This window comes from Mobula birostris, chromosome 7, assembly GCF_030028105.1.
Source record: "Mobula birostris isolate sMobBir1 chromosome 7, sMobBir1.hap1, whole genome shotgun sequence".
In the NCBI taxonomy this organism is placed as follows: domain Eukaryota; kingdom Metazoa; phylum Chordata; class Chondrichthyes; order Myliobatiformes; family Myliobatidae; genus Mobula; species Mobula birostris.
The window spans coordinates 177,240,695-177,529,052 of record NC_092376.1 but is presented as its reverse complement, the minus strand read 5'-3'; the positions used below and the strand labels follow the sequence as shown (position 1 = coordinate 177,529,052).

At 44.2% G+C, this 288,358-nt stretch overlaps 4 protein-coding genes across 11 annotated transcripts; 1 reads left to right on the top strand and 3 right to left on the bottom strand.

The window, feature by feature from the left end:
- Nucleotides 1–8,356: 8,356 nt before the first annotated feature.
- Nucleotides 8,357–95,948, bottom strand: LOC140200610 (UDP-glucose 6-dehydrogenase-like). 5 transcript variants are annotated; one of them, XM_072264160.1, is made up of 13 exons: nt 95,810–95,948; nt 78,565–78,664; nt 72,700–72,895; nt 50,534–50,635; nt 36,986–37,186; nt 36,179–36,376; nt 32,125–32,272; nt 28,088–28,182; nt 20,586–20,716; nt 18,753–18,892; nt 14,588–14,679; nt 13,686–13,796; nt 8,361–9,797 (listed from the first exon to the last, which is right to left on the bottom strand). In XM_072264160.1, the coding sequence occupies exons 3-13, from the start codon at nt 72,859–72,861 to the stop codon at nt 9,690–9,692; spliced, it is 1,488 nt and encodes a 495-aa protein (XP_072120261.1). In that variant the 5' UTR covers nt 72,862–72,895; nt 78,565–78,664; nt 95,810–95,948; the 3' UTR covers nt 8,361–9,689. The 5 variants fall into 5 exon arrangements, with proteins under 5 accessions (XP_072120264.1, XP_072120261.1, XP_072120262.1 ...); XM_072264161.1 differs by having other exon boundaries at nt 72,700–72,870; XM_072264159.1 differs by having other exon boundaries at nt 8,363–9,797; nt 72,700–72,881.
- A 32,629-nt stretch (nt 95,949–128,577) lies between these two features.
- On the bottom strand, nt 128,578–189,932 carry ik (IK cytokine). Its single transcript, XM_072264158.1, has 20 exons — nt 189,794–189,932; nt 188,443–188,509; nt 183,017–183,109; nt 180,935–180,994; nt 179,735–179,902; nt 177,803–177,917; nt 172,997–173,067; nt 161,930–161,976; nt 158,961–159,124; nt 157,482–157,590; nt 155,530–155,575; nt 153,118–153,334; nt 152,039–152,057; nt 148,919–148,997; nt 145,647–145,727; nt 143,506–143,563; nt 137,591–137,679; nt 134,246–134,354; nt 131,168–131,202; nt 128,578–128,982 (listed from the first exon to the last, which is right to left on the bottom strand). Exons 1-20 carry the CDS (start codon nt 189,807–189,809, stop codon nt 128,955–128,957), a joined length of 1,671 nt encoding a protein of 556 aa, XP_072120259.1. The 5' UTR covers nt 189,810–189,932; the 3' UTR covers nt 128,578–128,954.
- Nucleotides 189,933–190,216: 284 nt separating this feature from the next.
- Nucleotides 190,217–213,281, top strand: ndufa2 (NADH:ubiquinone oxidoreductase subunit A2). Its single transcript, XM_072264157.1, has 3 exons — nt 190,217–190,375; nt 209,820–209,926; nt 213,071–213,281. Exons 1-3 carry the CDS (start codon nt 190,257–190,259, stop codon nt 213,157–213,159), a joined length of 315 nt encoding a protein of 104 aa, XP_072120258.1. The 5' UTR covers nt 190,217–190,256; the 3' UTR covers nt 213,160–213,281.
- Nucleotides 204,310–280,587, bottom strand: tmco6 (transmembrane and coiled-coil domains 6). Of its 4 annotated transcripts, XR_011886676.1 has the most exons (14): nt 280,472–280,587; nt 278,016–278,128; nt 274,500–274,609; nt 270,385–270,568; nt 263,822–263,926; nt 260,952–261,037; nt 256,440–256,556; nt 253,571–253,685; nt 248,509–248,689; nt 247,752–247,846; nt 240,254–240,424; nt 237,315–237,434; nt 229,746–230,125; nt 204,310–204,991 (listed from the first exon to the last, which is right to left on the bottom strand). XR_011886676.1 is itself a non-coding variant. In XM_072264153.1 (13 exons), the coding sequence occupies exons 1-13, from the start codon at nt 280,536–280,538 to the stop codon at nt 230,117–230,119; spliced, it is 1,473 nt and encodes a 490-aa protein (XP_072120254.1). In that variant the 5' UTR covers nt 280,539–280,587; the 3' UTR covers nt 225,894–230,116. The 4 variants fall into 4 exon arrangements, 3 of the variants coding, with proteins under 3 accessions (XP_072120254.1, XP_072120255.1, XP_072120257.1); XM_072264153.1 differs by lacking the exon at nt 204,310–204,991 and having other exon boundaries at nt 225,894–230,125; XM_072264154.1 differs by lacking the exons at nt 204,310–204,991; nt 237,315–237,434 and having other exon boundaries at nt 225,894–230,125.
- Nucleotides 280,588–288,358: the final 7,771 nt, after the last annotated feature.

Sequence of the window (288,358 nt, the reverse complement as noted above, 5' to 3'; positions counted from 1 at the left end):
TAATCTGGCATCTGTAGAGTCATGATTAGTGACGTTCATTTACTTTGGCCTGTACTATAGCACAGTAAAGGCCCTTTGGCCAACATTTTATCCTTCTCCAAGATCAATCTAGTCATTCCCTCCTACATGACCTTCCGTTTTTCTCTCATCCATGTGTCAATCTGAGAGTTTCTTAAATATCCCCAATGTATCTGCCCCTACCACAACCCCTGGCAGAGCGTTCCACACACCCACCACTCTGTTTAAAAAAACTACCTCTAACAGCCCCCTATACTGTACTTTCCTCCAATCACTTTAAAATGGTGCCCCCAGGTATTAGCAATTTCTACCCTGGGGAAGCATCTCTGGTTGTCCACTCTATTTACCATCTTCTATACCTCTAACAAGTCATCTTTGCCAAAGCCCTAACCCACTCAACCTAATCAAATCCAGGCAGCACCCCATAAAACATAGAAAAATTAAAGTCTTACTTTAAGAATGTATTTACTTAACCAGATTTAAATGGGATTTGACTGTAACCCTTTGAATTATAATCTCAGAAATAGACACTGTCGCAGGAAAGCAGCCTCCATCATCAGAGATCTCCACCACCCAGGACAAGCTCACTTCTCTCTGCTGCCATCGGGCAGAAGGTAGAGGAGCCTCAGGACTCACCCACCAGGTTCGAGAACAATTATTACCCCACAACCATCAGGCTCTTGAATAAAAGGGGGAGAGCTACACTCACTTGCCCCATGATTGAAATCTTCCCACAACCAATGATCTCACTTTAAGGACTCTTTATCTCATTATGTCATGTTCTCGTTATTTATTGCTATTTGTTTATATTTGCATTTGCACAGTTTGTTCTCTTCTGCACTCTGGTTGATCTTTCACTGATCCTGTTATAGTTACTATCCTATCGACTTGCTGAGTATGCCCACAGGAAAATGAATCTCAGGGTTGTATATGGTTACAAATATGTACTTCGATACTGAAATTTACATTGAACTTTGATTGTAGTCATAGAGTCATTCAGCATGGAGACAGGCCCTTCTGCCCCTCTTGTCCATACTGACTGCATTGTCAAGCAAGTCCCATCTGCCTTCGCTCAGCCCATCACTCTCTAAACTCCTCCAATCCATCTACTTATCTCGGTGGCTTTTAAATGCTCCTAATATACCTCCCTCAACAACTACCTCTGGCAGCTCATTCCAAATACACATCAGCCTTTGTGTGGTGAAGCCGTTCCTGGTGCTTTAAATCTCTCGCCTCTTCATTGATTCTTAATTGATTCTAAGAAAGAGGATGGTGCTGGAGCTTTTGGAAAGCATCAAGTTGGATAAGTTGCTGGGACCAGATGAGATGTACCCCAGGCTACTGTGGGAGGTGAGGGAGGAGATTGCTGAGCCTCTGGCGATGATCTTTGCATCATCAATGATATTTCCAGAGGTTCCAGAGGATTGGAGGGTTGCGGATGTTGCTCCTTTATTCAAGAAAGGGAGTAGAGATAGCTCAGGAAATTATATGCCAGTGAGTCTCACTTCAGTGGTTGGTAAGTTGATAGAGAAGATCCTGAGAGGCAGGATTTGGAGAGGCATAGTATGATTAGAAGTAGCCAACATGACTTTGTCAAAGGCAGGTCATGCCTTACGAGCCTGATTGAATTTTTTGAGGATGTGACTAGACACATTGATGATGGTAGAGCAGTAGATGTAGTGTATATGGATTTCAGCAAGGCATTTGATAAAGTACCCCATGCAAGGCTTATTGAGAAAGTAAGGAGGCATGGGATCCAAGGGGACTTTGCTTTGTGGATCCAGAACTGGCTTGCCCACAGAAGGCAAAGAGTGGTTGTAGACGGGTTATATTCTTCATGGAGGTCGGTCACCAGTGGCGTGACTCAGGGATCTGTTCTGGGACCCCTTCTCTTTGTGAATTTTATAAATGACCTGGATAAGGAAGTGGAGGGAGGGGTTAGTAAATTTGCTGATGACACAGAGGTTGGGGGTGTTGTGGATAGTATGGAGGGCTGTCAGAGGTTACAGCGGGACATTGATAGGATACAAAATTGGGCTGAGAAGTGGCAGATGGAGTCCAACCCACATAAGTGTGAGGTGGTTCATTTTGGTAGGTCAAATATGATGGCAGAATGTAGTATTAATGGTAAGACTCTTGGCAGTGTGGAAGATCAGAGGGATCTTGGGGTCTGAGTCCACAGGACACTCAAAGCTGCTGTGCAGGTTGACTCTGTGGTTAAGAAGGCATACAGTGCATTGGCCTTCATCAACCGTGGATTGAGTTTAACAGCCGAGAGGTAATGTTGCAGCTACATAGGACCCTGGTCAGACCCCACTTGGAGTACTGTGCTCAGTTCTAGTCACCTCACTGCAGGAAGGATGTGGAAACTATAGAAAGGGTGCAGAGGAGATTTACAAGGATGTTCCCTGGATCGGGGAGCATGCCTTATGAGAATAAGCTGAGTGAACTCGGCCTTTTCTCCTTGGAGCGAAGAGGATGAGAGGTGACCTGATAGAGGTGTATAAGATGATGAGAGGCATTGATCATGTGGATAGTCAGAGGCTTTTTCCCGGGGCTGAAATGGCTGCCACAGTTTTAAGGTGCTTGGAAGTAGGTACAGAGGAGCTGTCAGGGGTAAGTTTTTTTATGCAGGGAGTAGTGAGTGCGTGGAATGCGCTGCCGCCAAAGGTAGTGCAGGCAGATACGATAGGGTCTTTTAAGAGACTCTTGAATAGGTACATGGAGCTGATAAAAATAGAGGGAAATGGGTAACCCTAGGTAATTTCTAAGTAAGTACATGTTCAGCACAGCATTGTGGGCTGAAGGGCCTGTACCGTGCTGTAGGTTTTCTATATTTCTATGTCGTATTCTCCTGTGAATGCCTGCAAGAAATTGAATCTCAGAGTGGTATAAGATGGTATATCCTAGAGCACAGAAGATTGAGGGAGACTTGAAAGAGGTATCCAAAATTGTGATGGATATAGATAGGATAAATGCAAACAGGTTTTCTCCATTAATTTTGGGTGAGACAACAACTAGAGGCAACACACACAAAATCCTGGAGGAACTCAGCAGGCCAGCAGCATCTATGGAAACAAATAAACAGTCGACAGTTCAGACCAAGACCCTTTTTCAGGACTGGGAAAAAAAAGAGGAGAAGTTTGAACAAGAAGGTGGGGGGAAGGGAGGAAGAAGTACAAGGTGGTAGGTGACAGGTGAAAGCGGGAGAGGGGTGGGGTGAAGTAAAGAGCTGGGAAGCTGGTAAGTGAAAGAGACAAAGGGCTGGAGATGGGGGGATCCGATAGGTGAGGGTAGAAGACATGGAAGAAAGGGAAGGGGGAGGTGATGGGCAGGTAAGGAGATGAGGTAGGAGAGGGAAACAGGAATGGGATTGGTGAAACGGGGGGCAATTACCCAAAGTTTGAGAAATTGATGTTTGTGCCATCAGGTTGGATGCTACTCAGACAGAATATAATAATATCTCCCGGTGGCCACCCATTCCCATTCTGACATATCTGTCCACGGCCCTATCTACTGCCATGATGAGGCCACAGTCATGTTGGAGGAGCAACATCTTATATTCCATCAGGGTAGCCTCCAACCTGTTGGCATGAACATCGTTTTCTCAAACTTCTGGTGTGTGTTGCTTGGATTTCCAGCATCTGCAGATTTTCTCATCTTTGTGCAACAACTAGAGATCCTGAGCAAGGGTGTCAGGTGAAATAGTTAGGTGGAAGATGAGAGGAAACTTTTTCACTCAGAGGGTGGTGAGAGGGTGGAAAGAGCTGCCAATGGAAGTGGGTGGTTGCAGGATTGATTCCAACATTTAAGAGAAATTTGGATAAGTACATGGATGGGAGGGGTATCAAGGGCTATGGTCCTGGTGCAGGTCAATGCAACTAGGCAGGTTAATGGTTCAGCATGGACTAGATGGGCCAAAGGGCCTGTTTCTGTGCTGTAGTGGTCTGATGATATGACTCTATATGGTGACATATGGTGCTTTGAATAAACTTACTTAGAATCTTGAACTGTGCCCTCTTGATTTTAGCATGCCCTCCCTGAGAAAAAAAGACTACCTATTTTTATCCTGTCTTTGCCCCTGGTGATCTATAACCTCTATCACATCACCGTTCAACCTCAATCTCAGTCCTCACTGAGGGATCTGCAGCAGAAAGGGTGTGAGAGGTTTCAAATTTCTGGGTGGCAGTGTTCTTGAAGTTCTATCCTGGGCACAGCATATCGATACAACACCAAAAGGACATGCCCCTCTCAAATTTGTGAATGGACTGTGAACCCAAGAACCTCCTCACTTTTTCTTTATTTTTGCACTAATTTGTATTTTTATACATACACTCGGTGGCCACTTTTCTTGGCACCTCCTTTACATAATGAAGTAGCCACTGAGTGTATGTCCATGGTCTTGTGCTGCTGTAGCCCATCCGCTTGAAATTTCTCTCTCTCTCTCTCTCTCAGCAAGTTATTAGTTTATGTCTTCCCACTCGCTGTGAAAGGGTGACACCTCTCTAGTTAGTTAGTTAGAGAGAGAGACAGACAGACAGAGAGGGAGACAGACAGACAGGGAGGGAGAGAGGGAGAAGAGGGGGTAAGAGAGAGAGAGAGCACCTGAGGTATGCCAAATTGTCGAGTGAACGATTAGTTTTTTGTTGTACTGCAGATCATGTTCTTTCCCGGGGACTTTGCTGTTGCTTGCTTGGTGGGGGGCAAGTAGGGGGTCTTTTGGGGTCTAACATTTTTACTCTCTCTCATTCTTTGAGCCACTCCTTTGATTTCATGAATGTCTGTAAAGAACAAGAATTTCATGTTGTTTATTGTATACATTCTCTGATACTAAATGAAACTTATGAAACTATTGACCACATTTATTCCCTATTCTTTTGTTTGGTCTGCACAATAACTGAACCTCTTGACCATGTCTGAATGCTCTTCTGCATTGGGTTTCTGCCACATGATTGGCTGATTAGATATTTACATTATTAGGTATACCTGTACACTTAATCATTAAAGTGGCCACCAATGTTTCTTTAGCAATCAGAATCAATATCATTGGCATGTGTCGTGAAATTTGTTAACTTTGTGGCACCAGTACAATGCAATATATGATAAGAAAGAAAAACTGAATTACAGTAAATACATACGTAACACGTTGTAAGGTTTCACTGTTAGTGCTAATGTAATGGCTTCTATGTAATAATGTTCCACTGCTAAGGAAATGGTTTCTTTGTGTCACTCTGCCCCCACCCCCAGCTGCCTACCACCTCCCTCTTGGTTCTGCCTCCTTCTACTACCCATTGTGTTTTCCCCTATTCTTTCTTCACCTTTCCTGCCCATCACCTCCCTGCTTCCCCTCCCCCACCCCTTTATCTTTCCCCTTACTGGTTTTTCACCTGGAACCTACCAGCCTTCTCCTTCCCACCCTCCCCCCCACCTTCTTTATAGGGCCTCTGCCCCTTCCCTCTACAGTCCTGACGAAGGGTTCCGGCCCGAAACGTCGACTGATCTTTTCCACGGATGCTGCCTGACCTGCTGAGTTCCTCCAGCGTGTTGTAGGTGTGACTACCTCCCTGTAGCTTCTATCTATCACTTTCTTCGTCTCCCGTGTGAGCTGCAGCTCCAGTTCCTTGACATACTATCAGAGGATCAGCAGCTTTGTGCACCTGGGCCAGCTGTGGTTATCCGGGAGGCTGCAGGTCTCCCTGAATTCTCACATCTTACACAAAGAACGTAATCTCTGGAGTATTCTCACTGCTCTAACTATGCCTTAACAGATGAGGAATAAAGCCTGGCCTTACATAAGCCTGATGAGCCAAATCCAAAACCTCCCAACTCTACCACTGGCCCACTCCAACAATGGCCACTTCACTTGCCCCTGCCTTATTTTTATTCACCCTTGCTAATGCATCCTGTTCACCGATTGGCCGTTGTTCAAACTCCAAAAACTGCTGCTTTTTTAAAAATCATCAACCGCGGACCTGTGTGAAGTCACCTCTTCTCCTCACCCTCCCGTTCACTGATTGGTCACTGTTCAAATTCCCTTCCTAATGAAGGGCTTTGGCCTGAACTATTAACTCTTTATTCATTTCCATAGACACTCCCAGCATTGAGCTCTTTACTATTTACCTGTGCTGGGCACCACATGCCTTCTGAATTTTAGGTGTTGTGTGTGATACACCTTTCGTGGGTACACCATGGTCCGATGGAAGGTAGCTTCATTTGGTTGTATAGATGTACAGTCAGATGATGATAAACTTGAATTTGAATTTAATCTCTTCAAGGGTTTTTAAAAGCCATTTTACAGATCTATCACATAGGTTAGATACTTGCTAACTCAGTTCTCTATCTTCAGTGTAAAGTTGTGGAGGCCAATCTCAAACACAAGCGATTCTGCAGATGCTAAAGGAACAATAGGCAGCATCAATGGAAATGAATAAAGTCGATGCTTCAAGTTGAGCCTTTTCATCAGGACTGGACGGGAAGGGGGAAGAAGCCAGAGAAATTCGGGGGACGGGAGAAGTATAAACTGGCAGGTGATAGGTGAGGGGAGAAGGTAGGTGGGTGGGGAGGGAGGGTGAAGTAGAAAGCTGAGACGGGATAAGTGGAAGAGGTAAAGGGCTGAAGAAAGAATCTGATAGGAGAGGACAGTGGACCAAGGGAGACAAGGAAGGAAGGTGACAAGTTGTAGCAGAAAATATTTAAAAATACTTAAAACAAAACATAAAGTATAGATAGGTTACTTCTTATGAGAACACAACTCAGTTGGTCCAAAATATCAGATCTGTAAATGCTGACCTACCTTATCATAGGAAGGATGTGAAAGCGTTAGAGAGAGTGCAGAAGAGATTTACCAGGATGCTGCCAGGATTAGAGAGCGTGTCTTACAAGGATAGGTTGAGTGAGCTGGGGCTTTTCTATTTGGAGTGAAGGAGGATGAGAGGTAACTTGACAGAGGTGCACAAGATCATAAAAGGCATAGATTGAGTGGACAGTCAGACTCTTTGCCAGGATGGAAATGACCAATACAAGGGGCATAATTTTAAGGTGATTGGAAGAAAGTATGGGGGGGGCGTGGGGGAATGGTGGTGGAGGCTGAGCATTTAAGAGACTCTTAGATAGGCACGAGTGAAGGTGAGGCTGACTCAAGGGTCGAGGCGTGGGGGTGTGATGCAAAGTCGGAGCAAGGTCGAGTGGAGGTGTTGGAGCGAGGTTGAGACATGTTTGAGAAGGAGTTGGAGCAGGCGGAGCACAGTTCTGGAGCTCGAGAATGAGGGTGGATCGATCCGAGCACCAGGCCAATTTAGGGAGGACCGGTACAGGCTGGAATGTGGCGGCTGGGTCCTCAGCATATTGATGCGGTGGGGCCCAGGTCCTAGTGCGGGAAACGAAGCAGTGTTTGGACAATGTAAACTCTGGGCCAAATGGACTGAAAAGACAGAGCAAGGGGGACCGGAGGCGAAGGCCGAGTTGGCTATGCTTGCTACTCCACGACATTTACTCCGCTCTCCCGTGCTGAGGCCGAAGCCGCGGGCCTACTCCGGCAGCTCCGGGCTTCGTGTCTGTGAGCTCTGCGATGATGTGCCCCGCTGTGTGATGAGCTGAGGCCGAGGCCGCGGCCGCGGGCCTACTCCGGCAGCTCCGGGCTTCGTGTCTGTGAGCTCTGCGACGATGTGCCCCGCTGTGTGATGAGCTGAGGCCGAGGCCGCGGCCGCGGGCCTACTCCGGCAGCTCCGGGCTTCGTGTCTGTGAGCTCTGCGACGATGTGCCCCGCTGTGTGATGAGCTGAGGCCGAGGCCGCGGCCGCGGGCCTACTCCGGCAGCTCCGGGCTTCGTGTCTGTGAGCTCTGCGATGATGTGCCCCGCTGTGTGATGAGCCGAGGCCGAGGCCAAGGCCGCGGGCCTACTCCGGCAGCTCCGGGCTTTGGGGCAATAATCTCAATTTCATTCTGAAAGCTGTTACTTGCTTTTATTATTTGCCTGATTTTTTTTTTCTTTTTCCTCCTCCTCTCTCTTTCCCCTGTCTATAAGCAGATGAATTTCAAGATTGTATAATTTATACACACTTTGATAATAAATGTACTTTAAATAATAGAAAATTGGAGTGCTATGTGTGAGGGAAGGGTTAGATTGATCTTCGAGAAGGTAGAATGTTGGCTCAACATTGTGGGCCGAAGGGCCTGTACTGTGCTGTAACTCTCCATGTTCTATGTTCGGTCCAGGAACATACCAACAAACCCGGGATAGAAATCGTAGGCAAATTAAAAAAAAGTATTGCTATTTATTAAAAATAAACTTAAATTAAACCACTTGGTCTTAGGAAGACAAAGTGCCATCAAACCAGCCACTTTTATTTGACATTCAACTAGTCTCGGTTGGAACTGTGGAGACATGGCAGTGACCAATCGTAGGAGTTAGGGGGTGGGACAAAGAGGTGATTGGATGAGAGAGGCTATGTGATCACAATTCCACAATCAGAGCTCAGCATAGTTGTTTGACGAAAGAGACAGACCGTAAGGCACAAGCCATTGTGTCTGCTCTGCCATTCCACCATTGTCCCTCTCAAACCATTCTCCTTCCTTCTCCCCGTAACCTTTGACACTCTGACTAATCAAGAACCTATCAAACATTCACTTTAAATATACCCAGTGACCTGGCCTCCACAGTCGCCTGAGGCAAACAATTCCACAGACTCACCACCCTCTGGCTAGAGAAATTCCTCCTCATCTCTGTTCTAAATGATGTCCCTCTATTGAGGCTGTGCCTTCTGGCCCTAGATTCCCTGCTATAGGAAACATCCTCTCCACATCCACTCTATCCAAGCCTCTTAGTTGCATTAAGATCTCCCCTCTTCTAAACTCCAATGAGTACAGGCCCAGAGCCATCAGATGCTCTTCATGCATTAACCCTTTTACTCGTGAACCTCCTCTGGACCCTCTCCAATGCCAGCACACAGCCGGCTAACAGACAGCTGGTAAGACATGTCAAAAGAGGCACAAAAGCCTGCAGATGCTGGAATCTGGAGCTAAAACGAAGCCGCTGGAGGAACTGGGGTCGGGCAGCGTCAGTGGTTGGAAAGGGACAATGTGACCGTTCAGGTTAGACCATGCACAAGGAGTTACTCTCTATACATTCTTTATTTAAATATCTATCTACTTAGAGATACAACATGGAACTCACCCTTCTGGCCCACCCAGCAACCCATCCTTTTAAACCCTAGCCGAATCACAGAACAATTTGCAATGGTGAATTAACCTGCTAACCCATACATCTTTGGACCGTGGGAGGAAATGGCAACACCGGAGGAAACACACGCGTTATTGGGGAGGAACGTACACCTCCTTAGAGGTGAGGAACCCTCTCTTGTTCGTTGTGTTCTGATTAAAGATTCAGAACAGCTTCTGTAGTGATGGTAATGGTCTCACGGTTTAGACCGGGTTTATTTAACCAGTACATATTCTAAACTTTCAGATACCTTGAGAATAAATAAGCCCTTTCTGAATGAAGCAGGGAGTAATTTCAATTGGCAAAATCTTTAATGAATTCTTTAAAAAGAGCTATCTAGAAACTGCACTGAATTTTGTTACATGTAGTGTTTTGAGTACAATAGATATAGATTTAAAATATATAAAAAAGGACATATTCAGCATATAAAATGCTCGTGAATGTCACAGGGTACATTAAATCTTTAGCTTCTTAGCAGCAGGAGCCTGCAAATCAATCCTCGAGATGTCTTTGTTTGCAGTGAAGGGTATCCTCTCGGTCACCTTCTTTCCGATGGTTTCAACCTGTCAACAGAAATCCAGTTCAAAGTTCAACATAAATCTATTATCAAAGAATCAGAATCCAGTTTTATCACTGGCATATGTTGTGAAATGTGTTTTGCAGTAGTAGTACAGTGTAATACGTAATAATTAAAAAAATACTATTAATTACAATGAGGCGCTCTGTTGGTCAGGATCAACCATGGATGTTGCATCCCAGCTGTCTAAGTGGTAGACAAGCCAGGGCAGTTCGATACGGAGAGCGAGCCATTGCCCAGGCAGCAGACTCCCCCTCTCCACACAGCTGATGAATCGAAAGGGACAGCAGAGACCTGCAGCATTGCAGGAGTTGCCAGCCAGCATTGAACTCAACACAGGACTGCCTTCGGACTCCAGCTCTGGATTTTTCCCTCGGGGTTTACTCCCGAAGCCTTCCCCATGACTGGGTATGGCCACAAAGCAGTGGAGGTTTGAGATCAGAGCTTTCCTGCTTCCTAGACTAGCTGCCAGCCATGACTGACCAGCCCATTCTGCCGGAAGCCACTTGTTTTAAGGCACCAAGAACCTGCCTTTGCCCTTTCTCCTCTCAGTAGAAACCATTCTGCCAGGTTTAGTATAGACATACATACAGTGCCTATAAAAAGTATTCAACCCCCTTGCAAGTTTCCATGATTCTTTGAATCACAGTGGATTTAATTTGGCTTTTTTTTTTAAAAACTCTGATCGACAGAAAAAGACTCTTTTGTGTCAAAGTGAAAACAGATCTCTACTAAGTAATCTAACTTAATTACAAATATAAAACACTTAACAATTAATGGGATAAATATTCATCCTCTTCAATATGACACACCATGTCATCACTGGAGCAGCCAATTGGTTTTAGAAGTCACACGATTAGTTAAATGGAGATCACCGTGTGCAGTCAAGGTGTTTCAGTTGATTGTAGTAAAAATACACCTGTATCTGGAAGGTCCAACTGCTGGTGAGTCAGTATCCTGGTAAAAACTACACCATGAAGACAAAAGAACACTCCAAGCAGCTCTGCAAAAAGGTTATTGAGAAGCACAAGCCAGGAGATGGATACAAAAAAATTCCCAAGTCACTGACTATCTCTTGGAGCACAGTTATTTCAACCATCAAGAAATAGAATGAATATAGTATAGCTGTAAATCTGCCTAAAGCAGGCCATCCTCAAAAACTGAGGCTACGTCCACACTAGACAGGATAATTTTGAAAATGCCGGCTTCAATTAAAAACGACAGGTGGCCACACTAGGCGTTTTTCAAACTACTTCTGTCCACACCAAAATGGATATTTGGGTGAATCTCCTCCTACTGGGCATGCGCAGACACATCTACAGAAAACAAGTGAAGAGGAAACAGTATGCTATTTCCATTTCCGCAGCGGCATTGTGCTATTTCCATTGGTCAAAAACTAGAGTACCTACAACAACAGCGAAAGAAAGTTTCCAAAAATGTCTTCGAGGAACACAAAGAAAACCTCCGCTGGAAAAATCAGACCGGACTTCTTCATTTGGACAGACAATGAAGTTGAGCTGTTTCTGCGAGTTACAAACGACTACAAAGTCAGCAAAGCAGTGGAGAACGTGGAGATGTTTAACTCCAAACAAGCTATTAACGTAGACAATAAAGTAAACAACACGCGCATGAAGCCGTCCTCTACCCAAGGTCAACAAGAGAGCGGAATCTTCTGCCGCCAGACCTGCGCAGTATTTCTGACATTAATATTTTTAAAGATAGACTCAATCAAATCAATTTAGGGGATCTAGTCAAAAAAGCTCACTTTACAATTTAACTCTCACGCTGTTCACACCGACTGCGCGTTATAACAGCCGTCCGGCAGTGCTTGCGCAGTACCAAGCAGAAGCAGAAAAAGCATTGTTGTGGTGGTGTTGTCATGACAACGTTTTTAAATCTCTCTGTTTACCCCATCCACACTACAACGCGAAACAATCGTTTTCATATTTACACACTCTGGAGAGTGTTTTAGAAAAGCTCTGTTTTTGGGGGATGAAAATGCCGTTTCAGTGTGGACAAAGGGTCAAAACGAAGAGAAAAAGCTTTGTTTTCAAAATTATCCGGCGTAGTGTGGACGTAACGTGAGTGACAGTGCAAGGGAACTATTGAGGGAGGCCACCAAGAAATGTGTGACAACTCTGGAGAAGTTACAAGCTTCAGTGGCTGAGATGGGAGAGACTGTGATACAACAACTGTTGCCTGGGTGCTTCACCAGTCGCAGCTTTATGGGAGAGTGGCAAAGAGAAAACCACTGTTGAAAAAAAACTCACATGAAATCTTGGCTAGAGTTTGCCAGAAGGCATGTGGGAGGCTCTGAAGTCAGCTGGAAGAAGGTTCTATGGTCTGATGAAACCAAAATTGAGTTTTTTGGCCACACATCATTGTAAACACACCATCCCTACCGTGAAGCATGGTGGTGGCTGCATCATGCTGTGGGGATGCTTCACTGCAGCAGGCCCTGGAAGGCTTGTGAGGGTAGAGGGTAAAATGAATGCAGCAAAATACAGGGAAATCCCAGAGGAAAACCTGATGCAGTCTGTAAGAAAACTGCGACTTGGGAGAAGATTTGTTTTCCAGCAAGACAACAACTCCAAGAAATAAAGCCAAAGCTAAACAGGAATGGCTTAAAAACAACAAAGTTAATGTCGTGGAGTGGCCAAGTCAGAGTCCAGACCTCAATCCAATTGAGAATTTGTGGCTGGACTTAAAGAGCTGTTCACTCACGATCCCCATGCAATCTGACAGAACTTGAGCAGTTTTGTATAGGAGAATGGGGAAAAATTGCAGTGTCCAGATGTGCAAAGCTGATGGAGACCTATCTACACAGACAAAGGTGCATCCACTAAATACTGACTTGAAGGGGGTGAATAATTATGTAATCAATCTTTGTGTTTTATATATTTGTAATTAATTTAGATCACTTTGTAGAGATCTGTTTTAGCTTCAATGCGAAAGAGTCTTTTTCTGATCGGCGTCAAAAAAGCCAAATTAAATCCATTATGATTCAATGTTGTAAAACAATAAAACATGAAAACTTCTGGGGGGGGGGGGAGAATACCTTTTATACACACTGTGTGTATGTGTATGTATGTATATATACATACATACATATATATACACACACACACAATACAGAGAAAAAGGGGGAAAAAAACAAGCAAAATAATAAGTATACAATAAACTTCGAGAAAATGAGGTAAAGAGTCTTTGAAAGTGGGTCCGTAGGCTGTGGGGATAGTTCACTGTTGGGACAAGTGAAGTTAGCCCCCCTAGTGCAAGAGCCTGATGGTTGAGAGGTAATAACTGTTCCTGAACCTGGTGGTGTGGGTCCTGAGGTTCCTGTACCACCTTCCTGATGGCAGCAGCGAGAAGAGAGCGTGGCCACAATGGTGGGGGTCTCTGATGATGGATGTTGCTTTCCTGTGTCAGTGCTCCGCGGTGGGGAGGGCTTTACCTGCGATGGACTGGCCTGAGTTTGTGGGAAAGATCCCACCACCTGATGGTGCATTTGTGGGATATGGCTGTTCCTGGCAAATCCAGCATATGCATGCTATCAACTGCGCTTGGAACCTTTGATTAGTTAAATATATTTCACCTCAAAGTACTACAGCACAGAAAGATGCCCTTCCACAAGGCCAGAATACTCAGGAGCAGAATGAGACCATTCAGCCCATCGAATCTGCTCTGCCATTCCATCATAAAGGTTCAATATTAAACCTGATTCAGATTCAGATTCACTGGGAACCACTACTGCTTCCCTGTCCACTGCCTCCATCCGTCTCTCTCCCCCATCCCCTCCCGTCCCCCACATTGGAGGTGAAACTGAAGCCACTGATCCCTGTGTTGAGACCCACTGCCCCGCCGTTTCCCTTACCTGGAAACCAATATGCTGGAGCTTCTCGTGAAGACTGTCCAATATACGCCTACCGTCAAAGATAAACGCTGGCTTAAGCATTGCTTTGTAGATCCTCTCATAGTCCAGCTCCTGAAAAGACATCAAACCCAGTTTGAAATGGCACACTCTTCACAAGCACCACAAATTGTTCCCTTCTGGAAAGTTCTATAGGGTATTAAAACAAAAAACATCACACCATCTTAAATCGCACACACAAAGCCCTGGGAGGAATGCAGCAGCTCAGGCAGCACCTATGGAGAGGAATAAACAGTCGATATTTTGGGCTAAAACCCTTATCAGTCTGGAATTGCTGGGTTCCTCCAGCATTTTCATGTGGGAGACTTTGGATTTCCAGCATCCGCAGAATCTCTTGTGGATACACCACCTTAAAAGCTTCTTCCCCCAGTCAGTTATTCTGATCAACCATTCGAGATAGCCACCCCTCCCATCCCCTCACTACACTGTAAACACTTTAAACCACTGTTTACAATGTACTGGAAATTGTGTATTTATGAACATTTCATTCCATATCCATCCTTTAACCTCCAACTTTATTAGGTTTTTAAAAATTATACTGTATATAATTATTTATAATTAATTGGTCACTTAAAATTGTCCTGTGGTCAGGCTGGGGTCAAATCGGGGTTGCTGGGCAGCACGGCTCAAAAGGCCAGAAGGGCCTGTTCCACGCTGTATCTAAATATAAATAAATAAAATTAACCTATTAACTAGTATGTCTTTGGACCGGTGTTGAGTTCAACACCGCAAGCTGCAACAGTGTCGCGCTAACTGCTATGCTGCCCTGGCACCCAAGGTACAGTAGGTCTCAGATCAATAACTTCTCATCCGAGTGCTACCTGGAGTGATCAATATTTCAATACCTTGAACATGTCCCATTCTGTACAGATGACAATCGCGTGGGCATTCTTACACGCCTCATACGGATCCAACGAGACAGTGACCAACCGAGACACTACGAGAGAAAAGAGCTTGCACTCACAATGATCATTCTGTGCTATCAGGGCATTACATTTCAGCACGAGTGTTGTCAACGTTAATGTGGCATAACAGCCATAAAAAGCATAGAAGCAGCTGCAGGATAAAAGGCTGGCAGAAATATCAGCCGGAATATTGGACAAAGACCTAAGTGCTGTAAGACTACAAGATCATAACACACAGAAGCAGAATTAGGCCATTCAGCTATAAATATACCCAATGATTTTGTCCTCCACAGTCATCTCTGGTAATGAATTCCACAGATTTACCATCAGGCTGAAGAAATTCCTCCTCATCTCTACTCTAAAGGGACGTCCGTCCATTCTGAGGCTGTGCCCTCTGGTCCTAGCAACACTCACAACACGCTGGAGGAACTCAGCAGGTCAGACAGCATCCGTGGAAACAATCTGGTCCTCTGGTACTAGACTCAGTCACTATAGGAACCATTCCCTCCACAATCCCCAACTCGCTGAACCTATCAGTGGCCCTGGTATGGCATCCTCTATATCGGTGGGATCCCATGTAGATAGAGGGACAACTTCGTCAAGCACCTTCGCTCTGTCTGCCACAAAAGACGAGATTTCTCGATGACCACCTGTTTCAATTCTACTTCACGGTCCCTCAAAAGTTCAGCAGTAATGTTGGATTAGACTGCTTAATCATTATTTTTGTTGCAGCTTAATGATTAATTATCTGCTAGTGTTTTATACAACTACTTCTAAACATGTGACTGTTTAGCATGCTTCCTAGTGGCCTCAGTATGTATATGTAGATGTCCCTTGGTGGCTACATTTGTATTATTCTGGAAATCTCTGGAAGCTTCTCAGGTTTCACATTTTCTACGCCGTCTCCCTGTTCTTTTTGTCATGCTTGTGTTACAGAAACTGTTAGAGCCTGTGACGTAGTTTGAATTTCGATCGAAGGACCCAGTGCTGAGCTGCCTTGTGTAGATTAGAGACGGTGGGGGAGGGGGTGGGTGGGAGGGATGCTGAAAAGGTCCGAGAACACAAGGTGACTCATGGAAAAGACCAAGGATGAGGCACGGGGTCATGAGCGACTCCATCTTGAAGCGGCAAGGAAGATTAAAGCATAGTCATAGTTTATTGATCCCAGGGGAAATTGGTTTTCGTTACAGTTGCACCATAAATAATTAAATAGTAATATGTAAATTATGCCAGTAAATTATGAAATATGTCCAGGACCAGCCTATTGGCTCAGGATGTCTGACCCTCCAAGGGAGGAGTTGTAAAGTTTGATGGCCACAGGCAGGAATGACTTCCTATAACGCTCTGTGTTGCATCTCGGTGGAATGAGTCTCTGGCTGAATGTACTCCTGTGCCCAACCAGTACATTACGTCGTGGATGGGAGACATTGTCCAAGATGGCATGCAACTTGGATAGCATCCTGTTTTCAGACACCACTGTCAGAGAGTCCAGTTCCATCCCCACAACATCACTGGCCTTACGAATGAGTTTGCTGTTTCTGTTGGTGTCTGCTACCCTCAGCCTGCTGCCCCAGCACACAATAGCAAACATGCTCGCACTGGCCACCACAGACTTGTAGAACATCCTCAGCATCGTCCGGCAGATATTAAAGGACCCCAGTCTCCTCAGGAAATAGAGATGGCTCTGACCCTTCTTGTAGACAGCCTCAGTGTTCTTTGACCAGTCCAGTTTATTGTCAATTCGTATCCCCAGGTATTTGTAATCCTACACCATGTCCACACTGACCCCCTGGATGGAAACAGGGGTCACCGGTACCTTAGCTCTCCTCAGGTCTACCACCAGCTCCTTAGTCTTTTTCACATTAAGCTGCAGATAATTCTGCTCACATCATGTGACAAAGTTTCCTACAGTAGCCCTGTACTCAGCCTCATCTCCCTTGCTGATGCATCCAACTATGGCAGAGTCATCCGAAAACTTCTGAAGATGACAAGACTCTGTGCAGTAGTTGAAGTCTGAGGTGTAAATGGTGAAGAGAAAGGGAGACAAGACAGTTCCCTGTGGAGCCCCTGTGCTGCTGATCACTCTGTCGGACACACAGTGTTGCAAGCACACGTACTGTGGTCTGCCAGTCAGGTAATCAAGAATCCATCAAGGTGAACGCGGAGGAGGTCAGTGATGGCTCAGTGCGAAACGGTCGGAAGCCGGGCATTTGGCCCTGGGTGAGCAGCATTCAGCACTGGGTCAACAGTCGCTCTTCACAGGACTCAGTTCGCACAGCTTCTCTCCTCGTATGCAGCGAAAAGACACTTCCCATATTCTGAGATTTATGTGATTATTGCACTGCACTTTATATTGGTTTCCTTCAGTTTTTTGGTGTTTTCTTTCTTGTGGTCGATTGGCAGGTGGGTGACCTATTAATTTTGGCGTCTTTTCTTTCATCAACACCCATTGTCTTTCTGTATTTAATGGCTATCTGGAGTATATATCAGAGTTCTATTATATATGCATACTTTGACAATAAAATTAACCTTTGACCCTTTGTGGAGTGTTATTTAAATACAGACCATCTGATTGGTTTGCTCTTATCTGCAAATTTGAACGGAACTTTTCTTGTCTATGGAGTATAGACAGAGCTGACCACACAGTGGCACTATCTTTCTCTTTGCATGTCTTTCCCTTCCCGTACTAGACCTCTATTATTGTCCGTTTTTCAATTTTTTTGATCAATTAACACTAAATAAAACAATTGTGAAGGAACAAGGCTTGTCTCTTTCCTGACTTCTGAAAGAACCTAGGATTGAACACATCAGAATTCAGCAATGAGAAGATTAATTTAACCAAAAATCACAGGCTTTTATACACTATTAATCCTTGATAACCAGCTACTTTGGCCAATAACCCCTGTTCCTGAACAAAAGAACACCATGGACTACCTCTTGCACGGCCTCTGTGGTTTAACTTTTGCACTAATATCAATCATTCCTTCTCTCTTTGTTGACTTCTTTACTTACGCTCCGCGGCCACTTTATTACGTACACCTGCTCACTAATGCAGATGCCTAATCAGCCGATCATGTGGCAGCAACACAACGCATGAAAGCATTCAGACATGGTCAGAGGGTTCAGCTGTTGTTCAGACCAAACACCAGAATGGGGAAGAAACGCGATCTAAGTGACTTTGACTGTGGAATGATTGCTGATGCCAGATGGGGTGGTTTGAGTATCTCAGAAGCTGCTGACCTGGCATTTCCACACACAACAGTCTCTGGAGTTTGCAGAGAATGGTGCGAGAAACAAAAAACATCCAGTGAGTGTCAGTCCTGTGGGTGAAAACACCTTGTTAACGAGAGGGGTCAGAGGAGAATGGCCAGATTGGTTCAAGTCATCAGGAAGGTGACAGTAACTCAAATAAGAGTGTTGCAACTGTGGTGTGCAGAAGCAGCTATGGAAGTAGAAAAAGCTAAAGTTATAAACTTAGCCAGCTCAGTCATGAGTACTGGCCTCCCCAGCATCGAGGACATCTCTAAAAGGCGAAGCCTCAGAAAGGCAGCATCAATTATTAAGAACCCTCATCACCCATGACATGTCCCCTTCTCATCACAGAGGTGGTACAGGAGCTGAAGACACACACTCAATATTATTAGGAACAGCTTCCCCTCTGCCATCAGACTTCTGAATGGACAGTGAACCCATCAACACTGCCTCAGTAGTTTTTTTTGCTTCTTTTTAGATTATGAGGACACACAGTCCTCTTTTATTGTCATTTAGTAATGCAAAAAATATATATTTCTCATTGTAATTGATAGTTTTATGTATTGCTTTGTACTGCTGCCACAAAACGAATATTTCACGGCATATGCCAGTGATATTGAAGCTGATTCTGAGCATCTCTGAATGCACAACACATCGAACCTTGAAGTGGATGGGCTACAGCAGCAGAACTTCACACTGCTGTACCTGAGACAATGGCCACTGAGTGTCAACCCGTGTGTTGACTGTACCCATGTGCCAGTGACGCTGCTGTATGTTTTTCCCTGTACCTGTACCTCTCTGTACACGTGTACTTTACAACAAACTCCACTTCCCTGTTGCCAGGACTACATACCCCTGTCAGGATCATCGTCGCAAACACTGGGGTGACTCAGGTCTTGAACAATTTGTTCCTTCTTCACCTTCGGATCAAAGATGTGTAGCCTGGCTCCTTCATCCAGGAGGTACTTGGATATGTAGATGCTAGAAGATTCCCTGAAGGACGCAAAGCAAACAGGAGGTTAGATGGTTTAGAACTGTGGAACTGTGGAAACACAAGAGCCTGTAGTGGTAGCTTTTAAAACCTGCAGAAAGTTGTAAACTCAACCAGCTCCATAATGGGTACTAGCCTCACCAGCATCCAGGACACCTACTAAAGGCAATATCTTAAAAAGCAGGCATCATCACTCAGGACGCCCTCTTCTCATTGCTACCATCAAGGAGGTGGTACAGGAGTCTGAAGACACACACTTCAGGAACAGCTTCTTCCCCTCTGCCATCAGATTTCTGAATGGACAATGAACCCATGAACACTACCTTGCTCCAACTTTTGCACGACTCATTTAATTTTTTAAAAAATATATACTCTTGTTGTTTTTTGGAGGAACTCTACAGGTCGGGCAGCATTTATGGGAAAAAGTGCAGTCAACGTTTTAGGGCAAGACCCTTCGTCAAGTCTGGCCCAAAACATCAACTGTACTTTTTTTCCCCCCATAGATACTGCCCGACCTGCTGAGTTCCTCCAGCATCTGAAGATTTTCTCGTTTTTTCTTGATGTAATTTTGTTTTAAATTTTTTATGTATTGCAACATACTGCTGTCACATAACAACCAATTTCACGACATATTCCAGTGATATTAAACCAGATTCTGATTCCTTAATCTGCATTGACCCTTGCTCTCCCTCAGTGCTCTGTGTAATGATCTGATCTGTGTGAACAGTACGGAAGACAACCTTCTCACTGTATCTTGGTCATGTCACCATAATAAACCAATTCCAATAACAACTTTGTTTTGATTTCCATCCATACCAGTGATCTCATCACAACAGTGCATTGAGGTAGTCGAAGAGAAAACAATAACAGAATGCACAATAAAGTGTTACGGTTTCAGAGAGGGTGCAGCGCAATAACAAACACAAGACGTTCTGCAGATGCTGGATATCCAAAGCATCGCACACAAAATGCTGGAGGAACTCAGCAGGTCAGGCAACATCTATGGAAATAAGTAGACAGTTGACATTTTGGGCCAAGACCCTTCTTCAGGACCAAGGAGAGGGAAGACATCAGATGAAGAGGTGGGGGAAAGGGAAGGAGACTATCTGGAAGGTGATAGGTGAGGCCAGGGGGTGGGAAAAGTCAAGGGAGGGATCTGATGGGAGAGGAGAGTGGAGGATAGGAGAAAGGGGAGGAGGAGGGGACCCAGGGTAAAGGTCAGAGTGGTAAATAGAGGAAGGGTGGCGGGGGTTACATTAATATTCATCATTGGGTTGGGGGCTACCCAGACGGAAGACAAGCTGTTGCTCCTCCACCCTGAAGGTCACCTCATCGTGGCGCAGGTCGCAACGGGAATGGGAATGGGAATGAGATTTAAAATGGTTAGCCATCGGGACGGAGCGGAGATGCTCGACAAAGCGCTTCCCCCAATTTACGACAGGTCTCACCATCATAGAAGAGACCACATCGGAAACAAAGGCCACAACAGACAACCACAGCAGATACATATATGTCTTAAGACTTTGCTGCAGTGCTACAAGTTACAATAAAAATAAGTAAAAGATATACACAAAGAGAGAGCACAAAGTGAGGGAGTGTTCATGGTCCATTCAGAAATCTGACGGCAGAGGGGAAGAAGCTGTTCCTGACACACTCAGTGAGCTAGGAGCACTGCAGCGTATGACGAAGCCCTACCTTGTGTCTCCGGTGTCTTTCTTGAAGGCAAATCCCAACAACGCAATCTTCTTGTCGGTAACCGTGTTAAAGAGGCAGCCAATTACCCGGGCGGCAAACCTCCTCCGCTGATAGTCATTTATCTCGATTACCTGGGAGCAGAAACAGCACAAAATCAAACCGATGCCAAGGGTTTATAAGGCAGTGGTGAGACTGCAAATGGACTATTGTGAGCAGTTTTGGGCCCCTTACTCAAGGGAGAACGTGCTGGCAATTGAGAGGGTTCAAAGGAGGTTCACAAGAATAAACCAGGGAATGAAAGGGTTAACGTATGGGGAGAGTTTGATGGCTCTGGGCCTGTACTCAATTGGGGTTGGGTGGGGGTGGGGGTTGGGGGGGAATCTCATTGAAACGCATCGAATATCAAAAGGCCTCCATGGAGTGGATGTGGAGAGGATGTTTCCTATAGCAGGCAAGTCCAGGACCAGAGGGCACACACTCAGAATAGAGAGATGTCCATTTAGAACAGAGATGAAGAGAAATTTCTTTATCAGAGGGTGGTGAGTCTGTGGAATTCATTGCCACAGACAGCCGCGGAGGCCAACTCACTGGGTAATCTCAAAGTGGAGGTTGGAAGGTTCTTGAATAGTCAGGGTATCAGAGGTTACTGGAGAAGGTGGGTGAGAGGGATAATAATTCAGCCATGATGGAATAGCTGAGAAGACTCAAAGGGCTGAATGACTCATAGGTGCTCCTATGGCCTACGATCCTACGGCAAGACCAGAGTACTCATCCTGCCTGACTGTCCACCCTGGTCTCCTTCCAGATCTACTCTCAAAGTCAAAAGTCAAAGTAAATCTATTATCAAAGTACAAACAGTCGGCCCTACGTATCTGCGGATTCAACCAACTGTGGATTGAAAATATTCGGGAAAAAAATTCCAGAAAGTTCCAAAAAGCAAAACTTGAATTTGCCGCGCGCCGAGCACTACGCTGAATCCGCGCGAATGATGTGTAGATACCCTGCTGTAATCTCCCGCCATTTCACAGGTCCTCAGTCTCTCTCCAGCACTCGTTGTTTGAGCACTGTTCACCTCACGTCTCATTCGTTTGCTACCCGTGTTGTGAGTGAGAGGAAGGAGTTTAAGGCTGGTAAGGGATGGCTGGCTGTCTATGTAAAACGCTACAGCCTCAAGACCTTAAAGATCGCGGGAGAATCGGCATCGGCTGATGCCAAGACAGCATCAGCGTTCCCAGAAGAGCTACGATGGTTGCGTCTGTACTGAGCATGTACAGACTTTTTTTTCCTTGTCATTATTCCCTGAACAATACAGTATAACACTATTTACATTGTATTAGGTATTACAAGTAATCTAGAGATGATTTAAAGTATATGGGAGGATGTGCGTAGGTTATATGCAAATACTACACCATTTTGTATAAGGGACTTGAGCATCCACGGATTTTGGTATCCGCGGGGGGTCCTGGAGCCAACCCCCCGCGAATACCGAGGGACAACTGTATATGTTACCATATATAATACACAAATTAATGTTCTTGCAGGCGTTCACAGTAAAAGAAATATGATAGAATTTATCAAAAACTTTACATAAACTAACACTGACAACCATGATGCAAGAGAGCAAAATTTCTTTTACCAAAATAAACTTTATTCATTATAAAAAACAAAATGTTTAAAGTATAAACCTTGCATTGTGCCTTTTCATTCTTTACATTCATTACCAATGTGTTCAGTACTGGTTTATCGCATTAATAGACACCAATACCACAACTGCTACCCATGTGGTCCCCCTGGGCTGGTATATCATCATCATCAAATGGCTGTTGCGTTTAGGGCAGCAATGAAGTTCCTCTAACTTTGTCTGTCCTTGGCCATCTCTCTATTGTGCCCCAGGTGTGGTTCAGGGGCCTCATTTCTGCCTCTGTGGTACAGTTGCAAATTGTCTTTGGTCTCCCACGTTTCCTCCACCCTTCAGGGGTACAATGAAGCGCTGTCTTGACGACAGAGTTGGCCTCTCTTCTCATCACGTGCTCAATCCATCTCCAACATTTCATGTACACCACAGTAATTGAGGGCCTTCGCCCCCCCCAACCCGAACCCTCCCTCTCTGGTAGAAGGAGAGCCCAACACCGTGGTCCTTTCCCACCAAGCTTCAGGGCACCCCTCAGCACGTACTCTTGCAGCCTGGCAGCATTCCTCTCAAGACAGCTCAATGCGCTGGTAGACTGGCAGACCGAAGGGCATCTTTTACTGAGTTAATGATCGCCAACATCACAAACTGGGCAAATAAAAATAAATAATACTGAGAATCTGATTTGTAGAGTCTTTCAAAACGAGTCCATAGGTTGTGGAAAAAGTCCAGAGTTGAGGTGAGTGATTATCCACGCTGGTTTAGGAGCCTAATGGGAGAAAATCTGCACATGCTGGAAGTCCAAGCCACACACACAAAATACTGGAGGAACTCAGCAGGCCAAGCAGCATCCATGGAAAAAGAGTACAGTCAACGTTTCGGGCCGAGACCCTTCAGCAGAACTGGAGAAAAAACCGATGAGGAACAGATTTGAAAGGTGGGGGAGGGGAAAGAGAAACACAAGGTGATAGTTAAAAATGGGAGGGGGAGGGATAAAGTAAAGCGCTGGGAAGTTGATTGGCGTAAGAAATACAGGGACAGAGAAGGGGGAATCTGACAGAGAAGACAGAAGGCCACGGCCTCCGCCACTGCTGCGAAGAGGCCACACTCAGGTTGGAGGAACTACGCCTTGTATTCCGTCTGTGAAGCCTCCAACCTGTTGGCATGAACATTGACTTCTCAAACTTCTGGTACTGGCACCCCACACCCCCGCTTCACCATTCTCCATCCCCTTTTTTCTCTCTCACTTTATCTCCTTGCCTGCCCATCGCGTCTCTCTGGTGCTCCTCCCCCCTTTTCTTTCTTCCGTGGCCTTCTGTCCCCTCCCATTAGATTCCCCCTTCTCCAGCCCTGTAGCTACTTCACCAGTTAACTTCCCAGCTCTTTACTTCATCCCTCCCCACTCCCAGTTTCACCTATCACCTTGTACTTCTCTCTTCCCCTCTCCCCCACCTTTTAAATCTACTCATCCTTTTTTGTCTCCAGTCCTGCTGAAGGGTTTCGGCCCAAAACGTCGACTGTACTTTTTTTCCACAGAAGCTGCCCGGCCTGCTGCGTTCCGTCAGCATTTTGTGTGCGTTGCTTGGTTCAGGAGCCTGATAGTTGAGGGGTAATAGCTGTTCCCGAACCTGATCCTCTGGGACGCAACGGTCCTGTACCTTCTTCCCAATGGTAGTGGTGAGAAGAAAGTCACAAAGAAGAATAGCACTAAAACAGGCCCTTCGATTTATCACATCAATACTGACCTTTTTGCCCCATTAGAGTTGTATCCTATTCTTGTCTAAACGCCTGTTTAACATGGTAATTATAATCAGTAGATAAAAGAAACACAATAGAATCAAAGAAAATCTACACCCAAAGACGGACATTTGACAAAAAAAATGTACAAAAGAGGACAAACTGTATAATAATAAATCAAAAATAAACAAAATTGAGAAAATGGGATGGAGGGTCCTTGGAAGTGAGTCCATTGGTTGTGGGAACATTTCAGCGATGGGGTGACTGAAGTTATCCCCTCTGGTTCAAGAGCCTGATTGCTGAGGCGTAATAACTGCTTCTCAACCTGGCGGTGTGGGATCGAAGGTGTCTACCTGATGGTACTAGCAATCTGCCTGGATGGAACCCAGATTTCACTTGTCCTATCATTGGAATGTGCCCACAACCAATGGACTCACTTTCAAGAACTCATCATCTCGTGTTCTTGATATTGTTTGGTTATCTATTATTATTATTTTTCTACCTGCACTGTTGCCTTTTATACACTGTTGAAGGCCCAAGTTGGTGCAACCTTTCACTGATTCTGTTATGATTATTATCCTATGGATTTATTCAGTATGCCCACAAGAAAATTAATCTCAGGGTTGTATATGGAGGCGTTCCGTTTATGTACTTTGATAATAAATTCACTTTGAACTTTGAACAAAAGCTTTTCGCTGACAATAAACCGGACTGGGAGAGGGAACCCGAGTGATTTGTGAGCGGACGGAACCAGGAGGTGGGGTGGGGGGATGAACTTGGGTGTTATGCAGCTGGAGGTTGGGACAGCTGAAGTGTTACATACCTCAAGGAGATCTGTGATTTTTTTTTGGTGAGAATGACGTAATGGTCTTTTGGAGGTCACCTGATGTAATTTTCCCGCCGACGTGAGGTCACGTGATGACCTGTGCACCACGGGTATATAACGGAAGACCCCAGATGACGCAGTTAGTTTTTAGTTTTTAGATTTCCAGCTAGAACGTACCGTGTCTCCATTTCTGTTGTGTATTTGTTTTTATGACAGTTTCATTTTTAAAATGGTTGTTACGTTCTGTTGCAAGGTACAATAGTGCTGGATTGGCAATTTTTGCTAGATGTGTTGATGTGCCTTATTCCAGCAGTAGTACGGGAGAGTGAAGACTTTATCGAAGTACAGGACCCGAAGGATTGCGAGGAGTCGGTTTTGTTCGGCAGTTAGACAAAGGATCGACCTTATTGAGTCTTCGTTGAAGGAGTAGTGACCTGCATCAAAGACAACTCTTGCCAAAAGAGAAAAGAGTTCATGCAAAGGTTTTCTCTCTCTAAAAGAAATTAAGGTCAGTTGTTTTAAACTGTTTATTTCCTGCATCGTGAATCCTTTGGACAGAACCAGCAGGAAAGTCGCGTCTATGAAGAAATCCTTTTCCAGAGAAGTCTCTCCCAATTGAATGTATAAATCTGTCGGACTTTTGAATTTACCATTTTAAGAACTGTATCTGACTTTACCACTTTAAGAACTGGTTCCGCAGTTAACACTTTAAGAACCAGTGCCGAGTGACAATTTGTCGAATGGCTGCATAGCAGTTAACTTCCAGTTAAGGTTTTCGTTTGCTTTTTTTATCGTTTATTCGTGTTTAATAAATGTTTGGTTGTTCTTATATAACCTGTCTCGATTGATATTCATTGTTGGCGGTTATGTAACAGCAGGCAAGTGACAAAAACGGGAGGACCGGAGGAGCACTGGTGGCTGTAGGGGAGGTGAGACAACCCATTGAAGGGGAGGGTTACTGAAAAAAAAAAAGGGCTTGTGCTCATGAAAAAGCTAGCCCAATCTACTACCTTCGGCAGCCTCATTCTATCCTGTGCATCGCAGCCTCTGTACAAGGCTGTGACGCAACCAGTCACGGCTCCACTGTACGAACTAGCTAGAGTATTTGGTGATATACCAAATCTCCTAAAACTCCAAATGAACTGCACCTGCTGTCGTGCCTTCTTTGTAATTGCATTAATATGTTGGACCCAGGATAGCTCTTCCAGATGTTGACATCCACAAACCTAAAGAAGCCCAACCTTTCTGCTGCTGGTCCCTTGGAGAGGACTGGAGTGCTTCCACAGTCAGTTCCCTGAGCTTGCTGACACTGAGCGCGAGGTCGTTGCTGTTTTTATTTTTTTAATTTTGTATTTAGAGAAACTGTTCAGAGTTGGCCCTGCTGACCCAAACCGGCCGCCCAACAACCCACCAATTTAACCCTAGCCTGACCATGGGACAATTTACACCTTTGGACTCTGGCAGGAGATGGGAGCAACCTCAGGAAACACACGGTGTCATGGGGAGAATGTTCAAACTCATGACAAATGACGCCGGAAATGAACCCCAAACTCCAATGCCTCGAGCTATAATAGTGTTGCACTAACTTCTATGCTACTGTGGCTCCCAGTCAAACTGCTATCACTTTCCCTGGGCAGGGTTCCCATCCCCTGCACAGGCAACCCAAAACCTGCCCATCACCCTACAGCCTTCTGCAGTGTACCAGTCACCTTGGGCTCTTGTCTCACCACCCCTTCTCTGTTTGGGCCATAGAACATAGAACAGTACAGCACACTGCGGGCCCTCTAGCCCACAATATTGTGCCGATCATTTAACTTACTCTAAGATCGCTCTAACCTTTTCCTCCTACATATTTATGGTGCAACTGTAACAAAAACCAATTTCCCCTGGGATCAATAAAGTATGACTATGACTATAACCCTCCATTTTTCTATCATTCATGTGCCTCTGAGTGAAGAACTTTCCCCTCATGTTCCCCTTAAACATTTTACCTTTCACCCTTAAACCATGACCTCTAGTTGTAACCCCACCCACAGTGGAAGAAGCCTGCTTGCATTTACCCTCTCTATACATTTCCTAATTTTGTATATCAAATCTCCCCTCAGTGCTCTATGTTCTAGAGAATACAGTCCTCACCAATTCAACCATTCCCAAAACGCAGGTCCTCAAGTCCCAGCAACATCATTGTAAAATTTTCTCTGCACTCTTTCAATCTCACTTACATCTTTTCTGTAGGTAGGTGATCAAAATTACACACAATATTCCAAATTAGGCCTCAACATCTTATACAATTTCAACATAACATCCCAATCCTGAGCTCAGTACCTTGATTTATGAAGGTCAAAGTGCCAAAAGCTTTCTTTATAACCCTATCGACCTGTGATGTCACTTTCAAGAATTATGTATCGGTATTCCCAGATCCTTCTGTTCACCAGCACTCCGCAATGCCTTTCCATTCAATGTGTAAGACCTACCCCAGTTGGCCCTACAGAAGTGCAACACCTCACACTTCTTTGCATTAAGTTCCACCTGCCATTTTTTCAGCTGGTCTAGATCCCACTGTAAGCTTTGATAGTTTTCCTCTCAGTCCACTATACCCCCGATCTTGGTGTCATCCCCTTTTCCCCACCTGATGATCACCCAGTTACTCGTGTCCTGTACCTTGGGTGCAACTACCTCCCTGTTTGTCCTGTCCATCAAACCCTCAGCCTCCTGAATGATCCAGCAATCATCCAGTTCCAGCTTCAACTCCTTGACACAATCTGCTAGAAACTGCAGATGGATGCATTTCTTTCAGGTATAGTCCTCAGAGATACTGGAGGCCTCCCTGCCTTCCCACATTCCATTATCCTGCCTGGCATTCCCACTGCTCTAAATGTACAATAAGTAAGAAAGAAAGAAAGAATAAATTTAACAAAATAATCTACCCATGGCCTTTGCCTCACCTTGGCAAACCCTTGATGAGACAAAGCACAACTCTCCACTCTAACACTGGCCCACCCTGACAATGGCCACTCCATGTAAACCCAACTTCTTGTTGTTGCTCTATGCCAAGTTTCTAATATGCTCAATTAAATGTTTCCTCAGGAACTGAGGTGCACAAAACATTCCAATGGCCCTCTCTCATTTATTTTAAACTCTCTCTCCCTCTACGCAATCCAATATCTCCTAGGGACTGTGGCACAAAAGACGGCAAAATGTTCTTATGGCTTTTCATTGATATTTAATATATCTGCTCTACTATAAATGCTTAGAAGAAAATTAATCTCTGCCTATGATATGTACTTTGAACTTTGAGTATGCGCTCACCTGTTGCCAGTATCTGCCCACTTCTGGCAGATTGAGCGCCTCACAGAGGTAAACCAGGTTCAAGACATCTTTCTGAAAGCAACTGCCCCCAAAGCCTGCAAGCAAGAGACACAAGCGTGAGACAAGAGTGACAAAGCTCCACAAAGTACTCATGAGAGTTCACATCTCGCACGATCTCTCCTGTATTCCCAGACACATCCTACACAAGCAGGAAAGTCCACCAATGCCTCTACTTTCTGAGGAGGCTGAAGAGAGATGGACTTTACTCAAGTCATTCTACAGTGTAGAGAGCATCCTAAAAAGTTGCATCACTGCATGGAACAGAAACTGCACTGCAGCGGACAGGAAGGCTCGACAACGGGTAGTCAAAATTGTCCAACGCATCACCAGCACCCGCCTACCCACCAAGGACACGTACACAGAAAGGTGCCAGAAAAGAGTCGGTAACATCATGAAGGACCTCCACACCCCCTAATCACCACTACTTTATCATTTCTTGTCAGTCACCTTACGTACACCTGTACCTAGCGTCACTTTATGGACGTACGATCAACGTATATGAGCTATCTGATGTAGAGTGGTGCTAGAAAGTTTGTGAATCCTATAGAAGTTTCTCTATTTCTGCATAAATGACCTAAAATATGATCACATCTTCATGCAAGTCCTAAAACTAGATAAAGAGAACCCAATTAAATAAATAACACAAAAAACGTTATTGAGAAAAATGATCCAATATTTAATGCATTTGTTGGAAAAAGCATGTGAATCTCTGGGCTAATGCCTTCTACAAAAGCTATTTGGAGTCAGGTGTTCCAGTCAATGAGATGAGATTGGAGGTGTGGGTTGTATAGGTGCCCTGCCCTGTAAAAAGACACAGAAAACAGGGTTACTGACAGAGCCTGCTCGTCTCAAGAAAGATCTGTTTATGTGTACCATGCCTCGATCAAAACAACTTTTAGACGACTTGTAGAGAATTGTAGAAGAATTGTAGGAATGCATGAAACTGGAAAAGGTTGCGAAAGCATCTCTAGGGACCTGAGTGTTCAGTCCACATTAGGAGAAATTGTCAACAGATGGAGGAAACTTAGTACTGTTTTTTAGATTTTTAAATTTTTTTTTTAGATACTCTCCCTCGGCATCCTGCAAAGATCACACCAAGAGCACAACTTGCAATGCTGAAGGAGGTGAAAAATAACCCAAGCGTAACAGCAAAAGACCTGCGAAATCTCTAGAACTTGCTGAAGTCTCTGCTCATGTGTCCACTATAAGAAAAACACTGAACACGAATGGTGTCCATGAAAGGACACCACAGAGGAAACCACTGCTCTCCAAAAAATAAAAACGTTGCTTCATGTCCCAAGTTTTCAAAAATAAACACCTGGATGTTCTACAACACTTCCGGGACAATGTTCTGTGGACAGATGAGACAGAAGTTGAACTTTTTGGCAGAAATGCACATTGCTATATTTGGAGGAAAAAGTGCTCTGCAATCAACACTAAAACCTCATCCCAGCTGTGAAGCACGGTGGTTTGGGGCTGTTTTGCTGCCTCAGGGCCTGGACAGCTTGCAGTCATCGAGGGAAAAATGAATTCAAAATTGTGTCAAAACATTTTAGAGGAGAATGTTAGGGTAGCAGTCCATCAACTGAAGCTTAATAGAAGTTGGATGATGCAACAACAATGATACAAAAGACAAAAGTAAGTCAACAACAGAATGGATTAAACAGAAGAAAATTTGTGTTTTGGAATGGCCAAGTCAAAGCCCTCACCTCAATCCTATAGAAATGTTGTGAAAGGACCTGAAGCAACCAGTTCATGCAAGGAAGCCCACCAAGACCTCAGAGTTGAAGCAGTTTTGTAAGGAGGAATGGCTCAAAATTCCTCCAAGCTGATATGCAGGACTGATTTACAGTTACTAGAAATGTTTGGTTGAAGTTATTGCTGTACAAGGGGGTCACAACAGTTACTGAAAGTAAAAGTTCACATACCTTTTCCAACAGATAAATGTGATATTGGAACATTTTTCTCAAAAAAGAAATGAACAAGCATAATGTTTTTGTGTTATTTATTTAATTCTGTTGTCTTTATCTAGTTTTAGGACTTGTGTGAAGATCTGATCACATTTTAGGTCATATTTATGCAGAAATAGGGAAAACGTACAGGTTCACAAACTTTCTAGCATCGCTGCATTTACAGTATATTTGTGTCTTCATCTTATTGAATTTTTTTTGTGCTGCATCAGAACTGAAGTAACAATTATTTCATTCTCCTTTACACTTGCATACTGGAGATTACATTTAACAATCTTGAATCTTGAACCTAAATAAACAGAATTTTATAAAATGTTATTCAATGAGCTGCATCTCCAAAACAAGTAACAAAATGGGAACGTTTCACGGAGCAAGGCTTCTCCGGCTGGGATGTTGGGCAACATCCCCTCTCATTTTTATTACAGCTACGTGGACCAACCATTGCTCTGAGAAGGAAATTTATTAAGTAATTTATTTATTTTTACATGGCCTGAAAACTGCCCAGCACTTCAAATGTTTTTTTGGTAATACAAATATTAAGAATGAAAATTTAAAAATCACGTACTTTTGATTTTATTTATTAATTGGAAAGTATAATGAAATACAGTACAAAGAGTTTTGTAAACTCTCAGGAACGGGCAGTAGAACTTTAGTGGCACAGTAGCATAGTGGTTAGTGCAATCACTTTACAGTGACTGTGATCACTGACTGGGGTTTGATTCCTGCCACGATCTGCAAGGAGTTTGTACATTCTCCCTGTTAACCACGTGGGTTTCCTCTGTGTGCTCTGGTTTCCTCCTAATTCCAAAGACATACATACCGATTATGGTTAGTAAGTTGCAGGCATACTATCTTGGCACCACAAGCTTGGCAGGTTCCTCCCAGCATATCAGACTGAGTGATCATTGATGCAAACAATGCACTTCAGTGCAAGTTTCAATGTACACGTGAAAAGTAAAGCTAATCTTCAATAGTTAATCTTTAGACTACGGGGATCAGAGAAGATAGCATTAAGACATGTACAACGCAGAATAAAATAATTGTTACTCCGGATCTGATGCAGCACAAAAAACCCACTATAAAATAAAAAATGTAATAATAATCATCATAACAAAGACACAAATATAAATACACAAGATAGCTCATATACTGTACATGGACTGGCTGTATGTCCATAACACGATGCTAGGCACAGGTGTACAGAGAGGAATTAGACCATAAGATATAGGAGCAGAATTAGGCCATTTGGCCCATCGAGCCTGCTCTGCCATTTCATCATGGCTGATCCAATTTTCCTCTCAGCCCCAGTCTCCCGCCTTCTCCCTGTATCACTTCATGTCCTGACCAATCAAGAATCTAAATAAGTGCAGGAACAGTCTTGACCTAAAACGTCGATCGTTTGTTTCCCTCTATAGATGCTGCCTGACCTGCTGAGTTCCTCCAGCTTTTTGCATATGTTGCTCTGGGTTTCCGGCATCTGCAGAATCTCTTCTGTACAAGATACAGAAGCCCGAAAGCAAGTGCCACCAGGCTCAAGGACTGCGTCCACACCATTGTTATAAAACTAGTAAATGGTTCCCTAGTACAAAAAGATGGACTCTTGTTCTCACAAGCTACCTTGTTATAAATTTGCTCATTATTATTTAACTGCACTGCACTTTCTCTGTCGCTGTTACACTTTATTCTGCAGTGGTATTTTGTGACCTTGTTCTACCTCAGTGCACTGTGTAATGATCTGATCGGTATGAACAGTATGCAAGACAAGCTTTTCACTGTATCTCGGTACGTGTAACAATAATAAACCAATTCCAAATTAAAATTAACATTAGGCATCAAAGTGCAAGATAGTTCCAGTGATACTAAACCAGATTCTGATTTCCAGCATTTGCAGAACCTCTTATGTTTACACCAAGTTGAACTAAACCAAAAAGGAAAATTGAAATCTTCAGGATATATAGCAGAGTAGACAGGTTGGCCAATAACTCAGCCACGATATCAGATTCTTACCTACGCTGGCTTTTAAGAACTTGCTTCCAATCCTTTGGTCTGTGCCAATGGCATGAGCTACTTCTTCCACATCAGCCCCCGTCGCCTCACACAAGGCACTGATGGAGTTAATACTGCTGATTCGCTGGGCGAGGAAGGCATTGGCAGCCTAGGTGGGAACAGGACACAGGAGAGGGAAAGAGACACACACACACACACACACACACACACACACACACACACGCACGAGTTAGATATTTTACATAGCAAGTGCGTCTCACCGAATACACCCAGAATCTAGTTAGTGGATGGTGCAGGCACCAAAATAAGGATAAGGATTAGCTTTATTTGTCACGTATACATTCAAAGCATCAGATTTCTAAGCACTAACACTACTTTCAGAATCAAATTTAATATCACTGGCATAAGTTGTGAAATTTGTTAATTTGCTGCAGCAGTACATTGGCAATATATAATAATGAAATATACAAGTTACAATAATAAATATATATCTATAAATTAAATTCAATAAATAGTGCAAAAAGAGAGCAAAAAAAAGGGGGGGAAAACGTTTGAAGTAGTGTACGTTGTCCATTCAGTAATCTGATGGCAGAGGGGAAGGAGCTGTTCCTGAATCATTGAGTGTGTGTCTTCAGGCTCCTGTATCTCCTCCCTGATGGTAGCAATGGGAAGAGGGCATGCCCTGGGTGATGGGGTCTGTAACAATGAACACCACCTTTTTGAGGCACCGCCTTTAGAAGATGTCCTTTATGCTGGGAAGGCTAGTGCCCGAGATGGAGCTGGCTGAGTTTACAACTTCCTGTAGTTTCTTTCGCACTGTGTATTTTTTGTAACCTGACTGCACTGCTACCAGAAAACAAATTTCATGACACCCATCAGTGATCATAAACCAGATCGTGATTCTCAGGACGCGGCCTGTGGCCTTCTGTTCCAGAGGAACTGAAATCCTGTCAGGAACTCTGAGAAAAGCCCCCTTCAGACATCCCCCCCACCCAAAATAACTCATCCCCAAGCCTAAATCTGTTTCCTCTATGTTATTCACTTCTGACGACAGGAGAATGTTTCCTGCAGTTTATCCCCCATCTATACCCCTGCATCATTTTCTTTTCTTCAATTATGTCCCTTGCTCCAGGGAAAACATACATCATCTCTCCAGTCTCTTCTCGCAACTGAAAGGCTCTATCCTGTAGTCATAGAGTATGACGGCACAGAATCAGGCCCTTCGGCCCACCTGGTCTATGCCAACCTAGTTCCATCTACTTGCACCCAGGCCAGAGGTTCCCAACTTCCGAAGGGTTCATGGACCGCAAGCTGGGAATGCCTGACACGGACAACAACCTTCCATACCTCTCTCGTCCATGCACCTATCAAACCTCTCAAACATTACAGTTGAATGCACGTCACAGGAACAAGCCTCCCCACCGAGGACATCCTCAAATAGCGGTGCTCAAGATGGCAGCATCCATCATGAAGGACCCTCATCACCCAGGACGTGCCCTCTCCTCTTTCCTACAATCAGGAGGGAGGTACAGGAGATTGAAGACAGACATCCAATGTTTTAGGAACAGCTTCTTCCCCTCTGGTAATGAATTCATGAATACTACCTCACTATTCCTCTTTTGCATAATTTTTTCTTATTTATAACATTGGGTGGTGGGGTGGAGATTTGTCTCTCCCAAAGCAGGTGTAAGGCGCTCCTTGTCTCCGCTAGCCTGTAGGTCATCCTTGGCCAAGGTGTAGCACCTGCTTAGCCCCCTGGATCAGGGTCACGTGAAGCCATAGGAGCAGGTGGTGGATGGTCGTATGAGCAGCTGGTGCATCCCAAGTCCTGGTTATGCGACCACTGACGCAGGCAGACAATCTCTGAAGAGTGTTGATAATGGCTGGGGTCACCCATCTTGTAAAAACACTGTCCAGAAGGCAATGGAGAACTACTTCCATAGAAAAACTTGCCAAAAACAATTTTGGTCATTGGCAAGAACACTGTCATCTACATCATATAATAATTGTAACTGATGATAATCTTGTGTCTTGCACTGTACTGCTGCTGCAAAATTACAAATGTCAATACACGTCAGTGACGATCAACCTGATGGTGATTCAGACTATCGACAATTTACGCACTCTCACCACAGAGTGAAGATCCCCCTCGGATACTGCAGCTTTCACCCTACATCTGTGATCTGTTGACCCAGTCTCACCCAACCTCAGTGGGAAAAGTTTGCATACTCGATACAATTGAAAATTTCGTATTCCACTTTTGTATGGCACACCACTGATCACAGGCCTCCAGTCAGAGAGGCAACCATCTATTACCACCCTCTGGCTTCTCCTGCGAGGCCAAAGAGAAATCCAAGTGACTACTTCAAACTGAGCACCAAGTGGACAGCCTCGCATGTGGGACTTTGTCAAAGATCCTACTAAAGTCTATGTAGATAGCGTCCACTACCTCCCTCTGGTTCTGTTATGGGTTGACAGTAATCACTCTGGACCCAAGTCTAAAATCCTGGGGTTAAAATTCACCTTTTATATATAGAAAATGATAAACCTGATTCTGATATGGGTCTCTATTGTGGACTGAGAGTGGGAAGGGTGGGGGGGGGTGCAGTTAAGGACATGGGAATCTTGGTTTGGAAAAGGGGAAGGGAGAGAGGAAGGAGTGGGAAGCAGAGAGACATTCTGTAATGATCAGTAAACTAATTGTCTGCAATGAAATGACCTTGTCTGGTGACTCAGGGCTGGCTGTGTCAGCACCCCACCCCACCCCACCATCCCTGGCACTCTACCACCAGTCCCACACCCCTCCTGCAGAGCTCCAACATACTTTACTGCTGTCAGACTTGCAAACTCGCTCTCCATTCCACATTAACAAATACAGTACTGTGCAAACGTCTTAGGCACCATAGCTACAGCATATGTGCCTAAAACTTTTGCACAGTGCTGTATGTACCGTGGATTCCAGTTAATTGGGCCTTCAGTTAATCGGGGCAGCCACTTATTTGGGACAACTGTTAAAGAACAAAAACTAACTGAGAAACTATTTGGGATTCCCTTTGTCTACTTAGGAACTATGTCCCTTAACTGGGGCAGGAGACCGATGTCAAACAATTTCTAACTAGCGTCAGTCATGTGCACTTGTGTGGACATTAGATACTACATTAAGCTTACAGCAAACAGTTTTTAATAGAGTCAGTTGTGTGTGTTTCTGTTCGAAACGCAGTGATTTTTGTCACAAATAGTTGGTGAGAAATAAACAGCAAGGTAAGTCAGAACCGTTTTGTTCACTGTGGTTTTAAGCATTCAAGCTTGGAGATGTGAGAAACAGCCAGGAGTGAAAATGAAACGATTTCACTACTACAACAAGTTAGAAACTACAAAGAGTTTGAAGGTATTTACAATCATCTTGAATAGTACAATGAAAATGAAGATTTGGAGGATGCATTGTATGAAGGGTGTCAACAAACTTTACAACTCCTCCCTTGGAGGGTCAGACACCCTGAGCCAATAGGCTGGTCCTGGACTTATTTCCTGGCATAATTTACATATTTACATATTACTATTTAACTATTTATGGTTTTATTACTATTTAATTATTTATGGTGCAACTGTAACCAAAAACTAATTTCCCCCGGGATCAATAAAGTATGACTATGACTATTAACTGCATTAGGTATCTGCACCGATTTTGTTCATTTACAATCAAAAGTACATGGAGCATACATTGTATGAATTCCTCTGTAGATAACTATTAGGAACCAACATGCAGTTTATAGTACTGTAGTAGTATTGGTATTGTTCTCATTTGATATGTATTTCTGTATTTAAATATACAATTTGTTACTCAGTTAAACAGTAGTTTTTCTTTTATACCTTTTTAATTTTTCCATGAAACCAGCTAATTGGGGCAGCTGCAAAATTGGGCCAGAATGTACTGGCCCCGATTTGTCCCAATTTACCAAAATCCACTGTCTTTATTGAAACGACTCTGGAATGGAGCACAAACTCCACGGATTTTTTACAACCAATCCCATCATGCTTTAGTCAAAGACTGTACCAGTTTTGAGAGTTCCGACGACCAGGTGTTGGTTGTGATAATCTTGTTCTCCGGCACCCAGTGCTCGTAGATGCTCTTGAGGGCCAGAATGGCCTTTTGACCTTCTGGTGTCTCGTCTCCGCCAATGAGAACTCTGTCAGGATTCTTGAGGTCAGTGATTGCTGTGCCTTCAGCCAGAAATTCGGGGTTGGACAGCACCTAGAGGATGAAGTGTTCACTCATCAATAATGTTTAACACACTCCTACAAATTTGGCTAGCTGTCTAAGCAGACCACAAGCCAAAGGCAATCTTGAATGCAGCAGGATACAAGCTATGTTACAAGTCCCTGGTAAGAGCACACTTTGATTGCATATTGAGCAGGTATTAGACCATAGATGATAAAATACAAGAGCAGAATTAGGCCATTTGGCCCATTGAGTCTGCTCCACTATTCCATCATGGCTGATTTATTATCTCTCTCAACTCCATTCTCCTGCCTTCTCCCTGTAACCTTTGACCCCCTTACTAACCAAGAACCTATCAACCTCTTCTTTAAATATACCTCCACAGCCGTCTGTGGCAATGAATTCCACAGATTCACCTCCCTCTGGTTAAAGCAATTTCTCCTCATCTCTGTAGTAAAGGGATGTCCTTGTATTCTGAGGATGTGCCCTCTGGGCCTAGACTCCTCCACAATAGGATACATCTTCTGCATGTCCACTCTATCTGGACTTTCAATATTCAATTCTTCTGAACTCCAGCAAGTACTGGCTGAGACCTCATTATACGTTAACCCTTTCATTCCCAGGATCATTCTTGTCACTTACTTGGAGGTTTAAGCTGGACTTGGTGTTGGCGTTGAATATCCTGCGAATGCTCTCAGCGGCCCTCACTGGCACCGTGCTCTTCTCCACCACGATCTTGCTGCCATTGCCCACTTCTGCTATCCTCCGGGCGCAGGCCTCGATGTACTTCAGGTCCGCGGCCCGGCCCTTCCCAATCCCAAAGGTCTTTGTTGGGGTGTTTACCTGTTGGACGAGGAGAAGGGGTGAGGTGATCAGATAAGGGACAGGCCCCAGCAGACCCGATTAAGACAAGTTTACTTCACGATTGGACAGACCAGTTGTTTTTGCCAGCTGGGTATGGCAACTGCTCTACCCTCAACCATAGGGAACTGCAGAGTTGTGGACACAGCTCAGCACATCGCAGAGTGAGCAGCCTCCCCTCCACGGACTCTGCCTGCACTACTTGGTGCCTCAGTAAAGCAGCCAACATCAAAGACAGCTCCACCATGGATGACCCCAGGCCCAGCTGCAATAGGAGGAGGGTTCGACATGGGGCTAGCAACCCCGTCCCGTTAAAACCCAGTGCTATAGAAACACCAACAAAAGCTCCAGAGACCTCATCCCTGGAAAAGGAAGGATCTTCGAAGATAGACTACAACTGGGGACAAGTTGACAGACTGGCCCAGGGGACAAGACTCTGGTGAGCTGCTGTCCTGTAGGAGTGATGGGCTTGAGAAGATGATCGAAGACCCAACCCACTCCTTGCTGATTTGATTTGATACCAACAACACATTTTCACTGTACGTTTCAAAGTAGATGTGACAAATAAAGCTAATCTTTTTAATTTCACACACCCGTCACTGAACAGATCCCATGACTTACGGCCTCAATTTCAAGGACCCTTCATCTCATGTGCTCGATATTTATTACAGGTTTCCCCCGCCATCCGAAGGTAGAGTGTTCCTATGAAACGGTTCGTAAGCCGGAATGTTGTAAAGTGAATAAGCAATTACCATTTATTAATATGGGAAAAATTTTTGAGCGTTCCCAGATCCCAAAAATAACCTATAAAATCATGCCAAATAACACACAAAACCTAAAATAACAGTAACATTTAGTAAAAGCAGGAATGATATGATAAATACACAGCCTATATAAAGTAGAAATACTTTTCTGCAGCACTGTCTAGCGCAGCGAAAATCTCGCGGAAGCGCTCTCGGCAAAAACACGGCGCAAGCACTCTCGGCAGAAACACTCTCTCCAGTAACCTTTAAGCAATGAAGCTGCCAAATCATACCAAATAACACATAAAAATACACAGTCTATATAAAATAGAAATAATGTATGTACAGTGTAGTTTCACTTACCGGAATCAGGAAGACTCCAATAAATTGCAGTTTCATCACAGTTAAACACTTGCTTATACGAACAACCACCTGACACAATCGGCAATCGCCTCTGATCTGGGTCGACATTACGTGCCGGGCGGCACCTAATTAATTAGCTTGTTTATTTCGGCTTTTTTCTTAAAGATGTGCTGGGTGCGTCCCGACTACTGCTGCACCCCTGCATTCTTCGCGGCCTGGAGATTGGGGACCACTGCTTAAACTATGAAGCTGCCCTCGCCTCAGAAACCAATCAAACCACCCATGACTAACTTTAAATTCCACTTTCACAACACTTTCATCACCATCGCCCAGTGCTTTCTGTTTCAGCTTATTAAAAAGACTGACCAATTCCTCCTTTTAAGTATAAGAAAACTTAACGGAACACCACGCTTTGTACACCCATCAATCCACTCAAGCAATAGACTTTCCATTTTATCTATTATTGGATGCCGACTAAGAGAGACCACTTTGCTACGAGCAGAACCAACAGTAACATCGGCAGCTTTCTCTCTGCGTATAAATAGTGCGAATGCTGGACGCGGGCAAGTTCGATATGTGGACAATGTCCTCACTTCGTTCACCACGATTGAAGCACCTAATTATGTCTACTTTTACGCTAAGTATAACGCCCTTACGAGCTCTTTTAGGCTTTTCCGATACCTTGGAACTCATCTTGCTAATGGATGCACAAAATAAATCGAGATAAAGCACGTGTTTAAGCAATGGTGGCTAGAATGCAGTTCCGGGGGAGGAGATTGGCTGTTCAGGCGCATGCTGCCTTTTTTCGTAACAGAGAAAACACCTTCTGTTAGCGAAAACAGGTAACTAATGTAGGTCTTCCGTAACAGCGAGGTATCATAAAGTGAACACTTGGAAAACGGGGGCCACCTGTATTTATTTATTATTATTTCTTTTTTCCCTTTTCTTTTTGTTTTTGCACATAGGTTGTTTGACACTCCAGCAGGGCTCAGCTTTTCAGTGACTCTACTGTGTGTCTTTGTACTTAGTGTGTATGTGGTAATCGGGGAGGAGGTCACGTAGCATCCACACCAGGATCACCAGGCTCAAAAACAGTTTCTTTCTCTAAGCAGTAATGCTGATCAGCACCTCCACCCACTAACCCACCCTCCACACCCCCAACCACTACTTTATCATATCCTGTCAGTTTATGTAGAGACACTCCTGTGCCTAGCCACTTTATGGACGTACAAACAATCTATGTATACAAGTTATCTCATGTACCACGGTATATACTGCATATCGTGGGTTTCTTTTATTATTCTGCACTTTACCTTATTATGTTTTTTTTGTGCTGCATCGGAACTGGAGAAACAATTACAGACTGTTACACTGTGTACTGGAAATGATATTACATGATCTTGAATCTTTTTTTCACTGTACTGCTGCTGCAAAACAACAAATTTCATGAAGTATGATAATAAAGCTGATTCTGACTCTGTGTCTCAGTAAAGCAGCCAGCGTAATCAAAGACCCCACCCACCCAGACATTCTCTCTTCTCCCCTCTCCCATCGGGCAGAAGATACAAAAGCCTGAAAGCTCGTCCCACCAGGCTTAAGGACAGCTTTCACTCTGATGTTATAAGAATATTTTATGTTTCCCAAGGACATAACCGTACCATGTAAAAACAGGGGACAAGTGCTCCTCTATAATCACTCTGAGCACCGGTGCCCCACAAGGCTGTGTACTCAGCCCCCTGCTGTACTCACTGTACACCCATGATTGTGTAGCCAAGTTTCCATCAAACTCAATATATGTTTGCTGATGACACAACAATTGTAGGCCGTATCTCGGGTAATGATGAGTTTGAGTACAGGGGGGAAATTAAGAACCTGGTGGCATGGTGCGAAGACAATAACCTATCCCTCAACGTCAGCAAGATGAAGGAATTGGTTGTTTTAACTTCAGAAGGAGTAGCGGACTGCACCACTCAATTTACATTGGTAGTGCACAAGTGGAACAGGTCAGAAGCTTCAAGTTCCTCGGGGTCAATATCACAAATGACTTGACTTGGTCCAACCAAGCAGAGCCCACTGCCAAGAAGGCCCACCAGCGCCTTTACTTCCCAAGAAAACTAGAGAAATTTGGCTCGTCCCCTAAAACCCTCACTAATTTTTATAGATGCACCGTAGAAAGCATTCTTCTAGGGTGCATCACAACCTGGTATGGAAGTTGTCCTGTCCAAGACCGAAAGAAGCTGCAGAAGATCGTGAACATGGTGCAGCACATCACACAAACCAATCTTCCGTCCTTGGACTCACTTTACACCGCACGCTGTCGGACCAGTGCTGCCAGGATAATCAAGGACACGACCCACCCAGCCAACACACTTTTCATCCCTCTTCCTTCCGGGAGAAGGCTCAGGAGCTTGAAGACTCATATGGTCAGATTTGGGAACAGCTTCTTTCCAACTGTGATAAGACTGCTGAATGCATCCTGACCCGGATCTGGGCCGTACCCTCCAAATATCCGGACCTGCCTCTCGGTTTTTTTTGCACTACCTTACTTCCCATTTTTCTATTTATGATTTATAATTTAAATTTTTAATATTTACTAATTTTAACTATTTTAATATCTTTAATATTTAATATTTGTAATCCAGGGAGTGTGAAGCGCAGAATCAAATATCGCTGTGATGATTGTACATTCTAGTACCAATTGTTTGGCGACAATAAGGTATAAAGTATGAGCAATCACCAAAAAGATCGGCGCAAAAAGCTTGTCATGACGGCGCCCCGTCAACTCCACCGGGAGTTAAGGGCACACATGCGCGCACACACACACACACACACACACACGATTGACTCTTGACCTCACGAACTACCTCCTTACGACCTTGCACCTTATTGTTTGCCTTGTCTGCCTGCACTGCACTCTCTCTGTAACTGTAACACTTCATTCTTCATTCTGTGTTGTTTTACCTTGTTCTACCTCGATGCATCCTCAATCCCATTCTCCTGCCTTCTCCCTGTAACCTTTAACACTGATTAATCAAGAACCTATCACCTTCCACCCTGCATATAGTCACATGCATCTCGGTACATGTGACAATAATAAACCAATTCCAATTCCACTGTGGCCAAATCCTGTTAGAGCGCTGTCTCCCACAAGAAATAAAGGAATACCATAAATTCCGGTGTATAAGCCGAGAATTTGGCCCTAAATTTTGGTCCTAAAATTAGGGGGTCGGCTTATACACAGGGTGCTAACTTTGGAAGAACGAATACATGGAAGACAGGTCATATTTATTGGCTGTTTTTGAGTCAAATACAAAAGAAAATACAAACACTTATGAAAGCTACACAAAAGATCTACAAAACACATTCTGTTTCTCAATTTACTTGTACACACTGTTGTCGTCAAACATTCGGAGCTTGAAACTCTCACACTCATCATTATCTGACTCTCCCAAAATCGCATTCCATTCTTTGGCAGTCACCATACCATGACCGCAATGTCTGTATTTTCAGCTTTCAATGCTGCTTTTGTCTCACCTGACAAGTGCGCTTTGAACGTGTCCCAGATAAGTAGCAACTTTTCCTTCCTGAAATCTTCGGGACGTCAATGCCACACCTCTTTAACCCACTTCAAGCAACCTGCTTGATCCATCCAGCCATGTTCTTGAATGCAAACAACACCTAGCGGGAATTTTTCTTTCTTTGGGAATGTTTTCCTCTTAAAAATCACCATTGGTGGTAGTTTGGTCCCATCAGCCATACACGGTAACACGACAGTAAAATGTTGCTTCTCTTGTCCAGTTGTTTTGACAAGGACTGTTTTCTCCCCTTTCTGATTGACAGTGCGGTTGCCAGCAAAATCAAAGAACATTGGTGTCTCGTCCGTGTTACCAATCAGTGAGAGCGGGTAAGAATGTGCCTTTCGATGCTTGATGACAAACGATTGGAAGGCTGTAATCTTATTCTCAAGATCGCTCGGCAACTTCTGAGCAATCTTTGTTTTTTTGTCTCAACACAAGATCAAGTCTATTCGTAAGTAGGGTACACCAACTTCGCGCAGCTTTGACATTTTCGCTGACCTCATGGTGTTTTTCAGCCCATTTCAACACCTGAACTCAAATCACTTCTCTGGTAACAACGTGTCCAGACGATCCCTGGTGATTCACCCACTCTAAAACCTTTTCTTGCAGTTCTGGCCACTGGCATGTTTTCCTGCAGTTTGCACATTTTGTCTTTGGCATTTCCCTCAGCATGTCCTCTGCCTTTCTCCACTCTCTCACTTGCTTCCCGTTTACACTAAACTTCTTAGCAACTGCAGAATTATTCGTTCCTTTAGCAAAATCAACAACCTTCAGCTTGAAGCCAGCATCATACCGCATTCATTTTAATCTTTTGTACATGGTGGTCGCAAACTCAATACTGAGTACACGTACTGATCCCGCCACCCCATGTTATGTTTTAAACGAGATTACGATGGGCGCTAAATGGTTTCATGGGGGTTACATTTCAGAGGATTCTTTACCATTGGGAACCTAATCCAAAACTTCCCTCCCTGATCTATTTATTAAGAAATCGCTTATAACACTCTATAATGTGTAGGCCTATTTTCTTAGCGGGTACTGGTTCACAAAATTTCCAGGTTCCGGATCCGGCAAAGCTAAGTACCGGCATGTGAGATCTTGTGATCTTTTCTGGTTAAATCAAAAACCTCTACAAAAGGGGTCGGCTTATACAAAGGTAAGGTGAAAAAGTCACTTTTTCAACATTGAAGATGGGGGGGTCGGCTTATACACCAGAATTTACGGTAACGTCAGACAAGCTGTTGTCAGTCCTCACTGTCACTGTGCAGAAGGCCACACACCAACAGGCCCAAGTAAGGGCAGATTAAATTGTCTGGAGGCCCTGGAGACAGCGGCCACTGGAATCTGGGGCAACACACAAACTGCCGGAGGAGGTCAGCAGGTCGGGCAAGGGGCTGTGCTGAACACTGCACTGTCCAGTCTTTTCATTGAGCGGCAGCTTCGGAGGTTTCCTGCTCTCTCCAGCGGGAGTTCCGCCAGACCCTCTCTCACTGCTTCCCCTCCATCGTTTCTGTTCAACCCACTGACTGATGGCTGCTTCCATTACGGGTACCGTGAAGGCTCGGCTCTCCCACGAACTGAATGCAGGTGCTCAATCTGTATTTGGTTTTTCCAGTGTAGAGGAGAGCGTGGCACGCAGTGAGGTAGATTGGGGGGAAAGTGCGGGTAAATCACAGCTTCACCCGGAAGGACCCGGGTGGTGGGATGGGAAGAGGTGAGAGAACATTTAGGGGGTGGTGCTGTAAGAATGCGGGTGCTGGGTGGGAGTGGACCACGGAGTCACAAAGTGAACAGTTCCTGCAAAACCTCGCCATGGCGTAACGCAGGAACGAGGGCAGAGTTTTCCAAGAATGCTGCTGCGATTCGAGGGACTGAGTTATGGAGGGAGGTTGAGCAGGCTGGGTCTTTCTTTCGTGGAGTGTAGGGGAAGATGGGGTGATCTTGTACAGGTGTATAACACATCGGTATGTTGGTTTATTACTGTCACATGCAGTGAGCTACCGTGAAAATCTCGTCTTGCACACTCCACCCACCTTCTTACTCCGACTTCTCCTCTTTCTTTCCAGTCCTGACGAAGGCTCTCGGCCTGAAACACCAACCGTTTACTCTTTTCCATAGATGCTGCCTGGCCTGCTGAGTTCCTCCAGCATTTTGTGTGCGTTGCTTTGTCTTGCATGCTGCTCATGCAGATCCAACTGCAAGACAAGCTTTTTAATCAGAGTCCTGCTCCTCCCTTTTCTTACCTATGACGTTGGTACCAAAATGTGCCACAACTTCTGTCTGTTCACCCTCCCCATTTAGAATATCCTGGACCCGATGCAAAACATCCCCAACCCTGGCACATGAGAGAACAGGCTTGGGCAAGTACAGGCAGAAGCTCTAAGTAAGCAAGTTTCCTTTCCCTGTTAGTACATAGCTGGTGTGTGGAGAATGGGTCCAGGTTTTGCCATTGCTCCATGTGTGAGATTTGGGAATTTTGGGAGAGCTCCATTCTCCCCGATAACTACATCTGCATGAAGTGCACTGAGCCGCAGCTGCTTCGAGACCGTATTAAGGAACTGGAGCAACAGCTCGATGAACTTCGGCTCACACGGGAAACTAAAGAGATGATGGATAGGAGCTGCAGGAGGCAGGTACCTGGGTGACTGTCAGGAGAGAGGAATGGAATAGGTACCCCTGCAGCCATTCACATTTGGATGCTGTTGCAGGGATGGTTTTCCAGGGAAAAGCTGCAGCGACCAGGTCTCCAGCACCAAGTCCGGCTCCCTGGCTCAGAAGGGAAGAGTGCAGTGGTGAAGAGGGGACTCTGTAATTAGAGGAGCAGACAGCAGACTCTGTGAAGGAGATACCTGGATGGTATATTGCAACCCAGGCGCCCAGGGTCAAGGACGTCTCAGATTGGGTCCACAGCATTCTAAAGGGGGAAGGTGAGCAGCCAGAAGTCATGGTACGTATCGGTACCAACGACATAGGTAGGAAAAGAGATGAGGTCCTAATGAGAGAACATAAGGAACCAAGCTCCTTGGGGTGCAGATCTCGGACAATCTCACCTGGTCCAGGAACACCACTGGGATTGTGAAACGGGCCCAGCAGAGATTGCACTTTCTGAGGAAGCTTAAACAAGCATCACTCCCCACTGACATCTTAACTCCATTCTACAGAGGCGTGGTTGAGAGTGTGCTGACCTTTTGCATCACAACCTGGTACTCCAGCTGCAGTGCTGTCAACAAAAAAGCCTTGCAGAGGGTGGTTAGGGGAGCAGAGAAGGTTATTGGGGTCTCCCTGCCTTCTGTCCAAGACCCCTTTCAGAGTCGATGCTTCCAGAAGACACGGTACATCATTAAAGACCCCTCACACCCTCTCCATGAACTGTTTGTTCTTCTGCCATCAGGCAAACGTTACAGGAGCATCAAAACTAAAACCACAAGGCTACTAAACAGCTTCCTCCCACAGGCAGTCAGACTGCTAAATAGCTGCTCCACCTGACTCTGCTTTGGACACTTTTAACTTGCACTGGACACTTATAACTGATTTTAACTGACATGTGGCTGTTGTGTTTTACTATTTATTGTTATGTTTATTATTTAGTGTTGCGTTTGTTATGTTATGATTGCACTGCTCCTGAGAAATGCTGTCTCATTCTGCCCTGCAGAGCTGATGTACAGTTAGAATGACAATAAAGATTTTTGAATCTTTTGAATCTTGAATCTTGAAGTAGAAAGCTGAAAAGCTTTATTCATGGCTGTATTCATGGTTGAATGATAATGAAACTTCAACTTTAACTTAAAAGCGTCCTATCTGAATACATCACAGCTTGGTATGGCAACTGTTCTACATCAGACCCCAAGGCACTACTATGATAACGGCCCAGTCCTTCATGCAAACCAGCCTCCCTTTCACCGTCCCACCAGCCTCCCTTTCATTGTCCCTCTCTACATTTCTCAAAGAAAGCAGCCAACTTCACCGAGGGCCCCTCCCAGCACAATCATTCTCTCTTCTCCCCTCTCCCATCCGGCAGAAGTTTATAAAAGTTTAAGATGACATCTCACCAGACTCAAGGATTGCTTCTAATTCACTGTTATCAGACCTCCCAAAGGCTAAAAGATGAAATTTTTATTGGCTAATTATTATTTCATTGTGATAGTACTTAGCTCCATTCATTCTGTTGTAGTACTCGTCAAGACTTGGGTTCAGCAATGCTTTGCTGCCTGCCTGCATTCCGCCTTGCCTGAGAAATTCAACTGTCAAGTCAACTGACTCTGAAGACTAGTGGTATTCATTTTATTCTTAGTTGTTCTTTTCAGCCGCAGTGTAGGCTTCGTTTTCCATTTGAGAGTTTTAGTTAATGGCCCTGTTCGGCCTAGTGTTTATTGTTTTCTTTTCCCTTTAATACTGTTCGCATTAAAATCTGTGAAATGTCGACCCGCTTCAGTGTCTCTCACTCCTCACTTGGGCCATATACGAACCTGGTGACAGCAAGTCTCGACCACGCAAAGGTGAACCCAGCGGAGAGAGAGTAGCTGACCTTGGCCATCAGATTCATTGGTCAGAGTGATTCGTCGAGGCAACAATGTTCCGTTCGAATTCCTCTGTATGAACTCCTGTTTCTGTCTCCAGCGTGACAGAAGGATCTTGCCAATAATGGACCCAGCAAAGTTTGGACAGTGACATTTTGACATTGGTGGCTTGAGAAGAGGGTGTCTTCTACTCTCAGTGCATGTCCTGACTCTACATTCCGGGGGTCCCGAGTCTATATACCGAGCTTCTCTAGTCTACATAGAGTTTCTCCAGTATCCATTCCAAGCTTTTTAAGTCAAAAGTACCCAGCTTCCCAGCTTTGTGGTCCTGCAACTTAGGTCTGCATAACAAATGAGTGTTTTAAGCAAGCTTATCAATTGATTCAACAAATCATCATTTAAGTCAATAGTGTAAATTCCGGAAGACCCCTACTCCAAAAGCTGATCCCTGGCTGGAGTGTGCAAATACACAAGTGAAGTAACCCTATCCCTTACTCACTCTTCCTTCAGTTAGTCCTGACGAAGGGTCTCGGCCTGAAACGTCGACTGCACCTCTTCCTACAGATGCTGCCTGGCCTGCTGTGTTCACCAGCGACTTCTATGTGTGTTGCTTAACCCTATTAAGAGTATTTTTAACCCCTTGATGAAAGTTATGGTACAGACTGGGAAAATTGAACTTTCATGTAGCAAATTAAACAGACCTACAGAGATCCAGCTAGCTTAGCAATGAAAGAAACCTGTCTATGCTGCCTTGATCTGTAAAATTGAAAGCACATCCTAATTGCCTCTGGAAAAATCGTGAAAGATAAAACACAGTGAGCAAGATTTGAAAAGGTTCCTGCTCTAGCTTTCAAGTTTCATGTTTTCAAGGTTTCCCAAGGACTTTTCTCTGTTCCCAAGGTTTTTACTTTTCTGAACGTTTCCAAGGTTTATTTAATGTGTTTACAGATTTTCAATATCCTCCCCATCTCGAGGACTCCCAAACTGCCCTCTCGGCCCCGGCTGAGGCTTGTTGATCTCAGTCTGGGGTTCCCAGGTCTCTCAGATTCCCCGATCTCTCAGTCTGTTGGGGTTCCCAGACCTCAAAGAATCTCCGGATCCTCGAGTCTCCCTGCCTTTCGAGCCAGGGCTTTACTCTTTGGAGAGAAGGAGGATGAGAGGAGACATGATAGAGGTGTACAAGATAATAAGAGGAATAAATAGAGTGGATAGCCAGCACCTCTTCCCCAGGGCACCACTGCTCAATACAAAAGGACAGAGAGTGGTTGGTGCGTGGAATGCACTGCCTGAGTCAGTGGTGGAGGCAGATACACTAGTGAAATTTAAGAGACTACTAGACAGGTATATGGAGGAATTTAAGGGTGGGGGGTTATATGGGAGGCAGGGTTTGAGGGTCGGCACAACATTGTGGGCCGAAGGGCCTGTACTGTGCTGTACTATTCTATGTTCCCCATGCCTCCCTCTTGAGTGCCCCAGGCCTCTCGAGTCATCCCTGGATCTTGAGACTTCAGGTCTTCCTGGCCATCAGGTGCCAGCTATAGGGAGGTGGGTCCAGCAGTGATTTCTTCAGGCCTGGGCAGGGCATCAGAGAGCATTGGGCTCTGAGGTTTTTAGAGAGCTGCTGAATTGGTTAATTGTTGATTAACAACAGTTATTAATGGTTTAAGAGTTGCTTGTGTTTTTCTCCAGCAACTTGCTCTTTGTAATGCAGTTTCCTGGTGTTTTCTGTTTAAGATTGTTAAATTTATTTTCAGGGATTCAGATTAGCTCCAATTGGAGGGTCCTCATTTAGAGAATGATCTGTCTCATGGTGTCACTTGGTCGAGCTACCTCTAAGCTCTTGTTTCTGTCTCTACATGGAAGTCTCTGGCTCCAATACTGGCAGTGCACAGCATGGCACTTACCTACCAGCATCACTGAAGGACATCTTGGACAAGTCCCTCACCCTGGACTTCCAGCAGACTCAGGTCTGTGGCGCCTCAGGGGCTGCGCCTAGAGAGGGGGCCCTGTCACAACCACGGATTTGGCAGCACAGCAGATTCTGCAATTGTGCACGGGAATATGCACGCATCAGCTAATTATTATTTCATTGTGATAGTATTTAACTCCATTCATTCCTTTGCAGTATTTGAAAAGACTTAGACACAGCAACGTTTTGCTGCCTGTTTTGCATTCTGCCTTGCCTGAGAAATTGGACTGTTGAGTCAACTGACTCTGAAGACTAATGGTTTTCGTTTTATTCTTAGTTGTTCCTTTCAGCCACAGTGTAGGCTTCGTTTTCCATTTGAGAGTTTTAGTCAACGGCCCTGTTTGGCCTAGCATTTGTTTTCTTTTCTCTTTAACACTGTTCGCATTAAAGTCTGTGAGCTATCGACCTGCTTCAGTGTCTCTCACTCCTCACTTGGGCCATGTCCACACCAGGGGACAACGGGACACAGGAGCAGAATTTAGCCTGTAGGGTAATGGGACACAATTCACACGCACCAACATTGAGCTAGGGTTCACTTTAACAGACTGGTGTGGCGTGATGACATAGTTACGTGAAATTCTTTTACCGTGCTTTTTGGTACTCAGTGTTCAGAGTACAATCAATTAATTGTTCTTGTTAAATATAAAATGCCTCATGTCATTTTATTGGCGAAAACCCACAGACCATTCAGCCCATCAAGTCTACTCCGTCATTCTATCATGGCTGATTTATCACCTCTCTCAACCCCATTCTCCTACAAGACCACAAGACAAAGGAGCAGGATGAGGCCATTTGGTCCATTGAATGCATCTTCTCTGCAACTCGTTTTCTTTTTACTGCCTCAAATGTGTGGAATGATTTGTCTGGATGGCAAACGAAAGCTTTTTATTACATCTCAGTAAACATGACAAGGACAAACCAACACGAACATGAAGGTTCATCCCGTCACCAAAAGGGCAATTACTTTACCTATAGTTATGTTAAAATTAGTAGAGTGATACATTAATAATTATGTACAACAGAATTATTTACAGGAAGGCATCCCTACTTGCTTTGAAGAGCCAGAAAGCTTTAGGTTCTTTGTCAGTGGTCGCTGCAGTGCATTTTGGACGCTTGCCTTCCAGGATTTAAAACACAATGAGGCGCGTTAAAAGAAAGCCACAATGTCCGGAGGATCCGTCTTGGACACTGCTCCCTTCCTCGGTTGATGAGAAAGCTTGATTACTGATTGCAGAGGGTATGGATGAGGGAGCTAACTGTAAACAGTCTCCTGCGTAAGTAGGTAGCTACACTTTGATACGTGTTCTTGGCTCACCAGGGAGCAGTGGCAGAAACGTCGTCACCCTCTGCAGCTGAGCGGAACGCTAGATCTACGTGAAACCAGTGCTCCTCCGTGACTGGCTCTGGATCTCCATTAGGTTATGCAGCACTCAACAGAACTGCCTGTAACTTGGGCAATGGTGGGCTGCCAGCCTTGTTGACACCCAAGTTCAGTGCCAGCAACCAGACGTTACTCTCCACCTGGCTGCCAGGGAGCTCCATCTTCCCAACTCTGAGCACCACACTGCTGGAGACCACAGCCTCCGCCTGAACCTCGTGCTGGGCCAGACTTTCATGCACGTCACCCTGAGGAGATCTGGGCTTTACTGGGTTGTAATCTGCCAGTTTAGATGGAATGTTATACAATGCTCGAATAAATTTCTCACGCTGCAGTAAACATACAAGTGACACATATACATTCGTCTCGACAACGGAAGGGCAAGGGGACAGATTGAGGGCTAAGCAAAATGCTCACACTGGCTGGCCTCCCAATAGAGACTAACGGGGGCAACAGGGAAGAGAATGTGTCTGGTAGATCAGGTGACCATGGAGATACTATATACAAAGTGGCAAGAATCGATACCTTGACCACACCAAATAATGTCACAATGGCTTCATAACTGACGTAGGCCCTTATCAACACCTAAAGGGGAGTGAGTGGGAGTGGGGCAGAGAGGGATAATAAATCAGACATGATGGAATAGTAGAGCAGACGCAATGGACCGAATGGCCTAATTCGGCTCCTATGTCTTATGGTCTTATATGGCAGTGATTTTAAACCTGATTCTGATGTCTCACTGTATCTGTGATAAATAAATCTGAATCGGTCTTTCACTCACCGAAATAAAGATGAGGTCAGCTTCTTTAATTGCACTGTCAATGTCAGTAGAGAAGAAGAGATTTTGCCCTCGACAGCTCTCCACCACTTCCTGGAGGCCCGGCTGTGGACAACAATGAAAAGTGCACACATTCATTCAAGGAGTAATAACTCTTGCATTTTCCTATCAGTAAAGCCTCAGAATCAAGAGCTAAAAAACAATTCCATACAAGGTTGGAGCTGACATCGGATGCACTTCGACTCTGGCAGGGTTTGTAAGACATTACTTCCTACAAAGCGAAACCCAATAGCATGAATAGCAGCGATGCTTCATGACCAGATGAGCTCAACGCCTTTTATGCCCGCTTTGAAAGGGAGATCAAAACTATAGCTTTGAAGATCCACTCTGCACCCGTGACCCTGTGATCTCTGTCTTGGAGGCCAATGTCAGGCTGTTTTTCGAGAGGGTGAACCCTTGCAAAGTGGCAGGCCCAGACGGAGTACACGGTAAGGCTCTGAAAACTGGTGCCAACCAACTGGTGGGTGTATTCAAGGACATTTCGGACCATAACAGTGAAAGGTTGAAAATTCCCACCTGCGTCAAAACAGCAGCAATGGTGACCAAGCAGAGTAGTGTGAGCTGCCTTTAATGACTATTGTACAGTAGCACTCACATCTACAGTGATGAAATGATTTGAGAGGTTGGTCGTGGCCAAAATCAACTCCTGCTTCAGCAAAAACTTGTACGCACAACAATTTGCTTATTGCCACAATAAATCTACAGCAGATGCAATTTCAATGGCTCTTCACATAGTCTTAGATCAGCTGAACAATACAAATGTCTATCCCAGGATGCTGTTTGTTGACCATAGCTCGGTGTTGAACACCATCATTCCTACAGTCCTGATCAATTGCAGATACGATAGGGGCTTGTAAGAGACTTTTGGATAGGTACATGGAGCTTAGAAAAATAGAGGGCTATAGGTAAGCCTAGTAATTTCTAAGCTAGGGACATGTTCGGCACAACTTTGTGGGTCGAAGGGACTGTATTGTGCCGTAGGTTTTCTATGTTTCTATAAGCTACAAAACCCGCGTCTCTGAACCTCCCTCTGCAATTGGATCCTCAATTTCCTAACCGGAAGAGCAATCTGCGCAGATTGGTATTAGATAACTCCTCCTCACTGGCTCTACTCTATATTCATAACTGTGTGGCTAGGCACATTTCAAATGCTATCAACAAACGTACTGATGATCTAACCACTGTATATCACAGTATGCTGTATATCAATGATTTAGATTATGGAATAGATGGCTTTGTTGCCAAGTTTGCAGATTGGTGAAGGGACAGAAAGTGTTGAGGAAACGGGTAGAGTGCAGAAGGACTTAGACAGATTAGGAGAATGGTCAGGAAAGTAGCAAATGAAATACAATATTGGAAAATGCACGGTCATGCACCTTGGTAGTAGAAATAAATATGCAGACTATTTTCTAAATGGAGGGAAAATCCGAAAATCTGAAGTGCAAAGGGACTTGGGAGTCCTTGTGCAGAACACTCTAAAAGTTAACTTGGAGGTGAGCCAGTGGTGAGGAAGGCAAATGCAATGTTAGCATTCATTTCCAGAGCAGGGATGAGATGCTGAAGCTTTATAAGGCACTGGTGAGGCCTCTCCTTGAGTATTGTGAACAGTTTTGAGCTCCTCATCTAAGAAAAGATGTGTTGGCGTTGGAGAGAGTCCAGGAGGTTCTCAAGGATAATTCTGGGAATGAGAAGTTTATCATACGAGGAACGTTTGATGGATCTCGTTCTGTACTCGTTCAATTTAGGGGTGACCTCACTGAAACCTTTCAAATACTGAAAGACCTGCACAGAGTAGATGTGCAAAGTATGTTTCCCATGCTGGGGGAGTCTAGGGCAAGAGGGCACGGCCTCAAGATAGAAGAAGAAAACCCTTAATTCCGAGTGGAGTCATCAGGACGCCATCACGACGGCGTTTTTTTAAAGCAGGCTTTCTTATTTTTACGAGGCCGAGTTGCTAGCTCGATGCTTAACCCAGCACGGATGGAAAGTGTGCTAGGGAGAGGGCTGGATTCGAACTCGGGAGCCTTCACTCCGAAGTCCGGCGCTGAGGCCACTACTCCACCAGCTGGCTAATCTCAGGATAGAGGAACGTCCATTTAAAACAGATACAGAGAAGTTTCTTTAGCCAGAGGGAGGTGATTTTGTGGAATTTGTTACCACAGGCAGGTGTGGAGGCCTGATCATTGGGTGTATTTAAGGCAGAGATTGACAAGTTCTTGATTGAACATTGCATCAAAGGTTACAGGGAGAAGGGGGAAGGATCAGCCATGATTGAATGGCGGAGCAGACTCAATGGGCCAAATGGCCTAATTCTGCTCCTATATCTTATGGTCATTGTTGGCAGAATCTCAGGTGTAATGAGAAGGTGTACAGGGGCAAGATATACCAGCTAGTGAAATGGTGTCGCAACAACAACCTTGTACTCAATGTCAGTAAGACCAAAGGGCTGACTGTGGGCTTCAGAACAGGTAAGATGAGGGAGCACACATCAGTCCTCAGAGGGATCAGAAATGGAGAGATCGAGTAATTTCAAGTCCCTGGGTGTCAAGATCTCTGAGGATCTAATTTGGTCCCAACATATTGATGTAGCTATCAAGAAGGCAAGGCAGCGGCTATATTTCATTAAGAGTTTGAGGAGATTTAGTCTGTCAGCCAAGACACTGAAAAACTTCTACAGATGTACTGTGGAGAGCCCTAACAGGCTGCATCACTGTCAGGTAGTGGGCAGGGTGAGGGTTGGGGGGGGGGGGTGCTACTGCACAGGATCAAAAGAAGCTACAAAAAGTTGTAAAATTATTTAGCCCCATCTTGGGAACTAGCCTCCATAGTATCCAAGATAGCTTCAAAGAGCAGTGTCTCAGAAAGGCAGCGTCCATCATTAACGACCCCACCACCCAGGGCATGCCCTCTTGTCATTGTTACCATCAGGAAGGAGGAACATATTCCAACGATTCAGCAACAGTTCTTCCCCTCCGTCAACAGATTCCTAAATGGACATTGAAACTATGAACACTACCTCACTTTCATTATTTCTGTTTTTGCACCATTTTTAATTTAAAGTCATAAGACAGGAGCAGAATTAGGTCATTAAGAACCCATCAATCTCTGCCTTAAATACACCCAACGAATGTATCCTGAGGCTGTGCCCTTTTCTTCTAGACTCCCCCATCATGGGAAACATCCTACTCTGTCTCGACCTTTCAACATAATAATATTCTAATGAGATCCCCCTCATCCTTCTAAATTCCAGCGAGTACAGACACAGAGCTATCAAATGTTCCGCGCATAATAACCCTTTCATTCCCGGAATCATCCTTGTGAAGTTCCTCTGAATGGTGTCCAAGAAGGCATAGTATATGTTGGTCTTCATTAGTCAGGGGATTGAGTTCAGGAGCTGGTAGGTGACATTACGGCTCTATAACAGCCTAGTTAGACAGCACTTGGAGTATTGTGTTCAGTTCTGGTCACCTCTTTATCGGATGGATGGGGAAGCTTTAGAGAGGGTGCAGAGATTTACCAGCATTAGAGAGTAAGTCTTATGAGGATAGGTTGAGTGAGCTACAGCTTTTTTCTCTGGAGTAAAGGAGGATGAAAGGTCACTTGATACAGGTGTACTAGAAGGTCAAATGCATAGACTGAGTGGACAGCCAGATTTTATCCCCAGGGCAGAAATGGCCAATATGTGGGGGAATTATTTTAAGACGATTAGAGTAAAATATGGGATGAGGGGAGAATGTCAGAGGTGCTTTTTTTTAAAAACAGAGTGATATGTGCTTGGAATGTGCTGTCAGGGGTGGTGATAGCAGATATATTAGGGACATTTAAAAGAAGCGTAGTTAGGCACATGGATGATAGAAAAATGGAAGGCTATGTAGGAGGGAAGGGATAGATTGGTCATAGAGTAGGTTCAAAGGTTGCAACAAGATTGTGGGCCAAGGTTCTGTAGAGTGCCATATTCCACGTTCCGACCAATCCCACAAAGAAACCAGAGCAACAGAATCCCTGGACAGAAGATCAAACACACGGACTCCGGTCTTCCATTGTGTGTCTGAAGTATGTCGGAGCTCGGAGTTCAACTCTGGTGTCCTGTGTGAGAAAGTCTGTACCCTCTTCCTGTAGGTGTGGGTGTGAGTGGGTTTCCTCCAGATACTCCAGTTTCCTCCCACAGTCCAAAGATGTACCAGTTGGTAGGTTAATTGGTCATTGTAAATTGTCCTGTGGTTAGGCCAGGATTGAATCAGGGAAATTGCTGGACAGCATGGCTCCAAGGGCTATTCCACACTGTACTTCAATAAATAAATAAACTAGGTCAGGCAGCGTCTACGGAGAGGAGTAAACAGTCAATGTCTTGGGCTGAGACCTGACCAAAGGACCACAACCTCTGGCAGCTTGTTCAGCATAAAACCACTTTCTGTGAGAACTTGGCCCTCAAGCCCCCTTTAAATCTTATCCTCTCAAATTAAATCTTAATCCTATAGTTTTGCATTCCCCACCCAGGAGAAAATACTGTGACCATCCACCCTTCATGATTTTATATACCTCTATAAACGGGACCTTTTCAGAATGGCAGGCGGTGACTAGTGGGGTACTGCAAGGCTCAGTGCTGGGACCCCAGTTGTTTACAATATATATTAATGACTTGGATGAGGGAATTAAATGCAGCATCTCCAAGTTTGCGGATGACATGAAGCTGGGTGGCAGTGTTAGCTATGAGGAGGATGCTAAGAGGATGCAGAGTGACTTGGATAGGTTGGGTGAGTGGGCAAATTCATGGCAGATTCAATTTAATGTGGATAAATGTGAAGTTATCCACTTTGGTGGCAAAAATAGGAAAACAGATTATTATCTGAATGGTGGCCAATTAGGAAAAGGGGAGGTGCAACGAGACCTGGGTGTCATTATACACCAGTCATTGAAAGTGGGCATGCAGGTACAGCAGGCGGTGAAAAAGGCGAATGGTATGCTGGCATTTATAGTGAGAGGATTCGAGTACAGGAGCAGGGAGGTACTACTGCAGTTGTACAAGGCCTTGGTGAGACCACACCTGGAGTATTGTGTGCAGTTTTGGTCCCCTAATCTGAGGAAAGACATCCTTGCCATAGAGGGAGTACAAAGAAGGTTCACCAGATTGATTCCTGGGATGGCAGGACTTTCATATGAAGAAAGACTGGATGAACTGGGCTTGTACTCGTTGGAATTTAGAAGATTGAGGGGGGATCTGATTGAAACGTATAAAATCCTAAAGGGATTGGACAGGCTAGATGCAGGAAGATTGTTCCCGATGTTGGGGAAGTCCAGAACAAGGGGTCACAGTTTGAGGATAAAGGGGAAGCCTTTTAGGACCGAGATTAGGAAAAACTTCTTCACACAGAGAGTGGTGAATCTGTGGAATTCTCTGCCACAGGAAACAGTTAAGGCCAGTTCATTGGCTATATTTAAGAGGGAGTTAGATATGGCCCTTGTGGCTACGGGGATCAGAGGGTATGGAGGGAAGGCTGGGGCGGGGTTCTGAGTTGGATGATCAGCCATGATCATAATAAATGGCGGTGCAGGCTCGAAGGGCCGAATGGCCTACTCCTGCACCTATTTTCTATGTTTCTATAAAAAGGATTTCCAACCTGGGGTCCATGGCATTAAAAGACTGGGAACCACTGCTCTATAAGGTCACCCCCCCACCCCCCAGCCTCCTATTCTCCAGGGAAAACTGTGCTAAAACATCCAGACCCAAGACCTCAAGTCCTGATTGCATGATCACAAATCTTACCTGCATCTTTTTTCAGCGTAATGACATCCTTCCCATAGCTGACTGACTAGAACCAATTCAAATCAGAATGTGTTTTACACTGTCACACGTAGCATCCATCATTAAGGACCCCCATCACCCAGGACATACCCTCTTCATTGCTACCATCAGGGAGGAGGTACACACTCAATGTTCCAGGAACAGCTTCTTCCTCTCCACCATCTGATTTCTGAACGGACATGGAACTCATGAACACTACCTCACTACTTAATTTTTTTTATATATTCATTGCTAATTGTAATTCATATTTTTATGTCTTGCTCTGTACTGTTGCTGCAGAGCAACAAATTTCATCACATACGTCAGTGAGACTTTCTACAACTCTCCACAGGAGCACATCGTGTCCATCTGACTGCATGATCGTGTGGTACAGAACCTGCAAGGCACCGGACCACAAGACCCTACAGAGCATAGCAAAAACTAGCGAAAGGATTACCAGTGAGTCCCTTCCCCCATTTGTGACATTTACTGAGAATGTTGCAGGCAAAGGGCCTGAAGTGTTGCTGAGGGTCCCACAATCTCTCTGACCCCCTACCAACAGGAGCATCAGGACTAGGACTGTCGGACCAGGCAACAGCTTCTTCCCTCAGGCTGTGAGGCTGACGAATACCCTGCCATCACTGAGGTCTCATCACTAGGACAGTGAGTGATCCTGCAGGGAGCGCTCATGGAGTGAGGTCGTCTCTGGCTTCGCTCCATTCCTGTTATTTAACCTATGATCTCCTTGATCTAATTAATTTTATCCACACCAGAAGATTTATTCTATCTTACTGATTCATTGATTTTACTGAATTCTTCGTAAATTGCAACTCTGGAGTTTAAAGAAATGAGTACGAGATCCAAAGCCAAAGATGGGAAAGACTCCGACCGGAACGGAGGGAAAAAGAAAGGTGATTCCAAACAAACTGAATCAACTTACGAGGTTATAATGAAGTGTCTGGAGGAAAAGCTCGAGGAACATCGGCAAAAATTATCCGAAAGTTTATCTGCTCAACTTGAACAACATCCCCAAAGCCTTAATGAAGACTTAAAATCAATCATAGAATCTTTGAAATCTCTGGATTGCGAAGTTCAAAAACATGGAGGTAAAATTTCTGAACTGGATACTAAGTCTCAGAAGACGGATTCAAAAGTTGAGAAAGAATTTAGCTTCGACTACTAAGCAACTGCAACACCTTAAATCCAAAGTTATCGATCTTGAAAATCGATCGAGAACACAAAACTTTCGTCTAATTGGCTTACCCAAGGATGTTGAGGTTGGAGACCCTGCAATATTCTTTGCTCAACTTTTAAAGGATACGTTCAGTTCAGTTTTTCCCAACGACCCTCCATTACTTGATCGTGTCCATCGTATACCGTGGATAAAGTCAGCATCGGCTGTATCCAAACCCAGACCAGTTATTCTTCGTTTCCATTATGTTAACGTTAAAGAACAGCTTCTCCAGGCTGCTCGTCGACAAGGGATGATCAAGTATCGCCAGCATTCCTTCAGGATAGTTCAAGACTACAGTCCCGAAGTGATGAAGGAACGACTGACTTTTAAACCTCTAATGTCGGAATGTTATCAAAAAAATCTTAAACCAGCACTTTTGTCCCCTGCACGTCTCAGAATCTCTCTTCCTGATGGATCTCGTCGTGTCTTCCATTCCATAACCGACGCTCGAAGCTTTTTGGATGATAACTACCCATCTGACACAGACACCCTTTTTTAATTAATGCTCAGTGCCTTCTGCACCAGCTTCTTTCTCTGGAGTTTTCCTTAAAAACAAACCTTCTACCACCGTACGATGAAGGTTTTTTTATAAGCTCAAGATTTGTGTTTTGTGCTTACTAATATAGTTATTATTCTATAACCTATATAGAATACTTCTTTCTTGTGAATAACATCATTTTCCTTAAGTTAATTTTTTCTTTAACTTTTTGTTTTTCATTATTATTACTAATGATTTGATCTGACGATCATTTTTAGTTATATGTTTTTTATTTTTGGTTTCCGTATAATTAAAATGGCAATTTGTCTTTCATTTTGCATAATCTCCTTTGTTCTTTGTCCATGTTCCTATGTTTCTTCTCCCCATAATCCCTTTTCTTTTCTGGAAGCGATACTTTACTTACTTATTTATATTTAACTAATCATACGTATTGATACTAACTTTTTTTTATTTATATATTTTAGTAATTATACTATGTAGATTATTTTACTATAGAGTTTATTTTTTATATATATATTAGTTTCCAGGGGATCACCTATATAACATACATCTTTGGAGTTGCCTCCGGCAGAAATGGGGTCAGAGTTAGTATTAGTTAGTGCTTTCTTCAGCCTTCTCTGGCTTAGTTTGGGGTTCTTGGGATTGGTGGGTGGGTAGTCTCTTTCTTTTTTAATTTTTTCTATTGGGCTGATTTAGAACTACAAAGATGTCCGCAGTGTCGAGATTTCCGGTTCCTCTCTGATCATGTATTCCTCTTCCGATTTCATGAGTTTACATTATGGTTAACCCTTTACTTACCAAAGGGTTAATCTCAAATTATGGTTCACATTATTAATTTTGTAATACAAAAACTCTTGGAATACAAATAGTTTAAACCATCCAGTTAAATGGAAAAAGATTTTCAAAGTATTCCAAAGACTGAATGCTCATATTATCTTTGCACAAGAAACTCATGTAAGGAAAGAGGATAATCAATGCTTCTTTAAGTTTTGGAAAGATCAACAATACCATTCAAACGCTCAAGCCACAATTAAAGGCGTTTCAATTTTTATAGATCCCTCGATTACATTTATTCATCAAGACATTATCTCAGCTCCTAATGGCAGATTTTCACTAATCACTGGGGTACTTTTTAATAAAAAGGTTGCTATGGTTAATGTTTACGCTCCGAATGTGGATTATCCTGAATTTTTTAAACACCTATTCACTTCCTTTCCTAACTTAAACGAGTATATGTTGATAATGGGCGGTGATTTTAACTTATGTTCGTGGAAAAAAAAGAGAATTCTTTGTCGTTAGGATGTAGAAATCTCCAAATTTCTGAAATCCCAGAATCAAACATAAAAGATGTTCATCGTTCTTATTCCCGAATTGACTATTTTTTTTATTGACTTTCGATTAATCCCATGTCTAGTTGATTGTAATTACGACATCATCTCCATTTCAGATCATGCTTCAATGGAACTATCAAGTTAATGGATACTTCTTCTACTAATAGACAATGGCGATTTAACCCTATTTTACTTCAAGACTTGGACTTTGTCAAGTTTATAAAGGATCAGATTGATTTCTTCTTTTCAACTAATACTACGGAAGAAGTTTCCAATGGAACTGTTTGGGACACTTTTAAAGCTTATATCCGTGGTCAGATTATTTCCTATTCGGCTGGCTTGAAAAGATGTGTTAAGAATGAAATACTTTTGTTGGTTGATAAAATTAAAGAAATCGATAAAAAATATTCTATTTCTCCCAATAAGGAGCTATACAAGCACAGAGTTGAACTTCAATTGGAACATAGCTTATTATTAACGTCCTCGATTGAAAATCAATTAATGAGAACTAGAAGTGATTTTTATATTCATAGTGATAAATCCGGTAAATTATTGGCTAATCAATTGAAATTTGATTCGGTTAAACGTCAAATTACTAAGATTCGTAAACACGATGATACTTTCACAGTTGATCATGTCGGGATAAACAAAACCTTTCAAGAATTTTATACCTCTCTATATCACTCGGATTTTCCTCATGATTCCAATTTCATGCATGATTTTCTAGGTAAGTTGAATTTCCCCAAATTATCACCCGAAGATTGTTTATCATTAGAAACTCCCATTACAGAGGAAGAAATAATAACTGCAATCTCATCATTGAATTCTGGTAAAGCACCCGGTCTGGACGGGTTTACAGTGGAATTTAAAAAATTTTTTTCCTCCATTCTCTCTCCAAGGTTGTCTAGAATATTCAAAGAAGCAATCAGTTTAGGTAAATTACCACAATCGTTTTATGAAGCCTCTATTTCCTTAATCCTTAAAAAGAATAAAGATCCTACTGATTGTGCATCATACAGACCGATATCTCTTTTGAATGTAGATTCAAAAATTTTTTCAAAAATTCTAGCAACTAGGTTAGAGAAGGTATTACCTCAAATTATATCTATGGATCAAACCGGATTTATTAAAAATGGTTATTCATCCTTTAATATTAGGAGGTTAATGAATATTGTTTATACTCCTTCACTTACTACCCCGGAATGTATTATCTCATTAGATGCTGAGAAAGCCTTTGACAGAGTCAAATGGCCTTATTTATTCAATGTTCTTGAGAAATTTAATTTTAGTCTGACATTTATATCTCGGATTAAATTGTTACATTACTCCCCAGTAGCCTCGGTTTGTACACCATAGATCTCCTTTTTTTCGTCTTTTTCGTGGTACTAGGCAAGGATGCCCTCTTAGTTCTTTACTTTTCAATATCGCCCTTGAACCTTTAGCAATTGCTATCCGTGACTCGACTAATATTTTCAGTATTACCCGTGGAAACGAAACACATAAATTATCACTATATGCAGATGATTTGTTGTTATACATCTCTAATCCGGAGAAGTCAATTCCTGCTACTCTAGGTTTGTTGGCTCAATTTAGTAATTTTTCTGGTTACAAATTGAATCTTAATCAGAGTGAATTATTCCCCCTAAATAAGCAGGTACCTATTTATGGATGTTTACCATGTAAATTAGTTACTGATTCATTTATATATTTAGGGATAACAATTACGAAAAAGTATAAAGATTTATTTAAAGCTAATTTTTTACCTTTAATTGATCAGATTAAACTTTTGTTTACCAAATGGTCACCAATCTCTTTGTCTTTGATTGGTCGGATTAATGCTATTAAGATGATCATTTTGCCCAAATTTTTATATGTATTTCAATCGGTTCCAATTTTTATCCCAAAATCTTTTTTCGATAACGTAGACTCAAAAATTTCCTCATATATATGGCAGAACAAAAATCCTAGGTTAGGTAAAAGGTATTTACAGAAACCTAAAAAGGAGGGGGGGCTTGCCCTCCTGAATTTCAGATTTTATTATTGGGCAATTAATATTCCATATTTAAAATTCTGGTTACGAGATTTGGATGCATCTTTAAATCCACATTGGATAAATCTCGAATGTAATTCATTACAAGGATTTTCCTTGGGTTCGGTTTTAGGAACTTTGCTTCCTTTTACTTCTTCCAAATTGTATAAACAAATGAATAGTCCAATAGTTAAGCATACTTTACATATATGGTTTCAATTTCGAAGATTTTTTGGGTTCAATCAATTTATTTTAGCAAGTCCTATTATATCTAATTTCCTTTTTCAACCTTCCACTATGGATCAAGCTTACTTTGATTGGAAAACCAAAGGTATAATATGTTTTCGTGATTTATTTCTGGATAATTGTTTCATGTCTTTTGATCAACTTTCTAATAAATATAACTTACCCAGATCTCACTTTTTTAGATATCTACAGATTAGAAACTTTTTAATTACTGTTTCTCCTAATTTTCCACACCCATATCCAATGGACACTTTGGAAAAATTTTAGATTTAAATCTCTCTCAGAAAAGTGTTGTAGCAATTATATATAGTTATGAATTTATGTCCTGATGTTTCCAATAAAATGAAAGCTGACTGGGAAAGTGAACTTAACATTACCGATTGAAAAATGGGAAAAAATTCTTCAGTTGATTATTATCCTCTGTATGTGCTAAACATGTGTTGATACAGTTTAAAGTAGTGCACAGGGGTCATATGTCCAAAGATAAACTATCATGTTATTATTCTTATATTAATCCAATATGTGATAGGTGTCATTCCGAGATAGCTTCTTTAACTCACATGTTTTGGTCATGTCCTTTGTTGGAAAAATATTGGAAAGACATTTTTGACATTATTTCAACGGTTTTGAATATAGACTTACAACCTCATCCAATTACTGCTATCTTTGGATTACCAATGATAGATTCAAATTATCTAACCTCTTCAGCATGTAGGATGATTGCATTTCTTACTCTAATGGCTAGAAGATCCATTTTGCTGAATTGGAAAGAGATTAACCCTCCTACTGTATTCCATTGGTTTTCACAAACTATGGTATGTTTGAATTTGGAAAAAATTAGAAGTGCGGTTTATGACCCTTCCATTAAATTTGAAAAACTTGAGGCCATTCATTCAGCATTTTCATTTGATGTAAGTTGACCATTTCCAAACCTGTTTTCTTTCTCTCTACTGTTGGTTGAGAGGAATGGAGTCGTCGACACTAAGGTTTTCTTCTTTCCCATTTTCAAGTTGTTAGTATTGCCCAAGTCTTTTAGTTTAGTTGACTAATTCTGTTTAGTTTTTTTTGGGATGGGGTTTGTTTGTTTTTTTTTCTTTTTCATGATTTTTCTTCAGTTTTTTTTGCTTTGTATTATTCATTATTATTCTACACGATTGGGAGCTTTGTCAATTTTTACTATTTGGTTTTACAATTACTTATTTTAAATGTAACAATGTATCTCCTACTACTTGTATTTTTGTTTTGTTATTTTTTCATTCTATGAAATTAATAAAAAGATTGAAAAAGAAAGAAAGAAAGAAAGACAGTGAGCTATTTACTGTTTATTATTTACAGACATCTCACCTCTCCTGGAAGTTCCAGGAGTCTCCCGCATATGAATAGTGGCTCCCTGATGCCCGCAAATTATATACAATATCACGGAAATCAATTTTTTGAGAGCGAACGAGTGAAAGAAAGCAAGAGAGAGTGTGCAAGTGACCACGAGAGAGAGAGAGAGAGAGAGAGAGAGAGAGAGCGAGAGCGAGAGAGCGTCATGGCAGAGTGTTCCAAAAAAAAAAAATAAATAAAACGTATGTCACCCCAGACTACACTGAGGTGTACCCCTGCCTAATAGGGGTCAAAAATAATGACAGTGTTGCTCGCTGCACTGTTTGCAACAGTGACTTTTCTATTGCCCATGGTGGGTTAAGACTGTAAAAGACATGTTGAGGTGAGTTTAACAGGTGTCATTCGTTCATTAGCATAGCTAACGTTATTTAAACTAGCTGGCTAGCTGCTCAGGAGCTACTCTATTGCAGACATCCCACCTCTCCCGGAAGTCTCCCGCAAATTGATGGTGCTACCTCCCTGAAATGAGTTTTTGCAGGGTGGGAAGTTTGTATTTACCAGTGCTGTGTACTGCAAGCACTCCAGATTTTATTTTATTAAGTTATTTGTGATATGTTGCTTTATGTACTTTGTGTGATAGATATCGTGTGAGTGCACTATGGTCCAGAGGAGCACTTGTTTCATTTGGTTGTATTTATGTACAGTCAGATGATAACAAACTTCAACCTGAACTTGATATTAAACCTGATTCTGATGTATGGAGGAACGGTGAAATGCTCGTCTTACACTGTTTATACACAGTACATTGAGGTAGTACAGGGAACATAAAAACGGGTAACTTGGAACAGAGAATGTTCCAATGTTCCAGGAATTGAGTGGATTTCCTCTGGGTGCTCCAGTTTCCTCCCACACTCCAAAGATGTAAATTAATACCAAAATGCAAAATGAAGTGCAACAGCTCCAGAGGGTGCAAGATCATAACCAGATAAATTATGAGGTCAGGAGTCCATCTTATCGTACAAGGGGAACCATTCAACAGTCCATTAACAACAGGGAAGAAGCTATCCTTGAGCCTGGGAATATAAGAGATGTAAAGCTGATCGACACAAGAGGTTCTACAGATGCTGGAAGGGTTGAGTGGATATGGAGAGGATGTTTTCTGCAGTGGGGAGTCCCGGACCAGAGGGGACAACCTCAGAATAGAGGGATGTCCATTTAGAACAGAGATGAGGGGGAATTTCTTCAGCCAGAGGGCAGTGGATCTGTGAAATTTGTTACTACAGGGGCCATCATTGGGTATATTTAAGGCAGAGGTTAATAGGTTCTTGATTAGCAAGGGAGTCAAAGGATACGGAGAGAAGGCAGGAGAATGAGGTTAAGGGGGAAAATAAATCAGCCACGATAGAATGACAGAGCAGACTTGACTAATTCTGCTCCTATGGTCTTGACTGGCCGAAAGCTTTGTACAGTATGTATAGAAATCTTCCTTTAGCAGTTGTGTCTGGGATAGGTGCCCACCATCCACCAGTGGGAAGTTCCTTGCTCTAATGCAGAGTTCTCACAAACCAGTCACTGTGACACGGTACATCCAGATTTCCTGCATTTCCTGAGCCATCAACAATGAAGCCTTTCATAAACTTTTCAGTCGGCCTTGCAATTTACACGGTACCTGGCTGAAGTAAGTAGATTGAATGACCAGTTTCATTTCAACAAAACAAGGTCGCTTTTGTCTGAAGATTCCTTGAAAATGTACTGGTGAAAGTACCCTGATTGATTACATCGTGGCCTGGTATGGGATTTCAAATCTGCAGGAAGGCAGGAAACTTCACCCGGACCATACCCTTCCACACCTCTCATCAATGCAAGAAGCTGCAGAGGGTAGGTCTGAGGAAAGGTCGAGTGAGGTAGGACTTTCCTCTTTGGAGAGGAGGATAAGAAGTGACTAGATGGAGGTGTAGCAGTAGTAATGTTATCACTTGAGTTGAGTACGATGTTCTCCTTAGGGATTGTGTGTGAACGACTGTGTGTGACTTTGTACAACGTAGAGAGGCTGATGCACCACATGCTCCTTGACTGATCATGTCAGGGTCCGGTGGTATGGAATGCAAGATCACTGGGGACCCTTCACTGCCATTGTGATGCGTCACCTCTACTTCTAGTTCATCCAACCTCAAAAGCCTGTTTGCATTGACCCTGTCTATACTGCTCAATCTTGTATACCTCTGTCAAATCTCCTCTCAATCTTCTGCATTCTGCAGAATAAATTCCTCACGCATTCAACCCTTCCCCAGAACTGAGGTCCTCAAGTCCTGGCGACATACTTGTAAGCTTTCCCTGAACTCTCTCAATCTTATTTACATCTTTCCTGTAGGTAGGGGACCAAAACGGCACACAATACTCCAAATTAAGCCTCACCAATGATGTTTTGTACAATTTCACCATAACATCCCCACTCCCATACTCAATACTTTGATTTATGTTCCAAAAGCTCTCTTTGTGACCCTATCCACCTGAGACACAACCTTCAAGCAATTGTGGATCGATATTCCAGATGCTTTGGTTCCGCCACACTCCTCAGTGCCCTACCACTCGCTGTGCAAGTTCTAACCTGGTTTGTCCTCCCAGAGTGCAACACCTCACACTTGTCTCCACAGATGTGCTGGATACGGAGGCTGTAGCCACATGTTTCCAGGCTCTCCTCATATCACAGTCAGTCTGGCACTCAGCAGTGGAGACGTAATTATGAAAACATCTCAGTGACACAGTACATTACTTTCATATCCTCTGGTCGTTGTTTGTAAGTAACTCCACGTAATCATTTATCATTGGAAATATTTGGTAACTCAATCTTTAACGTTGTATCTTATTGCGTCTGGAAGGCCTAACGATTGATCTGCGAAGCCACTGTACAGAAACAGCCATCGATTCTGCTTCTCCGAAGGCACCTCCAACAGATTCCGCATTCCCACCTGCCGACCACCTCTCTAGTTCCCCTCCTCCTTCCCTTTCTCCTCTGATTGGCAGCAAAGGTCAGTGATTCTAAATACCTTGGCGTTAATCATTTCAATGGATCTGCCCCAAGCCCAGTACGCAAGTGCCATTACAGGGACAGCAAGACGGAGCCTCTACCTTGAGAAGTTTGCGCAGGTTTAGCATGACATCTAAAACTTTGAGAAACTTCTATAGATGTGTGGTGAAGAGTGTACTGACTGGTTGCATCACAGCCTGGCATGCAAACAACAATGCCCTTGAATGGAAAAGTCTACACAAAGCAGTGGATCCAGCCCAATCCATCAGGGGTAAAGCCCACCCCATTATTGAACACATCAACATAGAGCATTGACATAGGAAAGCAGCATCCATCATCAGGGTCCCCCATCATCCAGACTATGGTCTGTTCCTGCTGCTGTCAGCAGGAAGGAGATACAGGAGCAAATGAATCTCAGGGTAGTATACGGTAACATACTTTGATAGTCCAGTGTCCTCCCTCATCAGATTCCTTCTTCAGCTCTCTTTTCTCTCTTCCTCCTATCCCCTCCTAGATCCTTCCTTCATTCCCCCACCTTCACCAGCTCACCTATCACCTTCTAGCTTGTCCTTCCCTTTACCCACCTGATTCTGGTTGCTGCCCCCTTCCTTTCCAATCCTGATGAAGGGTCTCGGCCCAAAACGTCGACTGTTTATTCATTTCCACAGATGCTGCCCAATCTGCTGAGCTCCTCCAGTATTTTGCGTGTGATGCTCCAAATTCTCATTGCTCCCTAGATTAAAAAAAAAGGGCTTCTCAAATCCCTCACTGGATCTAGATCAGGGGTTCCCAACCTTTTTTAAGCCATTAAGCAAGGGGCCCATTGAGCCCAGGTTGGAGACCTGCCCTAGACACTCTCTGAGAACACTATTCTCAGATCATCTAGGTCAACAAGTAGTTGTTGAACACTACAGCACGGTACAGGCCCTTCAGCATACGATTTTGTGCCAAACTTTTAATCTGCATCAGTCATAAGAAATACAAGAAACACAAGACCAGAAGCAGGAGTTGGCCATTCAGCCCATCGAACCTGCTCCACCATTCAATAAGAACATACGGACTAGGAGCAGGAGTCAGCCATTCGGCCCGTCGAGTCTACTCTGCCATTCAATAAGATGATGGCTAATCTGGCCAAGGACTTGGCTCCACCTACCTGACTTTTCCTCATAATCCTTAATTCCCCTGCTCTGCACAAAGCTGTTTTAAATATATTTAATGAGGTAGCCTCTACAGCCTCCTTGGGCAGAGAATTCCGCAGATTAATTCCCCTCTGGGGAAAAGTAACTTCTGCTCATCTCTGTCTTAAATCTACTCCCCTGAATCTTGAGGCCACGTCTCCTAGTTCTAGTCTCACGTAGCAGTGAAAACATCTTTCCTGCCAACACAGTAGTGCAATTACAAAGAAGGCATGACAGCAGCTGTATTTCATTCAGAGGCTGAGGACACTTGGCGTGTCACCGAAGATGGTCTCAAATTTCTACAGAGGTACCACGGACAGCACCTCAACAGGCTGCATCACATACCAGCACAGAGGGGCAACTGCACAGGATCAGAAAAAGCCACGGAAAGCTGTAAACTCAGCCAGCTCCATCATGGACCTCCACAGCATCAAGGACACCTTCAAAAGGCGATGCCTCAAAAAGTGGGTATTCATCATCAAGGTCTGTCATCACCAAGGACATCCCCTTCCCATTGCTGCAATCAGGAGGGACGTGCAGGAGCCTCAGGACTGACAACACCCTGTCCAGGAATAGTTATCACCACTCAACCATCAGGCTCTTGAACCAAAGGGAATAAAGCATCTGGAGCATCGCATGAAGTTCTGGTCTCCTTATTTGAGCAAGGACATACTGGCTTTGGAGGCGGTGCAGAGGAGGTTCACCAGGTTGATTCCAGAGATGAGGGGGTTAGACTAAGAGGAGAGATTGAGTCATCTGGGACTGTATTCGCTGGAATTCAGAAGGATGAGAGGAGAAGGGACAGATAAGATAGAGGCAGGAAAATTGTTTCCACTGGTAGGTGAGACCAGAACTAGGGGACATAGCCTCAAGATTTGGGGGGAATAGATTGAAGAGGAACTGCTTTTCCCAGAGAGTGGTGAATTCTCTGCCCAATGAAGCAGTGGAGGCTACCTCAGTAAATAGATTTTTGCATAGTAGGGGAATTATGGGTTATGGGGTAAAGGCAGGCAGGTGGAATGAGTCCATGGTCATATTAACCATCATCTTATTGAATGGCAAAGCAGGCTCAATGGGCCAGATGGTCTACTCCTGGTCCTGTTTCCTATGTTCTTATAACTACACTCAACTTCACTTGCCCCATCATCGAAATGGTCCCACAGCCTACGGGCTTACTTTTAAGAACTCTTCATCTCTGGTTCTCAACATATATTGCCTTATTTATTTATTATTTCTTTCTTTTTGTATTTGCAGTTTGTTGTCTTTTGAACACTGGTTGAATGCCCAAGCTGGTGCAGTCTTTCATTGATTCTGTTACGGTTATTTTTCCGTTAAAGGTTTATTTTCTATTATGCCCACGAGAGAATGAATCTCAGGGTTGTATATGGTGACATACGTGTACTTTATATTGAATTTACTTTAAACTTTGTGTAAGATGTTGGCGAGGCCTAATTTGGAGTATTGTATGCAGTTCTAGTCATCTACCTACAGAAAGGTAATCATAAGCAACACACAAAATGCCGGAGGAACTCAGCAGGTCAGGCAGCATCCATGGTAATGAATAGACAGTTGGCGTCTCGGGCTGAGACCCTTCTTCAGGGTTGAAAGAGTGCAGAGAAAACTTACAAGTTTGTTGCCAAGATCAGAGGACCCCAACTGCAGGGGAAGGTTGAATAGATCAGGACTTTATTCACAGTAGTGTAGGAGAATGAGGGGAGATTTGATAGAGCTATATAAAATTATGAGGGGCATAGACAGGGTAATGCAAGCAGGTTGAGTGGATCTACAACTAGAAGTTATGGGTTAAGGGTGAAAGGTGAAATGTTTAAGGCATGGGTTCTCAACCTGGCAGTTCACGCACCCCTCCATAAGACATAAGAGCAGAATTTGGCTATTCAGCCTATCAAATCTGCTCTGCCATTCCATTATGGCTGATCCCAGATCCCACTCAACACCATACACCTGCCTTCATGTCATATTCTTTAATGTCCTGACCGATCAGGAAATGATCAAATTCCACCTTAAATATACCCATGGACTTGGCTTCCACCGCAGTCTGTGGCAGAGCATTCCACAGATTTATGACTCAGTCTAAAAAAATTCCTCTTTACCTCTGTTCTGAAAGGTCACCTCTCAATTTTGAGGCTGTGCCCTCTAGTTCTGGATAGCCTCATGATTCAGGACATTTACAAGGACAGGTGTGTAAAAAGGGCCTGTAGGATCACTGGGGACCCAAGCCATCCCAACCACAATCTATTCCAGCTGCTACCATCTGGGAAGCGGTACCGCAGCATAAAAGCCAGGACCGACAGGCTCCGGGACAGCTTCTTCCCCCAGGCCATAGATTGATGAACTCATGCTGACTTGAGTGTACTCTATATTACACTGACTGTTCCATTCATAATAAATTACAATGATTGCACATTTAGATGGAGACATAACGTAAAGATTTTTTCTCCTCATGTATGTGAAGGATGTAAGAAATAAAATCAATTCACAGGAAACATCCTCTACACATCCACCCTATCTGGTCCTTTCAGCTTTCAGTAGGTTTCCACGAGATTCCCCCCTCCGCATTTTTCTAAATTCCAGTGAGTACAGGTCCAAAGCTGCCAAACACTCCTCATATGTTAACCCTTTTATTCCCGGAATCATCCTCGTGAACCTCCTCTGGACTCGCTCCAACAACAACACATCCTTTCTGAGATATGAGGCCCAAAACTGTTGACAATACTCCTGACTAATGTCTTATAAAGCCTCAGCAATATCTCTTTGCTTTTGTATTCTATTCCCCTTGAAATGAATGGCAACATTGCATTTGCCTTCTTTAGCACAGACCCAACCTGGAAATTAACCTTCTGGTAGTCTTGCACAAGGGCTCCCAGGTCCCTCTGCACCTCTGATGTTTGAACCTTCTCCCCATTTAAATAATAGTTCGCACTATTGTTCCTTTTACCAAAATACTTTATCATACATTTCCCAACACTGTATTCCATCTGCCACTTTTTTTGCCCATTCTTCCTATTTGTCTAAGTTCTGCTACAATCATATTGCTTCCTCAGCACTACCTACCCCTCCACCTACCTTTGTATCATCTGCAGACATTGCTACAAAGCCACCAATTCCATTATCCAAATCACTGACAAACAATGTGAAAAGTAGCAGTCCCAATACTGACCCCTGAGGAGCAGCGCTAGTCACCGGCAGCCAACCAGAAAAGGCCCAATGGTAGAGCATAAAAAAAGCTTGGGAACCTCAGGTTTAAGGGGCAACTTCTCCACTCAGAGGGTGGTGAGAGTCTAGAACGAGATGCTAGCTGGATGTGGGTTCAATTGTAACACTTGAGAGAAATTTGGATGGGTACACGGATGAGAGAGGTATAGAGAGGACTATGGTCGAGGTGTGAATAAATGGGACTAGCCTGAGAAACAGGCTGGTGTGGACAAGATGGGATGGGCCATGAGGGTGATGAGTACGTGGAATGAGCTGCCAAAGGAAGTGGTTGAGGTGCTTAAAGGTCATTTGCATAGGTAAATGGATAGAGAAGGTTTAGAGCAGGGGTCCCCAACCTGGGGTTCATGGACCCCTTGGTTAATGGGTCGGATGGTGGCATAAGAGTGCTGGGAACCCCAGGTTTAGAGGAACATGGGCCCAAAGCAGTGAAATGGCACTCCCACAGTTAGACAACTTGGTCAGTATAGTACAGTTGGGCCGAAGGGCCTGTTTCTGTACTCTACGACTCCCTGATCTCTGCTTCTCCAACGAAAATACACTATAGTCAGTATTCCATCTGGATGCATCATGGCTTAGTACAGAAACTGCTCTACCCATGACTGCAAGGATTTGTGGACACATGACAGAAACCAGACACTGTATGCAGTTCTCACTGCCTCAGTAAAGCAGGCAGCATAATCACCCCAGACATTCTCTCTTCTCCCCCGTCACCCATCAGGCAGAAGATACCAAAGTCTGGAAGCCAGTACCACCAGGATCAAGGACAGATTCTATCCAGCACTTTCAAGAGTCTTGAACAGACCTCTTGTTCAGCAAGATGGACAATTGACCTCACAATCTACTTCGTTATGACCTTGCACCTTATTGTCTGCCTGCACTGCACTTTCTCTGTAACTGTGACACTTTATTCTGCATCCTGTTATTGTTTTACCTTGTTCTACCTCAATGCACTGTAATGATCTGATCTGTATGAACAGTGTGTAAGACAAGCTATTCAGTGTATCTCAGTACAGGTGACAATCATAAACCAATTCCAAATGGACTACAAAGTTTACTTCAGAGTCAGAAAAAAAATGGTAACAGGTCTTTCTGGCCCAACACACCCATGCCACCTAATTATACCCATGTGACCAATTAACTACTAAACCCTATGTCCTTGGGAAGAAACCAACGGGGTTGCGGGGAGAACGTACAAGCTCCTTGCAGACAGTGGTGGGAATTAAAGCCAGGTACTGGTACCATAACAGCATTATGCTGACCACTATGCTACCACGCTGCTGCAAAAGTACTTTTCCATAGTTTTGCTCAGCTGATATATCTTCTCTGTGACAGCCTCAGGGCATGGAAGTATTGAATTTGATTCCAAAGTTCCCATCAGATCCACCAGGGTTGTGGCTCAGGAGAATGTGTGGAATTCATTGCCACACACAGCTCTGGAGTCCAAGTGGGTGGAATTGGGCGTAGTTGGCATGTTGGGCCTGCTGTATATCCAAATAGACAAACATACTGTCTGTCCTGATCTGAAAGCTGTCTTAAGCACAATTAGAAAACAACAGCTTGACTTGGAGAACAAGTTTAAGACATTTTCCTAAAGAAATTCCTCCTTGCCTCTCACAATAGAGTTGCTTTGGTGATTAATCCAATGCTTTTTAATGAGGGATATGAGGGAAAGGTTTGAAGATTTGCAGCAATTGTTTTTATTAATTTTTGTGACACCGATGTAATCTTTGAGGCCCATCAGGTCTCCAGCTGGAACTCGGGGTATTGGAATTGGCTTATTGTTACGTGTACCAAGAGACAGCTAAATACTGGTCTTGTGTACTGTTCATACAGATCACGTCATTACACGATGCATCATGGTAGAACAAAGGAAAACATGAACAGAATGCAGAATAAAATAATAAATTGGATATATTTAAAAGTGGAGGTTACAGAACAGGCCCTTCAGCCCACAATGTTGTGCCGAACTTGAGAGGTTCTTGTCTAGTCAGGGTGTCAAAGTAGTTAGTGAGGAGAGAAGGCAGGACAATGGGTTAAAAGGGATGATCCATCAGCCATGATGGAATTGTTAGCAGATCCAATGGACTGAATGGCCTGATTATGCTCCAATGTCTTATGGTCTTATCACCAGGTGTGTCAGTGGAAAGTTAACCTTTCCTACATCCAAAGGGTAGTTTCAAGCATTTGTTCGGCTAATGGAACATAGTCAAGAGACTGACCTCAAAGATGGGGAGGTGGTTGGAATTCCAGGCCTTAATCCGCTCGGCGTTGATGTCCACTACGGTGACGGTGATGTCCTTACACATCTGTGCAATGACGCTGCACGTTGGGCCCCCAACATATCCAGCCCCAATACAGCAGATCTTGTTGACCACAACCATCTTCTCCACCTATACGGGGGCTGGGGGAGAGATGCTGTTAATTATCAGAGAACAAGGGTTGGCTTTACTCCACCCAAAGTGCTGGGGGTACCTCCTCCAATCTCCCTCATTAGGTCAATTACCTCCAGATTAGCTTTAATTGTCACATGTACATCAAAACAGGGAGGTGGAGTGGAGATACGTCTCTAACAAAGGAGGTGTAAGACTCTCCTCCTCTCCACAGGTCGCCCTTGGGCAAGGTGCAGCACCTGCTTTGCCCCCTGATCAGGGTCACGTGAAGCCATGGGAGCAGGTGGTGGACAGTCGTATGAGCAGCTGATGCAGATCACAAATTCTGGTTATGCGACCACTGACACCAGGCAGGCAGTCTCTGAAGAGTATTGATAATGGCTGGGATCACCGGCCTTGTAAAGACAACATCCAGAAGACAATGGCAAATCACCTCTGTAGAAAAATTTACCAAGAACAATCATGATCATGGAAAGATCACGATGGCCCAGGTCATACAACACGGCACATAATGCTGATGAGTCATCTAGGATGTCACACCTAGGCTGCCGGACGCAGGTCGTTGGGTGCCAGTCAGAGGGGGAAAGCGAAAGTGAGCAGACAGGTAGTGCAGAGCACCCCTGTAGCCATTTCCCTGAATAATAAATTTACCGTCCTGGATACTGTTGGCGGGGACGGCCGACCAGGTGTGAGCCACGGTGGCAGGGCCTCCGGCACTGAGTCTGACCTGAGGTGCAGAAGGGTGGGACGGAGAAGAGGAGAACTGTCGTCATTGGAGACTCTATAGTCAGGGGAGCAGACAGGAGATTTTGTGGACGTGAGAAGGACACTCGCATGGTTTGTTGCCTCCCGGGTGCCAGGGTCCAGGATGTCTCTGACCGGGTGCACGACATCCTGGTACGAGAGGGAAAGCAACCAGAAGTCGTGATACATGTTGATACCAACGACATAGGCAGGAAGAGGGAAGGGGCCTGAAGTGTGAGTTTCAGGAATTAGGCAGAAGGCTGAAGAACAGGACCTCAAGGGTGGCGTTCTCAGAGTTGCTGCCAGTGCTACATGACAGTGATGGTAAGAATTGGAGGAGATGGCAGTTGAATGCGTGGCTGAGGAGCTGGTGCAGGGAGCAGGGGTTTAGATTTTTAGATCATTGGGATCTCTTCTGGGGAAGGTGGGCCCTGTATAGATTGGATGGGTTGCACCTGAGCCCGAGGGGGAGCAATATGCTTGCAGGTAGGTTTGCTAGCGTGGTTCGGGAGGGTTTAAGCTAATTTGCGAGGGGGATGGGACCCAGAGCCATAGAGCAGTGAAAGAAGGGCATGGAGTAAAGCCAGATCTGACATATAGAGAGGCTTTGAGGAAAGAGAAGCAGAATAAACGGTGTAAAGACAGTAAGGTAGAAGGGCTGAAATGTGTGTACCTCAATATAAGAAGCATCAGGAACAAAGGTGATGAACTGAGAGCTTGGATACATACATGGAATTATGATGTAGTGGCCATTACAGAGACCTGGCTGGCACCAGGGCAGGAATGGATTCTCAATATTCCTGGATTTCAGTGCTTTAAGAGGGATGGGGGGGGGGGGGGGGGGAGGGGAGGAGGGGTGGCATTACTGGTCAGGGATACTATTACAGCTACAGAAAGGGTGGGTAATGTAGCAGGATCCTCTTTTGAGTCAATATGGGTGGAAGTCAGGAACAGGAAGGGAGCAGTTACTCTATTGGGGGTATTCTATAGGCCTCCTGGTAGCAGCAGAGATACAGAGGAGCAGATTGGGAGGCAGATTTCGGAAAGGTGCAAAAATAACAGGGTTGTTATCATGGGTGACTTTAACTTCCCTAATATTGATTGGCACCTGATTAGTTCCAAGGGTCTAGATGCGGCAAAGTTTGTTAAGTGTGTCTAGGACGGATTCCTGTCACAGTATGTTGACAGGCCGTCTAGGGGGAATGCCATACTAGATCTAGTACTAAGTAATGAACCGGGTCAGGTCACAGATCTCTCAGTGGGTGAGCATCTGGGGCACAGTGACCACCACTCCCTGGCCTTCAGCATTATCATGGAAAAGGAAAATCAGAGAGGACAGGAAAACTTTTAATTGGGGAAGGGCAAATTATGAGGCTATAAGGCTAGAACTTGCAGGTGTGAATTGGGATGATGTTTTTGCAGGGAAATGTACTATGGATATGTGATCGATGTTTAGGGATCTCTTGCAGGATGTTAGGGATAAATTTGTCCTGGTGAGGAACATAAAGAATGGTAGGGTGAAAGAACCATGGGTGACAAGTGAGGTGGAAAATCTAGTCAGGTGGAAGAAGGCAGCGTACATGAGGTTTAGGAAGCAAGGATCAGATGGGTCTATTGAGGAATATAGGGAAGCAAGAAAGCAGCTTAAGAAAGGGCTGAGAAGAGCAAGAAGGGGGCATGAGAAGGCCTTGGCGTGTAGGGTAAAGGAAAACCTCAAGGCATTCTTCAATTATGTGAAGAAAAAAAGGATGACAGGAGTGAAGGTAGGACCAATTAGAGATAAAGGTGGGAAGATGTGCCTGGAGGCTGTGGAAGTGAGTGAGGTCCTCAATGAATACTTCTCTTCGGTATTCACCAATGAGAGGGAACTTGAAGACTGTGAGGACAATATGAGTGAGGTTGATATTCTGGAGCATGTTGATATTAAGGCAGAGGAGGTATTGGAGTTGTTAAAATACATTAGGACTGATAAGTCCCTGGGGCCTGACGGAATATTCCCCAGGCTGCTCCACGAGGTGAGGGAAGAAATTGCTGAGCCTCTGACTAGGAAATTCATGTCCTCGTTGTCCACGGGGATGGTACCGGAGGATTGGAGGGAGGCGAATATTGTCCCCTTGTTCAAAAAAGGTAGTAGGGATAGTCCAGGTAATTATAGACCAGTGAGCCTTACGTCTGTGGTGGGAAAGCTGTTGGAAAAGATTCTTAGAGATAGGATCTCTGGGCATTTAGAAAATCATGGTCTGATCAGGGACAGTCAGCATGGCTTTGTGAAGGGCAGATCGTGTCTAACAAGCCTGAAAAGAGTTCTTTGAGGAGGTGACCAGGCATATAGATGAGGGTAGTGCAGTGGATGTGATCTATATGGATTTTAGTAAGGCATTTGAGAAGGTTCCACACGGTAGGCTTATTCAGAAAGTCAGAAGGCATGGGATCCAGGGAAGTTTGGCCAGGTGGATTCAGAATTGGCTTGCTTGCAGAAGGCAGAGGGTCGTGGTTGAGGGAGTACATTCAGATTGGAGGATTGTGACTAGTGGTGTCCCACAAGGATCTGTTCTGGGACCTCTACTTTTCGTGATTTTTATTAACAATCTGGATGTGGAGGTAGAAGGGTGGGTTGGCAGGTTTGCAGACGACACAAAGGTTGGTGGTGTTGTAGATAGTGTAGAGGATTGTCAAAGATTGCAGAGAGACATTGATAGGATGCAGAAGTGGGCTGAGAAGTGGCAGATGGAGTTCAACCTGGAGAAGTGTGAGGTGGTACACTTTGGAAGGACAAACTCCAAGGCAGAGTACAAAGTAAATGGCAGGATACTTGGTAGAGTGGAGGAGCAGAGGGATCTTGGGGTACATGTCCACAGATCCCTGAAAGTTGCCTCAAAGGTGGATAGAGTAGTTAAGAAATCTTATGGGGTGTTAGCTTTCATAAGTCGAGGGATAGAGTTTAAGAGTCACCAGGTAATGATGCAGCTCTATAAAATTGGTCAGGCCATACTTGGAGTACTGTGTCCAGTTCTGGTCGCATCACTATAGGAAGGATGTGGAAGCACTGGAAAGGGTACAGAGGAGATTTACCAGGATGCTGCCTGGTTCAGAGAGTATGCATTATGATCAGAGATTAAGGGAGCTAGGGCTTTACTCCTTGGAGAGAAGGAGGATGAGAGGAGACATTATCTTGTACACCTCTATCATAAGAGGAATAGATAGAGTGGATAGCCAGTGCCTCTTCCCCAGGGCACCACTGCTCAATACAAGAGGACATGGCTTTAAGGTAAGGGGTGGGAAGTTCAAGGGGGATATTAGAGGAAGATTTTTTACTCAGAGAGTGGTTGGTGCGTGAAATGCACTGCCTGAGTCAGTGGTGGAGGCAGATACACTAGTGAAGTTTAAGAGACTACTAGACAGGTATATGGAGGAATTAAAATGGGGGGTTATATGGGAGGCAGGGTTTGAGGGTTGGCATAACATTGTGGGCCAAAGGGCCTGTACTGTTCTATGTTCTATGATGACATTAAACACACAAATGCTCTGGTTTCTCCCAAATTGCAAAGAGATACAGATTACGGTGAGTAAATTGCGGGCATACCATGTTGGTGCTGGAAGCATGGTGACACTTGCGGGCTGCCCCCAGCACATCCTCGGACTGCGCTGGTTGTTAACACAAACAACACATTTTACTGTATGTTTTGATGTACATATGACAAAGCCCATCTTTATCTTTACTCTGAGCTTGACTTCCTTTTGTACTACCCTAGTGTAATTATGAATGGAATGTTCTATATGGATGACACAAGCAAATCACTTCACCGTAATAATAAAAAAAATTTCAAAACAGAATTGCAACGATGAAGCCAGAAACGAGAGGTGATTAACAAAATGGGAGTAAGGAAGGCAAATGGAATGCTAGCATTCATTTCAAGAGGACCAGAACATAAAAGCAAGGATGCATGACCACAAGACTATAAGACATAGCAGGCCAGTAGGTCCATCGAGTCTGCTCCATCATTTCATCATGGCTGACTTATTATCCCTCTCAACCCCATTCTCCCCATAGCCTTCGACTCCCTGACTAATCATTGAAGGAAGTCCATTAGAACAGAGGTGAGGAGGAATTTCTTTAGCCAGAGCGTGGTGAATCTGTGGAATTCATTTCCACAGATGGCTGTGGAGTCCAAGCTAATGGGTATAGTTAAAGCGGAGGTTGATCGATTCTTGATTAGTCAGGGTATCAAAAGTTATGGGGAGAAGGCAGGAAAATGGGGTTGAGAGGGATAATAAATTAGCCACAATGGAATGACAGAGTAGACTCAATGGGCTAAAAGGCTCCTCATAAGTCAACACTTATTCCTAAGATCGTTTGTGTGAATCTCCTCTGGACCCTTTCCAATGCCAGCACATCCTTTCTTAGATATGGGGCCCAAAACTGCTCACAATATTCCAAGTGCGCTCTGACCAATGCCTTATAAAGCTTCAACTTTACATCCTTGCTTTTACGTTCTGGTCCTCCTGAAATGAATGCTAACGTTGCATTTGTCTTCCTCACCAGCTTTTGAGCCTGCAAGTTAACCTTTAGGGAATCTTGTACAGGGACTCCCAAATCCTTTGCACCTCAAATTTCTGAATCTTCGCCATTCAGAAAATAGTTTACTCCTTTATTCCTTCAAGCAAGGCGTACAATCGTACACTTTCCCACACTATATTCCATCTTCTGCTTCTTCACCTATTCTCCCGATCTGTCGAAGTCCTTCTGCAGCCTCCCTGTTTCCCGAACACACCAACACCAATATCCTGGGAGTGGTGGGGACACGGAAATAATTCCCACAAGGAAATAGACAAGGGAAACACAACCTCACAGAAAAAATGAGCAACACACAGGCAAAAGAAGAGCTGCTGTTAGAAAGAAATCAAATGAGGAAGTAGACGATTGACAGGAACAAAAGCTCCAACACAGACCTGCTCAGACAAGTGGCTTCCTGTCCGTATGTAACCCAATACAACTGGCTCAGATGTGCTCGGGAGGTAAAAATCGGACACTCAGCAACTTTGGCAACACCTGTAGAGTGAGAAACAGATATTACATTTCCAAAAGCATTCCTTGTGTCTCCCATTCCCTCAATGCTGACTGACCTTTCGAGTGTTTCCAGCATCTCCTGCTTTTATTTTGGATTTCAAGCATCTGCAGTCTTTGACTTCTATTGGTGAGTGTACAGTGCATCGGTTCCAGAAGGTTGTTATAGCCGGGGGGTGGTAGTGGGGATAAGTTTCCACCTATTAAATACTAATGGCGTGCGTCTCAAATAGCCCCTGACAACCAAATCCACTCCTGGCCTTCATGTCGGGCTCAGCTACTGAGCCTGGCAGGACCACTTCAACTGACAGGAGAAGGGGCAAAGGTGGGTTACTGGGGCCTTAAAAACAGTCACTTTGGGCAGGTGGGGCTCGTCGGCCGTGGTTGGCAGCTCATCTCAGAGAAGGAAAACTCTGATCTCAAACCTCCGCTGCCTTGTGGCTATACCCACTCATGGGAAAGTTTGAGAGTAAACCCTGAGGAAAAATCCGGAACTGGAGTCTCTACGGCAGTCCTACGTTGAGTTCAATGCTGACTGGCAACTCCTGTCATGATGCTGATACAAAACTGCATTAGTCTCCGCCATTTCTTTGCATTCTTCTTCTTCTATTTCCGGCTGTTTAGACGCATCTCGGCGTATTACAGCCCTCCACAGGATGTATAATTAGTTATAGAACTTCAAGGAACTCAAATTCTCGAATATAACCTAATCTCATGTATAAACTGAATAATACTCTTCAATCAGTTGTTGATTCTCTTGATGGCCAAACAAAGATTTAATAGAAAACCAAAATAAATTTAAGCCAGACAGCCTCTTGCACAACATGCTGCTTTCAATTTTGTATCGATTACAGCTCAGCAAAACATGCTGGACTGTCTCTGGACTACCACAGTCACATAATCCAGTAGGATGTTTTCCTATTATCTTTAAGTAATAGTTTAGCCCACAATGCCCCAACCTAAGTCTTGTAAATTTCACCATATCTCTACGACTTAAAAGGTAACAGTCTGAGACCTTTTTAACTAGTGGTTGACTAGAAAAATAATGCCTGCCCCTTAGTTCATTTTTCCAATCTTCCTGCCACTTCTTCTCTATACCATTTTTAATCCTACTTCTCAATTCTGCTCTGCCTAGGGGAACTCTAATTTCTACTTGCCTGCTCTGTAAGGAAGACTTTGCAATGCCATCCACAATTTCATTTCCCTCCACCCCAGCATGCCCAGGTATCCATGAAAATCTAACTGCACAACCCATCTTCCCTACTGTAAACAACACTAAGAGAATCTCAATAACTGTGTCAGAACGAGCTTTTGATTTACTCCCTTTTGTAGATTCTAAGGCAGCAGCAGAATCCGAACAGATGATAACCCTACGTGGTCGAGAGTCTTCTGTCCACCATAAGGCCCAGAGGATTGCTAATAATTCTGTTGCAAAGACAGAAACACCATCTGAAACCCGGTGACCAATCTTAACTCCAAGTTGAGACACATACATCCCAAATCCTGCCCTACTGCTCTCTGGGTCCACTGAGCCATCAATAAAAATCTTCAGATAAGATCCCCATTTATTATTTAAATATTCATTTGTGATCGACACTGTTGAAATTGCTCTGCTTCCTTGAAGCTGAAAAAGGAAGAATTTCCAACTTTCCTTTAACATAATTTCCTTTCTCAAATCACCTAACTTTCCAGAACCGTGTAACGCTTGGAACACCTCTACAAACATATCAACCTTTTCCTTATTGGTTACAGCTTCAATATCTCCTTCCAGCAAAGCTGGGATAGATGGTTTCCTATATATCCCAGACATTCTGTGAATGATCGTCCATAGCTGCTTTATAGGTGTCTCAGGGCTCAAGGTTCCACAAAATCTTCTCCAATTTTTAATTACTCACCTTGCTACTGCTCTTTCCTTTTTATACTCCATAACATTATCTAACACTGGGTACTTTCTTAATTTCCTGTAAGCTCTATTTCTGTTTCTTACTGCTATATCACAATTTTTATTCCACCACAGAACTAGTGCTCGAGCCTTAGGAACATTCCATAGCGGAATAGTCAACTGAGCAACTTTATGAATTATAGAACAGAGGGATTCATTCCAATCGTCAATGAAGCCCTCGCTATTAATCTCTTCTATTATATCCACAGCTTTCTCCTGGTACTCATCCCAATGGGCCAAAGAAAAATTATACCTAGCAGACCTCTCCTCAACTTCTACTATCAAATTTCTACCAAATCTACATAATATAGGATAGTGATTTCTTCCTAGTGTGCATCTTTACACCGCACGCTGTCGGAGCAGTGCTGCCAGGATAATCAAGGACACGACCCACCCAGCCAACACACTTTTCATCCCTCTTCCCTCCGGGAGAAGGCTCAGGAGCTTGAAGACTTGTACGGCCAGATCTGCGAACAGCTTCTTTCCAACTGTGATAAGACTGCTGAATGGATCCTGACCCAGATCTGGGCCGTACCCTCCAAATATCCGGACCTGCCTCTCAGTTTTTTTGCACTACCTTACTCCCCATTTTTCTATTTATGATTTATAATTTAAATTTTTAATATTTACTAATTTTTACTATTTTTAATATTTGTAATCCAGGGAGTGGGAAGCGCAGAATCAACTATCGCTGTGATAATTGTACGTTCTAGTACCAATTGTTTGGCGACAATAAAGTATCTGTCCATAACATCCCATTCCCCAACCCTAGCTAAGTTTGAGGGAGTGATAGATAAGTCTAAGTGACTACAAGTATTCTTTACAATATTAAATCTTGTAGGCCTTCCATCATTTAGCAGTACCATGTTGTATTTATCTAGAAACTCCTCTACTACCGCTCCATTACTATCTTTACTTTCACTACCCCATATAGAATTATGGGCATTGAAATCTCCAACCCAGATTAATGGGAATCTTACCTTATTCATAATCTCATCCAAATTTGATAACATATTACCTGGATTATAAAAGTTAATCAAAGTTATTTGACCATGAGAGCTCCAAACCTCCACAGCCACAATTTCAAGGTTAGATTTAAAATCAAGTCTTCTAAACTGGAGTCCTGTTTTTATGAAAGTTGCACACCCTCCACCAGATTTACCCATTCTGTCAGCTCTCAAACTATCATATCCAGGGATCACAAAATCTAAATGAGGCTTTAACCATGTCTCCTGTATACAGATCAAATCAGGCTTGTCTTTAAAATCTTTTTAATTCTTGACCATTTGCAGATAAACTTCTTGCATTCCATTGTAATATTAAAAACATCCAAATACTAATTATTGGCCTCTTCATCCACATAAAGCTCCTCCGTACTCTCTGATCCCGACAACTGGGAAGTATTCAATGATTGTCTGTCATATACTCATGTAATTTTTCCGGCGAAATCTGTTTTATATCAAGGAATCTCTCTGCAGCTCCAACAACTACTTTGATCATATCCGACCTCTTGGCTGTAGTTTTAGCCCCAACCAGTACAACAACAACAAATGCCAAAAAACTCTTTCGTCATCAACAACATGCCTAAAGGAACCATAGTTGGAGAACTCGGAATGAACTGACTCCCCATCATTCCAATCTTTTCTTTACTTATCCTTTGCTCTCTATCAACTTTCTTTACTGCTTCAGCATATGATATTTTTTGTTAGATACTAACATCATGAATCTGCTTTGCCTTACTAAAATACTCACATCCTCTGAACGCCGCTATATGGTCCCCTCCACAGTTACTGCATTTAGGCACCGCTGCCTTACATGCTTTAATATCATGATCCTCTCCACATTTCATACATCTTCTTTTACCTCGACATGAACCAGCAATGTCTCCAAATCTCTGGCAATTATAACAGCGTAAGGGAGGCCTAATGTATTCTCTAACCTGATAAGACATGCACCCAAGGTAGACTCTAGTTGGAAGAACATCACCAGCAAAAACCAGAAGAACAGGGGAATCCTAATTACCACCTTCTCTCGATTTTAATTGTTTGGCTTCAATCACTCAACCACCTTTAATATTGTCCAAAATTTCCTTTTCAGTCATGCCAGACCAAATACCATACACTACCTCCCTAACTCCCTTCCTTTCTTTTGGAGTAATACACTCCACTTTCACAACCAATTTTCCCACCATTTTAGCACTGTTATATTGGTCAATGTCTTTGCAACAAATTTTTGGCAATCCATTAGACAAAATCTTGGCCTGCAATCCTTTACCTATTTGGTTCTCTAATGCTGCTGCCACTTTCAAAGGATTAAGGGCTCTAAATCCTCCTCCTCCTTCCTTCTGACCTTTATTTCTATACAGTACTATAAATTCTTCCAATTCAACCATTTTCCTCAATTTGTTGTCTCCCCATTACTTCAGGTCTTTCACCTGATGCACCCTTGTTTTGGCTACCCTTACTTCTGGAGTATTCCACAGTCTCCTGCCCTCTCCCTTCAATCTCAACCCCTCCTCTCCCTTTTGAAGCCATAGGCTACAAACTAACCCTTTCCAAACTACTAGGCTCCTCCACACCAAAGTCCCCACCCACTCAATCAATCAATCAACAGCCCCAAATGCCAGTCTGCTTCCCGCCCAGCCAGCAGCTGAGCAGCAGCCCAGGACGAGGTCAGGAAACTGAAAAGAAGTTAAACTACTATTTAACAGGAAGGTACTGTCTTCTCACCCCTTTACTTTGGATTCATCAACTAGATAGACAACAGCTTGCTCTCCATATTGTACTGCCCTGGCTTGCAAATCATGTAGACAGCTGGGACAGAACTTCTATGGTTGACCCTGACTAATGAAGGGCCTCGCTGTACAGGAATATCAAATATTGAGTCTGCTCTGCCATTCCATCATGGCTGATTTATTGTCCCTCTCAACTCCATTCTCCCCATAACCTTTGACCTTGCTAATGAAGTAGTGAGATCAATCTACCCTCCCTCCTATATAATGCTCCATTTTTCTTTCATCCATGTGAAGATCTAAGAGTCACTTGATACTGAGACACATCCCAGGATGCACCGGGCCACATCATCAGTGATGTAACCATGGGTCATCGGTGATTCGGGTCTTTCAAAATCAGACACCTTCGCCCAGGTGACCCAGCCGGGGCTGATCAGGCCCCGGTTTCTGTTCCATCAGCATGGGTCTACGGGTCACTACTCTTCATCCACAGCCACCTGGGGGCTCATGCTGCAGCCTCTGTGACGGTCCTGATGGATCTTTTCTTTGCAGCCCCCGTAATGCCAAGGAGAGAGTATAAATGATCCTAATGAATCTGCCTCTACAAACACCCTGGCAATGCATTCCACACCCACCACACTCTGCAAGAAACTTACCTCTGACATCACCCCCCCCCCCCATAATTTCCTCCAATCATCTTAAAAATGATGCCCCCTCATATTATCCACTTCACCCCTGGGGAAAATTCTTTGGCTCTTATTATCTTGTACACCGCTATGAAGCCACTTCTCATTCTCCTTATTAATTAACAACACAAAGAAAAAAATGACATATGCTGGAATAAGGAGCAACACACAAAATGCTGGAAGAACTTGGCGATTCAGGCAGCATCTATGGAAAAGAGTACAGTTGACCTTTCGGGTCACGACCCTTCACCTGGACTGGAAAGGAGGAGGAAAGAAGGCCCAAAATGTCAACTGTCCAATTCCCTCCATAGATGCCACCTGATCTCAGACAGTTACTTGTGTAATGGGTTTTACAGATTTAGTTCCGACTCCTCAACCATCAGGATCGCAAACCAAAGGGGATAACTTCACTTGCCCCATCATTGAAATGTAACCACAACTTATGGACTTACTTTGAAAGAACTCTTCATCTCATGTTCTCTACACAAAATTGCTTATTTATTTATTAATTCATTTTTTAGTATTTGCACTGTTTGTGTCTTGTGCACACGGACTGGTAGAATGCCCAGGTTGGGGTAGTCCTTCGTTGATTGTATTATGGTCATTATTCTATTACAGATTTATTGAGTGTGCTCACAAGACAATGAATCTCAGGTTGTCTATTTTGAATCTTAATTTTATCTTTATTGTGTCTTTTTATTATATTCTTTCTACTTATTGTGGTTTTTATGCTGCATTAGATCCGGAGCAACAATCATTTTGTTCTCCTTTACACTGGTGTACTGAAGAATGCCTTAGCCAATCTGGAATCTCGACCAGCTGAGCTCCTCCAGCAGTTTGTACGTTAAGTAACACTTTGATGGCAGGTCTGTCACCCGCAACGTTATGTTCCACAATGATCAATCTGCTGAATTTTAACTCCAGGGTCCAGGGTGGCCAGATTTGAATGAAAAAGGTTGCAATTATACATATATATGTGTATATACACACACACATTTTTATATATATACACACACACTTGCAGAACCTGTGGCATAACCCAGTGTACTGAACAAAACTCCAAACCACAATCTGAGAAGCCAACAGCTAACAAACGTTCTGCAATCTCCTGTAGTAAATGAGGTGTTAATAATCAGATAATCCTTTATGAGGAAAAGCCAACCAAAATGTTAAACATCAGACTCTTAAACCGGTGTGGATAATTTCACTCTACCCGACACTCAACTGATTCCACAACCTATGCAGTTACTTTCAAGGACTTGACAACAAATGTTCTCGATATTTATTACTTTAATTATTATTTTGTTTCTTTTTTGTATTTGCACAGTTTGCCATCTTTTGCACGTTGGCTGTTCGTCTGCCTTTGTTGTGTGCGGTTTTTCATTGATTCTGTTGTGTTTACTGTGAGTGCCTGCAAGAAAATGAAGCCCAGGGTCGTGTAGGGTGACATTTACATACTTTAATAAATTGATCTTAATCTTTAAATAGAAAAGTTTACTGTTTGCACCACAGTGGTGCAGCAGTTAGCCCAACTCTATTGCAGCTCAGGGAGTCAATCTCAGCGTCCTGTGTAAGCAATCCCTGTGGAAGGTGTGGATTTTCTCCGGGTGCTCCAGTTTCTTCCCGGTCAGGAGGTGTACAGGGTTGGTTAATTGCTCATTGTAAATTGTCCCCTGATTAGGTTAGGATTAAATCACTGTTGTCAGGCAGCTCCGAAGGGCCTATTCTACGCTGTATATCTAAATGAATGAATGAATTAATAAATAAATTCCCTAGAAGTGATCCCAGTGGGTCAGGAATTGGACATTTACACAGCCACCCTGCGGCACACAGCCATGGTATAACCACTCACGCCAACTACCGAAGGGATTTTCTACTGAAAATCTCGTGGAAAGAAACCGTGAACCCACACACAGACGGGATCAGTATGAGTCAAGGATCAACCAGTCAGAAAAATAAACACGAGAGATTCTGCAGATACTGGAACTCAGAGCAAACTGATGAATTTCTTTAGGCAGAGGGTGGTAAATCTGCGGAATTCATTGCAACAGGCAACAGCAGAGGCCAAGTCAAGGGGTACATTTGAAGTGGAGGTTGATAGGCTCTTGATTAGTCAAAGGTTACGGAAAGAAGGCAGGGGAATGGGGTCGAGAGGGATAAATCAGCCATGGTGAGCAGACTCGATGTGCTGAATTGCTTGTTTCTGCTCCTATGTCTTATAGTCCATGGGAATAAACTGTCAACATTTTGGGCTGAGACGCTTCATCAGGATGAAGGAAGAAGCCAGAATAAGGTGGTGGGGGAAGGAGTGCAAGCTGGCAAGTAATGGGTGAGACGAGGTGAGGGGGGGAACGAAGTCGGAAGCCAGGAGGTGAAAGGTGAAACCAGGTGAGCGGACAGGTGGGTGGGTGGGGAGGGGGATGAAGGGAGAATCTGGGAGATGAGAGGTGAGACCGGGTAAGGGGGCAGGTGGATGGGTGGGAAGGGGGATGAAGGGAGAAGCTGGGCTGTGATCTGTGATAGAAGTAAAGGCTGGAGAAGGAATCTGATAGGAGAGGAGAGTGAAGAAAGGGATGCCCAGATGGAACGTGAGGTTGGGGTAGCTCCCAATTGAGTTCACTAACTTATGGTAATTACCCTTCAAACCCTCATCTCCTTTCCCATTCAGATTACCCTCTCACTCCTCTTCTCCTCACCTGCCATCTATTTCCTCCCCCTTCTCCCATGGACCACTCTCCTTTCCTATCAGAATTCTTCTCCAGCCCTTCACCTCTTCTACCCATCACCTCCCAGCTGCTCACTTCATCCCACCTCTCCCCCACCCCCACTTTCTTATTCTGGCTTCTTCCCTCTTCCTTTCCTGTCTTGTTGAAGGGTCTCAGCCTGAAATATCGACTGTTTATTAGATGCTGCCTGACCAGCTGAGTTCTCTAGAATTTTGTGTGTTGCTGCATCTATTGCTTTATCCCTTTTCTGCACTCCCTCTCTCTCTCTCTCTATCATTCACCTGCCTGTCTTCCAACTGCATCCTCACTCACCTCCCCGACCTAAACCATCTGCGTGTCATCTCACACTGTTCCCCAGTCCACCAATCACCTCAGGATCCTTTCTCACCATTTCCCCTTCTTTTCTCTAAACCTGCCACCTCCGCGCTCCACTCTCAGTCCCGATGCAAGGCTTTGACCCGAAGGGGCGACAAATCCTCACCTCCCCCCCCCCGACAGATGCTGCTGAGCTCCTCTGTCAGATCGTCTGTCAATGCAGATTCCAACATCCGCAGCTGCTCACATCGCCACGCAAGAACAGTTGTATATTTTGGAGATGTAGCACAGTAACAGGCCCCTCTGGCCCACAAACCCGTGCTGTGAAATTACACCCATGTGACCAATTAACTCTTACGTCCGTAATGTGGGAGGAAACCAGAGCACCCTGAGAAAACCATGTGGTCACAGGGAGAATGTACAATCAGTGGTGGAAATTAAACCCGGGTTGTGAAGAAGGCAATTGCAATGTTGGCATTCATTTCTAGAGGTATAGAATATAAGAGCAGAGATGTGATGTTGAGGCACTCGTGAGACCACCTGGAGTTTGTAAATCAAGTTCAAAGTAAATTTATTATCGAAGTACATATATATCACATATCCAACCCTGAGATTCATTTTCTTTCGGGCATTCACAGTAAATAGAAACAATGAAAGACTGCACCCAATGGGACAGACAAACAACCAATGTGCAAAAGACAATGAACTGTGCAAATACAGAAAGATAAATGAAATTATAATATTAAATAAATTAGCAATAAGTATCGAGAACATGAGCTGTAGAGCGCTTGAAAGTGTCTGTAGTTTGTGGAGTCCGTTCAGTGCTGGGGTGAGTGACATTTTCCTCTCTGGTTCCGGAGCCCCGTGGTTGTGGGGTAATCACTGTTCCTGAATAGCATTACACTAACTACCACCTACTGTGCTGCCCAACTGCAGACTTGAGTCGCCAGACAACTACACCAAGTGATCAGGAATGCAAATAGCACGTTGGCTCCCTCGTATTTTAAGAGGAATTGAAAACCGGAGTCATCTCCATTTAAACAAACAAATGAGAGTCCTTACAGAATCGCAGCATGGCACCGAAGTGGTTAGCAGGACACGATCACAGCTCATGGCTTCAGAGTTCAGAGTCCAATTTTCATGTCGCCTGGAAAGAGCCTATACATTCTCCCGGTGAACTGCGTGGGTTTTCTCCGGGTGCTCTGGTTTCCTCCCACAGTCCAAAGACGTATCAGTAATCGGTTGAATGTCCATTGTAAATTGTCCGGTGATTAAGCTTGGGTTAGATCAGGGGTTGTTGGCCAGCATGGCTCAAAGGGCCAATTCAGCACTGTTTCTGAAACATCATCATTCTGTGCCGTGTTGTATGACATCATCATTATGTGCCATGTTGTATGACGTGGGCGATCATGGTCTTCCCATGACCATGATTGTTCTTGGAAAATTTTTCTATGGAAGTGGTTTGTCATTGCCTTCTCCTGGGCAGCGTCTTTACAAGACAGGTGACCCCAGCCATTATCAATACACTTCAGAGGTGGTCTGCCTGGCTTCAGCGGTCGCATAACCAGGACTTGTGATATACACCAGCTGCTCACACGACCATCCACCACCTGCTCCCTTGACTTCACCTGACCCTGATCGGGGAGCTAAGTGGGTGCTACACCTTGCCCAAGGGCGCCCTGCAGGCTAGCGAAGGGAAGGAGCGCCTTATACCTCCTTTTGGCAGAGATGCATCTCCACCCAGCCACCCATATTTTGATAAATACACTACCATGCTGCCCATCTGCATCCTCGAGTCTCCAGGCAAGTACAGCAATCAATTAGGAATATAAATAGCACAGGATGGGGCCAGTATTAAAAGAGGTAACAAATGCTAAAGTTATCTCCATTTACAAAGGATCATGGTGAGAATGTCTGGAATATGTCTGGTCTATCTCACTCGGAACAGGGTCACTAGATTACAGACGATGATTGAGAGAGTGCAGTAAATGTTCACCAGATTGCTGGGATGGAGATTGTCATGGGGCAGGCAGGCTCTGTACTTCAGAGAGTAGAAGAATGAGGTGAGATCGATCCAGATGTATAACATTCCTACAGACAGGACAGACCCGTGTGGAGATCACAGAGTAATGCAGCTCTGAATCAGGAACTTTGGCCCAAATTACTGAAATGCAAGTTTACATAGTCAAGCGGGATATGCTTATTTTTCAGTGGCCAATATCAGAGGGTGTATATTTAAGGTGACAGTGTGCAAGATCTCACAGAGGTCACCCACTTCATTTCGAGCTCCCTTTCCCAATCCAACATAGCCCATGGCCTCTTCTACTACCCTGATGAGGCCACACACAACTGGAATACCTCATATTCCACCCTGGTAATCTGACGGCATGAATATCAATTAACTGGCTTCCGGTAATTTCTTACCTCTCACCCTTCTCTCTTTTTCCATTCCCAAATCCAGTTCCCCTCTCATCCCTTCTCATTTGCCACTTGCCAATCACCTCCCTCTGGTGCCCCTCCTCCTTCCATTTCTCCCATAGTGCACTGTCCACTCTAATTAGATTCTTTTGTCAGTCATTTATCTCTTCCACCTATCTCCTCCCAGTGTCTCACTTCATCCCCTCCCCACCCACCCACCTTCCCCCTCACCTGGTCTCACCTCCCAGTGTCTCACTTCATCCCTCCTCCAACACCCACCCACCTTCCCCCTCACCTGGTCTCACCTATCACCTTCCAATGTCTCACTTCATCCCACTCCCCCACCCACCCACCTTCCCCCTCACCAGGTCTCACCTATCTCCTCCCAGTGTCTCACTTCATCCCCCTCCCCCACCCACCTTCTCCCTCACCTGGTCTCACCTATCACCTCCCAGTGTCCCACTTCATCCCCCCTCCCCACCCACCCACCTTCCCCCTCACCTGGTCTCACCTATCACCTCCCAGTGTCTCACTTCATCCCCCTCTCCCACCCACCCACCTTCCCCCTCACCTGGTCTCACCTATCACCTGCCAGTGTCTCACTTCATCCCCCTCCCCACCCACCCATCTTCCCCCTCACCTGGTCTCACCTATCACCTCCCAGTGTCTCACTTTATCCCCCTCCCCACCCACCCTCCCCCTCACCTGGTCTCACCTATCACCTGCCAGTGTCTCACTTCATCCCCCTCCCCACCCACCCATCTTCCCCCTCACCTGGTCTCACCTATCACCTCCCAGTGTCTCACTTTATCCCCCTCCCCACCCACCCACCTTCCCCCTCACCTGGTCTCACCTATCACCTGCCAGTGTCTCACTTCATCCCCCTCCCCACCCACCCTCCCCCTCACCTGGTCTCACCTATCACCTGCCAGTGTCTCACTTCATCCCCCTCCCCACCCACCCATCTTCCCCCTCACCTGGTCTCACCTATCACCTCCCAGTGTCTCACTTTATCCCCCTCCCCACCCACCCTCCCCCTCACCTGGTCTCACCTATCACCTGCCAGTGTCTCACTTCATCCCCCTCCCCACCCACCCATCTTCCCCCTCACCTGGTCTCACCTATCACCTCCCAGTGTCTCACTTTATCCCCCTCCCCACCCACCCACCTTCCCCCTCACCTGGTCTCACCTATCACCTGCCAGTGTCTCACTTCATCCCCCTCCCCACCCACCCTCCCCCTCACCTGGTCTCACCTATCACCTGCCAGTGTCTCACTTCATCCCCCTCCCCACCCACCCATCTTCCCCCTCACCTGGTCTCACCTATCACCTGCCAGTGTCTCACTTCATCCCCCTCCCCACCCACCCATCTTCCCCCTCACCTGGCCTCACCTATCACGTCTCAGCTTGTATTCCTTCCTTCCCCCACACCTTCTTATTCTGGCCTGTACCCTTCCTTTCCAGTCCTGACAAAGGATATTGGCCTGAAATATCGTCTCTGTAGATACTGCCTGACCCACTGAGTTCCTTCAGCAGTTTGTGTGTGTTGCTACAGGCAAGTTTATTTTACACAGAGTGGTGGGTGCCTGGAATGTGCTACCTGGGGCAATGGTGGAGGAAGATCATTCACAGGCATTCAGGCGGCTCTCAGACAGGCCTGTGAATGTGCAGAGATTTGGACATGGTGTAGGCAGAAGGAATTAGTTCAGTTGCACATTTGATTACCAATTTCATTAATTCAAAACAAAATTGTAGGCTGAATGGCCTGATCCAGTGCAATAACATTCTACGCATCTTCACTGTGTCCGTGTCCACGATGCATACTGAGGGGAGATCCATGCATCTTTATTGTGTCCGTGTCCACGTGTGCATACTGAAGGTACATCTGATAGAAGTTTATGAGATTATGAGAGGCATAGATAGGAGACAGACAGCATCTTTTTCTCAGGGTCAACATCTCTAATACGAGAGGGCATGTATTTCAGGTAAGAGGGGGGCAAGTTCAAAGGAGATGTGAAGGGCAAGTTTTTTTTTAAAACACACAGAGAGAGGTGGGTTTAAAAACGTAAACACGAGGAATTCTGCAGATGCTGTAAATTCAAGCAACACACATCAAAGTTGCTGGTGAACACAGCAGGCCAGGCAGCATCTCTAGGAAGAGGTACAGTCGATGTTTCGGGCTGAGACCCTTCCTCAGGACTAACCGAAGGAAGAGCTAGTGAGAGAGGTGGGTGGCTGGAATGTTCTGCCTGGGGTGGTGGTGGAGGCAGACATGATGGAGGCTTTCAAGAGGGTTCTAGATAGGCAGATGGGTGAAATGGAAGGTATGGACATTGTGCAGGCAGAGGAGATTAGTTTAGTGGCCATTTGATTACTAATTTAATAGCTTCAGCACAATAGGAAGGGCCTGTTCCTGTCTCGTCCTGTCGCATTCTCAGTTCCTCTGCATTGTAAACAAAGGAAGTGAGTGGGACAAGTTTTTTTTATATACAGACACAGACACACACACAGCGGTAGGTGCCCCAATGTGCTGCCCAGGATGGAGGCGGAGGCGTAGACAGATTCAATAGAGGTCTTTATCAGGCTGCATATGGGCGTGCAGGGAATGGAGGGACGTGAACCGAGAGCAGGCAGACGGAATTCGTGTGAGTAGCTTAACAGTGCAGTGCCTTGAGCCGATGGGCCTGTTCCTGTGCTGTACCGTTCTACATTCATCCGAGCTGATCAAGGAGTCCCAGTTGTCTGCATTTCAAATGTATCCAACTCCCCATCCAAGCACCTTTCAAATATTGTTACTGTGCCTACTGTATCTCCACCACTTCCTCTGGCCGTTCGTTCCACATACCCACCACTCCACTCAGCCAGCTCCATCACGGGCCTATCCTCCCCAACATCGGGCTTGTCTTCAAAAGGCAAAGCCTCAAAAAATGCAGCATCCGTCATTAAGGACCTCCATCACCCAGGACATGCCCTCTTCTCATCAAGGTGGTGGTACAGGAGCCTGAAGACACACACTCAGTGTTTCAGTAACAGCTCCTTCCCCTCCACCAGATTTCTGAACGGACAAGAAACACCGTGACAACTAGCTCACTTTCTCTTCACTCTTGTTTTACTAAATTTATTTCAAACTCTTAATGACGTTTCTTTTTGATGTTCTCTTTGCACCTTTTCAATATTTCTCCCTGGGCTGGGGTATATAGACTAGAGGTCTGTTTCAAGATATGTAGTTGGTCATTTAGGATGAATTAGTTTATCACTAATGTACCAAGCTCCAGAAAAAACTTCTCTTTCACAGATCAGATCATTACACGGTGCATTGAGGTAGAACAAGGTAAAACAGTAACAGAATGCAGAATAAAGTGTTACAATTACAGAGAAAGTGCAGCACAGGCAGACAGTAAGAAGAGGATGGATGTGGACTTTGTGCAGGCAAAAGGAATCATAAAACACAGAACATCACAGTATAGGCCCTTCAGCTCAAATTATTATGCCAACCCTTTAATCTTCTCCAAGATCAATATAACCCTTCCCTTCCAGATCACCCTCCATTTCTCTCTCATCCACGTGCCTATCCAAGAGCCTCTTAAATGTCTCGAATGTACCTGCCTCGACCACCACCCCTGGCAGGGTGTTCCACACACCCACCACTCTCTGTGTAATGTCTACCCTGACATCCCCCCTATACATAGTCATAATCATACTTTATTGATCCCGGGGGAAATTGGTTTTCGTTACAGTTGCACCATAAATAATAAATAGTAATAAAACCATAAATAGTTAAATAGTAATATGTAAATTATGCCAGGAAATTATGAAATAAGTCCAGCACCAGCCTATAGGCTTGGGGTGTCTGACCCTCCAAGGGAGGAGCTGTAAAGTTTGATGGCCACAGGCAGGAATGACTTCCTATGACGCTCTCTGCTGCATCTCGGTGGAATGAGTCTCCGGCTGAATGTACTCCTGTGTCCACATTATGTAGTGGATGGGAGACATTGTCCAAGATGGCATGCAACTTAGACAGCATCCTCTTTTCAGACACCACCGTGAGAGAGTCCAGTTCTGTCCCCACAACATCACTGGCCTTATGAATGAGTTTATTGATTCTGTTGGTGTCTACTACCCTCAGCCTGCTGCCCCAGCACACAACAGCAAACATGCTCGCACTGGCCACCACAGACTCGTAGAACATCCTCAGCATCGTCCGGCAGATGTTAAAGGACCTCAGTCTCCTCAGGAAGTAGAGATGGCTCTGACTCTTGGTGTAGACAGCCTCAGTGTTCTTTGACCAGTCCAGTTTATTGTCAATTCGTATCCCCAGGTATTTGTAATCCTACACCATGTCCACACTGACCTCCTGGATGGAAACAGGGGTCACCGGTACCTTAGCTCTCCTCAGGTCTACCACCAGCTCCTTAGTCTTTTTCACATTAAGCTGCAGATAATTCTGCTCACACCATGTGACAAAGTTTCCTACCGTAGCCCTGTACTCAGCCTCATCTCCCTTGCTGATGCTTTCCTCCAATCAATCACCTTAAAATTATGCCCCCTCGTATTAGCCATTTCTGCCCTGGGAAAAGTCTCTGGCTGTCCTCTCTATCTACACCTCATATCGTCTTGTACACCTCTATCGTGACCTCTCATCATCCCCCGCCCCAGAGAGAAAAGCCCAAGCAGCTCACTCAACCTGCTCTCCTAAATATAACAATTCGAGGATCAAGTTAGTTAAGATATTTATACTGTGGGTTCAACAGGAGTCTGAGGGCCTATTGACCTGTTTCTGTGCTGTGCTGTACTGTAAGTCATAGTACACAATACAGGAACACCACCTAGTCTGTGCCAAACCACTACTCTGCCTAGCCCCAGCCAGGCACCCAGACCACTGCCCTCCCTCCAGACCCCGCCCATCCATGTATCTATCCAAACTTCTCTTAAAAGTTGCTACTGAAACCGCATCCACCACTTACACTGGCAGCTCACTCCACACTCTCACCACCCTCTGAGTGAAGACGTTCACCCATTGGTTCCCCTGAAACATTTCACCTCTCACCCTTAACCCATGATCTCAAACTGGAGCCTCACCCAACCTCCGTGGAAAAAGCCTGCTTGCATTTACCCGATCTATACCCATCAATTTTGTATATCTCTGTCAAATCTCCCCTCAATCTCCTACAGTCCAGGGAATAAAGTTCTAAACTATTCAATCTTTCCCTTTCACCCAGGTCCTCCAGAATTTTCTGTATACTCTTTCACCATTAACCTGTGACCTCTAGTATACACACATACGTGTATGTGTGTGTATGTATATATATATATATATACACACACATATATATATACACACACACACACGTTGTATGTTCTGATCTGGTTACCATCATATTATGGGATCTTGCTTTGCACACGTTCCCGCCTCAGAACAACTTGGGAGGTAACGGGAGAAAGAACGGTTCCTCCAGGCGTTCGGGATTTGCTTCGGGGAACGGGGTGGACATTTCCCGAGATAAAAAAAAGAGTTGCGAAACCATTCTACACCGCCATCTTCATAAAACACGGCTGTTCACTTTTCAACTGACGACTTTTCAACCTAGTCAAAGATCAATCTGACTCCGCCACGGGCTGTCCGAAGCCCGGCTGCGAGAAATCCCGGAGCTGCAGAAAAGCCAAAGACCTCAGCACAGAGAGGAGGACGGGCTGGACCCGGGGACATGAAAGACTGACTGAGGACAGGGGACTCAGGCGAGCTGCTGCCGGTGGTCTATGTCGCTGAGGGAATGATGGGCTTACTGTACAAGATCAATCTAACCCTTCCCTCCATTGTTTCTGCCATCCATGTGCCCATCGCAGAGTCCTAAATGTCCCTCACATATCACCTCCCCTCCTTCCACACACTCATCACTCTTACCCCTGACATCGCCCCTATGCTTCCCTTTGAATACCTCATCAATCCGACCTCCCGTATTACCTCCCGTTATCGCTCAGAACCCTCCCGCGGGGGCTGAAGATCGGGGGGAAAGGGGGTGATGGTGGTGGCTGGGAGGGGAACGGGTGAAGGGGCGGGGGGGGGAAGAGGTGGCGGAGGTTCACCCCGCGAGGGGTGGGGGTTTAAACCGGGGCAAAAAGCCGATGAATGAATGAGACGGCCCCGGGAGAGAGGCAGCTCGCCGGCGCTGTTCTCCCGAGTGCAGGAGGTGTTTAACCCGCCCGTGAGCTCGGCAACTACTCAGGCCCCGGCACCATCACTCACACAAAAGCTTGAAAACGCGAGGAGCCGGGAATATAGGAATACAGGAATATAGCTTCCCGGTTCTTACCCAGCGGCGGCGCCTGGCTCGCAGAGAGATTTTCCTGGTTGCTCCTGGTTGCTCGCGAGTTTCCAATTCACAGAGTGTGGACCGATGTCTCGACAGTCACATCCATCCCCTAACGAGAGAGGAAAGCCAGCCACGCAAGCGTCTGCTTATAAACCTTGCAGGAGCCGGCCGCGTCAGCTCGCTGCTGATGTAGCCGAGGGAGGGTTTGCCCGGGGCGGAGCACGCCTCTAGCCGTCCTCTATCTCTCCTGCCTTCGCTCTCCACCCCCCCCTCTCCCTCTCCCCTCTCTCTCTCCCCCTCTCCCCCCTCTCCCCCTCTCCCCCTCTCCCCCTCTCCCCCCTCTCCCCCTCTCCCCCCTCTCCCCCCTCTCCCCCTCTCCCCCTCTCTCCCCCTCTCCCCCTCTCCCCTCCCCCTCTCTTCCCTCCTTCCCTCTCTCCCCTCTCCTCCTCTCCTCCCTCTCTCCCCTCTCTCCCCTCTCTCCCCCCTCTCCCCCTCTCCTCTACCCTCTCTCCTGCCTTCGCTCTCCCCGTCTTCCCCCCTCCCTTGCCCTCTCTCCTCTCTCCTGCCTTTCCTCTCTCCCTCTCGCCTACTCTCTCTCCCCCTCCCCTCTCTCCTGTCTTTGCTCCCCCTCTCTTTCCCCTTCCCCCTCTCTCCCCCACTCCCCTACCCTCTCTCTCTGCTCTCCCTTACTCTGTCTATCCATTCCCCTTTACCGTCTCTCTCTCTGCCCTCCCTTGCCCTCTCTCTCTCCGTCCTCCCTTGCCCTCTCTCTCCGCCTTCCCTTGCCCTCTCCCTCTCTCTCCGTCCTCCCTTGCCCTCTCTCTCTCTCTCCATCGGAAACACCAGTGCCCTTGAACGGAAAATCCTACAGAACATAGTGGATACGTCCCAGTCCATCGCGGGTAAAGCCTTCCCAACTACTGAGCACATCTAACGGAGTATTATTGCAGGAAAGCAGCATCCGTCATCAGGGACTGCCACTAGACAGGCCACGCTGTCTTCTCACTGCTGCCATCAGGAAGAAGGTACAGGAACCTCAGGATCCACACCACCAGGTTCAGGAACAGTTATTACCCCTCAGACATCAGACTGCTTAACAAGAGGGGTTAACTTTACTTCCCCCATCACTGAACTGCTCCCATAATATATGCACTCACTTTCAAGCACTCAGTGATCACTTTATTCGGTGCACCCATAGACTTGCTGAATGATGTAATCGTGTGGTAGCAACACAATGCATTAAAACATAGACATGGTCAAGGAGTTCAGTCGTCTAAACATCAGAATGGGGAGGAAATGTGACCTGAGTGACTTTGACCATGGTGTCAGACAGGGTGGTTTGAGTATCTCAGAAACTGCTGATCTCCTGGGATTTTCACACGCGACAGTCTCTGGAGTTTATAGAGAATGGTGTGAAAAACAAAAGGAACATCCAGGGAGTGGCTGTTCTCTGGGTGAAAATGCCTTGTTAATGAGAGAGGTCAGAGGAGAATGACCAGACTGGTTCAAGCTGACAGCAACTCAAATACCCATGCAATAACAGTGGTGTGCAAAAGAGCATCTCTGAACACACAACACGTCAAGGCTTGAAGTGGATGGGCTACAGCAGTCAAAGACCATGAACTTACACTCCATGGCCACTTTATTAGGTACAGGAAGAAACTAATAAAACTGGATTGGAGGGACTGGATCGAATGAGGAAGACTCTCAGTTATTGTGGAAGTGTATCTTGCCCTGGAGCCACATGAGTCAAAAATGCTGGGTAACAGGTGAAATGAAATCTTTAGAAAGTGGTGAGATCAGGTCAGAAGATGTGGAATCCTCATGAGTAGAGTAAGAAGACCCTGATGGGAGTTATTTACAGCCCTCTGAACAGTAGTCAGTAGTCAGGATGTGGTCTACAAATTACAGCAGGAGATAGAAAAAGCATGTCAAAAAAGGCAATGTTATGTTAGTCATGGCAGATACTAATATGCAGAGAGACAGGGAAAGTCAAGCTGATGCTGGATCCCAAGAGAGAGAATTTATGGAATGCATCCAAGATGGATTTTTAGAGCAGCTTGTGGTTGAGCCCACTAGGGGATCAGCTACTCTGGAGAGGGTGTTGTGTAATGAACTGGATATGATTAGGGAGCTTAAAGTAATTGTTGTGAATTTAATATTTCATCCCTAGACTCCCATGTCTTCCTTTGAGTTAGTTTGATGTTGTCAAGTTACAAAACTTGACAGTAATGGAACCTTAGGGGCCAGTGACCATAATATCATAGACTTCACCCTGCAATTTGAGAGGGAGAAGCTCAAGTCAGATGTATCAGTATTACAGTGGTGTGGTATTACAGCTGCTGGCCAAAGTTGATTGAAAGGGGTCACTAGCAGGGATGAGAGCAGAGCAGTAATGACAGGGGGCAGAACTGAGTGTCAAAGCTGTTAATAGAGAGATGGTGCTTGGGAAACTGAAAGGTCTGAAGGTGGGTAAGTCACCTGGACCAGATGATCTATACCCCAGAGTTCTGAAAGAGGTGGCTGAAGAGATGTGGAGCATTTGTAATGATCTTTCAAGAATCACTGGATTCTGGCATGGTGCTGGAGGATTGGGAAATTGCAAATATCACTCCACTCTTCAAGAAGGGAGGGAGGCAGAAGAAATGAAATTATAAGCCAGTTAGCCTGACCTCAGTGGTTGGGAAGATGTTGGGGTCAATTGTTAAGGAGGCGGTTTTGGGGTACTTGGAGGCACATGACAAAATAGGCCAAAGTCATCATGGTTCCTGAAGGGGAATTCTTTGAAGAAATAACAAGCAGGTTAGAGAAAGGAGAGTTAGTGTATGTTGTGCACTTGGATTTTCAGAAGGCCTTTGACAAGGTCTGCTAAACAAGATAAGAACCCAGGATTTTTCAGGAAAGATACTAGGATGTATAGAGAATTACACACAAAATGCTGGAGGAACTGAGCAGGGCAGGCAGCATGCATGGAAAAGAGTAAACAGTTAATATTTCAGGCCAAGACCCTTCATCATGACTGCTTTTTTCAGTTCCTCCAGTTCCTTGTGTGTTTTGCTTGGATTAACAGCATCTGCAGATTTTTTCTTGTTTGTGAATGGACAGAGCATTGGCTGTTTGGCAGGAGATAAAGAGTGGAATAAAAGGAACCTTTTTGAGCTGGCTGTGGGTGACTAGTGATGTTCCACAGGGATTGGTGTTTGGACCGGTTCTCTTTATGTTATGTATCGGTGATTTCAGTGATGAAATTGATGGCTTTGATGCCAAGTTTGCGGACAATATGAAGATAGGTGGAGCGGCAGGAGGTGTTGAGGAAGTAGAGAGGCTACAGGAGGACTTAGACAGATTAGGAAAATGAGCAGGTGGAATACGGTGCTGGGAAGTGTGTGGTCACTCACTTTGGCAGAAGGAATCAAAGCATAGACTATTTTTTAAATGGAGAGAAAAGTTTAAAACTCGAGGTGCAAAGGGACTTGTGTGTCCGTGTGCAGGATTCCCTGAAGGTTAATTCGTAGTTTGAATCTGTGGTAAGGAAATCAAATGAGATGTTAGCATTCATTTCAAGAAGACGAGAATGTAAAAGCAAGGATGTAATGCTGAGACTTTATGATGCTCTAGTGAGGCCTCACTTGGAGTATTGTGAGCAGTTTTGGGCCCCTTATCTTAGAAAGGAAGTGCTGACGTTTGAGACGATTCAGAGGAGGTTCATGAGGATAATTCCAGGCTTATCGTGTGAGCAGTGATTGATGGCTCTGGGCCTATACTCGCTGGAATTCAGAAGAATGGGAGTGGCGGAGAATCTCATTGAAACATGTTCTAAGTTGAAAGGTCTAGATATAGTGGATGTAGAGAGGATGTTTCCTTTGGTGGGGAAGACTAGGATCAAAGAGCACAGCCTCAAAATAGAGGGACAACAGAGATGAAGAGGAATTTCTTAGGCAAGAGGGTGGTATATCTGTGGAATTCATTGCCAGAGATGGCTGTGGAGGCCAAGTCACTGGGTGCATTTAAGTTAGAGGTTGATAGGTTCTTGATTAGTCCGGCCATGAAATGTTATGGGGAGAAGGCAGGAGAATGGGGTGGGGTTAAGAGGGATAATAAATCAGCCCTGATAGAATGGTCTAATTCTGCCCCTTTGTCTTTTGGTCTTATTGGTTTTAAGGAATATAATAGAACCATGCTAAGAGCATTAACTATGGATGTAAGAATAAGATACTTTCTAAATTATGAATAAATTTTATTTTGATATAGAAACATGAAATTTGTTTTGCAGCAGAAGTACAGTGCAATACATTAAAAAGTTATTGTAAGTTACAATGGGAAATGTAAAAATTAAAGAAGTAGTGCAAAAAGCGAGCAAAAATGTAGGTAGTGTTGATGGGTTTATGGACCGTTCAGAAATCTGATGGCGAAGGGGAAGAAGCTGTTCCTAAAACATTGAGTGTGTGTCTTCAGGCACCCTGATATTCGTAATGAGAAGAGGACATGTTCTGGGTGGTGGGGGTCCTTAATGATGGATGACGCCTTCTTGAGGTATCATGTTTTGAAAGTACCCTCGATGCTGGGGAGGCAGGTGTCCATGAAGGGGCTGGCTGAGTTTACAACCCTCTGTCGCTTTTCCCGATCCTGTGCATTGCCGCCTCCACACCAGACTGAGAACTCGTTGGCCATCTCGCCTCTTCACTCCCAGTACTGATGGTGAGTTCTGAATCGAAACATCGGCAGTGGACTCGTAGGGGATGCAGAGGATGAGGCAAGGTTGGACCAGAAACGCGATGGTCGGCTACAGAAACTGAGTGCAACAGACCAAAAATACCGATGTCCCTCCTCAGTCAGAAGAAATCCAGTACTGATCCCAGCTCTGAGCTCACAGAAACCACTGGAGCCCAAATACTCTCCTTTACAGTCTGCAGAAGTTTTGACAGAAGTGGTCTTCATTGGAAGAGTTGCTGCCAAAAAGTCATTCCTCTGAATTGAAGACAAAGCCAAGAGACTCACCTATGCACAAAAACACAAGGCCTGGAGTGCTGAACAATGGCAGCAAGTGCTCTGGACTGATGAGTCAAAGTTTGATTTTTTTTTTTGGCTCGAACAGCTCAAACAGGAGGAGGTTTGTCTGTTGAAGAACTGCAGAGCTCTACAGGATGAGTGTCTGCAGCCAATAGTGAAGCATGGCGGAGGTTCCTGCAGGTTTCCGGCTGCATTTCTGCAAATGGAGTTGGTGATTTGGTCAGAATTAATGGAATTCTTAATGCTGAGGAGTACAAGCAGATTCTCATCCATCACACAGTACCATAGGATGGCGTCTGATCAGTACCATCTTCATTCTGCAGGAGGACAATGATCCCAAACACATGGCCAAAGTCATAAAGAACTATCTTCTGTGAAAAGACGAACAAAGGATTCTGCAACGGTTGGTATGGCCTCCACAGAGCCCAGATCAATGTCATTAAGGCTACCTGGGATTACCTGGAGAGGCTGACACTGACAAGGTGGCTAAAGTCTGCAAAAGAACTGTGGCAAGTTCTCCAAGATGTTTGGAGCAAGCTACCATCTGATTTTCTTAAAAAACTGCACGACAGTGTACCTAAGGGAACTGATGCAGTTTTTAAGGCAAAGGGTAGTCACACCAAATACTGGAGAGGGCAGTTTGCTTGGGAGAGCATGCGCAAAGTCGCCAGTTACCGGCGCCATCTTTATTTCTTGATTGATTTGATTTAGTATTTTTACTGTTTACTGCTCTTTATAGTAAGTTTTTTGATATTTAGAAACTTTTCATTTCATTATTTTTTGAAAGCATTTTCGCTTTACGGAATATTTTACATGTGCCTCGGACTTTTGCACAGTACTGGACACTGAAACCCAGAGAAATACGTCATTTTCATTAATGACCAACACAGTCCGAGGAGGTGCGGGAGCAGCCTGCAAGTTTGCATGCTTCCGACTCAGTGAGGTGGTACAAGGCAGAGCAATGTGGAATATAGTTACAGTTACACAGAAAGTGTAAAAATATATCAAATCGAGTGAGCAAAAATAGTGGGGTCGTGGATTCATGGACTGTTCAGAAATCTGACCAAGGAGCTGTGAAGTTAGACCGAGCCCACAGAGGGGAAGCTGGTTTCTGTCCAAGCACAACTACTCTAATCTCCAACAAAGTGAGACATTTCCTGGCTGGTAGACGCAATGCACCATGCAATCAGGAGAGAGAGAGAGAGAGAAGGATCAAAGATTAGCTTTATTTGTCACATGTACAGTGAAATGCAATGTTGGCATCAAATCATATCAGTAAGGATTGTATTACCATGCTTCTGGCGCCAACATAGCATGCCCACAACTTACTAACCCCAATCCCTATGTCTTTGGACCGTGGGAGGAAACCAGATCACCCAGAGGAAACCCACACGGCCATAGGGAGAATGTAAAAACTCCTTCTCGACAAGTAGGAATCGAACCCCACTCTTACAATAGGTTGTGTAAAGCATTACAAGAAGATGCAGACCCTTCGGCCCACTGAATCATGCTGACCCATTTGATGGAGCATTCCCATCAGCTTACCCCAGATTCAGTAGGGGCAATTCACAGTGGCCAATGGGCCCATGAACTGGCACGTTATTGGGATGTGGGGGGAAAACAGAGCACCAGAGGAACCCACATGGTCGCAGAGAGAACATTCAAATTCCACTCACAGAGGATAGAAAACAGAACAATTCAGCACAGTACAGGCCCTTCAGCCCACAATGTTGTGCCAACATTCTAACCTACTCTAGCCTCAAGCCTCTGGTCTCAAGCCTCGCCTCAAAACTCTGGTCTCAAGCCTCGCCTCAAGGCTCTGGTCTGGTAAGATCAACGTAAACCTTCCCTCCATTTTTCTCACTGGTGCCCTTCCTCCATCCCTTTCTCCCATGGTCCACTCTCCTCACCTATCAGATTCCTCCTTCTTCAGCATTTACCTCTTCCTCCTATCACCTCCCAGCCTATCAGCAACCCTCTCCCCCACACACACACTTTACCCTAGTCTCACTTATCATCTACTAGCTTGTACTCCTTCCACTGCCCTTCAGAGACAGTATACAAAGTGTAAAAGAGAGGTGAGAGTGGACATTGGACTGCTGAAAAACAAGCTGGAGAGGTAGCAATGAGGGACAATGAAATGGCAGACAAACTGACTAAGTATTTTGGATCAGTCTTCACTGTGGAAGTATGCCAGAAGTTTGAGAGTGTCAGGGGCAGACATGAGTGAAGTTGCCATTACTAGAGAGAAGGTTCTTGGGAAGCTGAAAGGTCTGAAGGTAGATAAGTCACCTGGACCAGATGGTGTACACCTCAGGGTTTCTGAAAGAGGTGGCTGAAGAGACTGTGGAAGCATTAGTAATGATCTTTCAAGAATCACTAAATTCTGTAATGGTTCTAGAAGACTGGAAAATTGCAAATGTCACTCCACTCTTCAAGAAGGGAGAGAGGCAGAAGAAAGGAAATTACAGGCCAGTTAGTCGGACATTGGTGGTTAGGAAGATGTTGGAGTCAATTGATAAGGATGAGGTTTCAGGGTACTTGGAGGCACATGATAAAATAGGCTGCAGTCAGTGTGGTTTCCTCAGGGGAAAACCTTGCCTGACAAATCTGTTGGAAGTCTTTGAAGAAATAACAAGCAAGATGGACAATTGAGAATTGGCAGAAGGTGTGTTCTTGGATCTTCAGAAGGGTTTTGACAATGTGTCACACATGAGGCTGCGAAACAAGCTACCAGCCCATGGTATTACAGGAAAGATTCTAGCATGGGTGAAGCAGTGGCTGATTGGCAGGAGACAACGAGTGGGAATAAGGGGAGCCTTTTCTGACTGGCTGCCGGTGACTAGTGGTGTTCCACAGGGGACTGCTCTGGCACCCATTCTTCTTACATTAAATGTCAATGATTTGGATAATGGAATTGATGACTTTGTGACCAAGTTTGCAAAGATACAAAGATAAGTGGAGGGAAAGGTAGCGTTGAGAAAGCAGAGAGGCTACAGTAGGATTTAGACAAATTAGGAGAGTGGGCAAAACTGGAATACAGTACCAGGAAGTGTATGGTCATGCACTTTGGTAGAAGAGATAAATGAGAAGACTGTTTACTAAACATGATAGCACTGGGGGTGGCCAGTGCTATCTTGTTTGCTGTTGTGTGCTGGGGCAGCAGGCTGAGGGTGGCAGACACCAACGGAACCAACAAACTCATTCGTAAGGCCAGTGATGTTGTGGGGATGGAACTGGACTCTCTGACGGTGGTGTCTGAAAAGAGGATGCTGTCTAAGTTGCATGCCATCTTGGTCAATGTCTCCCATCCACTACATAATGTACTGGTTGGGCACAGGAGTACATTCAGCCAGAGACTCATTCCACCAAGATGCAGCACAGAGCATCATAGGAAGTCATTCCTGCCTGTGGCCATCAAACTTTACAACTCCTCCCTTGGAGGGTCAGACACCCTGAGCAAATAGGCTGGTCCTGGACTTATTTCATAATTCACTGGCATAATTTACATATTACTATTTAACTACTTATGGTTCTATTACTATTTATTATTTATGATGCAACTGTAATGAAAACCAATTTCCCACGGGATCAATAAAGTATGACTATGACCATGACTATAAATGGAGAGCAAATCAAACATCTGAGATGGAAAGGGACTTGGGAGTCCTTGTGCAGAATATCCTAAAGGTTAACTTGCAGGTAGATTTCAGTGGTGAGGAAGGCAAATTCAATGTTTGCATTTACTTCAAGAGGTCTAGAATATAAGAGCAGAGATGTGTTGCTGAGGCTTTATAAGGCACTTGTGAAGCCTCACCTCGAGTATTGTGAGGTGAACTATTGTGAATGATTTTGGACTGCTCATCTAAGAAAAGATGGTCTGGAATTGGAGAGGGCTCAGATGGTCTGGAATTGGAGAAGGATGATTCCAGGAATGAAGGGGTTATCATGTGAGGAATGTTTGATAGCTCTGGGTCTGTACTCACTGGAATTTAGAAGGATGAGGGAGATCTCATTGAAATCTTTTTGAATGTTGAAAGGCCTAGACAGAGTAGATGTGTTAAGGATGTTTCCCATAGTGGAGAAGCCTAGGACACGATGGCACAGCATCAGGATAGAGGGGCATTCATTTAAAACAAAGATACAGAGAAATTTCTTTAGCCAGAGGGTGGTGAATTTGTGGAATTTGTTTCCACAGGGCAGCTGTGGAGACCAGCTCATTGGGCGTTTTTAAGGCAGAGATTGATAGGTTCTTGATTGGACAGGGCATTAAGAGTTAATGGGGAGAAAGTTGGGGAGTGAAGCTGAGGAGGGGGGAAAAGAAATCAGCCATGGTCGAATGGTGGAGAAGACTTGTTGGGCCAAATGGCCTAATTCTGCTCCTATGTCTCGTGGACTATGGTCTAGAATAAAAGCAAGGATGTAATGTTCAAAATTTATAAAGCACCAGTCACAGAGCGGTTTTAGGCCTCTTATCTAAGAAAGGATGTGCTGACATTGGAGAGGGTTCAAAGGAGGTTCATGAAAATGATTCTGGGATTGAAAAGCTTATCATATGAGGAGTGTTTGATGGCTCTGGGCCTGTACTCACCGGCATTCAGAAGAATAAGGGGGGGATTTCATCGAAACCAAGTGAATATTGAAATGCCTAGATAGAGTGGATGTGGAGAGAATGTTCTCTATAGTGGGGGAGTCCAGGACCAGAGGGCACAGCCTCAGAATAGAGGGGCATCTATTTAGAATGGAGATGAGGAGGAATTTCTTTAGCTACAGAGTGGTGAATCTGTGGAATTTGTTGCCACAGGTAGCTGTGGTGGCAAAGTCACTGGGTATATTTAGGCAGAGGTTGATAGATTCTTGATTAGTCAGGGCATGAAGGGATACGGGGAGAAGACAGGAGACTGGGACTGAGAGGGAAATGGATCAGCCATGATGAAATGGCGGAGCCAAATGGCCTAATTCTGCTCCTATATCTTATAGTTATGGCCTTATGGTCCCACCAGCTTATCCTGTATTCTTAAGTAAGTAAGATGAACCCAACCCTTCCCTCCTGCATAACCCTCCATTTTTCTATCATCCATGTGCCTATTAAGTCTCTTAAATGTCCATAACGTATCTGCCTCTATCACCAACCCTGGCAGTGCGTACCACATACTCACCACACTGTACTAAAAAATGTACCTCCAACATACCCCTAAACTTTCCTCCAATGACAATAAAATTATGCCCCTTCATGTTAGCCACTGAAACCCTGGGAAAAAAGTTTCTGACTATCCATTCAATCTGTCAGATCTCAAGGGAAGTCTTAAAGCCTCTTTGATAAACACTGTGACTTGTTGCCTTTATAACAGAGCATTCTATATCTCAGGAACAGCAGCAGATATGAAAAGGCGGCAGGGCCAGACAACATCTCAGGCAAGTACTGGGACAGTGTGCACCCTGGCGCACTCACGCTATCACGGACGTACATATGGAAACAGACTGGAAAGGATCCAGCAATATCCTGAAGGATCTCACCCACCCTGCTCACGGACTGTTTGTCCCACTCCCATCAGGGAGGAGGCTATGTAGCATCCACACCAGGACCACCAGACCCAAAAATAGTTACTTCCCCCAAGCAGTGAGGCTGATCAACACCTCCACCCACTAACCCACCCCTCCACACCCCCAACCACCACGACTTTATCATTTCCTGTCAGAGTCACCTTATGTACAGACACTTCTGTGCGTAGTGTCACTTTATGGACATACAATCAATCTACGTATATAAGCTATCTTATGTATTTATATTTACTGTGTGTTTTATTATTATTGTGGTCTTTATTTTGTGTTTTTTGTGCTGCATCGGATCCAGAGTGACAATTATTTCATTCTCCTTTATACTTGTGTACTGGAAATGACATTAAACAGTTTTGAATCTTGAATCTTGTACTATGCAATACGTGAATGATCTGGTCTCACTCCTCTCAGGGTCAGAGAGTTCCAGGCTTCACTGGGCTCTGTGAGAAGAAACAATACACCTCGGCTGTAACTGACCAGCTCTTTATTTTGTAGCCATGTCCCTGTGTTTGTCGTGGGTGGGAGCGGCCGAAACAAACAGACGACAGCATGCAGTGAAATCCCAGAACGGGCTACGTTCAGGACCTCGGCCACAGGGTCGAACACACGAGGTTGCCGAACATGTCAATATACAGAGAACACAGAACATTACAGCACAGTACAGGCCCTTCGGCCCACAATGTTGTGATGACTTTTCAACCTACTCATAGTTAAGGTGAATTGTTTAAGGGAACATGAGGGGATTTACATGCACAACAGTCTCTAAGTCAGGGGTTCCCAACCTTTTTAATGCCATGGACCCCAGGTTGGGTGCCCTTGGTGCAGGGCTTACAGAGAATGGTACGAAAAGCATCTGGTGGGTAGCAGTTCTGTGGGTGAGAATACCTTGTTAATGAGAGAGGTCAGAGGAGAACGGCCAGACTGGTTCAAGCTGACAGGCAGGTGACGGTAACCATGCATTACAACAGTGGTGTGCAGAAGCATCTCTGAATGCACAACACATCAAATCTTGAAGTGGATGGGCTACAGCAGCAGAAGATCACGAACATACAGGAGGTATCTAATAAAGTGGTTACTGAGTGTACAGTTCTGTGAAAGTGTCTTAGGCATATGTGAAAAAATTCTCTAAAGTGAAGATGCTTTCAAAAAATGAAACAAGTTTCTAAATATTTAAAAAATTACTATAAAGACCAGTAAACAGGAAAACATTAAATCAAATCATATTTGGTGTGACCTCTCTTTGCCTTTCAAACTGCATTTTAGCTGCACTGTCATGAAGTTTTTTAAGAAAATCGGCTGGTAGGTTGATCCAAACATCTTGGGGAACTTACCACAGTTCATCTGCAGATCTTGTGTGTCTCGCTTGCTTCTGCCTCTCCAGGTAATCCCAGGCAGCCTCAGTGATGTTGAGATCTGGGCTGTTTGGAGACCATAGCATCTGAAACCATGTCAAAAATCTAGGGTGCCTAAGACTTTTGCCCAGTACTGTACATAGTGTTATTCCCTAGTAACCAACCTGCATTGCCCCAAAAAAGTGTGTTTGAATTTGTAACACAGCAATATTATCATATTTTTGAAATCACCGGCTGTCCAGAGTGTGGAGAGCAAGAGGATCGAGAACAGGTGTCAACACCCCTGAGGAGCTAACTTAGACCCAACATATTGATGCAGTTAAGAAGAGCGCAGATGATCAGCTATATTTCACTGGGACCAAGGGGGCATGGACAGGGGAAGCACAGGAGTACTTACAGGACTGCATTGAATTGGTGGTCCGGACCAAATTCAGGGATTCATCTTCGAATCTGGATGGGTACGCTGCAGTTGTTACCAACTTCATTAAAACCTGAGTGGATGAGTGTGTGCCCACAAAGACTTACTGTACATTCCCAACCAAAAGCCGTGGATGAACCAGGAGGTACATTGCCTGCTGAAGGCTAGATCTGTGACATTCAAGGCTGTCGACCCGGGTCTGTACCAGAAAACCAGGTATGACTTGCAGAGGGCTATCTCAAGAGCAAAGAGACAATTTCGAATGAGGTTGGAGGTGACATCGGATGCACAGCAACTCAAAGTGAAACCCAATAGCATGAATGGCAGCGATGCTTCACTACCAGATGAACTCGACACCTTCTATGCCCGCTTTGAAAGGGAGAATATAACTACAGCTGTGAAGATCCCTGCTGCAGCTGATGACCCTGTGATCTCCGTCTCAGAGGCTGATGTTAGTCTCTCTTTAAAGAGGTGAACCCTTGCATGCTGGAAGACCCCCGTGGAGTACCTGGGGAGGCTCTGAAAACATGCCAACCAATTGATGGGAGTATTCAAGGACATTTTCAACCTCTCACTGCTATGGGTGGAAGTTCCCACTTGCTTCAAAAAGGCAACAATTATACCAGTGCCTGAGAAGAATAATGTGAGTTGCCTTAATGACTATCACTCGGTAGCATCTATAGTGATGAAATGCTTTGAGTGTTTGGTTATGACTAGACTGAACTCTTGCCTCAGCAAGGACCTGGACCCATTGCAATTTGCCTATCGCCACAATTGGTCAACAGCAGATGCAATCTCAATGGCTCTTCATACTACCTTAGACCATCTGGACAACACAAACACCTATGTCAGGATGCTGTTCATCGACTATAGCTCAGCATTTAACACCATCATTCCCACAATCCTGACTGATAAGTTACAGAACAGGAGCCTCTATACCTCCCTCTGCAATTGGATCCTCGACTTCCTAACAGGAAGACCACAATCCGTGTGGATTGATGATAACATATCCTCCTCGCTGATGATCAACACTGCTGCACCTCAGGGGTGTGTGCTTAGCCCACTGCTCTACTCTCTCTATACCCATGACTGTGTGGCTAGGCATAGATCAAATACCATCTACAAATTTGATGATGATAGAATTTAATTGTTGTTAGAATTTCAGATGGAGATGAGAGGGCATACAGGAGCAAGATATGCCAACTAGTAGAGTGGTGTTGCAGCAACAACCTGGCACTCAATGTCAGTAAGACGAAAGAGCTGATTGTGGACTTCAGGAAGGGTAAGATGAAGGAACACATACCAATCCTCATAGAGGGATCAGAAGTGGAGAGAGTGAGCGGTTTCAAGTTCCTGGGTGTCAAGATCTCAGAGGATCTAACCTGGTCCCAACTTATTGATGCAGCTATAAAGAAGGCAAGGCAGCGACTATACTTCATTAGGACTTTGAGGAGATTTAGTATGTCAACAAGAACACTCAAAAACTTCTACAGATGTACCTTGGAGAGCATTCCGCCAGGCTGCATCACTGTCTGGTATGCGGGAGAGGAGCTACTGCACAGGACCGAAAGAACCAGCAGAAGGTTGTAAATTTAGTCGGCTCCATCTTGGGTACAAGCCTGCAAAGTACCCAGGATATCTTCAAGTAGCAGTGTCTCAGAAAGGCAGCGTCCATTATCAAGGACCTCCAGCACCCAGGGCATGTCCTTTTCTCACTGTTGCCATCAGGTAGGAGGTACAGAAGCCTGAAGGTGCACACTCAGCGCTTCAGGAACAGCTTCTTCCCCTCTGCCATCCGATTCCTAAATGGAAATTGAACTCATGAACACCAGCTCACTCTTTTAATATATATTATTTCTGTTTCTGCACGATTTTTAATCTATTCAATATACGTATACTGTAATTTATTTATTTTTCCTTCTATATTATGTATTGCATTGAACTGCTGCTGCTAAGTTAACAAATTCCGCGACATATGCCAGTGATAATAAACCCGATTCTGATTCTGATTCTGAGTTTGAGGAGAGTTGGCATGTCACCAAAAATTCTAGCAAATTCCTACAGATGTACCAGGGAGAATATTCTGACTGGTTGCATCATTGTCTGGTATGGAGGCCAAGGTACAGAATGGGGAAGCGATTGCCAGGGCATTAAACTCAGCCAATTCCATTACGGGAACTAGCCTCCCCACCGTGATGGCAGTGGGGATTGAACCCGGCTTGCCTGTACTGTAAAGTGTTGTGCTAACCACTACTCTACTGTGCCACCTTCTGAAGGCGATGCCTCAAAAAGATGGTATTCATCATCGAGAACTCCCACCACCCAGGACGTACCCTCTTCTCATTGGTCACTGAGGAGGAGGACACACACTCAACTTTTAGGAACAGCTCCTTGCCCTCTGCCATCAGCTTTCTGAAAGCACATGAACCCATGAACATGACCCCACTAGTTTTCATTCTCTTATTGCACTAAGTATTCTTGTACATTTCTCATCATAATTTGTAGTGGTTCCTTAAAGTTCTCATAGGTGGGGTAATGAGAATGAGCTCCCATTGCCTATTAAACGCCCCCAACGGCATGTGTCTCAAATAGCCTCTGACAACCAAGTCCAGCTCCTGGCCTTCATGTGTGTCTCAGCTACTAAACCGAGTGGAACCATTTCTACTGACAGGAGAAGAGGCAAAGGCAGGTTACTGGGGCCTAAAAACCAGTTGCTTCGGGCAGATGGTTCTCATCAGCCGTGGTTGGCAGCTCATCTGGGAGAAGGAAAACTCTGATCTCAAAGCTGTGCTGCCTTGTGGCCGTACCCACTCATGGGGGAAGACATCGGGAGTAAATCCCGAGGGAAAATCCGGAGCTGGAGTCCCTAAGGCAGTCCTACGTCGAGTTCAATGCTGACTGGCAACTCCTGCGACACTGCTGGTGCCAAACTGTATCGGTCTCTGCTGTTCCTTTGTGTTCATCGATGCATGGCGTGGGGGAACCTACTGCACGGGCAACAGCTTGCTCTCCATATCGTACTCCCCTGGCTTGCGTATCTAGGCAACTAGGACGCAACGTCCATTGTCGGCTCTGACCAACAGAGGCTTCATAATTGATAGTATATTTTACATATACTACAAACCAACGTGGGTTCACGATAATAAACCTGGTTCAGATTCATTAGCCAAGCAGATATAAGGATTTTTTTGATAAACAGCTGTTAGAATCTGAGCTCCAATGCCGGGGATAGAAGTCAAGACAGATCCCATTTAAGAGCTTTGTCTATTAATTCATCGTCAAAATGATTTAGTCAAACATGATTTGCCTTTTATAAAGTGATAAATCCCTCTTTCTCTCTGTGGCCTTGTTGTGGTGTGACAAGATCCAAACTTATTCCAATTTCAATGGAAACTTGAGGAAAAACATCTCATCTTTCACTCCCAAGAATACATGTGATGTCTCGAATGCCCAGCACTTAGCTACCCCACCGTAATGTAAAAAACGACAATCTCTGTCCTTTCTTCCACAATCTCCCCGGTCTCTGCTTTACTCTGTCAGTTTTATTTAATGTATCTGGGTGTCAGCTCTTAACTATCACCCAGTCTCTCCTCAGAATACAGCCAGACCTATAGAATACTGAAACACAGAACTCACTGCAGGGAAGTTATAAAATCAATAGGGAGGTAAGGGAAGTTATACATAAACGAGGTCTTATAGAACAGCCTAGTTCCTTTGGCCCACGATGTTTTGCCAATCTTATAACCTACTCTAAGATCAATCTAACCCTTCTCTCCCATATAGCCCTCCATTTTCCTATCACCCATGTATCTGTCTTGGAATTTCCTAAATGTCTCTTTATCACCACCCTTGGCAAGGCCTTTCCCACACTTACCACTCTCTGTATGGAAAAAAAAAACTACTTCTGACATCCCCCCTCTACTTGCCTTCAATCACCGGAAAATTAGTTCATGGAAGGAGAATAAATAAAACAACTAGCCTGACCTCAGGACGTGCCAATCACAGCCAATGGAAAACTTTTGAAGTACAGTCCTTTTTGCAATTGATTGATTGATCAATCGATCAGTTATCAACATTATTGGTTGAGCAATTTGGTACTTTGCTGTTCCTGAAGGAGCGCGGTGAGGTTTGGTGCTGAATGTGCGGCCTAGAGGTCTGGAAGCCTGGAGATAGGATGCGAGCCCACGATCGACTGCATTGCTTCTCTCTGATTGAGACGACGAGCAGGGTTGAAGTCGACCAGGATGACAGCAGTGCATGTTTGGTGCCGTCCATCTGCGTTTGACTGGCCTTCCTCTCCTTCTCGCGAGCTGTTGTTGGAGGAAAATTACAAGACTCTTAGGATCCACGTTGCAAGGATTGATCAGCGAGGGTGTGGACTCATTTTGGGGCATTTTGAGGTTCATGTTGCATGTGTTTCTGGATTCTGGTTACATTTTTTTCAAACACGAGAAAATCTGCAGACGCTGGCATTCAAAGTAACACACACAAAATGCTGGAGGAGCTCAGCAGGCAAGGCAGCATCTACGGAAAAGAGTACGGTTGAAGTTTTGGGCCGAGACCCTTTGTCAGGACTGGAGATAAAAGATGAGGGGTCCGAGTAAGAAGGTGGGGGGAGGGGAGGAAGAAGTACGCGGCAAAATAGTCTCGCCGTCTACGTCATGTCTCACTGATATACAGGAGACCAATTTTTAACATTTCTCTCTATAATTAATGTCATCTCTAATGGGATCCCACCACCAAGCACATCTTACCCTCCCCAACATTTCGCTTTCTGCAGGGATCGCTACCTACACAACTCCCTTGTCCATTCATCCCTCCCCACTGATCTCCCTCCTGGCACTTACCCTTGCAAGCAGAACAAGTGCTACACCTGCCCCTACACCCCCTCCCTCACTACCATTCGGGGCCTCAAATAGTCCTTCCAAGTGAGGTGACGCTTCACCTGTGAGTCTGTTGGGGTCATCTACTGTATCCAGTGTGGCCTCTTGTATATCGGTGAGACATGATATAGACTGGGAGACTGCTTTGCTGAAGACCTACGCTCTGTTCACCAGAAAAAGTCGAATCTCCCAGTGACCACCCATTTTAATTCCACTTCCTATTCCCATTCCGACATGTCAGTCCATGGCATCCCTTTACCGCCACGGTGAGGCCACACTGAGGTTGGAGAAGCAACCTGAGTGGCCGCCAACCTGATGGCATGAACATTGATTACTCAAACATCCAGTAATTATTCCCCCCCACCCCCCACTGCACCATTCCCCCATTCCCATTTCCTTCTCTCACCTTATCTCCTTACATCCCATCACCTCCCTCTGGTGCTCCTCCCCCTTCCCTTTCTTCCGTGGTCTTCTACCATCTCCTATCAAATTCCCCCTTCTCCAACCCTTTATCTCTTCCACCAACTAACTTCCTGGCTCTTTACTTCACCCTTCCTCCTCTCCTGGTTTCACCTATTCCGATCACCTCCCACAATGTATTTCTTCCTCCCCTCCCTCTACCCTCCTGTTCTGACTTCTCATCTTTTCTCCAGTCTTGATGAAGAGTTTCAGCCCAAAACATCGACTGTTTACTCCTTTCCGTAGATGCTGCCTAGCCTGCTGAGTTCCTCCAGTATTTTGTCTGTGCTGCTACTTTTTTTTTTGCTGTTTTTGAGTGGTTTGAGCGGGGGCAATCAATGCGGACTGGGGCGCTTCGGCGAAGAATGGTGAAGAATTGACAGAGTTAAGATGGTGCCAAGTGGCTGCCTCTTTGAGCTCATCTATGAAAAACAGTTTAAATTCCTCTCTTTAATGTCTCTTTCTCCCTTTTCGAGGTGGTTTCCGTTCTGTCGAGGCCCTGATCTGCAATTGGCGCTCAAACTGCTCACTCCAGTTCGGTGTTGCAAACTGAGAGAATGAAGATCAGGATCTCACTGCAGAGGATGTGAGGATGGAGGTCTCTGCGGTCGAGCAGCCGCACTCCCTCCGATTCTCAGGTCAGGAGTCTCACAGTAAAAAGCAACACAGCAGACTCTAACACCGAATCAGCGACTGTCAGTCTCCCCTTTGCGATATCTCCCTGTCCCTCGTTAGTGAGGGAGAGAGACTGTGGCATGTCGAACTGTCGGGTAAACAATAGTTTTTGTTGAGTGCTGATCATGGTGTCTCTTTGGGTGCTTTGCTGCTCCTTGGTGAGTGGTGAGTGCTGACACTTTTGAGAGTGATGCTTGCTGTAGCTTGCGTGGGAGAGGAGCTTTGGGGTTCTAATGTTTTCCTGTTATTCATGCTTTTGGGGTGCTTCTGTTTTTCATGGTTGTCTGCAAAGACAAGTATTTCAGGTTATATCTGGGTACATCCTCTGACAATTAGCAGAACCATTTGAACCATTGGCCTGCATTTGCTAGTGGAGGGGGAGGGACGCTGAGCTGAACGAAACTGAATACAACTGGACTCCTGGTTCAATGTTTCATATTCTATGTTCTCTCACTTTTTGCTGTTTGTGCAATTTGTTGTTTTTTTGTTTTTGCACGTTGGGTGTTTGACGTTTTCCTGACCGGGTTCCATGGTGTTTCTCTGTTTCGTGGCTGCCCACAGGAGGACAAATCTCAGAGTTATACTCTGTATGCATACTTTGATCACAAATTAACTTTGGATCTTTGATTGATCACCGTTATTCACCATATACTCTACATTTGCATGTGTTAGAAATTGACTGTGGCTTGTTGCCACAACATAAGGTGGGGACTTATATGGGAGGCAGGGTTTGAGAGTCGGCAGAACATTGTGGGCCGAAGGGCCTGTACTGTACTGTACTATTCTATGTTCTATGTTCTATAAGACCATAAGATATAGGAGCAGGATTAGGCTATTTGACCCATCAAGTCTGTTCCACCATTTCATCATGGCTGATCCAATTTTCCTCTCAGCCTCAATCTCCTGCCTTCCCCCCTCCCCCATATCCCTTTATGCCCTGACCACTATGCCTTAAATATACATAAAGACTCGGCTTTCACAGCTGCCTGTGGAAAAGTATTCCACAGATTCACCGCTCTCTGACTAAAGAAATTCCTCCTCATCTCCGTTCTAAAAGATCGCTCCTCTATTCTGAGGCTGTGTCCTCTGGTCTTAGACTCTCCCACCACAGGAAACTTCCTCTCCACATCCACTCTATCAAGACCTTTCACCATTCGATAGGTTTCAGTGAGGTCACCCCTCATTCTTCTGAATTCCAGTGAATACAGGCCCAGAGCCATCAAACGCTCTTCATATGACAAACCATTCAATCCTGGAATCACTTTTGTGAACCTCCTTTGAACCCTCTCCAATGTCAGCACATCCTTTCTGAGATAAGAGACCCAAAACTGCTCACAACACTCCAAGTGAGGCCTCACCAGTGCTTTATCTAGCCTCAACATTACATCCTTGCTTTTATATTCTAGTCGTTATATTTTATTGTAGTCTTTGCTTTTATATTCTAGACATGCAACAAAAACAACATACAATAATAAGTGTAAATTATATGAAATAAAGTTAGAAGTACAGATATAGAATAAAATGTGTGTAACATATGTATGGTATAAACATCACTTACAGAGTCATATATAAAGTGTTTATAGGTAGAGGAGGGTGTGGGGGCTAACTAGAATGGTTGAGCAGATTAACAACCTGGGAGAAATTTTTTTTTGTTTTAATAGCCGAATAGAGCTTTCCAGAAGGGGGCTTTTGGAAAAGACAGTTTGCTGTACACAGTGATAGAATACCCAGTACAACACCTCACACAAGTATTATTTGTGAAGTAGTCAGATAATTTCTTTCTGTAATATAAATAATAAGAGTGACTCATAGATAGAATGACTGTCTTGTTCTGACTTGAACTAATGATGCAGCAAATTTTGCATCCAACATGAAGTGTCGATGGGGTGTTATATCCAAGGATGACTGGGTGGTGATTGTGCGACGTATCCAGTGATGATAACAGACCTGTGTGGGAGATTTTTGCACTGGGGCAGTTCAACTCCTTGACCTCAGGTGTTTCAAGTCCAGTGGTAGGAACAAGCGTCACAAACTGGGCTCTTCCTTGGTTGCAGTGGATGACCATGACATCTTCTGAACGTTGTCCATGCCCTTTGCTCTCCAGTACCACCCTCCTGGCCGTTGGGTCTCACTGGTGATCTACTGAGCTAGTCCGCCGGAGCCGACTTCGCAAGCTAGGACAGGCATGTCCCTATCTCGCTGGGGTATGAGGCCCGGTGGCCACACACCTGGTTTAGCCACCTGCTGAAGCGGTGTACCGGGGCGTGGCTACTGTCACAGGCAAACAGCTAGCTGGAGAGCTGAGTGTCTGGTGGGGACCAAAGGTGAGTGAGCTGCCCCAGAATGGACATGACGAGCCTCTTCTCTTGAGGTGTTAGCCCTCCCTGGACGTCCCATATACCCCAAGGATGACTATCACACACTAAAATCCCTGTCCAGATCTTTGGGTTTGAGTTTTGGAACAGACTTGTACCTATAACCTTGTGATTGAGATGCAGGAATGCTGTTGGCTCAGACAAGGCAAATTCTTCAATGGTCCTTCACAATGTGGGTGCAAACAAAAGAGAAATCTAACTATTCAGTATGGAAGTGAGATTAATAACTACTGATTGAGGAATATACAGTAATGTGCAAAAGTCTTAGGCACACATATATGGCTAGAGTTTCCAAAACTTTTGCACAATACTCTTGTAATTTTATGTATCATACTGTACTGCTGGTAGAAAAAAAATGAATTTCATGCCATATGTGAGTGATGATAAAGCTGATTCTGATATAGGTCTCTGTTGTGAACTGAAAGTGGGAAGGGGACAGGGAGAGGGGAATCACGGTTGGGTAAAAGGGAAGGGAGAGGGGAGGGAGCAGGAAGCACCAGAGAGGCATTCTGTAATAATCAATGAACCAATTATTTGGAATCAAATGGTCTTGCCTGGTGTCTCAGGGCTGGGTGTGTCTGTACCCATGCCACCCTCTGCCCCTGGCACTCCTCTGCCAACTGTCCCAAACCCCTCCCAAGGCGCTACACCCCCACCACTCCAAACATCCTTTGCTCCTGCCAGATTGACAGACTCGCTCTCTGATCCACGTTGAAAAATACAATACAGTGCAAAAGTCTTAGGCACCCCGGCTCGATAGATGTGTCTAAGAGTTTTGCACAGAAGGGGATGTGTGTTTTGGTAATTAATTTACTTTGATCTTTGAAAAATTACAGGGAAATGTTGATCAGCCTAATTCGGGCTGAGGATTGGCAAATCGCTGTCTAACCATATAAATGTACGATATTGCACTTTGGGAGATCAAACCAGGGGAGGGTTTAGGCATCAAGCAACACACATCAAAGTTGCTGGTGAACGCAGCAGGCCAGGCAGCATCTCCAGGAAGAGGTACAGTCAACGTTTCGGGCCGAGACCCTTTGTTAGACATAGTAGGGCCCTAGGAATGCTATGGAACAGACGGAGCTAGGATAGAGTGTATGGTTCATGAAAAGTAGTGTCTCAGGTAGACAGGGTGGTGAGGAAGGCAGTTGGCACTCTGTCCTTCATTAGTTGGGCGCTGCGCGTGGGTGTTTGCAGTTAGACAAGTGGGTGAGGCCTCAGTTGGAGAATTGTGCACAGTTTTGGTCACCCTGTTACAGGAAAGATGTTCTTCAACTGGAACAGTGCAGAGGAAATTTACTCAGAATTCCCCTGGACTTGGGGGTCTGGGTTAGAAAGAGATGATAGACTTGGACTTTATTCCCTGGAACAGTGGAGACTGACAGAGTCAGGCAAGATCACAGGGGACATCGACTGGGTGAAAGCACACAGAGTTTTTACCAGCGAGGGGGTACTAAAAACAAGCTGGCATAGATCAGAGGCGAGAGATTTCAAGTTCAAGATCATATCAAGTTTAATTATTATTCAGCTCTTCATGAATATTTATGAATACAGCCAAAAGAAAAAAACTGTTCTTCCTGGGCCAAAGTGCAAAACACAGTACCAAAACTCAAGCAACACACATCAAAGTTGCTGGTGAACGCAGCAGGCCAGGCAGCATCTCTAGGAAGAGGTGCAGTCGACGTTCCAGGCCGAGACCCTTCGTCAGGACTAACTGATGGGGAGCAACTCATACACAGCACAAGACAGATATATGAAAGCTAACAGTAAAAATACGGTCACAGAAAAAAAGAATAATATAGGGCGTCTCTGAGTCCATGAATGTTGCAAGAGCAAGCAGACTGCAGACTGTAGACGAACGCAACCCAGCGTGCCTTCCACCGAGCGAACACTGGAGGGCAGCACTGATGCCAGTACGGACACCGAACTGGGCACCGATGCCAATGCTGATGCCCTCTTGCTTGGGTGGCTTTAAACAGGTGATGGAGGGTAACGTAATTGGTGGAAATGTACAAAATTCAACCCCACCAACATTGACTTGGGGTTTCACTTTAAGGGACTGGTCTGACGTGATGACGTAATACTGCAATGGGTTTTTAGCACATTTTGTGTTCAGGTTTCAGAGTTCGATAAAATGTGTTACAGTTTTCCTTAAACGTAAAACGCCTCACTTCATTTTATTTACATTTTATCTACAGTGACACTGCAGCATGAGGCCTCGTCCTTTCAGCTCTCCCGCCATCAGTCTCACCAATAAGCCAGTGAACTGGACTTGCAGCATGGACAATGAACCGATGTATGCTACCTCAATATAGTTTATCTTCACTTTTTTTTTGGCTCACTTTTTGCATTATTTATTTAATTTTTAAAAACGTACTTTTCATTGTATTTTATAGTTTTTATTATGCATGGCAAAGTACTGCTGCCTCGAAACAACAAATTTCATTACATACGCCAGTGATGTTAAACCTGATTCTGATTCTGGGCTGAAATCCTGCATCAGGGATGAAAATTGAAATTAGGGCGTGAGGAATCTTGATGGTTGGCACAGATTCAGTGGGCCAAAGGTCCCATTTCGTTGCCGTGTGACTTCACAGCCTCTTTTGTGTCAGCACAACTCCCCTCTGTTGGTAGGGAGTTGACACCATTTCTCTAGTTAAAGTTGATCCTAATTTGCGAATTGTGAAATTTTCTCTCCAAGGACGTCCTGCGGAGTAATTAATCAATGGCAGATGTTGCTGCATACTGCTGAATCACAGATGCACAAGTCGACTTGTTTCCCAGGCAACCAGAGCTTTTGCATAGCTCAGGGGTCTCTTGGGGGAGAGTAACATCTGGAACAAAGGTTTTATTCAAGATGCCTTGAGCACAACGTCAACAGTGGATTCATTATTACACACAACCCGCCACAAGGCCAGACCCCACCTCAGTGGCCAACCAGAAGCCAGCTCAGGTGGGTGCTCTCCCTGCAGGGAGGGGAAAACCAGACAGGTGTTCTATTGCGGAAGTTCAAAGTTCATAGTAATGTTTTAAAATCAAGAACATATATGTCCCCATATTAAACCCTGAAATTCATTTTCTTGTGGGCATACTCAATAAATCTGTAGAATAAAAACCAAAAGTATAACAGAATCAATGAGAGATCACACCAACTTGGGCATTCAACCACTCTGTAAAAGACAACACACTGTGCAAATACAAGAAGAAACAAATAATAAACAAATAAATAAACATTAAGAACACAAGATGAAGAGTTCTTGAAAGTGAGTTCATTGGTTGAACAGCTCAGTGATGGGACAAGTGCGGTTGAGCGAAGTTATCCATTTTGGTTCAAGAGCCTGATGGTTGAGGGATAATAACTGTTCCTGAACCTGGCGGCGTGACCTTCTTCCTGGTGGCAGCCGTGAGAAGAGAGCATGACCTGCTTTCCTGTGACAGCACTCCATGTAGATGTGCCCAGCGGTGGGGAGGGCTTTACCAGTGAGGGACTGAGGTGTGCCCACTACTTTCTGTAGGATTTTTCATTCAAGGGCATTGGTGTTTCCATACCAGGCTGTGATGCAGCCAGTTAATGTACTCTCCACCACACATCTATGTAAGTTTGTCAGAGTTTTAGATGTCGTGCCAGAACTTTTAACTCCTAAGGAGGCAGAGGCACTGCCGTGCAGTCTTTGTACTTGCACTTAACTGCTGGGCCCAGGACAGACCCTCTGAACGAGTAACACTGAGGAATTTAAGTTGCTGACCCTGTCCATCTCTGATCCTCACATGAAGACTGGTCCATGGACTTCTGGTTTACTCCTCCTGGAGTCAATAATCAGCTCCTTGGTCTTGCTGACAGTGAGTGAGAGGTTGTTGTGAGATCTTCAATCTCCCTACGATATGCTGATTCAGCCAACAACAGTGATGTCATCAGCAAACTTGAACATGGCATTGGAGCTGTGCTTAGCCACACAGTTGTAAGTGTAAAGCAAGTCGAGCGGGAGCTGAGCACACAGCCTCGTGTACCTGTGCTGATGGAGATTGTGGAGAAGTTGCTGCCAGTGAGGACATTGAGGATCCAATTGCACAAGGAGGTATTGAGGCCAAGGTCTGGAGTTTATTGATTGGTTTTGAGGGGATGATGGTATTGAATGCCGAGCTGTAGTTGATAGAGAACATTCTGATGTACGCATTTTGCTGTCCCAGTGTTCGAGAGTATAGATGGTTTAATCTATAGACAACACCCTATCTGCATACATCACAGCTTGGTATGGCAACTGCTCTGTCCAAGACACAAGGAAACTGCAGAGAGTTGTGGACACATCACAGAAACCAGCCTCCCCTCCACGGACTCTGTCTACACTCCTCACTATCTCAGTAAAGCAGCCAGCAGAATCAAAGACCGCACCCACCCCAGACATTCTCTCTTCTCCCCTCTCCCATCGGGCAGAAAATACAAAAGCCTGAAAGCACGTCCCAGCAGGCCCAAGGACACTGTTAAAAAGATTAAATCATAATTTTTTTCTGTAAAGATGAACTCTTGATCTCTTAATTTGTGTTACTTGTTTATTTATTGAGATGGAGCGTGTAACAGGCCCTTCTGAGCCACACCACCCAGCAAACCCTGGTTTAACCCCAACTTAACCATGGGACAATTTAAAATGACCAGTTAACCTTCTAACTGGTGCATCTGTGGACTGTGGAAGCACCCGGAGGAAACCCACACGGTCACAGGGGGAACGTACAAACTCCTTATGGACAGCAGCGGGAATTGAATCTACCTAAGGGAGTTCAAACCAGAGAAGTATGAAGTGATTACTTTTGGGAGGTCGAACCTGAAGACAGAGTACAGGGTGAATGAGGCAGTGTGCAGGAACAGAGGGATCTTGTGGTCCATCTCATGCTGTCTAATCCAAGCAGCATCTCTTCTGCACTCTCTCTAAAGCTTCCACATCCTTTTTATAATGCGATGACCAGAACTCAGAATCGGGTTTATTTATCAATGACATATGTCATGAAATTTGTTGTTTTGTGGCAGCAGCACAGTATAATACATAAAGTTTACTATAAGTTATGACGAAAAATACAAATGAATAAATAAATTTTATATATACACACATACACCTCATATAAAAAAGTCTTAGCCACACATATATAGTGACAGTTTGTAAATCTGGCAGGAGCAAAGCGAAGGATGCTGGGAATAGTGAGGGTGGAGCACCCCAGGAAGGGCATGGGACGGGTGGCAGAGGAGTGTCGGGTGCTGGATGTGGGTGGTGGGTTCCGGTGCAGACCCATCCAGCCCAGACTCACCAGGCAAGGTCATTTGATTCCAAACAATTGGTTTATTGATCATCACAGAATGTCTCTCTGGTGCTTCCCGCTCCCTCCCCTCTCCCTTCTCCTTTTCCCAACCATGATTCCCCTCTCCCTGGCCCCTTCCCACTCTCAGTCCACAACAGAGACCCGTATCAGAATCAGGTTTATCATCACTCACGTTATGAAATTTGTTTTTTTTTGCAGCAGCAGTACAGTGCAATACGTAAAATTACTACAGTTCTGTGGAAAAGATATGTGCCTAAGACTTTTGCACAGAACCAATGTATTCCTTTCCAGTTCTGATGAAAGGTCTCAGCTTAAAATGTCAACTGTTTATTCCCCTCCACAGGCGCTGCCTGACCAGCTGGGTTTCTCTAGCAGTTTGCGTCTGTTACTATAAATATACACAGTATTATTTATATATAAGGGGTCCTTAATGATGAAAGCTGCCTTTTTGAGGCATCATCTTTTGGAGATGTCCTCGTTGGTGGGGAGCCAGGTGCCTGTGAATTTGCAACCTTCTGCATCTTTTTCCGATCCTGTCCATTGACCCCTCGACACTAGATGGTCGGAATACTTCATAGGTTAAAATTAATAATTTTGAATGTTTTTTTAAATGCTTAATTTATTTCTGACTGTCTCTATTATACTTTCATTGTCTGTTCGTTTGTTCGTTATGTATGACATGTGCGATGATGGTCTTTCCATGACCATGATTATTCTGGGCAAATTTTCCTGCAGAAGTAGTTTCTTCTGGGCAGTGTCTCTACAAGGTGGGTGACCCCAGCCATTATCGATACTCTTCAGAGATTGTCTGCCTGGTGTCAGTGGTCGCATAACCAGGATGTGATCTGCACCGGCTGCTCATACGACCATTCACCACCTGCTCCCATGGCTTCTTGTGACCCTGATCAGGGGGCTAAGCAGGTGCTACACCTTGTCCAAGAGTATCTACAGGCTACTGGAGGCCACCTCCTTTGGTAGAGACACATCTCCACACCGCCACCTAACATTGATAGTAAACAGCAAATAAGTAGCCGGACTCACACTTTTTCCGTAAAAAAGATAACTTTTTTATTAATTAATTAATCAATGATTATTTCTGCTCAAAATTACATGGCACACGAGAGAAACTTTTTGAAGATTATCACCACTTTGGGCAACAGGTTTGCCATAACCTTGTGTCCTATAGAGTCATAGAGAAAGGATTCAGTGATTCAAATTTACCAGAATTCTTTGGATTCAAGGAAGATTTCACAAGATTGGAAAACAGCAAATTGGCAGTGACATCATTGTTTTTTGGCAGAATCTCAGATGGTGACGCCTCCATCAAGCAGTGTGTTAGATTAACTGGTTGAGTTGTGTTGCGACAACGAAGTTCAAAGTTCATTTATTATCAAACTATGCACACTATATAGAACCTTGAGATTTGTCTCCCAACAGGCAGCCAGAAAACAAAGAAACCCCAAAAAAAGCTCATTAAAAAGACATCCAGAGTGTCAAAAAAAATTGTGCAAACAATTAAAGTAAGCAAATAACATTCAGAAGTGAGGTTCACGAAAGTGAGTCCACAGCCACAAAGCCAGTCATCACCACAGTCGATCCAGGAGCCCGTTAGTTGCAGGCCACAGCCTCGGTTCAGCACAGAGACGAGTAAACCCTGCAGAGCAGAGAGCTGAGCACCAGCCCGTCCTTTGTCTCTGGCCCCGACACCCTGGCCTTATCAATTGGCCTGGGGCTTAAACCTCAGCTCATTCCTCACTCTTGGACCCCAGGCCCTGCCGCCTCGGTTCTACTGCTTCAAATTGCCTCCAGCGGCCAAACACTGGCTCGTTTCCCACTCCTAGGCCTGGGCCCTGCAGCCTCAGTTAGGACCATACATGCCACGCTCCAATCATCCCACACCTTCGAGTTTTCAGCTCACACTGCAAAAATGCCAGATTATGTGGGCCATCCAAAAGCTCGACTCCGAAAGGGAAGTAACAGGGTATCGATTGCAGTCATCGTTTACCAGAAAGGGTGTGATTATCAAAGTAATTAATAGTTGTTTTGCTGCCAGTGAGTTGTCGTCGTGCCTCACCAGCACTACCTTAAACTGAAACCCTTGCACTCAGCATCAGCAAGACCAAGGAATTGAATGTGGAGGAACACACAGCAGAACTCGCTGAGGGATTGGCTGTGGAAAGGGGGAGCACTTTCAACATCCTGTATGTCAACAGCTCTGAAGGTCTTTCCTGGGACCAACATATTGACACAATAGTTTATTTATTTAGCAACTCAGCTTAAAGACGGCTCACCTGTAGCTATACTTCTTTAGGAGTTCAAGAACATTTGGTAAGTCACCAAGGGCTCTAGCAAATTTCTACAGCTGTACTGTGGAGAGCATTCTGACTGGTTGCAAAACCGTCTGGTATGGGGGGGGCCATTGCACAGGGTCGGGAAAAGTTGCAGAAAATTTTAAACTCATTCGTGGGCACCAGCCTTCCCAGCATCACGGACACCTTCAAAAGGTAAAGTGCCTCAAAAAAGCGACATCCATCATTAAGGACCCCCATCACCCAGGACATGCCCTCTTCTCATTGCTACCATCAGGGAGGAGGTACAGGAGTCTGAAGACACACATTCAACGTTTCAGGAACAGCTTCTTCCCCTCTGCCATCAGACTTGTGAACGGACAATGAACCCATAAACACATTTTTCTCTCATTTTGCACTACTTATTAATTTCTTGTATATTTATTATTGTAATTTATAGCATATTTTCTATTGCACTGAACCGCTGCAGCAAAGCAATACATTTTACGATGTAATAACAATAAACCTGATTCTAATCAGAATGTCAGAGGGGAAGAAGCTATTCCTGAATTGAGTGAGTGTCTTCAGGTTCCTGTACCTCCACCCTGATGGTAGCAAGAGGGCACGTCCTGGGTGATGGGGTCCTTAATGATGGATGCCACATTTTTGAGGTACTGCTCCTTGAAGGTGTCCTGGATGCTGGGGTCGTAGGGAAATCTGGTGGCGACATGGCAATGTAGTGGTTAGTGTATTGTTTTACATTGACTGCTGTAAAACCACGGTTCGATTCCCACCGCTGGCTGTAAGGAGTTTGTACATTCATCCTAGACCGTGTGGGGTTCCTCCCATGTTTCAAAGGCATACTGGTTAGGGTGAGTAAGTTGTCGGCATGCTGTGCTGCTGCCAGTGCATGGTGATCCTTGTGGGCTAATCCCAGCATAATCCTTGCTGATTTGATTTGAAGCGAACCACGCGGCTCACTGCATGTTTCAATGTACATGTAATAAATAAAGCAAACATTTTCATCTTTTGGCTGATTACTTTGTGTTTTTTTTGTAGTTCTCTGCTACACAAGATGTTCTAATATTTGGAAGCGAATGGAAGACATATAGCAGGGAACGATGGAAAAATGCAAGGCAATCAGGCAAAAGTGAATACGGCTCCGAGAGAGGGAATGACATTTGACTTTGCTTTTGAACGTACACAAACCCAGTCTGACTTCAAGAAAACGTACTCACCTTCCCCATCATCACCACGAATGGCAGTGTGGGGAACCTAGGTCCTCATGAGAACAGTGACTGTGCACACTATTAGCTTCCAACTCAGAGGAGCCCGTATAGCAGGGTACTAGAGGAAAATGCAAAAGAAAAGATTAGGGTACTGTGGTAACATAGCAGTTCTCTCTTGCTCTCTCTCTCTTTTGCTGTTATGCCACTGACATTTAGGGCAAAAATGAAGGTCTTCTGTCTCTGGTGGTGTTCATGGCTTTCTTGTCTCAATAGCTTCCTCTCAATTTTCACCACTGTCCAGAGTGGAGACTCAGGAATACCACCACACTCAGACGGAGGATTCTTCATTGCTGTTTCCGTAACAGCTTTGTTTTACCAGTCAGGGTTGTTAGCCCCGAGCTGAACCCCCAAACCTGGAGGATTAGTGGACCCCTCTTAGTCTGTCCCCTACCCTTTGACCTGTGTGGCATGGGTGACCCTACCAAGAGCCAAAGGATAAGGTCCTGACTCCAGCCAACATAGCTCTCTGGGTCATCGAGGCACACAAGCCACGTGAAGGTTGTGGTCCTCTTGGAGAAGCATAGCAGTTAGCCTGGCATGATACACTTGCGGCATCCAAATTCAGAGTTGAATCCGTGACCTCCGTGAGGAGTTGTACATCCTCATCGTGGAATGTGTATGTTCCTTCCCGTGTGCATGTGGGTTCCCTCCGGGTGCTCCAGTTTCCTCCCATAGTTCAGAGACGTATCAGTAAATTGTAAATTGTCCAAAGGTTAGACTGGGGTTAAATTGGTGGGTTGCTGGGTGGTGCAGCTCAAGGGCCGGAAGGGCCTGTTCTGTGCTGTATCTCTAAATAAAATAAAAGAAAGACTAACAGTTCACTGTGCCCCGGGTCAGTTTGGAGGTATTAGCAACATCAACAAAGCCTGCAGTGTGAGATAAGCCATGTAAAGTGTGCTTGTTCCACTTGTTTTCCCACTGCAAAGTGCTGTTGTCAATGGGCAAACCAAGGGTGCACATATCAGACTGGTAGTTGGGTATTTCTATCTAATGTAGAGACACAGCACGAGCTGTATCTGGACCACAAATCCACGCTGCCCATTTACACCCATGTGACCAGTTAAACCTCCTAACCAGTACGTCTTTGGACTGTGGGAGGAAACCCACCCGGTCACAGGGAGAAGACACAAACTCCTACAGACAGCAGCAGGAATTGAACCAAAGTCGCTGGTACTGTAAAACGTGCCAGCTGCTATGCTATTGTTAAGAGATTGGTTAAGCTCACACTACAAATGATAGTTGAAAGCAGCGGCTAATTTACTTCTGATAGATTCAGGAAATGAGGATGACAAGAAACTAAGTGTTGATATCGAGACTGCCATATCATACTGATGGCAGCCATTATCATACCGATCGAGAACAGCCCTGAAGGGCTGAGTGGCTGACTCCTGCTCCTGTTGTTTTAGGTTCAAAGAAAGAAATCTTCTGACCGTGTGCTTTCATTCTGTCTGCGCCCCTTTTGGTAATCAGGTCACCCCTCAATTTCTTGCATTGTTGCATATGTGATCAATTCATAATTGCCTTTTGGACGCTCTGTACCTGTGACGTTGCTGCAAGTAAGTTTTTCATTGCACTTGTGAAGATGTGGATGGAGTGTGTGAGAATAAACTCAACATTGCCTTTGATTTAAGTGTATTAGGCCACACGACACAGTAACAGAATTAGGCCACTGGCCCATTGAGCCTGCTATTCCATCAGGGCTGATTTATTATCCCTCTCAACCCCACTCTCCTCTCTTCTCCCATCACTATCTACTTACTGCTTTGACACCCTGACTAAGCAAGAACGTATCAACCTCCACTTTAAATATACCCAATGACTTGGCCTACACAGCTATCTGTGGTAATGAATTCCACAGATTCACCACCCTCTGGCTAAAGAAATCCCTCATCTCTGTTCTAAACGGACATCCCTCTATTCTGAGGCTGTGACCTCTGGTCCTAGACCCCCCACCATTGGAAACATCGTCTCTATCTAGGCTTTTCAATATTTGATAGATTTCAATGAGATCTCCTAAACTTTAACGAGTACGTTAGCCATTTCTGCTCTGGGAAAAAGTCGGTCTGTCACTTGATCTATGCCTCCTAATATCTTGTACACCTCTATGATGTCACCTCTCATCCTCCTTCACTCCAAAGAGAAAATCCCTAACTCACTCAACCTTTCTTCATAAGACATGCTCTTCAATCCAGGCAGCATCCTGGTCAATGTCCCCTGGACCCTCTCTAAAGCTTCCACATCCTTCCTATAATGAGGCGACCAGAACCGAACATAATACAGCACAGAAGTATGGTCTAACCAGGGTTTTATAGAGCTGCAACATGACCTGAACACAAATTGGGAGTTTATTTGGAAGCAACTGCACATAAATAGAATAAATAATAATTGCACAAATGCTGAACATAATATCTGAATCTGATCCAGATAAGTGCAAGGGTGATGTTCAATAGTTAGATAGAGTCCCTGCCCGCCCCCCCAGTTGTGACATTTACCAACAGCATTGCAAAGGGCCCAAATCATTGTTGAGGATTCCCACCACCCACCCCACAATCTCTCTGACCCAGTACTGCCCGGAAGGAGGTACAGGATCATCAAGACTAGGACTGTCAGACTGGGTAACAGCTTCCTCCCTCAGGCTGTGATACTAATCAATTCCCTGCCACGACTGCGTTCTCGTCACCAGGACAGCGAGCTGTTTACTGTTTACCTGGGCTCTGCACTAGATGCTTTTTGAATTTATTTATTTAGAGATACAACACAAAATAGGCCCTTTGAGCCACAGCACCCTACTAACCGGTATGTCTTTGAAACCGCAGCACCTGGAGAGAACCTACTCCATATTCCACTCCCCACAGAGGACACCCGTATTGAACTCGGAACTCCGACACAGAGCTGTAATAACCTTGCCCCAACCCCTACGCTACCACGGCATCCATTATGTCTATTAACTTATTTATAGTATAATGTTTTGGTTTATGTGCTGTGTGTGATTTACATTATGCAGGTGCACCATGGACTAGGAGAATGTCGCTTCGTTTAGTTATATATACGTACAGTCAGATGACAATAAACTTGAACTCGAGTCTCTCCTCACATTCAAAAAGCACATGAATGTGTCAGACATGAACCACACAACACACGTGACTAAATCTATTAAATATCTCATGAAATTTAATCGTCTGAAGCTTTTCACTACCACTTGCAAAAACCAGAATATAAATGTGAGGAGATCCAAGCCCGCACAGTCAATTCAAAGTTTAACCTGTAGACTCATTCAAAGATCCGTCCACCATCTCATACCCCCTCAGACAGATTCAACTTCAGCTTAAAAGTTATCAGCAGGTTTCAAAATAAAAGATGTGGCAATCAACGCAAATTGTGTGAGCGTTCTTCAAATGTTCTACATTGTGATGGACCATAGCTGACGACGACGACACATTATTTGGGACAGGTCACGCACACAATTCAGTGCCAACAAGCAACCATCATCATGGGGTGCAGGAACAGTTGACGTCTCTCCGCTCTGTCTCTCAGTACTTGGGTCTCTTCACCTCGACACTGTCAAAACAACAGATGGAAGAATTAAGCTTCACATAACCCAAGAGATTGTGCACATCTACATGAAATACTGGCACAGGAAATTAGCATCAATGAGACCCCCACCATGCAGCCCATATGCTCTCTGCTTGCTGCAGTCATCAGGAAGGAGGTACAGGAACTAGGGATCGTTATTACCCCTCAACCATCAGGATGTTGAACCAAAGGAGATAACTTCACTCACCTTAGCACCGAACTGTTCCCACAATCTATGAAGTCACTTTCAAGGTCTCCTCATCTCATGTTCTCAATATTTATTGTTGATTTATTTATTATTATTATTTTGTTTGTTTTTTCTTTTTGTATTTGCACAGTTTGTTGACTTTTGCACATTGATTGATTGAACATCTTGTTGTTTCGCAGTTTTTCATTGATTCTCAAACACGAGGAATTCTGCAGATGCTGGAATTTCAAGCAACACACATCAAAGTTACTGGTGAACGCAGCAGGCCAGGCAGCACCTCTAGGAAGAGGTATAGTCGACGTTTCAGGCCGAGACCCTTCGTCAGGACTGGCATCTTTTATGTGTGTTGCTTTTCACTGATTCTATTGTGTTTCTTTGTATTTAACATGAATGCCTGCAAGAAAATGAATCTCAGGGCTGTATGTGATGACATATACAACAATTGACTCCTCAACCTCAGAATTCCAGGTCCAGTGGCACTAGTAGTTGTCGCAACTGGGTCTTCCTCGGTTGCAGTGGATGACCGTGACATCTTCCGTGCCTTGTCATGCCCTTCGTTCTCCACAGAGCGTTGCAGTCGTCTTCCTGGCCGTTGGATCTCACTGTAGGTCACGTCCACCCAGTCTGCCAGAGCTGACTTCATATGTTAGGACGTGTATGCCCACTGGTTACCCTCATCTGGTTTAGCCCATCTCTCCAAGCAACCAGGGCGAAGCTGCTGTTGCATGCAAACACCTACCTGGAGTCACAGGTGACAGCTGAGTGTCTGGTGGGGACCAAAGGTGATTGAGCTGCCCCAGAATGGACATGATGTGTCACAAGGCACTAAGCTAGATAACTGCAAGTACATTATCTCTATCCCTCCATTCCTTACACGTGTCTAATGGCCTTATAAACATCATTAACGTATCTGTTCCCATCACCCCGCTGGCAGTCTGTTTCAGACACCGTTCTCTCCTTTATCACACCCTTAATCCAGCAGCATCCTAATAAACCTCCTGCAGCTTTTCCAAAACCTCCACATGCTTCCTGTATTAAGACAGTTATGTTTCCTACAATAAAAAAAGAAAACTGTCTTATTGGCTGAAAGATGCTCTGGGGTGTTGAGAAAGACTATTAATTATTTTAGTGATACAGCGTGGAGTAGGTCAACCTGCCCTTCAAGCCATACTGCCCAGAAACCCCCGGCAAACCCGATTAACCCTAACCCGATCACGGGACGACTTACAATGAGCAATTAACTTACCCAGTATGCGTCTGGACTCGGAGGAAATTGGGGCAGTCGGGGAAAACCCATTCATTTCACGGGGAGGACACAGAGACCACACAGACGGTGCGGGATTTGAACTTGGAACTCTGGAAAACCCCGAGAGAACCGCTATGCTACTGTGCCCCTATGTTTGTCAACTCAGATTTATTAATCACACGTACACTGGGAAATACAGTGAAATGCATCATTTGCGTTAACAACCAGCACAGCTCAAGGATGTGGTGGTGGGGGGGGGGGGGCAGATGGCAAGGGTCGCCACACATTCCAGTACCTACATAGCTTACCCACAATGCTCAGCAGTTCAACACAAGTAGCAGCAACAACAAAAGAAAACAACAGCAAAACAAGCTCCTTTTCTCTCTCTCTCACACACTTCCAACCCCAGGACAGGGCACATATATGTCCAGTCCACAGCCCCAGACTCTCAGACATCGGGTTTCCAGCTTCCAGTCCCTGGCCCGGACTCTCAGACACCGGGACCCCAACCTCCAGACCCCAGCACAAGAATTTCAGACATCGGTCCTAAACCTCAAGCTCTGGCCCACTCTCAGAATCGGGACTCCAACTTCAAGTCCCCAGCCCCAGATATCGGGGCAAAACCACTAGTTCCTGGCCCAGACTCCCAGATGTTTAACAGTTGTCAAAATTAAGTTAGTACAATGCAGAACACTGAAACAGAAGACATCACTTACCCGTCTGCCTCTAACTTCTTTCTCTTTTCAATGATCTGAAACAGAAAGAGCCATTAAATATTCAATCTGGAAAGCTGCGTTTATCCACATCTATAAATTATTAGAAAGATATTGGAGACAAGTGAATCAGGAAGTTTATTGCTAAACTCAATTTGCAGCTCACTTGGTGGTCCCCTGCGGGTTAAGCTGTGCTCAGTGCTGAAGTACCTTACGTGGCCTGTTCACTCTCAGTGCATCATGGATGGACTCATGTACTTTTAGAGCAAAACATCCTAAACTGAGGCTCCATCTAGTAGAAGCCAAGAAAGCTTACCAGTGCCCTTTTCCTCAGAAGGCAAAAGAGATTTGACCCTCACCATTTTCAAAAATGAACATACTATATTGATATTTATCTAGATGTATTGTGCCACAATATAGCAATTGTTCTGCCCATGACTGCAGAGAGGTGTAGACACAGCTCAATGCATCATAGAAACCAGCTTCCACTCCATGGACTCTGTCTACATTTCTCACCGCCTCAGTAAAGCAGTCAGCAGAATCAAAGACCTCTCCAACCCCGGTAATTTTCTTCACTCCCTTTGAGCAGAAGATACAAGAGTAGTATGCCGAATATTACACATCAAGTGGCAAGAGAGGGGACCAGATGTGGAGGTGCTCAAACATGCTGGGACAGTCAGCGTAGAATCACTCATTACAGCTTCTCAGCTGCATTGGACTAGTCATGTCATAAGAATGAGCGATGATCGTTTACCCAAAGCTGTTTTCTCTGGCGAGCTACATGAAGGAACGAGGAAGCACGGTGGTCTGAAGCTGCTCTAGCACCATATGAAGAACACCGACATGAACGTCAACCCCTGGGAGAAAGATGCTTTGGACAGAAGAAGTTGGCACTGCATTGTCAAGAAGTCAATCCCAGCTTTCGAGGAGAAAAGGCAGAAGAAATATGAAGGTCATGAATGCAGACATTCGTTGCTAGACCAGTCAAATCACAAATGCAACCGATGTGGGAGACAGTGCCGAACCAATGCTGGACTTGTGGCCCATTAACGTGCCTGCAGAGACTAAACTCTCAGCACAATCAACATCGAAATCGATGGACAGCCGAAGAGAAGACGACGACAAGAGCCTAAAAGCTAGTACCACTAGGCTCAAGGATAGCTTCTATCCCACTGTTATAAGATGGTCCACTAGTAGAAGATGGACTCTTGACTTCACAATCTATCTCGTCATGATCTTGCACTTTATTGTCTGCCTGCACTGTACCTTCTCTGTAACTCTAACACTTTATTCTGCATTTTGTTATTGTTTTATCTTGTTCTGCCTCAATGCACTGTGTAATGATTTAGATCATAAGACAGAGGAGCAGAATTAGGCCATTCGGCTCTTCAAGTCTGCTCCACCATTTCATCATGGCTGATCCATTTTCCCTCTCCGACCCAATCTCCTGCTTTCTTCCTTCATGCTCTGACCAATCAAGAGTCTATCAAGCTCTCAATGTACCCAATGACTTGGCCACCACAGCCATCTGCGGCAATAAATTCCAGAGCTTCACCACTCTCTGGCTGAAGAAATTCCTCTTCATTTCCATTTTAAAAGGACGCCCCTCTAACCTGAGGCTGTGTCCTCTGGTCCTAGACACCCCTATAGGAAACCTCCTCTCCACATCCATTCTGTCAAAGCCTTTCACCATTCGACAGGTTTCAATTAGGTCCCTCCTCATTATTCTGAATTCTAGTGAATACAGGCCCAGAGCCATTAAACGCTCTTCATACGACAAGTCATTCAATCCTGGAATCATTTTTGTGAACCTCCTTTGAACCCTCTCCAGCGTCAGCACATCCTTTCTGAGATAAGAGGCCCAAAACTGCTCACAATACTCCAAGTGAGGTCTCACTGGTACTTTATAAATCTTCAACATTACATCCTTGCTTTTATATTCTAGTCCTCTTGAAATGAATGCTAACATTGCATTTGCCTTCCTCACCACCAACTCTACAGATCTGATCTGAACAGACAGTATGCAAGACAAACTTTTCACCGTATCTCAGAACATGTGACAATAATAAACAAATATACTGCTTTATTTTCCACTTTTTAACTGTAGTGAACAGAGGTCATGTTTTATTAATAACAGGTCATTGATCAGGAAGGTCAATTCTGTTGCCCTCTCTGTAGTCAAAGAACACTGAGGCTGTCTACAAGAAGGGTCAGAGCCGTCTCTATTTCCTGAGGAGGCCGAGGTCCTTTAACATCTGCCGGACGATGCTGAGGATGTTCTACGAATCTGTGGTGGCCAGTGCTATCATGTTTGCTGTTGTGTGCTGGGGCAGCAGGCTGAGGGTGGCAGACACCAACAGAATCAACAAACTCATTCGTAAGGCCAGTGATGTTGTGGGGATGGAACTGGACTCTCTCACAGTGGTATCTGAAAAGAGGATGCTGTCCAAGTTGCATGCCATCTTGGTCAATGTCTCCCATCCACTACATAATGTACTGGGTGGGCACAGGAGTACATTCAGCCAGAGACTCATTCCACCGAGATGCAGCACAGAGCGTCATAGGAAGTCATTCCTGCCTGTGGCCATTAAACTTTACAACTCCTCCCCTGGAGGGTCAGACACCCTGAGCCAATAGGCTGGTCCTGGACATTTCATAATTTCCTGGCATAATTTATATATTACTATTTAACTATTTATGGTTCTATTACTATTTATTATTTATGGTGCAACTGTAATGAAAACCAATTTCCCCCGGGATCAATAAAGTATGACTATGACTAGCTGCATGATCTGGTAAGCGTTTCAGCAGTTTCTGTTTTCAGTGTTGTGGGTGGTTCTGCAGGATGCTGCCATTGTAAGGAGAGACATGGCAACTGAGCTGACGTTGGCCACTTCTACCCACCTCGCAGCAATCTGCATCATCCCACCTTTGAATTACTGATATTTGGAACAGTAAGCAGGTTTCATGCCAGAGGCAGAATGTAAGACAATAAACAGATGATACACAGATGGGTTGCTGCCTGCCTGCCTGTGGTGTGGAATACAGGTTTACTACCCAGGACATGAGTAGCGCACATACCGCACTGATCTTCTTCCACTGCCGATCCAGTTCTGCCTTCTCATTCGTTTCCTTGAAACGCCGTGTTTTACGTCCCTCTGACATCTTGATGCCGTATTGGAAAGCAGCTCTGCAGAGGAAAGAGACAGGAAAATGAGATACACTTGCACAAGACTCAAGGTTGTTTAATGCAATTTCCAGTGCACAAGTGATATTCAACAAGGGTCAGTATTGGAACCACTGCTTTTCACATCACACATCAACAATTGGGGTGACACAATTGATGGCTTTGTGGCCCAGTCTGCAGTCGATACAAAGTCAGCTGGAGGGGCAGGTAGTGGTGAGGAAGCAGGGAGTCTGTAGAAGAACTTGGAGATTGGCAGATGGAATACAAAGTAGGGAAGTGTATGGTCATACATTTCGATAGAAGGAATAAAGGCATAGACTATTTTCTAAAAGGGGAGAAAATTTAAAAAAACCAGAGGTGCAAACAGACGTGGGAGTCCTTGTGCGAAGATTCCCTAATGGTTAACTTGCAGGTTAAGTCAGTGGTCAGGAAAGCAAATGCAATGTGTGCATTCATTTCCAGAGGTCTAGAGTTTAAGAGCGAGGATGTACTGCTGAGGCTTTATAAGGCATTGATCAGACTATACTTGGACTATTGTGAGCAGTTTTGGGCTTGTTATCTCAGAAAAGATGTGCTGGCATTGGAGGGGGTCCAGAAGAGGTTTACGAGGATGAATCTGGGAATCAAAGGTTTAACGTACGAGGGGTGTTTGATGGCTCTGGGCTTGTACTCACTGGAATTTAGAAGAATAAGGGGAATCTCTTTAAAACCTAACAAATACTGAAAAGGCCTAGACTGAGTGGATGTGGAGAGATGTTTCCTATAGTGGGAGAGTCTAGGACCAGAGGGCACAGCCTCAGAATAGAGGGACGTCCCTTAGAAAACAGAGATGAGGAGGTATTTCTTTAGCCAGAGGATGGTAAATCTGTGGAATTCAGTGATACGGACGGCTGTGGAGGCCAAGCTATTGGGTACATTTAAAATGCAGGTTGATAGGTTCTTGATTAGTTAAGGCATTAAAGGTTATGGGGAGAAGGCAGAAGAATGGGGTTGAGAGGGATAATAAATCAGCGATGATGGGTGATTGGGCAGAATTGATGCGCTGAGAAGCCTAATTCTGTTCCTATGTCTTAGGTCTGACTGAATGGCCTGAGCAGCATATACAGGAAAATTCAGCAATATACATCATCACTTCCACAATTTTTCAGTGACAGTATCATCATGGAGACCCAAGTTTTGTCCAAGTCAATACTCTAGGCTTTATTCTCTGGACACAGGTACTCTTCATTCAGACCTGATCCTCCTGGTATACTGAGAACATGCTTCACCATAGCAGCCATCACCTTTGGTGCACATAATTAAGCAGTGCTCCCCCCCCCCCCACCCATGTACCCTCTCCAAGGCAGATGCGCATGATCCCACCCTGTGCCCAGTACTGGTTCTGATCAATGCTGGTTACTGCCAAAGGGCACCCTTATTCCCTCATGGTTGGACAAAGTAAATAACGGTGTGACTCAGCCTGGATGCTGTGCACAACATACCTGTGGCACACTACAGCACAGAACAGGACCTTCAGTCCATTATGTTGTGCCAGCCCTCTAATCTACTTTAAGATCAATCCAACCCTTCCCCCCTACGTTGCCCTCCATTTTTCTATCATCCATATGCCTGTCTAAGAGTTTCTTAAATGTCTCTAATGTAAGTGCCTCTACCACCACCCCTGGCAGCACATTCCATGCACTCACCATTCTGTGAAGTTAAAAACTTACTTCTGACAACCCCTTGGCCATTGCCTCTTATCGAGTCACCTCTCATCCTCCTTCACTCCAAAGAGAAAAGCTCTTGCTTGCTCAACCTCTCCTCATAATCCAGACAAAATCCTCTCTAAAGCTTCCACATCCTCCTGATAATGAGATGACCAGAACTGAACACTATACTCCAAGTGTGGTCCAACCACATGGCTGCAACACTATCTTGTGGCTCTTGAACTCAAAACATTAGGAAACACAGGTTAAAGTCTCAGAATCATAGAAAAAGTCTTAGATTCATGCACTTTGGTGGAAGAAATAAACGGGCAGACTATTATTTAGATGGGGAGAGAATTCTAAATGCAGAAATGCAAAGAGACTTGGGAGTCCTTGGGCAGGATACCCTAATGGTTAACCTTCAGGTTGAGTCGGTGGTGTAGAAGGTGAATGCAATGTTGGCATTCATTTTTAGAGGTATAGAATACAAGAGCAGGGTTGTGATGTTGAGGCTCTATAAGGCACTCGTGAGACCACACTTGGAGTATTGTGTGTAGTTTTGGGCTCCTTATTTTGGGAAGGGTATACTGACATTGGAGAGGGTTCAGAGAAGATTCACAAGAATGATTCCAGGAATGAAAGGGTTACCGTATAAGGAATGTCTGGCAGCTCTTCGGCTGTATTCCCTGGAGTTCAGGAGAATGAGGGAGGGGGATCTCATAGAAACATTCCAAATGTTAAAAGGCCTGAACAGAATAAATATGGCAAAGTTATTTCTCATGGTAGGGGAGTCTAGGGTAAGAGGGCACTACTTCAGGATTGAAGGACGTCCATTTAGAACAGAGATGCGGAGAAATTACTTTTGTCAGAGTGTGGTAAATCTGTGGAACTTGTTGCCACGAGTGGCTGTGGAGGCCAAGTCATTGGGTGTATTTAAGGCAGAGATAGATAGGTTCTTGATTAGCTGGGGCACCAAGGGGTATGGGGAAAAAGGCAAGGGAGTGGGGATGACTGGAAGAATTGGATCAGCCCATGAATGAATGGTGGGGCAGACTCGATGGGCCGAATGGCCTGCGTCTACTCCAAAATCTTATGGTCTTAAAAGTACAGCACAGAAACAGGCCCTTCTGCCCATCTAGTCTGTGCCAAACCATTTCAACTGTTCACTTCTATCAACACGCAACAAGACCATAGCCCTCCATAACCCCACTATCCATGTACCTATCCAAACTTCTTTGAAACATTGAAATCAAACTTGCATGCACTACTTGTCCCGGCAGCTAGTTCCACACTCTCACAACCCCTCATATTCCTCCAAAACTTTTCACCTATCGCTCTTAACCCCCACCCAGCCTCAGGAAAAAGCCTGCGTGCATTTAGCCTATCTATACCCCTCATAATTTTGTATACCTCTAACAAATCTGCCCTCAGTCATCTACGTTCCACATGGACAGACTGTGCGCCATGTGTTACTGGTTGGACAGTCTGCAGCTGCCCCTCTACTCTCAGTCACTGATAGTACTTTTCTGTGATCTGGTAAACACAGCCACTTACTTGGGCAAAGCCTCTTTGTTGTTCATGTATTCACTGTATTCCTCCTGTGTATCAAAATCCCAGCGGCCAAGGGGTCCTTTCTTGTTACCCTGCAGACAAAGGCAATAGAAATAGTAATTGAGAGAGCTTGTTCATGGTCAGATATGAATGCACTAGGTGAGGCAGAGTATGAAAGATCCAACAGATTGCTGGCATACACTAAATAATCTTACCACCACTGAGGGTAACAAAGGACCAATCGACTATTCTCTCTGTTGTCCTAATGGAGCAAGAACAGCTAAAGGTCTAGCATACTTATATACTCAGTGGCCACAATATTAGCATACCTGCTTGTTAAGGCAAATATCTAATCAGCCTATCATGTGACAGCAACTCAATGCATAAAAGTATCTAGACATGGTTAAGAGGTTCAGTTGTTGTTCAGACCAAAATGCAGAATGGGGAAAAATGTGATCTAAGTGACCTTGACTGTGAAACTGATTGTTGGTGCCAGACAGGGTAGTTTGAGTTCCCAGAAACTGCTGATCTCTTGAGATTTTGACGCATAACGCTCTCTACAGTTTACAGAGAATGGTGCGAGAAACAAAACAAAAACATCCAGTGAGCAGCAGTTCTGGGGGTGAAAATGCGTTGTTAATGAGAGAGGTCACAGGAGAATGGTCAGACTGGTTCAAACTGACAGGAAGGCGACAGCAATCAACTAACCATGCATTACAACAGTGGTGTACTGAAAAGCATCTCTGAACGCACAACACGTTGAACATCAAAGTGGATGGGATACAGCAGCAGAAGACCACACCAGGTTCTACTCCTGCATCTAATAAAGTGGCCACTGGGTGTATGCAATAACTATTAACGAAACAGAAAAATAGTTTCTATAAACCAGCTGCATTTATGTAGGCCTCAGTTAGCAAAGAAACGCAGCACAAGCAGGACAAGTGCTACAGCTGCCCTGTATCTCCTCCCTCACCAGCATTCAGGGCCCCGAACGGTCCTTCCAGGTGAGGGGACACTTCACTTTTGGGGTCATCTACTGTATCCGGTGCTTTCCACAATGGGAAAACTCGATGAGGTTGGGGGGGACCTCTTTGTCGAGCACCTTGGTCCACCACAAAAAGCGAATTTCTCAGTGGCCACCAATTTCAATTCCACTGTCCATTTCCATTCCAACGCGCCAGTCAAAGGCCTCCTCTATTGCCGCAATGAGGCAGTCTCAGGTTGCTCATTCTGGCCCCCCTTACCTCTTCTCACCTCCCCGTCACCTTCCTCTGGTTCTCCTCTTCCTTCTCTTTCTCCCATGGTCCACTATCCTCTCTTATCAGACTCCTTCTTCTTCAGCCCTTTTACTTCTTTCACCTATCACCTCCCAGCTTTTCACTTTATCCCCCTCTCCCCACCCATCTTCCCCTTCAGCTGGTCTCCCCGATGAACTTCTCACCTTCTTATTCTGGCTTCTGCCCCCTTCCTTTCCAGTCGTGATGAAGGGTCTTGCACTGAAATATTGACTGCTTATTTCTCTCCACAGATGCTGCCTGACCTGCTTAGTTCCTCCAGCACTTTGAGTGTTTTGATCTGGATTTTCAGTATCTGCAATTTTTTTTTTTGTGTTTAAAGAAACCTCAGGAGCATATATCAAACAATCCCTCCTTGTAACTCAGGCCCCCAAGTGCTGGCACCCAATTATTCTATGACCTTTTGCAAAGCATCTTAAACATCAAAAAGACAGCTGCCACTAGGGACCCCCATCACCTACGACATGTCCTCTTCATATTGCTGGCATCAAGGAGAATGCACAAGAGCCTGAAGTCACTCATTCAATGTTTTAGGAACAGCTTCTTCTCCTCCATCATCAGATTTCTGAATGGACAATGAACCCATGTACACTACATCTCTATTATATTTTCATTTTTGCTCTCTGTTTTCATTATTAATTATATAATTTATACATATATCTCAGGTGGAGATGAGAAGTTGTACAAGTGCAAGATATACCACCTAGTTGAGTGGTGTCGAGCAACAACCTTGCATGCAATATCAGTATGACGAAAGAGCTGATTGTGGACTTCAGGAAGGATAAGACAAGGGAACACGAATCAATCTCCTAGGGGGATCAGAAGTGGAGAGAGTGAGGACCTAACCTGGTCCCAACATCTCAATGCAGCTCCAAAGAAGGCAAGACAGAGACTATATTTCAGTAGGAGTTCGTTAAGATTTGGTTTGTCAACTAAAACACTCGAAAACATCTATAGATGTACCGAAGACAGCATTCTGACAGGCTGTATCACTGTCTGGTATTGGGTGGGGGTTGGGGGATGGTGGCTACTGCACAGAACCGAAAGAAGTCACAGGAAGTTGTAAAATTAGTCAGCTCCATCTTGAGTACTAGCCTCTATAATATCCAGACATCTTCAAGGAGCAAGGCTTCAGAAATGAAACTTCCATTATTTAGGACTCCCATCACCCAAGGCATGCCCTCTTTTTATTGTTACCATCAGGTAGGAGATACAGAAGCCTGAAGGCACACACTCAGCGATTCAGGAACAGTTTCTTCCCCTCTGCCATCTGAATCCCAATGGACATTGAACCCATGAATACTACCTCACTTTTTTTTTAATACATATTGTTTCTGTTTCTGTACTATTTTTAATTTATTCAGTATACATATAATCACTGTAATATATTTATTTACTAACTTCCTTTTTCCCTTTCTATATTATCATGTATCACATTGAACTGCTGCTGCTAAGTCAACAAATTTCACAACCCATGCCGGTGACAATAAACCCGATTCTGATTCTATATGCATACACATACATGTATATTGCATTTCATACTGTATGTACTGTGTACGAATATATATATAGTTCTTATTGCAGTTTATAGTTTTATGTATTACAAGGTACTGCTGCTGCAAAACACCATATTGCAGTGATATTAAACCTGTTTTGGAGTCTGCAAACTTTTGCCATAGTAGGGTGCAAATTCCACTGTCCAATCCTGCTGTAACAAGCAGCCTTGTTAATGTGACAGGGTTCAACACTCATTCACCTACTGAAGAGAGATTTTAGGGAGCTAGGTACAATGTTGAGAAACAGGGTAAGAATAGGACGATTTGGCAGGTGATTGTGTGACTTAGGAACTGGTGCAGGCTGGGGTTCAGATTTATGGATCATTGGGATCTCTTCTGAGGAAGATATGACCTGTGAAAAAAAAGGGACAGGTCACACCCGAACCCGAGGGGGTCCAGTATCCTTGCGGGCAGGATGGCTAGGGTTATTCAGATGGGTTTAATCTAATTGGGCAGGGGGATGGGAACTGGAGTGATAGTGCTGAAGATGAGGTGGCTGGTTTACAAACAGAGACTCCTACAAGGAATACCCTGATGACAGGGCAAAACTGCAGTCAGCAGAATGAGTTGCAACATAAAAGCAGACAGAATTGAAAAGAGAGAATACAGGATTTAAGGTGTTATATTTGAATGTGCGCAGTATATGGAATAAGGTAGATGAACTTGTAGCAAAATTACAGATTAGCATGTATGGATGAAGGAAGATTATAACTGGGAGCTTAACATTCAAGGATAGACATTGTATCGAAAGGACAGGCAGGTAGGCAAAGGGGGGTGGCGTTGCTCTGTTGGTTAAAAAAAGATGAAAACAAATCATTAGAAAGAGGTGACATAGGGTCAGGAGGTGTTGAATCATTGTGGATAGAGCTAAAGAACAGCAAAGGTAAAAAGACCCTGATGGGAGTTAAATCACAGACTCTCAAACAGTAGTAAGGATGTGGTCTACAAATTACAATGAGAGACAGAAAATGAATGCCAGAAGAGCAATGCATGGGGGACTTTGATCTTCAGGTAGATTGGGAAAATCAGGTTGGTGCTGAATTCCAGAAGGGGGAATTTCCTTATAGCAGCTCATGGTTGAGCCACTAGAGAGACTGAAGTAAAAAAAAAACCGTTGGGGGCAAGTGATCATAATATGATCAAATTTATCCTGAAATTTGAGAAGGAGAAGCTAAAGTCAGATGTATCAGTATTAGTGGAGTAAAGGGAATCACAGGGGAATGAGAGGGGAGTTGGCCAGAATTGATTGGAAAAGAACACTGGCAGGAGTGATGTCAGAGCAGCAATGGCTGGAATTTCTGGAAGCAATTTGGAAGGCACAGGATATATACATCCCAAAGAGGAAGAAGTATTCTGAAGGAAAGATGACATAACAATGGCTAACAAGAGAAGTCAAAGCCAACATAAAAGCCAAAGAGCAAAAATTAGTGGGAAGTTCGAGGATTGGGAACCTTTTAAAAACCAATAGAAGGCAACTAAAAGAAGTTATTAAGGTAAAGATGGAATATGCAAGTAAGCTAGCCAATAATATTAAGGAAGATACCAAAAGTTTCTTCAGATACATAAAGTAGAAAAGAGAGGCAAGAGTGGACATCAGACCGCTGGAAAATGATGTGGCAGAGGTAGTAATGGGGAACAACGAAATAGTGGATGAACCATCAGTCTTCACTGTGGAAGACACTAGCAGTATGGTGGAAGTTCCAGGTGTCAGGGGGCATGAAGTGTGTGAACTTACCATAACTAGAAAGAAGGTTCTAGGGAAACTTAAAGGTCTGATGGTAGATAATTCACCTGGACCAGCTGGTCTACACCCCAGAGTTATCAAAGAGGTGTCTGAAGAGATCATGGAGGCATTAGTAAGGATCTTTCAAGAATCACTAGATGCTGGAAGACTGGAAAATTGCAAGTGTCACTCCACTCTTCAAGGAGAGAGGCAGAAGAAAGATACGATAGGCTAGTAAGTCTGATCTCAGTTGACCTCAGATGTTGGGTGTCGATTTTTTAGGACGAGGTCTCAGGGTATTTGGAGGCACATGATAAAATAGATCATAATCAGCAAGGTAACCTCATGGGAAAATCTTGCCTGACTAATCTGTTAGATTTCTTTGAGGAAGTAACAAGCAGGATAGACAAAGGAGTATCGGTTGATGTTGTGTACTTGAATTTTCAGAAGGCCTTTGCCACACATGAGGCTACTTAACAAGCTACAGGCCCTTGGTACTGCAGGAAAGATTCTTGCCTGGATAAAGCAGTGGCTGATTGGCAGGAGGCAAAGAGTGGGAACAAAGGGAGCCTATTCTGACTGGCTGATGGTGACCAGTGGTGTTCCACAGAGGTCTGTGTGGGACCGATTCTTTTTACCTTATACGTCAGTGAGTTGGATCATGGAATTGCCGGCTTTGTTCCAAAGTTTGCAGACGATACGAAGACAGGTGGAGAGGCAGGTAGTTTGAGGAAGTACAGAGTCTACAGAAAGACTTAGATAGATTAGTAGAATAGGCAAAGAAGTGGCAGATGGAATACAGTGTCGTGAGTGTATGGTCATGCACTTTGGTAGAAGAAATGAAGGGGTTGACAATTTTCGAAATGGAGAGAAAATGCAGAAATCTGAGGAACAAAAGGACTTGGGGGTCCTTGTGCAGGATTACCTAAAGGATAATTTGCAGGTTTAGTCTGGGGTGCATTCATACCAAGAGGACTAGAATATTATAGCAAGGATGTAATGTTGAGGCTTTATAAAGCACTGGTGAGGCCTCACTTGGAGCATTGTGAGCAGTTTTGGGGCTCTTATCTAATAAAAGATGTGCTGAAACTGGACAGGGTTCAAAGGAGGTTCACAGAAACATTTCCAGAATTGAATGGTTTGTCATATGAAGAGGGTTTGATCGTTCTAGGCCCGTTTTCACTAGAATTCAGAAGAATGAGGGGTGACCAAATTGAAACCTATCGAATAGTGAAAGGCTTTGGTACAGTGGACGTGGAGAATGGCGGAGCAGACTCGCTGGGTCAAATGGCCTAATTCTGCTCCTACACCTTATGGTATTGACCTTTGCCGCCACCTTCTCACCTGATCCATCTTACTGTAATCCACCTCTTCGTCGCTGTCAACAGCCATGTCATCCAGCCTGCAAAAGGGAAAAAGGAAAAGGGAATGAGGCTAAACTCACAATTGTCTCACTGCTTCAACAGCATGGGAACTGTGAGGGGAGGGGAAGCAACATGGAGCACGGTGTGATTACTCAGAACCACCTATAAATTTGCTAATGACACAGCCATTGTCGACAGAATTTCCGATGGTGATGAGGAAATGTACAGGGGTGAGGTAGGTCAGCTGGTTGAGTTATGTCACAGCAACAACCTTATTCTCAGTGTCAGTGAAACCAAAGAACTGAATGTAGACTTCAGGAAGAGGAAGTCAAGGGAAGAAACAGCAGGCCTCATCGAGGGATCAGAAATGGAAAGGGTGAGCAGTTTCGAATTCCTGGGTGACAATATCTCCAAGGATCTATCCTGGGTCCAACATATTGATGCAATTACAAAGAAAGCATGACAGTGGCTATATTTCATTAGGAGCTTTAGGAGGCTTGGCATGTCACCAAAAACAATTGCAAATTTCTACAGATGTACTGTGGAGAGCATTCTAACTGGCTGCATTACCATCCGGTACGGAGGGCCACTGCACAGGATCAGAAAAAGCTGAAAAATTCAGTCAGCTCCACCACGGGCACTGCCAAATCCAGGACACCTTCAATAAATGATGCCTCAAAGAGGCAGCATTCATCACCCAGGACATGTCTCCTTCTCATTACTACCTTCAGCCTGAAGACACACACACAACGCTTTAGAAACAGCTTCTCCCCCACTGCCATCAGATTTCTGAATAGACAATGAATCCATATACAGTACCTGACTACTTTTTTTGCTCTCTTTTTGCACTAATTTAATTTTTATATAAATATATATATATATATATATATATCTTATCATTTATAGATTTTTATTTTATATTGCAAAGTACTGCTGTAGTAAAACAACAAATTTCATGACATATGTCAGTGATATTAAACCTGATTCTGATATTGATACACTGTGGACTCGTCCACTGAGTCTATAGTTTGAGTGATCAGAGACTTTGATTGCAGGTATGTAAATGTTCTTGAACCTGGTGGTGTATTTCATTGGGTATATTTAAAGTGGAAATTGATAGGTTCTTGATTAGTCAGGGCATCAAAGGTTACAAGAAGGCAGGAGAATGGGGTTGAGAGGGATAATAAATCAGTCATGATGGAATCATGGAACAGAATTGACAGGCCAAATGGCCTCATTCTGCTCCTACGTCTTGCGTGCAATCACTGATGGGATTGTACTATATACAGATTCCCCCAATAGTTATTGAGAAACAGATATTCAGGCAGATTAAGGAAAGGTGTAAAAACAATAGGGTTGTTGTCATAGGAGTCTTCAACTTCCTTAATATAAACTAAGTCCTTCTGATTAGATAGGCACCTCCACCCACTAACCCATCCCTCCAACCCCAACCACCACTTCATCATTTCCTGTCAGTCACCTTTTACATAGGCACTCCTGTGCCTGGTGTATACAAGCTATCTTATTTATGTATTTATATTGATTGTATTTTAAAAAATATTATTGTAATCTTTATATATTTTTGTGCCGCGCCAGAGCGGCAGTAACAATTACTTTATTCTCCTTTATATTTATGTACTGGAAATGACATAAAACAATGTTGAATTTTGAATATGAGTAAAATGGAAGGATATGGACATTGTGTAGGTAGAAGGGATTAGTTTAGCTTACTCGCCTCAGTGTTGAACCTGGCTCTGTGGCTGTGGCCTGCGGTCATTGGTACAACCTCAGCATTAAATTGGCTCCGTAGCTGAGGCCTGTAGCCATCGCACTCACCTCAGAGCTGAACCTGCCTCCATAGCTGTGGACTTACTTTCAGAGACTCTGCGGTTCATGTTCTGTGGTTGTTTATTTGCTTTTCTTTTAATTGTTTGCACAATTTATTGTTTATTTTTTTTACACAATGGATGTATGAGTGCCTTTGTGGTGTGGGTTTTTTATGGATTCTACTGTGTTACTTTGTTTTGTTGCTGCCTGCAACAAGATGGATCTCAATGTTGTATAAGATAAACATACTTTGAACTTTGAAATAAAGAATTTAATACTCATTGCAAAACTTACGTGGCTGGGTAACATTCTGCGTAGCTGTCCGACGTTCCGAAAAAATCTCCAAGGCGCTTCTTCTCTTCCTGTCTCTTTGCCTTGATGTTCTGTTAAGGAAATGCTGATACCTGTACCTGTCCTGAACATCAGGAGCCCCATAAAGCCATTTCTACAGAACAGACAACCCAAGCAGAATGAGGAAGGGTTCTTTTTTTGAATGGAAGTTTTGAGCAGAAGTTGAACCAAACCACATGGGACTGGGAAATCACGACAGAGAAAGTCCACGGGATCCAAGGGATGGACAAAAATGGGATTAAAAAAAACAGTTGGGAGAAAGTTAAGTATGAAAATATTTTAGGGACCAGATGCCATACGCAATGAGGTATTGCAAAGCCTAGAAAAAGGCCCCTCGCTTTTTGTAGTATGTGTGTCACTTTCAATGTAGGGCACCATAACTAAGAAGTTTGCTGATGATACCAAAATTAGTTAATGCTGAGGAAGAAAGGGGCCAATACACTGGTTGGTAGGCAGTAATGTGACAAATGGGTCTTATCCTGGGATTAGGGCAATATATTAGGGTGCAACGGCAGCGCAGTGGTTAGTGTGATGCTATTACAGCTTGGGGTGTTGGAGATTGTAGTTTAATTCCGACCTCATCTGTAAAGAGTCTGAACATCCTTCACGTGGAATGTCTGGGTTTTCTTTGGGTGCTCTGGCTTCCTCCCAGTTTCAAAAATGTACAGGTTAATAAGTTAATTGTAAATCGTCCTGTGATTAGACTAGGGTTAAATCAGGGGTTGCTGATTGGCTTGGCTCAAGGGGCCGTAAGGGCCTATTCCATAATCTATCTTAATTTAAAAAATATATGTATATTTGGGGAAGGCAAACAAGGAAGACATAAGATAAAGCAGAATTAGGCCATTTTGGCCCATCGAGTCTGCTCTGCCATTTCATCACAGCTGATCCAATTTTCCTCTCAGCCCCAATGTCCCACCTTCTCCCCATATCCCTTCATGTCCTGACCAATCAAGAATCCATCAACCTCTGCCTTAAATATACAGAAACATGGCCTCCACAGCTGTCTGTGGCAAAGAATTCCACAGATTCACCACTCTTTGGTTAAAGAAATTTCTCCTCATCTCCATAACTAAAAGGACTCCCCTAAATTCTGAGGCTGTATCCTCTGGTCTTAGACTCTCCCACCATCAGAAACATCCTCTCCACTTTCACTCTATCAAGGCCTTTCACCATTCGATAGGTTACAGTTAGGTCACCCTTCATCCTTTGTGTTGGGCATGTGGCCAAGTGGTTAAGGTGTTTGTCTAGTGATCTGAAGGTCGCTAGTTCGAGCCTCAGCTGTGGCAGTGTGTTTGTGTCCTTGAGCAAGGCACTTAATCACGCATTGCTCTAGTGTCTGTGTGAGGAGTGGTGCCCCACCCAGACTTCCAATCTGCGCCTTGTAAGGCATGAAAATGCCCGAGGCAGGCCTCTCTGGGTCTGAGTCGAAGTTCCCTCCCTCTCTCATCCTTCTGACTTTGAGTGAATACAGGCCTAGAGCCATCAAGTGCTCTTCATACGATAAGCCGGTCAAACCTGGAACAGTCAGTCACATCATCACCATTTTGTGCCCTGTCGTATGAAGTGGGCGACCAAGGTTTGGCGATGATTGTTCTTGGCAAATTTTTCTATAGTGATCGGCCACTGCTTTCTTCTGGGCAATGTCTATACAAGGTGGGTGACCTCAGCCATGATCAATACACTTCACAGATTGTCTGCCTGGTGTCAGTGGTCACATAACCAGATAGTCACAGGGTAGTTTAAAACTAGAGATTGAAGGTGAAAAAGGAAAGATTTAGAAAGGATGGGCAGTTTTTTCACACAGTGTCATGGGTATGTGAAAAGAGCTGCCAGAGGGATGTGGCACAGGGGGTCATGATTACAAAGTTTACAAGACTGCGAAGTACTGTCAGCTACAAGGGAGGGAAACGTTAGGCTGATCTTGGTTAAATGGTCAGCACAACATGGTGAGCTGAAGGGCTTGTACTGTGCTGTATTATTCTGTGTTCTGGCTTTCTACCCTATCTCAAAGATACGTGGTTTGGTCGGTTAATTGTCCACTAGAAACTGTGCCTCGTGTGTGGGTGACTGGTAGAATCTGGGGAAGTTGATGACAGTTTAAGAGAAGTAATGAATGTGATTACTGTAGGATTTGTGTGAGGGATTGGGTCGTATTGTTGTGGGCTCTCTTGTACAAAGGACTTGTTCTTTCTATCTCTCTGATCATGGACATGAAAAGCCAATAACCACAGACGCACTTATAACTGCTTGTAACGTTCCTCTGTTTCCTATAGTGGGGAGAGTCCATGCTCAGAGCACACAGCCTCAGAATAGAAGGATGTCCCTTTAGAACAGAGATGAGGAGGAATTTCCCCAACCACGGACGGCTGTAGAGGCCAAGTCATTGGGTGTATTTAAGCAGAAGTTGACAGGTCTTTGGATGTCAAAGGTCACGGGGAGAAAGCAGGAGAATGGGGTTGAGAGGGAAAATAAATCAGCCATGATGGAATGGCCTAATTCTGCTCCTAAGTCTTATGTTTATGATAACTTATCTGTTAAATGCCACGGAGAACTACAAATATGTAAGGCAACTGGATACCTTCAGCAAACTGCGACAAAGCAATTGTGTAGCGTAGTGGTTAGTACAGTGCTATTACAGCACCAGCACTCCATGTGCAATTCTGCCGCTGTCTGTAAGGAGTTTTTTTTTAAAAAGGAGATACAGCGTAGAATAGACACTTCCAGCCCAGTGAGCTGCAGCACCCAGCAACTCACCTATTAAACCCTAACGTGAGAAATTCTGCAGATGCTGGAAATCCAAGCAACACACACAAAATGTTGGAGGAACTCAGCAGACCCTGCAGCATCTATGGAAAAGAGTAAATGACTGTTAAACTAACCTAATCACAGGAAAATTTGCAATGACACCCTGAGCCGTAATAGTGCAGTGCTAACTGCTATGCTACCAAGGTGCCATATCGAGTTTGCATGGGTTTCCCCCGGGTGCTCCATTTCAGTATAGTTCATTCATTTCCGCAGGTGCTGCCTCACCTGCCGAGTTTCTCCAGGATTTTGTCTTTGTTGCCTTGTCTTGGGAAAGGTTTCTATTTCCCTTGGCATAATTTGGAAGGCTGCTGTCATCCAGTCTTAGATCTATCTCCCAACCACATTATGTTATCGCGCCTCCAAGCAAGCACTGTGCTGAGACAGTCCCTGTCAGACGGAAAGGATATGATTCTGCTCCCTGCCAACCTCCAGCTCCGGCAAACTTCTCATTGATCGATTTAATCAGATCCTTTGCCGACCCAGGACCTGCATAAAACAAACAGGGAGAGATGTTAATTTTCTTTTAAATTAGAAAATTCACCCCCCCCACCCTCCCTGCTGCTAACATTCACCCCTCCTTCCCAATCCCTGTGAAATGTGTGTTACAATGAGTATGTTTTATTTTCTATCATTCTATCTATTTATTTATTTTATTTTGAGATACAGTGCAGGAACAGACCCTTCCAGTCCAACGAGCTGCACTGCCCAACAACCCACCTACTTAGCTGTAGCCTAATCACAGGAGTACAAACTCCTTACAGAGGACACCAGAATTGAACTCCAAACTTCAATACCCCAAGCTGTAATGATGTTGGGCTAACCACTACGCTACAGTGGTGCATGTTATACTAGAAGCTGCCTATCTGAACTCGGCAGCTGGCAGTACACCCATTATGGTGTGGCAAGGCACACCTCAAATGCTATGTCAGCAGGATCTCGGAGTGTGATGAGGAGGTATACACAGGAGTGTGACAGATCTGCTGGTTGAGTGGGGTCGCAACAGCAATCTCGCACTCAACATCAGTAACACCAAGGAATTGATTGTGGACTTCAGAAAAGGGAGGCTGAGAGAACACAGACCAGTCCTCATCAAGGCGTCAGTAGTGGAAATGCTCTCTTCTCATTGCTACCATCGGGGAGGTGGTGGTACAAGATCCTGAAGACACACACAGCTTTTTAGGCACAGCTTCTTCCCCTATGCCATCAGTATCTGAATGGACAGTGAACCCATGTACACCAGCTCAGTATTTTCCTCTCTTTGCAACACTTATTTATTTTTTTAATATATTTCTTATTTCTACTACCAGTACTTTTTAAATGTACTGTACTGCACTGCTGCCACAAAACAAATTTTACAACATGTCATTGACACTAAACCTGATTCTGATTGACTTCAAAGCAACACACACAAAGTGCTGCAGGAATTCAGCGGATCAGGTGGCATCTATGGAAATGAATTGCCAGTCGACATTTTGGGTCGAGACTCTTCATCAGGACTGGAAAGGAAGGAGAAGAAGCCATAAGAAGAAGGTGGGGAGAGGGAGTACAAGCTGGCTGAGACCAGGCGAGGGGTAAGTTGGGTGGGTGGGAGAGGAGGCTAATGTGAGAAGCTGAGAGGTGACAGATGCAAAAGACTGAAGGAGGAATATGACAGGAGAGGAGAGTGGACCATAGGAAAAAGGAGAGGAGGAGGGGCTCCAAGGGGAAGTGATGGGCAGGTGCGAAGGGAAGGGGTGAGAGGGGAACCAGAATGGGGAATGGTACTGAGAGAAGGGTAAGGAGTTAAGAGAAATTAATATTCATGTCCCCTCACCTGGTCTCACCAATCACATGCCAGCTGCTTCCCCTCCCCCCACCTTCTTATTCGAGCTTCTGTCCTTTTCCTTTCTAGTTCTGATGAAGGGTCTCAGCCTGAAACATCGATGCTGCCTGATCTGCTGAGTTCCTCCAGCATTTGGTGTGCACTGTTCTGGATTTCCAGTATCTGTAGGATCTCCTGTATTCTAATCAACTTCAAGCTCTTCTAGGCCAGACACAACCCAGATTTGATGTGGAGCAATTCTGGCTTTTAATGTGATCCCACAATCTTCAACACTAATTTCAGGAGACTGTGTCTATATTCAACACCAGTGGCCTTGTTAACTCCTGACACGTTACTTAGACCACAAGACACAGGAGCAGAATCACGCCATTCTGTCATCAGGTATGCTTCATCATTCTGGCTAACGAAATTCCTCATCTCTGTTCGAAAGAGATATCCTTCTATTCGAAAGGAAGCATCCTCTCCATATGCACTGTATCTAGGACTTTCAATATTTGATAGATTTCAATGAGATCCCAACTCATTCTTCTAAACTCCAGTGTGTACAAGCCCAGAGCTCTTCATACATTAACCATTTAATTCTCAGGATCATCCTCATGAATCTCCTCAATGTCCGCACATCTTTAATCAGCTTATGTGGCTGCAGCAACCGGGGGTGGACTTGCCAAGATCACGTAAGACAGAGGCTCACAGTCAGCGTACAGAGGTGGTATTCACTGACTTATTCGGTGAATGGGCTGGGCCAGGCCTGGCCTGTGACAAAACTCCGTCTGTATATTTAATGAAAGGAAGCTTGTCTACTCTCCAAAATATCAGTGAACCATTTTACCAAATAATTCTTCCTCTCTAATTTACCAGTAGATAATTATTGGTTATATTACACAAAAAGGGATAATTCCAGTCACATGCAAATATCATACAGTTAAACAAACATTAATAGTACTCAAAATCAAGAGATTCTGCAGATTCTGGAAATCCAAAGCAACACACACACACACACACAAAATACTGGAGGAACTCAGCAGGTCAGGTAGCATCAATTGAAGGGATTAAGCAGTTGACGTTTCAGGCTGAGGCCCTTCATCAAGACTGGAGAGGAAAGGGGAATGAATCAGACTAAGAAGGTGTGGAGAGGGGAAGAAGGACAAGCTAGCAGGTGATAATTGAGACCAGGTGAAGGGGAAGGTGGGTGGGTGAAGTCACTAGAACCTCTCATAAAGGGCTCACATAGGAATGACAGACTAGCAAGCACAGAATGGCAACCGTCTGTGCTGCATTATTTTGTTTCTCTACGATGAAAACTGTTTGCCCAAGTAAAGGGCATCAAAGTAGCGTAGTGTTACAGTGGCACTATCTCAGCTTGGGGCGTCAGAGTTCAGAGTTCAATTCCAGCATCCGTCTTCCCCGTAAAAGCGTAGATTTCCTTTGGGTGCTCCAGTTTCCCCCCACAGTCCAAAGACAGACTGGTTAATAGGTTAATTGGTCATTGTAAATTGTCCTGTGATTAGGCTGGGGTGAAGTAGGTTGGTTGCAAGTCGGTGAGGCTCTTTGGTCCGGAAGGGCCTGTTCTGCGTCATAAATTTATTTAAAATAAATGAGAGAATTTTATAGCGTACACAGGCTCAGAAGGCTCTGCAGCCCATCTAACAATTAACCCTGAGACCAAACAGGATCCCTACAGAAAACGTGCTGTAGAAATACTCACCAGCATCCATCTCCGCTGGCTGTAAAACATTGAAATAGAAATGGGTTAGGATTAGTCTTGTCGGTATAATTAACAACAGAGCAAAAACATAAACAACAACTGCATTTTTCAAAAGCAATACAGAGCAAGATGACAGAATAGACTTTTATTAACTTTTCCTGTTATCCCCAAACATTTTAGTGTGCTGGGTGTTGTGTGACACATTCCTAAATTACTGCACTGAAGAAAGGGGCCAAACTCCATTTTACCACACAGCACAATTATATTCCAGAACTTGTCAGCTTCGTATCAGCGGACCATACAATCTGCCCTTACCATTTTTTATTTTAGTTCTGCATTTGTTCTTGGAAATAATTTTTTAAAAAACAGAATTTTAGTTTGCTCCAACTTCTTAACTGTAGCACAGAAGAAACCTAACGAGAGCAGCACATAATTGCTGTGGATACATGACCAGGCACCCAGCAGTGATGCTGGGCCCAACATATTGATGCTATTACGCGGAGAGGCTGTTTCCTACAGCGGAGGAGTCTAAAACCAGAGGGCACAGCCTCAGAATAGAAGGACATCCCTTTAGGACAGAGATAAGGAAGAATTTCTTTAGCCAGAGCATGTGAATCTGTGAAATTCATTGCCATGGACACCCTGTGGAGGCCAAGTCATTGGGTATATTTAAAGTGGAGGTAGGTTTGATGGACTAAGTGGCCTAATTCTGCTCCTACATCTTATGATCTTAATCCTAGAAGGCAGCACAAAGGAATTAAGATAAATGCCAATTGCCTGCAAGCCTCAGTTCCACAGATAAATACCTGGGCCAACGACAGTATCGCTTGTAAATGAGTCAAGGTCCACATATGGATGATATGTGCACTATGGACTTGTCCCTAATGGCCTCTTATTTGGCAATCTTTTAACCATTCTCCCCCACCCCCTCACAGTCTTGAAAAAGTTACACTTATTGGCCACTTTATTAGGAACACATGCAAATAGCTAATCAGCCAATCATGTGGGAGCAACTCAATGCATAAAATTATGGTCAAGGTTCAATTGTTTGACAGAGCAAACCAGTGATTAGAACTTACTTCATCATCCACTCTGGGCTTTTCAAAGTAATTGTGCCTGGATTTTTTCTCTTCGTCTCTCTCTCTTTCCCTCTCCCGTTCCCGCTCTCGCTCCCTTTCTCGCTCTCTCTCCCGCTCCCGCTCCCTTTCTCTCTCCTTCTCCCGGTACTTTTCACGCTCCTTCTCGCGAACGACCTTCGCGGTTGTTGGCACATAGTCCCCGATGTCATCGAAAATGCTAAAAAAAAAAGAATTAAACCCAGTAGTCCATGATATGTGAGATCATTCAAGCATTCTGCAAAATATATGATTCCTCCCTAACTGCAGTCCTCAGAATCAGAATCAGGTTTATGGTCCAGGTACAGGTCAATGAAACTAGGCAGATTAATAATTCAGCATGGACTAGATGGACCGAAGGGTCTGCTTCTGTGCTGTAGTTTTCTATGACTAACAACACCTTCCTTCTTCCTGCTTCTTCCATGGTCATTATCCTCTCCCATCATATCCCTTCTTCTTTAGCCCTTTATCTCTACTACCGATCACTTCCCAGCTTTTCATTCATTGCCCCCTCCCCCACCAACTCTCTCACCTGGTCTCACCTATCACCTGCCAGTGTGCACTCCTTGCCCTCTTCCCACCTTCTCAGTCTGGTTTCTTCCCTCTTCCCTTCCAGTCCTGATGAAGGGTCTAGGACTGTAATGTCAATCGTTTATTCCTCTCCTCAAATGCTGCCTGACCAGCTGAGTTTCTCCAAGGTATTGTGTATTACACCTTTTGTTTCTCCAATATGTAACTTGTAATTTATAGAAATATTATGATTCCTTAAGATGGTTACAGCCAGGGGTGGTAATGGGGATAAGCTCACACTACCTAGTAAATGTGTGCGTCTTAAATAGCCTCCGACAACCAAGTCCAAGTCCAACTCTTGGCCTTCATGCGTGGCTTAGCTAAGTTCGGCAGAACTGTTTTTAACAGCAGGAGAAGGGACAAAGACAGGTTACTGTCGTCTTAAAACCAGTCGCTTCGGGCAGATGAGGTTCGCCAGTCATGGTTAGCAGCTCACTTTATGTCTTTGCGCTGTACTGCTGCCACAAAACAACAAATTTCAAGTCATATCGTGAGCAGTTCACAAAAATGATTCTGGGTTTGAAAGGCTTATATGAGTACATTTGACGGCTCTGGGCCTCTGCTCACTGGAATTCAGAAGAATGAGGGTGATTGCATTGAAACCTATCGAATGTTGAAAGGCCTAGATAGCGTGGATGTGGAGAGGGTATTTGTTAGAAATTATTGACACCCTTACATTTTCACAGCTCCTTATCAAAGTTCAAAGTAAAATTTATTATCAGAGTGTATACATATCAGCAGCCTACAACCCTGAGATTCTTTTTCCTGCTGGCATACTCAGCAGATCTATAGAACTGTAACCAGGATCAATGAAAGATCAAAAGCATAGAAGACAACAAACTGTGTAAATTCAAACATAAATAAATAGCAATAAATAACAAGAGAATGAAAAAAACAAGTCCTTAAAGTGAGATCATTGGTTGTGGGAAAATCTCAATAGATGAGTGCAGTTACCCCCTTTCATTCAAAAGCCTGATGGCTGAGGAATTATAGAGCGAATGTGGAGAAGTTGTTTCCTATGGTGGGGGAGTCTAAGACCAGAGGGCACAGCCTCAGAATAGAGAGACATCCATTTAGAATGGAGATGAGGAGGAATCTTTTCCAGCCAGCAAGTGATGAATCTGAGGAATTCGGTGCCACAGGCAGCTGTGGAAGCCACGTCACTGGGTATTTTTAAGGCAGAGGTTGATAGGTTCTTGATTAGTCAAGGCTTGAAAGGATATGGGAAGAAGGTAGGAGATTGGGGCTGAGAGGGGAATGGATCAGCCATGATGAAATGGTGGGGCAGACACAATGGACCCAATTGCCTAATTCTGCTCCTATATCTTATGGTCTTACTTAAGTCAGTGATAATAAACCTGATACTGAGTCAATGGTCTAAAGATTAAAGATTAGCTTTATTGGTAACATGAACATTGAAACAGGCAATGAAATGCAGGAATGTGGGAGGAAACTGATGTACTTAAAGGAAGCCCACACATTCATGGGGAAAACGTACAAACTCCTTACAGACAATGGTGGGAAATGAAGTAGATTTTTCCCACTGATTAGAAAGCTTTCATCATCTCGAAATTCTCTGTTGTGCCACTGCAACCTTCCCCGTTCCAGTTGCTGGCACTGTAAAACGTTGCGTTAACCACTCTGCTACTGTGCTACACATTATGCACACGCGTGTGTGTGTGTGTGTGTGTGTGTGCATTTTAACTTGGAACCACCTGCCTTTCTGAACTGAATCTAAGCCCCTCTCTCAAGCCTCTTCAGCTTTTCCAAGATAAGCGCCCCAGGAAATTAAATGAAATATAATACCTTATATCAGCTTCCGGTGGCCTCTTTTCATCACCTCCCAATTTACCTGAGAAAGAAATCGGGTGCAGAAACATTAAAATTGTTATTATAACCATTATGGAACATATTCACATTGTGCAGAACAATTCCACCACCCTCCCCTGCCCCCCAAACTTCCCCCTTGGTGCATCAATAGAACTTAGTACAGTTATGACTACCAGTGACAGAACATAGAACAGAACAGTACAGGAACAGGCCCTCCAGCACGAATGTTATGCCAAACCAATTAAATTTGTCATCAAATTGCCAACTAAACTAATCTCTTCTGCCTATGCAATGCCCATATCCTTCCATTTTCCTCACATTGTCTTATCTAAATGTCTCTTAAATGTCCTATGTTTCTGCCTCTACCACCATCACATTCCAGCCATCCACCACAGTGTAAAAAAACCTGCCCCTCACATCTCCTTTGAAATTACCCTCTCTTGCCTTAAATGCACACTCTCTGGTATTTAAACATTTCAACCCTGGGAAGAAAATCAAATCAATCTACGGTTCTCATAATCTCATAAGCCTCTATGAGATCTCCCCTCAGCCTCCGCCATCAAGGGAAAACAACTCAACTTTGTTTAACCTCTTAGAAACATAGAAAACCTACAGCACAATACAGGCCCTTCGGCCCACGAAGCTGTGCCAAACATGTCCTTACCTGAGAAATCACCTAGGGTTACCCATAGCCCTCTATTTTCTGAGCTCCATATACCTGCCCAGAAGCCTTTTAAAAGAACCTATCATATCCAACTCCACCACCGTTGCTGGCAGCCCATTCCACGCACTCATCACTCTCTGCGTAAAAAAACTAACCCGGATATCTCCTCTGTACCAACTTCTAAGCACCTTAAAACTGTGCAGTAGCCTTAAGTGTCCTATGGACTCGGACACCAAGATCTCTGATCCTCCACACTACCAAGAGCCTTACCATTAATACTATATTCTGTCATCATATTTGACCTACCAAAGTGAACCATCTCACACTTATCTGGGTTGAACTCCATCTGACACTTCTCAATCCATTTTTGCATCCTATCAATGTCCCGCTGTAACCTCTGACAGCCCTCAACACTATCCACAACACCCCCAATCTTTGTGTCATCAGCAAATTTACTAAGCCATCCCTCCACTTCTTCATCCAGGTCATTTATAAAAATCACGAAGAGTAGGGGTCCCAGAACAGACCCCTGAAGGCACACCACTGGTCACTGACCTCTGTGCAGAATATGACCTGTCTACAACCACTCTTTGCCTTCTGTGGGGAAGCCAGTTCTGTACCCACAAAGCAATGTCCCCTTGGATCCCATGCCTCCTTACTTTCTCAATAAGCTACCCCTTGACAATGCCTTGCTGAAATCCATATACACTACATCTACTGTTCTACCATCGTGTTTAGTCACATCCTCAAAAAATTCAATCAGGCTCGTAAGGCATGACCTGTCTTACAAGTTCTTGTTATAGCACGTGTCCTCTAATCCAGGTGGCATCCTGCTAATCCTCTCATATTGTGTTATGTGATGGAAAATTAGAGAAAGGGGCGGGAGGAGATTATCAGAAGTTAGAGAAATTGATGCTCATGCCGTTAGATTGGAGGCTATCCAGAAGGAATATGAGGTGTTGCTCCTCCAACCTGAGAGTGCCCTCACTGTGATTGTTCCTGAACTGCTCTTTCGATGTCCTTGACACTCACGACACTCAGGGACTTGGGCCATATTTGTTCTTGACTGGATGTTTTACTGCTATCATAATTATACCTGCTATATATGTCTTGTGCCCGTGTGTGACTGCTGGTACAGTGTCTTGTACCTTGGTCTTAGAGGAATGCTGTTTCATTTGGCTATAGTCACATGTATGGTTCAATGACAATTAAACCTGAACTTGAAAATATTGGGTGGAGTTACAGACTTTCTTTTCAACCTTACCTTTATCTTTCTTCTTCATTTTTTTGTTACGAGTTCCCTGGCGCAAGTAGGACAAGATCTGAGTCAATTTATTGATAACAATGTCATTGGTGGTCAGCGTTGTTTGTGCCTGAAGCGGAAAGATAAGATTGTTCAATGCAGAATAACAACATCCTCACTATACAAAATGATATAACGGTGATGTTTACGCCCAGGAGCTTCAAGTTCCTCGGCATTAAGATCACCAAGGATCTCACGTGGTCTGTACATACCAGCTGTGTGGTGAAAAAGGCACAACCGCGCCTCTTTCACCTCAGACGGATGAAGAAGTTTGGTATGGCACAACAAATTCTAAGAACTTTCTACAGGGGTACAATTGAGAGCATCCTGACTGGCTGCATCACTGCCTGGTATGGGAACTGTACTTCCCCCCCATCGCAGGACTCTGCAGAGAATGGTGCGGACAGCCCAGCGCATCTGTAGATGTGAATTTCCCACTATTCAGGACATTTCCAAAGACAGGTGTGTGAAAAGGGCCTGAAGGATCAATGGAGACCCGAGTCACCCCAACCACAAACTGTTCCAGCTGCTATCATCCAAGAAACGGTACCACAGCATAAAAGCCAGGACCTACAGGCTCCGGGATAGCTTCTTCCACCAGACTGCTTAATTCATGCTGACGCAACTGTATTTCTATGTTATATTGACTATCCTGTTGTACATAATATTTATTATAAATTACTATAATTGCACATTTGAATGGAGACGATTTTTACTGCTCATGTGTTTGAAAGATGGAAGTAATAAAGTCAATTCAATGAAACCTTGTGTGGTGCACAATCTTGTAGGAGTCATGCATTTTCTTCATTCTTTTGCTTAAGTTAGTCAGTACTTCTTGGTAGAGGATATGCTTCTTGTAGCAGTTGATAAAATTCCATCTTCCTCAGAACGTACTCGTGCAATTCTACACTACCTTCATAGAGATCATCCTCACGTCAGCCATCACTGTCTGGTTTGGTGCAGCAGCCTCCCACAATAAACAAAAACTACAGTGAACTGTCAGGTCTGCAATCTACCGTCACTGCAGGACTTGTATAGGTCCAGGACAAAGAAGTGAACGCAAATGTCATCTCAAAAGTTTCTTCCTCCTGGCAGAAGCTATGGGGTTAAGAGGGGAGGCAGAATACGAAATGGAAAAAGAGGGAAGTGGAGAGAGGAGAATTGCCAGAAGTCAGAGAAATTGAAGTTCATGCTGTGAGGTTGGAGGCTCCTCAGATGGAATATGAGGTGTTGCTTCTCCAAGCTGAGAGTGGCCTTATCATGACAGTGGAGGAGGCTATGGATAGGAATGGGAAGTAGAATTAAAATGGGGAAACCTGCCTTTTGTGGCGGACAGAGTGAAAGTGCTTGCTCCGTTCTCCCTAAAACTAGCAAAAAATGTAAAACAGCAAACAAGATAAATCAAAACCAATACAGAAACATAACACATTGATACTGCACCTCCATGGTAGGGCAGTCGGCTTTGCTTCTGATCAACGTTGTGGGTACATCCGTGTCTGCATATTCATCATCTAAATCCACAACATACGCCATGCGTCCCGGTAAAAACAGCTCATTTCGCTCCTGGGGCTTCATTTTAAACAGAATACGGTATATGTTGCGTCCTGCAAAGCAAGTGTGATGGTATTGAGTTCACTGTCCGCAAAAGCCCTAAACTGAAAAGGAAACTTTACACCCTATCTGATATAGATATCTATGGGCACTCTCGCTATAGGGAGGTTATACTGTATCAAGATACTCTTCAAAGATTATCTTACTTTCCCTCCTAGTCTCTGTGATGATGTCTTGCTACTCACTATTTGAGTGGTGGGATCTCACCCCTACCAAAGAGAGGATACTTCCAGCTAATAAAGTAGCTTAAATACAGTTTATCTTATTTTTCATGGTACACGTTAGAAAAATAGGTCTGAATAAACATTCAAACAGAGGAATAAGAATTAAAATCAAAATCAGGTGCAACATCACTGGCATATGTCATGAAATATGCTGTTTAGTACCAGCAGTACATTGCAATACATAATAAGAAACTATAAATTACAGTAAGAAATAGAGTTGCAAGAAAAAGTTTGTGAAACCTTTGCTTGGTTTTCTCCATTAACTACTCATAAAATGTGGTCTGATCTTCATCTAAGTCACAATAATAGACAAACACAATCAGCCTAAATTAATAACACAAAGACAATTGTACTTTTCTTGGCTTTACTGAACACATTGTTTAATCATTTACAGTCCAGATTGGAAAAGGTTTGTGAACCCTTGTACTTAAAAACTGGCAAAACCTCCTTTAGCAGCAATAACCTCCACCAAACATTTTTTGTAGCTGCTGATCAGACACGCACAACAGCAGGGAGGAATTTTAGACCATTCCTCCATACAAAACTATCTCAGTTCATCAATATTTCTGGGATACCTTCTTGTTATTTATTGCTCTTTATTTATGTTTGAATTTACACAGTTTGTTGTTGTAATGCACTGTAATGGTTTCTCTGTAGCAGCAATGTTTGGGCTACTAGTAGAGATAACGGGGGCTTTGAAATGTGCGCCATCCAATGAGAGGCATATCGCTCTTTCTTGTGGGTCTGAGAGAAGGGATTTCGTGGTCTTTTGTCCAGGAGAGTTGAAGAGAGAAGACGCAAGTGGAGTGAGTTGGTAGACAGCTGGATGGAGTGGACTTGGAGCGAGGGTCCACGACGCTCGGAGAAGGTCGATGGGGAACAAGTGGACAGAAACTTGAGCTCCAACGAGCGCATTAGACTGTTTCATTAAAATGGGCCCTTTTTCTTTTTATTTTGTTTCTTTACTAAACTATTGTCAAATTAAGAATTATAAAGCTCAATCGCTTAACTGCATATTGTGGACTGTTTGTTATTTTGTGGTTACCGTACAGTCCATACTGATTTTTAACAGGGGAACACATCACGCAGAATCCACCCAAACAAGATTTCTCAAGTTCGGCCAGGCCAGAGGCGGTCTTCCCCTAGGTTAAGCCGCTAGCCGAACCGGAGGGTTACATTGTCCTCTATGCTCTTTGTCTTTCATCGATCCTGTTCACGGTTGCTGTTCTATAGATCTGCTAGTATGCCAGCAGGAAAAAGAATCTCAGGGTTGTACAGCGGTGATATGTATGTACTCTGATAATAAATTTTACTCTGAACTTTGATAAGGACCTATGAAAATGTAAGGCTGTCCATAATTTCTAATGAAGCAAAATGATCAGGTAACAGCATGTGCTAATGTACTTGGAATATGCAACAATTATGAGTTTTTAAATTAGTAATATTGTTTATCCATGTCTGATTTGTTGCTCAACAGACAGGCTTGTTGAGAATTGTGTACAAAATTCCTCAGGCAGTTTTCCAAAAAAGCCCATTAGCAGCAGTCATGGGTCAGCAGCTTTAAATTCCTCAGTGTTATCATTTCAGAGGACCTGTCCTGGACCTATCACGCAAGTGCAATTACAAAGAAAGCATGGCAACACCCCTACCTTCTTAGAAGTGTGCAAATATTCAGCATGACATCTAAAACTTTGACAAACTTCTATAGATGTGTGATGCAGAGTATACTGACTGCCTGCGTCACAGCCTGGTATGGAAACATTAATGCCCTTGAACAGAAAGTCCTACAGAATGTCATGGATACGAGCCAGTCCACCACGGGTAAAGCCCTCTCCACCACGGAGCACATCTACACGGAGCACTGTTGCAGGAAAGCAGCATCCAATATCAGTGACCCCCACCACCCAGGACATGCTGTCTTCTTTGCTGCTGCCATCAGGAAGGAGGCACAGAGCCTCAGGACTCTCACCACCAAATTCAGGAGCAGTTATTACCCCTCAAACATCAGGCTCTTGAACCAGAAGGGATAACTTCACTTGCCCCATCACTGAACTGTTCCCATAAACTATGGACTCAATTTCAAGGGCTCCTCACCTCATGTTCTTGATATTTATTGCTTACTTACATATATTAATATTATTACTACTTTTTTTTCTTTTTATATTTTCACAGCTTGCTGTCTTTTGCACATTGGTTGTCTGCTCTGTTGGTGTGGTTTTGCATTGACTCTATCATTGTTATTGGATTTATTGATTATGCCCACAAGAAAATTAATCTCAGCATTGTATAAGGTGACATATATGTACTTTGATAATAAATTTACTTTAAACCCTGAATTCCGGCACTCCGAGCTGTAATAGCTTCATGCCAACCACTGCACTGCCGTGACGCTTGATAAATTATTACTTATAATTGTTCTTATTATATTTCTTACATAAAATACACTTTATTTTACATATTGCATGGTGTTGCTGCACAAAACAACGAATGCCAAAACATACGATACTGAGGAAGTGTCTTCTATTTTCAATCAGCAATAATTCTGTAATTAAGTTCAAAACTGTAGTTGCTTACCCAAGCGGGTCTTGAATTCAATTTTATTTTCTGGATCTTCATCTTTCCTGAAGAAAAAATTGAAAATAATTAACATTCAGAGTGAAGCACACCATGCCAACAATCACCTGCAAACTAAAGTTGACTCCTACTCAAATCAAGCACCTAACATTAGTCGACATTAAAGCTCTCACAACACACATCAAAGTTGCTGGTGAACGCAGCAGGCCAGGCAGCATCTCTAGGAAGAGGTACAGTTTAAAAAAATTAAAGCTCTCAGTTGGATTTCTTACTACAATGGATTTTGGTTAATTGGGCAGGTGTTTATTTGGGGAAACTCTTAAAAGAATATAAGCTAAACCAAGAAAACAGCCGGGATTCCTTGACTTATTTGGGACACTATAGCACTTAATTCGGGCAGGAGACTGTTGCTGAACAGTTTCTAACTAGGATTGTGCATGTCTTGAGGCCGATAGACATTACACCATGCTTAGAGCATTTTTAAATAGCATCAGTTGCATGTTTGAGTTCAAAAAGCAATAACTTTTGTCACTGATAGTTGGTGAGAATAAGCAGCAAGACAACTCTACTGTTTTGCTCATTGTGGTTTCAAGCATCCAAGTTTGGAAATGGCAAAAATGGCCGGGAGTGTAAATGAAACAACTTTACTACATCGTCACGTACCCCGTGACGGGGGTTAAGAAACCAGCAGAAATAGAAACCATTTTGGAGTCTTGTATTGCTATAAACTACTAATATTTATTAGTAACTACGCAATACAGTAATATAAATGTAGATAAATCACACAGGTTAGCAATGATTATATATAAAAGTAAGTGTGGAATATATATGTATGAAAACCAAGCTTCTTTAAGTCTCGGGGTAAAAAGATACAGTCTTACGATGTTGAGTAAAGTTCAGTTCAGTTCAGTTCGTGGTATTTAGTTGAGTAGTGATGGAGAGAGAGAGAGAGAGAGAGAGTGAGTTGAGTCTTCAGGTGAGCTGATGCTGTCAATCTTGTCATCGTCCTCCGAAATCCTTCACAAGTCACCTACTGTGACTTTAACCGGGGGACCGGTCTTCTGTGGTGGAGCTATCACCCCGGCAAGGGTGGACACATAGACAACTCCCCACCAGTCAACCCCTTCTTTACCGATGGAATAGCAATTTGGATCCATCTGTCTGATCGATCCTCCAAAACCCACTTTCTCTGCGGGCACAACAATGTTCATTCAGTGTCCAGATCATGTGTCTGAGGTCCATTCCATTATCAGATTTCACGACTCCATTTTGTACTTCAACAATTTTCCCAGCTACAATTCCAGTAAACAAGTGTCTTATTTTGACTCGACCAGTTTGTAAACTTTCCTTGGCAAAGTCACAAAGCTTACTAAATCCCTTCCAAAGTTCTGTGAGTAGGGTCAAAGGTCCTTTTGGCCTGTAACTGAACACAGGTTCCAACAAATTACCCTTCACTGCCTTCTGAATCGAATCTCCACCACTAAATAAGAAGAGGGGAACCCCCTCATTCCAATTTTCCTCATTTCTCACACAATGATGTCCACCTAAAGGCATACTGTAAGCCATGTTTAAAATTTCAGCCTTGTAACCTTTCAAAACGACCACTTGGCTTGCAAGCACTGTGGCTGGTCTCCACCTCCTCATCAACACCCCATCTTTAAGGTAACATCCCACTGACTCTCTCTGAACCTCCTCTCCTGTGAGAACCACCTCCCTTAAAGCCACCGTTCCAGAATCTCGCTTCTGTTCCTCGATACATTCCTTTCTCAACAAAGACAAACCTTTCTTATACACCTTACCCTTATCAATTGTACTACCCTCTGAGTCCTGCTGAAACCTGGAAGGTAGAAAAGTCTGTGACACATCATAATTTAACCCTTTGGTCTTGCTATAGGCCTCAGCAGCAGCTTTGCTCATTAGCTGAATTGCTGAAACACTCTTATCTTGAAGAGCTGTCAACATGCCTCCATTGTTTACCAAATTCTGCATCATCATCAGGCTGATGAGGATATGAAAGAGGCTAAACAATCTCTTTATCAGCTTTCTCCGACCTTCACTACGCCTTGCTCCCATCACAGTACACTGAATAACAGCACGACCTTGCAGGTGCTTGCTTCCAAATGTCCAAACAAAATCCAACAAACTAGCGCATCCTGCCTCGGCAGGCCTTTGTCCTGCAAGCAGGGTCAAAGGTCATGCAACCAATCCAACCTTTTCCAGCACTTTTGCCATTATTTTCAACAACACTGACCTCATCAGGTTCCACTTCATGACCAACTTTTAAAACATGGTCAGACACAAATGACTGAGAATCCTCACTTTCCACTGGTACCAAGGTTAACCCCTTATTCACAGATCCAAGTCCATCTGAAACAAAAAAACTGCATTCCTTTCCAACCAAGTCAGGCACCTCAGACTTCAACCGAGCCTCAACACAAGGTTCAGAACCCTGTGAACTCACAGGTACTTCAACAACCTGAACACATTCAATCGGAACAACTGCCTCTTCTGGGCTGTCATCACTTGTCCCAGTTTCAAATTCAAGGTCATCTCGAACCTCCCAGCTATTCTCTGGCCAACTCCTTTCTGGAGTAAACTCAACCTCGTGGGTTAAAACTTCTTCGTCTGCTTTCTCAACAGACCCCTGCAGGGTACAGAAAAACCCACTTTTTCCGCAGGCACAACAATGCTCATTCAGTGTCCAGATCATGTGTCCTGAGGTTTGTATCATCTGACTTCTCATTTATTTCACCAGGCTGAGCATCACCTGTCATTCAAAGAGTCCCTCCCTCCTTTGTCTGTAAAAGAGTGCAAGCAGGCAACAAGTCATTGAAAGTAACATCAACAATCTGCCTTTGGTCACCATAGCAACCTTCGAGCTGCTCGGTGCTGTCTCCAACTCCAGACTCAGTAGAAATCCAAAGTTACTTCCAATGCCTTAAAGTGACAGTCCACTGTTAATCTTTGTCTCTCTCTCCTTTCCAAACACACCATCAATGATAAATGTCTCTCTCCAAACAGTTAATAAGGGCACTCCTGGATCCCCTCACAACATCAACAAGTTAGAAATTATGAAGAATTTGAAGGTATCGACAATCACCTTGAATGCCACGAGGAAAATGAAGATTTGAAGGATATAATCGTCTAAAGCATTGTATGAAGGCAGTCCATTATATACACTAGATGGCTGCACTGATTTTGTTCATTTACAGTCAATCTAAAGAACATGGCAGATGAATTCCTCTGGTGATAACTATTAGGAACCTAAAAACTGTTTTATAATACTGTAAAGGTATTGTTAGTGTTCTAACTTGTTCTGCATTTCACTTAAATACGTAAACTGTAATTCATTTAAATGGTAGTGTGTCTTTTTTTTGTACCTTTTAACTATTTCCATGAAATTTCGGCTAATTGGGAAACTGCTTAATTGGACGAAATGTACTGGTCCTGATGTGTCTCAATTAACCGATATCCACTGCAATTGTATTGGTAGCACAGCTAGTAGCGCAATGCCGTTACAGCTTGGAGAGTCGGAGTTCAGAAATCAAATCTGACACTGTAAGAAATTAGTCCCTCCCTGTACTACATGCATTTCCTCCAGGTGCTCTGGTTTCCACCCATATTCTAAAGATGTGGTAATTGCTAAGTTAATTGGTCAGTGTAAATTGTCCTGTGATTAGGCTAGGGTTAAATAGGTGGGTTGCTGGTGGTACTGTTCATTGGGCTGGAAGGGCCATTTCTGCACTGTATCTCTAAATAAATAAATGATTGTCACATGCATCAAGTTGAAAAATTTGTCCTGCATAATGCTGTAAGTAATTGTGCACTGTGGGTGTGCTATAATGGCACTGGAATATTTTGTTCATTTATTTTATTTAGAGAGGAGGCATTGGTCAGACCACACGTGGAGCACTGTAGGCAGTTTTGGGCCCCTTATTTAAGAAAAGATGTGCTGGCATTGGAAGGGTTCCAGAGGAGGTTTATGAGAATAATCCCAGGAATGAAAAGGTTCATGTATGAGGTGAGTTAGATGGCTCTGGACCTGTACACACTGAAGTCAGAAGAATGAGGAGCATTTCATTGAGATCTACTGAATACTGAAAAGCTGAGAGAGAGTGGACTTGGAGTGGATGAGTCTCAGACCAGAGGGCAGAGTCTCAGAATAGAAGGATGTCCTTTAGAACAGAGATAAGGTGGAATTTCTTTAGTCAGAGGGTGGCAAATCTGTGGATTTTTTTTGCCAAAGATGGCTGTGGATGCCAAGCCATTGGGTATATTTAGAGTGGAGGTTGATATGCTCTTGATTTGTCAGGGCGTCAAAGGGGAGAAGGCAGGAGAATGGGGATGAGAGCAATAATAAATCAGCCACAATGGAATGGCAGAGCAGCCTCAATGGGCTGAATGGCCTATTTGTTTTCCTTTGGTTTATGGTCTCAGGTGAATTTGTAATCAACTTTCTCCACCCTCCATATACAATTTGACTGCACACACCTCAAGCCATTTGAAGGACTTCCTCAATGATCTATTTATCCTGCATACCACATAACAGCTTTTAAACTGTTCTATTTACCCCTCTGTGAATGCTGTACGTCACACAGAACATAGACCAGAACAGTACAGGAACAGGCCCTTCTGCCCCAATGTTGTGCCAAACCAATTAAATTATTCATCGAATGGCCATCTAATCTCTTCTGTCTACTCAATGTCCATATCTTTCCATTTTCCTCACATTCATGTGCCAATCTAAACATCTCTTAAAAGTCCCTCATGTTCCTGCCTCTACCCCCACCTCAGGCAGCACATTCCAGGCACCCATCGCTCTGTGTAAAAAAACTTACCCTCTCACTTTAAATGCATGCCCTCTGGTATTAGACATTTCAATGCCTTGGAAAAAGATATTGCCTATCTATTCTATTTATGACTCTCATATCATAAACCTCAGCTTCTGCCATTCTAGAGAAAGCAACCCAAGTTTGTCCAACCTCCCGTTACAGCACAGCCCTCTAATTAAGGCAACATCTTGTGCTCTCTCCAAAAACTCGACATCCTTCCTAATGGAGCAACCAAATTTAATGACTCATTTCTTGTTCGTATTTCTTGTGTTTACCAGATAATGATAGACTGATTCTCTAATCCTTTAAATATTAACTATTCTTGCATCTCAATTATTTTTAAAGCAAAATTTTTCCTCACATTTTTTGCAGTATACATCACCTGTCTGCCCTTTCACTTCTGCCCCCAAAATTCACTTGCGATCTCAAAGCCCACACTGCCACCTGGCTTTGGAGCAGTGGAGTTCACCACTGCAACATACAATTCACTGGAGGAAATCAGTGGTTCTGATGCAGAGTTTGAACTTGAATCATCATCATAACATTTCCATTGTAATTATATGTATTCTTTGTGCTGTGTGTGACTGTTGGTACTGTGTGTTTTGCACCTTGGCCCTGGTTTCCTTTGGCTGTATTTGTGTGCATGGCTGAATGACAATTAAATGAGCTTGAACAGTTGCTCCCTCCAACCTCTGTTCCTCCAGTAGATTATTTGTTGCTTCAGATTTCAGCACCTGCCCTCTCCGTGTGTCTCCGTATATGATAATCAACATGCAGATGCTAGCAAGCAGAAAGAAAACAAAAAGAGAAATCGAACCATTCAGTAGGTCAAATAGTATCTTTAAAATAAGAAATAGTATGTTTCAGGTAGACAGCAGCACAGTGGTTAGCATGACGCTATTACAGCTTGGGGCATCAAAATTCAGAAATCAATTCCAATGCCCTTTGTAAGGAAATTGTACGTTCTCCCTGTGAATTGTGGATTCTTCTGGATACTCCAGTTTCTTCCTACATTCCACAGAAGTACTGATTAGTAGGTTAATTGGTCATCGTAAATTGTCCCACAATTAGGCTATGGTTAAATCTCAGGGGCATTGAGGCTCATTGGGCACCATATCTCTAAATTTAAAAAAATAGACAGATATTCACTCTTCGTCTTTCCATGGATGTTGCTGTGCATTGTATGTTTCCAGCATTTTCTGTTTTTATTGAACACTTACAGTTGGTGTCTACTTTATTAGGTAAACCTGCTCATTAATGCAAATATCGAATACCCAATCATGTGGCAGCAACTCAATGCATAAAAGCATGCAGATGTGGTCAAGAGGTAATCAAAACTGCATACAGTACTCCAAGTTACATCTTATACAACTTCAACATAGCATCCCATCTCCTGTACTCAATACATTGATTCACAAAGGCCAACGTGCCAAAACTTTCTTTATGACCCTATTTACCTGTGATGCCACTTACAATGAATTATGGACCTATATTCTCAGATCCTCAGTGAGTCATCAGTCAGTGAATTGATCATCAGTGAATTAATTTGAGAGATAACTGAACTGGAAAGGGTCCAGTGTAGCCAGGAGAAAGGTTTTAATGTGCTCCATGACCAGCTGCCCACAGCATTTCATAATGGTTAATGTTAATGCCACTGGATGATAGTCACTTAGGCAGGCTACTGTTGCCGTTTTTTGGCACTGTTTGCTTTTTGTTCCAGAGAGACGCTGAATATATCCGTCAGCTGAGCTACACGGTCTTTCAGAGCCTGACCTGGTATATTATCAGGGCCCTACAGCTTTCTGTGGGTTTTCCTCACCTCAGTTTCAGCCAGATGGACTGTCTGCTCCCTTGAGGGGAGGGGTGCCTTCCTTGCCAGCACTTTGTTCTGCACCTCAAACCGGGCGTAGAAGACATTCAAGCTCTCAGGGAGTGAAGTATCCTGGTCATTAACAAGCAGGGTAGACATAGTCTGTAATCTGTGGATCCCCTGCCACAAATGCCTCATGTCTCTGGTATCTCAGAAGATGCTGCAAATTCTCTGAGAATGCTCTTATATCGCCTTCCTGATGGAGCAGAAAAGCACAGTTCTTGCTTCCCTGAGAGCTGTTGCACCTCCCAAACTAAAAACAGCATCACAATTCCTTAGCCTAGCACGGATCTCTGCAGCAAGCCATGGCTTCTGATTTGCCTTCAGCCAGATGTGCTTTGTGATAGTAACATCCCCAGTACACTTCTCTCTGTAGCTGGTCACAGAATCCACATACTCCTCCGTGCTAACATGACTGCCACAGAGCAGCCTCCCTGAACATTCCCCAGTTCGTATTATCAAAGCAGTCCGGCAGTGCAGAGATTGCACTCGCAGACAGGCAGCAGAAAACCATAAATGTACACTCAGTGGCCATTTATGAGGTATACAATAGCCTGTAACTTCCCTTTTGGGAAGTTTGAACCACCTGCACGACTTGGCATTTGTGTGGGGTCTCAAAGGTGCACAGCAGTGGCACTGTGGCATGTACAGGCCGAATTCAGGGAGCCTGGGCCTTGGAGAGTGGAATATGAGCCAATGCTTGGCCATTACTGAAGCAATTTAGAGCAAGGCAAGCAGAGACAGCAGGGCCCAAGCTTGGGCCAGACAGCGAGGAAAGACCCGAGGTTTGACTATTTTAAGCACTGGAATGAATTGGAAGGGGCAGGTATGGGCTGAAATGAGACATCAGGGCCCGGGCCCAAGAACATATCAGAGCAGCAGGGCCCAGGTCTGAGACTGAGGAATGTCAGGAGGTCTGGCAGATTTAAGCATCGGACCAGATCGAAAAGGTCAGGGGGTTGGGGGATGGAGGCGAGGGATGGGCCGGTTCAGGTCATTGCTTCGAGAGGTTTACTAGTCTCGGTGCTGAACTGAGGTTGTGGCCTACAACGAATAGGCTCTTGGATCAGCTGTGTGGCTTCGTGGCTGTGAGTCACCTTTGTGAACTTCAGTTCTGAATGTTATTTGCTTACTTTTATTGTTTGCACAATTTGTATTTTTCTGTACATTAGGCATTTAACAGACCTTTTTTTTTAAAAAAAGGGTTCTATTGAGTTTCTTTGTTTTGTGGCTGCCTGCATCTCAAAGTTGCATATACCTTGATAATGAATTATTTATTATTTTTTTTTACAGGAGCTACCTATTAAAGTGACCACTGAGTATAGTTTCCACGTGTTGGACAAGATGTAAGAAGTGACAGAGGCAGCATGGAAGCAAGCCCCTTAAACCAAGATCAACTCCGACCACAAGGGCTGCCCGAGGTAGTCCTGCTTTCCCAAGCTTGGTCCACAGCTGTCTAAACCTCTCATCCATGTGTCACAGAGATCGATAATGGGGCCTCAACTAGTTAAAAGGATTTATATTTTTAAACTTTGTTTATTTAAAACTAAAGAAAAGGCCAGGAGAAATTATTTACTTATTTTATTTATTTAGAGATACAGCATGGAACAGGCCCTTCCGGCACCACCCAGCAACCCTTGATTTAACTCCAGCCTAATCATGGCACAATTCACAATGACCAATTAACCTACTACCTGCAGGTCTTTTGGACTGCGGGAGGAAACCAGAGCACCTGGAGGAAACCCGCACAGTTCACAATGAAAATGTACAAACACCTCAGCAGCAGTGCCTGAACTCTGGAATGCCGAGCTGCAACTATGTCATGCTAACCGCTACACTACTGTGGCACGTACTGGAGAACAAGGAACTGACAGAGAAATTAAACCTCCTTACAGCAGGGCAGTGCTTTGGGCATAGAATGAAATAGGAGCCTATAGGAATGAACGGTAACAAGGAGGAATAATACACCATAAGACAGCCCATTGAATCTGTTCTGCCACTGACCATGGCTGATTTATTTTCTAATAATATGTAGGGTAGTACAAGGGGGACTGGAGGGAAGCACATGGGTATTTAAAACCCACTTTCAAATCTCTTACTATCTCTTCTTTCAGTTAGTCCTGACGAAGGGTCTCGGCCCAAAACGCTGACTGCACCTCTTCATATAGATGCTGCCTGGCCTGCTGCGTTCACCAGCAACTTTTGTGTGTGTTGCTTGAATTTCCACTATCTGCAGATTTCCTCGTGTGGGCATTTAAGAGTAGGCTATTTATTTATTTTACACAGAGCGTGTGGAACGGGCTGCCAGAGGCAGAGACATTAAGGACACTTAAGAGACTCTTAACTCTGCCGTGGACAGTCCCAAGCCCAGCTGCAAGAGGAGGAGGGTTGGTCATCACAACAGCAACCCCATCCTGTAAAAAAACCCAGAGCTACAGAAATAGCAAAAGGAGCTCCAAAGACCTCAACCCTGGACAAGGAAGGACCTTTGATGGGCCACATTGTACCTGGGGACCTGAAAGAATGGACTAGGACAGAGGAATCTGTTGAGCTGCTGTCAGCAGCCTATGCCCCCGTGAGAATGATGGGCTTTAAAAGAAGAAGGGAGTTTTAGATAGGCACATGTTTGAAAGAAAAGTTGAGGGCCATGTTAATCTTGGAGTATGTAAAAGGATGGCACAATATTGTGGGATGAAGGAACTGTAATGTTCTGTTTTCATATTCCTGTCCCACTGTTAGAAGTATTTCAAGTTACTCAGAGACAGCAGATGCTGGGATCTGGAACTACAGGATGGTGGCATCCGTTAGTCTCGCGAGACCATGAATCTGCACCTGGAAAGTCTTGCTTCAGTCTGTGTTAGAGCAGCGTCTGTTGTGGCTGTAGAGTCCCACACGGGAGTGACAGTCTCGACTGCAGCGACTGCACTTGAAGGCGCTGTCCTCCAGTGTTGTCTTGGTGCTGTTTTTCCGATGAGTGCGCTTTTCTTCAGCAGCAAGCCTCAGCTTCTCTTCTCTTTTTAGACGTCTGCGTAGTTCCAGCCTCCAGTGAGAGCGATCGCTTGCGATGTCCTCCCACCTCTTGATAGTCATTTTCAGTGACTTCATGTCTCTCTTGCAAACGTCTTTGAAACGTCTCTCTTGCCGGAGGCCAGTTCTCCATACAGCAGGTCTTTCGGGATCCTCCCGTCTGACATGCAGTGTACGTGGCCCAGCCAGCGGAGGCGGCGTTGTTGGAGGAGGGTGACGAGGCTGGGTATCTGGGCGCGGGCCAGGACCTCATTGTTGGTGACTCGGTCAGTCCACGTGATGTCCAGGATGCGTCTCAGGCTGCGAAGGTGGAAGGCGTTGAGACGCCGCTCTTGTCTGTAGTAGAGGCTCCAGGTATCGCTGCCGTAAAGCAGTGTGCTGAGGACGCAGGCCCTGTAAACTGCAACTTTGGTGTGCGTCGTCAGCTTTCTGTTCTCCCAGCCGCTCTGTCAGCCTGGCGAATGTTGAGGCTGCTCGTCCGATCCGTCTGTTGATCTCGGGGTCTAGGGAGAGGCTGTTCGTGATGGTGGAGCCAAGGTATGTAAACTCGTGAACTACCTCCAGCTCGTAGTTGTTGATGCTGATGGTGGGGGGCTGCTCAACACCTTGGCCCAACAGGTTGGTTTTCTTCAGGCTGATGGTCAAGCTGAAGTCCTGGCAGGCTCTTGAGAAGCTGTCCATGAGGCGTTGCAGTTGCTCTTCAGAGTGTGTTGCCAGTGCCGCGTCATCTGTAAACAACATGTCCCCGATGAGTACTTCACGAACCTTGGTTCTTGCCCTCAGCCGGGACAGACTGAACAGCCTCCTGTCCGATCTGGTGTGGAGGTAGACACCATCAGTTGATGTTCCAAAGGCGTGCTTCAGCATGCCTGTGAAGAAGATGCCAAACAGGGTGGGGGCAACACACAGCCCTGTTTCACACCGCTGCGGATGTTGAAGGCCTCCAAAGAAGAGCCGTCGAACTGAACGACGCCCTTCATGTCTGTGTGGAATGACTGAACTATCCTGAGGAGCCTCAGGGGACATCCAAGCCTCACGAGGATTTTGAACAGGCCGTCTCTGCTCACAAGGTCGAAGGCCTTCGTAAGGTCAATGAAAGCGACGTAGAGTGGTTGTCTTTGCTCTCTGCATTTCTCTTGTAGCTGTCGAAGGGAGAAGATCACGTCGATTGTGGAGCATTATGACCTGAAACCGCACTGAGACTCGGGACATACCCTTTCGGCTAACTACAATGCGATACAGAAAATCAGCAGGTTAAGCAGCATCTATGAGGGTGAAGGAATTGTCGACATTTGGGTCACAACCCAACATCAGGACTGCTACTTTTGAGTTACTTACTTCACTTCCTTCTGCACTTTCTCAATCAAATCTTCTTCTTCTCTCTCTTTGCTGGTGATTTCTGCTCGGACCTAATAAAAATGGACAACATAAATTCCTTTGATCCACCTGAAAACGTGCTGAAGATTATTTCTCACAGTAAAATAGTCAGGTGGGCTGTTACAAGACTATTGAATGCACTGCTTGTACGATAAAATGGATTTATTCTCTCAGTTTACCTGTAATGGACTCGCACCTTACTCAGCTTTCACTGTAATACTTTATTCTGCATTCTGCTATTGGCAGTTAAATCTGATCAACTACTCTAGTTAACATCCCCTCTCACCCCTCAATCTATGACACTTTAAACTAAAAAAGGATCTAGTGCTTTCTCACCATATATGACAAATAAACTTGTCTTGGGCTTGCAGCTAGGAACAGGTAATGATTACAACCAAAGTTTCGATGACAAACTCTGCGAACTTCATCCCTCATAAAGCCAGAGAAGAGTTTATTCGTCACTTTAAACTACTTTTATAATGTTGTTCACATTGTAAGTACATGCTGGTATTTAAATGTTTATACACATTTTATTCCATACCTGTATTTCTAACTTTATTTCGTTAGTTCTTCTAATGCCTGAATGTTGTTTTTTGTTGCACGTCATAACTTGACCAACACATCACAGCAAATTCCCAACACATGGTAAATAAAGTTGATCCTTGGTTTACCTTGTGCTATCTCAAAGCATGGTGTAGTGATTTGATGTGTGTACAGTATGCAAGTTTTTCCACTGTACTTCAGTACGTGATAATAAAAGAATAATGTACTGAACTGGAAAACGTTAGTTACAGCAGTGTTTAACCTCAGTATCAATTGGCTGACAACCCTAGCTCTGGAGCCAAGAATCTTTACTGAAGGATGATTAGATGCCAACACGGTATTACAGTGACAAAGGGCTCTTCTGAGATAATTTTGGTAATTTTAACATCATGTCATCTGTGCTCTGCCCATTCATAAGACACAGGAACAGAGTTAGGCCATTCAGCCCAATGAGTCTGCTCCACCATTCCATCACGGCTGATTTATTTTCCCTCTCAACTCCATTCTCCTAGGTCAAAGTAAAGTAAAATTTATCAGAGTGCATTCATGTCACCACATACAACCTTGACTTTTCCCCATTACTTTTGACACCTTGATGTACCAACAGCACATCAACCTTCATCTTAAATATACTCAAAGACTTGGCCTGCAAGCATTCTGTGGCAATGAATTCTACAGATTCACCTCCCTCTGACAAAATAAAATTTTCATCATCTGTTCTAAAGGGCCCACTCTATTCTGAAGCTGTGTCCTCTGGTCCTAGACTCCCCCCACTGTTGGGAAACACCCTGTCCACATTCACTCTATCTCAGCCTTCCAATATTAGATAGGTTTCAATGAGACTATAAAAATTCAAGTAAAAGACTACAGAAAGTGATGGACATAACCCAGTCCATCAAACAATAAACCCTGCCCACCAGGTACAGTAAACGCTGCCATCAAGGCCATGACCGCTTCTCGCTGCTGCCATCAGGCAGGAGATACAGAAGCCTCAGGTCCCATATCACCAGGTTAAGAACAGTTATAACACCTTAACCATCAGACTCCTGAACTGGCATGGATAATATCACTCACCACAATTACAAACTGACTCACTTTCATATTAGTTTTATTTGCACTGTTGTCTTTTATTCACATTGCTGGTTTGTCCGTCTTCATTTATGCATAGTTTTGAGCAGGGGAATCAAGAACTCGAGGGCATAGGTTTAACGTAGTGGGGGGTGGGGGGGAATCTTATCAGGAGTCTACTTCCTCAGCATATCATCAAAAAAACCCTGCCAAACTTCCATAGATGTGTGGTAGAAAGTGTACTGACAGGCTGCATTATGGCCTGCTATGGGAACACCAATGCCTTGGAGTAGAAAATCCTACAAAATGTAGTGGATTCTGCCCAGTACTTCACGACTACAAAATCCCCAGCCATTGAGCACCTCTACATGAAACGTTACCATGGAAAGCAGCATCCATCATTAGAGATCTCACCGCCCAGGCATGCTCTTTTCTTGCTGCTACCATCGGGCAGCAGGTACAAAGCCTCAGGACTCGCACCACCGGGTCCAAGGACTGCTACTACCCCTCAACCATCAGGATCTTGAACAAAAGGGGAAAACTACACTCATTTAAGGACTCTTGTTACTTCATGCTCATTATTTATTGCTATTTATTTATTATCTACATTTGGACAGTTTATTTACAGTTTACAGTTACTTATCTATAGATTTGCTAAGTATGCCCACAGAAAAAGAATCTCAGGGTTGTATGTGGTGACAAGAATGTACTCTGATAATAAATTTTACTTTGAAATTTGAGATCTAATAGGAACCCGAGGGGTAACTTCTTTACCCAGGGACCAGCCAATAAATGGAACAAGCTGCCAGAGGAAGTAGTTGAGACAGGTAGGTTGACAATGTGTAAAAAGGATGTATATACAGAAAGGTGGTGGGAAAGGGCCAGCATCATCATGCAGGATCCCACCCACCCTGCTCATAGGCTGTTTGTCCTACTCCCTGACAGAATTGTGATAATGCAGCATCCACACCAGGACCAGGAGACTCAAAACAGTTACTTTCCCCAAGCAGTGAGGCTGATCAACATCTCCATCCACTAACCCACCCCTCCACACCCCCAACCACCACTACGTCATTTCCTGTTCAGAATCACCCAATGCATAGATATTGCTGTGCCCAACAACACTTTATAGATGTACAATAAATGTCTATAAGCCATCTTCCATATTAATATTTATTGTGCTTTCATTAATTACTACTGTGTTCCTTAACTTACCATGATTTTTGTGCTTCATTGGATCCAGAGTAACAATTATTTTGTTCTCCTTCACAATTGTATACTGGAAATGACATTAAACAATTCTGAATCTTGAAAAGGTACTTGAGCAGGTACATGGGTAGGAGAGGTTTAGAAAGTTATGGGCCAAACACAGGCAAATGGACGAGCTTGGATAGGACATCTTAGACCATTGGACCAAAAGGCCTGTTACTGTACTGTATAACCCTAAGTTCAAAGTAAAGTTAATTATCAAAGTACATATATGCTACCACATATTACCAAATGCTGGCATAGATGGGGTTCCAGAGGAGGTTCACGAGGATGATCCCGGGAATGATAGGGCTAACGAAAGAGATGCAATTTGATGGCCCTGGGCCTGTATTTGAAGAAAATGGGGGGAATCTCATTGAGACCTGTTGAATACTGGAAGGCCTAGATACTGTGGACGTGGAGAGGGTGTTTCCTATAGCGGCACAGCCTCCGAACAGAGGGACGTTCTTTAGAGTACGATGAGCAGGAGTTCCTTTAGCCAGAGGGTGGTGAGTCTGTGGAACTTACTGCTACAGGTGGCTGTGGGAGGCCAAGTCATTAGGTACACTTAAAGCAGAGTTTTGTAAGTTCTTGATTAGCAAGGATGTCAAGGCTATGGGGGGAAGGCAGGAGAATGGGGTTAAAAGGGAAAATAAGTCAGCCATAATAGGACAGTGGAGCAGACCTGATGGGTCGAATGGTGTAATTCTACTTCTATGTCTTAAGGTCATGAGATTCATTTTCTCGCAGGCTTTGGCAAGAATTAAGTACAACAGAATTTTACAAAAAATTATACACAAACATACAAAGAATGACAACCAATGTGAACCTCTATTGCTCTCTCAGTTAGCCATGGATTTGCACACCCAGATCCCTCTGTACATCAAAGCCCACCGATCATGGTATTAAGCTGGACATCACTGTTGTGGGCCAAATCAAAGGTGATTATGAATCAGCATACAGGAGGGAGATTGAGCATTTAGCTGAACAACAACCTCTCACTCAATATCAGCAAGACCAAGAAACTGATTGTAGATTTCAGGAGAGGGAAACCGAAGGTCCATGAGGCAGACCTCATCGGAGAAGCAGAGGTGAATGGGATTAGAAACTGTAAATTCCTGGGCGTCACTATTTCAGAGGATTAGTCCTGTACCCCAGTACCCAAGTGCGATTGCAAAGAAAGCATAGCAGCGCCACTACTTTCTCAGAAGTCTGCAGAGGTTCAGCATGGCACCTAAAACTTTGACAAACTTCTACAGATGTGTAATGGAGAGTGGAGAGGCTGGTATAGAAACACCAATAACTTTGAACGGAAAATCCTACAAAAAGTAATGGATTCAGCCCAGTATATCACGGGTAAAGTCCTCCTAACCATTGAGCACATCTACATATAATGCTGCCATAGGAAAGCAGCATCCAACGTGAGAGATCCCCACCACCTAGGCCATGCTCTCTTTTCACTGCTGTCAAAAGGTAGAAGGTACAAGAGCCTCAGGACTCGCAACACCAAGTTCAACAGTAATGGCCCCTCAACCTTCATGTTCTTAAATCCACTCACTTACTCCATCATTGAAATGTTCCCACAATGATCTCACGTTAAAGACTCTTAATCTCATGTTCTCATTATTTATTGCTATTTATTTATATTGACATTTGCACAGTTTGTTGTCTTCTGCACTCTGGTTGATCGTTCATTGATCCTGTTAAAGCTATTACAGACTCTCTGATTGTACCCACTGGAAAAGGAATCTCAGGGTTGCACATGGTGACATATATAAAATTTGATAATAAATTTACTTTGAACTTTATATTCTCAAAGTAGCTTACAGCAATTGGAATGCAAGCATCAGATACTGACTTCTGAAAGACTCCCAAATTTTAGAGATCATCAAATGGGCAACTACTAACCTTCTGCAGGAGAGCAAAATCCAGCCCCTTCACCAAGTGAGTGTGCTCCATGTCACCACCCAAGAACTTGGACTCCTGGATGAGCTGCCGCCTCTTCTCTGCTGCAGACTTGTCCCTGCGACAAACAGAAGGAAAAGATAGAGAGTTACAGCTCGATCACTTAAAGTCAACACAAAACTCACACAAACCTAATTTTCCCACCATACACAGCCAATATAATTTGGCTATATGAATACAGTGCTATATTGTAGATCATTTATTCCAAATTATGTCTGTTAAATCTGATTTAAAGAGTTAAAATAATTGTTGTAGATCTACCATAACGCCCCATCAATGAAGGCTGGAATTAAAAGGGTTTAAATTGATGTTTAGATAAAGCTAATCCTTATATTTTATTTGTCACATGTAAATTGAAAGATACAGTGAAAGGCTTTGTTTTGTGTCAAATCAAATTAGTGAGGATTCTGCTGGGAGTAGCCATTCTTCCTGCACCAACATAGCATACCCACAAATTACTAATGCTGATCCACGTGTCTTTGTGGGAGACTGTGGGAGGAAATTGGAGCCACCGAAGGAAAACCACACTGTCACATGGAGAATGTACACGCTCTTTACAGACAGTGGCAGGAATCGAACCCGGATCGCTGGCACTGTAAAGCATTACACCAGATACTGTGCTAAAACTCTTTATCTTTCCAAATTTGGTTTTTGGTGATGCTGACGGTAAAATGTTACTTAAAATGAACTTTGGTGTGCAAAGTGGAAAATGGAAACTAGAAAGTAACGTTTTCCAAATGGTATCTTCTAAACCTGACTTGAAGAGTTAATCTAATCGGTTAAACAAATATCTCCCAGAACCCCACATCAATCAAGATGCCAATTAAAAGGGTTTACTTTATTTACAAGGCACTGAAATACCCATTTAAATTGCTGTAGTATTCATGATGAAAACAAACAGCATGCTGGGACATTTTAAGGGCAAGTAAGATTCAATGACATGACTTGGGTCTTCAGGGTCACCTAAAGGTCACAAAGAGCTCAATGGCTTACTCCCTTCACTGGAAAAAATAGATGAACCAGATTTGGCTTTAAAATAATCAAGTCGCTCTTCACTAGAGATCTGAAGATACTAAAACATTATTCTGTTCATAAAATCTAAATTCCAAGAGGTGCTGTGGTGGGATTTGAAGTTAACGCCTGCGGATCATCAGTTGCTGCATCTGGAGTACTAGAGCAGTGACACAAACATAAACTCCGCCATGGACAGTCCCAAGCCCAACTGCAAGAGGAAGAGCGCTAGAAACCCTGTAACATTAAAAACCCAGGGCTACAGAAACGCCAACTACCTCATCTCTGAGAGAGGAAGAATCTTTGACGGGCTACACCTAGGGTAGACTGATAGAGGACTCTGGCAAGCTGCTGTCAGTAGTTTATGCCCCAGAAGTGGAGATGGTCTTAAGTCAGAAACACAACCATTACTGGTCCTAGATCCAAGTTGATGAGCTGCCATTTCTTCGTGATTGTTTATACTTTCCTTCCCATGTGCCCATGGGTTTCCTCCCACAGTCCAAAGATGTACCGGTTAGTAGTTTAATTGGTCATTGTAAATTGTCCTGTGATTAGACCAGGGTTGTTGGGCTGTGTGGCTCGGTAGGCCGAAAGGGCCGATTCTGCCCTTTTATCTATAAATAAGTAGGTAATAAAAATAATCATTTTTAACACAAGTAACTCTGCAGATGCTGGAATCCAAATCAACACACGTAAAATGCTGGAGGAACTCAGCAGGTCAGGCAACGTCTATAGAAATGTTTTTTTTAAATATGGAAATTATATTTCAATTGGCTGAGATTAAAAAACTGTTCTAAATGTAGAGATTACGACCATTAGGATTTGTGTCATTGCTCTGACAGAAGGAATGTAAACTGTACTTACGCCTCAGCAGTTGGTCCAACGGCTCTGTAGTTTGCCGTCGTACTGATGAGCTCAGTTTCCTCATAGTCTTTGTTCACGCCATCTCGTCTCTCCCGTGCTCGATCACGGTACTTCTCAGCCAGCTCGCGCTCGCGTTCCAGCTCCTGCTGCCGCAGCTTTGCGTAGTAACTGGATGCAAGCAAAACAATGGCATGCTTCAATATTATCAGAGAGGCGCAGAATTAGGCCATTCAGCCCATCATGTCATTGCCATTCAACCATTCTCAATCCCATCCCCCTGCCTTCTCTTCGTAACATTTGATACCTTCAAGAAACTATCAGCCTCCAATTTAAATATACCCAATGACATGGGCTTCAATCGCTGCCTTTTTCCATTGGATTCAAAAACAACACATCATCACTTTATCATTAACCAAGGAAAACTCCAGCTAAATGCTTGAGAAAATCTTAATTTGGATCCCAATGATGCTGATGCTTGAATGTAATTTAAAATGGGCTCTGATGTGCAAAGTGAGAAAGCAGAACAGAAACACGCTCCAATATCTCTGCCTCTTCCATCGCTGCATCAGTTTTATTTATTTTCACTTGCACAGTTTGTTTTCATTTGCACTTTGGTTGTGAAACACCAATGCCCTTGGATGGAGAAGACTACAAAAAATAGTTGATACAGCCCAATCCATCAGAGGTAAAGCCGTTCCCACCATCGAGCACATCGACATGGAGTGCTGCCACAAGAAAGGAGCACCCATCATCAAAGACCCCCACCACCTAGGACGTGCTCTCTTCTTGCTGCTGCCATCAGGAAGGAGGTACAGGATCCTCAGGAACCACACCACCAGGTTCAGGAGCAGTTATTACCCCTCAACCATCAGGGTCTTGAACCAAAGGGGTTAACTTCATTCAATTTCATTTACCCCATCATTGAACTGTTCTCACAGCCTGTAGACTCACTTTCAACAATTCTTCAACTCTTACTCTCAGTATTAACTGCTTATTTATTATTATTTTTTCCTTAGTATTTACTGTGAATGCCAACAAGAAATGAATCTCCGGATTGCATATGGTGACGTTTATGTACTTTGATAAGAAGTTTACCTTGAACTGTTTACAATCTTGATATGAAGTTGTAACCAAATTCTCCCGTGTGGAACTTGACTACTCGCAGCCCAAAACCATCTGAAGCAATTCTGCTAAGCTTACCTTTTCTTCTTCCTCCTGCGGGCAGCAGGGTCGTCCTCCTCGTTGTATTCCCTCGGCATCCTGTGATGAGACATTAGCAAATGTTCAATTACACTCGCACCAATGGCCTATCAAATGGGAGTGATTAATGGGCAGATTGCAATCCCTCTTTACTCAGCTCCAGAACCCACCATGCTCCCAAAACGCTTCGTGCCAGTAATTATGCTCCAAGTAGATTCTTCCCAGGCAAAATCAGCTGATTCCGCCTAAATTGCTTACAGGTTTACTGTACTCCTCCTCAACTGAATATATACTATTCACCCCAAGGACAGAATCAGAATTAGGTTTAAAAATCACTGGCAGGTATTGTGAAAGTGGGTTTGCAGCAGCAGGACATTGCAATATAGTAACATTATAATTTCATTGTTGAAAATAAAACCCAACTCCTGGAAGATCTCAGCAAGCCAAGGGGATGGTCGACGTTTAGGTCAAATCCTCACATCAGGGATGAAAATGTCAAGGGAAGATGTGAAATGGAGGGGAGAGAAAAGAGCTGGTAGGTGATGTAGAACCAGGAGAGCTGTGGGGACTGGGGGAGGGAGGGCAAGGAGATTACGAGGAGTAGTACAAATGAGAATGGGAGAACAGGGAGACAGGGACAATCTTACTGTCTGCCCCCCAACTGCCGGTGGTGAGGCAGAACTATACCAGACTGTGTACATTGCAGTCAATAATCACCATCAGTGGCCAAGTCTGCTCCACGATACAAACACAGTGGGTTCCGGTTAATCAAGGCAACTGCTTATTTGGAACAATTTTCAAAGAACAAAAATAGAGAAAATAGCTGGGGTTCCCTTCTGGGACACTATGCTGCTAATTGGGATGGGAGACTGCTGCCAAACAGTTTCTAACAAGCAACAGCTGCGTGCACTTATGTGGCTGTTAGACACGACACCGTACTTAGAGTAATCAGTTTTTAAATATCGTCAGTTGTGTGTGTTTGTGTTCAAAAAGCAGTGATTTTGTAACTGATAGTTGGCAAGAAAGAAGAACAAGACAATTCCGAACTGTTAACAAAAGTTTCAAGTATTCAAGCTTGGAGATGCGAAAAATGGCCCAGTATGAAAATGAAACAATTCCACTACTTCAGCAAGTTAGGACCTACGAAGAATTTGAAGGCATCGACAATCACCTTGGATGTTACAATGAAAAGAAATTTGGAGAAGGCAATCGTCAGAAGCAATATATTATCTGCACTAGGTGCCTGCGCTAATTTTGTTCATTTGTCAGAAGTATACAACAGCGTACACTGGATGAATTCCAGTGTTGATATATATTAGGAACCAATACACAGTTTTATAGTATAATTTGTACTGTTTCATTTAAATACATAATTTGTTACTCAGTTAAACAGTAGATTGTCTCTTATTTTTTACACCTTTTAACGGTTTCCATGAAACTTTGGCTAATTGGAGTAGCCACTTATTTCGGCCAAAATGTACTGGTCCTGATGTGTCCTAATTAACTGCAATCCACTGCATTTATAGTTATGGCCTTTGCTGGCAAAACTATCATTTGCTTTCCATCTGTTAATTCTCTTCAAGAAGATGGTGCTTCGCCGTCTCCTTGAGCCACTGTGCTCCTCTGATGGAGGTGTATCGACAGTGTTGTTGGTTATAGGGTTCCAGGGTTTAGACACATGAAGAAGTGGTAAACTGTATAGGTTTCTGGGCTTGCTAAGAGCCCTGGCACCCTTGTTGGGTTTACCTATTTACAGGTCTGGGGCTTCCCTGCAAGAGGGTATGTTTACAGGAATAAAAAACTTCAACACAAGGCCAACCAAAAAAGCTTTGCACAGTCTTAACTATGCCAGATAACTAAAAGCTTCATTGCAACTGTACAACTAAAAAAAAAAATTAAACAAACATTTGGAAATAACCATAAGACCATAAGACAAAGGAGCAGAAGTAGGCCATTCGGCCCATCGAGTCTGCTCCGCCATTTTATCATGAGCTGATCCATCTTCTCCTATTTAGTCCCACTCCCCTGCCATTCACATAAGCAGACTGATCTCAAAACTCTTGAGCATCTCATTATACTCACTCATGTTGGCGAGTTTTTGAAGGTGGAGCCGATGATGGCGTTGACCTTGGGGTCATCAGTAATTTTCGGAAGTCCTCATTGGTCAGCTTCGACCTATGAAAAGCAACAGTACAATTTTAACAGAAGTGTAACAATAGTTTCTCAATGCATTGCCAAGTTCAAGTTCACATTTAGGGTCATTCAACAATACACATGTATGCAGCTAAGTGAAACAACATTCCCCAGGAACCAAGGTGCAGAACAGTACATATATCACATAAAATAATATCAACAGATAAAAAGGATATTCTGTCGATGTACAAGTTGACATGAAGTGCATATATGACATAGTATTAAATACACAACTGTTATTGTTACTGGCATTGTCATAAATAGTGTGTACTGAGTGTTCAGAAGTCTCCCAGCCTGGGGAAGAAGCTGTTACCCAGCCTAACAATCCTTAATTTTACATTGTGATACATTCTGCCTGATGGTAGGAGGTCAAAGAGATGGTGGGTCGGATGGGAGGGGTGCTTGACAAAGTGCAGGCTCTGCAAACACAGAGCTTCTGGTTTACAGCCTGGGTAGGGTTGAGAGAGACCTCGATAATTCTCTCAGCAGTCCTCGCAATCCGTTGCAGGGTCTTGCAATTCCCAGACCAGATGGTGCTGCAGCTGGTCAGGATACTCTCGATGATGCTCCGGTAAAACATGGTTAGAATGGAAGCGTGAAGTATTGCTTGCATCCATCTCCTCAGGAATTGGTGACGCTGCTGTGCTTTCTTGACTACAGGGGTGGTGTTGAGGGACCGGGTGAGATCATTTTTGATGTACGCTTCAAGAAACTTGGTGCTCCTGATTCTCTCCAGGGAGGAAGCAACAACTCCTTGAATTAATTTGGTTATTTCTTGACTTTTCAGGAAGTGATGCACGTGAGCTATGAAATCTACAACAAGAATGGATTCCCACAAATAAAAACAGTAAATGGTGGAAACACTTCAGCAAGTCAGGCAGTAATTGTGGAAAGAGAAACAGATTTAACACTTTAGCTCAAAGACCTTCATGAACATGCTCACTAAGTCTGCTGAACCAGAGTGCAGAGGGCCCAGAATGAATTCGGCTCAACGGCAACCACCTATCAGGATGGATGACCTCACAGTCACCACAGAATCAGTCCCAGGCTGCCGGTGGATTCTGCAAGGGCTCGAAAAGCTGGTGGAGTGGGTCTGGATGCCTTTCAAACCTGCCAAATCAAGATCAATGGTGCTGAGGAAAGGGAAGGTGGAGAACAAGTTCCGGTTCAGCATCGCAGGCACAGCCATCCCAACCATCACAGAAAAGCCAGTCAAGAGCTTAGGCAAAGTTTTTGACAGCTCTTTAAGGGACACAACATCCATTCAGGCAACCTGCACCCAGTTGGATGGCTGGCTGAAATCTGTGGACAAATCTGGCCTACCTGGGAAGTTTAAAGCCTGCGTGTATCAGCATGGCATTCTTCCCAGAATCCTGTGGCCCCTTCTTGTCTATGCAGTTCTGATCTCGACAGTCGAAACCTTAGAGAGGAGGGTTAGCAACCACCTCAGGAGATGGCTGGGGCTGCCAAAGAGCCTGAGCAGCATCGCACTCTATGGACACCACAACAAACTGCAACTGCCCTTCAAATCCTTGGAGGAAGAATTCAAGGTAACAAGAGCCAGAGAAGTGCTACAGTATAGGGACTCAAGTGACCAGAAGGTGGCTAGAGCAGGGATCCAAGTAAGTACTGGCAGGAAGTGGAGGGCAGAGGAGAGGCTGCATCACAGGAGGCTGGTGGGAGTGGTCGCAAGAGGCCGAGCTGGGCTAGGATCCTTTCCAACTCCCCAGATGGACAACATTGGGAAGGAAAGGCGTCGTCTAGTTCAGGAGGAAGTGAGAACAGTAGTGGAGGAAATGAGAGCCTGCAAGGCAGTGGGAATGAAGCAACAGGGAGCTTGGACAAGATGGGAGAATGCAGTTGAGAGGAAAGTGACCTGGGCTGATCTTTGGAAAGCCAAACCACACCGCATCCAATTTCTCATCCAGGCAGTGTACGATGTGCTTCCAAGCCCATCAAACCTGCACACATGGGGCAAGGCAGAGTCATCTGCGTGCCCACTGTGCTCCAAGCGAGGAACCCTGGAGCACATTCTCAGTGGCTGCGTAAGGGCACTTGGTGAGGGACGGTACAGGTGGAGGCATGATCAGGTCCTGAAGACCATCGCTGAAGCCATCAGCGCAGGAGTTGAGTGGGTAAAGCGGTCCCGACCCTCCAAGCAGAGCATTAGTAGTAGTCATAGTCATACTTTATTAATCCCGAGGGAAATTGGTTTTCATTACAGTTGCTCCATAAATAATAAATAGTAATAGAACCATAAATAGTTAAATAGTAATATGTAAATTATGCAATAAGTCCAGGACCAGCCTATTGGCTCAGGGTGTCTGACCCTCCAAGGGAGGAGTTGTAAAGTTTGATGGCCACAGGCAGGAATGACTTCCTATGACGCTCAGTGCTGCATCTCGGTGGAATGAGTCTCTGGCTGAATGTACTCCTGTGCCCAACCAGTACATTATGTAGTGGATGGGAGACATTGACCAAGATGGCATGCAACTTAGACAGCATCCTCTTTTCAGACACCACTGTGAGAGAGTCCAGTTCCATCCCCACAACATCACTGGCCTTACGAATGAGTTTGTTGATTCTGTTGGTGTCTGTCACCCTCAGCCTGCTGCCCCAGCACACAACAGCAAACATGATAGCACTGGCCACCACAGACTCGTAGAACATCCTCAGCATCGTCCGGCAGATGTTAAAGGACCTCAGTCTCCTCAGGAAATAGAGACTTTGTCAGAGCTGGGGAGCAGCCAATACCTGCCAAAAGAACATCTGCAGGCATTCTGACCTCTGCAAGGGACTGGCAGCTGTTGGTGGACCTCGAAGGGCAGCTGAAGTTCCCCAACCATATCGCAGCCACCACCCTGCGACCAGACATTGTCCTCGTGTCTGAGTCTACTAAGCAAGTGGTGCTGCTGGAGCTGACAGTCCCATGGGAAGATAGCTTGGAAGAGGCCTTTGAAAGGAAGCTCTCCAAGTACGCAGGACTGGTCAGCAACTGTCAGCAGGCTGGATGGAGAGCGAGGTGTCTCCCAGTGGAGGTTGGTTGTAGGGGATTTGTAGCCCGTTCCTTAGTTAGAGCCTTCAGTGATTTGGGCATCGAGGGAGAGAGGAAGAGGAGAGCCATCCACAGTACCACCGATGCGACAGAGAGGGCCTCAAGATGGCTGTGGCTCAAAAGTGGGGAGCCATGGAGTCATAAGTAGCTAGCCATCTGGACACAAGCTGGGGTCTGATCAGCCGCGGCTGGGTCACCTGGAGGAGGCTGTATGATGTTGAAAGACCCGAAACACCCGATGATTCCAGGAACATCATTGAAGATGTGTCCAGAAGCATCAATAGATGTACGTACACAGGAAAAGATGGAAAGGCTAGGGTCAACTTCATCTGCCATATACACCAACTGTATAGTGTCTTGTAAAATTACTCAGCCCCAACCCTTTGTTCATATAAACGAGTACTACAGCCAGGGATTTTGAGCAATTTAACTGAGAGTTTCTATTTGTGAATCACATGCTCATTTTTTGCAATAGAGCCCAAAAAAACGGGAAAATTTTAAAACATGAAAAGTTAAACATTCAAAAACTTAAATGTCAGGAGTTCAGAAGTATAGTTAATTACTTACTTGAAATACCTCTTGCAGATATTACTGCCTTTTTTGATAGGTCTCTATTAGCTTTGCACAGCATGATAGAGCAAGATTTACCCCATTCCTCCTTGCAAAATTGCTCAAGCTGTGCTAGGTTCAAAGTTCAAAGTACATTCATGTATACACAATACAACTCTGATTCATCACCCTGCAGGCAGCCATGAAATAAAGAAACATCGTGTAACCTGTCCAAGAAAACATCAAACACCCAACACACAAAAAAAACCTAAATTGCACAAATGGCAACAAGTGAGTGAACAACACACAGAATATCAACCATCAAACCAGGAGTCCAGGCGTATTCAGTTTCGTTCAGTTCAGCCTCACACCGTTAGCCCACTGCAGGCACAGGGCCATTCTTCACCAAAGCAAGCCACTCTGCATCAATCACCCCCATCAAACCGCTCACTCTAAAACACAGAGTAACCAGGATCCAGGAACACATACAACATGAACCCAAAGTCCCCCAAAATGAGTTCACAGCCATGAGCCTCGCCAATCAATCCTGACAACCTGGATCTCAAAATTCCTGCATTTTCCACTAACAGCGGATAGTGAAACAGAGAGGAACACAAGTCAAACGCAGGCAGGCAGAAATGAATGCCTGCCTGTTCCTGCTCTCATCCTTGTTGGTTTCAAACTTGCTCGACACCTCAATTGGAAAACAGCTATGGAGGTTAGTTGGGAAGTGGCGGTGAACAACAATCTTGAGGTTTTGCCAGAGATGTTTGATCGGGTTAAGGTCAGGACTCTGACTGAACCACTCAAAGTATCAATTTCCTTCATATGACGGCAATCCATGGTTACTTTGGCAGTGTGCTTCAGGTCATTACCCTGCTGAAAGGCAAACTTACTCCCCAGTTTAAGCTTTCTGGCAGACACATTGTTATGATCAGGACTTGGACACATACAAATAGAGGAGTAAAGCAGAACAGAAATTTGTGAAATACATGTGGTGGACCATAAAACATAGGAGCCGAATTCAGCCATTTGGCCCATTGAGTTTGTCCCACCATTCAATCATGGCTGATTTATTTTCCCTCTTAACCCTGTTGTCCTGCCTTCACCCCATAACCTTTGACACCCCGATTAATAAAGAATCTATCAACCTGCACTTTAAATATACTCAATGACTTAGCCTCCAGTTGTTTGTGGCAATAAGTTCCATAAATTCACCGCACTCTGGTAAAGAAATTCCTCCTCATCTCTGTTCTAAAGCAATGTCCTTCTATTCTGAGGCTGTGCCCTCTGATCCCAGACTCCCCCACTACAGGAAGCATCCTCTCCAAGCCTATTTATCTAGGCTTTTCAATATTTGATAGGTTTCAATGAGATCCCACCTCATTTTTCAAAACTCCAGCAAACAGGCCGAGAGCTATCGTACGCTAATCCTGTCATTCCCAGAATCATTCTTGTGAACCTCCTCTGGACCGTCTCCAATACTGGCACATCCTTTCTTAGATGGAGACCAAAGCTGCTCACAATACTCTGAGTGCGGTCTGACCAATGCCTTATGAAGCCTTAGCATTCCATCCTTGCTCTTATATTCTAGTCCTCTCAAAGTGAATACCCGGGAACGCATAGGCACGAGCACCAAACAGTATACATCTGTGGTGAATGCTTCTCTGGGAGAACAGTGGTTCCACTTCCACAGCTGTTGAACACTCACTGATTCAGTGACCGAGGATCTTCCATCTCGTGTGAATCAGGCGCCAGAGGGTTTGAAAACGGCTCATCTGTAGTGACAGAAAAATATATCAGGTGAGTTCAAAGTAAATTTATTATCAAAGTACAAATATGTCACTATGTACAACCCTGAGATTCATTTTCTTACAGGCATTTACAGTAAATACAAAGAGAATAAAAATATAATAAATAAGCAATAAATATTGAGAACATGAGATGAGTGGTCCTTGAAAGTGAGTCCATAGGTCTTGGGAACAGTTCAGTGATGGGGCAAGTGAAGTAATCCCCTCTGGCTCATGGTTGAGGGACAATAACTGTTCCTGGAGCTGGTGGTGGGGATCCTGAGAAGACAGCATGGCCTGGATGGTGGGGGCCCTTGATCATGGATGCTGCTTTCCTTTGACAGCGCTCCTTGTAGATGAGCTTATTGATGGCGAGAGCTTTACCCACTGTATCCACCTCTTTGTCACAAACAGGAGAAAATCTGCTGATGCTGGAAATCTGAGTAACACACACAAAATGCTGGAGGAACTTAGCAGACCAGGCAGCATCTATGGAAAAAAAAAAGTACAGGTCCTGTCGAAGGGTTTCAACCCAAAACGTTTTCCACAGATACTGCCTGGCCTGCTGAGTTCCTCCAGCCTTTTGTGTGTGTTGCTTTGTGTAGCCTTTTCTGTTCAAGGGCATTGGCATTTTCAACGGGAAATATCAATACCTTTGGGCTGGTGAAGACATCTTTTCAAAAAAAAAAAATCAGATGTCAAGCACCAACTTGAAAAGGCATAAAGAAGACTTGAATTTATTTTCGCAGATCAATAGAGAACGCCTTTGTATGATCACGTTGGCTGCTTTACCGAGGCAGCGAGAAGTGTAGGCAGGGTCCGGGGAGGGGAGGCTAACACTAGTTTCTGCAATTTTTATTGCCTTTTCGCTCTATACTACCTCAAAGTACTAAAGCAATGAAAAACCTGTATGGATGGCAGCAAACCAAAGTTTGGACAAAATCAAACCTCACAAACTGCTGGAGGAACTCAGCAGGTCAGGTAGCATCCATGGAGGGTAAATAAATAATCGACATTTCGGGCTGAGACGAAAGTAAGCAATTGCAACGCCGCAAAATAACAATTTTGCGACATATGCAAGTGATATTAAACACAATTCACATCCTGAACATAATATAATGTGTCAAACCCTCCGTTCCGATCACGCCAACACCTGCGACTGCTCCTGTTTATATGCAAGTGTCGCCTTCCTCACAAACACCAGGCCGCAAGCTTCGGGCCCACTCCACCCACCCTCCCGCTCGCCTGGCAGCGTAGATCCCGGCCACTTACTGTCTCTCTCCGGCATCTTGACCGCTTTTTGTGCCCGTTCCACCGACGACTAGGACGCGATACCGCGACAAAACCGACAGCGCTCCGCAACTCCTCCAGACCTCCAGCGACTATCCCACAAGACACCACTACACACCGTCCCGCCTGTTACCCTTGGATTGGTTCCGATTGCGCCAATCTCTGCGATGTCACCGCACAGTATCCCCAATCCTATCACGGAACCCAATTGAGTGACAGCTATTACTCGCGGTTTGGCAACGAGGCAGTCTGTTGGTCCAATTGGTCCATCTGGAGCCAATCGTAGCTATCCTCATCTTAGCCCGCCGTTGAAATGTTTCTATTGGCAGATTATGCATTATTCCCTAAAGTGATTGGTCCATCGTCAGACGCTTGCTGTCACTCTAGGTGACTCGCTGTTCTGACTGGAGGTAGTTGCCCGTGACGACACAGGGACTGGAGCAAGATGGCGGCGCAGGCGGCTGCGGCGGCCGTGGTGAGAGGCATCGGGTCAAAGCTGAGCCAGAACCTGCGGGAGCTGCGGATCCACCTGTGTCAGAGTTCGGCGGCTAGCCAGGGCGTCCGGTGAGCAGCGGCGGGCTTGGGAGGAAGCAAAGAGGTTGGGATGATGTACTGATGGAGGCGACTATTGGAAGGGGACTGACCAAAGGTGAAAGGGTCGTGAGGTATATTGGGCTGAAAGAGGACAGAATATGATGGGGGGCAGTTGAGCGGGGAGTCAAGGTTAGTTGGAGGAAGGGGCAAGAAATAAATGGGTTCGGGGTGGCAGAGCAATAAGTGATTGTTGGGTAGGTGAGGTGGGGGTGGAAATATGAGATTGGGGTGTGTGGAAGTTCGGGTGGAGAGTAGTGATGGGGAAGTAGTGAGATGGGAGCTGGCAAGGTCAACTACAGTGAAAAACTTGCAACAGGATCGGGCACATAGTTTCAGACAACATAACAATTATAAATTATACAAGGCAGTGAAGGGCGATCTGTTGAATGAAAGGGTTAACGTTTGAGGAGCGTTTTGACAGCTCTGGACTTGAACTTGCTGGAGCTTAGAAGAGTTGGGGAGGGGGATCTGATAAAGTTTAAAGGAAAGGGGGATTCTCAAGATTCTTGTAAAACAATGATTTAAGTACTGACTATGTCTGTGCTGCAGTGTGTTTGAATAACGTCTCACAGCTGCCTTCTTTGGAGCAAGATGATTAAAGTTCGCCCAGATCCACATCAGATGTCTCTGGGCTTTTCACACCTTTTGATTTTGACAAAAAGCAATACCTGATGGAAATTAGACAGAACATTCCTTTCTTAACTAAAGCATAAATTTGACGGATGTTCTTATCTTTGTAATTAAGTTGTGGCTCCAGCAAACCAGGTAGGACATTCTTTTATTTAATTAAAGTGGCTGGGGTGTCTAATAAATTGATTGTACTTTTGTATCAATAGTCCATTGACTTGGCCGGAATAGTTATCAAACTGATTGTTCTCTGTAGCAATAGTCCATTGACTTGACCAGAATGGTTATCAAACTGATTGTTCTCTGTAGCAATAGTCCATTGACTTGACCAGAATGGTTATCAAACTGATTGTTCTTTTGTACCAGTGGCCTTATAACTTCTGACAATTCTGACATCGGGCAGTGAACTTGTAGAACCGCCGGGGAGATGAGAACGGTTCTTTCCCTGATGTCGGGTCCAAGTTCACTCGCCGGCTGAGCTCGAAGAAATAAATGGATGAAAAGATAAGTAACAATCTTTTTGTGCTGTCGTTATTTGATCTAGCAAAGTTACGTTTACAGATCTAAGTGAAACCTATCAAATATTGAAAAGCCACAATAGAGTGGATGTGGAGAGGATGTTTCCTGTGGTGGGAATGTCTTGGACCAGAGGATACATACAGGGGCGTCCATTTAGAACAGAGATGAGGAAGACTTTCTTTACTCAGAGGACGGTGAATATCAACTTGCAAAAACAAGATATTGGTGCAAAATCAAGACAAGCAGAGACAAGAGGTGGTCTGTAGAGTTCTGTTGCTGAGGTAGGGTTAGGATTGTGCAGGTGAATAGAAGAACCTGGTAGTTGAAGAGAAGTAACTGTTTCTGACTCAGGAGGTGTGGGACTACAGATACCCCTTTTCTGAAGGTAATGATGAACTCCTTGGTTTTGTTGACATTGAGGTTGTTATCAAAGTTCAAAATCAATTTATTATCAAAGTATTTATTATCACTGTCACCATCTACAATCCTGAGATTCATTTTCTTGGGCCTTCACAGTAAATACAAAGCAACACAATAGAACAAGCATAATAATGATAATAGCTATGGTGTTTGTCCATCGTATCCAACCATGACAGGGAACGTGTGCTGGAGAGTTCTTGAAGTGGAAAAGCCGTTGCACTGGGATAGTTCCACTCTCTCAACTTCAGAAGCCAGGGTCCAGAGGTGTGAACAAATAACAGAAACAGAGGTCTTCCTTGAGGTTGTAATGGATATTTGTGACATCTTCTGTGACTCGTCACACCCTATGCTCTCCAGAGGGTGTTGCAGTACCTTCTTCTTGGCTTTTGGATCTCACTGGGGTATAAGGCTGCCAGCCACCCTCACCTAGTTTAGCCTGCCTGTTGATTCAGTGTCCATGGAGGGGTAAGGGCTCTGGTGTCCATTCTGGGGCAGCTCACTCACTTCTGGGCCCCACCAGACACTCAGCTCTCACCTGTGGCTCCAAGTAGCTGTTTGCATGTACACCCCAGTAATAATAATAAGTAAATAAACGATTCATATCGAGAATATGAGATGAAGAGTCTATAGGTTGTGAATTTAGTTCAATGTTGGGTGAGTGAAGTTATCCCGAGAATGCCCAAGAAAACATTTAATTGGAGTGGGGGGAAATGTGATGCTATTAGGCAGGAACTTGAGAGCAGATGTTCTGAGGGAAATGCACAGCAGAAATGGGGCAAATGTTCAGGGAACAGTTGCATGGCATTCTGCATAGATATGTTCCATTGAGGCAGGAAAAGGATGGAAGAGTTATCTACCATCTGGTTATCTAGCTTAAGAATGGAACTAGGAGAGCCAGAAGAGGCCATGAGAAGGACTTGGTGAGCAGGATTAAGGAAAACCCCAAGGCATTCTACAAGTATGTGAAGAGCAAGAGGATGAGCCGTGTGAGAATAGGACCAATCAGGTGTGACAGTGGAAACGTGCATGGAGTCACAGGAGGTAGTGAAGGTACTTAATGAATACTTTGCTTCAGTATTCATCAGGGAAAAGGACCTTGGCAATTGTGAGGATGATTTACAGTGGACTGAAATGCTTGAGCATATAGACATTAAGAAAGAGGATGTGCTGGAGCTTTTGAAAAGCATTGAGTTAGATAATTCACCAGGAACAGATGAGATATACCCCAGGCTACTGTGGGAAGCGAGGGAGGAGATTGCTGAGCCTCTTGCGATGATCTTTGCATCAATAGGGACGGGAGAGGTACTGGAGAATTGGATGGTTGCAAATGTTGTTGTTGAATGTTGAATTGTCTTTATTTCTTACATCCTTCACATACATGAGGAGTAAAAATCTTTGTGTTACCTCTCCATCTAAATGTGCAATGTGCAATCGTGGTAATTTATAATAAATGGAACAGTTAATATAATATAGAGTACACTCAGATCAGTGTGAGTTCATCAGTCTGGTGGCCTGGTGGAAGAAGCTGTCCCGGAGCCTGTTGGTCCTGGCTTTTATGCTGCGGTACTGTTTCCCGGATGCTAGCAGCTGGAATAGATTGTGGTTGGGACGGCTTGGGTCCCCAGTGATCCTACGGGCCCTTTTTACACACCTGTCCTTGTAAATGCCCTGAATCATGGGAAGTTCACAACTACAGATGCGCTGGGCTGTCCGCACCACTCTCTGCAGAGTCCTGTGATTAAGGGAAATACAGTTCCCATACCAGGCAGTGATGCAGCCAGTCAGGATGCTCTCAATTGTGCCCCTGTAGAAAGTCCTTACGATTTGGGGGCCCATACCGAACAACTTCAACATTCTGAGGTGAAAGAGGTGCTGTTCTGCTTTTTTCACCACACAGCTGGTGTGTACAGACCACATCAAATCCTCGGTGATGTGTATGCCAAGGGACTTGAAGCTGTTTACCTTCTCAACCCCAGATCCATTGACGTCAATAGGGGTTAGCCGGTCTCAATTCCTCCTGTAATCCACAACCAGCTCCTTTGTTTTTGCTACATTGTGGGAGAGATTGTTTTCTTAACACCACTGTGTCAGAGAGATGACTTCTTCCCTGTAATCCATTTCACTATTGTTTGAGATAAGGCCAATCAATGTAGTGTAGTGTTCAAGAAAGGGAGTAGAGATAACCCAGGAAATTATAGACCAGAGAGCCTGACTTCAGTGGTGGGCAAATTGTTGAAGATCTTGTGAAGCAGGATTTATGAGCATTTGGAGAGACATAATTTGATTAGGGATAGTCAGCATGGCTTTGTCAAGGGCAGGTCTTGCCTTACGAGCCTGATTGAGTTCTTTGAGGATGTAACAAAACACACTGATGAAGGTAGAACAGTGAATGTAGTGTATATGGATTTCAGTAAGGCATTTGATGAGGTTCCCCGTGCAAGGCTCCATCAGAAAGTAAGGAGGCATGGGATCCAAGGAGACCTTGCTTTGTGGATCCAGAATTTGCTTGCCCACATAAGGCAAAGAATGGTTGTAGGTGGTTTGTATTCTGCATGGAAGTCGGTGACCAGTGGTGTGCCTCAGGGATCTGTTCTGGGACCCCTCCTCTTTGTAATTTTTATAAATGACCTGGATGAGGAAGTAGAAGGTTGGGTTAGTAAGTTTGCTGATGACACAAAGGTTGGGAATGTTGTGGATAGTCTGGAGGGTTGTCAGAGGTTACAGCGGGACATCAATAGGATGCAAAACTGGGCTGAGAAGTGGTAGATGGATTTCAACCCAGATAAGTGTGAAGTGGTTCATTTGGTAGGTCGAATTTGAAGACAGAATATAATATAAATGGTAAGACTCTTGGCAGTGTGGAGGATCTGAGAGATCTTGGGGTCCGTACCAATAGGACACTTAAAGCTGCTGCACAGGTTGACAGTGTTGTTAACAAGGCGTATGGTGTGTTGGCCTTCATCAGCTGTGGGACTGAGTTCAAGAGCCATGAGGTAATGTTATGTAACAGCTATATAAGACCTTGGTCAGACCCCACTTGGAGTACTGTGTTCAGTTCTGGTCACCTCACTACAGGAAGGATGTGGATACAATAGGGAAAGTGCAGAGGAGATTTACAAGGATGTTACCTGGATTGGAGGGCATACCTTATGAGAATAGGTTGAGTGAACTTGGCCTTTTCTCCTTGCAGTGACGGAGGATGAGAGGTGACCTGATAGAGGTGTATAAGATGATGAGAGGCATTGATTGTGTGGATAGACAGAGGCTTTTTCCCAGGGCTGATATGGCTAACACAAGGGGCCATGGTTTTAAGGTGCTTGGAAATAGGTACTGAGAGGATGTCATAAAGAAAGTGGTGGGTGTGTGGAATGCACTGCCAGCGGCGTTGGTGGAAGTGGATACAATCGGGTCTTTTAAGAGCCTCTTAGATAGATACATGGAGCTTAGAAAAATAGAGGGCTATGTGGTGGGGAAATTCTAGGCAGTTTCTCAAGTAGGTTACGTGGTCGGCACAACATTGTGGGCCGAAGGGCCTGTAATGTGCTGTAGATTTCTATGTTCTGTCCCCTCTGGTTCAAAAGCCTGATGGTTATAGAATCATAGAAAGGTACAGCACATACTTCAGCCCATGTAGTGGGTGCTGAATTATTTAAACTGCCTACTTCCATTGACCAGCACTGAGACCACAGCTCTCCATGCCTCTACCATCTATGTACCATCCATGTTCTCAGATGTTGAAATCGAGCTTGCATGCACCACTTTGCTGGCAGCTCATTACACAAACTCACCACCTTCTGAGTGAAGAAGTTTCCCCTCATGTTCCTCTTATACTTTTCACCTTTCACCCTTTTTCTCTTAACATATCTGTAGAATCCCTCGATGTTCTCCTTCACCTTATCTGCTAGGGCAACCTCGTGCTTTCTTTTAGCCCTGCTGATTTCTTTCCTAAGTGTTCTCTTGCATTTCTCATTAGCACCTAATTTGTTCCCACATGCCTATACTTGCTGTGCAACTCCTTTTTTCTCTTAACTAGGGTCGCAATATCTCTTGAAAACCAAAGTTCCCTATACTTATTATCTTTATCTTTTGTTCTGATAGGCACATACAAGCTTTGTATTCTCAAAATTTCACTTTTGAAGGCCTCCCACTTAAAGTTTCAAAGGTTTATTTATTATCAAAGCATGTATCTGTATACAACTCTGAAATTCACCTTCTCCAGACAGTCATGAAACAAAGAAAGAACATGAAAGTTGTTCAGAAAGAAACATCAAGCCCACCCATCCACCCCTACGCACACAAAAAGAACAGCATCCCGATCATTAACCTCCAAAACCCTCTTCCATTGCACAAAACAAAACAGGAAAATCTCCTCCACCCCCACAAAAAAAACCTAAAAAAAACCCAACAGAACATCAAATACACCTCCCCACACACAACAAAACAGAAATGAACGGCTGATAAACAAAAACAGAGAATATAAAAACCATAAGTCTGAAAAAGTCCACAGTCCATAAACACTATAGTCCAATCCTTGAACCATACCATCCTCCGATATCACTGACATTCATTGAGAGAGAGGGATGCCACCAGGCAGAGGAGCCTATCTGCCCACCACAGTGAGCCACACAGCCATAGGCCACTTGCAGCGATCAAAAGGAAGGCAGGCAATGCTGAAAGTTCGCTGGCCTTCTGCGTTCGCCTCGATGTCGCAATCTTCTTTGACACTTTAATTGGCAATTGCTGGACACTTCAATAGGCGAAATGGAGTCGGACATAGGCTCACGCCCCATCTCGAAGTTTCTTTGCATTGAGAAATCTGAGTACGCGTTTACTTGCCGGAATCTTCTCGGAGACAGCAAAATGTTGGATCGCTCAGCCAATCTCCAAACTAAATTGCAGGCTCAAACAGTCCCAGAAACACCTGAAAAACAGGTGTGAAAGAAGTGAAAAAATAGAAATGGAAGATGTCGACTGAGGGAAAGTTGTTTGTTCACTGGTGCCATCTTAACTGGAGTAGACCTTTGTCAGAAAATAGCCTGTCAATCCACATTTGCCAGATCCATACCGATACCTTCAAACTTGGCCTTTCTCCAGTCAGAATCTCAACCCACGGACCGGACCTATCTCTTTGCATATTTGAAACTAATGGCAATGAGATCACTAGATGCCAAGTGTTCCCCTGTTCAAACTTCTGCCCTGTCTCATTCCCTAATAGCAGATCCAGTATAGCATGTTCTCTGATGAGAACTTAAGTGTACTGTGTAAGGAAACATTCCTGAGCACATTTGATTACCTCTATCCCATCTATTCATTTTACAGTATGGGAGTCCCAATCAATATGTGAAAAGCTAAGATGTTATAGAACCTTATGTTGCTTGCAAGTGTGCATTCTCTGCATACATTTGTTCTTCTAAATCCCTCAGACTTTTGGGTGGTCTATAATAGAGCCCCATTAACGTAGTCATACCTTTCTTATTTCTTAGTTCCACCCATGATGCCTCACTAGTCGAGTTCTCCTGACAGAGCCCTGCTGTGACATTTTCCCTGACTAGTAATGCCACCCCTCCTCCTTTACGTTGCATCTAAAACAACAAAATCCCAGAATATTGAGTTGCCAGTCCTGCCCCTCCTGCAATCACGTCTCCCTGATGGCTACAATGTCATAACTCCGGGTGTTGATCCATGCCTTGAGCTCATCCGCCTTTCCTACGATACTTCTTGTGTTGAAATAAAAGTGGCCCAGGACATTAATCGCACCATGATTCCTGACTTTGTCTGGAATCAAAGTAGGATTGAGGGGTAATAACGGTTCCAGAAACCGGTGGTGTGGGTTTTGAGGCTCCTGTACCTCCTTCCTGATGGCAGAAGCAAGAAAAGAGCATGACGTGGTTGGTGAGGGTCTCCGACGATAGATGCTGCTTTCCTGAAGCAGCGCTCCTTGTAGATGTGCTCAGTGGTTGGAAGAGCTGGGCTGTAGCCGCTACTTTTGTAGGCTTTTCCATTCAAAGGTATTGGTGCTTCCATCCGTGATGCAACCATCACAATACTCACTTCTGCACGTAGGTAGAAGTTTGTCAATTTTTAAGTGTTGTTGTGGCACCAGTCAACCACATGCTTTATTTCATTACTGTATGCAATTTCATCGCCAGCAATTTTGCTAATGCCAGTGGTGACCACAAATAGGTGATACTGGAGCTGTGCTTAGTCACACAGCTATGGGTGTAAAGAGAATAGAGCAGGGGTACGCTGTGGGGTTGGCTTGGCTTGGCTTAGCAGAGAAGTGATTATGGGGCTGGTGTGGAGGGGGAAGAGATGAACCAGATGTTGGCGGCAAGTTGAGAATGGGGTGGTGAGTACTGATTGGCAGTTGATGGGTGGACAGTGGTGGGGGCAGTTGTGAAATAGAAAGGGAATAGAGATGAGAGTAGAGGTAACTGGTGACATGGGAGATAGATGTTGGGAGCAAGGAGAGGTGAGCTACTAACACTTGTACTCTCTTGATGTAGAGGACGGCATGGTAACATAGCGTTTAGCACAGAGGTGTCAAACTCATTTTAGGTCACAGGCCAGATTGGGCAAAATGCGATTTCATGCGGGCCGGATCAGTTGTGCACGCGCATGTGCTCCCACAGCTTTTGTTGCCTTTGTTTTTTCAACCTGCTCTCATGTGTCTCAGTCTCTGCTATAACTACAAAGTGTTTCACTTTACGAATTTCATTTCTTATGAAGAAGATTGCCTAGCAAGCATTATTTTTATGATTGGTATTAACTTACAGTTGTGGGCTACAAGAAAGTTGTGATGAGAGAGAGAAAAAACGATGCTAGTTTGGCTAAGATCGTTTTGGGAGCCACACCCTTTCCATTAATAAACCATTTGAAATCGAACATTAGCAGACACAAATGTAGACCCAATGAAACAAATTGTAAATGTAGGCTACACAACTGCACCTAATTTTTATCAGCCCGCTTCCAGCAATCAAACTGAGACAATGAACACAGTTAGCCTCTAATTTTTATTGAAGTGATCACATTTACAATAATAGAATAGTCAGAAAATGAATGAATCACAATATTATGACACTCAATATTTCATAATGCATTTTGCTTACATGTCGCAGTGCATCGAACAGTGTCACTCATTTTTCACTTGCTGCTTCCAGACACCTGACATCTCTTGGCTTTAACCAGCCTGTCAACGTCAGGGACCAGTTTCCGGGCAGTTGTGATTTTCATAATCTTATTTAGATGTCTGTGTGTCAGCTGCGAGCGCAGTTCAGATTTGTTAATGTTCATTATGGAGAACACCTGCTCACAGAGATATGTTGTCCCGAACATGCAAAGGATCTTTGAGGCAAAGTCTGTCACCTTGGGGTACATCAGTCCCAGGTATCGATAGAATGAGTCCAGACCCACAGTCTCAAATTTGTATTTCAAAGTCGAGTTACACTGAATTTCAATTAGTTCCATTTCGAGTTCCTCCGGCACATCTGATGCTGCGTTGATGGGAAATGGCGAGCAAAATAGTGAGAATTCCTTCTCGAGCTGAGTGAAAACTTGGAAACGATTCTGAAACTCATTTTTCAGCCGTGATATTTTGTCCTTGTACCTGTCCATGTTGTCATTATTCCCATGAGTGACACGCACAGACTGCAAAGAGGGGAAATGAGCTGGGTTGTTCCAGGACAGTTGCATCTCCCACAGGCCTAATTTAATTTGAAAGGCACGAATGCTGTCGTAGTATTCCGTAGCAACACACATAAAAGTTGCTGGTGAACGCAGCAGGCCAGGCAGCATCTCTAGGAAGAGGTACAGTCGATGTTTCGGGCCGAGACCCTTTGTCAGGACTAACTCACGAAGTCAACACAACTTTTATGTGTGTTGCTTGAAATTTCACTACCTGCCTTGATGTCGAAGTTGGAGCTTCGTCGTCTGCTGTGGCTGATGTGGAAGGCTTGCTCGACTGCTGAGCCTCACACATTTTTAGATCATACAGTTCTTTGTAAGGACTCAAACCATCTTGCAAATATGCTCTAAACCGACGTACCCTTTTAAAATTAAAGTCGCACTTTATCATTACTCATTCGGTTTTGGTTGTTATCCTTTCCTCTTCCAATTGCATCAGCTCTTCATCTATCAGATCTTGGTCATGGGACGCCAAAACCTCTTCAACATCACCTTCGTCAACTTCCACAAGCCAAACTCACTTTGTCCTTACTTCGTTCACCACGATCAAAACGCTTAATTATGTCTAGTTTTACGCTAAGTGTAACACCCTTATGAGCTCTTTTAGGCTTTTCCGATACAGTACCTTAGAAATCATCTTGCAAACGGCTGCTCACAGGCATGTGTTTAAGCAATGCCGTTCCGAATCCGGGGGAGAGCAGCTGCTCGCAGCGCACGCTGATTTTCTTTGTAACAGTGAAAACACCTTCTGTTAGCGAAAACAGGGTACTAATGTAGGTCTTTCGTATCAGTGAGGTTTCATAAAGCGAACATTCGAAAAGCGGGGACACCTGTACCACACTGCCTACATTTCCGATTTCATACACAACTGATATCACGGAAAAAATTTTTAGGCTTAAATCCTTATCGGAAGGGATTAATAGCAACTATTTATGATATGATTATGAAAATACAGCCAGGTATATCTGATAAAATTAAAAAATGGGAAAGGGAAATTCAACTTCACTTACCTATAGAGAAATGGGAGAAATTTTTGCAATTAGTTAGCTCTTTCTCTATATGTGCTAAACATGCGCTGATATAATTTAAAGTAGTGCATAGGGCCCATATGTCTAAAGATAAACTAGCTTGTTTTTACTCCCATATAAATCCTATTTGTGACAGATGTCACTCTGAGGTGGCTTCTTTGACTCGTATGTTCTGGTCCTGCCCTCTCTTGGAAAAATTTTGGAAAGATATCTTTGATATAATTTCAACAGTTTTGCATTTTGATTTACAACCCCATGCTATTACAGCAATTTTTGGTTTGCTAATGATGGGACATGGCTCTTTATCCTCTTCAGCCTGTCGTATGGTCTCATTTGTTACATTAATGGCCAGAAGGTCCATTTTATTGAATTGGAAAGAGACCAATCTTCCTACCACATTTTAATGGTTTTCTCAAACTATATCATGTTTAAATTTAGAAAAAATCAGAAGTGTCATTTTTGATCCTTCAATTAAATTTGAAGAGACTTGGAAGCCATTTATTCAACATTTTCATATGATGTAGTTTGACCTTTTCTGAATCCTTTTTATTAACAGAATATATGAATAGAGGAGCGGAGTTGACGACATTAATGAATGTATTCGATCTAATATATTGGTTCAGCCCTGTTTTGTTCTGTTTGTTTTTTTTTGTGTTTTGGGGTCTTTCTTTGTGATATCCTTTTCTTTTTATTTCTTTTTTCTTCATGATTAATTATATTAAGAGTTTGGAGGTCAATTACATTTGTACTATTTGTAGTTTCTCTTGTATATGTTTATTAGCAATAATGTAATTCCAATCTCTTTATAATCACTGTTATTATATTTATGAACTTGAAAACTAATAAAAAGATTAAAAAAGAAAAAAAGAAAGAACACAATAATAATAAAAACACAATAAATATAAATAGATAAGATAGCTTATTGCTGGTATGCTCATGAAATAACTGTAGGTTGTCCATAAGGTGACTGATGGGAAATATTAAAGTAGTGGTGGAGTAGTGGATGGAGGTGTTGATCAGCTTTACTGCTTGGGGAAGTAACTGTTCTTGAGTCTGGTGGTCCTGATTTTCCAGTAAATTTGTGAAATATGTCTTTGATGGCAGGTAGGCTGGTGCTGGTGGTGCGTTGGGCAGCTTTGACTACCTGCTGTAGAGCCTTACTGTCTACTGCAGTGTAGTTTCCATATCAGACAGTGATGCAGCTTGTTAGGATGCTCTTACACACCTTTAGAATGACCTGACGGTAGTCGTGCAGGTAGAAGACAAACGATTAATTACATGGTGGAATAATCTAGAAGAACTATTTAGCACATTAGGTTTACTGTATTTTCTAGGATGCTGTCTGGATTAGAGAGTATGTTTTATGAAGAGGGTTGAGCAGGCTGGAGTGAAGGAGGATGAGAGGTGATATGATAGAGGTGTATAAAATGATAAGAGGCAAAGATCGGGTGGACAGCCAGAGTCATTTCTCCCAGGATGGAAATGGCTAATACAAGGGACCATTATTTTAAGGTGATTGGAGGAAAGTATAGGGGGATGTTGGAGGTAGGATTTTGTACATAGAGTGCATGGAACATCCTCCCTGCCAGGGGTGGTGGCAGAGGCAGAAAGATTAGAGACATTGAAGAGACTCTTAGATAGGCACGTGAATGATAGAAAAATGGAGGGGTTTGAAGGAGGGAAGGGCTAGATTGACCTTGGAGTAGGTTAAAATGTAGGCACAACATTGTGGGCCAGAGGGCCTGTGCTGTTCTGACGGGCAAAGGAAATGCTTCAAAGATAACATCAAAACCAGCCTGAAGAAATTCAACAGGACATCTAGAAACTGGGAAGACATTGCACTCAATAGATAGACTTGGAGGAAATCCATTCATGAGGGAGCTGTCCTACAAGAGAATGACCTACAATGTGCTGCAGAGAACAAGCGGAGGTGTGAAAGGAGAAACTGACCAACTAAACTACAGCCACCAGTTACTCTAGCACGCACTGCAAGCAGAATACACGGGCCCCGGATCGGGCTCCACAGTCACCTGAGGATCCACCAACAGACAACCCCTTCGGAGAACATCACACTCCACTCGAGTGATCCCACTACTGCTACTGTGCTGTACTGTTCTACGTAATAGCAAGTACAATGGATTCTGGTTAATTTGGCCATCAGTTAATTGGGCAGCTGTTTATTTGGGCCAACTCTAAAAGAACAAAATCTAATCGAGAAAGTAGCTGGGATTCTGTTCATTTATTTGGGACACTACGCACCTTAATTGGGACAGGAAACCGTCGGTGAACGGTTTGTAGCTATCATTAGTCACATCCATGTGCACTTGTGTGGCCGTGAGGCACTACACCTAGCTTAGAGTGAACAGGTTTTCAATAGCGTCTGTTGCGTGTTTTAGTGTTCTTGTCGTCACTGATAATTGGTAAGGACTGCTTTGTTCACTCTGGTTTCAAGCATTCAGGCTTGGAAATGCCAGACATGGCCAGGGATGAAAATGAAACTATCTCACTACTTCAACAAATTTGGAACTGTGAAGAATTTGAAGGTATCAACAGTGGTTTCAATGTTGCAATGAAAATGAAGATTTGGAGGATGCAATCGGCAAAGGCATTAGATGAAAGTAGTCAATTGCCTGCACTGATTTTGTTCACTTGTAGTCAATCAAAAGAACACAGCAGATGAATTCCTCCATTGATAACAATGAGGAAGTAATACAGTTTTATAGTACTGTAGTATTGACAACCCACCTCAGAGTACTGAAGCGTTACGTTTATCCAGCTATGTTATATGGCTCAGAATATTGGACAATATCTAGTAACATGAGGAAACAAATTGAAGCAGCAGAGATGTGGTTTTTGAGGAGGATGCAAAGAATATCATGAATGAAACAAATATCTAACGAGGATGTCATGAACAGAGCAAGCACAAAAAGGGAAATAATGTATGGGATCATGAAAAAGCAACGTAACTTCATTGGACATGTGATTAGGAAAGAGGAGTTAGAATGCACGGTAATTAGATTATGAGAACACTCAGTCCTCTTTTATTGTCATTTAGAAATGCATACATGCATTAAGAAATGATACAATGTTTCTCCGGCGTGATATCACAGAAAACAAGACAGACCAAAGACTAACACTGACGAAACCACATAATTATGACATATAGTTATAGCAGTACAAGCAATACCATAATTTGATGAAGAACAGTCCATAGGCACAGTAAAAAAAAAAAAGTCTCAAAGTCCCCGAGTCGATCGACTCCCGAGTCCCCGATAGCAGGCGGCAAAAGGGAGAAACTCCCTGCCATAAACCTCCAGGCACTGTCAACTTGCCAATACCTTCGAAGCAGCCGACCCTGAGTCCATCCGTCTGAAAATTCTGAGCTTCTGAGCAGCCTCTCCGATACAGCCTCCTGAGCGCTTTCGACCTCTCCCCGGCCGCTGAATCACGCAACGCCGAGGATTTCGAGGCCTTCAGTTCCAGAGATTCCGGTTACCACACTGTAGCAGCGGTAACAAAGCGGGCATTTCAGAAGTTTTCCAGATGTTCCGCTATGCACTCTGTCTCCATCAAATCAGAATTGTGCACGGTCCCCTACTTGACAGATAACAGATATTCATCACCGGAGAGGCCGCGCGCGCTGTCGTCGCGCCGCCATCTTCTCCACAACTATTATGGGAAAGATTGAAGGGAAGAAAGCAAGAGGAAGACAAAGACAAATGATGATGGAGACAGCAGCCAAAGAACTGGAAGTGAATACTAATGAATTGATCCACTTGACCCAAAACAGGAGTGTGTAGGCCATGGCAGTCAAAGCTCAAACTGGGCATGGCACCTGATGATGATGATGAGTAGTACTGATAGTGTTCTAAGTTGTTCTGTGTTTCTTTTAAATACATACTTTGTTACTTAGCTAAACAGTAGTTTGTCTTTTTTATACCTTTTTCACTATTTCCATGAAACTTTGGCTAATTGAGCCAGCTGCTTCATTGGGCCAAAACGTGCTGGTCCCAATGTGTCCCAATTAACGGGAAACCACTGTAGTCATATTTCATTTGACTCATTTGGCAGGGGGTGAGGTTTCAGCAGAATGAATGGGAAAAAAACTTGCCATCTGTTACAGGAAAGATATCAGGGGAGACGAATTGAAGGTGATTGATGAAAGTATTTAATATGGCAACTGGCGATTGGAACGCATTGCCTGAAAGGTTGGTAAAAATAGATTAAATAATGGATTGGAGCCTCCTGAACTACGGCCAGTTCTGTAGAGAAATGCTGCGTAGGGCTGAGTTGTTCCAGGTTTCCAGTGCTGCAACAAAGAAGTCAAGTAAACCAGTGGTCAGATATCCAAAGTTCAAAGTAGATTTATTATCAAAATATGTATGTTACCATATAATCCCTGAGATTCCTTTTCTTGCAGACGTTCACAGTAGAACAAAGAAATACAATAGTCACGAATAACTACACAAAGACTGACAAATAATCAATGTGCAAAAGAAGACAATCTGTACAAATACAAAAAGCAAATATTTAATACTGGGAACATGAGTTCTCACTGGAGTTTAAAAGAATGGGGGGAGGTTCTCATAGAAAGGGCTAGATAGAGTGGTGTGGAGAGGATGTCTCCCATGGTAGGGGAGTCTAGGACCAGGGGGCACAGCCTCAGAACAGAAGGCTGTCCCTTTAGAACAGAGATAAGGAGGAATGTCTTTAGCCAGAGGGTGGTGAATCTCTGGAATTCATTGCTGTGCGCGGCTGTGGAGGCCCAGTCATTGGGTATACTTAAAGCAGAGGTTGATAGGTGCATGCTTAGTTAGGTTGTCAAAGGTTACAAAGGGGACCAATATCCTGGCAGGGAGATTAGCAGGGGCTACTGAGGTGACTTTAAACTAGAATGGTTGGGGGGTGGGAATCAAATTAAAGAGGCTAGGCGTGAGGAGGTTAGTTCACAACAGGGGGATGGGAACCAGTGCAGAGAGACAGAGGGGTGTAAAGTGAGGGTAGAAGCAAAAAGTACTAAGGAGAAAAGTAAAAGTGGCAGGCCGACAAATCCAGGGCAAGCATTAAAAAGGGCCACTTTTCAACATAATTGTATAAGGGCTAAGAGAGTTGTAAAAGAGCGCCTGAAGGCTTTGTGTGTCAATGCAAGGTGCATTCGTAATAAGGTGGATGAATTGAAAGTGCAGATTGTTATTAATGATTATGATATAGTTGGGATCACAGAGACATGGCTCCAGGGTGACCAGGGATGGGAGCTCAACGTTCAGGGATATTCAATATTCAGGAGGGATAGACATGAAGGAAGGGGAGGTGGGGTGGCGTTGCTGGTTAAAGAAGAGATTAACGCAATAGAAAGGAAGGACATAAGCCGGGAAGATGTGGAATCGATATGGGTAGAGCTGCGTAACACTAAGGGGCAGAAGACGCTGTTGGGAGTTGTGTACAGGCGACCTAACAGTAGTAGTGAGGTCGGAGATGGTATTAAACAGGAAATTAGAAACGTGTGCAATAAAGGAACAGCAGTTATAATGGGTGACTTCAATCTACATGTAGATTGGGTGAACCAAATTGGTAAAGGTGCTGAGGAAGAGGAATTCTTGGAATGTATGTGGGATGGTTTTTTGAACCAACATGTCGAGGAACCAACTAGAGAGCAGGCTATTCTGGACTGGGTTTTGAGCAATGAGGAAGGGTTAATTAGCGATCTTGTCGTGAGAGGCCCCTTGGGTAAGAGTGACCATAATTTGGTGGAATTCTTCATTAAGATGGAGAGTGACATAGTTAATTCAGAAACAAAGGTTCTGAACTTAAAGAGGGGTAACTTTGAAGGTATGAGACATGAATTAGCTAAGAAGACTGGCAAATGACACTTAAAGGATTGACGGTGGATATGCAATGGCAAGCATTTAAAGGTTGCATGGATGAACTGCAACAATTGTTCATCCCAGTTTGGCAAAAGAATAAATCAAGGAAGGTAGTGCACCCGTGGCTGACAAGAGAAATTAGGGATAGTATCAATTCCAAAGAAGAAGCATACAAATTAGCCAGAGAAAGTGGCTCACCTGAGGACTGGGAGAAATTCAGAGTTCAGCAGAGGAGGACAAAGGGCTTAATTAGGAAGGGGAAAAAAGATTATGAGAGAAAACTGGCAGGGAACATAAAAACGGACTGTAAAAGCTTTTATAGATATGTAAAAAGGAAAAGACTGGTAAAGACAAATGTAGGCCCCCTGCAGACAGAAACAAGTGAGCTGATTACGGGGAGCAAGGACATGGCAGACCAATTGAATAATTACTTTGGTTCTGTCTTCACTAAGGAGGACATAAATAATCTTCCAGAAATAGTAGGGGACAGAGGGTCCAGTGAGATGGAGGAACCGGGCGAAATACATGTTAGTAGGGAAGTGGTGTTAGGTAAATTGAAGGGATTGAAGGCAGATAAATCCCCAGGGCCAGATGGTCTGCATCCTAGAGTGCTTAAGGAAGTAGCCCAAGAAATAGTGGATGCATTAGTGATAATTTTTCAAAACTCGTTAGATTCTGGACTAGTTCCTGAGGATTGGAGGGTGGCTAATGTAACTCCACTTTTTAAAAAGGGAGGGAGAGAGAAACTGAGGAATTATAGACCGGTTAGTCTAACGTCGGTGGTGGGGAAACTGCTGGAGTCAGTTATCAAGGATGTGATAACAGTACATTTGGAAAGCGGTGAAATCATCGGACAAAGTCAGCATGGATTTATGAAAGGAAAATCATGTCTGACGAATCTCACAGAATTTTTTGAGGATGTAACTAGTAGAGTGGATAGGGGAGAACCAGTGGATGTGGTATATCTGGATTTTCAAAAGGCTTTTGACAAGGTCCCACACAGGAGATTAGTGTGCAAACTTAAAGCACACGGTATTGGGGGTAAGGTATTGGTGTGGGTGGAGAATTGGTTATCAGACAGGAAGCAAAGAGTGGGAATAAACGGGACCTTTTCAGAATGGCAGGCGGTGACTAGTGGGGTACTGCAAGGCTCAGTGCTGGGACCCCAGTTGTTTACGATATATATTAATGACTTGGATGAGGGAATTAAATGCAGCATCTCCAAGTTTGCGGATGACACGAAGCTGGGTGGCAGTGTTAGCTGTGAGGAGGATGCTAAGAGGATGCAGGGTGACTTGGATAGGTTGGGTGAGTGGGCAAATTCATGGCAGATGCAATTTAATGTGGATAAATGTGAAGTTATCCACTTTGGTGGCAAAAATAGGAAAACAGATTATTATCTGAATGGTGGCCGATTAGGAAAAGGGGAGGTGCAACGAGACCTGGGTGTCATTATACACCAGTCATTGAAAGTGGGCATGCAGGTACAGCTGGCGGTGAAAAAGGCGAATGGTATGCTGGCATTTATAGCGAGAGGATTCGAGTACAGGAGCAGGGAGGTACTACTGCAGTTGTACAAGGCCTTGGTGAGACCACACCTGGAGTATTGTGTGCAGTTTTGGTCCCCTAATCTGAGGAAAGACATCCTTGCCATAGAGGGAGTAGAAAGAAGGTTCACCAGATTGATTCCTGGGACGGCAGGACTTTCATATGAAGAAAGACTGGATGAACTGGGCTTGTACTCGTTGGAATTTAGAAGATTGAGGGGGAATCTGATTGAAACGTATAAAATCCTAAAGGGATTGGACAGGCTAGATGCAGGAAGATTGTTCCCGATGTTGGGGAAGTCCAGAACGAGGGGCCACAGTTTGAGGATAGAGGGGAAGCCTTTTAGGACTGAGATTAGGAAAAACTTCTTCACACAGAGAGTGGTGAATCTGTGGAATTCTCTGCCACAGGAAACAGTTCATTGGCTATATTTAAGAGGGAGTTAGATATGGCCCTTGTGGCTACGGGGGTCAGGGGGTATGGAGGGAAGGCTGGGGCGGGGTTCTGAGTTGGATGATCAGCCATGATCATAATAAATGGCGGTGCAGGCTTGAAGGGCCGAATGGCCTACTCCTGCACCTATTTTCTATGTTTCTATGTTATGGGGAGTAAGCGGAAGAATGGGGTTGAGAGGGATAATAAATCAGCCATGGTGGAATGGTGGAGCAGATTTGATTGGACAAATGGCCCAATTTTGCTCCTCTGTCTGAAGGTCTAAGAGGCTCCCCATTCTAGCTGTCTGCATGTGAGCAGACAGCTCCTTTCTCATATCCAGTTTCTCAATACCGCTCGGTAACTTCGGTAACCTCTCGGTAAATGAAGAGGTCATGCACTGGCCCTGGAACTCTTCTTCCCTTACTTTTAAAACCGTCCCACTTGACAGATGTCTCCTTCCTGCAAACTGCATCTTCTAATCAATTTCTGAGAGCTCCTTCCTGATGACATTGAAATTAGCCTTCCCTAGTAGGACTTTAACTTGAGCAGCAGTCCTGTCTTTTTCTATGACTATCGTGGAACTAATTGAACTCTGGTCACTGGTTTCCAACTCCCCCTCAGCCCCCCCCCCCCCACCGACACATCAACCACTTGACCAACCTCATTACCTCATTTCCTAAGGGGGGTAGTGTTTAGAGCCATCTACATATTAGATCTTATGACATAGGAGTACAATTGGGCTGTTCGGCCCATCAAATTTACTCTGCCAATTCCATCATGGCTGATTTATTATCCCTCTCAACCCCATTCCCCTGCCTTCTCCCGGTAACCTTTGACACCCTTAATAATCAAGAACCCATCAATGTTCACTTTAAATATACCCAATGACTTGGCCTCCACAGCCAACCGTGGCAATGAATTCCACAGATTCACCACCCTCTGGCTAAAGAAATTCCTCCTCATCTCTGTTCTAAATGGATGTCCCTCTGTTCTAGTGCTTTGTCCTCTGGTCCTAGAGACCCCTCTATAGGAAAGACCTTTTCCACAATCCCCACCCCCACTCATTGAACCTATCAGGGTCATCTACTGTATCCGGTGCTCCCAGTGCGGCATCCCTCTACGTCGGTGAAACACGATGTAGATACAAGGAAACTTGCCCGGACACACTGAACTTGGGGCAGTTGTACTGATGTGGGATTAATTTTGTTTCCTTACAGAGAGGTGACCAATGTAGAATGGTCTCCTGTGCTTCTCTGGTTTTCAGTGGTTTTTAATGTTTTCTTCACTCAGGGATTTCATCGAGCAGCACTACGTGACAATGAAGAAGGCAAATCCTGAATTTCCCATTCTGATCCGAGAACGTGCCGGTATCCAGTCTAAAGCATGGGCAAGATATGGTAAGAAATGAAGTTCAGCTGTCAGGACAACAGCTGAAATTGGGGGAATGTGCTGTGATGGTTTGAAATACTTCGTGGAGCTAAGCTGAAGAAATTTCGCAGTACCTTTAGAGAGCTAGTGCCAATTTTCCCTCTAATATTTTTCCCAGTGAGTTGTGGAAATGCTATGTGGGCGCCGGAAATGTGGCGACACTTCCAATGCCAACATCCTCAGACTGTGTTGGTCGTTGACACAATTGACTCATTTCACTGTATGTTTTGATGTACATGTGACAAGTATAGCTAATCTCTTTAAAGAGCAGATTTTGGCTGCATCATTAAAAGTGAAAATAATTTTTGCTATCTGCTGGGAGAAAATAATGGCAATGCCTCAGAACCTCTGTAGGGGAGAAAAGAAAATGAACTTGAACGCAAATTAAAAAACATGAGTGGCCTCTCAGCATTGAATGCAGGGGATTTAAAACAGAAAATGCTGGAAATACCCAGCAGGTCAGCCCTCATCTGTGGGAAGAGATACAGGGTCAATGTTTCAAATCCCTTTGATCCACTACTGTCAGGGACAATGTACGGTAGCATCAGGATTAAGACTGCTACACTGAGTCATAGAATCGTAGAAAACAGGCCATTCGGCCCATGAAAACTCCCTGGACCATTTGAACTCCCTAATCCTGTCGACCTCGTACCCAGACCAGAGCCCTCCATACGACTGCCATCCAGGTACATACTCAAACTTTGCATGAACATTGAAATTGAGCTCGCATGCACCACTTGCACTGGCAGCTCGTTCCACACTCTGACCACCCTCTGAGTGAAGAAGTTACGCCTCATATTCCTCTTAAACTTTTCACCTTTCACCCTTAACCTATGACTTCTAGTTGTAGTTCCACCCAACCTCAGTGGAAAAAGCCTGTTTGCATTTACCCTGTCTATTTCCCATCATAATTTTATAAACCTTTATCAAATCTCCTCTCAATCCTTCTACTTTCCAAGGATAACTTCTTCCCCCAGTCTGTGAACCTACCACTATCGAGGTCTGGTCACTAGGATAACAGGCTGTCTACTGTTTTCCTGTGCTGCACACTACATGCATTCTGAATATATATTTATTAATTTAGTTATAATATTTTGTTTTATGTGCTGTGTGTTGTTGGTGCACCATGGTCTGTAAGAATGTTGTTTCCTTCGGTTGTATATGTGTACAGTCAGATGACAATAAACTTGAACTTCATTAGAACTTGGAAGAAAACTCAATAACCTTATTAATCTGATTAGTAAATGGCTTTATTATTGTCACATGTATGGTGAAAAACCTGCCTAGTTTACTGTACATACAGATCAGGTTGTTACACCGTGCATTGAGGCAGAATGGAGTAAAACAATAACAGAATGCAGAATAAAGTGTTACAGTTCCAGAGAAAGTGCAGTGCAGGCAGACAAATGTAATGCAAGTTCATAAGGAGGTAGATTGTGAGGTCAAGAGTCCATATTATCGTACTAGCAAACTGTTCAGTTTTATAATAGTGGTCTGCTCTTCCACGGTTCTGTGCGTTCTCCTTGATGTGGACGGGGAAGTGGATGTCCCAGTACAACTCTGGGAATAAGCTGTAAACAAGGTTAACTGGCCACCGAGTTAATGGGAGCAGCTTGAGAACATAAACAAACAGCTTGAGGAGCTGCAAAATGCAGAGCAGGAAGACACGCCTGGCAGGTCAGGCTGGAAAAACCTTCCCCGGCCAGTGAGGGAGATAAAATCAAGCTGAGCCAGTGTAAGATGTTAACAGTCTTTTTTCCAGGGAAGGTGAGTCCAAAACTTGGGGGCTTAGGTTTAGGATGAGGGAGAAAAATTTCAAAAAGGACCTGAAGGGCAATATTTTCACGTAGAGGGTGGTGAGTGGTTGGAACGATATGCGAGAAGAAGTGGTTGAAGCAGGTACAATAGAATAATTTAAGGAGCAGTTAGAACATGGAACACTACAACACAATACAGGCTATTTGGTCCACGATGTTGTACCAGCCTTTTAACCTGATCAAACATCGATCTAATCCTTCCCTCCCACATAGTTCTCCATTTTTCTGTCACCCATCAACTTAGCCAAGAGCCTGTTAACTGTCCCTAATCTATCTGCCTCTACTACCATCCCAGGCAGGGTGTTTCACACACTCACCAGTCTCTGTAAAGAACTAACCTCTGATATCTCCCACTATACTTCCCTCCAAACACCTTAAAATTATGCCTTCTGGTATTAGGCATTTTTGCTTGTCCAATCGATCAATGCCTGTTATCATCCTGTACACCTCTATCAAGTAACCTCTCATTCTCCTTTCTCTGCAAAGAGAAAAGCCCTGGGGGAAAGTCAGATGGAGGTTGATAAGTATGTGAAGGCGAATAGATTGCATTGAAATAAGTGGGGGAATGTATGAGAGTCGGGATCCTGGAGGACTTGATGGGCTGAATAGCCTCCTCTCTGTCTTACAACAAACAAACTTAACAGTCACAAAAGCCACTATACATATGGGTAAAAGTTGTTAATTTATTTTGTTTATATGTATTATAATCGTTTGCCATGCTCCCATCAGGGAGGAGGCTACATAGTAACCACGCCAGGACCACCAGGCTCAAAAACAGTGACTTTCCCCAAGCAGTAAGGCTGATCAACACCCCCAACCATCACTACTTTATCATTTCCTGACAGAGGCACAGACACTCCTGTGCCTAGCGTCACTTGTTCAGTTTTATAATAGTGGTCTGCTCTTCCAGGGTTCTGTGCGTTCTCCTTGATGTGGATGGGGAAGTGGATGTCCCAGTACAACTCTGGGAATAAGCTGTAAACGAGGTTAACTGGGCACCGAGTCAATAATTAAATGGACAATTGTTCTATGTATATATGCTATCTTATGTATTTATCATTATTGTTTTTATTATTATTGTGTTCTTTATTTTATGGTGTTATTTTTGTGCTGCACTGGATCTGAAGTAACAATAATTTTGTTCTCCTTTACACTTGTGTACTGGAAAGTACATTAAACAATCTTGAATTGCTCAGACAACCATCGCTATTTCTCGTAAACTGCACTTTGCAAGTCAAACATTCAGTCCTGAGGTGCAGTTTACTGATCTGATTCTTTATTTCCCTCCTGTTTCAGACTTTGGAAGAGAGAGAAATGTGCCGCTAGATAATTTAAATTCTGAGCAGGTGGCGAAGGCGCTGGAGTCCCTGATTACCAAGCCGTGAACTACAGCCCAATCCATGTGTGAAGAACAAACAGCGGTGTGGGAATGTTTCTTTCACTGCATTGCCAGATTTTCCTGAGTGGAAAGAAATTTAACTGTAAAATAAATCTAATTTAAAATGGATCTGTGTCCTGTCTGCATCCATTTTCTGCAGTTGTGTTCCAAATATCGTTGGCTGCAACACTGTTAATGAGCAGGCAGATAAAATATTAAACCAGTCCCTGATTGCCTAAGCAACATCTTGGTATGACGATTTCCCAACCGTGCAAGATTTAAGGGCAATTTGTGTTGTGAATTGGCTTGGGATTTCTGGGTCTTGTTTTCCTTAGCTCTTTTAATGGTTCACACAGATCATCGTCCCAGCTGTCTCATATTGGATTGAAATTCAAGTTCCCAGATGTGAGAGCACTTACACTAAATGCCCCTGAAGTAATTCCAGTGAAAAAAACTTCCCTGATCACCTGACCATTTTTTTTGCCTCTGTGTGAGAATTTGCAGTTTAGTGTTTTGAACTGATGCTCCTGCAGTACTATGCAAACTCTCTGAGGACCTGTCCTGGGTCCAGCCCGTAGAGGCAGTTAGGAAGGCACAGCAGCACATATATTTCATTAGGAGTTCGAGGAGATTTAGTATGTCACCAAAGACGCTCGCAAATTTCTACAGATGTACTGTAGAGAGCATTCTGACTGGTATGGGGAGGGGCGTATAATACACGGGATTGAAATAAACTGCAGAAAGTCGTTAAATTACTCAGCTCCATCATGGGTGCTAGCCTCTGTAGTATCCAGCACATCTTCAAGGAGCGGTGCCTCAGAAAGGTGGCATCCATCATTAAGGACCCAAATCACCCAGGACATGCCCTCTTCTCACTGCTACCGTCAGGAAGGAGGTACAAAAGCCTGAAGACACTCACTCAATGATTCAGGAACAACTTCTTCCCCCCTGCAATCCGATTCCTGAATGGACAATGAACCCATGAACACTACCTCACTATGTTTTGCACTACATATTTAATATATAGATATATTCTCACTGTAAGTCACAGTTTTCTTTTTATGTATTGCTGCTGCACAACAACAAATCTCATGACACGTAGGTGATATTAAACTTGATTCTGAAGTCTTAGACACATATATATAGCTTGGATGCCTAAGACTTAAGCACAGTACTGTAGTAATTTTATGCATTGCATTGTACTGCCACAATAAAAAACAAATGTCATGACACGAGAATAATGATAAACCCAAATCTGATATGGGTCTCTATTGTGGACTCTAAGGGAGCAGGGAGAGGGAGTGTGAAGCATCAGAGATATTCTATTCATTTGTTATGTGCTGTGTCATATAATGGGTGATCATGGCCTTTCCACGACCGTGATTGTTCTTGGCAAATTATTCTAGAGAAGTGGTTTGCCATTGCTGCCTTCTGGGGCGTGTCTTTACAAGATGGGTAACCCCAGCCATTATCAACAATTCAGAGATTGTCTGCCTGGTTCCAGTGGTCTGCACAAGCTGCTCATACGATCTTCCACCACCTGATCCCATGGCTTCATGCTACCATGATCGGGGGCTAAGCAGATGCTACACCTTGCCCAAGGGCGACCTGCAGACCAGCATGAACACCTCCTTTGGTAGAGACATATCTCCACTCCAGCACCCTCATTCTGTAAAGATCAATAAACCAATTGTTTGGAATCAAATGACTTTACCTGGAGTTTCATAGTTGGGTGTGTCTGCACCCACGTCCTTGGCACTACTCTGGCACCTGTCCCACAACCCTTCCATGGCACTTCACCCTCACCACTCCCAACACCCGTTGCTCCTGCCAGATTTACAAACTCGCTCTCTGCTCCACTTTGACAAATACAGTACTGAGCAAAAGTCTGAGGCACCCTAGCTATGTACACTGTATTTGCCTAAGATTTTCCACAGCACTCAAAAAAACTAAGTAATGATAATAGGCATCCGTTAGTCTCGTGAGACCATGAATTTGCGCCTTGGAAGGTTTCCAGGGTGCAGGCCTGGGCAAGGTTGTAGGGAAGACCGGCAGTTGCCTATGCTGCAAGTCTCCCCTCTCCACGACACCAATGTTGCCCAAGGGAAGAGCATTAGGACCCATACAGCTTGCACCGGTGTTGTCGCAGAGCAATGTGTGGTTAAGTGCCTTGCTCAAGAACACAACACGTTGCCTCAGCTGAGGCTCGAACTAGGGACCTTCAGATCACTAGACCAACACCTTAACCGCTTGGCCACACGCAAACACAAGGTAGGTAATGATAGAGATCTAGAAAATTATAAGGCTAGCAGGAAGGAGCTTAAGAATGAAATTAGGAGAGCCAGAAGGGGCCATGAGAAGGCCTTGGTGAACAAGATTAAGGAAAACCCCAAGGCATTCGGCAAGTACGTGAAGAGCAAGAGGATAAGACATGAGAGAATAGGATCAATCAAGTGTGACAGTGAAAAGTGTGTATGGAACCGGAGGAGATAGCAAAGATACTTAAGGAATACTTTGCTTCAATATTCACTACAGAAAAGGATCTTGGCGATTGTAGGGATGACTTACAGTGGATTGAAGAGCTTGAGCATATAGACATTAAGAAAGAGGATGTGTTGAAGCTTTTGGAAAGCACCAAGTTGGATAAGTCTCCGGGACCAGATGAAAAGTATCCCAGGCTACCGTGGGAGGCAAGGGAGGAGATTGCTGAGCCTCTGGCAATGATCTTTGCATCATCAATGGGGATGGGAGAGGTTCAAGAGGATTGGAGGGTTGCAGATGTTGTTCCCTTATTCAAGAAAGGGAGTAGAGATAGCTCAGGAAATTACAGACCAGTGAGTCTTATTTCAGTGGTTGATAAATTAATGGAAAAGATCCTGAGAGGCAGGATTTATAAACATTTGGAGAGGCATAACATAATTGGGAATAGTCAACATGGCTCTGTCAAAAGCAGGTCATGCCTTATGAGCCTGATTGAATTTTTTTTTGAGGATGTGACCAAACACATTGATGAAGATAGAGCAGTAGAGGCAGTGTATATGGATTTCAGCAAGGCATTTGATAAGGTACCCCATGCAAGGCATATTGAGAAAATAAGGAGGAATGGGATTCAAGGGGACCTTGCTTTGTGGATCCAGAATTGGCTTGATCACAGAAGCCAAAGAGTGGTTGTAGACGGGTCATATTCCGCATGGAGGTCGGTGACCAGTGGTGTGCCTCAGGGATCTGTTCTGGGACCTCTTCTCTTCATGATTTTTATAAATGACTTGGATGAGGAAGTGAAGGGATGGGATAGTAAATTTGCTGATGACACAATGGTTGGAGGTGTTGTGGATGCGTAGGTTGACTCTGTGGTTAAGAAGGCCTACGATGCATTGGCCTTCACCAACCATGGAATTGAGTTTAAGAGCTGAGAGGTAATGTTACAGCTATGGTCGGACCCTACTTGGAGTACTGTGCTCAGTTCTGGTCACCTCACTACAGGAAGGATGTGGAAACTATAGAAAGGGTGCAGAAGAGATTTACAAGGACATTGCCTGGATTGGGGAGCATGGCTTATGAGAATAGGTTGAGTGAACTCAGCCTTTTCACCTTGGAGCGGTAGAGGTGTATAAGATGATGAGAGGCATTGATCATGTGGATAGTCAGAGGCTTTTTCCCAGGGTTGAAATGGCTAGCACGAGAGGACACAGTTTTAAGGTGCTTGGAAGTAGGTGCAGAGGAGATGTCAGGGGTAAGTTTTTTTATGCAGAGAGTGGGGAGTGCATGGAATGGGCTACCAGCAACGGTGGTGGAGGTGGATATGATAAGGTCTTTTAAGAGACATCTGGATAGAAAAATAGAGGGCTATGGGTAACCCTAGGTAATTTCTAAAGTAAGTACATGTTTAGCATAGCATTGTGGGCCAAAGGGCCTGTATTGTGTTGTAGGCTTTTCTATGATACTGTAGCAATAAAACAAAATTGTGATATTGACTAAATGTCACAGGGCGGTTGAAGGTTGAATATGAAACCTTCATATGAAATATGAAAGCAAGCATGCAAGTACAGCAGGCAGTGCAGAAAGCTAATGGCATGCTGGCCTTCATAACAAGAGGAATTGAGTATAAGAGCAAAGGGGTCCTTCTGCAGCTGTACAGGGCCCTGGTGAGACCACACCTGGAGTACTTGCAGTCTATTGAGGGAGTGCTGCGTAGGTTCACAAGGTTAATTCCCGGGATGGCGGGACTGTCATATGTCGAAAGATTGGAGCCACTGGGCTTGTATACTCTGGAATTTAGAAGGCTGAGAGGGGATCTTATTGAAACATATAAGATTATTAAGGGATTGGACACGCTGGAAGCAGGAAGCATGTTCCCACTGATGGGTGAGTCCAGAACCAGAGGCCACAGTTTAAGAATTAGGGGTAGGCCATTTAGAACAGAGTTGAGGAAAAACTTTTTCACCCAGAGAGTAACACACATCAAAGTTGCTGGTGAACGCAGCAGGCCAAGCCCCATCTGTAGGAAGAGGTGCAGTCGACGTTTCAGGCCGAGACCCTTCGTCAGGACAAGTTGACTGCACCTCTTCCTACAGATGCTGCTTGGCCTGCTGCGTTCACCATCAACTTTGATGTGTGTTGCTTGAATTTCCAGCATCTGCAGAATTCCTGTTGTTCACCCAGAGAGTGGTGGATATATGGAATGCTCTGCCCCAGAAGGCTGTGGGGGCCAAGTCTCTGGATGCTTTCAAGAAAGAGATGGATAGAGCTCTTAAAGATAGTGGAATTAAAGGTTATGGGGATAAGGCAGGAACTGGATACTGATTGTGGATGATCAGCCATGATCACAGTGAATGGCGGTGCTGGCTCGAACAGCCGAATGGCCTACTCCTGCACCTATTGTCTATTGAAACACTGAGGAGAGGTCATTCATCGCACAAGGTTTTGCCAATGTTGATACCAAATTATACTAAATGGGGTTGAAGGGTTACGGGGAGAAGGCAGAAGATTGGGGCTGAGGGGAAAATTGCATCAGCCGTGATGGAATGGTGGAGCTTCCTGTGCATCACCCACACCCCCACATCCAGCTTCCATCGTGCCAAAAGCTGACAGTGATCAGGCACTCAAGATAGTGTCTGCTGCCATCACCGAACAAGAAATGCAGTCTAGGCATTTCGCAGGTTGAGACAAATGTGATGTTAGCATTCATTTCAAGAGGACTAGAATATTAAAGGAAGGATGTAATGTTGAGGCTTTATAAGCCTCACGTGCAGTATTGTGAGCAGTTCTGGGCCCCTTATCTAAGAAAGGAAGTGCTGACATTGGACAGAGTCCAAAGGAAGTTCATGAAAATGATTCCTGGGTTGAAAGGTGTATCATATATGAGGAGCATCTGAGCCAGTACTCACTGGGGTTCAGAAGAATGGGGGGGTGGTGGGCAGGGGGAATGTCATTGAAATCTGTCAAATGTCAAAACGCCTTGATAGAGTAGATGTGGAGAGGATGTTTCCTATGGTGGCTGAGTCTGAGACCAGAGGGCACAGCCTCGGAATGGGGGGGGGGGCGTCAATTTAGAACAGCAGTGAGGAGGAATTTCATTAGCGAGAGATGGCCAAGTCATGGATAGATTTAAGGCAGAGGTTTATAAATTCTTGATTAGTGAGGGGTTGAAGGGTTTACAGGAAGAGGCAGGCGATTGGGGTTGAGAGAAAAATTGGATCAGCCATGATGAAATGGCGGAGCCAACTCAATGGGCCAAATGGCCTAATTCTGCTCCTATATCTTATGGCCTAAGAAACAGTCCACCCTAATGCATTTCAAGTCATAGTCAGGGACTTCAATCAGGCTTGTTTGATGAAATTTCTACCCAATTACCATCAGCATATAACCTGCAGCACCGGGGTTCCCGACACACTAGACCACTGCTACACTACGATAAGGAATGGTTACCGTTCCGAGCCCAGGCACGTTTCGGGAAATCTGTACACTTGGCTATTCTTCTACCTGTATACAGGCGGAGGCTATGGAGCAAGGCTCCAGAGGTAAGGACAACAAAAAGGCGGTTTCAGGAGGTGAAGCAGCAGCTACAGAATTGCTTCAAGTTGATGGAGTGGGCATTGTTCAAGGATTCATCAGAGGATCTGAACGAATACCCCGCAGTTGTTACGGACTTCATAAAAAGTCATAGGCAAGTGTGTCCCCACAAAATCATTCAGTGACTTCCTCAACTCGAAGCCCTGCTTGAACCATGATCTACAATCTGCAGAGGGTCAAATCAATGATGTTCCTGTTCACTGGATTTCTCATTAAGGACAGCTTGGTACTCCTGCGGATAAGGGTACCATTGATCTTTTTGAACACAGCCTTACATCAACATACTTCCTCTATAAGGGGCCCTACTATGAACCAACGAACGAGTGACCATGGATCGCCCTTGTCGCCAGCTATTGCTCATGTCTACATGGAGGATTTTGAGGAGACGGCTCTGAGTTCATCACCCCTACGCCCCAAGTGCTTCTTCAGATACATCGATGACACCTTCGTAGTGTGGCCTCATGGACTGCAGACGCTCCAACAGTTCCAGGACCATCTGAACAGTATGCACCCAAACATTCAATTTACAATGGCAACGGAGGAGCATGGTTGCTTCCAGTTCCTGGACATTCTAATATAACCGAAACCGGATGGTAGCTTCAGGCATGACGTCTGTCGGATGCCCACTCGCACGGACCTGTACTTCAACAATAAGAGCCACCATCACACCTTCCAAGGTAGAGCAGTTCTTTCTATTTTGGTTAACCGTGCGGAAACTGTTTCGGAACCAGACAGTCTCTCTGACGATTAGAAACATAGAAAAATAGAAAATATGTGCAGGAGTAGGCCATTCGGCCCTTCGAGCCTGCACCGCCATTCAGTATGATCATGGCTGATCATCCAACACACGACATTCCTACAAAATTGCTATAAGGTGAAGAAAATCAATTGGGCCCTTAAAAGGGCCGACAGAAAAGTCAGGACTTAACAACGAGGCTACCGCCTGTCCTCCCTATACTTCCGTGGTTTCTGGAAGGATCGCCAGGATCCGGAAGAAATACTGGCTTGGTAGCATCACAAGGCCGCAAGGAAGCTCAAGTCACAGCTTAACCGGGTCAAAGACGACCTGGGACTCTGGTCGGCTGGCACTGAATGTGGAGCAGCGTATATCGACCAGATGGGACGCACGGTGGAAACCCTCATCAAGGAAGACAGGAGGTGTATTGATCTGGGTTACCCGGAGAAATCAGCAATAGCTGAACACTGCATTCGCAATAGCTACAGGATTGACTTCGATGGCAAAAACTATTGTGCCGCGCCAATAGATTTTGTAACCGCCTGGTGAATGAAGCTATTGAAATAAAACTAGAGGAGATGAATCTTAACAAAGGCAAGTGTCTCACTTCGTCAGAACTGGAATTCGATTGTAAACAAGGTGGCAGAGTGGAAACTGATTGGATGAGGACTAACCAATCAGGAGAGACAGAATACAGGGGTATAAATACCACCGGACTAGGTGAGGAATGTCAGGAAGAGGAGTCAGTAGAACATGTAGTTTTGTGTTGCAGGAAGTATGGGATACAGAGAGAGATGATGAGAATTAAATTAAGGGAGTTGGGGGTGCAAGAATTCACATTAAAAGGGTTGCTGGGCATGGGTAAGAGAGCACAAGTCCGGGTACTTTCAAATCTCTTACTCACTCTTCCTTCAGTTAGTCCTGACGAAGGGTCTCGGCCCGAAACCTCGACTGCACCTCTTCCTAGAGATGCTGCCTGGCCTGCTGCGTTCACCAGCAACTTTGATGTGTGTTGCTTGAACTTCCAGCATCTGCAGAATTCCTGTTATTTGTTGTCTGGGTATTTTTAGCATTTTTGAGGGGTACAGGGGTCTTTTATAAGATATGACAAATAAACAGGAATAGGGTACTAGGATGGTCAAGGATGGGAGGGTAAAGTGTAGGTTTGTGTGTGTGTGTGCGTGCGCGCGATTGGGTGAAGGGATTTAGAATATATGTCTAGTGCACATTCCGGAGCAGAGGGTGGCGGTAATGCACCATTAAGCTGGATGCCAACTGCCGTAAAACAAGATACAGACAGACAGATGCCCAGGCATCATCCCTGATGAAGGTGGCAGAGTTTGTCATCGAAGTGTCCGTTATAATTGATAACTGAACCCAGCTTGAAGCCTGAGAAGAGTTTATTCACCACATATGCTGGGATATCAGTAGATCCTTTTTCATATTTGCGTGTCTGCCTAAATGCCTCTTAAACCTCACCAAACTGTTTGCTTTCGCTACTAACCCCGGTAAACCACTGCTTTAAACTTCTCAAGATTCAAGACTGTTTAATGTCATTTCCAGTACACGAGTGTAAAGGAGAAGAAAACATCCTGTTTTCCCCTCTAATCTTATGTTTAAAGGCGTGTTTGGAGATCGCCTCTAAAAGCCCTTGCTCTCACTTTAAGCCTTCACCATCTTGCTTTTGACACTAGTGGTGGGGGGGGGGGGGGGAAGGTTTTTGACTGTCTATGCCTGGCCATTTATTTATTTATTTAGAGACACAACGTGAAACAGGCCCTTCCGGTCCAGCAAGCGGCACCACCGATATAACCCTAGCTTAATCACAGAACAATCTACGATGACCAACTGACCACAACAGGTCAATGGCAGACGCAATCTCAATTGCTCTCCACATGGCTTTGGACCACCTGGACAACACAAACACCTATGTCAGGATGCTGTTCATCGACTATAGCTCAGCATTTAATACCATCATTCCCACAATCCTGATTGAGAAGTTGCAGAACCTGGGCCTCTGTACCTCCCTCTGCAATTGGATCCTCGAGTTCCTAACCGGAAGGCCACCCACAATCTGTGCAGATTGGTGATAATATCTCGTCCTCGTTGACAATCAACACTGGTGCACCTCAGGAGTGTGTGCTTAGCCCACTGCTCTACTCTCTCTATATACACATGACTGTGTGGCTAGGCATAGCTCAAATGCCATCTATAAATTTGCTGACGATACAACCAATCTCAGGTGGTGACGAGAGGGCATACAGGAGTGAGATATGCCAACTAGTGGAGTGGTGCCGCAGCAACAACCTGGCATTCATTGTTACCATCAGGGAGGAGATACAGAAGCCCGAAGGCACACCCTCAGCGATTCAGGAACAGCTTCTTCCCCTCTGCCATCCGATTCCTAAAAGGACATTGAACCCTTGGACACTACCTCACTCTTTTAAATAGATAGTATTTGTTTTTTTGGGCATGATTTTTAATATATGTATACTGTATAAAGTATATGGAATAAGATTTAGTTCATTTATTATTATTTCTTCTAGATTATGTATTGCATTGAGCTGCTGCTGCTAAGTTAACAAATTTCATGGCACATGCTGGTGATAATAAACCTGATTCTGAACTAACTGGTACATCTTTGGATTGTGGGAGGAAACGTCGGCGGCAGCAAGTCACCGATTTAAGCCTAGCTTTTGTCTTCGGACCGTCGGGAAAACCGGAGCAGCCGAAGAAACTCACACAGTCACGGGTAGGGCATACAATCTCCTCCCAGACGGAACTCCAAACTCTAGAATGTCCTCCCGTGTATGATCCATATCTCTCCATTCCCTCGATTATCATATACCTAACTAAACGCCTCTTAAACTCCGCCGATCTGCTCGTTTCCACCACTACCCACTGGTAACCCATCCCTGGCAGAGTATAACTTAACACAAGAGATTCTGCAGACGCCAGAAATCCAGAACAGCACACACGACATGCTGGAGGAGCCCAGCAGGTCAGGCAGCATCCACGGAAATGAATGAACAGTCGACGTTTGGGGCTGAGACCCTTTATCAGGACTAGAATGAAAAGGGGAAGAATCCAGAAAAAGGTTGGGGGGCAGGGAGGGAGTAAAAGCCAGAAGGTGGTTGGGGAAGGGGGAATGAAGTAAGAAGCTGGGAGGGTGATGGGTGGAAAAGGGCTGGAGAAGAAGGAATCTGATGGGAGAGGAGAGTGGACTATGGGAGAAAGGGAAGGAGGAGGGTACTGGGAGGAGGTGAGGAGAAGTGGAGGGGCAGATTGAGGGAACTGGTAAGGGGACTCAGCCCGAAATGTTAACCGATTCTTCATTTCGATAGATGCAACTTGACCTGCTGGGTTCCTACAGCAGTTTACAATGGCTACATTTTGGCAACGAATCCGGCAAAAAAAAATAAATGAGCATAAGCAACTAAATAAAACACACAAAAGCATAATAAATATAAACGCAATCTTATAAAACAAGCACCTGCTATATACATAACTGATTGTATGTACATAAAGTGACATCAGGCGATGTGCACATTGTGGTGGGAGGGTGAGTTAATGGCTAGAGGTGTTGATGCCTTGGTGGGACGTTACAGAGGGGCTGCATATTCTGGAATCCGAACCAGTGAACAATCCCATGGAGGAATCCAGTGCATTGAGCAGCATCTGTGCGGAAAGGAATTGGTGCAGGGTTCTGACCCGAGACGCCGACATTTCCTGCCCTCCCCTACAGCCGAGTTCCCGCAGATGGTTGTAGCTTCGTTTTTGTGAACTGGTGTTAAAATCTGAGCAATCGTTTGCTCTGTGCCGCAGAGTAACATTTCCTTCTCAACTCTAGCAGCACTCGAATCCTCTTTTTTTTTTTCACCATTTCCCACATTGGTAGTTCTCCAGCTAACCAAATTAGAAAAATTACAAATTTGCATTTATATAGATTCTTTAATGCCATTCAGTGCCCCAAGGTGATTTGGAGCTGTACAGAGGGAAACTGCAAAGATTTTTCTAATGTATAGATTTAATACTAGCCGAGCACAAAACAAATAACAGTGCAGATTTGTCTGGTTATAAAAAAATCAGATTTTGTTTAATGTCATAATCTTCAAAGTAAAGTGGTTTATATGGCACTGTTATGACATATGGGCTGAAAACTTGTGTATGAATGGAATGTAGAACAGGTTTTTTACTGTACCCTGGTGAGATTAGAGTGATAGATATATAGATAGAGAAACAGAGGTAGAGATAGAGACAGAGGTAGGTGAGATAGACTGAGGTAGTGCCGCCCAGCAACCCCCTGATTTAATCCTAAACACAAGACAATTTATAATGACCAATTAACCTACCAACCAGTAGGTTTCTGGCCCGTGGGAGGAAATACACACAATTACATGAAGAACATACAAACTTCTTGCAGACAGCGGTGGGAATTGAAACCAGTTTGCTGGTACTGTGAAGCGTTGTGCTAAGCACTACACTACCATGCTGCCCCAAATACCAGTTTACTCTTTGCTACACACTACAAGTATCCCATGTCATAAGGAGTTCCACAGCCTGTTTTCAGGGGAGAACTCAGTTCAATCAATTTGTGATGTGATCTACAAAGATGTATGTGTGAACTATTTATGAGGAAGTTTATATCACTCCCTGCCCAGATGGTGTTTCTGAGACTGCACGTTAACAACTTGGATTAACACAAAACTCAAGAATGAAGCATCACACGGCACTTCATGGAAACATTTAGACACTTGATATTGAACCACACGAAGGGTTGTTCAGAATCAGAATTAATATCACTGATACACTGCCTATAAAAAGTATTCACCTACCATGGAAGTTTTCATGTTTTATTGTTTTACAACGTTGAATTACAGTGGATTTAATTTGCTTTTTTTTTGACACAGGTCAACAGAAAAAGACTTTTGTGTCAAAGTGAAAACAGATCTCTACAAAGTGATCTAAATTAATTACAAATAGAAAACACAAAATAATTAATTGCACAAGTATTCACCCACTTTAATATGACACACCAAATCATCACTGGTGCAGTTAACTGGTTTTAGAAGTCACATAATTATTTAAATGGAGATCACCGTGTGCATTCAAGGTGTTTCAATTGATTGTAGTAAAAATACACCTGTATCTGGAAGGTCCAACTGCAGATGAGTCAGTATCCTGGTAAAAACTACACCAAGGAACTCTGCAAAAAGGTTATTGAAAAGCACAAGTAAGAAGATGAATAATTTCCAAGTCACTGAATATCCCTTGGAGTATAGTTAAATTAATCAAGAAATGGAAAAACTGCGACTTGGGAGAAGACCTGTTTTCCAGCAAGATAACGACCCCAAGCATAAAGCCAAAGCTACACAGGAATGACTTAAAAACAACAAAGTTGATGTCCTGGGGTGGCCAAGTCAGAGTCCAGATCTCAGTCCAGTTGAGAATTTGTAGTTGGACTTGAAAAGGGCTGTTCACTCATGATCCCCATGTAATCTGACAGAGCTTGAGCAGTTTTGTAAAGAAGAATGGGGAAAAATTGCAGAGTCCAGATGTGCAAAGCTGATAGAGACCTATCCACAGAGACTCAAGGCTGTAATTGCTGCCAAGGGTGCTTCTACTAAATACTGATTTGAAGGGGGTAAATACTAATGCAATCAATTATTGTGTTTTATATTTGTAATTAATTTAGATCACTTTGTAGGGATCTGTTTTCACTATAACAAGCCTTTTTCTATTGATCAGTGTAAAAAAAAAGCCAAATTAAATCCACTGAGATTCAATGTTGTAGAACAACAAAACCTGAAAGCTTCCACACAACATGAATTCTGCAGATGCTGGAAATTCAAGCAACACACATCAAAGTTGCTGGTGAACGCAGCAGGCCAGGCAGCATCTCCAGGAAGAGGTACAGTCGACGTTTCAGGCAGAGACCCTTCGTCAGGACCTGACGAAGGGTCTCGGCCTGAAACGTCGACTGTACCTCTTCCTAGTGAAAACTTCCAAGAGGGTGGGGGTGTGAATACTTTTTTTTTTACAGGCACTCTATATATGTTGTGAAATTTGTGGTTTTGTGACAGTACAGTGCATGACATAAACATACTATAAATTTCAATAAGAAATATTTATTAAAAAATTAAATAAGCGAAAATAGCTCAGAAATCTAGTGGCAGAGAGGAAGAAATTGTCCCTGAGTCATTGAGTGTGTGACTTCAAGCTCCTGCACCTCTTCCTTGATGATAGCAAAGAGATGGGGGTCCTTAATGATGGATGCTGCCTTTTTGAAGCCTCAGTAAAGCAGCCAGCATAGCCAAGGGCCCCAGCAACTCCAGACCTTGATGTCCCTCTCCCATCAGGCAGAAGGTACAAAAACCTGAAAGCATGTACCACCAGGCTCAAGGACAGCTTCTACCCCACTGGTAAAAGACTATGGAGTGGCCCACTGGTACAGAAAGACGTACTGTTGACCTCACAATATACCTCATCATGGTCTTACACCTTATTGTCTGCCTGCACTGCACTTTCTCTGTAATTGTAACACTTTATTCTGCATTGTTATTGTTTTACCTTGTCAAACCTTAACAATGTTGTGAATTGATCTGTACAGACAGTATTGAACATTTTTCCATTGTATCTCAGAACATGTGAGAATAACTTAACCATTTATTAACTCCAAAAGTCAGATGCACATACATTCATAAACAAGAGATTCTACAGATGCTGGAAATCCACAGCAACACACACAAAATGCTGGAGGAACTCAGCAGGTCAGGCAGCATCTATGGAGAGGAATAAACAGTTGACTTTTTGGGCCAAGATCCATTCCACCAATGGCAGAAGTGGTCTCCTCTCTCCTCACTTTGTGAATATTCTTTCCCATCAGTCTTATGTAATTTTGATGACATTCATAAAGATACTGTGCAGGCCGAAGACAGATGTCAGTGAGTTCATTAGTCGAGACCGGACAGTGGAATCCCCTGGTCAGTGTGTCTGGAATTCAGAGGCCTGACGTCTGCAAGTCTGTGAGGCCGCTGCAGGCCCAGAAATGACCTATCTTGGGGGTGGGTGGGTGTGGGTGTGGGTGTGTGTAAAGAGGCTTGTCTTGCTGTTGTTGCTCTGCTGAACACTGTAAACACGCTGTGTTAAGAACCATCTTGTACCAAGGGATACCTGGTCTCTACTGGATAACACTCTTGTCTTTTTAACCTCAGAACATGACAAGCATTCCTCTTGAACTGTTACACGGCTGGGAGCAATTGAGTTTAATTGTTTATTTAGAGATACAACACAGTAACAGATCCTTCCTTCCAAAGAACCCATGAACCTAATTATACCCTTGTGACCAAATAACCTACAGTACCAACCTATAGGTCTTCAGAATTTGGGAGGAAACCAGAGCACCTAGCGGAAATCCACAGCACGGGCAGAACTACAACGATAGGAATTAAACCCAGGTTGTTGGCACTATAAGGTGTTACATGAACCACGGCACTCAGCGATGAGTTGGGCGATCTGTATTTTGGTGCACCTCACCCTACTGAAAGAGCATTGAAAACACCTGTTTAATCTATTCCGGTTTATCACTAAATTAAACAAACTAATTTGGATTGGATTGGTTTGATTCTGTGCTCAGAATGTCAGTAGGTCTGGGGGCTTTACCAGCTGCCAGTGAAACAGGTGAGACACAACCTGCAGAGTAGTTGCAGTGAAACCAGGTGTAGATCTGGTCCCTGTGCATTATGAGAGACCATACACATTATTCAGAGCAACACACACACAATGCTGGAGGAACTCAGTAGATCAGACAGCATCTATGGACAGGAATGAACCGTTCACATTTCAAGCCTTCATCAGGACTCAGCCTGAAATGTTGGCTCTTTATTTCTCTCCATAGATGCTGCCTGACCTGCTGAGATTCTCTGGGATTTTGTGTGTGATTCCCAGATGGAATACAAGGTGCAGCCTCCAATGTGATGGCATGAATATCAATTTCTCCAACTTACAGTAATTATTCCCCCTACCACTTTCTTTTTCCATTCCCCATGTCTTCTCATCTACCCCTCACTTCCCTCTGGTTCTCCCCCCCATCAGATTCCTTCTTCAGTCCACTATCTTTCCCACCAGTCACCTCCCAGCTTCATAATTCATCCCATACCCCACCCATTCTTATTCTGGCTTCTTCACCCTTCCTTTCCAGTCCAGATGAAGGGTCTTGGCCCAAAACGTTGACTGTTTGTTCCTCTCCGTAGATGCTGTCCGACCCACTGAGCTCCTCCTGTATTGTGTGTGTGTGTGTGTGTGTGTGTGTGTTGCTCTGAATTTCCAACAACTTGTGTTTACAGTACTGCACGTTCAAGTAAATGAGGTGATGTTCTATGGGGAGATTTTGCTCACGGCTGGACAACCTCCTCTTGAAAACACATGACACCCAAGTGAACCACGGTAGCGTAGCAGTCCGTGTGACCCAATTACAGCTCAAGGAGCCAGAGTTCAGAGGTCAATTCCAGTGTCATCTGTCAGAAGTCTCCACACGTCCTGCCCGTGGAATGTGTGGGTTCTCTCTGGATGCTCTGGTTTGCTTCCACAGGTATGTTCAATGGCCATTGTAAATTTCCCTGTGATTAGGTTAGGGCTAATTTGGGGTTGTCGGGGGTTGCTGGGGAGGCGAAACTTGAAGGGCCTGAAAAGCCTATTTTACATTCTATTGCTAAATAAATAAACTACACAATTGGAAAGGCACCAAGATCGACTCCCCACCTCTGCTCTCAATCAGATAACAGAAAACAAAATTGTATGGTAACATATATGTACAGTACTGAGCAAAGGTCATGTAAAAAAGATCTGTAAAGTGAAGATGCTTTTAAAAATAATGATGAAAAGTTTTTAAATGCCAAAAAATTACTATGAAGAGCAGTAAACAGTAAAAAACACTAAATCAAATCAATATTTGGTGTGACTACCCTTTGCCTTTAAAGCTGCATCAGTTCCCTTAGGTATGCTGCTGTGCAGTTTTATAAGAAAATCGGCTGGTAGGTTGTTCCAAGCACCTTGGAGAACTTTCCACAGTTCTTCTGCAGACTTTGGCTGTCTCACTTGCTTCCAATTTTCCAAGTAACCACAGACAGCTTTGATGATGATCAGGGCTCTGTGAAGGCCAGACCATCTGAAACCATATAAAATATCTAGGGTGCCTAAGACCTTTCCACAGTACTGTTACTTTGAATGTGGTAAAACACAGAACACTACAACACAGTACAGGCCCTTTGGCCCACAATATTGTGCTGACTTTTTAAACCTACTCCAAGATCAATCTAACACTTTCCTCCTACAGCACCCTCCATTTTTCCATCATCCATGTGCCTATCTAAGAGTCTCTTAAATACTTACAAAGTAGCTGCCTTGACCACCACCCTGACAGGGCGTTCCATGCAGCCAACACTGTGTAAAAAAAAAAGCTGACACCCCCCCCCCCCACATTTTCCTTCAATCACTTTAAAATCATACCTCTGTACTAGCTCTTCTTACCCTGTTTTTAAAAATCTCTGGCTGTCCACTCTATCTATGCCTCTTATCATTCTGTGCACCTCTATTAAGTCATCTCTCATTCTCCTCTATCTTTCCTCATAAGACACGCTCTCTAATCCAGGCAGCATCCTGGTAAATCTCCTCTGCATTCCCTCTAAAGCTTTCATATTCCTTCCAAGAATGAGCAGACCAGAACCAAACAGACCAGAATATTCCAAGTGTGGTGTAACCAGGGTTTTATAGAGTTGCAACATTACCTCACAGCTTTTGAACTCAATCCCCTGGTAATCCCCAGCACACCATAGGCATTCTTAACCACCCGAACAACTTGCGTGGCATTCTGGAGGTGCGACCACAAATCCAAGGCTCCGGACAGGGGTCAGATCAGATCTTGGTTAATCGATGCATCCACTCATCTACCATCAAAGACAGCTGCAGTACCAAAACCTGAGGAGAGGTAGTGATTGAAACCAGATGTGGCAAGTGTTCAAATTCTTCATACGGAGGTGAGGCCGAGAGGGCGAGGGACATCTCTCACCCTCAAGAGAATGAGGAAGATAAAGACCCATTTCCATAATCTCACTTTTAAATGAGCTTCATTAGGATTCCGGCCAGAGCCAACAGCTCGTCAAACTGCCTGTAGAGAAGAAAAGGAAGTAATTAGTTGAAGAGGATTTGCCTGCCATGTTGTTTGACTCAAGTCAGTGAATTGTCATTGGGTTTCTAATCAGAAAACCTGTTTCCATGGCTACCACAGGCAGCGCCTTTAATCTTTAGTTTGCAATAAACCCCCTCAACCTCCTGATCGGGAGAATGCTTTATTGTTGGGCTCTCCTGAGAGCGAAGCAGAGACTGCCAGGAATCGATGCATTCGGATGGTGCCAGGAGTCCAAACGCATCAAATTGCAGCCCCAGACAGATGGATGAAAGGGGCCCTGTAGCAGTAGCCAGAGTGATGAGGCTTTCATCCCCATCTGTCAGCCTGACTACGAAAGCAGAGGCCCTCCTTCGCTGCCAGAAACTCCATTTCACTCTGCCCTCAACAACTCCAGTTAGTTTTTCCTTAAAGCAGCTAGACAAGCTTACCCGTGACATGTGGATTCACCTTGCAAGGTCGAACTTGAAGGCAGAGTACAGGGTTAAGATGGGAAACAGATCCTTCACCCAGGCCAGGAAATTAATGGAACTCCCTACCACCACCCACCCCTCATCACATATGAAGCACTAATAGCATTATACTGTTTACTCTTTAAACAATCATAAACAATACATTTTATTTACAAACCCCATTTCCAGAAAAGTTGGGATATTTTCCAAGATGCAATAAAAGCAAAAATCTGTGATATGTTAATTCACGTGAACCTTTATTTAACTGACAAAAGTACAAAGAAAAGATTTTCAATAGTTTTACTGACCAACTTAATTGTATTTTGTAAATATACACAAATTTAGAATTTGATGGCTGCAACACAACAAAAGTTGGGACAGTTAAAATAAGATTGAAAAGTGCAGAGAATACTGTGACAATTATAGCCATCTGGGCTCGGGAGTACTTTGGAAAACCACTGTCACTCAACATAGTCCGTTGCTGCATCCAGAAATGCAACTTGAAACTGTATTACGCAAGGAGGAAGCCATACATCAACTCTATGCAGAAACGCTGGCGAGTTCTCTGGGCCCGAGCTCATCTCAGATGGACCGAAAGACTGTGGAACCGTGTGCTGTGGTCAGATGAGTCCACATTTCAGCTAGTTTTCGGAAAAAACGGACGTCGAGTTCTCTGTGCCAAAGATGAAAACGACCATCCAGATTGTTATCAGTGAAAGGTGCAAAAGCCGGCATTTGTGATGGTATGGGGGTGCATCAGTGCCCACGGCATGGGTGAGTTGCATGTATGTGAAGGTATCATTGACTCTGAGGCGTATAATTAGGATTTTAGAGAGACATATGTTGCCATCAAGGCGATGTCTCTTCCCGGGACGTCCATGCTTATTTCAGCAGGACAATGCCAGACCACGTTCTGCACGGGCTACAACAGCGTGGCTTTGTAGACACAGAGTGCGTGTGCTTGACTGGCCTGCTGCCAGTCCAGATCTATCTCCTATTGAAAATGTATGGTGCATCACGAAGAGGAGAATCAGACAACGGAGACCACGGACTGTTGAGCAGCTAAAGTCATATAAAGCAAGAATGGACAAAATTTCCAATTGCAAATCTACTACAATTAGTATCCTCAGTTCCAAAACAATTAAAAAGTGTTATTAAAAGGAAAGGTGATGTAACACAATGATAAGCATGCCTCTGTCCCAACTTTTGTTGAGTGTGTTGCAGCCATCAAATTCTAAATTTGTGTATGTTTACAAAATACAATTAAGTTGGTCAGTAAAACTATTGAAAATCTTTTCTTTGTACTTTTGTCAGTTAAATAAAGGTTCACGTGAATTAACATATCACAGATTTTTGTTTTTATTGCATTTTGGAAAATATCCCAACTTTTCTGGAAATGGGGTTTGTATTTAGAGAACAGTGTGGTACAGGCCCTTCCGGCCAACAAGCCACACCACCCAGCAACCCACTGATTTTTAATCCTAGCCCAATCACAGGACAATTTACAATGGCCAATTAACTTAGTAAGTTTGTAAACTTCTTACAGTGTCGGAATTAAACTCCAAAATTCGATGTCTAGGCTCATTCTTAACTTCCGACGAACCTATGCTCCAGTAGGGGTGATGGTTGTGAGAACACCCCAATCCAACATCAGTTCTGGTTGCTCAGCTCCAGGAAGGAAATTATTAAGCTGGAACGGGTGCAGGGAATATTTATGAGGATGGAGGTCTCGAGTTATAAGGAGAGCCTGGAGAGGATGTGACTGCTCTCCTTGGAGAGAAGAAAGCTCAGGAGCGCTTCCTCTCACTAACAGCAGGTAGATACATTGTAGTTTTAACTAACTGAAATCTGCCGAAATAAACACTTCACAAATGCATCAGGATCCAACACTACTTGCAATGTTAGAATAAAGGCCCCGTTTCTGTAAGGACTTAATGAATAGACAGAGCATAAAACATTAGAAGCAGCACCTTCAGAATTGAGATTAGGAAACATTTCTTTAGACCCCAGGTGCTCCCTACCTGGGTCCATGGACCCCTTGCTTAATGGTATTAGCATAAAAAAGTCTGGCAACCCATGCTTTAAACAAAGAACATCATATATTTGGACCTCTCATCTCAGGCCAATGTTAACATTAAATCAGAGATTCTCAGATCTTTGTTAACTGTTGTGTAGCAGTTAGCATTATGCTTTACAGTGCAGGTGACCTGGGTTCAATTCCCAACACTGTCTATAAGGAGTTTGTATGTTCTTCCTGTGACGGTGTGTGTTTCCTCCAGGTATGCCAGTTTCATAAGATTTGGGAGCAGAATTAAGCCATTTGGCCCATCGAGTCTGCTTTGCCATTTCATCATGGCCGATCGAATTTTCCTCTCAGCCCCAGTCTCCTGCCTTCTCCCCGTATCACTTCATGCCCTAACTAATCAAGAATCTATCAAGCTCTGCCTTAAGTATACATAAAGACTTGGCCTCCACAGCTGCCTGTGGTAAAGAATTCCACAGATTCACCACTCTCTTGCTAAAGAAGTTCCTCATCTTCATTCTAAAAACATGCCCCTTTATTCGGAAGCCGTCCCCCCGGTCTCAGACTCTCCCACCACTGGAAACATCCACTCTATTAAGGCCTTTCGCCATTCAACAGGTTTCAATTAGCTCACCCCTCATTCTTCTGAACTCTAGTGAATACACACCATCAAATATTCTTCATACAACAGTATTTTCATGAACTTCCTTTGAACCTTCTCCAGTTTCAGCACATCCTTTCTAAGGGACCAAAAACTGCTGACAATACTCCAAGTGAGGCCTCATTAGTGCTTTCTAAAGTTTCAACATTACATGCTTGCTTCTATATTCTAGTTTTCTTAAAATGAATGCTAACATTGCATTTGCCTTCCTCACCACAGAATGAACCTGCAAATTAACCTTCAGGGAATACTGCAGAAGTACTCCCAAGATCCTTTGCACCTCAGTTTTTTGTATTTTCTCTCCAGTTAAAAAATAGTCAACCCTTCCATTTCTACCAAGATGCACGACCGTACACTTCCCAACACTGTATTCCATCTGTCACCACTTTGACCATTCTCCTAATTTGCCTATGTTCTTCTGTGGCCTATCTACTTCCTCAAAACCACCTGCCCCTCCGCCTATCTTCATATAGTCTGCAAAATTTGCAACAAAGCCGTCAATTCCATCATCCAAATCATCGACAAATAACATAAAAAGAATCTGTCCCAAAACAGGCCCTGTGGAACACCACTAGTCACCGGCAGCCAACCAGAAAAGGCTCCCTTTATTCCCATTCTGCCCTACCAATCAAGCCACTGCGTTATCCATGCTAGAATCTTTCCTGTAACACCAGGGTCTTACATGTTGTTAAGCAGCCTCATTTATGTCACCTTGTCAAAGGCCTTCTAAAAATCCAAGTATACAACATCAACCGATTCTCCTTTGTCTGTCCTGCTTGTTATTTCTTCAAAGAATTCCAACAGATTTGCCAGGCAAGATTTTCCCCTGAGGAAACCATGCTAACTACAGCTTATTTTACCATGTGCCTTCAAGTACCCTGAAACCTCACCCTTAATAATTCACTCCAACATCTTCCCAACCACTGAGGTCAGACTAACTGGCCTATAGTTTCTTTTCTTTTGCTACTCTCCCTTCTTCAAGAGTGGAGTGACATTTGCAATTTTCCAGTCTTCCAGATGCATTCCAGAATCTAGTGATTCTTGAAAGATGATTATTAATGTCTCATCGATCTCTTCAGCCACCTCTTTCAGAACCCTGGTGTGTACACCATCTGGTCCAGGTGACATATTTACCTTCAAATACTCCAGTTTCCCAAGAACCTTCTCTCTAGTCACTTCATGACCTCTGATGCCTGAAATTTACACCACACTGCACAGTAAAAGACTGAGGCAAGATACTTATTCAGTTTGCCCACCATTTCGTTGTCCCCCAGCATTGTTTCCAGCGGTTTGATATCCACTCTCGCCTTCTTTTGTATCTGAAGAAACATTTGACATCCTCTCAAATTGTACTGGCTAGCTTACTTGCATATTCCATCTTTACATTCTTAATGACTTTTTTTGGTTGCATTCTGTAGGTTTTTAAAAGTTTCCCAATCGTCTAACTTCCCACTAAGTTTTACTCTATTATATGCCCTCTCTTTGACTTTTATGTTGCTTTTGACTTCTCTCGTTAGCTATTGTCGTGTCATCTTTCCTTTAGAATACTTCTTCCTCTTTGGGATGTATGTATCCTGTGTCTTGCAAATTGTTTCCAGAAATTCCAGCTCTGCAATCATCCCTGCCAGTGTTCTTTTCCAATCAACCCTGGCTAACTCCTCTCCTGTGCCTCTGTAATTCCCTTCACTCCACTGTAATACTGATAAACCTGACTTCAGCTCTCTTCACTGTACAACAATCCGCAACAGCTAATACTCTAGTGGGCTCAACCATGAGCTGCTCTAAAATACCATCTTGTGGGCTTCTCTAGAAATTCCCCCTCCTGGAATCCAGCATCAACCTGATTTTAGGAATATGCACCCAATCCACCTGCATATTGAAATGTCCCATGACTATTATAACATTGCCCTTTTGTTACACATTTCCCATCTCCCCTTGTAATATGTAGACCACATCCTTACTACCGTTTGGGGGTCTGTATATAACCCCCATCAAGGTCTTTTTACCCTTGTGGTTCCTTCGCTCCATCCACAATCATTAAGCATCTTCCGACCCTATATCACCCCTTTCTAATGATTCGATTTCACTTTTTACCAACAGAGCAATGCCACCCCTCTGCCTACCTGCCTGTCCTTTCAATACAACGTGTATCCTTGGATATTAAGCTCCCAGCTATAATCTTCTTTCAGCCAAGATTCAGTGATGCCTACAACATCTTACCTGCCCCCCTACAACTGCGCTGCAAGGTTATCCACCTGACTCTGTACTGTGCGCGCTTTCAAATATAACACTTTTGGTCCTGTTTTCACCCTTTTTGATTTTGTCTGCCCTTTACGTTATCATCCTGCTGACTGCAATTTTGTCCCTATCAACAGCCGCTCCTCATTAAACATTCCTCTGTTTGTAAACTAGCCACCTCATCTCACGATACTAGTCGCACGATGCTCAACCTTTTAATTCCTAACTTTGTCTGAGGTCTAACCAACATCTGCCTCTACAAACTCTCCACTAACTCTTCTGGCACTCTGGTTCCCATCCCCCTACAACTCTAGTTTAAACCCCACTGTGCAGCATTAACAACCTTCCTGCTAGATACTAATCCCCCTTCAGTTCAGGTGCAAGTCGCCCCTCCTATACGGGTCCCAACTTCCCTGGAAGGGAGCCCAATGATCCAAAAAATTTATGCACTCCCTCCTACACCAACTCCTTAGCCACGTATTAAACTGTATAATCTCACATTTCCTTCCAAAGTCCGAAGGCATACGGGTTAGTAGGTTAATTGGGTGGCGCGAGCTCACTGGGCAAAGGCCTCGTTCCTGTGTTGTATCCCTCTGAATTCAATCTTACAAGTTGAAAAAAAAATTAAAAGATATAAGGAAGTGACAGGGAAAAGGTAAGTAAATGGACTTTTGTCAGATTGGCCAATGAGCTGACTTTATGCGGCAGTGAACAACCAGGCCTGAATACATGATCACTTTTGTTCTACTATTCCTGTGCTGATAAATGGCCAGGTCATCCATTCTGGGCTTCAGATTTCTTGAAGTTCTGTCAGTAATGGAGCTATGGTGTTCACCACTGACCTAAAAGTCTAGGGCTCTGCTTGGTGAGAACTCTCACTTTTCTGATCCCCACTGCAAACAACGGGATTGGTTGGCCTGGCATCAGTGATGTCACCGGGCTGGCTGGGAGGCTGATCATGTTAGAAGGAATAATAGAAGAGCAGATTATTATTTAAATGGTGAAAGATTGCAGCATGCTATTGTGCAGAGGGACTTGGGAGTGTTTGTGCATGAATCACAAAAAGTTGGCTTGCAAGTACAACAGGTTATTAAGAAGGCAAACGGAATGTTGGCCATTGCTAGAGGGATTGAATTCAAGAGCAGGGAGGTCATGCTGCAACTATATAGGGTACTGGTGAGGCCGCACCTGGAGTACTGTGTGCAGTTCTGGTCTCCATACTTGAGGAAGGATATATTGGCTTTGGAGGCAGTGCAGAGGAGGTTCACCAGGTTGATTCCAGGGATGAAGGGGTTAACCTATGAGAGATTGAGTCGCCTGGGACTATACTCTCTGGAGTTCAGAAGAATGAGAGGGGATCTTATAGAAACATACAAAATTTTGAAAGGGATAGATAAGATAGTAGAAAAGTTGTTTCCATTGGTAGATGAGACTAGAACTAGGGGACATAGCCTCAAGATTCAGGGGAGAAAATTTAGGACGGAGATGAGGAAAAGCTGTTTTTCCCAGAGAGTGGTGAATCTGTGGAATTCTCTGCCCAGGGAAGCAGTTGAGGCTTCTTCACTAAATATATTTAAGAAACAGATAGGTTTTTACATAGTGAGGGAATTAAAGGTTATGGGGAAAAGGCAGGTAGATGGAGCTGAGTTTACAGACAGATCAGCCATGATCTTATTGAATGGCGGGTCAGGCTTGATGGGCCGGATGGCCGACTCCTGCTCCTATTTCTTATGCTCTTAGTGCACTAGAAAGACTGAGTGGCCTCCTCCATTCCCTATGTGAGGACCAGACCCATACCTTGTCTGTGAAGTATCTGTCCATCAGAAAATTGGCTCGCACTCTGATCTCCTCATTGTTGTTGTAGTGAATCGCCTCGAGAGCTGGGATCCCGTTTTGATTTACAAACTCGGCAATGGCCTGTCACAATCACAGATTTTCAAATCAAATGATCAGGTTACTAATTCACACTCCCCACATTCTATCATGGATTTTCTTTGTCACAGACCAAGACCAATCTCAACATAATTCTCAATGTGCCACTAAAATCCCACAGTTCTCAACGGGATACACACACGCACGCTCCTGTACCTAGTAAAGTGGTCACTAAGTATATATATATATATAAAGATATAGAAATAGTCCAAAAAGAGCAAGATATTGAGGTAGTGCTCATGGGTTCATTGTCTGTTCAGAAATCTTATGGCAGAGGGGAGAAAGCTGTTCCTGAAATGTTGAGGGTGTCTTCAGACTCCTGTACCTCCTCCCTCACTGTAGTAATGAGAAGAGGGCATGCTCTGTGTGATGGGGGCCCTTAATGATGAAGTCCTGACGAAGGGTTCTGGCCTGAAACGTCGACTGATCGTTTCCACAGATGCTGTCCGACCTGCTGAGTTCCTCCAGCGTGTTGTGAGTGTTGCTTTGACCCCAGCATCTGCAGATTATTTTGTGTTAATGATGGATGTTGCCTTTTGAAGATGTCCTTGATGCTGGGGAGGTTCATGCCCATGACGTTGCTGGCTAAGTTTGCAGCTTTTTCCGAACTGGTGGAGTGTTCCCTTAGCATAACTGTAAGGATTTGATGGGCTGAAGGGCCTGTTTCCATGCTATATAAGACCATTAGACATAGGAATAGGATTAGGTCATTCAGCCAAAGTCAGATCCGCTGTTCCTTCATGACTGATGTACTATCCTTCTCAAACCCATTCTCCTACAAGACCATTTACTATGTGACTTTGTTAATAGACACAGTTTTATCAACTCCCATAATGCAGAATTCATTTCTTTCCAAATGATGCAACTTGAAGATTCATCTAGTCAGTTTAATTCTATGGCATGGACAAAATAACTTCCCTTCAGGTCCTGGAACACAGTCTGATTTCAAATCAAAATACCAGGCACTGGCGTTGTGTTCCAGCAGCATCACCAGGGCCCTTTAAGCTTTTGAATCGGTGCAGATTTCAATCAGAAGTTTAATGGGCAAAGCTACTTAACGACCAGCTTCTGGCATCTGTTCTTTCAGTGATACATGAAAGGAATTGATAAATTTTAACGAGAGACGCGCAGGGAGCCAAGTATTGGACCTTTGCGTCTGTCACTAAATACCTTTTATACATAAGCAAGCTTGTACAGACCGGCTGAATTCTAATGAGACAAAACCCCGTGACATTAGAAATACGGCTGAATCTTAGTTCAGAGGCAGCTAACAGCTAATGCTGTAGGATAGAGTTACTGTAACATATCAGGAATTAAGGAATTATTTATTTTATAATTTTGAAATTTAGAGATACAGTGCAGAATACGACCTTCAGGCACTTTGGGCTGTGCTGTCAGCAACCCACTGATTTAACCCTGGTCTAATCACGGGACCATTTACAATAACTAGTTAACCTTCTAACCTAATATGTCTTTGGATTGTGGGAGGAAACTGGGGCACCTGGTGGAAACTTGTGTGTTCACGGGAAGGACATACAAACTCCTTACAGAGGACACTGGGACTGAAGCCCAATGCCCTGAGCTATAATAGTGTCACATTAAACGCTCAGCTACTAAAACTGGCCCTTCAGCCCAACTGATTCAATTTTTTAAGCCATGGACCAATGCCATTAAGCAAGGGGTCCACAGAGGCCAGGTTAGGAACCCCTGCTCTAAAGTTTCCTGTCTGAGTGCCTTTTGAATGTTGCTAATGTACTTGCCTCAACCAATTCCTCTGGCAGCTCATTCCACTTTCAGGGTGAAAAGTTGCCCATGTCCCAATTTAATCTTTGCCCACTCACCTTAAACCTATGCCCTCTAGTTCTTGATTCCCAACCCTGGGAAAATAGCGATGAATATTCACTCTATCTATGCCTCTCACAATATTATACTCCTCAATAAGATCACCCCTCATTTTCCGATGCTCCAATGAAAAATGTCCGAACCTGTTCAACCTCTCTCCATAACTCAGTCCCCCGAGTCCAGCAATCTCCTCTGCACTCTTTCCCTCTTAAATATAGCAAGACGACCAAAGGTGAACACAACATTCCCAAAGTGGCCTCGCCAAAGTCTTGTACAAGGGGAAATGCTGGAGAGTGGCATCACAGGAGATTCACTAAGCCTTGTTGAACATTGAACAAGATGCGATGGCTGTAGTCTTGCCAGCATCTCTACTTTATTAGGACTATGAGGAGAGTTAGTATGACAACAAAGGCTCTTGCAAATTTCTACAGATGTACAGTGGAGAGCATTCTGACTGGTTGCATCACTGCCTGAGTCAGTGGACGTTGTTTGCTTGGATTTTCAGAAGGCCTTTGACACATGAGGCTTCTAAACAAGATAAGAGACCATGGTATTACAGGAAAGATACTAGCATTCTGTGCAAGTTGCTCTAGATTTCTGGTATTGTGCAGATGGCAAACTTGCGTAGTAGTTAGGGTACCGCTTTACAGTGCCGGGAGTAAGCTCTGGGTTCGATTCCTACTGTTGTCTGTAAGGAGTTTGTACATTCTCCCTGGTTCCCTCCCACATTCTAAAGAACGTATAGGTTAGGGTTATGTGTTGTGAGCATGCAATGTTGATGGTGCAAACTTGGTGACACGTGTGGGCTGCCCCAGCACACCCTCGGGCTATGTTCTTGGCAGCCCACAACACATTTCATGACATATTTCACCATTTGTTCAAAGCACCTGACAAATAACGCTAATCTTAACCTCTCCGATGTAGAATGACGACTTTCCATTTCACTGGGGAGACGGACTTACCTGCACACAGTGCGAGAAGATCAGGTTCAGGACTTCCAGCGACAGGCGCACAACCTCTGCATCGGCCGCTCGGAGGGTGCTGCAAAGCGCAGGAAACAACTCCTTGTGTTGCTGTAGTTTGTCACAGTGTGCCGGCCCTTTCTCCACAATGTTACCCAACAGTATCAGCACCTGTACCAAAGACAAAAAATCCATACCCGTATTCTAACCTCTAAAAAACATCTGCGATCAGATTTATTATACCTGGCCTATGACATGAAATTTATTGTCTTGAGGCAGTAGGTCAGGCAAGGACATAAAAACTACTACAAATTACGAAATTATCAGTGGACTCTGGTTAATTAGGGGAGACGCATATGCTGCTTATTGCAGCAGGAGACTGTTGCTGAACAGTTTCTAATTAGTGTCAGTTGCATGCGCTTGTGTAGCCATTAGTAGACACTTATAACGGACAGTTTTTAAAATATTGTTCAAAAAGCAGTAATTTCTGTCACTGATCACAGTGAATGGCGGTACTGGCTAGAAGGGCCGAATGGCCTATTCCTGCACCTATTGTCTATAATTGACGAGAAATAAGTAGTAAGACAATTCAGAACTGTTTTGCTCACTGCAGTTTCAAGCATTCAGGCGTGGAGTTGCAAAAAACAGCCATGAGTGAAAATGAAACGATTTCACGACTTCAACAAGTCTAGGAACAACCAGGAATTTGAAGGTATCGACAAACATCAATCAAAACTGAAGATTTGGAGGATGCAATTGTCGAAAGCATTGTATGAAGGCAGTCCATTATCTGCACTGATTTTGTTCATTGTGTATACTGGACGATTTCCTCCGTTGATAACCATTAAGAACTAATGTAATAGTATTCATAGTGTTCTAATTTGTTCTGTATTTCATTTAAATATATAACTTGTTACTTAGTTTGTCTTTTTTATACCTTTAAACTATTTCCGTGAAATTTCGGCTAATTGGGGCAGCTGCTCAATTGGGCCAAAATTTACTGGTCCTGATGTGTACTGTACTGCAAAACCTGAAAGGAATAGCAAAGGTGTTCATGGCTTAATGAAAACCAGGAATGAATGGTTTCATTAAAGTGAACCGCTGGAACTATTGAACTATTAAAATAAAAAATTCATGTCATCTTAAAGTTTCTTCCCCCACTCAGTTCATCTAATCAACCATTCTAGTTAGCTCCCCAACCCCCACTATCTATTACTCCCGTCACTGCACTGTAAATACTTTAAACCACTTTTTATAATGCTGCCTACATTGTAAAAATACACTGGTATTTATGTATTCTTGCACATTTTATTCCATATCTGTACTATAATCTCTAATTTTTTTTTAAAGGACTCTAATAGTTGGGTGGTGGGTTGGAGCTACATCTCTACCAAAGGAAGTATAAGGCACTTCTTTCCTCTGCTAGCCTGCAGGTCGCCCTTGGGTAAGGTGTAGCACCTGCTTAGCCCCCCGATCAGGGTCACGTGAAGCCATGGGAGCAGGTGGTGGATGGTCGTATGAGCAGCTGGTACAGATCACAAGTCTTGGTTATGTGACCACTGACACCAGGCAGACAGTCTCTGAAGAGTATTGATAATGGCTCGGGTCAGTCTTGTAAAGACTGCCCAGAAGGCAGCAATAGCAAACCACATCTGTGGAAAAATTTGCCAAGAACAATCATGGCGTTCAAGACCATGAATGCCTACATCATATCTCACAGCATATTTTTGTTGTACGGCACGCCCTGATTAAAACACAGCAAATTACTAATACACAAAAATATTGTATATATGCTGAATAAAGTGTTGTATGAGACTGATAAATCAGCTTATTTTGTCAGAAGTACCAAGGGACAGTGAAAACTTGTCTTGCATACCATCCATACCGATAATTTCATTACAACAGTACATTGAGTTAGTACACTGGAAAACGATAAGAAAATGTATAATAAAGTACAGAGAAAGTGTAGTGCAGATAAATGTAACGTGCAAAGACCATAATGAGGTAGATTGAAGTCAATCCTGGACTTATCTGTTCACCTCCTAGAGCAACACTGAGAAGATGGCTGATGGAAGGAAGCAGGGAGCCTGTGATGGACTGGACTGTGTCTCAAGTTCAAGTTGAATTATCATTCAACCATACACAGGCAAACAAAACAGTGTTCCTCTGGGGCCAAGGTGCAATTCACAGTACCAACAGTCACACACAGCACACACAGCATGTGATATTAGGGCAGTAGAAAAAGTTACAAAAAAAAATCTAGCCCAAGTCCCTGAGTGTCATGGTCTGTACATTGATGGTGCATGGGATGTTGTCCTGGAGCCAGGTTTCCGCAAGAACAAGCCCTCAGCAGTTCCTCATCTCAAGCAAGTGCAGCTGCAGACAAATGCAATCCGGCTTGTCTCCAACTGAACGAACACTGAAGAGCAGCAGCGACCCTAACCCAGTACAGTATTCAGCGACATCCAGCCGACTCCAGTATCTCCTTCACTGTTGGTCTTTCCCAATGAATCACAGCGTCAGTATTCAGCGACATCCAGCCGACTCCAGTATCTCCTTCACTGTTGGTCTTTCCCAATGAATCAGAGTGTCAGTATTCAGCGACATCCAGCCGACTCCAGTATCTCCTTCACTGTTGGTCTTTCCCAATGAATCAGAGTGTCAGTATTCTGCATTACCAATGTCCAATGGGGTCTTGCAATAACAAGAAAGACGATCACTTCCAGCGTTTGTTGGATCATGCTCCGTGCACAGCCTGTGACACTTCCTTCCCCAGCTTACCGAAGCAGGCTGGAACACAGCGTGCAACAAGTCCAGCTCCTTCCCTGTCCAGCAACTCTTTAGTGGAGTGGTCCTGAACAGTCTCATGCTCTTAATAACCAGCAGTGTCTTGTGATCATTAAAAAAAAGACAAAGGATGAACAATTGCACCTTTGTTTGTATCCTAGCAGGCCACTGCCCCCGAATGCGCTAACATCTTACCACTCTCTGCATGTTCTGAGGGTAGGGAGCAGAGCAGTTGACAGACTGGGCTGAGGTTCGGCCCATCAGGAGAATTTCTGTAGAACATCTATGCTCAAGAGAACTCTCGGGGTTGTTATTCATTCTGTCCTGGCCAATATTTGCTATTTAATCAAAGAAAGATAACCGGTCATAATTTTTGTAGATGCACCACAAAGTGATTCTATATTCAAACCCATACTTCAACCTCTAACATAGCTTTATATAATTCTTTATCCTTTCTGATTGCTGAATGAACACGTAAATACATACGCTGAATAACGTTGATCCTCGAACCGCAGACAAGACGATAGGAGTAGAATTAGACCACTCGATCCACAAGACTGCGCCACCGTTCCATCGCGGCTGATCTATTGTTGCTCTCAACTCCACTCTCCAGGCTTCTCAACATAACCTCTGATGTCCTTATTAACCAAGAATCTATCAACTTCCGCTTTAACTACACACAATGGCTTGGCCTCCACAGCCATTGTTGCAATGAATTATATAGATTCACTACCCTCTGGCTATAAAATATCCCTCCTCATCTCTGTTCTAAGGGGATGTTCTTCTATTCTGATCCTGTGCCATCTGGTCCAAGGCTCCCCCACTATTGGAAACATCATCTCCACATTCACTCTGTCTGGGCCTTTCAAAATTCGGTAGGTTTCAATAAGACCCACCACGCCCCCACCCCCCCATTCTTCTAAACTCCAGCGAGTACAAGTTTAGAGCCGTCAAATGCTCCTCATATGTTAACCCTTCCATTCCTGAGTCATTCTCATGAACCTCCTTGATAAGATGGACTTCTGACGTCACATTTTACCTCATTATGGCCTATGGCCTTGCACCTTGTTGTCTGGCTGCACTACACCCTCTCTGTCCTGTGTTCTGTTATTGTTGTACTCACTTGAAGCACTGTTGCAATGAAATAACTTATATCAACAGCATGCAAAACAAAGTGTGTTTCACTGTAGTGACAATAATAAATCAACTTTACAAATTTTCACAATGCAGCTTCTGAGATTGCTGTGTGAATTTTAGTAACTGTTTCTTCAACCGCCAGTGGAGAAAAGCGGTACAAGTAAATAGTTTTATGATCTCCTCAAAGAGGGTTAGAGAAATGCAAGTTCTTCTGTGTTAATAAATTTCTATCTCTGTTGGACACCTTAATGACTGAAACCCAATGAGCTATAAAATCAAATATTCAGTAAACTAAAGTTACTCCCTTGGCGTGGCACCATCAAGTAATTAAGCTAAATCCTCTTTAAAAATTTACAACTCTTGAGGTTTAAAATTCCAGTTCATACACTAAGAAAGAGTTAAGATGCAGTTTCCTTCAGACAGCCTGACTGTGGGGTATCGCTGTTCACATTTAGTGATGGCGATTATGCTCATGTTGAAGGAAACCGGCAGAATGTGAAAGCACAAACACATTCTCATTCACAAGATATTAAAAATAACAAATCTACTGGGTTAGCATTGACAAAATGCTAGAGAAACGCAGGCCAGGTAGCAACTATGGAAGAGAATAAACAGCTGACATTTTGGGCTGAGGCCCTTCAGGAAGGCAGCAGAAGCCAGCATAAGGTGGGGAGAGGGGAAGCAGTACAAACAGGTGAGACCAGGTGAGAGGGAAGGTGAGTGGGAGGAGAAGGGAGATGAAGTGAGAAGGAGGGAGGAGGTGATAGGCGGAAGAGGTAAAGGGCTGAAGAAGGAATATGATAGGAGAGGAGAGTGGATGAGGACTGAAATGGATAACTATGTAATATAACTGAGTATGTTGTGTTTAATGATCTCCATCGATCATTTCAAAAGTCAAAATGCAATGCAAAGCCACATTACACTTCTGTCAGACTGCAATTAGAGGAACAATGAAAAGTCAATGGCCTGAAACATTAACTGCTTCTCTCTCCAGCAATTTCTATTTCAGTGATGTTGAAACTGTATAAAAAAATGTTAGGGCGTTTTTGAGGGTTAGCACATATAACAAATAATTTCAGCCACCAAACTTGGAAACATCCTCTCCACATCCACTCTGTCTAAGCCATAGAGAGCAGTGAATCTGTGGAATCCATTACCACAGACAGCTGTGGCGGACAAGTCACTGGGTGTATTTAAAGCAGAGGCTGAAATATTCTTGATTGGTCAAGGCATCAAAGGTTACAGAGAGAAGCCAGGAGAATGGAGTTGAGAGGGAAAATAAATCAGGCATGGCAGAGCAAACTCGATTGGTCAAGTGGTCCAATTTTGTTCCTATGGTTTATGACAGAGATCTTGAAGGGTAATAGGCCAGGGATGGAACAGTTGATGATTTGGGCCGAGACCCTTCATCAGGAGTGGAAAGGGAGGGGACAGAAGCCAGAATAAGAAAGTGGCGTCACCAGTCCTGTTGAAGGGTCTCGGCCTGAAAACCTCAACTGTACTCTTTTCCACAGATGCTACATGGCCACCCGAGTTCCTCCAGCATTTTGTGTCTGTGTTACTTGGATTTCCAGCATCTGCAGATTTTCTCTTGTTTGTGATTCGACAACTACACTGCAAAATCTCTTCCAGGAATGCCAACCCTGAAGAAGTTTAAGTCTTGCCTTCGATGGGAGTCCAGTGAAACCCTTTCTCACTGCTCCCACTCTGACCGGTCCTGACGAAGGGTCTCACCCCCGAAAGAATCAACTGTACACTTTTCCATGGACGCGGCCTGGCCTGTTGAATTCCTCCAATATCTTGTGTGTGTTACTAAGAAGGTGGGGGAGAGGGAAGGAAGACAGGCTGGCAGGTGATAGGCAAGTTGAGGTGAGGTGGAGGCTGAGTGGGGGAGGGATTGGGAAGGGCTAGGTTGAAGAGGCAAGTGTCTGAAGAAGGAATCCTCCAGGGCACCTAGGTGTGACTCGAGTAGCAGCAGTACCCTCAATGGATACCATTAAATATTCCTGAATCTGATAGGAGAGGAGATTGTACCATGGTACAAAGGACAGGAGGAAGGGAACCGGTGGGGGGGGGGGGGGAGAGGGGGGATGATGGGCAGATGAGAAGGGAAGAGAACATAGAACATAACAGCACAGTACAGACCTTTCAGCCCATGTTGCTGTGTTGACCTTTTAACCCACTCTAAGATCAATCTAACCCTTTTTCTCCCAGATTGCCCTTCATTTTTCTACCATCCAAGTGCCTATCTAAGAGTTTCTTAAATGTCTCGAATGTATCTGCCTCTATCACCACCCCGGCAGGGTGTTCCACACACCCACCACACAGGCATTTAAAGGGAAGACCTCTGAAAATGCACACGACTCAGTTCGTTCAATTGTTGCTGGTAAAAGCAACTGGTGCTGAACAGTCGTGGAGTCAGTCAGGCTTCCGATGAACAAAACTACCAGAAACACAAGATATTCTGCAGATGCTGGAAATCCAAAGTAAACACACAAAATACTGGAGGAACTCAGCAGGTCAGGCAGGATCTATGGAAAAGAGCAAACAGTCCACGTTTGGGGCCAAGACCCAAGACAAGAGGATGCTGCCCAAGTTGCATGCCATCTTGGACAATGTCTCCCATCCACTACATAATGTACTGGTTGGGCACAGGAGTACATTCAGCCAGAGACTCATTCCACCGAGATGCAGCACTGAGCGTCATAGGAAGTCATTCCTGCCTGTGGCCATCAAACTTTACAACTCCTCCCTTGGAGGGTCAGACACCCTGAGCCAATAGGCTGGTCCTGGAATTATTTCCTGGCATAACTTACATATTACTATTTAACTATTTATGGTTCTATTACTATTTATTATTTATGGTGCAACTGTAACAAAAACCAATTTCCCCCAGGATCAATAAAATATGACTATGACTTTGACTTCTTCAGGACTGTGTGGAATTGCTGTTGATATTTAGTGATGATTATGTTCAAATTAAAGGAAACTGGCAGAATGTAAAATCACAAACAAATTCTTGTTCACAAGAAATAAAAAATCTAATGGATCACCATGTACAAAGTGGTGGACGAACTCAGCAGATCAGGAAGCATCTATAGAGCCTCAGGCCTAGAAAGGAAGGGGGAAGAAGTGAGAATGAGGTGAAGGGAGGGACTCCTATACAAGCTGGCAGGCGACAGAAGAGACCAGGTGAGGTGTTTGAAGGCTCAGTCAAAAGTGATCTGGGGAGATTGGTTGAAGAGGTAAGGGACTAAAGAAGGAATCTGATAGCAGAGGAGAGTGGACCATGAGAGTAAGGGAAGGAGGGGAACCGGAGAGAGGTCATGAGGTGAGGAGAAGGTGAGAGGGGAACCAAAACAAGGAATGGGAAAAGAGAAGGGGACGGCAGAGAAATTACTGGATGTTAGGGAAATCAGTGTTTATGCCATCAGGTTAAAGGCAACATATATCTCAGGATAATGTATCAGCCATGATGGAATGGTGGAGCAGATTCTTAAGGCTTATGGAGTTCAGAATCAGTATTGAAGAGCAGAGGCGTCAAATCCGGACAAGCGGAGAGGCATAGACTCACCAGAGTGTTGATGCCGCCAGAGAAAAGCATCAGCTGGAGTACCATGGGCACCAGGTCCAGGCTGAAGATGGCCGAGCACAACTGGTCATCAGCAGCTGCCGGGAACAAACAAATGGACAGCTAGTGACTAGACATCACTGAAAGAGACAATCTGAAACAAAGTCAGAAAGAGCAGGGGATGTCAAACATTCCCAACAGTTGAGGTGCCACGATAGCGCAGCAGTCAACGTGATGTGAACAGCTTGGGTTGTCAAAGCTCTAAATTCAATTCCAACACCTATATATCAATGATTTGGATGATGAAATTGACGTCTTTGTTGCAAAGTTTGCGGGCAATATGAAGATAGGTGGAGGGGCAGAGAGTTTGGAGGAAGTAGAGAGGCTACAGAAGGATTTTGACAGATTAGCAGAACGGGCAAAGAAGTGGCAGATGGAATACAATTCTGGAAGTGCATGGTCACGCACTTTGGTAGAAGAAATTAAAGGGTCGACTATTTTCTAAATGGAGCGAAAATACAAAAATCTGAAGCGCAAACGGACTTGGGAGTCCCTGTGCAGGATTCCCTAAGGAGTGTTGATTGTCAGCATGGAGGAAATATTATTTCTGATCCGCACAGACTGTGGTCTCCCAGTGAGGAAGTCAAAAATCCAGTTACCATGCTGTATCTCCAAAATAAAAATAAAAGTCGCACTGAGCTTTCTTCTAGAACGGCTGCAGTCCTTGAGTTGTGGGTACAACACCTTAACACAGACTCACCGGTTAAGTTGTTGAGGAGCCACAGACACTCCCGCGTCAAGGACGGGTGCGACTGTAGGAACTTGTCGATGATTGATCTCAGTGCCTGTAGCACTTGGCAGTCCAACAGCCGGTCTCTGCTCAGGACTGATTCACAGCTCGCCGTCAGATTTCCCAAGCAACGGGCCACGGGGTAAATGAGCTGAAAGAGTAAGGAGAGAAGTATAAACAAAAGTTTCTATCCTCAAAAATCCTCACCATCCAGGTCGTGATCTCTTCTCATTACTACCATTGCTAAGAAGGTACAGGAGCCTCAGGTCCTACACCACCTGGCTCAGGAACAGTTATTATCCTTCAACCATCAGGCTCCTGAACTAGAAGGGACAACATCACTGACCTCAACTGAATCCACAACCAACAGACTCACTTTCAGAGCTTCTACAACTCGTGTTCTCAGTATTTATTTACATTTCCATATGGTCTTTTGCACACTGGTTGGTTGTCCACCTTTGTTACAGTGTAGTTTTACATTGATTCAATTGCATTTCTCTGCTCTACACTGAATGTCCACAAGAAAATTAATCTCAAAGGTGCATATGGTGGCATACATGTACCATACTTTGACAATGAATTTACTTTGAACCTTGAATAAGAGATTCTGCAGATACTGGAAATCTAGAGCAACATACACAAAATGCTGGAGGAACTCAGCAGCTCAGGCAGCATCTATAGAGAGGAATAAACAGTTGACTTTTGGCCAATGTACCAAAGCTTTCTTTATGATTGAATCTTCTTGACCAACCTCTCACGTGGGATCTTGCCAAAGACCCTGCTAAAGTCCATGTAGACCACATCCACAGCATATATCTGATCCCTTAGAATACATTTCACTAACTTTCCCACTACTGATGTTAGTCAGGCTTACAACCCTATAAATCCTTGGCTTATTCTTAGAGCCTTTCTTAAACAACAGAACAACATTAGCTACCCTCCAATCCTCCAGTACATCACCTGTAGCTAAGGACGTTTTAAATATCTTTGCTTGGGTCACTGCAATTTCTGCACTAGCCTCTCACAGGGTCCGAGGGAACAGCTAGTCAGACCCTGGAGATTTATCGACCATAATTTGCCTCAAAACAGCAAACACTTCCTCGTTTGTAATCTGTATAGGGTCCATGACTTTGCTGCTGCTTTGCCTCACTGCTATAGACTCCATGCCCGCCTCCCAAAAGATGCAAAAGGGCAATTTAAGACCTCTCCCTCCGCATTTGGCTCCACGCATAGATCACCATTTTGATCTTCCAGAGGACCAATTTTGTCCTTTGCTATCCTTTTGCTCTTAATATATCTGTAGAAGCCCTTGGGGTTCTCCTTCACCTTGTCTAAGGCAACCTCATACCTTCTTCTAGCCCTCCTGATTTTCTTCCTAGATGTTCTCTTACATTTCTTAAACTCAAGTACCTCATTTGTTTCTGCCTGCCTATACCTGCTACAGTTGCAAGAAAAAGTTTGTGAACCCTTTGCAATTATCTTGTTTTTCTGTATTAATTACTCATAAAATGTGGTCTGATCTTCATCTAAGTCATACAAATAAACAAACACAATCTGCCTAAACCAATAACACACAATTATACTTTTCATGTTTTTATTGAACACATTGTTTAACCATTCACAGTCCAGGCTGGAAAAAGTATGTGAACTCTTGTATATAACTAATAGAATCTCTTTAGCAGCAATAACCGCCACCAAATGTTTCCTGTAGCTGCTGATTGGACTTACACAAAGGAGAGGAGGAATTTCAGACCATTCCTCCTTACAAAACTGTTTCAGTTCATCAATGTTTCTGGGTTACCTTGCACAAACAGCCCTCTTCAGATCATGTCACAGCATCTCAAATGGACTCTTGATTTGTCCATTCCAAAGCACAAATTTTCTTCTTTTTAAATCACTGTTGTAGATTTACTCTTGTGTTTTGGATCATTGTCTTGTTGCATCATCTAACTTCTATTAAGTTCAGGTAATGGATCGCTACCCTGACATTATCCTGTGAAATATCTTGATACAATTTTGAATTCATTATACCCTCGATGATTGCAAGCTGTCCAGGCTGTTATTAGTATAAGTAGATTGTGTTTGTCTATTATTGTGGCTTAGAGGAAAATCAGATCACATTTTGAGTAATTAATGCAGAAAACCAGGTAATTGCAAAAGATTCACAAACATTTTCTTTCAACTGTATGCACCACCTTCTTTTTCTTAACTAGGGCCTCAATATTCTCGAAAAGCAAGGTCCCATAAACCTGTTATCTTTGCCTTTTATTCTGATCGGCACATACAAACTTTGCACTCTCAAAATTTCAGTTTTGAAGGCCTCAGTTACTAAGTACACCTTTGCCAGAAAACAGCCTTACCCAATCCACATTTGCCAGATCCTTTCAGATACCATCAAAGTTGGACTTTCTCCAATTTAGAATCTCCAACGGCAGACCAGAACTATCCTTTTCCGTAATTACTTTGAAACTAATGTCGTTACGTTCACTAAATGCAAAGTATCACAAACTTCCGTCATGTGCCCTGTCTCATTTTCTAATACAAGATTTCATATCATACGCTCTCTAGTTGGAACTGGTATGTACTGATTAAGAAAACTTTCCTGAAGACATTTTACAAACTCTTTCCATAAGACCACAATAAGACAGAAGAGTCAAATTAGCCCATTTGGCCCATCGAGTTTGCTCCGCCTTTTAATCATGGCTGATCCTTTATTCCTCTCCTCAACCCCAGTCCCTGGCCTTCTTCCCATAACCTTTGATGCCGTGTCCAATCAAGAACCTATCAAGCTCTACCTTAAATACACCCAACAACCTGGCCACAGCTGTCTGTGGTAATAAACTCCACAAGTTCATCACCCTTTGGCTAGAGAAATTTCTCAGCATCTCTGATCTAAATGGCTGCCCCTCTATATTTTAGAAAGGATATACTGACATTGGAAAGGGTTCAGAGAAGATCCACCAGAATGATTCCAGGAATGAAAAGGTTACTGCATGAAAAACGTCTGGCAGCTCTTGGGCTGTATTCCATGGAGTTCAGGAGAATGAAAATCGAGGTGGAAGACTGCAACTAGAGGGGCACTGTCTACATCACCCCGAGCTACCTGACAGCCTAGTCGTCATATGGGAGCCCAAGCACGGGAGGATGAACCCTGGGCGCCCTCCCAAGACTATGGTCAACACACTCCTAGAAGACAGCGGCTCGGCTAATGTAGGATGAACTGAACACACTGATGAGGGAGGGAGAGAAGTGGAGAGTCCGTCATTGCGCCCAACGCCAGCCCCCTAGGCCTGAGTCGACGTAGTAGTAGTAGGGGGGAATCTGATAGAAACATTCTGAATGTTAAAAGGCCTGAGCAGATTAGAAATGGCAAAGTTATTTCCCATGGTAGGGGAGTCTAGGACAAGAGGGCACGACTTCAGGATTGAAGGATGTCCATTTAGAACAGAGATGTGGAGAAATTACTTCAGTCAGAAGGTGGTACGTCTGTGGAATTTGTTGCCACAAGTGGCTGAGGTCAAGTCATTGGGTGTATTTAAGGCAGAGATAGACAGGTTCTTGATTAGCCAGGGTGTCAAAGGGTATGGGGAGAAGGCAGGGTCCTGCATCTTGGGTGTAACTACCACTCTCTATGTCCTGTCTACCAATCCCTCAGCTTCCCAAATGGTCCAGGATTCATCCAGTTCCAGCTCCAACTCCTTAACACAAGCTGCAGCTGGATGCGCTTCTTGCAGGTGTAGTCATCAGGAACACCGGAGGTCCCCTGCCTTCCCACATCCCACAAGAGGAACATCCCACTATCCTGACTGGCCTTTGCCAAAGGCTTGATGAGCCAAACTTCAGCTCCCCCCCCTCCACAATGGTCACTCCACTTAAACCTAACTTAGACCTTGCCAACTGCCCAATTCTGCACAATCCAATGTCCCCTCGGGAACTGTGGCATGCAAAATGAGCTGACTGCTCCTGCTTGCTTCTTTTAAACTCTCTCTCCCTCTATGCAATCCTATGTCTCCTCCGGAACATGCCACACAAAATGTGCCAACTACACTTCTTTTAATCTCTCTCTCTCTCTACACAAATAGGAGGTGATAGGTGGAAGAGAAAAAGGGCTGAAGAAGGTATCTGACAGGAGGAGAGTGGACCATGGGAGAAAGGGAAGGAGGAGGATCACCAGAGGGAGGCGATGGGCAGATGAGAAGGAGTAAGAGGGGAACCAGAAAGGGAAATGAAAAGAGAATGGGGAGGGGGAGAAATTACCAGAAGATAGAGAAATCAATGTCCACACCATCAGGTTGAAGGCTACCCAAATGGAATATGAAGTGTTGCTCCTCTAGCCCGAGTTCAGTTTATCATGGCCAAGTATACTTTGAATGATGGAAGAAAATTTCTGAAGAACAGCAAGAGCAACTGCCTGGGATTATGTTACTAATGGTCCTTATCACTGGTACTGCTCAGATGCTCAAGATTCTGTAAAAATCCAAGTTCTTCCTTAAACATTTCAGTAGATTTACTAAATATCCAGTATTTAGAAGAGGGGTTTTGGCATTCACGCCCACAGACCCTCAAAGTTACAGCACCAGCAATTGGGAGCTCAATTCCTGCTGATATCTGTGAAGAGTGTGTACTCTCCCCGTGACCATGCAGGTTTTCTCCCAATTCCACAAACATTTGGGCTAGGATTAGTAAGCTGTGGGCATGCTACATTGCCACCGGAAGCATAGCTTCTCCCAGCACATTCTCAGACTGTGTTGGTCGTTGGGGCAAATGACGCATTTCACTAAGTTTCAACACACGTGTGACAAATGAAGTTAATCTTTCTATATAAGAAACTGTGGCATTTCCCACTTCACAACATCCATGCTTCATAAAAACAAGTAGTAAAGTGCTTTAGAAAGTCCCATGGCTATAAACGGCATTGCATAAACAGTGATTTTTCTTTCTATTATGCATTAGATGGATCCTGTCCTACTCTGAAATGGCACTGACGATGGGCATGTGGGGATAAATTAAAGGATCTCCCAGCTTTACTTACCAATTCTACACCATCTGTTGTTGTGCTGGAATCAATGGCATTGCCCAAAACTATCAGCAGTCGTACAGCTTGGTGCACAAGGCCCTGAGAGACCAGACATTCACAGTTGACACCACTGCGAGGGAAACAGAGAGAGAGAGATGAGTGTTTCAATTAGCCCTCTTCCCCATCGGGGAGGATGTAAAGGAGCCCTGAAGACATACATGCAACGTTTTCAGAACAGCAGCTTCTTCTCTGCCATCAGATTTCTAAAAGGTTCCTGAACACCACCTCACTATTTTTGCTCTCTACTTGTACTCTTTAAAGATATTACTTACTGTAACTTATAGTAATTTTCACCCATTAATCATCACATATGAAGTGCCAGTAGTGTTATACTGATTACTTTTTAAACTTGCATTGTAAATGTACCTTGTGTTAAATATAATGGACCCGCTGGTTAATAGTAGAAAAGATGGCATAAAAAAGATTGGGAGCCCCTGACTTAGGGCGAGAGGGGGCAACTTTAAAGGAGATATCCGGAACAAGTTGCTGTTATTATTTTACAGAGAATGGTGGGTGTAATGATGGCATTGAGAAAGCTCTTGGGTCGGCAAAGGGAGATTCAAAGAACATGCAGACAATGGAGGGATATGGAAATTGTGTATGCAGATGGGATTTATTTAGCTGGGCATTTAATTACAATTTCAATTAGTTTGGCATAACATCATGGACTGAAGAGCCTGTTCCTGTGCTGAGCTATCCAATGTCCACTCAACCATCAGGCTCCTGAACCAGAGGAGATAACTTACCTCAACCATCACTGAACTGTACCCACGATCTATAGACTCACTTTCAGACTCTTCATCTCTTCCTCTTGATATTTATTGCCTATTTATTTATTATTATTTTTCTCTTTTGTATTTGCAGTTTATGGTGTTTTGCACATTGGTTGTCTGCCTGTTCTGTTGGGTGTGGTCTTTCATTGATTCGATTATGGTTTTTCACGGTGACATACTATATATATATTTGATAATAAATTGACTATGAACTTTGAATACCCCTTTGGAGAAGTGAACCAGCTGTTTATACCCGGTCCAGGCCTAGATGTGACTTTAGACCCATATCCAAGCAGTTAAACCCTTACTGTCAACAATATGTCCCAGTATGTCACTCTGCAAAGGGCAACAACACATGGACAACTGCAGCTGTGTCATATAGAATCATATCCATAGAATAACCATGCTCGGAGTATTGTGTTCAGTTCAGGTCACTTCAGAACAGGAAGGTTTAGAGAAGGTGCAGAGGAGATTTACCAGGATGCAGCCTGGATTAGACAGCATGTCTTATGAGAATAGGTTGAGCAAACTAGGAGAGGAGGAGGATGAGAGGTGGCTTGACAGGGGTGTACAAGATGGAAAGTGGCATAGATTTAGTGGATATCCAGAGATTTTCCTCAGAGTAGAAATGGCTAGCACAAGAGCACGTTATTTTAAGGTGATTGGCGGAAAGAAGAGGGGGGATGTCAGAGGTAGTTGTTGTTGTTTTTTTTTTATTTTTTTTTAAATTTTTTTTTTTTTACACAGAGTGGTGAGTACATGGAATGCCCTGCCAGGGATGGTGGTAGAGGCAGATACAATAGGGACACTTACCAGACTCTTAGACACAGTTTCTAAGGTTGTCATAGCCGGAGGTGGTAGTGGGGATAAGCTCCCACTACCTATTAAGTGCTCCAGATGGCGCGTGTCTCTAACAGCCTCTGACAACCAAGTCCAACTCTTGGCCTTCCCGTATGGCTTGGCCAGGCCGAACTGTTTCTACTGACAAGGGGCAAAGGTAGACCACTGGGCAGGTGGGGCTCATCAGTCTTGAATGGCAGCCCACCGAGGAGAAAGAAAACTCTGATTTCAAACCTCCACTGCCTTGCGGCCATACCCACCCAAAAGGCTTCGGGAGTAAACCCTGAGGAAGGATTCTGGAGCTGGGGTCCCTAAGGCAGTTTGATGTTGTTTCCAACTTCACTCTGGCAACCTCTGCGACGACAGCGGTGCCAAGCTATATCAGCGCTTGCCCTTTCCTTGGACTACATTGGTGACATGGAGAGGGGGAACCTGTTGCATGGGCAACAGCCAGTTCTTCAAATCTTCCTGCCAAGGTTTGCGCCCTGGAGAGGACACAGTCCATCAGATGCGCAAACCCATGATTCCCTGGGATTGATGGCTGCCTACTACCAGATAGCCACATGAATGATAGAAAAATGGAGGGCTATGTGTGAGGGAAGGGTTGGATTGATCTTGGAGTAGGTTAAAAGGTGAGTACTACATACTGGGCTGAAGGGTCTGTACTGTCCTATGTTCTATGTAATAGTTAACCTACCTAATGATCCCAGGAATGAAAGGGTTAACAAATGAGGAGCATTTGATGGCTCTGGGCCTGTACTTGCTGGAGTTCGGAAGAATGAGGGACTCATTTTCAGTGATTGAAACCTATTGAATATTGAAAGGCCTAGATAGAGTGGATGTGGAGGGGTTGTTTCCAATAGTGGGGGAGTCTAGGACCAGAGGGCACAGCCCCAGAATAGAGGGACAGCCATTTAGAACAGAGATGAGGATGAATTTCTTCAGCCAGAGGGTGGTGAATCTGTGGAATTCATTGCCACAGAAGGCTGTGGAGACCAAGTCATAGGGTAGATTTAGAGAACAGCTTGATTAGTCAGGGCATCAAAGGCTACGGGGAGAAGGCAGGAAAATAGAGTTGAGAGGGGTAATAAATTAGCCATGAAGGAAAGGTGGAACAGACTCGCTGGGTCAAATGGCCTAATACTGCTCCTATGTCTTATGGTCTAACTGGACGGGGATTGGGATGACAGCTGGTTGCGTAGGCTTGTTACCTACTCACGATGTAATGCAGACACCAGGCGGACTCCACAGCCGTTGGCATCCCAAATTCCGAATCCGGATCCAACAGGTGGATCAAACGTGGAGTCAAGCTGGCTTCCAGAACCGCACTGTCGAGATTCAAAATAATTATACACAAGTCAGGGAGAGAAATTATTGTAAACAGCAAAAACACAAGTTTGAAAAAAAAATCAAAATTGACTAAAAGAACTGACATTTATTTATTTAGCAAGACAGCGTGGAACAGCCCCTTCTGGCCCAATGAGCCTCACCGCCCAGCAACCCACCGATTTAACAGTAGCCTAATTACAGACCCCTGGATCTGGAACAGACCGGTACATCTTTGGTCTGCAGGAGTAAGCCCATGTGCTCATGGGAAGAATGCAAGACTTCCTTACAGAGGACGCCAGAATTAAACTCCAAACTCTGACGCCCTGAGATGTAAGAGTGTCATGCTAACTGTTACAGTACCAAAACCCACCACTTGGGCCATGTTCTCTTCGTGCTGCTGCCATTGGGCAAGAGGTACAGGAGCTTTGGGTCCCACACTATTAGGTCCAGGAACAGTTATTATCCTTCAATCATCTGCCTCCTGAACCACTATTGATATCTTCACTCACCTCAACACTGAACTAATTCCACAACCTACAGACTCATTTTCAATGACTCTTTATGATTCATGTTCTCAGTCTTTAAGTACAATTTTTATATATCCTATTGTACTTTTCCCTATATATGCCTGAAATAAAACTAATCTCCAGATAGCATATGAGCACAGGAGATTCTGCAGATGCTGGAAATCCACAGCAACACACACAAAATGCTGGACGAATTCAGCAGGCCAGGCAGCATTAATGGAGGGGAATAAACAATTCAGTGTTTTGAGCTGATAACCTTCAATCGGACGTACTTTGATAATAAATTTACTTTGAACTCCTCCCTAGCAAAGGTTGATTGTTCCAATGCTGTCTAGTAGTCTGGTAAATCAGATATTTAGATGGAGCACAATTCTCTCTGGTGACAAAACAGAGCAACTGCACAGACAGAACACACTCCATATGATAAGTGGGGAGTGACACAACCAATCAGAACACTCTCTGCTGTCCAAAGTTCAAAGTTAATTAATTTTATCTATTTATTTGGCGATGCAGAGTGGAATAGGCCCTTCTGGCCCTTCGAGGCATGCTGCTCCAGCAACTCCATGACCCCAATTTAATTCTACCCTACCCTAATCATGGGACCATTTACAACCTACCCAGAAAGTCTTTGGACTGTGGAAAACTTATGCATTCCATTAGACCATAAGACATAGGAGCAGGATTAGACCATTCAGCCCATCGAGTATGCTCTGACATTCAATCATGGCTGATACATTTTCCCCCTCCGCAGCCCCACGCCCCAGCTTTCTCCCTGTAACATTTGATGCCATGGCCAATCAAGAACCTATGAATCTCTGCCTTAAATACACCCAGTGACCTGGCCTCCACAGCTACCTGTGTTAACAAATTCCACAAGTTCACTATCCTCTGGCTAAAGAAGTTTCTCCGCATCTGTTTTAAATGGACACCCCTCTATCCTGAGGCTGTGCCCTCTTGTTCTAGGCTGCCCCATCATGGGAAACATCCTTTCTACATCTACCATGTCTAGGCCTTTCAACATTCGAAAAGTTTCAATAAGACCCTCCCTCATCCTTCTAAGTTCCAGTGAGTACAGAATCAGAACTATCAAATGTTCCTTGTATGATAACCCTTTCATTCCCGGAATCATTCTAGTGAACCTCCTCTGAACCCTCTCAAATGCCAGCATATCTTTTGTTAGATGAGGAGCCCAAAACTGTTCACAATACTCAAGGTGAGGCCTCACTAGTGCCTTATAAAGCCTCAGCATCTCATCCCTGCTCTTGTATTCTACACCTCTCGAAATGAATGCTAACATTGCAATTGCCTTCCTCACCACTGACTCAACCTGCAAGTTAGCCTTTAGGGTGTTCTGAACAAGGACTCCGAAGTCCCATTGAATCTCATATTTTTGGACTTTTTTCCCTATTTAGAAAATATTCTGCACATTTATTTCTTCTACCAAAGTGCATGACCATGCATTTTCCAACATTGTATTTCATTTGCCACTCTCTTGCCCATTCTCCTAACCTGTCTAAGTCCTTCTGCATCCTACCCGTTTCCTCAGCACTTCCTGTCCCTCCACCAATCTTCGTATCATCTGCTAACTTGGCAACAAAGCCACCTATTCCATCATCTAAATCACTGATATACAGCATAAAAAGAAGTGGTCCCAACAATCCCTGTGCATCAGAATCCAGTTTATTATCATCGGCATGTGAAGTGAAATTTGTTAACTTAGCAGCAGCAGTTCAATGCAATACATAAAATAGAAAAAAATATTAATAATAAGTAAATTAATTACAGTATATATATATTGAATAGATTAATAATGGACATTGCCCTTCTGAGACACCGCTCCTTGAAGATGTCCTGGGTACTTTGTAGGCCAGTACCCAAGATGGAGCTGACTAGATTTACAATCCTCTGCAACTTCTTTCGATCCTGTGCAGCAGCCCCTCCATATAGTGATGCTATCTGTCAGAATGCTCTCCATGGTACATCTATAGAAGTTTTTGAGTGTATTTGTTGACATACCAAATCTGTTCAAACTCCTAATGAAGTATAGTCGCTGTCTTGCCCTCTTTATAACTGAATTGATATGCTGGGAACAGGTTAGATCCTCAGAGATCTCGACACCCAGGAACTTGGAACTGCTCACTCTCTCCACTGCTGATCCCTCTCAGGATTGGTCTGCACTCACTTCTCTTCCCTCACACCCTTCAACATCTGGCACACCACTAGTCACTGGCAGCCAACCAGAAAAGGATCCTTTTATTCTTACTCACTGCCTCCTACCAATCAGCCAATGCTCTAAACATGCCAGTACCTTTTCTGTAATACCATGTGCTCTTAACTTGGTTAGCAGCCTCATTTGTGGCAACTTGTCAAAGGCCTTCTGAAAGTCCAAATATACAATAACCACTGCATTCCTTTATCTATCCTACTTGTAGTCTCCTCAAGGAATTCCAATAGGTTTGTGAGGCAAGATTTTCCCTTAATGAAACCATGCTGACTTTGTCCTATCTTGCTGTGTGTCACCAAGCACTCCATCACCTCATTCTTAACAACTGGGCTACAAGTTCCTTTCTGCTGCCTTCCTCCTTGTTTAAAGAGTGGAGTGACATTTGCAATTTTCCAGTCCTCTGACACCATGCATGAGTCCAATGATTTTTGAAAGGTCATTACTAATGCCTCCACAATCACTATCGCTACCTCTTCCAGAACCCTAGGGTACAGTTCAGCTGGTCTGGGTGACTATGTACCCTTAGGTTTGTCAGCTTTTTGAGCACCTTCTCCCTTGTAACAGTAACTGCACTCACTTCTCTTCTTCCACACACACCAACATCTGGCACACTGCTAGTGTCTTCCACAGTGAAGACTGATGCAAAATACTCATTTAGTTCATCTGCCATCTCCTCCCCTGTTATTATTCCTCTGGCCTCATTTTCTAGTGGTCCCATATCCACACTCATCTCTCTTTTGTTTTTTTACATACTTGAAAAAGCTCCACAGACACACAGACTCCCTAAAGAATGGCAGCAGAATTGAACTCCGAATGCCCCAAGCTCTAAAAGTGTCGTGCTGATCTACTTACTTACTTAAGACTAGAGATACAGCACAGAACAGACCTTCTGACCCAATGCGCCACTCCACCCAGCAGCCCATCGATTTAAACATAGAATAGTACAGCACAGTACAGGCCCTTCGGCCCACAATGTTGTGCTGACCCTCAAACCCTGCCTCCCATATAAGCCCCCACCTTAAATTCCTCCATATACCTGTCTAGTAGTCTCTTAAACTTCACCAGTGTATCTGCCTCCACCACTGACTCAGGCAGTGCATTCCACACACCAACCACTCTCTGAGTGAAAAACCTTCCTCTAATATCCCCCTTGAACGTCCCACCCCTTACCTTAAAGCCATGTCCTCTTGTATTGAACAGTGGTGCCCTGGGGAAGAGGTGCTGGCTATCCACTCTATCTATTCCTCTTATTATCTTGTACCTAGCTGAATCACAGGACAATTTACAATGACCAGTTAACTCGTTAATTGGTCCATCTTTGGACCGCTGGAGGAAAGCTGAGACTTATTCCCAGGACAGAAATGGGTAAAACAACAGGTGATTGGGGGATGTCAGAGGTAGTTTTTTTGTAAAACACAGAAGGTGTTGGGTACTTGGAACATGTTCCAGCGTTGTTGGTAGTGCCAGATACATTAGGCACAGTTACGATCACATGGATGATAGAAAAAAATGGAGGGGTATATGGGAGGGAAGGGCTAGATTGATTTCGGAGTAGGATAAAAGATCAGCACAACACGGTGTGCTGAAGGGCCTGTACCGTTCTATGTTCTATTCCCGAGAGCCGGTTTGAGAAGGGAACTTACGGGATGATTTTCTCTCCTGCTTCCTTGGCCTGGAGCAGTTGAGAAAGCGAGTAAGCCGCTGCCTCCACGACTGCTTCGTGAGGAGACTGAAAGAGAGCAAGAATACTTGAGGCACATGTCAATAGAGTTAAGGCAGAACTGAGGAGAGGCAAAAGTTAATTTTGGAAAAAGGTAGAGATTGTGTTCAGTTGATGAAGTGGTTAAGGCGTGTTGGACTTCATTAACTGGGGGATTGAGTTCAAGAGCTGCGAGGTAACGTTGCTGCTCTATGAAACTCTGGCTAGACCCCATTAGGAGTATCACGTCCCGTTCTGGTTCCCTCCTCCGAAGAACGTGTGAGGGTGCAGAGGAGATTTACCAGGATGCTGCCTGGATTACAGAGAATATCTGGAGGCGGAGCGGAGTAATGATGGCACTAAACAGCGACTCCTTTGTTTGCATCTTCAGAAACAGCTCTAGTTCCATCTTTAATATCTTTATTTTCCCTTTCAGGGTTCTTTTAAAGACCTGACCTGGAGTTACACGCTGACTTCGGTTCTTTGCGGGAATGGGACCCACTCTCGGGATTTCATAACAGGCCGTGTTCAGCACGCCAAGGGCTCAGCCTAAGAGTCCAGCTCAGATGGGGAAGCCTAGGATCTCGGGGCTCTGGAGACAGGCGGATCGAGGGTCGGTGTCATGGCAGGAGACCTGTGTGTCGTCGGGGGGGTTGACAAATCTACGGCCGTGTGCCTGGAGACCCAAGATCTTCGGGCACATAGCTTGAGAAAAAGCAACGTAACGGACTTTTCATAAACCAGCGAGTTGTTTGTTATGTCTCCCCACTCACTGGGAAAACAGAGACACTTCCTTCTCCCTTATTGGGGGGGGGGGAGGTGGGGAGAGCGGGGAGGCGGAGGGGGAGAGTGCGCGGGCACCTGTGGTATGTCGCATACTGGGTAAAACACACAGTCTTTGTGGTGACTGCAAGTCTGTGACTTTGCTGTTGCTTTGCTCATGCTTGAGTGTTCGGTGGTGGGTGCTGATGCATTTTTTTGCCGGTGGGGGGAAGGGAGTGATTGTTCCTTGCTGCTGCTTACACGTGGGAGGGGGGAGGTGGGGGGACTTTGGGGTTCTAACATTTAACTGTTATTCATTCTCTGAGGCACTCCTCTGTTTTCGTGGATGGTTGCGAAGAAAAAGCATTTCAGGATGTATATTGTATACATTTCTCCGACATTAAATTAGACCTTTGAATCTTTGAATGTCTTATAAGGATGAGAGGTGACTTCACAGGGGTGTACAGGATGATAAGAGTCTCTGGACAGACAGCGATTTTTATCCCAGGGTGGTAATGGCTAATACTAGGGGCATAATTTAAGGTGATTGGAGGAAAGTATAGAGAGGATGTCAGAGGTAGGTTTTGTTTTGTGTTTTTTTAAAGTCGGAGAGGTGGGTGTGTGGAACAGGCAGATGGTAGAGGCAGATACTTTAGGGGCATTTAAAAAATTCTTGAAATATGAACGTGGCTGATAGAGAAATGGAGGGGTATGTGGAAGGAAAGGGTTAGATTGATCTCAGAGTAGGTTAAAAAGTTGACAAAACATCATGGGCCAAAGGACCTGTACAGTGCTGTGATGTTCTTTGTTATATGTAATAGTTAACCTACTTAATGATCCCAAGAATGAAAGGGTTAACGTCTGAGAGTTAGGTGACTCTGGGCATGCTATCGCTGGAGTTCAGCAGAATGAGGGGGATCTTACTGAAACCTGTTGAATGTTGAAAGGTCTAGAAAGAGTGGATGTAGAAAAGATGTTTCCCATGGTGAGGGAGTCTAGAACCAGAGGGCACAGCTTGAGAATAGAAGGATGTCCCTTTAGAATGGAGATGAGGAGGAATTTCTTTAGCCAGAGGGTAATGAATTTGGAATTCATTGCCACAGATGGCTGTGAAGGCCAAGTCATTGGCTATATTTAAAGCGGACCCTGATAGATTCTTGAATAGCAATACGTTCTAGAGATGTGGTGTGCTAGGGAGGTTTAAAGAGGGACAAAAACATGGTTTTATACAGAACTCTGACAAATTTTGGAATGTAACAAAGTACTCTACAGTCAAGGGTCTCAGAGGAAAGCAGCACAGAAACAGCCCTTCAGCTCAGCTGGTCAGGCCAATCACAGCATCCTCCCTGCTGCCTTCTGAAACCACCCACACCTTCGAGACCCAGCAGTCAGGCAGCATCTATGAAGGGGAACAGACAGTCGACATTTCAGGTCAAGACCTATCATCAGGACTGGAACGGAAAGGGGAAGATGCCAGAATAAGGTGGTGGGTTGGTAGGTGGGTGGGGGAGGGGGAACGAAGTGAGAGGCGAGACCGGGAGTGTGTGTGAGGGAGGGGTGGATGAAGTAAGAAGCTGGGAAGTGACACAATGGAAAAGGTAAAGGGCTGAAGGATGAATCTGACAGGACAGGAAAGTGGTCTATGGGAGAAATTGAATGAGGAGAAGCACCAAAGGGAGACGATGGACAGGTGAAGAGGAAAAAAAGTAAAAGGGAAACCAGGACAGGTAATGGAAAGAGCGAGAATAGGGAGGGGGATAAATCACCAAAAGTTTGACAGGAGAGGAGAGTGGAGGATGGAAGAAAGGGACAGAGGGAAGTGACAGGCAGAAGAGGTTGAAGAAGGAATCGCTAAGGGAGGACAGTGCAATAAAAGCAAGGAGGTGGGAAACTGAGGCTGATGCTGTTGCTTTGGATTTGTGTTGCTCTACACTTCCAGCACCTGCAGCTTCCCCTGTGCCTCCAGGTCCGCTGATCTGTCGCACTTAAGTGGTGTGTTAACATTTTTTTGAAAGCAGGCTGGCCAGTGGTGTTCTGGGGAACGTGTCTCACCTGCAGACAGGTTGCCAGTGCTTGAATCACACCTTGTAGCAGGAGCTGACTCCGCACGGTTTCATTCTCTGCTGCCATGTTGCCCAGGATGTATAAACACTGCTCCTGAAAGCATTTCCAGAATCGTTAGGGCGACTTATGTCATCAAATCCATCCAAAATCAATACCCCATATAATCAGCAGCTCCGGCACAAATAAACAGCCATTCCACTCCTCTAATGATAAGACCACAGGATACTGGAGCAGAATTAGGCCGTTTCGTCTATTTAATCTACTCCGCCATTTCATCATGGCTGATCCATTTCCCTCTCAACCCCATTCTCCTGCCTTCTCCCCACAACATTTGACACCCCAACTAATCAAGAACCCATTAACCACCGCTTTAAATATACCCATAGTCTTGACCTCCACAGCCGTCTACGGTAATGAATTCCATAGATTCACCAGCCTCTAGCTAAAGAAAATCTTTCTCATCTCTGTATCTATAGGAGGCACAACCTCAGGAAGGCAGCATTGACCACCTGGACCATGCCATCTTCTCACAGTTACCATCGGGCGAGAGGTACAAAAGCCTGAAGTTCCACATCACTGTGCTGCCTGGCTGCATCATGGCCTGGTATGGGAACATCATTGCTTTTAAGCGGAAAATCCAACAAAAGTAGCGGATTTGGCCCAGTACATCACAGGTAAAACCTTCCCAACCAGTGAGCACATCTACATGAAATGTTGCTGCAAAAAAGCGGCATCCATCATCAAAACTCCTCATCACCCAGACCATGGTCTTTTCTTGCTGCTGCCATCAGGTAGAAGGTACAAGAGTCTCAGGTCTCGCAACACCAGGTTCAAAACCAGTTACCACCCTCAACCATCAGGCTCTTGAAAAAAAGGGGATAACTACATTCATTTAAGGACTCTTATTTCATGCTCGTTATTTATTGCTATTTATTTATAGCTACATTTGCACAATTTGTTGTCCATTGATCCTGTTTACAGTTACTGTTCTATACATTAGCTATGCATACCTGCAGAAAAAGGAAAGAATCTCAGGGTTGTATGTGGTGACATGTTTGCACTCAGATAATAAATTTTACTTTGAACTTTTGAACATTACCAGGTTCAAGGACAGCTACTTCCCTTCAACCATTCGGTTATTAAACCAACCAGCACAACCCTAATCATGATCGACCTTAGTACAGCGACACTGTCACCACTTGGTACTAAAGTGGATTTTGTCTTTTTTTTTATTGTGCTTATTAGTTATTCTTGTAAAAACTGTGCCAGGATCAGGAACATTTATCACTGACAAAGTACAGTGCAAAACAAAAATGACCATGAATCACAGTATACAGTACTGTGCAAAAGTCTTGGGCTCCCTGGCTATATACAGTATATGTGCACAGTTCTACAGCCCTCCACCTTATTCTGGATTCCCACTCTTTGCTCTACATTGACAAATACAGTGCTGTGCAAAAGTCTTAGGCACCCTGGCACAGGATCAAAACAAGCTGCAGAAAGTTGTGAGCTCAGTCAACTCAGTGAGCAGGATGAACGGGCAAAGATAGGATGACAAAAAAAAAAAAGGGTTTGTACAAATGATAGATTAGGTATTGGTTTCTAGCTTGGTCATTCTATACACTGCATAAGCTTAAAGACTAATCCCAAAAGGGAAGTCAGGTTTTCTTATTATGCAAGGCTCCAATGGTATAAATGTGGGCTGAGGCTTTATAAGGCATTGATCAGTCCACACTTGGAGTATTGTGAGCAGAATTGAGCCCCTTGTCTAAGAAAAGATGTACTGGCATTGGAGAGGGTCCAGAGTAGTTTCACAAAAATCATTCCGGGAATGAAAGGGTTAAAGTATAAATTGATTGCTCTGGCCCCGTACTTGCTGGAGTTCAGAAGAATGATTGGGGGGGGGGGGCGGGTGATCTCTTTCAAACTTCAAAAAGAGGCCACAGTCTTAGAATTAGAAGGTACCCATTTAAAACAGAGATGAGGAGAAATTTTTTTAGCCAGAGGGTCGTGGATTTATGGAATTTGTTGCCACATACAGCTATGGAGGCCCGATCATTGAGGGTGTTTAAGGAGGAGATTGATAGGTATCTAATTAGTCAGGGTATCAAGGGATATGGGGAAAAAGCCAGAAATTGGAACTAGATGGGAGAATAGTTTATCTCACGGTGGAGTGGCGGAGCAGACTCGATGGGCTGAATGGCCTACTTCTGCTCCTTTGTCTTATGTGATCTTGTGTGAACTCCCTCATGGGCACTAGCCTCCCCAGCATCTAGGACATCTTCAAGGTGCACTGCCTCAGAAATCGGCAGTCATCACTATGGACACTCATCACCAGCCATCTTTCCAATGCTACTGTCAGGAAGGAGGTACAGGGGCCGGAAGACACACACTCAACTTATAAGGCACAGCTTCTTCCCCTTCACCAGCAGGTTTCTGAATGGACAATGAACCCATGAACACTACCTCACTATTTTTTCCTTTTATTCTCTTTTTGCACTGGTTATTTGTTATGCCTACTGAATTTACAGTTTTTATGTATTGCAATGTACTGCTGTCACATAATAACTAATTTCACAACACATGCTGGTGATTCTGTTATGTGTGCATAAGACTTTTGCACAGTACTATATATAAAAAATGGGTGGTGGGGTGGAGATATATCTCTACGAAAGGAGCTGTAAGGTGCTCCTTCCCTCCTAGTCAGCAGGTCACCCTTGGAAAAGGTGAGGCACCTGCTTAATCCCCGTTCAGGGTCACGTGAAGCCGTGGGAGCAGCTGGTGGATGGTCGTACGAGCAGCTGGTGCAGATCACAAGTCCTGGTTATGTGACCGCTGACACCAGACAGACAATCTCTGAGGAGTATTGATAATGGCTGGGATCACCCGCCCTGTAAAGACACTGCCCAGAAGAAGGCAATTTGTCAAGAACAATCACGATCATGAAGACCAATTTTTGCCCACATCATACAACACAGCACATAATAATGATGACTGCACCTCTTCCTACAGATGCTGCCTGGCCTGCTGCGTTCACCAGCAACTTTGATGTGTGTTGCTTGAATTTCCAGCATCTGCAGAATTCCTGTCGTTTGCATAATAGTGAGGAAGTGTTCATGGACTGTACAGAAATCTGATGGCAGAGATGAAGACGACGATGTTACAATGGTGAGTATAAATAATTTATGTTAATTTATGCTTTTCTTGTGAATGCTGCTTATCTGGTGCTTGTGATACTGCTGCCAGTAAGGTTTTCATTGCACCTCTGCAGATGTATTTATGCATATGACGATCAACTCCATTTCCACTCAGTTTGTGATTCTAGGTACAAGTCTGCCCCCTGGTGTTGGGCACATGAAACACACTGTCAAAGGAAGTGCTGGAAGTACAGGGAACATTTTAGAATTTTCTCTATTTTTGCAGAAATATTACATAAAATGTGATCGGATCTTTAAGCAAGTCCTAAAACTAGATAAAGAGAACCCAATTAAATAAATAACACAATATACATGTTCATTTGAGAAAAATTATCCAATATTACATGTATTTGTTGGAAAAAGTATGACAGCCTCAAGGATTATCAGTTCATTTAAAGGGGAAGTCAGAGTCAGGTGTTTCAATCAATGGGATGACAATCAGGTGTGAGTGTGGGAGGCCCTGCTCTATTTAAAGAGCATAAACTTGGGTCGTCACTATCAAAGTCTGATCTTTACCACACAGGTTTTTGGAAATGTGCCATGCCTCAATCCAAGGAGATTTCTGAGGACCACCAGGCTTTAAAAGAGTTTTGGGCTCCAGCAATCCACAATCAGGCAAATGGTATACAAACGGAGGGAATTCAATACTGTTGTTACTCTCCCCAGGAGCGGTCGACCAACAAGAGCAAGGTGTGTAATATTCCAGGAGGTCACAAAGAACAAATACATGTAATTTGGATCATTTTTCTCAATAAATAAATGAACAAGTATAAAGTTTTTATGTTATTTATTTAATTGGGTTTTCTTTATCTAGTTTTAGGATTTACGTGAAGTTCTGATCACATTTTAGGTCATATTTATGCAGAAATAGAAAAAATTCTAAAGGGTTCACAAACTTTCTAGCACCACTGTAGGCATGATAGCATTGTCTGAGAGACATTTAGACAGACACACGGACAGACAAGAAACGGGCACCACAGTTGCTTAGGGTTAGCGCGACGCTATTACGTTTTGAGGTGTTCTGGAGTTGGGAGCTCAATTCCGCTGCCTTTCTGCAAGGAGACTCTATGTCCTCCCCATGGAGTGTGTAGGATTTCTCCAGGTCCCCTGGTTTCCTCCCACTGGCCAAAGATGTACTTGGGCAGGTTAATCGGTCGTTGTAACTTGTCCCGTCATTCGATCGGGGCTGTGGGGTTGCTGGGGCGGTGTGGCGTGGCTCAAAGGGCCATCTCCTCGCTGCACCGTTAAATAATCAAATAAAAATGGAGCATACCGACCACATGCAGGCAGATATGCAGCTTAAACTGGCTTCGTGATCGGCACATTCATTGTGGGCTGAAGGGCCTGTTCCCAGTGCTGTACTGGTCTACAATACAAACAGCATGTCCTTGGTTACGTTCATCACATTAATACATTGTATTTACATAGTGCCAAGGCCGCTCCTAGTGCCTCTTTGAGCAATACACCCAAGTGACTATTTACAGATACAGCACGGAAACAGGCCATTCTGGTCCAATGAGCACGCACTGCCCAATTACACCCATGTGACCGATTAACCACTACGTCTTGGGACTGAGAGAGGAAACCGGAGCACCCAGAGGAAACCCACGTGGTCATGGGGAGAACATACAAACTGCTTACAGACAGCGTTGGAAATTGAACCCAGGTTGCCGCTGTAATAGCATTATACGAACCACTACACTACCGTGCACCTTCAAAATACTTTGTAAACTAAAATGGTTTGGGATATCCTAAAAGGAATATCAAAGGCTATACTGTAATCTAACCATCTAATATATATTTAATGTACATTCAGTGGCCACTTTATTAAGTACACAAGGCATGTATGTTCGTGGTTTTCTGCTGCTGAAGCCCATCCACGTTCAGAGATGCTCTTCTGCACACCACTGTGGTAACGTGTGGTTAGTTCAGTCACTGTCACCTTCCTGTCAGACTGAATCAGACTAGCCATTCTCTGACCTCTCTCGGAAACAAGCTGGCTTTGCCCACAGAACTGTGACTCCCATGTTTTTTTCCCTCTTTTTCAAGTCATTCTCTGTTAACTCTAGAGACTGTTGTGCATGAAAATCCCAGGAGATCAGCTGTTTCTGAGATACTCAAACCATCCCATCTGGTATCAACAATCATTCCACGGTCAAGGTCACTTAGATCACGTTTCTTCCCCACCCTGATTCTTGGTCTGAACAACCAGAGAACCTCTTGACCATGTCTGCATGCTTTTATGCACTGAGTTGCTGCCACATGACTGGCTGATTAGATATTTGCATTATCAAGGTGTACAGGTGTACCTAATAAAGTGGCCAACGAGTGTATCTAATACATCTAAATATACTAACATAGTTTATCTAATGATATTTAACATAGTTACACATTAAGTACATTAAATACATCTTTAACAATATTTAAGCCTCTACTGCTTCCCAGGGCAGTTAATTCCAGATTCACTACCCTCTGGATAAAGAAATTCCTCTTCATCTCTGTTCTAAAGGGAAGTATACTCCAGCAAGTACAGTCCGTGACCACTCAATCTTTCCTCCTAGGCTAACCCTCTCATCTCCGGAATCAACCTTGGTGAATCAAACATAAATAAATCCAAATCCCTTATGAAATTGTAACCACAAAATTCAACATATTTCCAGTACACAAGTGTAAAGGAGAATGAATAATTGTTACTCCAGATCTGACGCAGCACCAAAAAAAACACAACAAGATAAAGAACACAATAAATATAAACACAGATGATAGCTTATATACATAAATTAATTGTATGTTCAACAAGTGACACCACACACAGGAGTGTCTGTGCATAAGGTGTCCTTGGTCCAATCACTGAATAGTTCCCACAACTTAACGGATTTACTTTTGAGAACTCTTCATCTCATACTCTTAATATTTATTGCTTATTTATTTGTTATTATTACTTTTTTTCTTTGCTTTTGGATTTGCACAGTAGTTGTCTACCCTGTTCATACCGTCTTCCATTGATCCTATTATGGTTATCAGATTTAATAAGTATGTCTGCAAGAAAACAAATCTCATGGTGACATATTTGTACTTTGATAATAAACATTTTAAATGTTTGAACTTTGACTGACAGGAAACGATAAATTAGTGGTGGTTGGTGGTGTGAGTTAGTGGGTCGAGGTGTCGATCAGCCTTACTACTTGTTTTTGAGTCTGGTGGTCCGGCCGTAGCCTCCTCCCTGATGAGAGTGGGAGGAACAGTCCATGAGCAGGGTGGGCAGGATCCTAAATGATGCTCAACCTATGAACTCAAAGCCAAGCTGCAGCTAAGAACCTGGCGTGAAGATCCTTTCTATGAACTGACACTTACCGTGAACTTTGCACTCTGACCCGAGAGGTAGGTTAGTAGGTAGGGTGTTGCTGGCAAACACACGAGCGAGATGCTGGGATCGCTGGCATGGGAGAGCTTCAGTAAACACCGTGCGGCTTCAAGCTGAACCGAAGCCAGGTTGCTGGTGAAGAGCCCAATGAGAACGTGGATACTGTTTTCCAAACTATACATGGGGTTGAAGCAGAATTAAAACACTCAGGTTACACTTACTGAATCTGTTTTTATTTCGCTGACTGCTCGAATTAGACTTATTTACTTCCCGTTACGCCACCCTTTTTAGGGTGAAAACGAAGGTTTTAACCGCGTGTCTGTTTCTGTAAAAGTTCTGTTTGAGCAGTCAGAATAAACCCCGTGGATTACTCTTACTCCAGCCCCTCTCTACCCTTTGACCTGTTTTGCATGGGAGACCCTAGCAAAAGCCACAGCATGAGGTCCAGACGCCGGCCAGCATCGCTCTCCGGGTCATCGAGGCCTGCAATGAGGATGTTGTGCTCGTCTTCGAGGATAAAACGAAGGATGTAAGAGCAGAACTGGGTCATTTGGCCATCGAGCCTGCTGTGCCATTCCATCATGGCTAATTTATTATCATTCTCAACCCTATTCCCCTGCCCTCTCCCGATCAACTTAGACACCCTTACAAACCGAGAACATAATCATCCTCCACTTTAAATATACCCAATGACTTGGCCACAGCAATCAATTCCACACATTCACCACCCTCTGACTAAAGTAGTTCCTCTTCATTCAGGTTCTAAAAGGACATCCTTCTATTCTGAGAATGTGTTCTCTGGTCCTACACTACCCCGCTATAGGAAACATCCTCTCCACATCCACTCCATCCAGGCATTTCTATATTTGATAGGTTTCAATGAGATCCCCCCACCCCCCACGTTCTTCTAGACTCCAGTGAGTACAGGCCAGAGCCATCCAATGCTCCTATGTTAACCCTTTCATTCCTGGGGTCATTCTCAAGAACCTCCTCTGGACCCTCTCCAATGCCCAAACATCTTTTCCGAGATAACGAGCCCAAAGCTGCTCACAATACTGCAAGTGCTGTCTGACCAAAGCCTTATAAAGCCGCAGCATTGCATCCTTGCTTTTGTATTCTAGTCCTCTCAAAATGAATGCTGACTGCTTGAATTAGACAGAAAACATAAGCAGTAGCAGCAGAATTAGACCATTTGGCCCATCGAGTGTGCTCTGCCATTCTATCATGGCTGATTCATTATCCCTTTCAACCCATTTTATCATTTCCCCCAATTCTTATGACAGCAAAATAGTTCCCTTATCTAAACAATCTAGTAAACCATCAGCACAATGGCAAAGAAGTTAACATAACGCTTAATAGTGCCGGCAATCTCAATTGGGGTTCAATTCTCACTTGTCTGCCCGTAAGGAGTTAGTATGTTGTCCCTGTGACTGTGGATTTCCACAGCTCAGTTTGCTCCTGTATGTGTTAGGACAGGTAAGTTGTAGAAATGCCATGTTGCCATTGAAAGCATGGTAAGACCTCCGGGCTGCCTCCAGCACGATCCGTGGGCTGTGTTGGTCGTTGACACCAACCGATACATTTCACTCTACGTTTTGACGTACACCGAGGCACCACGGTAGCATAGTGGTTAGTGTGACGCTGTTACAGCTTGGGTCGCCAGAGTTTGGTGTTCAATTCTGGCATCCTCTGCACATCCTTCCCGTGAGCACGTGGATTTCCTCCAGGTGCTCTAGTCTCCTCCCATGAACGTGTTCGCGTTATTTAGTTGTGGGGACGCTATGTTGGCACTGAAAGTGTGGTGACACTTATGGGCTTCCAGACTCAAAAGGAATTTTGGCTTCTTCCCACTTCCTGACGAATTGTCTCAGCCTGATTCTTTATTCCTTTCCATCGATAATGCCTGACCTGCTGAGTTCCTCCAGCATTTTGTGTGTGTTGATGCAGATACAGGCTGACCACCACGAATCTGGAGTGATTGAGACCTGTGCAGTGTTGGATTAGTGACTTTGCTGAATCACAGATGGTTAGATTAGGATTAAATAAACACCTCCGACTCACTTGATGATCATCTCATCCTTGGATAATAATAAAAAAGAATGACAAATGAAGGGCAATTCTTTTACAAATTCCTGTACTGGTCTGTCAGAGTCACCTGCACTCAGTAGCTGCTTCATAAACAGGGAGCGATATTTACCCTTCAAAAAGTGTAATATGCCATTGTCCCAGGGTTGAATTAATGATGTACAGTTAGGCGGCAGGTAGATACTGTAAACATTATTCTTTACCAAGAGTTCTGCTTTTGGATGCACAAAGCAGTTATTTAAAATCAGCATTATCTTACAAATTTTTGTCCAGACCAACAGAGGCACAATAAGCTCTCGCTCCTGGACAGATCAAACCATTCCAATGTAATCTATTCTTTTTTGTTGGCACAGTAAATTGCTAAAACTGATTCACACCTTTGAAAGCTCTAGGACGTAAACTTTTGCCGATGACTAGCAGCTTACACCTGTAGCTCCTGCAGCCCAACACAGTGACATGATCTTTTGATGCTTTATAACCAGTTGGTGATTCTGCATCCTCTGTAGTCAGTGTTCGTCTTGAAAAGCAATGCCAATATAAACCGTTTTGGCCCCATTGTAGACCTGTTCGGGACTTACATTTTCGTCAGAAACTAACTTAGCAAATTGAACAACAAACTCAGCAGCTGTTTCCTTGTCTGCTGACTGCTTTTCACCACACACTGCACGAAATGTTATGCCACGTTACTGTTGGAAACACTGAAGCCACCTTTCACTGTAATTACTCATAATCCAATCCTAATTCTTTGTGAAATAATTAGATTATGAGGACACTCAGTCCTCATTTACTGTCATTTAGAAATGCATGCATGCATTAAGAAATGATACAATGTTCTTCCAGAGTGATATCACCAAAAAAAAAAAACAAGGCAAACCAAAGACTAACACTGACAAGACCACATAATTACAAAATATAGTTATGGCAGTGCAAAGCAATACCATAATTTGATAAAGAGCAGACCATGGGAACGGTAAAAAAAGTGTCTCATCGACTCCCGATAGTCCCCGATAGCAGGTGGCAGAAGGGAGAAACTCGCTCTGCCATAGACCAACCAGGCACCGACAGCTGTTGATGCATTGGAAGCACCCGATCACAGCCAACTCTGAGTCCGTCCGAAAACTTTGAGCCTCCAACCAGCCCTTTGATACCGAGCACCATCTCTGCCAAGCGCTTCGACCCCGTCCCGGCTGCCGAGCAACAAGCAAAGCCGAGGATCGGGGCCTTCCCCTCCGGAGATTCTGGATCGCACAGTAACAGCGGCAGCGAAACAGGCATTTCAGAAGTTTCTCTAGATGTTCTTCTGTTCTCTCACATCTGTCTCCATCAAATCAGGATTAGTTTCACTTATCTCTCCTGACAGTTCTACACCTTCACAGACAGAGTTTAAGCCACTTTATGAGAACTTTATTTAGTTGTGAACATTTTCCATCTTTCATTGTTTTCCTTATGCACAACTGTTTTTTTTGATTTGCTATCAAAGAACTGGAGCAACTTTTTTTTTGTCTCGTCGTATTACAAACTGTGGCAGAGCCAATATTATACAAGTCACATATGCTTTTCACACACACACCACTGTCGAGTTCTTTCAGAACTTCCACCTTATCTGGTATAGATAACGTATGCATTTGGGCTTTACACCACGAGAAACACTTCCTTTATTCAATGAAGACATGACTGAGGCTCAATAGGCACAGGTTATAAAAATAAATGCAGAATAACACAGAGGAACGACTTGCTTCATTTAAAGACCGTGCCAACAGCTGACTCTGATAATGGCGACAGTATGGCACAGCAACACAGGAAATTTGAAAGTAGACCGGCAAAAGTAATGTCCAAACCAGTGGTGGAACCGGATTACTGACTGCCGGATTCGAGGTGGTCCACCTGTATCAGCCAAGGCTCTTCATCTGGAATTATTGCAGAATTTTGTGAAGTGTATTTAGGAGAAAGCAGGTACAGGCACCTGACAAATACACCAGTACAGTACAAGCGCCAGACAAATACATTATAGTACAGGTACCTGACAAACATCTTCTGTGCCTCCGTGTGGTGCAGAAATTGGCACAGGGATCGTAATGCAGTTACCCGATCCTCTGATCCACGCTGAATCCTCTGGTACAGCTGTGATACCTACAGAGAAACAGGACACTGTGCTGAACGTAGAACCTCAAATTACCTGTTCCTTACAAGCACTTATCCACAGGGCAACACACACAAAATGCTGCAGAAGCAGGGTGAAGAGGTAACATAGCCATTAGCCTGACATTATTACAGCTCGGAGCATTGGGGATCAGAGTTCAATTCCGGCATCCTTTGTAAGAAGTTTGTACAATCTCCCAGTAAACTGCATGGGTTTCCTCCCACAGTTTGTAGATTAATGGTCCTGTGATTTGGCCAGTGTTAAGTTGGTGGGTTGCTGGGCGATGTGGCTCACTGTGCTGGAAGGACCTGCGCTGATAGGAACATCAATGGGAGAGAATAAACAGTTGACTTAAGCTCATCAGTGTGATGCGAAAGGGTCTCGGTCTGAAACGTCCATATTCCTCTCCATAGAGGCTGCCTGACCTGCTGCGTTCTCCAGCATTTCATCTGTTACCTTGGATTTCCAGCATCCGCAGAATTGCTTTTCAAACTTACTCACAGGGCCGTTCCCTTAAATCTAAATGCTTATATCTTCCTTTGCTGAGTCTGCTCCAAGACAAATGGTCAAATAGGAAACAGATGATAGACACTAGTTAACAAAATAAATAAAAAATCTCTTGATTGAGGAGTACAAGATGGTAAGAGGTACAGATCGAGAGATTTTTTCCCGGGGTGGAAATGGCTTATGAAAGGGCGTAATTTTAAGGTCATTGCAGAGAAGCCTAGGGGGAAGGCGGAGGTAAGTTTTTTAAAAAAAAAACACAGACAGTGGTGGGTGTGTAGAACGCATTTCCATGGGTGGTAGTAATTACAGACACTTAAGAGACTTAGATTTATGGTTTTTTATTGTCATTCTTCAGTAGATAAGTGTAAATGAGAATGAAATGATTGTCACTCCAGATTCGATGCAATATAAAAAAACACAAAATACACAATAAATGTAAATCTAAAAGCAATCCTATACAACACAAGTACCTGTTGTATTTTCAGGAGTGCTTGCATATGCAGGATATGCACGTGGATGATAGAAAACTAACAGAGGACTCTGCAGGAGGGAAGAGAGCTGGTTTAAATGTCAGCACATCGTGGGCCGAAGGGCTGTATGGTAGTGTTCTATGTTTTATGAATAAAACAGCGTAACATAAAAGGAATTAGAGATACACCAATTAAGCAGGTTAGAGGGACGTCCCTTCAGAACAGAGATGAGGAGGAATTTCTTCAGCCAGAGGGTGGGGAATCTGTGGAAACCATTGTCACAGACAGCCGTGGAAGCCAAGTCATTGGGAATATTTAAAGTGGAGGTTGATAGGTTCTTGATTAGTCAGGTTACAGAGAGAAGGCAGGAGAATGGGGTTGAGAGGGATAGTAAATCAGCCATGACTGAATGGCAGAGCAACACTCAGCTCTGCTTCCCACTCCCATTCAGATATGTCCATACATGGCCTCCTCTACTGCCATGATGAGGCTAAACTCAGGTTGGAGGAGCAACACCTCATATACCGTATAGGTAGTCTCCAGCCCCTTGGTATGAACATAGAATTCTCCATCTTCCGGTAATTCCCTCCCCCTCCCTTCCCCCATCCCCATGTCACTCTGCCCCCTCCCCCAGCTGCCTATCACCTCCCTCATGGTTCCACCTCCTTCTACTACCCATTGTGTTTTCCCCTATTCTTTCTTCACCTTTCCTACCTATCCCCTCCCTGCCTCCCCTCCACCACCCCTTTATCTTTCCCCTTACTGGTTTTTCACCTGGAACCTACCAGCCTTCTCCTTCCCACCCTCCCCCCCACCTTCTTTATAGGGCCTCTGCCCCTTCCCTCTTCAGTCCTGACGAAGGGTTTCGGCCCAAAACGTTGACTGATCGTTTCCACGGATGCTGCCCGACCTGCTGAGTTCCTCCAGAGTGTTGTGAGTGTTGCTTTGACCCCAGCATCTGCAGATTATTTTGTGTTTATGAATGGCAGAGCAGACTCGATGGGCTGAATGAACTAATTCTGCACCTATGTCTTATAGGATTGTTTTTATAAGACCATAAGTCACAATGTACACGTAAGTGTTAAGTGGTACTGTGCTGTATGTTCTACACATAAAACTGAGTAACAGAATGGAACTGGTTGTACAGCAAACAATATACCTTTTCTCACAATGATATTCAGGTATACCATCGTCACTGCTCGTACTAAGCTGCACAGGTGCGTGGCCACACAGTAACTGCAATGCATCCATGCAAATAGCCTTTGTTGCCATACTGTGGAACTTTCTTTTATATAATGTTCACATTCCACAAACTTTGTATCATTTTAGAGCTTCAACATATTTACATTGTCAGTGTTTCAAGCTACAACATTACAAATTGTAACCTTCCCACAGCCTATAGACTCACTTGTAAGGACGCTTCATCTCATGTTCTTGATATTTATTGCTTATTCATTTATTATTATTTAAAACCTGAGATACGGCCATAGCTACGCACACTCATTTCACAAATGCTAGGAACTTTCCGACTATTCTAGTGGTGTTTAGTATTGCGGGTTTCTGGAGATTTACACAGATATTGTTTTTGTAGCCCTAATTGCTTAACGCACTGACTGTTGTAGATATTACTATCGGGGTGATGTTTACCTTGTTCGTGTTCCAAAGTTTTTCAATTTCCTCTTTCAATTCCGCATATTTCTGGTGTTTGTCACTTATTGATTTCTGTATGTTATGTGTGGTTGGAATGGCTATATCTATAAAATAAGTTGTTCTTGCTTGTTTATCCTGTATTACTATATCCAGACAGTTATTATGGATTGTCCTATCTGTAATAACGAATCAGTCATAATATAATTGATTTATTTTTTTTATTTCCTTTTATCTTTTTTTTTGCATTTTCACAGCTTGTTGTCATTTGCACACTGGTGTCCACCCTGTTGGTGTGGTCTTTCATTGATTCTATTGTGGTTATTGGATTTACTGACTTATGCCCACAAGAAAGCGAATTCCAGGGTTGCATATGGTGACATATATGTCTACATATGTATATGTAATAAATTTACTCTGAACAATAAACACAATATGGAAGTTGGCAACTCATTGCTAATAAACAAGCAGCCGCTGATGCCGTCCAAGTTTAAGCATTTACGAAATGTGAAAGATTTTCTTTCTTGTACTGCATTTCATTATCCCCTTCAATTAATAAATAAAATCAAAAGTATGAGACTTTTCATTTTTTATTCACAATATTCGTAGTATACATGTTATAAACTAAAACATTTAAAGTGTTGTGCAGTTTTCAGGCCATGTAAGAACGTCCTGCTCAGAACAATGGGTGGCCCGTGCAAACGTTAACAAAAATTAGAGGGAACGTTGGTCATCACAGGACACACCAGAACCAGGACTGAGTGGGTCTTACCTCCTCCTGAGTGACCAAGGGTTCTCTTATCTCCATCTCTTCTCCATCACGTTGAAGCTCCCTCAGAAGTCTCTTGCTGACGAGTTGCTTCTCCCTCCGTGCCTTTCTCAGAACTGAGCACAAAAGGAAAATCCAGCAGCTTGTAAGTCAAACTGATGAGCAGTAACATTACCAGTCAACCAACCCAAATATTGCAGGCAAACTAAGTGTTGTTTGGAATTCTATGGATTTATGTCAGGAATACGTGGCACAGCAGTGTAGTGGTTAGCAAAACGCTTTACAGTAAGGATAGCCCAGGTTCAATTCCCGCCGCTGCCTTTAAGGAGTTTGGATGTTCCTCCCCGTGAGCATGAAGATTTCCCCTGGATGCTCCGGTTTCCTCCTACAGTCTAAAGACGTACTGGTTGGTTGGTTAATCGGTCATTGTGAATTGTCCCATGATCTTTCACGGCGCATCGGGTGGCAACCTTGCCGTCTCTTTAGCGTTTTCCTCTTTTCTAACGAGGTTGAGTTGCCAGCTCAACGCTCAACCCAGCACGGGTGAGAAGCCCAAGGGAGCCGGCCAGATCACACGCCTCGAAATCCGGAGCCACTACACCACCGACCCGCAATCCCGAGATTGGCCAGGATTACATTGGGGAATGGCCGGGTGATGCAGCTTGAAGGGCTGGAAGGGCCTATTCCACCCTGTACATCAATTGATAAATAAAATATTGTGGATTCTGTCCTTGAATATTACAGCTACAATTACATCACCAAAGCTCTATGAAGGTGCAAAAAGAGCTGCATTCTTTTTTCAATCCTGGCTAGCTACTTTTAAAATGGTAAATACTGTCACGTAGGAAACACTGTACTACACTGTATCACAATAAAAAACTATGAAGCCAGTGAGTGAGGAATTCATCATTTACACAGACACCTTGTGGCACACAGCCATGGTACAACCCTCACACTACCAAGGGGATTTTCTACTGAAAGCCTCGTGGAACGAAACAGTGAACCCACACGCGGATGGGAGGAGACACAAGGTATGATCAGTGTGAGCCATGGATCAGTTAGAAAAGTAAACACAAGGGATTCTGCAGCTGCTGGAAATCCAGAGAAACACACTCAAATTACTGTAGGAACTCAGCAGGTCAGGCAGCATCTATGGAAATGAATAAGCAGTCCATGTTTCGAGCCCAAGACCCTTCATCAGGAATGGAAAGGAAGAGGGGGAAGATGCCAGTATAAGGTGGCGGGAGGGGAAGGTGTAATAAAGTTCTCACTGACAGCAATAATTTGGATTGAAAGGTAAATATTGACCCCAGAACATCAGGACAGTCTTCCTACTTTTCAACAAAAGGATGGCTAGACTGATGGCAGAATGCCTCGGCTATTGCAGGAACCAGGCCCTCATGACGGAGTGTCATTTGTTGCAGCCATCCAGGAGAGGAGGTGCGCGAGGCGGTGTGGGAGGGAGCAGAGGCCTGGACTGCATACTAGGTCGGGCACTGACACCTCCTGCCTCCAGTGCTTGCTCCATCTTAGAACAAGCTGGACTAGGGCAACACGGTAGTGCCGTATCAGTCATGGTTAATGCGACACTGCTACGGCTCCGGGTGTTTGGGAGTTCAGAGTTCAGTTCCAGCGTCATCTGTAAGGAGTCTCTATACGTCCTCTCCAAGAGAGTGTGGGCTTCCTCCGGGTGAACTGCTTTTCACCCACAGTCCAAAGGTGTTTGTTAGTAGGTTAATCGGTTATTGTAAATGGTCCTGTGATTAGGCTAGGGTTAATCGGGGTTGCTGGAGCTGCACACCTCCAAGGTCTATTCGGTGTGGTACCTCTAAATAAATAACATCAGTCTACAAGCCATGCCTCTCGGGGACTTGGGCTCTATTATTTTTTGTGTGATGGTATAGTTATATGTGCTGTGTGCTGTTGGTATTGTGTTGTGCACTGGAGGAACATTGTCTCATTTGGCTGTATTCATGTGTGGTTAACTGACAATAAAACCTGAAATTGAACTTAAAACATCAAAAGAAACAAGTTTAAGAATTCACAAAGTAAAGGAAAAACACACAGCTGGAGGAGGTCAATGGGGGTTAAATGGAGGGTCAACGCTTCATGCCGAGATACTTCAATGGGACAGGTGAAGTGTCTCACCTCAAAACGTCGACCCCTCCACAGATGGGGAGCGGTGGGGGGGGGGGAGGAGAGAGAAAAGAGAGGAAGAGAGGGAGAGGAAGAGAGGGAGAGGAAGAGAGGGAGAGGAAGAGAGGGAGAGGAAGAGAGGGAGAGGGAGAGAGAGAGAGAGAGAGAGAGAGAGAGAGAGAGAGAGACACACACACACACAGGGGGAAGAGGGACCAGGGTGGGGGGGGGGAGGACAGGAGCTGGGAGAGAGACACAGGGGGAAGAGGGACCAGGGTGGAAGAGAGCGATAGGATCCTCACGTTCCCCCCAACTCCGCTCACCCCATTCCTGCTGCCTCCGCCGGGCTTTGATCTCGTCCACGGCCGGAGCTCCGCTCCCCCGCCACATGCCGGCAGCTCTGCACTGAAGACGCCTTCGCCCCGCTCCGCCGCCGCCACCGTCGCGCACTAATGACACTGTTGGCCTGGGTCTGCCGCCTCCGTCGCGCGCTGATGACGTTATCCAGGCTCCTCGGCGCCCCCTGCAGCCTCGGAGGATCCGGTCCGTCTCACAGCCTGACCCAACCGGCCAGGTTTCCTGTTGGAATTGGAATTCATAGTCACTTTATTGATCCCGGGGGAAATTGGTTTTCGTTACAGTTGCACCATAAATAATAAATAGTAATAGAACCATAAATAGTTAAATAGTAATATGTAAATTATGCCAGGAAATTATGAAATAAGTCCAGGACCAGCCTATTGGCTCAGGGTGTCTGACCCTCCAAGGGAGGAATTGTAAAGTTTGATGGCCACAGGCAGGAATGACTTCCTATGACGCTCTGTGTTGCATCTCGGTGGAATGAGTTTCTGGCTGAATGTACTCCTGTGCCCACCCAGTACATTATGTAGTGCAAACAACAGGAATTCTGCAGATGCTGGAAATTCAAGCAACACACATCAAAGTTGCTGGTGAACGCAGCAGGCCAGGCAGCATCTCGAGGAAGAGGTACAGTCAACGTTTCAGGCTGAGACCCTTCGTCAGGACTAACTGAAGGAAGAGTGAGTAAGGGATTTGAAAGTTGGAGGGGGAGGGGGAGATCCAAAATGATAGGAGAAGACAGGAGGGGGAGGGATGGAGCCAAGAGCTGGACAGGTGATTGGCAAAAGGGATACGAGAGGATCATGGGACAGGAGGTCCGGGAAGAAAGACAAGGGGGGGGGGAGACCCAGAGGATGGGCAAGAGGTATATTCAGAGGGACAGAGGGAGAAAAAGGAGAGTGAGAGAAAGAATGTGTGCATAAAAATGAGTAACAGATGGGGTACGAGGGGGAGGTGGGGCCTTAGCGGAAGTTAGAGAAGTCAATGTTCATGCCATCAGGTTGGACACTACCCAGACGGAATATAAGGTGTTGTTCCTCCAACCTGAGTGTGGCTTCATCTTTACAGTAGAGGAGGCCGTGGATGGACATGTCAGAATGGGAATGAGATGTGGAATTAAAATGTGTAGCCACTGGGAGATCCTGCTTTCTCTGGTGGACAGAGCATAGGTGTTCAGCAAAGCGGTCTCCCAGTCTGCGTCGGGTCTCGCCAATATATAAAAGGACACATCGGGAGCACCGGACGCAGTATATCACCCCACTTGTTCCGCTTACACAGATAGCCCATCCTCTGGATCCCCCCCCCCTTGTCTTTCTCCCCGGACCTCCTGCCCCATGATCCTCTCATATCCCTTTTGCCAATCACCTGTCCAGCTCTTGGCTCCATCCCTCCCCCTCCTGTCTTCTCCTATCATTTTGGATCTCCCCCTCCCCCTTCAACTTTCAAATCCCTTACTCACTCTTCCTTCAGTTAGTCCTGATGAAGGGTCTCAGCCTGAAACGTCGACTGCACCTCTTCCTACATTATGTAGTGGATGGGAGACATTGTCCAAGATGGCATGCAACTTGGACAGCATCCTCTTTTCAGACACCACCGTCAGAGAGTCCAGTTCCATCCCCACAACATCACTGGCCTTACGAATGAGTTTGTTGATTCTGTTGGTGTCTGCTACCCTCAGCCTGCTGCCCCAGCACACAACAGCAAACATGTTTGCACCTATTTTCAATCGGTGATGCAAATATGTAATTATTTGTTAATTTAAATCTTGTCCTCAGTGGTCAGACATCTACTTTGAGATAGCCAGATAGTGCAAAAGAGGAATAGTGAGGTAGAGTTATGGCCGTTCGGAAGTCGGATGGCAGAGAGGAGGAAAGATCCGTTCCTGAACATTTGTGTCTGTGTCTCCAGGCTTCTGGACCCCCTCCCTGATGGTAGCAATGAGTGCAGGGCATGTGTTCGATCAGAATCAGAATCAGGTTTATTATCACCGGCATGTGACGTGAAATTTGTTAACTTAGCAGCAGCAATTCAATGCAATACATAATCTAGCAGAGAGACAAAATATAATAATAATAATAAAATAAAACATAATAAATAAACAAGTAAATTACATATATTGAATAGATTATTTAAAAATGTGCAAAAACAGAAATACTGTATATTTAAAAGGTGGGGTAGTGTCCAAAGCTTCAAAGTTCCATTCAGAAATCGGATGGCAGAGGGGAAGAAGTTGTTCCTCAATCGCTGAGTGTGTGCCTTTAGGCTTCTGTACCTCCTACCTGATGGTAACAGTGAGAAAAGGACATGCCCTGGGTGCTGGAGGTCCTTAATAATGGATGCTGCCTTTCTGAGACACCGCTCCTTGAAGATGTCCTCGGTACTTTGTAGGCTAGTGCCCAAGATGGAGCTGACTAGATTTACAACCCTCTGCAGCTTCTTTCAGTCCTGTGCAGTAGCCCCTCCATACCAGACAGTGATGCAGCCTGTCAGAATGCTCAACACTGTACAACTATAGAAGTTCTTGAGTGATTGCTCTTTCTCTGATTGCTTTCCATTGTAAAATGATTCCCAGGATAAATAAACTTCAATCAGAATCTGGGCTACATAAACCTGCTGAAGAATCTTGGACTGAAACATCAGCTGTACTCTTTTCCATAGATGCCGCCTGGCTTGCTGAGTACCTCCAGTATTTTGTGTGTGTTGTTTTTATTGCATACAGGAGTTGGGATGTTTTGCTGAAGTTGTATAAGATTCTGTTCAGCCTTAACTCGGAGTGTCGTGTCCAGTTCAGGTCACCTACCTACAGGAAAGGTATCAATAAGATTGAAGGAGTGCAGAGGAAGTTTACAAGGACTTTGCCCTGACTTGAGGACCTGAGTAATAGGGAAAGGTTGAACAGGTTAGGACTTTATTCTCTGGAGTGTAGGAAATTGAGGGGAGATTTTTAATATCTTATACAGAGGGCAGCATAGTTTGCGGGATGCAGAGTCAGCTGGGAGCAGAGTGAAGGTTTAAGGGCTTTGGCTAAACGGGCTGAGGCGGAAACGGGCGAGGCGAAGAGGGTTTGGTTATTCATTTTTTTTCACTGTTATTTGAAGAGAGGGGGAAGTATGAGTGTGAGGGCAGTTTGTTGTTCTCAGTGCCGGATGTGGGAGGTAGTGGAGTCTCCCAGCCTCCCGGACATCCATATCTGCGCAAGGTGCGTAGAAATGCAGCTCCTAAGAGACCGCGTTAGGGAACTGGAGCTGCAGCTCGATGACCTTCGTCTGGTCAGGGAGAGTGAGGAGTTGATAGAGAGGAATTACAGGCAGGTGGTCACACTCAGGCCACGGGAGGCAGACCATGGGTCACGGTTAGGAGGGGGAAGGGGAAGAGTCAGGTAATAGAGAGTACCCCGGTGGCTGTGCCCCTTAACAACAGGTACTCCTGTTTGAGTACTGTTGGGGGGGACAGCATACCTGGGGGAAGCGACAGTGGCCGTGCCTCCGGCACAGAGTCTGGCCCTGTAGCTCAGAAGGGTAGGGAAAGGAAGAGGAGGGTAGTTGTAATAGGGGACTCGATAGTAAGGGGGTCAGATAGGCGATTCTGTGGACGCAGTCCAGAGACCCGGATGGTAGTTTGCCTCCCTGGTGCCAGGGTCCGGGATGTTTCTGATTGCGTCCAAGATATCCTGAAGTGGGAGGGTGGGGAACCAGAGGTCGTGGTACATATAGGTACCAATGACATAGGTTAGAAAAGGGAAGAGGTCCTGAAAGAAGAATATAGGGAGTTAGGAAGGGAGTTGAGAAAAAGGACCGCAAAGGTAGTAATCTCGGGATTACTGCCTGTGCCACGCGACAGTGAGAGTAGGAATGCAATGAGGTGGAGGATAAATGCGTGGCTGAGGGATTGGAGCAGGGGGCAGGGATTCAGGTTTTTGGATCATTGGGACCACTATTGGTGCAGGTGTGACCTGTACAAAGGGGACGGGTTGCACTTGAATCCTAGGGGGTCCAGTATCCTGGCGGGGAGATTTGTGAGGGCTACTGAGGTGACTTTAAACTAGAATGGTTGGGGGGAGGGAATCAAATTAGGGAGACTAGGAATGGGGAGATTGATGTAGGGGAAAAGGAAGAAAAAGATAACAAAGTTGTTTGCTCCATTAAGGATAAACAGAGAGTGGGAGGTGGAGAGTTTCTTAAATGCATCTATTTTAATGCTAGGAGCATTGTAAGAAAGGTGGATGAGCTGAGGGCATGGATTGATACCTGGAAATATGATGTTGTAGCTATTAGTGAAACGTGGTTGCAGGAGGGGTGTGATTGGCAACTAAATATTCCAGGATTTCGTTGCTTCAGGTGTGATAGAAGAGGAGGGGCAAGAGGGGGAGGTGTTGCATTGCTTGTCAGAGAATATATAACAGCGGTGCTCTGGCAGGATAGATTAGTGGACTCGTCCAGGGAGACTATTTGGGTGGAATTGAGGAATAGGAAAGGCGTTGTGACACTTATAGGGGTGGATTATAGACCACCTAATGGGGACCGAGAACTGGAGGAGCAAATTTTTAAGGAGATAGCAGATATTTGTAGTAAGCACAGGGTTGTGATTGTGGGAGATTTTAATTTTCCACACATAGATTGGGAAGCCCATTCTGTAAAAGGGCTGGGTAGTTCGGAGTTTGTCAAATATGTGCAAGATAGTTTTTTTGCAGCAATACATAGGGGTACCAACTAGAGAAGGGGCAGTGTTGGATCTCCTGTTAGGGAATGAGACAGGGCAGGTGACGGAGGTATGTGTTGGGGAGCACTTTGGGTCCAGTGATCACAATACCATTCGTTTCAGTGTAATTATGGAGAAGGATAGGACTGGACCTAGGATTGAGATTTTTGATTGGAGAAAGGCTAACTTTGAGGAGATGCGAAAGGATTTAGAAGGAGTGGATTGGGGCAATTTGTTTTATGGGAAGGATGTAATAGAGAAATGGAGGTCATTTAAAGGTGAAATTTCGAGGGTTCAGAATCTTTATGTTCCTGTTAGGTTGAAAGGAAAGGTTAAAAGTTTGACAGAGCCATGGTTTTCAAGGGATAGTGGAAAATTGGTTCGGAAAAAGAGAGGGATCTTCAATAAATATAGGCAGCATGGAGTAAATGAGGTGCTCAAGGAATATAAAGAATGTAAAAAGAATCTTAAGAAAGAAATTAGAAAAGCTAAAAGAAGATACGAGGCTGCTTTGGCAAGTAAGGTGAAAATAAATCTGAAGGGTTTCTACAGTTATATTAATAGCAAAAGGATAGTGAGGGATAAAATTGGTCCCTTGGAGAATCAGAGTGGACGGCTATGTGGGGAGCCAGAAGAGATGGGGGAGATTTTGAACAATTTCTTTTCTTCGGTATCACTAAGGAGAAGGATATTGAATTGTGTAAGGTAAAGGAAACAAGAAGGGTAGTTATGGAAAGTATGACAATTAAAGAAGAGGAAGTAGTAGGGCTTTTAAGGAATGTAAAAGTGGATAAGTCTCCAGGTCAGGACAAGATATTCCCTAGGACCTTGAGGGAAGTTAGTGTGGAAATAGCAGGGACTCTGACAGAAATATTTCAAATGTCATTAGAAAAGGGGATGGTGCCAGAGGATTGGCGTATTGCTCATGTTGTTCCATTGTTTAAAAAGGGTTCCAAGAGTAAACCTGGCAATTATTGGCCTGTGAGTTTGATGTCGGTGGTGGGTAAATTGATGGAAGGTATTCCTAGAGATGGTATATATAATTATATGGATAGACAGGGTCTGATTAGGAACAGTCAACATGGATTTGTGAGTGGAAGGTCATGTTTGACAAACCTTATTGAATTTTTTGATGAGGTTACTAAGAAAGTTGACGAGGGTAAAGTGGTGGATGTTGTCTATATGGACTTCAGTAAGGTCTTTCACAAGGTCCCACACGGAAAGTTAGTTAGGAAGGTTCAATCGTTAGGCATTAATATTGAAGTAGTAAAATGGATTCAGCAGTGGCTGGATGGGAGACGCCAGAGAGTAGTGGTGGATAACTGTGTGTTAGATTGGAGGACGGCGTGTAGTGGTGTGCCTCAGGGATCTGTACTGGGTCCAATGTTGTTTGTCATATACATTAATGATCTGGATGATGGGGTGGTAAATTTGATGAGTAAGTATGCAGATGATACTAAGATAGGTGGCGTTGTGGATAATGAGGTAGGTTTCAAAGCTTGCAGAGAGATTTAGGCTGGTTAGAAGAGTGGGCTGAAAGATGGCAGATGGAGTTTAATGCTGAAAAATGTGAGGTGCTACATTTTGGTAGAACTAATCAAAATAGACATACATGGTAAATGGTAGCGCACTGAAGAATGCTGTAGAACAGAGGGATCTAGGAATAATGGTGCATAGTTCCCTGAAGGTGGAATCTAATGTGGATAGGGTGGTGAAGAAAGCTTTTCGTATGCTGGCATTTATTAATCAGAGCATTGAGTATAGGAGTTGGGATGTAATGTTGTAATGGGCATTGGTAAGGCCAAATTTGGAGTATTGTGTATAGTTCTGGTCACCGAATTATAGGAAAGATGTCAATACAATTGAGAGAGTACAGAGGAGCTTTACTAAAATGTTGCCTGGGTTTCATCTCCTAAGTTACAGAGAAAGGTTGAACAAGTTGGGTCTTTATTCTTTGGAGCGTAGAAGGTTGAGGGGGAACTTGATAGAGATGTTTAAAATTATGAGGGGGATAGATAGAGTTGACGTGGATAGGCTTTTTCCATTGAGAGTGGGGAAGATTCAAACAAGGGGACCTGAGTTGAGAGTTAAAGGGCAAAAGTTTAGGGGTAACATGAGGGGGAACTTCTTTACTCAGAGAGTGGTAGCTCTGTGGAACGAGCTTCCAGCAGAAGTGGTTGAGGCAGGTTCGATATTGTTGTTTAAAGTTAAATAGGATAGATATATGGACAGGAGAGGAATGGAGGGTTATGGGCTGAGTGAAGGTCGGTGGGACTAGGTGAGAGTAAGAGTTCGGCACGGACTAGAAGGGCCGAGATGGCCTGTTTCCGTGCCGTAATTGTTATATAGTTATAGGTGTACAAAATTTTGAGGGGATAGACAGGGTAAATGCAAACAGGCTTTTTCCAACAAGATTAGAAATAAAAGTCATAGGTTAAGGGTGAAAGGTGAAGTATTACACCACCTCTGATGGGAAACTTCTTCACTCAGAGGGTGGTGAGACTGTGGAACGAGCTGCCAGTGGAAGTGGTGGATGCAGGTTTGATTTCAACATTTAAGGGGGATTTGGTTAGGTACATGGAGGGGCACCACGGGAGCACAGCAGTTATCGCGACACTATTACAGCTCAGGGCTCCGGCATTCAGAGTTCAATCCCAGCATTCTCTGTAAGGAGTTTGTACGTCCTCCCCATGGAATGCGTGAGGTTTCCTCCGGGTGCTCTGGTTTCCTCCCACAGTCCAAAGATTAGATTAGATTATGAGGACACGCAGTCCTCTTTTATTGTCATTTAGTAATGCATACATTAAGAAATGATACAATGTTCCTCCAGAAAGATATCACAGAAACATAAGACAGACCAAGACTAAAAAAAAAACTGACAAAAACCACATAATTATAACATATAGTTACAACAGTGCAAAGCAATACCATAATTTGATGAAGAACAGACCATGGGCACGGTAAAAAAAAGCCTCAAAGTCTCTCGAAGGTCCCATCATCTCATGCAGATGGTTGAAGGGAGAAACTCTCCCTGCTATGAGCTTCCAGCGCCGCAAACTTGCCGATGCAACATCCTGGAAGCACCCGACCACAGCCGACTCTTGAGTCCAGCCGAAAACTCCGAGCCTCCGACCAGTCCTCTGACACCGAGC

What these genes read in the sequence shown, in the direction of transcription:
- LOC140200610 (XM_072264160.1), bottom strand. Translation starts at nt 72,861, where the DNA reads ATGGTTGTGGTCAACAAGATCTGCTGTATTGGGGCTGGATATGTTGGG. An exon ending in ACCACCTCCCCATCTTTGAG is followed by an intron (nt 50,636 to 72,699) that starts GTCAGTCTCTTG and finishes TGTTGTCCACAG; the next exon opens with CCGGGCCTCCAGGAAGTGGT. An exon ending in CTGACCTCATCTTTATTTCG is followed by an intron (nt 37,187 to 50,533) that starts GTGAGTGAAAGA and finishes CTCGTCCAACAG; the next exon opens with GTAAACACCCCAACAAAGAC.
- ik (XM_072264158.1), bottom strand. An exon ending in CGCAGGAGGAAGAAGAAAAG is followed by an intron (nt 179,903 to 180,934) that starts GTAAGCTTAGCA and finishes GCTTGCATCCAG; the next exon opens with TTACTACGCAAAGCTGCGGC. An exon ending in AGTGGAAGAAGATCAGTGCG is followed by an intron (nt 131,203 to 134,245) that starts GTATGTGCGCTA and finishes TTTCTGTTTCAG; the next exon opens with ATCATTGAAAAGAGAAAGAA.
- ndufa2 (XM_072264157.1), top strand. Translation starts at nt 190,257, where the DNA reads ATGGCGGCGCAGGCGGCTGCGGCGGCCGTGGTGAGAGGCATCGGGTCA. An exon ending in GCGGCTAGCCAGGGCGTCCG is followed by an intron (nt 190,376 to 209,819) that starts GTGAGCAGCGGC and finishes TTCTTCACTCAG; the next exon opens with GGATTTCATCGAGCAGCACT. An exon ending in TAAAGCATGGGCAAGATATG is followed by an intron (nt 209,927 to 213,070) that starts GTAAGAAATGAA and finishes CTCCTGTTTCAG; the next exon opens with ACTTTGGAAGAGAGAGAAAT.
- tmco6 (XM_072264153.1), bottom strand. Translation starts at nt 280,538, where the DNA reads ATGTGGCGGGGGAGCGGAGCTCCGGCCGTGGACGAGATCAAAGCCCGG. An exon ending in GCGGAGGCAGCAGGAATGGG is followed by an intron (nt 278,129 to 280,471) that starts GTGAGCGGAGTT and finishes TTTTGTGCTCAG; the next exon opens with TTCTGAGAAAGGCACGGAGG. An exon ending in GCACAGAAGATGTTTGTCAG is followed by an intron (nt 270,569 to 274,499) that starts GTACCTGTACTA and finishes CCCCATGTATAG; the next exon opens with TTTGGAAAACAGTATCCACG.